Source organism: Rhineura floridana, chromosome 7 (genome assembly GCF_030035675.1).
Source record: "Rhineura floridana isolate rRhiFlo1 chromosome 7, rRhiFlo1.hap2, whole genome shotgun sequence".
Lineage (NCBI taxonomy): Eukaryota > Metazoa > Chordata > Lepidosauria > Squamata > Rhineuridae > Rhineura > Rhineura floridana.
In genome coordinates, this window is record NC_084486.1 from 70,767,253 (window position 1) to 71,048,673 (window position 281,421).

At 42.2% G+C, this 281,421-nt stretch overlaps 4 protein-coding genes, 1 long non-coding RNA gene and 1 pseudogene across 10 annotated transcripts; 3 read left to right on the forward strand and 3 right to left on the reverse strand.

Annotated features, from left to right (window-relative positions):
- The first annotated feature begins 24,902 nt into the window (after positions 1–24,902).
- On the forward strand, positions 24,903–121,158 carry HSPA12A (heat shock protein family A (Hsp70) member 12A). Of its 3 annotated transcripts, none has more exons than XM_061635900.1 (12): positions 24,903–25,174; positions 34,483–34,568; positions 40,241–40,368; positions 58,813–58,999; positions 68,523–68,627; positions 78,561–78,677; positions 102,537–102,708; positions 105,953–106,039; positions 107,842–107,946; positions 108,753–109,011; positions 110,297–110,400; positions 113,450–121,158. In XM_061635900.1, the coding sequence occupies exons 1-12, from the start codon at positions 25,147–25,149 to the stop codon at positions 114,082–114,084; spliced, it is 2,013 nt and encodes a 670-aa protein (XP_061491884.1). In that variant the 5' UTR covers positions 24,903–25,146; the 3' UTR covers positions 114,085–121,158. The 3 variants fall into 3 exon arrangements, with proteins under 3 accessions (XP_061491884.1, XP_061491882.1, XP_061491883.1); XM_061635898.1 differs by lacking the exon at positions 24,903–25,174 and adding an exon at positions 31,705–31,778; XM_061635899.1 differs by lacking the exon at positions 24,903–25,174 and adding an exon at positions 31,705–31,778 and having other exon boundaries at positions 40,244–40,368.
- Positions 121,159–122,848: 1,690 nt separating this feature from the next.
- SPMIP5 (sperm microtubule inner protein 5) lies at positions 122,849–141,816 on the forward strand. The gene is made up of 6 exons (XM_061637699.1): positions 122,849–123,098; positions 124,779–124,847; positions 127,500–127,721; positions 132,481–132,667; positions 134,061–134,158; positions 141,656–141,816. The coding sequence occupies exons 2-6, from the start codon at positions 124,790–124,792 to the stop codon at positions 141,814–141,816; spliced, it is 726 nt and encodes a 241-aa protein (XP_061493683.1). The 5' UTR covers positions 122,849–123,098; positions 124,779–124,789.
- Positions 141,817–166,089: 24,273 nt separating this feature from the next.
- On the reverse strand, positions 166,090–190,236 carry LOC133388420 (inactive pancreatic lipase-related protein 1-like). Its single transcript, XM_061634381.1, has 12 exons — positions 190,188–190,236; positions 188,300–188,454; positions 187,617–187,742; positions 186,638–186,772; positions 184,263–184,371; positions 182,894–183,013; positions 182,686–182,805; positions 179,934–180,052; positions 178,228–178,357; positions 176,174–176,285; positions 171,842–172,009; positions 166,090–166,162 (listed from the first exon to the last, which is right to left on the reverse strand). Exons 1-12 carry the CDS (start codon positions 190,234–190,236, stop codon positions 166,099–166,101), a joined length of 1,407 nt encoding a protein of 468 aa, XP_061490365.1. The 3' UTR covers positions 166,090–166,098.
- Positions 190,237–192,856: 2,620 nt separating this feature from the next.
- Positions 192,857–225,740, reverse strand: LOC133389037 (pancreatic lipase-related protein 2-like). Of its 3 annotated transcripts, XM_061635901.1 has the most exons (13): positions 225,570–225,740; positions 222,558–222,606; positions 219,320–219,474; positions 218,389–218,514; positions 217,845–217,979; positions 208,475–208,604; positions 206,503–206,619; positions 206,295–206,417; positions 205,613–205,731; positions 204,302–204,431; positions 202,728–202,839; positions 199,022–199,189; positions 192,857–197,136 (listed from the first exon to the last, which is right to left on the reverse strand). In XM_061635901.1, the coding sequence occupies exons 1-13, from the start codon at positions 225,570–225,572 to the stop codon at positions 197,073–197,075; spliced, it is 1,431 nt and encodes a 476-aa protein (XP_061491885.1). In that variant the 5' UTR covers positions 225,573–225,740; the 3' UTR covers positions 192,857–197,072. The 3 variants fall into 3 exon arrangements, with proteins under 3 accessions (XP_061491885.1, XP_061491886.1, XP_061491887.1); XM_061635902.1 differs by lacking the exon at positions 218,389–218,514; XM_061635903.1 differs by lacking the exon at positions 199,022–199,189.
- LOC133389800 (5S ribosomal RNA) lies at positions 223,570–223,688 on the forward strand (annotated as a pseudogene).
- A 5,906-nt stretch (positions 225,741–231,646) lies between the features above and the next one.
- On the reverse strand, positions 231,647–259,256 carry LOC133389039 (uncharacterized). Of its 2 annotated transcripts, none has more exons than XR_009764008.1 (4): positions 259,121–259,256; positions 238,882–238,992; positions 233,555–233,830; positions 231,647–231,956 (listed from the first exon to the last, which is right to left on the reverse strand). It is a non-coding gene; the product is annotated as an uncharacterized LOC133389039 (long non-coding RNA). The 2 variants fall into 2 exon arrangements; XR_009764009.1 differs by lacking the exon at positions 231,647–231,956 and adding an exon at positions 233,044–233,128.
- Positions 259,257–281,421: the final 22,165 nt, after the last annotated feature.

The following is a 281,421-nucleotide window of genomic DNA, read 5'->3' on the forward strand; positions in this document are numbered from 1 at the left end:
CTGATTTTTGACTGCAATTTTGATCTGTGGATGTTTAGACCTTTCTCCTCCACCATATACGTGCACATGGTTGGTGTGCATATGGTCCCTCCCTTAATTTGGGTGCCAGGGATGTGCATGCATAGCCATCTCAGAAAACTGATGATCCCTTAATCAGTTGTTCAGTATGCAAAAAGTATTCAGGAATGCATTGGATTGGCCTCTATTGTGCTATGTGATCGTGGTTGTTCCTAAATGTAACCACAAGATGGCAGTGCATTGTAAGTTATGTACTTGCTTATTGATTAATTTGGCTTTCATTATTTAAAAAGACATCTTGAGACATCTCCATTTCTATTTTTAGGAAAAGGTGATTTCTTTTAGTCACTGGGATAAATGGGAGCCTGGGTTTTTGCACTTTGGCATTTGCACAAGGTTAAATAAACCTCAGTTAAGAACCAAGAAAGAAAATTAATTGGGTACCCAAGTAAGTCAGCATATAAAACCTCTTCAAAGTGATGTTTAACTGCTAGATGTTCAAGGCTCCATTAGAACTATTTCTCCTGAGAGCTTTAGAAGATATCTGAGATAAAAGTGAATGTCTGATTCTGTGCCTCCTGTTTCCTGGCCAATTCTCACTATACACTTTGTATTTGGATATGGGCACGCAAGTACAAAATGCATGAGCCTCTCAAGTGTGAAGACCACCCGTGTCAAACATTTGATATGCGAGTCCCTTTAAAATATGTAGGACCCTAAGTACTAAGCCTTTAAAGAAAAGTTTGTAAATACATGCCACATTTTACACACACACTGACAAATGGCCTGTTCTGTGTTTTTTTTAAAATAGGTATTGATAGTTGCATACAACATGGAAAGTGAGCATTAAGCCCTCTTAACATTTATGTAATTTTGATACATGGGTTTATTAGGTTCTGCTAAATTCAATTATTTGTGGGATGTGTCCCTGAGATAATAAAATAGCACCTACTCCTGAAAAAAGAGGGAAATTGTGCAGTGCAAGCTTTAGTCAGAAGTAAAAAAAATCCCATTATTGTCACTGGAGCCTTGGGACTGTAGCTGTACAAAGATTGAGAATACTTGGAAGAAATATTTGGGTACCATTGTTCATTAGATCTGTTTTAACTGCTCAAGAGATAGGATTTCCAAATAAAAATATATATGCAATATTGGCATCCATTCTATGGAGTGCTATACGATAAAGAAAGCTCAGCTGTGAAAAGTAATCACTCATTACATGGTGCTATTATGAACTGGGAATTAAGTGATAGCTTCTTCCAAATAAGGGTCATCTGGCAGTCAGTGGTGGCATAGTGCCACGCTGAGCGAGCTTAATACTCAAGAAAAGATAAATTGTGGTTAGAAGCCGAACAGGGTTAGAAAAGGAACGTATGAGTGCTCAGAACCTTAAAAGCATTAAGTAATAACATGACCATGGGGGAGATCATTTCCTGACAGTTAATGTCTAAGAGATGACCTTTTGTTCTCAGCACCAGCTGGCAGAAAGTATATTCCCTTCTGGTCATTAAACTGGGAAATGCAATGTAAATATTTTAAGGAGGAAAATGGACTAGTAAAAATGAAAAGAGAGTGTCCTGCAAAGAGAGGTTGATTTACACTTCTTTACTAATCCATCCCTTCCTATTCCAGATTTATGTAAATGTTTATTAACTTATCATTAGGCCTTCATGTGAGCTGAGCATGTTGCTTTATTATGGAACCAGTTTAATCTTTCCGCTCGAGTGACTGTATTGTGGAATTGTCATATCCTTCTCTATGAAGGCCTGCATTTTTCTCTGTAAAGATTGTTAATAGTGTTAAAAGCCAGCAACAAGGCTTTGCTTCTCCTTTTCAGTTACAAAGAGATGAAATTGTTTTGGGGATAAATGTGAAAATGATATAGAATAGTAGCTCCCAACTTTCCCCCCACAAACCACTTGCAAATTGCTGAGGGTCTTAGCAGACCACACAATGATTTTTTTCTGCCTGATGTAGTAATTGTAATGTGCTGTGCTGGATGCTGTATGATTTTTAATTGCATTTTTATTGTTTCTTTTATTTCTTATATATTTGAACTGAATTAGAATTCAATACAATATATAATACATGTGTGTATAACACAATATAAAATAAAAGAAGTAATAAAAACACAATTAAAATTCAACATAAATATTTAATGCAATGGATGTGCTATTTCCCATCTTCAACCAGGAAAACTAGGCTCTAAATTCTAAATTAGTAAATCCAATCAAGGCCCATGCATCCAATGGAATGGATGGACTGCCCTCAAGTCAATCCCGACTTATGGCTACCCTATGAATAGGGTTTTCATGGTAAGCGGTATTCAGAGGGGGTTTACCATTGCCTCCCTCTGAGGCTAGTCCTCCCCAGCTGGCTAGGGCCTGCTCAGCTTGCCACAACTGCACAAACCAGCCCCTTCCTTGTCCGCAACTGCCAGCTGGGAGCAACTGGGCTCCTTGGGACTCTGCAGCTTGCCCACGGCTGTACAGGTGGCAGGGCACGTAACCCCTGTGCTATTCCAAACTGTGGCCTATGCATCAGTCTTACTTGGATTCCTTGTAGAGGGCCCAGCAGTGACCTGATTAGCAAGCCTCAAATCCATAGATACACTGCAGATCACCTGAATGAGGCTCGAGGACTATTGATGGTCTTCTTTGGGCCACAGTTTGGGAACCCCTGACATAGAAGAACATTATCAAAAGTTGTGAAATATGAATGACCTATTCACAATTTACAGCTTAACCAATTCTGGGAGTAAAGATTGATGCAAACTAAACTGAGAACATCTTATTTATTTATTCGTTTGTTTATTTATTATTTGATTTATATCCTGCCCTTCCTTCCGGCAAGAGCCCAGGGCGGCAAACAAAAGCACTAAAAATGTTAAAACATCATAAAAACAAACTTTAAAACACATTAAAACAAAACATCTTTAAAAATGTTTCTTAAAAAAAACTTTCAAAACATTGTCTAAGAGAAGGATCGGAGCTATAAGTCTAAACTTCACCAAGAAGTAGTCTGACCATGACAGTGGGGTGACATCCACCACCACCCCATCTCCAGACCACCCCTTCCTCCATCTGGAGCAAAAACCAAGTCGAGGGTGTGCCCTGCCCTATGAGTTGGGCCAGTGACAACTTGAGACAGCCCTATGGTCGTCATGGAGGCTATGAAATCCTGAGCCAGAACACTAGAGGCAGCCTCAGTATGGACATTGAAATCAACCAGCACTATTGTTCTGGGCTCCTCCAACACCACAGCCAAGATGGCCTCTGGGATGGCAGCAGGGTGGACGATACACCAGCAGCAACTAGTTTACTGTCGCCTCGGCCCGACACCAGATGCAGGCCCTCACAACCAGCTCCAAGTCAGAGTGGTTTCCTGGTGACAGAGATGGAAGTTCTATAGATCACAGCAACTCCTCCCCTCCCATCCCTGCAGCCTGTGGTGGTGTTGCACCGAGTATCCAGGTGGGCAAAGCTGAGTCAGATCAACTCCTCCCAGCTCACCCACCCAGGTCTCAGTAACACACACCAAATCAGCACCTTCATCCACGATCAAATCATGGGCGAGAGTGGTCTTATTGTGTACCGAACTGGCGTTAAACAACAACACACACAGGCCAGTGGGCACCGCAGGTGAGCAACAAGGAACCCATCCATGAGAGGAGTGGCAGCAAGGAACAAGGCACAGATAGCCTTGCCCTCCTCTTCTATGGTAATTCACCACCTCCCCATGGCTATTTCTCTCTACCCATGATCACTGAAATTGGGGTGGCATCACCCAGGTTCCTTCATACTAAGACTTCTCCTAAACACCTGATACGGACCCAAGTAGATCCCACCAACAAAAATCTGCCTGAGTCAATTATCCCAGTAGGCCTCTGTGTGAATTGGGAACAGTCATACCCATTCAAAAATTTTCACACAGGGTACATCTACTCCCCCTCCTGTCTCACATCCAGGGAGGGCCAGCCTTCCAGAAGATTATAAATCTTCATTTATAAATATCAGTTTCCAACTATTAACCACACTATTCCAATATTCTGTTACACTGTAAATGGCTAACGAACAGAACCTATGCAAGGGCTGTGTAGATAAGGGATTATTTGTTCCTCAGGGTCTCCTGTCAAATTTTATGGGACAATGTGGTGCTATACCTGAGGCATTGGGCTCATTTTTGGGATAAGTGGGAGTGCTAAATAGAAGCAGGGAGTAAGGTTGGGGAAAGCTTTGGAACTACCCAACCCTCTCCCTCCCATCAGACTTGATGGACTTTTAGCTGGTACAAACATCAGTCTGGATATATTTGGGAGAGACTAGCACATGGGTTCTCAACAAGGGGGGAATTCCCCCCCAGGGTGGAATTTTAGGGTTCCAGGGGGGGAATTGGGACCACTATTCAGCAAAGTGTGATGTCCTGTAGATTATGTACAATCTGTAAAATTGTAGTTTGTTTTTAATTTAATCTGCGACATTCAGTAAAGTTTATTGAATGTCACAGATTAAAATCGATTCTTGAACATGCAGCATTATTTTCATTTGCAAAATTAAATTATTATTTAAAGACCAGAAAGTGCTCCAAGAAATTCTGTTATAATATAAACTAAGAAAATTTTCTCTCACGAGAAACACTACCGTCACTCGCGAAACGTCAACACGCTATGAGAGACTATCTTGGGAAGGGGGGAATTATATTCTGAACAATGGTGAAAGGGGGGAATGGAGCAAAAAAGGTTGAGAACCACTGGACTAGCAAATCACAAAAGGGGCAAAATCAGGTTTACTGGGGATACTGAGACTGCAGAATATTTTGTTACACCTGGCTGTGGCTGCAGAATTTCTGCTACTAGTAAGAGGAAGAGGATGGAAGGCCTACTTGCACAGCTCCTGAGATATTTTCTCTCTTGTTCTTACTCCTCCTAGATCAATGTACTGGCTTCCACTGGAAGGGGTCCCGCAACTAAGCAGCTCACATTCATGGCAGTGTCCTCCATTTCCTTTCCAGTAATTGCAGCTAATTAAGCAAAAACTATCTCTATACAGAGATAGTTCAGATTACTCTTTCCTAAGGGTCCTATTGTACATGCATTGTACAGGTTTGCACAAAGTATTGATCAGGCATCTTATTGCAGTTCTTATTACAGCTTATTACAGCTAAGCTGGTAAAACTATCCCTCAGATGACAGCACTGCCTGCTGCTTAGGTTGTGGTATATTTTAAGGAAATGCCTGGCTGAAGATGCGAAGATGAAGAGGCTTACGTGAACAGTGTCTTCTGGATGTCATCTGCAAGGTTGTGTGTACTTGTTACCTTTCCTTAATTGTCTTTCATTGACAATTGTGATCAACCAACCCCTAAGCTGTATACTTCTAGAAGCATTGTAAAATTTTTCTAATTTAAACTAGTCTTAGTGGGAGGAGGTAACTTTAATTACAATATTTTATATATACATTTTGTTGGCTATACTTTTGACTGCATTTCTTAAAATGTTAATCACCATTAGCCTCAATAAGAGGGAGAATAAAAAAGGAAATATATAAGCAAACAATATTCTCTGTGCAAGATATTTCAGAATTTCTGTGTCAGATTGTGGATCCTTCTGCTCCGTTGTCTCTTTCAGCACAGAATAATCATAAACTGTCCATTGGTCAGATTATATTTCCTGTGTCTGTAATCACATCTGGTCCCTTTTATATATATTTTTCTTGCACAATAAAGAGGCCAGACTCGATTAACTGTGTTTTAAAGGGCAATAACTTTAAGGGCATCACTCCCACGCTTCCACACGACTCAGGTCAAGGGAGGAGGGCACACTTAAAAGTGGCACAGTTATGGTTGCCAAGAAAGAAGCATCCCAAACCAAACCCTGAGATTTCAGATCCTAGTGATGTCATAGAGGGCATGCTCTGGTGGTGTCATAGGGTTGTGTCCTAATGATGTCATAGGGGCAGGCCTTAGTGATGTCATTAAACATGTTACATTAAGCGTCAACCACACTTGCTTGGAGCATACCACTCAAACAAACAAAAAATCTGATTGGAAATTAAGGAAGAAATCTTAGCAAAATGAGGGTGTTTCCAGGTCCAGCTGAAGTGATGGGATCATTCCTTCTTACCTGCTTAGAAATCCTGGGTAAAAAAACATTTAATCTAGCCTTACTTCTGGCAAGAAGAGTTTAAGTGCCCTCAGGCTAGGCCAGTCACCAGAAGGCCACTGTAGAAAGAAAGTCTAGTGTTGTGCAGATGTTAGATGGGAGCACTCTGAAGTAAAGATGGATGCCCCTGAAGGCTGCAATTCTAAACTCACCAAGGGACTGAGCCACATACAACTCTACAGGACTTACTTCTGTGTAGATATTGTTAGGATTGTGCTGTTGGTAAGGATTGACTAGGAATCCTCTGAAACGATATCCATATCACAGCAGGACTGGCAACCCCCTGCCTGGAATGCCTTGCCTGACTTTTAACGTGGCTGCTCCAAATTTCTTTACAGGCTTGACCCTTCACTGCAGAGAGAGGTTTGAGAAATGAGTAAGAGTTAAGAAGATTCTCTCCACTACCTCTTTCTCGGCTGTGCCGATAATGTTATTTGTTATTTAATTTAACTTTTGTAAATTATATTGCTTTTATTGTATTTTATACTTGTGTCTATTTTTTTTTGTAAGCTGCCTTGAGGGCCTTTGGCCAAAAGGCAGGGTATAAATAAAATGTTGTTGTTTGTTGTTGTTGTTGTTATTTCCTGCCCACTTTGTGGGCTTCTATAAACTCACTTTGACAGCCAACCCAATTCCAGTGAGTAATAATTGACCAAGAGAAAACACACATGGTTTGGTCTACCTTCAAAGGTAGTAGATTGGGCCACACTTCCAAGTATGTGAATTCTCTTTTACCACTATTGTGCAAGAAACAAAGCATCATGCAAATAACAATGTGCATCATCAGAGGGTTTAAGGGGGTTGAACTGACCACATGGAACCACTGTTATGGCTTCTATGGATGTAAGGGAGTAAGGTCAGAGGTTAATGAAATTCAAATAGAAAAAGGAAAACAAAAGACAGTGAAGATTTCCTAAATGCAATACCATATCAACCACAACAAGATTCCTATGAATAAGACAGAAAACTCAGCATCCTGCAATTAGTCAGGGTTCCTAACCAAAACTAAAAACTTCTGCCAGCTAGTCAGCCAAGGTCACAGAAATCCCCATGCAGCACAACCTGACCCTGGGGCTGCAGTTAGTGCAGAATACTGTAGCACGATTGCTGACATGAGTGAAGCCCTATAAGTACATAATACCTCTGCTCTGAAATATGCACTGGTTGTTGATTTGCTACCAGGCCAAGTTCCAGGTGTGCTTTCCGTGTTATGGGTTTGACATAGTACTTGTTCTGCTCTTGTAAGTAATTGATCCTTTAGTGTGGCAGTACCTATGCTTCAGAACTCCCTGCCTATTTACATTAGGCAGGCGCCTTCATTGTACTCTTCTTGGCATCTGATAAAAACATTTTTGTTTAAGCAAGCCTACCCAGGCATGTAGAAACTATTTTTTTCTGTTTTTAATTCATTATTGGTTTTATTATTTTGAATGTTTTTAAATACCTATCTTTAACTGTTTTTGCCAATAATTTTATTGTTTTAATTCCTTCTATAAACCACGTTGAGGTTTTTTTACAATAAAGCAGTATATAAATGTTGTAAATAAAACATATAAATAAATTTCTGTGTCACTGTGGCCCTTGGGTCTCTTTTCTCTTTTATACTGAGTCAGGCCATTTGATACCATCTAGCTCAGTACTGATGACATTGACTAGCATTGGCTCTCCAGAATTCCAGGCAATAGTGTCTTCCAGAGATTGAATTGTGGACCTTTGCATGCAAAGCATGTGCCCTACCACTGAGCTACAGCCCTGTTTTAAAAAGTATCTTTTAAAATTGTTCTTTTCATTTCACTGATGAATGCACAGCATACTAGGGCAGATCCACACAATACATTTAAAGCACATGAATCCCACCACAGACTCCTGGGAATTGTAGTTTGTTAAGGGTGGTGGGAACTATAACTGTAAGGGGGAAACTACACTTCCCAAGATTCTTTGGGGGAAGTCATGCCCCTTATATGTGGATTGGCTGTGCTTTAAATGTATTATGTGGATAAACTTTGCCTGCATATCATTTTAATTAAATTTTAAAATGGAAATAAGATACAAAGTTTTCTAGGTGACCATGGGCTATGCAGCAGGAAAAAGGCAGTACCACTCCCACCTTTGCAGCTCAGTGGAGGTTGGTCCTTTAAAGAGAATGGGGTACTTCCCCATTAACCTCAGCTAACCAGCCCCCACCTGCTTGCCTTCGTACTTACACCAGTCAGGGGGTGGCTCTGCCTATCATTAACTCCACCATAGCCCTGTAGCCAGGGTGGGGTAAATGGGTGCACTCCCCCCGAGCTGTGCTCCCCTACCCCATTTTTTTGGGGGGGAATTGTCTTTATAATTTAGAAGAGCCCCCCAAAGTCTGCTCATTCAAAACTTTCTCTAACTGAGAGTGGATTTTTCATTATCACAATTAACCCTATAATTTCTTAAGTGATCCTGAAAACAACAGCCTGCACAGTAACATGACCCTTGAAGAGTTAAATATTAGCACTTTGTATTATGGGCTGGAGTTAGACTCCACCCCTTGGACTTTCCTTTGATCTGAGTTTCAGTTTCAGTTTCTGTTTCAGTTGTGTTCTCTGTCTAGCCAGCAGTGAGAATTTGCTTGTAGAAAGAATTAAGAATTTGTTTATTCTGTAGTTATTGTGATGACTAGAGCAGGAGTGGGTGTTTATTTGTAAAGGGTGAAATAAAGAGGTAACTTAAAGTGATCTGAAAAAGTATGTACCCTACCTTACTGTTTACTCTTTTATACTCACAATCAGAGTAGCTATTGTTTCTTTTCTTTTTTTCTAGAGTATTTGATGGCAAACGATGAAAGCAGCCCTAAAGGAATAGAAACTGTGCACACTACAGTTAGCTGGCCGGCTGGCTGGCTGACCACCTTGGCTATAACTCAGACCTAATTTTTGATTTTCCCAATGTACAGCTCCGCATGAAGAAAGAAAGATTTCCTGCAAGTTTATCAAGCTTCCAAAAGGAAGTCTAATATGCAGTAACTATTTTACAAAGTTAGAACTCAATCTCATTGACTTCAACAAGAAGGTTATGCATAGTGTTGTGAGTTTGGGGGTTGAAATTGATGGTTTCTATGAGTCCCCTTCCAGCCTCTGATTTGGAATCCTGTGCCTTGGGGTGAGAGGCTCGCTCTGCTGGTCAGATGAGTTTATTTTGTTAAGCTAATAGAGTGGCCAGGTTTGTTAATGGGTCTATCAGGTGCCCAGCAACTGGTGAATGGGCCAGAAAGATCCTTTTGTCATTGAAACTCTTCAGGAGAGCCTCCCGCCCCCCCGCCCCCGCCCCCAGGCGGCTAGCAGAGGCTTGTGCTTTGAGTGTGTCTGGGAATGGCTGGGAACTGGAGGCAGGCAGAGACTGGGTCTCTGCACCATGGCTTTAGGATGCCTCCTGTAACCCTGATGGAAAAGCTGAATATTGGACTGCTTGATGCCTTGAACCCCTCCATCCTAAGCTCAGGTTGGAATGTGTGTAAATAAATAAAACCATATTTCATAAAGACACCACAGTTTCCGCTGACCTTCTTCCCAAGGAAACCAAGCCCAGGACAGGTGCAGGGACTCCTGGAAATCTCACCGCTTGGAGATTGGGGAGGCGCACAACAATATTGTTCTCAGCACCACTCTCCCTAAATGGTTCGCTATGGTTGCAATGTCATGTGCTCTTAACTCTGTTTCTGATCCTTTTTTATTGCTGGTATTGTTGTGGCACAAGAGCAAAACTGAATTTTTGAGAAAACAAGCTCCACACTAGTTTTTAAAATCTTACATTATAGCATAAACTGTTTGGTTTGTTTTATATATTTTGGTGTCCCTTTGTTCACTGTAGCTGTAATATTCTCTCTCTTTTTATGAAACAAAGAATATGCCAGTCATCTAATTCCTGTGTTCATACTAAAGTTTTCTTCAGCAAACATCTATTCAAAACTTAGTATATTGAAAAAGTCAAAGCAAACACCCACTTTTACACTTAGTTCCCTGCCTTTATTCTTCATCAACAGAATTAAACACATCCACAAATGGATTTTATAAGCTTTAATAGAGAAGCACCTTGGTGAGGTAGAAACTGACAAGAGAAATTCTACTTTTGCCAACTCAAACCTTTTGGACTCTATGGTTGGATATGAAAGGACATAAGTGTAGCCTGGAATCTGAAACCTTGTCTGCAGTGACCTTGTTTTAGCAAACACTATTCTTATCTTCTAGTACTCATTCTTGTCTGAGCTATCATTCCTTGCTGTTCCTGTCAGTGTGTATTATTTCTCCTTAAAAATTCCTTTTCTACTTGCCTTTGCTAGATGCTTGCTTTGGATTTCTAAGGACCAACTTAAATGCTCACACCTCTGCCCCATGACATGTATTCTTACTACTTTTTTTATCCTATCCTACCCTTCCTCAAAGGAACTTAGGAAAATTGCACATGGTTCCTGTCAAACATGGCAATCATTTGTGAAGTAGGTCAGAATGAGAGAGAGAGAGATCATGCTTAGTGCAAGGTTACCCAGTGACATTGGAACTCTGCACTTACTAGTTATAGTCCAATCATCTAGCCACTATACCACAGTAGCTCACCAAGTAAGTGGTTGAAAATTTTATTACTTTAACAACAGAAGGAGTGTGTGGAACAGGGGTGCTGAAATCTTTTCTGCACCCACACTTTTCTTCCCTATAAACTGGAGGTTCCCAAACTGTAGTACATGGACCACTGGTGGTCCACAAGTCCCATTCAGATGGTCCACACTTGGTCCTGCACTTGATTACTTTTTTCTGATCAAGGCCATTTTGACCAGGGCAGGATTATCAAACAGGCTAACAACGCCCTGCCGCAGGACCTGTGATTTTTATAATAGTGTGCTGGCTTTGATGATGATGATGCCAGCATGGAAGGGAAAAAGATTTATATTTAATCCAGAATGACATCTATCACAATATGTCTGTGCTTTGATTTGTAGAACAAACAAGAAAAAGACCCTCAGCAATTTTCAAGTGGTCTGCAGAAAAAGAAGCAAAGTTTTAGAAAAAGAAGTTTGAGAACCACTGCAGTAGATGTCCAGACACACCTCTCCATTCTTGGCTCTAATACCAAATGGGAGTCAGGAATGGGAAACAGTGTCTGGAGGGAGCAACAGAGTGAGAAGGGTGTGGGAGGAAAAGGGCTTAGAGCATGCACCTTCCACTCTTAGTTCCCCACCCTGCTTTATGAGCATGAGAAGAGCCTGCTGGATCAGGCCAGTGGCCCATCTAGTCCAGCATCCTATTCTCACAGTGGCCAACCAGATGCCGAAGGGAAGCCTGCAAGCAAGACATGACCTGCTTTGTGCCTGAATAGGTGGGTGGACATAGAAAAAAGAATCAGGTGTCCACAATCATTATGGGAAGCTGCCTTATACTGAGTCAGGTCATTGATCCATCTAGCTCTGTGCTGTTTACACTGATTGGTAGCAGCAATCAAAGGTTTCAGATGAAACATTCCCAGCCCTACCTGGAGATGCCGAGGATTCTATCTGGGACCTTCTGCATGCAAAGCAGATGTGCTATCATTGAGCTATGGTTGTTCCCGAAATCACATCAAGTTTGACTCTCAGGGAGACTGAAAACTTTCTTAGAGAAAGACCAGTCCATGTGAAATGAAGAATTAAAAAAAAGAATGCACACACGCACACAGAGAGAGAGAGTCGTTCCAGGGCATATAGATAGATATTATTGCTTGCTCATGCCTGAAGCTACTCCTAAAGGCACAGGAGCAAGGGATGGGAAATATTTAACATATCTACCCACTGAAGTAAATGTGACAAGAATAGCAACATCCTAGTCCAGGGCGAATGAAATATTTGTCAAAAATGCAACAGATCTGAATCGAAAATGCAGAGCAGGATCTGAACTACCAAAGCTGCATAATTAAATCAAGTTTCTAGTTTTGTGGAGCCCTTCCAGACACCCTTTTATTGTGCATTCATGATGATTTCTGCTTATGATGTTATTGGAGCAGTTATATGCGATCCCGCTTTCAGCATTGATTCAGTACTTGGCCTGCAAAAGTTTCAGTGGAGACACGCAGCTTCATTTCTAGTCAGTGCATCTGTACCTGTTCACATCACAAATATTGTGGGAGTTTTTTTCCTCCCACTTTTGTTGCATAGCACAAGAGTGCCCCTCCAGTCAGCAATAATGTGGTGATATTATTTGGGGAAGCATCACAGAACAACTAATAGAGAAGGGTGATGTGTGGACTAATGTGTTTGACTATTACTGCATCAATTACATGTTGCAGAATCCACTCTCCAAAATACATCAATCTGGAGAGGCCTATAGATTTGGTGGTAACTTTCCGCAGAGAAGATGTGTGGAAGTCTCTCTGTGTGTATCAGCTTCTGTGGCTGAAATAGAGACTATATGCAGTTTGCATGTAACTTTTTTAAAAAAAAGCTATCTCAGGGGTTTGTGAGTTGCAGCAGAGGAATCAGGGAAGGGGGCTGATTAACTCTTTCCATTCTGTTTTTCTGCTCGAATAGCTTCCTTAATTGCTTAACACCCACTTTATCTCCGTACACCAGGAGTGGTACACTGCCAGCTCATGTGCCATATCTGTATTTTGGGTGGGGGAGCTGAGACCATTCCCTGATTTTGCCTGTAGTATGGCTGTGGCATCAGTGAAAACAATGAATAAAGCTTTGCCAAAGCACATGTAAAGTGGAAGAGAGAGAGGCACACGTCAGGTGTCAGATTAGAAGATTGTAGCCACACCACAGTGGCAGTTGTTGCTGCTGCCACCTGCTGCTGGAACTGCTGGGAAGGAGGAAAGGGCTGTAGCTCAGTAGAAGAGCTTCTGTTTTGTATGAAGAAGGTCCCAGGTTCAATCTCTGGCATCTCTGGGTAAGGCTGGAAATGTCCCCTGCCTGAAATCCTGGTGAGCCGCTGCCAGTCGGAGTAGATAGTAATGAACTAGATGGACCAATGGTCTGACTCAATATGCTTCTGCAAGGTGGTGGAGCCAAGCATCATGAAAAATGAGGAGTGAAAGATCTCCACGCCTCGCAAAGAAGGCAGGTAGGCAGTGTGTGGTGGTAGTTGATACAGCTGAGGGGAAGTAAAGGCAGCAGGGTATGCGCATGATGGGTGTGTGTGTGCCCAGCCCCCAACAGTAAAGGTGGCACCAGCCACTGGAAAAAGACAAACTGTGTACAGACGTTTGACTTCTGGCCATCTTGGTAGCAATTAAGGATGAAACCGACAGCTTCTTGGGGCTAATTTTAGGAATAGCATTTTCTAAAAATACACATTGGAGAAAAGTTGCACATGACTGTGGGCACCTTTGAATTTGGCTCACAGTATCCTAAGCCAATTGCAATGAGTCTAAATGGCAGGCCATCAACCCCAATAAAGAAAGCAGTAGCATACAAATAGCTTTCTTTCTCTCTCTCCCCCCCCCTCGCTCTTCCCCTCCTTCTTTAAAACTGGGAAACATTACTGTGGGTAGCCATCTATATAGCAGCCAAAAACTAGTGACATCCTTACTGAGATAAGCAGCAAGCTGAAATAACATCTTACAACCAGTATAATCACTGATGTTCATAAATACTGTACTGACTGTTAAGCACTCTTTCTTTCCGTTTACTTATGCTGTAGAAACAGGGACTACAGTTGCCTGGAAGTAATTTGTCTTTTGTACTTTCACCCCATCCACCCATAGATTATCTCTCCCTCCTCTTGCATTCTACAGACAATTTTCGGAAACAAAGATTTATGCTCACGTCAAAAAACATTTATTTTGAAAACGATGGGAACATTGTATCAGCAACAGTAGTTTGAGAAGCCCAGCCTAAGACAAAGCTCTGTGCGTTCAAATTGTTTGGGTTTCCAAGTGTCCTTGCTGAGATCAGCAGGCACTGAAGGATTATGAAGTCAATCTTGTCTCCTTTTTCAGTTTACTTCCTCCTTGAAAAAAGAATGGAGTCCCATTTCACATCAAAGCTAAAAGAAAATGGGTGAAATAGACATTTGTGTGCAATTTTCAGTGCCTGAATGCAATCTTATTGTCTGCACTGAACGAAATGCCATGGTAATATTTTGTTAAAAAATATCTGGCGTTAAAGAAGTGAAAGTAAACAGTGCTTTCCTGATAACAGATGAACTAATGTGTAATTGTTACAACCACAGGAACTGAGATCAACAAGAGTCTCAATTGTCAATCCCAAATTCATGCATAGTAAACCTATACTGCAGATGAGGGAAATCCAGTTTTCTGCTCTTGCTTTAAGCATTCTGCTTGTACATATAGGTTTCAGGGGAAACTGATGTATGTTAAGGGGACCTCAGAATATGTCCTGAAGGTACTTGTTGCCACATCTGATGCAGTTTAGCCATCCCTATAGCTGAGTCTCATTACATTACATTTATACACTTTCCACCAGTGGTTGGTGTCCATTAGGACTGGTAGGGTGGAAGGCAAGGAGACCCACAGTAGGTGAAGCCAGATCCAATGACAGCTTGAGCCAACTAATTCTAGTTTTGCCCCCATCCTCTTCCTTCCTGAGTTCTGTAATGGCAACACTGGCACTGAGGAGGAAATTACAGTTCTTAACTTTACATCTGGATGTCAGTGATGGTTCTGACTGTGTTGCCTTTATAAAGAGCAGTCCCTCCCCATAAGTACTTTTCCCCAAAATCAGATCCAGGAGTATGATTGGTGGCAATGTCCAAGCCAGGAGGACAGGGCAGCATTTGTCACAAGTTTTTCCCTCAGACAGTTGAAGATGGCTTGATGGAGCTGCCCTCCTGCCTTGCTGATGTCAGTGGCACTTCTAGCTGTCTCACCCTCACCTGCAGCACTCTTCCCCTCAGATCAGATCCAGAAGCAGAGCTGGTGACAATGTCCAGGAGGACAGGGCAACTCCTGCCACACAAGTCTTCCCTCAGACAGCTGACTGGATAGCACTGATGTTCCAGGTAAAGCCAGAATGCCGCTCTGAATGTTCATGAGCAAATGCTAGGACATATCAGCGCTGTTACTATGAAAGGCCCAGTCCTCCTCAACCTTCCAGTCTCCTTTCCTACACTGATGGAGCACATTGCTGTATCCTGGTGGTCGTCAGGGCCAACCATGGAATGTTTTAAGCAGTATAACTTGAACTTGGACAGTTAAAGCTGAGCTGATTCAGTGGAGGGAAGAGAACCATTTGCTATAAAAGGATGCTCTTTGGTTGATATCAGAGAACAAGCATTTATTTCCATCACATTTATTATATCTGTAGCTCAGAATCTTTCAAGTTTCTAAACTAGAAATAATGAGAAGAAACTAAGGGGGCTTGAATAACATGCCATGGGGTGTTCTCAGGCAGGGTGCAAAGTCCTCTTTCACCAAGGCGGAGCAAAAAGATATGCTCCTCAATGGACATCTGTACTTTGCATCTCTAGGGGCTTGTAGATGCTTAGCTCTGATGCTTTGGTGAGTCCACTCCCACTTCCTCCTCCTCCCTTTGTTTTTTTTTTTACTCTGGAACAAACTGAGCATGCTTGGTTGCCAAGGTAACCAGAGGAAGAGATAGTTTGACCTTAAGAGGGCATGGTCATTAGGAAGCTGTGAGATTAACCCTTCCCCTTTAGTATGAATGCAAAACAGCAGATTGAGGGCTCATATAAGGTAAGAAGTGTGAACGTTTAAACTCCATCGCAATGAGAAAAGCTTTGCCTTTAAAATGGAGTTCAGCTCCAGTGTGAACCAGCCCTTTCTCAGGCAAGAGGAAGCACTTTTTGTTAATCTCTTCCTGAACTGAAATAGAAAGGATTAAACTTGGACTATCTCTGGCAAAGATGATACTGAACACATAGATATCGAAAAGGGGGAGGGAGTATAACAAAAGGATCAATATAGTAACAAAAGGGGGGAAACAACAATGAATACCTATGAAAATATTTTTGTTATATTTATAATCCAAAAGGGAACAAAATGTATCCCAACTAGGGTTGCCAGGCACAGGGCCTGAGAATGATTCTGTATCTTTAAGAGAAGAGAAATTCAGCCAAGTGCAGGTTTTCTTGCAACACTGTAATAGGGAAAACCACAAGGTGAAATTCTCCCTTCCCCCAGCATGGTTTTTCTTTTCTGTTCATGCGCACACAACAATTTTAATAAGAGCTTGCAGTGCTTCACTTTCTGTTTAGAAGAGCCTATATATCTAGAGAAGGAAGATCTCTCTGCTTATTTAATTATAAATTGTACTCTGGTAGCTATACATGACACAACCACCATATGGAGGCTGCTTTAAATGGACGTGTGTGGCAGCTGTCTCCACATCATGTGTTATTTGCGTGCATGTTTTAGATTGGCTGCTTTTGTCCACTGATCTGCATGGTGAGCCAATGCATATGAGCAGGCAGCACATGGAAGCAAATGCCATGGGGAGCAATTTAAAGTAGCCTGCACATGGTGGTTATGCCATGTGCATCATCCCTTGTGCTGTATTAATTGGCAAATGCGGCAAGTACTGCTGTGGGAGGGTGGCATTAAGTGCTAGAAAGTGCTGTGTAATGTAAGAATGCTGAACGGAGGTGGTTTCATTTCTATGTGTCATGTTCTGACCAGAAGCGCCTATGGGGTCTGATGGATACCTGAAGGAGACTTAATCAGGTATTGTCAGGCTAGAATTGCAGGACCTTGGATAGCTCCAAGCAGAGCACCTTTTCCAATAATCTCTAGAGCTAAACTAAGCTATTATGGACTCCTCCTGGATCTGACTATCCCTCCTAGACTCCACTCCATCCCTGAGGAGTGGAGAACTTTACAGGGGCAAACCTCTGGCCTGGAGCCTAGAATTTCCCCACTCCTATGTTAATTCTGTCCTGGAGCATTGCCTCTAGTGGGCGACAGATACTGGACCAGTGTGGAAGGGGCCATCCCTCAGGGAAACCTTGCTCCAGGCTAATGCTGCTGGCGATCCCAGTTCAGGGGCCTATGGCTTGAGAAGCTCCTCACTGGCATGGGTAGCCTCAGTGCCAAGGCCTACATCTGGCATCTCTGCATCTAGAGTTGCTGGCCTTTCAGGCCAGGCTAACTCCTCTTCCTCTCTGCCCTGAGTCCTGGCTGCCTCCTAAGGCTGAGACATGACACTATGGCTACCTTGCTTGCACATAGCACCTCAAATATCTGACAGGTGAAAGCCCACATGATGCGACAGGTGAACCTGATTTCTGGGGCTCAGATATCACTTCTTACTTCTGGAGCACCATGACAAGACTGGTAGTACTGCAAGAGGAATTGCTTAGAGAGACTGTGGTCAGTGCTAAACACAGTGGTAGGTACAATCTTTCTATGCTAGTGTAAATCTACAAAGTCAGAATACTGTCTTATATGAGATCTTATCTCACTCTCTGAAAGTCTATGCCATTAAGAACTGATGTTAGAGGAGAAATGTCTGGAGACAAAGACTCTATTCTCTCCAAAAATTTCAACACTATTTTCCTAGTTTTATTTGATTGCCCTTTTCCCTACTCTTGCTGACAACCAAATTCAATCACTCCTAGTTTCATAAATACCTTTTTTTAAAAAAAATATACTGCTAAGCTTCCAAGTAAAATGTTTTATTTCTGTACTCCCTTGCAACACACATGCAACTATGCTCATCTTGCATTATTCACAACACCTACCATCCAGCTTGTAACTTAGGCAACCTGACTTGAAAGAGACTAATGCTGTCATGTGCTTGACATTCAAAAAGATGACTCTATCTGTTTTTATGTGGATATTTGAGCTGTTTCCTGTTTCACTGGGAAAGAGATGTGGGGCAGAAGGGGATGACTGTCTGTGTGTTTTACTTTCTATTATGCTTATTGTTGGTGTTCTTCAGTAGCTATAACTTCAAAGCCAATAATGTGATATGCATCCAGGGATCTGTGGATTTTTTTGCTGTTAGGAAACTCTAACATGCAATGAAAGTTGTCTGGTTTCCTGTTTCCTATGAGTTTGCCGTCAGATTCTAAATATATAATTGTAGCAGACTAAGGGCCAGATGTTATTCCCTGCTGTATGGTACTGAAGGGGAGAAGGGAACCCAGAGCTCCATGGCCTGCTGTCCTTATCTCCCTGGGAATTTATCTCATAATGATGAATTGCTGGGGCTCCATTGCCAAGGCAGCTGATACCTAATTTAAGTGCAGTGCTGAAATCCTTTATGGCTACTGATGTGCAATGCAGAGATGTTTCCAAAGCTTTAAAAAAGAAATATGTGCAGACATTTCTCAATTCTGCTTCTCGTCCTATAAATCTGTCTCTTTAGCCTCTTGTGCGATGGTTGTTCCCAGGGTTTAATTTGACCCAAGGCTCTGTTTTCAGTGACAGCACTCTTGGGGGGGGGGAGATGTTGTTGGACTTCAACTCCCATCAGCCCCAGCCAGTATGACCAATAATCAGGGATGATGGGAGCTGTAGTCTGGAGGACACCACCGTGGCTTCCCCTGGATTAGGCTTTCCTACGTGCTATGCAATTTTCAGGTTATACCTAGGGATGCTGTAATAATTTCCCATTTTTGAAAATAGAAAATCTAGCAGTTACAGTTGAAAGTACCTCATTCTGAGCATGTCCATACTTGTACACCCCTCAACAGCCAGTCAAAAGGGTGTGTGTGTTAACAGATAGAGCTTCCAGTTTTCCAACAATTTGGCTTCTTGCAGGCAAGCAGTGTGAGCTCCTCTCCCACTGATTGTCCCCTGATGCTCATTATTAAAAGGATAAAGAGATAAAAAAAATGTATCATCCTTTTGTTGCTTAAGTATCCTGTACTGGTTTCCTACTAAAGCATTTTATGGTCCTATAGGCACACATCACAAAAATGACACTGGTTCGGCCCGCAGTCAAAGCACAGTTGGCATTCATTTTTCTAATGGCTGTTTTCAGCAAACATACAGATTTTTTTCTGAGACATAACCTCCTACTCACTATTGGTGTACCATCTTTGCTGACAAGTGAACGTCAGGTACACTCATTTCAATAATTGTTCAGTCTAACTACGGATAAGAGAAAGCTAATGTCAGCATCTATTTGACAAATAATAATACATTAAATTGTTATCCTGCTCTTTCTTCCAAAGAAGCCTCCCAAAGCAATGCCCCAAGTTTATTCAAAGGTTGTCACACATCAAACCAACCATGCTGACAGTATTAATTACAAATAGAACATAAGGATTCCATCAATATGGAGCTGATTCAGTACATCAAATTGCCCACAAGCCACATTGGCTCTGAGAAGAGCCATCTCTAGTCTCTTGCCAATCTGCATGGCAGATGAATGAAAGAGGGCACTGTTACCATGGGCACTGTTGCCATGCAATCAAAGGTACTACGTAGGTGTACAGGCTTGTCCATGCCATGTGGTGCCTCTTTGTTCAGGAGGATTTCTCCTGTATTTGAGTTTTCCTGCAAGCAGGACCTCTGCCTTGCCTTTTGGTGACCTTACGCAGGCCGAGGCATGGCCCAGTATTTATTTATTTATTTGTATGCCCTGCCTCTTTCTGCCAAATGGCATTCAAGGCTATTCAACAAGATCCCATAAAAACATCAGAGATCATCAAAGAAGATGTCAACAGAATAAAACCACAACTTTATATAAAATAATAGATAAATGTAACAATGAATATAACAATGAATTCTGCACCTAATAAACCACATACAGTCTACACCAGGTAGGCAAGCCTAGTGAAGTAAAGCAAGCACTACAATAAATTAATTAACCCCCTAAAATGAATGACCAAAAGCCCAAATAAACTTTGGCCGGCACCTCAACAATAGTAACAATGGTATGTACTCTCAGGAGCAGCTCACCCTGTGGGGCAGAAGAGCAGCAATAGCCTCCCAGCAGCAGCATCACTGCCACTTACTGGAAGAGGCAGTGGTGAGGTTGGGGTTCATAGAATCATAGAATAGTAGAGTTGGAAGGGGCCTATAAGGCCATCAAGTCCAACCCCCTGCTCAATGTAGGAATCCAAATCAAAGCATTCCTGACAGATGGCTGTCCAGCTGCCTCTTGAATGCCTCCAGTGTCAGAGACCCCACTACCTCTCTAGGTAATTGGTTCGATTGTCATATGGCTCTAACAGTCAGGACGTTTTCCCTGATGTCCAGTCGAAATCTGGCTTCCTGCAACTTGATCCCATTATTCCGTGTCCTGCACTCTGGGATGATCAAGAAGAGATCCCGGCCCTCCTCTGTGTGGCAACCTTTCATGTACTTGAAGAGTGCTATCATATTTCCCCTCAGTCTTCTCTTCTCCAGGCTAAACATGCCCAGTTCTTTCAGTCTCTCTTCATAGGGCTTTGTTTCCAGTCCCCTGATCATCCTTGTTGCCCTCCTCTGAACCTGTTCCAGTTTGTCTGCATCCTTCTTGAAGTGCTGGATGTCAAGATGAGGCCTAACCAGTGCTGAATAGAGGGGAACTAGTACTTCATGCGATTTGGAAACTATACTTCTGTTAATGCAGCCTAATACAGCATTTGCCTGTTTTGCAGCCACATCGCACTGTTGGCTCATATCCTCCATCTTATAACTGTGCACTTAGTCTCTTTTTCCTAACTGTAGAACTTTGCATTTTTCCCTGTTGAATTTCATTCTGTTGTTTTCAGCCCAATGCTCCAGCCTATCAAGGTCCCTTTGAATTTTGTTTCTGTCTTCCACGGTATTGGCTATGCCCCCCAATTTTGTATCATCTGCAAATTTGATAAGCATGCTCTGTACCTCCTCATCCAAGTCGCTAATAAAAATGCTGAAGAGCACTGGGCCCAGGACTGAGCCCTGTGGTACCCCTCTGACTTCCACCTGTTTGAGGAGGAATCATTGATAAGCACTCTTTGGGTATGATTCTGGAGCCAACTGTGGATCCATCTGATCGTTCTTCCATCCAGCCCACATTTAGCTAGCTTGCTAATCAGAATATCATGGGGCACTTTGTCAAAAGCTTTGCTGAAGTCAAGATATATTATGTCCACAGCATTCCCACAGTCTACAAGGGAGGTCAAAAATGAGATAGGTTTGGCAGGATTTGTTCTTCATAAATCCATGTTGGCTCCTAGTAATCACTGCATTGCTTTCAAGGTGCTTACAGACTGACTGCTTTATAATCTGCTCCAGAGTTTTACCAGGGATAGACGTTAGGCTGACTGGTCTGTAGTTCCCTGGTTCCTCCTTTTTGAAGATAGGGACAACATTAGCTCTCCTCCAGTCATCCAGCATTTCACCAGTCCTCCACGATTTCGCAAAGATAATAGACAGCAGCTCTGAGAGTTCTTCAGCCAGTTCCTTCAGTACTCTAGGATGCAGTTTATCGGGCCCTGGAGATTTGAACTCATTCAAAGTGATTAGGTATTCCTTGACCATTTGTCTATCAATCTCAAGGTCCAATCCTGACTCTTCTACTTCATGTTTCCCAGGAGGGTCATAGACCCTTTTTTGGGAGAAGACTGAGCCAAAGTAGGAATTGAGCACTTCTGCCTTTTCTTTGTCATCTGTTATCATTTTGCCATCCTCATTGAGTAGGTGTGCCACCATTTATTTTCTCTGTCTTTTACTATGGTCATACCTGAAGAAAGCTTTTTTGTTGCTTTTAGCATCTCTCGCTAACCTCAGGTCATGCTCAGCTTTAGCCTTCCTGACACCATCCCTGCAATTCCGTGATACCTGCCTGTACTGTTCCTTTGTGGCCTGGTCTTCTTTCCACTTCCTTTACGTGTTCTTTTTTGTTTTCAGGTCATCTCTAAGCTTTTTGTGGACAATTGAAGTCCCCCATTACTACTACATCATGCCTCCTCAAAACATTGGCAATTTGCTTTTCAAACGTTACATTCTCGTCTTCTCCTTGATTGAGTGGTAGGTAGTAGACTCTAAGCACCACATTCTTTTTATTACTTGCCCCATTAATTTTAATCCAGATACTCTCGGTGGAGCTACCAAGCTCATCTTCCTGTATTTCTGTGCAGGGATATATATATTTAAAATATAGCATGACTCCACCTCCCTTTTTATTCCTTCTGTTCTTTTTGAACAAGCTATATCCATCAATTGGGAGTCATCCCACCAACGCAGTCTCAGCCTCCTTGCCATGTCAACCCTCCCAGTAAGCGACCACAAAGCTGTTCCCAAAGGCTGTTTTTGCAGCTTACGCCACCCAGCAAACTGGTCTTGGGTACCAGGCAGATCTCCATTCAGTGGGGATTTCACAACTGGGGTACAACCACATAAAAGGCCCCTTTCCCCAACAGCTGCTTGCGAGTTGGAGCAGGTCTTGCAGGCCATCTTGGCCAACTCCCATGCTCCAGGCAGAAGACACCGCTAGAGTATTGATAGCAGATGGCTGTCCATTCTCTGCCTGATGACCTCCAGTGAGGTAGCACCCGCAACTCAGAAAGGTAATTGGTGCCATTATCAAGCTGCTGTAACTTAAGCCCATTAGATCTCCTATTGACCTCTGGGACAACAGAGAACAAATCTTTGACCTCTTCTTGTGCAGTACACCTTCAAATATTTGAAAAGAACTTCCAGTGGTGATCTTGGTTGCTGAGCAAGTTCACATGGGAGCAAACAGATACTCTGATCTCAGCTTGTTTAGGGCTTTGAAGGTCAAACCTTTAAACCACTTCAAATTTTGCCAAGAAACAAAAGAAGAACCAATGAGAGTGCTTGAGTACAGATGTAATACAAGTGGGGCCTGCAACAAAATATTGTAGTGTTGAGTGCTCCTGTTGAGTATTCCAGCCAGGCAGCTAGCTAGCCAAGTCTTCTTTCATGACACCCCATTCCATATACCATACAGTTTTCCTGTTCCCCAATCTTCAACAGATACCTGTTTGGGGCCTTGTTTTTTACCCCCTTAGTATTTTCTCCTAAATATTTTTTATGCTTTTGCAAACCTTGGCATTCCTCCAAACATGCTGATTCCCCATGTTTACTTCTCAGTAGCCCAGTTTTGGCAGCTGAGTTTGCTATGAGTGTATAGGATGCTCAGACCGATGAGCTCTATCAATAACCTGGTTGCTGTGTTTGGAACCAGTTGTTCCCAAGACTTTTCAAAGGCTGCTCCACATACAACATAGTAATTATCAATAATACTGGTTACTTGAGAGAGCACCTTCTCCAGCCCATTTGCTAAGCTCTTGCGGTGAGGGATCCCTCTTAGTGGTGCCACAGCCTGATTTGGTCCACTTGGTGACAAACAGAAAGAGAGCATTCTTAGTGGTAGCACCTATATGATGGAATACCATTATACCTTTGAATACCAGGTGCTGGGAATCGCAGGCAGGGAGAGCGCTGTTATGCTTAGGTTCTGCCTGTGGGCTTCCCAATGGGCATCTCACTGGCCACTGTGAGAACAGAGAGTTGGACTAAATGATGAGCCTTTGGCCCACCTGCTTATGCTCTTATGAACAGTCTCCCCCTAGAGATCCTTTGTAGTTTTGCAAGCAATTAAAATATTTTTGTTTGCCCAAGCATTTATTGGATCCTGTCTGTTTTATTGTATTTTAATATACTTGATCATATGTTGTACACCATGTTGATACCTGTGTGAAAGGCAGTATATATTTTTTTAAGACAAGCATAAATAAAATAAATAAAAATAATATAATCAAAGGATCCTCTAAACATGGACATTATAAGATATACAACATCTTTGCCATCTGCACCCTTTCCCTTTTTAGTGCTTTCATGATAAATCCCTATTGTGGGAAGTTATTCTAAGAGTTGTGTTAAGGTGTTAGCAGCAAAAGGACAAATCTGCATTTGTGGTGCAGAGTCCGCATTGCTCCGTCCCTCCCACCTACCCCCCCGCCCCAGCAGGGATGTACTGTATTGCCTTTCATGCTTTGTTACAGGGATATATTGGCCTTTAAAGTGAAATTTGTTTTTAACCTAGGAAATTGTGTGAGAGAGCCCATCCATTGTTGTTCTGCATGGAATGCAAAGTCTTTGTGACAAAAGTAATGAGCAGCAACACAACACCCTAAACCAGACTCATCACCACTCTGTATCATTTTAAGTTGTGTTTCTTCTTCATTCTTTCCACCTTGTGCATGTAACTGCACAGGAGTGTACACCTAGCCCGTTCCCACTGAACAGCAGCAAGGCAATTTCTCCCTGCCTCCTCATGCACATAAACAAGTCTATATCCCTCTTGTCCATAATGCGCCCATGGGACATCATGCCACTGACACTGCAGCCCCTCTTGTGTTAGCATCCTGCGGTGGCTCAAATACATTTCTCGGATCATGTGAGCAGGCCGGAAGACAGGAGCTGGTTTCTTTGCAGCTTGAGCATGGAAATACCAGCCTATTTGAAAGATGCCTTAAAGTGGGCAGATTCATTAAATATAGATCAAGGATCGGACTTATACTCTATGTAGCTGCGATTTAAATAAACCAACAACAACAACAAACAGAGGCACCATCTCCGAAATGAAGAGCCCTCCTTTTTAAAAAAAAAAACAGCAGCAGCAACAACCAGACATTCTGGTTTGGGCTGTTCCAAGCCAATTCCTTGGGGAGCTAGTTGGGAAAAGCTCCTTTGTCCACTGCTACCACGATCCCTCCCGTGCTGGTGCGCGAGGTAGGGGTGGCGGCGGAGGGGAGGGGGAGACGGGCTGCGCCCTTCAAAGGGGAGGGGCGCTGCAGAAATTTGAGCAGCCCGAGCCTTGCAGCAGGGAAGAAAGGCTTGTTGAACAGCCAGGGGTCAAACGCCAAGCCTTTCCTTTGGCTGTCGGCGCAGCCAGGCGGGGGAGGAGGAGGAGGAGAGGAGGAGGAAGCCGCAGGGAGCGAGAGCCTCGGCTGGGTCGCCGCTCTGCGCATCTGGGAAGGAAACGACCGCAGCAGAGCCGCCAAATGGGTCGGGCTGCCGAGTGAGAGGAGTGCCGCTCGGTCCCTCCGGGCTGATCGCGCCTCGCGTAGCTGAAGGGCAGAGTGGAGGGGGCAGTAAACGCCTCCAGCCATGGCGGGGACTGAAGGCGTCACGGCAGGTAATGTTTGACGGAGGGGGGCGGCGGCGGCGGGACGATGGCTTGGCTGGAGAAGGATTTGCTTTCAGGAAAATCGCCGCTCTCCCGAATACTCGTGGTAGTAAAAAGCCCTACGCTGCGGATCTTGGCTCGTGGGGGTGAGAGGAGGTGGCGGCCTGTGGCCGCGATCGCCCCCGGCTACACTCACGCGAGCCTGAGGCAGTTCGCGATGCCGCTGCTACGGTTGCGTTTTCTCTCCGCCTGAACAAGGAGACGCTATGCCGAGGAATGCTGTGTGTTCATCCTAGAGAGCGCCTCTCGGTTTAGAAATGAAGCAATATGTACATTTATAGGATACATAAGGGATGCACGAGCAGTGCCCCCGAGATACAGGTATGGGTTGGACGCTGCAATGTAATGATCGACACACGTATAGGTCATACAGATAACGCAGTGCGCCCACATACATGTATTTGTGAACTTATGCACACGTGGGGTGCAGTGAGCATGCATGTGCAACATATTGCTTGAGGTCTATATGACGGTAGGAAGGAGCGCGCTCTATATTCACGGGAATGTGTATGGGTGTACATGTCGCTTTACGGTTAGCGTGGACACAAAGTATCCATAAGACAAGAGTTTCCCGAATGCGTGAACGGATCCTGCAGAGTTCTTTTCCTTCTGTAGATCTACTCATTAATTGCAGTGCGACATGCAGTAGGCAAACGATGGTCATCACCAGCCTTTTATTTGTACAGTCATTGCATGCATCTGGAGACTGACTGGAACGCTCCTTGATTTGCAGACCGAGAAAAGCGCTTTGCTCTGCCCTGCAAAGTGTTTGCGTAGCCCATGACTTCGCCCTTTGCTGAGCACGAGCCTTGAGGAGGTGATTTGGGGAATGCCCTGTTCTGTGACGCCGATTCTTCCATGGGGAGCCTCCCCTCCACTCTTGGCTCTCCCACCCACCCCCTCTTCCTTGCAAGCTGTGCTCCCAGAAGATGCGGGAGTTCCGTGCAAACTCCCCTCCTTCTGCGCAAGCCGGCCAGCCGTCGCGTAGTGCCTTCGGAGGGAAGGGACCGCACCAGATCGGGAGGTGAAGCGGCCCGCTATAGGATCCAGGTGAACAAACAATGCGGAGGAATCTGAGGCGCCCTTCCGCCCGCGGCGTCTCTCTCGCGCTCTCTGGCTAGGCTGGAGGGGTGGGGAGGCGAAGGCGAAGGATGCTCCACATCTCTGCATGTGCTCTGCGGCTGGGCGGGGCGCTGGGTCAGAGATCGCCGAGACTGGCAATGCAGCGAAAATTTCCCGGAATCAGTGACGGGCAGCAGTGGCCAGCTAGGAAAGGACAGCCCTTCCCCTCCCTTGCGCGTCTTTTCCAGAAAGCTGACGATTCTCAGGAAGGATCTGTGAGGTAGCAGCGAGCCAGCAGCAGGAACTGCGGCTGAGATCATGGGGAAAACAGCCGTTTGAAGATGACGGGAGGGAAACGTCTGCTTTCAACAGTTCCTCATGCAGGGTTTCCCCTTGGAAGCAGACACTAGATGGGGAGCCACTCAGATTGCTGGCAAGGGCCCAGCTTAGCGGCGGTGCTCTTAGCCTTTCTGCCTCACCCCCACGTTTTAGCTCGTTCCTGATGTGTTTAATTAAAATAGTACATACCATGGAGGACAGAGGCTGTAGAACCCCATAGGGGCTGGAAAGGATGAAGAGCTGACCCACAAGGGGATGCCCATAACATGGATCCATCCAGAACTCCCTCTTCCATTTCCAAAGCACAGAGATGGGGAAGCTGTGGCCTTCCAGGTGCTGTTCAGACTCCAGCTTCCACCATCCTGCATAGCCAGTGGCTGGCTTTGGAGGGCCAGAGGTTTCCCATCCCTGCCATGGCATTCAATCACATAGAACATATACCCCCCCCCCACACACTTAGCGTTAATTCAGTTCCATTTTCCCAACACTGGTGCAAAGGGCAATTCAACTAGTATTTCTAGGTGAAAATGTTGCTGCCCTCACCCTTTACTTTACACATGCGGAATGGTGGTGTGTGCTCCTTCCTGAAGGGTTATCAATATTGCACCCCTTTCATTAATGAATAGATTAATTAATTGATTGATTCATTAATGAATTGATTGAGGAGAAGGGACTGAAACTGGAAAAATATAATGGGCAATCTGACAGCCCCAAGCATGGCCCTGTTTTCTCAAGGTTCGTGGGTGTGAGCGGTGGGGAACTGTGGCCTTCTTGAGGGTTTTCCAGAACAAGGCAGTGCTTCTGGATTTCTGATGTGCCTGTTGGGTGGGGCTAGCCCTGCTAGTGTATTATGTACATCATATTTGGGTGCTAAGAAAGTACAAGCACCTAAGAGCTTTAAAGGAGTGACACTTAGGCAGTGTAATTTGCTTTGTAGTTGTGAGTTTCACAGAAATGGAAAAATCCAGTAACGTTTGAGTCCTTCCTTCTGCACACTGGTGATAATGTAGGGAGACTTACCTATTTGAGAGCTTCTTTATTTGTATGCAGTCTGCAAGTGAATGGTGCATAATAAAGTAATCTAAATGCAGGGCACCTGGAGCAGGGAGGGGAAATGACATCATTTGTTGAAAGTGGGATCGTGAAAAGTAAAAAGAAAAAAAATCTTAAAGATAGTTGCTTTTTATCTGCAGATACTGAAGAGCGCTGGAAGCTAATCATCTTCTCTTTTCAAATGAGCACTGCTTGATTAAATCTGTTTTCCAAATATTAATTTGGAAATTGCTCTTTTTGTAACTGCACATGTTTAAAGCATTAGAAAGGGAGAGTAATGAGAAAAGTGGGAAGCCAGTTTACTTAGCTGTCATATGATGGATGTCACATTTTTTCACGATTATTGAATCTGTTACAAATTGATGCTAAACAAGCCAAGTAGGAGGGCTTGTACATTATACAAGCATATGATTCAGTAGAGTACACACTTGCCATATGAGAAATGCTGACATCTGGTTTATTCTCTGATACTGTGAACAACACTTGATTTTTTAACAGATATGAATAATAATGTTGCATTCTCAAATTGTTATATTGAAGAGTTAATAATGATGGGATTTGTTGTTGTAAGCTTTGCTACAAAGACAAATTCAAGCAGTAAAATGTTGCAGCCAGGATCTGCTATTAATTATATTTATGGTTCCAGGTACTACAGCACTGCAGTCTTTCCAGCACAAGCCTCAGACAGACAGCAAAGCTGAAGCATTAGATACTACCAACCCAAAGAAGTGCAATGCATTTGCTTTGAGCTGTATCAGTTTAGCAGATCTTTCACTTGAAACATAACACTTACTAATACAGAGGTCCAGATTGTTTATAAAAAGACCCTAGGGAATCTTTTCTATCTGCCCTCTCCAGAAAGATTGGAAAGTGTTATGACAGTTCTAATGCTGTGCAAATGCTCTTTGGGTGGTCTTTTTTAGGAGGGAGATTCAGCGACATCTACTGCAGCTGCATTTGGCCTCTGTGATAGCAGCATCCAGCACAGGATATGATTTTACCTTACACCAGTGAAAACAAGCAAGCAGTAGCTTGCAAAAACTTTGCTTCTTTATGGCAGAGATGAGGAGCTTGTGGCCAGCTATTGTTGACTGCAGCACCCATCATTCCTGACTATTGTCCGATTATCCAATGGTGGCATAAGCAGTAGGATGGAAAGGAAATATGTGCCCACCACTGCTTAGCAGCCACAAAAGGAAGAAATACCCATACTGTTGTTGGGGTGGTGTTGCTTGGGAGGTAGAAGCAGCTGTAACACCATTGTGCCCCTTTATGGCTCTTGCACAGGCAGCAGTGCCTGGGGTAGGCTAACGACATCATTTGCCCATGCCTATGATGGGTTCTTTTAGCCCAGGGATGGGAAATGGGATCTCGCTGATAGATTGGATGCAGACTTCCCCCAACCCCTGCAGACCACTTTGACAGGTGGGTGAGGCCACCCACTTGTCAATCATCTGGCATCAGGTGAAGCTTTGGGTTCCAAAAGTGAAGACTTGGCATAAAAGCTTTACAAAGAGGACATCAGGAGGAAGTGCAGCTTATGTGCACTGGAAAGTATTTTTTCCTTTAAAAGAGGGGTGGCTAACCTGTGGCCCTTTATATATTGTTGGACTACAACTCCACCAGCCCCATCTAGCATGGCCAATGCTCAAGGATGATGACTATTCAACGTCTGGTCCATTCAACATGTAGTCCAACAATATCTGGAGGATCAGAGGCTATGCATCCCTGCTTTAAAAAGCAATTGCAGCAAATTCCAAAACTGCTCTTGGGAACTTGAGAGTATTGCTTCCTTCTCTTTTTGTGGCTCAGCCTCTGCTTTCAGGGATCCCAGTGGGGCGGAAGCTTGAAAGTCCCCTAGTCTGTGTACCTTCCCTACTCAACTGTCTATCAAAGTTGCAGCTGTTCTGCTAATAAGATATAATGGCTGGTTATTATTTATTTAGGTTGTTTATATATTCCTTTGTAAAATGTATCTGAGGTCAGTTTAAAACATGAAAGTGGTACAATAATATTAGAGCAAAACATTAATACAGCACAAAGAACTTACTAGTGCTTAGTGCAACTCAAAACCCATTAAAATGCCTGATGGAATACAAATGTCTTTACCTGGTGCCTAAAGGATAACAATCCTCTCTCTGGAGAGGCCACAGATGGAAAACAAGGAGCAGGTGATCTTAAGGGTGCCTGCTTCCAAAACATATAGGGTTTTATAGGTCAAACCAGCACTTGAATTGGGCACAGAATGAACTGATAGCCAGTGAAGATCTTTCAAAATTGGTGAGATATGTTCCCAGCAAGCTGTCCCAGTCAAGCTCTTGGCAGCTGCAGCAGCCAGACCATCTTTTAAGGGCAGTCCTGCATACAATGCATTGCAGTAGTGCAGCCTTTCCCAACCTTTGGGTCTCCAGATGTTGCTGGACTACAATTCCCATCATTCCTGACCATTGGCAATGCTGGCTGGGGCTGATGGGAGTTGTAGGAAACAGTAGGAATGCCCATGTTTTACACAAGAAATTTCCTGACACTTACTTCAAGAGAGACTCTATTAAAAAAGTTTAAAAGGCTGTTACAGTTGCATTGGTATGGAGAGAGCATTTCATCCCTGGGGCATCTTAATTTGGGGCTGTTACAGTAGTTAATTAGGAAGCATTGTAACACTTTGATGGTGTGAGCCTATGCATATTTACTCAGAAGGCTCTCTTACTGTGTTCAGTGGGATTTACTCCCTGATAGGTATGCATAGAATTGCATCTTTAAACTCTTCAACTCTTCTCTAAAGCCATAATCCTATACACACTTACCTGCCTTGTTGAACTCAGTGGGACTTACTTCTGAATAGACATATGTAGGATTGTGCTATAAAACATCTTAGCTGTATTGCTGTGACATGTACTCTGTTTTCAGGTGGGAATACTCAATTGAAGATTTCATTAAATCAGGATGCATGATTATTAGCCATTACTCTGGATAAGATGATATTCATGCTGTTTTCACAGCAAGGAGTATCTGTTCATAACATTCTCTTCCCCAACAGTATCCAGAAGCACTTTTTTTTTCTTTTATGAAATTACCACAGGGAAATAGTGACACCATTGTCCACGATGCAGCAGTTCTGTTGATACAAACTTTGATATAACATTTAGGAGGAAAGTGGGATTAAAGATTAAGAACAAACCTAATGCAAGTTGCTTCAGCAGCAGTTTGTGATTTTTTAAATCTTTAAAATAAAGCTGCAGCAGCTGCAGAGTTGGGGGAAAAACATCTCCAGCACCACCAGCCAATCTGAGCTGGTGTCTGTAAGAAGCTGAACAGTAGGATAGATTGATGCACTCTGACCCGCAAGACAACATACATCTTTAGTTCTTGCAGAATGGTAGAATAGCAACAAAGAGTGGCTAATTCTTACACCAGGGATGGGGTACTTGTGGCTTCCAGATGTTGTTGGACTACAACTTTATCCCTTTATTCCAGAGTACTGACCATGCTGGCTGGGGTTGATGGGAGTTGGAATTCAACAACATCTGGAAGACCACAGATTTCCACACTCTTGTCTTACAGGATGGTGGAAAGTAACAGAAAGTGAGATATATGAGAAGTAGTCTTCATGGCTTACAGTCATGGGCTGGTGGGCCTTTCTGCTTTATGTTCACTGTGTTCTCCCCCATCTTCTCCGCACAGAAGGAGCAGGAGACTAACAGTGTGACCTATGTATGGTTATTCTGAACCTGGTTATCTCATGTTTGTTCAGTGGGACTTACTCCCTTGTAACTGTGCACAGGATTTCAGCCTTGGGTTATAATCCTGAGAATGCTCCTAGGAAGTATGTTCCACTGAAGTCAGTGAGATTTACTTTTGAGTAAACATGTATAGGATTGGAGTACAGAATGTTCTGGTTGGGGTGATCTTATCCCAACTAATACTTACCAACTGAGTCAGTAAAAGGCAAAAGCAAAAAGGATTGTCAAGTTCTATAAATGGAAGAATGTTATATAAATAAGGAGAAACAATACTGTTTGGTTAAGATGTAACTTTCTGCAGTTATGTCCTGGAAGAACCTAAATGCTTTTTGCCTTATTTAAAAGCTCCCAAGTAAACAGTAAGTTTCATATTTTGCTGTCCAGACTGCTGAGGACTTGGCGAGACAAAAACAGAGAAGGGAAAAATCGCTATTATGGGAGGATATTTCTTGAATGCAAAGGCCTCTTATGGCACTGCAAGCTTTAAGCAGTACTCCCCATTGTTTTGATTATAGGATGTGTGCTCCACTGTGGTGTCCATGGAAACCCAAGACAAAAAGGTGCAATATTAGCTAGATTGAGCTAAACTGGAATCTATTTACTCAGACAAGCCCAAACCAACTTCTTCCTTCTCAAGAGGTGTTGGAAAGAATGTAGTAACAAGCAAATGGCAAACATTATGTTTTTCACGGAGGTTTACAAATGTGTGAAATTGTCATTGTCAAGCATCAATGTGGCAAAGTTCATGAACTGGACCATGCACCTTTGCAGTGTATGATACATGCCAAAAAAAGATCCAGACTAGGTGATTAGCTTGCCACACTATTGCCTACTCAGGCTCATTCTTCTTTTAAAAATAATGGCTGTGTCCCCCTCCCCCAATCCAAGTAATGCAGGGAGAGAGGATTGAGCCTTTCCCCTCATGCCACCCCCCATTCCTCCCCAAACTTGTATTTTCTCTGAAGATTCCCTTGTATAAATGACCTTTTTTTCAAGGCAATTAGCAGCTTAGTGGGCAATTTTTGGTAGGAAAATGGGCTCTCCCCATGCGCTGCAATCCAATGCTGATATCTCTCCCCCCCCCCCAGGCTGCTATTTCTAAACGAAAAACAAACGTGGGATAGGCAGTCATGTGGCAAACATATTCATGTAGTCTGGCCATACTTTCCATGTTTAGAGAGTAATATCAGGAGGGGAGAAATCTTGTGTGAAACCAGTGTAGTGCAGTTCTTCAGTTATCTACAGAAGTATTGTATCCTCAAAGCTGCTCTAATATACGGATGGTTCTTTGTGATTATAGAAGATCAGTCTGATAACTTGTGATTGTTGGGGTAATATCAGCTCAACTTTTTCTCTCTGAGCTGGAAAAGAGGGATAATCTTTCCACTGGTCTAGATACTGCTTTGTATATTTCAAGAAAAGAAACTGCAAGTATACTTTACATTTTGCAACCAGAATTACAGTAATATATTGCAAAAATACATGGGCATGACTAAGAAGTCCTTTTCTTTCTTTCTTTCTTTCTTTCTTTCTTTCTTTCTTTCTTTCTTTCTTTCTTTCTTTCTTTCTTTCTTTCTTTCTTTCTTTCTTTCTTTCTTTTCAAAGTCATTGAGACGAGAAGAGCTAATGTTAGGAATGAAGTCATCATTTTGCTATTAAATAAACCATATTAAAACATTGAATATCATAAGATCTTATGGGATTCCAGAGGCAGTCATTTGCCAGATTTAATATCCAAGTTGGGTTTGGGTGAATGTGGGAGACATTTCAGATGATCATGCCAATCGCAGTACATTTATTATGGTTTGGAAGTATTAAAAAAGCACAAGGATCACAACATTACTCTTCATGAGTATCAAGGAGCTTTCCTCTGCTGGCTTCAACATGTAGGACTCCAGCTTAGCTTAACAGCAGCACTACAAGATGTTATTCCCAATGTCTTGCTGTCCTGCAGCTATTAGGGCAGCAGTTGCTTTCTGAGCATAGATTTTTTTTAAGGCTTCTGACAGCTGATGACTAAGTTGTCCCTGAAAGCAACTGAGCACATGTGCACAGCTCACACTGATCTATCAGTTGCCTGCATAGGGGAATAACTATCAGTCTCAAATGGATGTAGGCATCTCAACCCCTTTGCAATATGCTGCCTTCTCTTTTGCTTCCTGTTCTTCCAGGAATATGTTAAAAGTGCTAGACCACAATCATGGGGAAATTGTGACATATTCTTAAGAACAAAAACAGATTCTTTTTTCAGCTCACTCTTGCACTGAATGAAATCAGGGAGGGCAAGGGTTATTAGAAGGTGTTTGCTATCTCTGAAGGCAAGAAGGACATGGGGGTTGCATTCACCCCTATCCCCATTCTAGATTCTCTGCACTGACCATCAGTGCAAAAGATTGGGAAGATTAATATTTTTATTAGAAAATATTTGATTCCAAATTAATGTGCAGACAATAAAGCAGCATATATCATTCCCAGGGAATTTGGGTACACGCAGAAGAATTTGTAGTGGGCAACAGTAGGAAGAAGCATATAAGAAGGCATATAAGTCCTTTCTAGGGTCGATGAATGGCAAGTGAAAGTCAAGGTCTGGCTAGTGAATGTCGAAAAAGGAAAATTAGGGCAGAGCCAGCTGTACCTTGTGTGTAGCACACAATCTTAGCCAAAAGGCCAAGAAGAAGTGATAGGGATCACTTCCTATATTCTGTGAGTAAAGGATGGGGTATTACCTCTGTCTCCCTCCTCATCAACGTTTACGCTAAGAAGGCTCAAGAGAGCTTGCATCTTTGCTGACATTTGCATTATGCTTTGTGAACTATTGGCATATGCTAGGTGCCTTTTAAGACCAGTCAAAATGTTATTAGGCCAGTTCATTTGCTATTAGAAGAATGTAATATAATTGTCAAATTTATGTCATTAATAACTGAGATGTAAATACTGATACCTTTTATTTCTGTGGCTCTGTTGACATGTTTGGCAAACTTGGTGTCATGAACAAATGTATCCTTTTCACCTATCCATTGTGAAGAATATTCAGTTGACTAAAAGACTCCAATTTTATTTCAGATGGTGTTTCAACATCTGCCTATGCATCGCCTGCTAGAAGTCTGGGAGACCCAGGAATAACACCACTGTCTCCATCCCACATTGCGGTGAGAAATGCAACCTATATGTTACTGGTATTATTTTCTTCCCACCCATGGCTAAGAGTTATTTCTCCAGATCCACAGTGAATTGACATGCCTGTTTTACTTGTTTAATTTAGGCCATCTTAATGGAGAGTAGCCTCTCAAGGCAACTTACAAAACAAATAATACTATAAATCACAGTGTCAATAATAAAACACAATTTAAAACAAATTACACATCAAGAATTCAAAAAACCAATGGCTAAAGTCAATGTTTAGCCCAGCAAAAAGAATAATCAACAAAATCCCAAACTAACAATATATAACAAATAACCAACTGTATCCTAAATACAACTATCATTAGAAGCTAAAATGATGAAACTGAGGTTATCATACTTTAGACGCACAATGAGAAGACATGATTCACTAGAAAAGACAGTGATGCTGGGAAAAACAGAAGGGAGTAGAAAAAGAGGAAGACCAAACAAGAGATGGATTGATTCCATAAAGGAAGCCACAGACCTGAACTTACAAGATCTGAACAGGGTGGTTCCCGACAGATGCTCTTGGAGGTCGCTGATTCATAGGGTCACCATAAGTTGTGGTCTACTTGAAGGCACATAACAACAACAATCCTTAATACAGTTAGTTTTAAAAAATGAAAACAGATGGAGTTTCAAAGTCTTTTTGCTGGCTGGAATGGACAGGGCCAACCACAGTTCTCCTAGTAGGGAATTCTGTAAACTAGGGGCCACCACTGACAAGGTCCTGTCTCTAGTGTTCACCAGTCTAATTGATCTTAATCAGCCCATGAGCACTGAGAACAATTAGATTTGATTTTATAGACTACGCTGCAACTTTCTCCATTGTACTTATTTTTTAATGCCCCTCAAGCATATTATGAACAATTCATGTTTCCTTTCTTAGCCTCACCTTAGGAGAAGAGTATAGAAAGTTAGTTGGCTTTGGTGAGGCACCATGATGGTTTCCTCTCTCTCTCTCTCTCTCTCTGTGTGTGTGTGTGTGTGTGTACATTCTGGTACAGAATGCGGCGGCACGCTTGATTACGCATAGCCGTCGCTGGGATCATATCACCCCAGTGTTATTAGATCTTCACTGGTTACCAGTTGTCTACCGGGCCCAATTCAAGGTGTTGGTGTTGACCTTTAAAACCCTATACGGTTTCGGCCCAGTATATCTGAAGGAACGCCTCCAGAATCACCGATTATGCCGCCTGACAAGATCAGCCTCGCAAGACCTTCTCTCGGTCCCACCGGTGAGAACAGCTAGGCTGGTACGGACCAGAGAGAGGGCATTCTCTGTTGTGGCCCCCACCCTCTGGAACTCCCTCCCTTTTGATCTCAGACATGCTCCCTCCCTGTCCAGCTATCGCCGAGCCTTGAAGACCTGGCTGTTCAGGCAGGCCTACAAGATTGGGACAGATTAATTTTATGTTATAACTGAATTAACGGATGGTTTCTTTAGCTTAAAATTTGATTATGTTGATGTATATGGATTGTTTTTATTCTTGTTGTTCGTCGCCTAGAGTGTCCCTAACCCGGACAGATAGGCGGCTGAAAAATAAAATTTATTATTATTATTATTATTATTATTATTGTGTGTGTGTGTGTGTGTGAAGAATAATTATAAACAGCCAACTTGTAAAAACCTATTCCAGTGTACCCTAAAATCATTAAAATATCATAAAACGTTAAAACCTTAACATAATAAAATACAGAACAAATAGCCAATGCTGGATTGAATTAATTCTCTTAAACATTTGCAACAAATACATTTTCAGCAGATGATGAAATACCAGGATTGCAGGTGCCTGTCTGATTTTAACAAGAACACTGTTCCAAATTACTACTGCAACTATGCTAAAAACTTTGCCTTGTGGAGAAACTAATGAACTCTGAGACAATCAGGAGGGCTTCCCCAGATGATTGCAATGATCTGGCTGATATATAAGACAAGAGTGGGGAACCTTTGGCCCTCCAGATGTTGGCAAACTACAACTCCCATCAGCCTTAGCAAGCATGCCAATGGCCAGGGATGAAGAGAGTTGTAGTTCAGCAACATCTGGAGGGCCAAAGGTTTTTCACACATGGTATAAGATTGAGGGAGGCGATCTATGGCTTCATCTCTAACCAATAGATTTCTAAATTGAATATAAGATTCACTGGCCAACTAAACAGGAAAGCCAGTTAGGTGTAGTTGTAACAGTGTTGGGCTGTGACCTTGGAAATCAGGGTTCAAATCCCTGCTCAGCCATGAAGCTCACTGGGAGCCCTTGGGCCAGTCACTGTCTAACTTACCTCACAGGGATGCTGTGAGGATAAAATTGGGAGAGGGAAAACCATGTTTGTATGCCACCTTGAGCTCCTTGGTGGAAAGATGGAATACAAATATAATAAATAAAAATAGAATAAAAGAGGTTGCCACAGGCAGAGGAGAACTTTTGAAATAGATCCTTTTTATACTGTCCTGGGACTGAGGATCAAAAAGTTTTTTTCAGCAGCACTGACCTCAGTCTATCAAGGCCTAGAATTGCAGACCAATGTGGTAATGTACTAGACTGAGTGATTATGTTGCATGACAAAGGCAAATAATGTTTTGAGCTTGCAGAAATTCACAATGTCAGGCTTAACCTCCCACAAGGAGATCTCTATTTTGTCATTTTTGTGCTTTATTTGTTCACAGCCTCTGTTGTGACAGTGAGTGCAAATATTTCATGCTTTGTATGTAACGTGACAATTATTTTGATGCACTTATTTTCTCTATGAAAGTTCATTCTATAGATGGATGGTTGTTTAAGTACATTCAGTATGCAAAATGTTTTTGTGAATTTCATAAATATCTGCAGGCTAGCCTCATACTTTGTGAACAGAAGCCTACTGTGTCTGCTGGTAGTTTGTATTAGAACCCTAAAGGTTTTTGTTGAACAACTAGAAGTAAGAAAGCAAATCTTGAACTTAAATTACAATTCCACTGGGAGCCTAGAGAAAATAGCCTAACTTATTTAATTGGAGATAGCCCATTTTGCTGCTCCAGGCTCAAGGATTAGATTTTGCTCAGGGCAGACATAGTCATTTGCTTAGAAATATTCACTTCCTAATCTTGGCACCTCAGCTTAAAAGCCTCCTCACCACAGTCATGTCTCTGCGATACACAGTGTCTACTGATAGTAGCATGGCAAGCTTGCTTTCTCAAAGGCCTTTTGGAGCCTCTGCATTAAAATTACATACAAGCTCTTAGAGTTATTTCCTTCGCTGCAGCGAAGCTCAAAAAAACATATCAAGATCCCTGCTAGATCAGATCAAAGGCCCATCTAGACCAGCATCCTGTTTCCTATGGTGGCCAACCAGATGCCTCTGGAAAGCCCACAAGCATGACATGAGAACAGTCCTCTTACGCTGTTGTTCCCAGAAGCATGCTCTGTCAGATCTTGGAGACAGTATATAGCCTTCATGACTGGGAATCATTAATAGCTTATTCTCCATGAATTTGGCTATTTCCTGTTTATTTGTTCATTCAATCATTGCATTTATATTCCACCTTTCCTCCAAGAGGCTCAAGGCAGTGTCCTTGGTTCACATCCTCTTATCTTCACCACAACCCAAGTGACTTACCCAAAGTCGCCCAATGAACTTGATGGCTCAATGGGCATTTGAACCTGGGTCTCCCAAGTCCGAGTCTGATGCTCTAACCAATCTAACCAAAGCCATCTAAATTGGTGTTTATCACCATATCTTTCTTTTGCTTTTCCTAAATCTCCCACCATTCCATTTCATTGAATGATTCCAGGTTCCGATATTTTGAGAGTGGGAGACAAACCTCTCGCTTTCCATTTGAATCATGCATAATGAGCATGATCACTCATCAGCTCTCTAAACTGTAAACTCACAAATGAATGTGTTCCGGAAAATGTGCCTTGCTGGATCAAACCAAAGGTCCATCAAGTGCAGTACTCCACGGCCAGGAAAGTATCTTTGGAGAAGCTCACAAACATAGCATTCTGATGGTAACAATCTTCTATAGTTTGTACTCAGCACCTGGTAATTAGAGTTATCTTTCCTGTGGATATGGAGTGTATTTCCTCCATCAGAGGAAAGGATGAGGATTTACCTGCTTTCCCAAACTTGGTATTCTGTTTGTAACATGGTCTCAGCAGTATGGAGGTTCAGACCCAAGACAAGAGTTGAGATTTGGGCAAACAGAACAAGGTGAAGCAAAACTGGGCAAGGTCTAGGTCAGGCTTCTCCAACCTACTGACGTCCTGATGTTTTGGACAACACCCATCAGCAGCAGCCCCATGCCAATGGTCAGGGATGATAGGAGTTGTAGTTGAAAACATCTGGAGAATATAAGGTTGGGGAAGGCTGGTCTAGGCAAGGCGAGACACCCTGGACAGCTGAGGGCCGGGCTCAGGCTGGAGATGTCATCAGAGCCAAGCTACAATGTTGTTTCAGCTGCAGCCAACCTCAGACTGAGCCTTCGGAAGGAACTGCAAGTTGTATCTGAGAGGTTATCTTATGTGGGAAGAGCCGCTTCATTTAAATGGGCACAGCCTGCTTTAGCAGTCGGTAGCTCTGAAGGAGCAGGAGAGACTGTGGGACTATTGGAGCTTCTGAGGTGGAATCAGAGGAGGGCAACATGACCTCTGTGGGCCGGAGAGACACTGGTGCCATGAGCACATGAACAGTAGTGGTTGGTAGGGTAGCACAGGCAGGACAGCATTGCTCACCTGCCTCCCAAACATTGAGTATTGCTGCCAGTTTCTGAGAGTGGAAGGGGGGAGGTACAGGGAGCTCAGCACTGTGTGAGCTCAGCGGCAGGGGCATCTGATTGGCTCTGCCACCATATCCATGCCTCACCCCTCTCCCTGTCAGGAACTGGCAGCAATGTTCAGTGTTCATAAGGCAGGTGAGCAATGCTGCTCCACCTGCGCTGTCCCTCTGACTGCTACTGGCCATGAGCTCTTGCACATATACTTCTGTGTTAGTATAGACATCTGGGGCTGTCCCTGGGGCCAATTCCCTCTCCTACTCCAAATCCTCAGTCTCATCTCCTGAAGATGGGAAGTGTGATTTCAGGGTCATGACACATGGCCCTTCTCACAGAATAATGTCTGCAAGCTCTTAGGAGGAGGCAAAGAAGAGAATATTTTCCCCGCCCAGCCCAAGTTCTGGTTTGGAACAAGAGAAGTTAGTTTATTTGACTTTATGCTACCATTTAATAGTGGCACAGCAAATGTGTATATTAAAAGTACATTGATTTAACAGTTTTTGTGATTTTGCATTTCCATAGAGCTAGAATTCATACAAATGTACTTATGATTACATGCTCTGCAATGTTACAGTCTTTTATGTATGCACAACAATTTATTAAGAACTGTCCATTTCTCATTTATTTGTTTTCTGAAATCAGTGACTGACCCATTTAGACTGCAGAAGTTACAAAGAACATGAATCTGGTTCTCATTCTTCTGGAGTAGCAACACAGTCAAAAAATTTAAGTATCGGCTTGGTCATGTGCTAAATTCCCCGTCCAGTAACATTAGAAGCCTGCTGATATTCAAGGATTGCTAATTTCATTCACTCTGGAAGAGATTGTTAGTGCTGTGTTTGGCATTAAGCAAAGCCAGTAATGCTTGAAAACACATAAAAACCTGTTCTATTTCTGTTCTTTTCACAGAAGGACTCTGATGCAAATGACGCAGAGGAACAGTCATTTCTCGTTGTTGTGGCTATAGATTTTGGCACAACTTCCAGTGGCTACGCCTACAGTTTCACCAAGGAACCAGAATGCATTCATGTAATGAGGTAAAAGCTACTGTGTGCTGTGACTAGAATGCTCGTGACCATACAGCAGGGGTGTGGAAACTTCTTCAGTTTTAGGGCTGCGTTCCCTCATGGGGAGTCTTCCAGAGACTATGTGCCATGGTGGATGGGGCCAGTGGGCAGGGCAAAGGATGCCAGTTTTACCCTTGATACAGTAGGCTGCATACCACCAGCCAAAGACAGGTTTCTGTGCTCACACACATCTCTCCATCCAGTGATAGAGGCATTAAGGACACATTCTAGGCAGGCAAAAGCCCTTGTGGAGGGCATGGAGCAGTCTGGTGAGATATTTGGCTGGGTATCAGAAGTGTGAAGTTCAGAAATGCAAATTCAAAAAAGCTAGGTAGTTTAGGGCAGTGGACACATTCTCTTGCACTATCATGGCACCTTGCCAAAAGAGAGAGAGAGTGCTGTTGGCCTGGTTTCTGCTGTGCTTGTGTCCCAGCAGTGCACCTGGCCAGAGAGAGGTATTGCAGATTCTAGCACAGCAGCTGTCAGATGACACTAGGGGGGCAGTGGGATTGTACCTGGGTCTTTTCAGCCTCAGACTCTGGCCTGGCTCCTGAATCTGAGCCACTTGTTGCTTGAGTGAAAACCAAGCTGCTGTCAGATTTTGCCTGGCCTGTGGATTGTGCCAGATCTAACATTTGGTTTTTCACTTGTATAATAACTGTTGAGTTGTCTTGGGTTGGCACAATATAGTCCATTGTATGCCTCCCACACACAGAGTGAGCATATGAAGGAGGAAGCCGAAGTTCTTCAATGGGGTGCCTTAAAGCACACAGTTCTAAATGTTCAGGGTCCCTGATTGCATGAAGCACCTACATATGTACAGCTGTCTGGGCATAGGTACCCCCTTTCAGATTTTTGTTTCTACACACAGAGGCCAAGGGGTGGGATCAGATGGGAACATAGACATGCCAACTTTGGGTGGAAGGGCTGGCATGATGGGCAGTGCTGTGCCACTGCCCTCCTCACAGCAGTGTTGCTGTTGCTTATACAAACGGTGGTGGGGTAGGACAGCAGTGAGATTGGAGCTATGCTGATGCACCAGTGGGAGTGCTGGATTGGCTCCACTGGTGCACCTACACAGTCCTGACCACACTGTTAACCTGCCCTGCACCAATCCGGTAAATAGCAGTGACACTGCTCTCAGGAGGGTGGCAGCATCACCCCATAGTGCTGGCCACAAACAACAGTAATTGTTTCAGTTATAACAATTTATATAAAGTAATGGAGTTACCTAAGGAAATAAAGAGCAATTTCCAGCTAAGCCATACTCTGCATAGACTTATAGAATTCAGTATGACTAACTTTGGAAATCACCTAAAAGTCCATTTTTTAAATGAAGTGAAGGATAAAAATTTGTCATAAGGATAGTATTTCCCAAAACTGGGAATTATTTTTTATCTATAATCATAAACACAGAAATTCTCATTTTAAAACCATATTTAAATCATTTTCAGAAATTAATTTTGATAAGTTTCCTGTGCTGGGAACTTCATTTAGGAGTGCAAAAACTGGTGGATAGCTTAGGTGTGATCCACACATTAGCCCGGGAGGTAAAGACAGATCACTTCCTATTGGAATTCATAAAGCTCAAATTCCTCAAGCATCCCTACTTCCAGATGCTGTTCAGCTAACTAATAGTTACATGCTCAGGAGGTGCATAAAATGTAATCTGACTGATCCAGTCAACAAATCCAGTGATTTCTCTCAGTTTTGTAACAAGAATGTTTGGGGGGGAAAGATAATTTCAAAACGTCACATGTTTATTAAATGTGAAGTGTCATTGTTTAAAAACTACAGTATTAAGTACAAGTTGTGTGACAACTGGTAGCACAGCATACATTTTAAATACAATATTTACATTATTAGAACCATTTGCAAGATAAATATATTCAAGTACAGGAAATGGCATTTCTATCTGTACTATTCTTAGAATGTTTGTTAAAAAAGAAATTTCAAAAGTTATAGCCTTGTTCTTTTCCATTTAAAAACAGTGTTTCCTCCTGATGTACCTTGATTCTTTTTCTGATACCAATTTTTCAGATAATCTTTTTTTCAAAAATAAAATTAAAAAATTGCTTCCTTGCTTTAGTTGTTAATACAGCAACAGAGCAAATCAGTGTAGTGGCTTAGGCAGAGAGACAGTTGAGTGTGAAGCTTACTGTGGACTGACAACTGTCAAATGAGAAATTGCAAAGCCAACCAGTTGCCAAGGTGAAGGGAATTTCAAGGGTCAGTAATCTAGCCTGCTCCACTAGCCCGATCTGTTAGACCTAAATAATTCCTGACACATGCACATTCTATCTCCCTTTCCAAAATAAAAAATAAATGCTTTCGGGGAAGATTTTATGACTTCCCCAGACGACTTGCTTCATTGCCAGCCATTCTGCTATAGGAGCAATTGGCAATGTAGGGGGAAAATCCCACAGTAGATACCCAGACTCTGTTTTTACCTGGATCAAAACGTTCTCTCTGGCCCTCCAGTTTCATCAGCTATTGCTGGCCCTGCAGGGTGAGTAGGGTGAATTGTGCTGTGATGGCTCCATTCCCATTTGTGGGGCCACATTCAAAGAGTAACATTGGAGGACTCGGTTCCATAGGTTCCATCTTGTCCCCGTGCTATTTAACCTCTGTATGAAACTACTCTGAACTGTCATCTGGATATATGGAGTACGGTGTCATCAATATACAGATGACACCCAGCTCTATCCGCTCCATCTGAAATAAGAGAGATTGTACATGTGGTGGACCAGTGCCTGGAGGCAGTGCTGGATTGGATGAGGGCAAGTATACTGAAATTAAATCCTGATAAGATGGAGGTGCTATGAGTAGGTAGCTCTTAGATCTGGGAATTAGGTAGAAGACCTGTTCTGGATGGAGTAGCACTCCCCTTGAAGCAGCCTTTCCCAACCAGTGTGCCTCCAGATGTTGTTGGACCACAACTCCCATCAGCATCAGCCAGCATTGCCAATGGCTGAGGCTGATGGGAGTTGTGGTCCAACAACATCTGGAGGCACACCAGTTGGGAAAGGCTGCCTTGAAGGAACAGATATGTAGCTTTGAGATGCCTCTTATTTCCAAGCTGGCACCAGAGGCCTTGTTGGGCAAAAGAGGCTATGCACAGCTCCAGCTGGTTTGCTAGCTATGGCCATTCCTGAACCAGTATAGACTGCCTCAGTTATCCATGCTCTAATAACTTCATATTTGGACTACATAAGAACATAAGAACATAAGAAGAGCCTGCTGGATCAGGCCAGTGGCCCATCTAGTCCAGCATCCTGTTCTCACAGTGGCCAACCAGGTGCCTGGGGGAAGCCCGCAAGCAGGACCCGAGTGCAAGAACACTCTCCCCTCCTGAGGCTTCCAGCAACTGGTTTTCAGAAGCATGCTGCCTCTGACTAGGGTGGCAGAGCACAGCCATCACAGCTAGTAGCCATTGATAGCCCTCCATGAATTTGTCTAATCTTCTTTTAAAGCCATCCAAGCTGGTGGCCATTACTGCATCTTGTGGGAGCAAATTCCATAGTTTAACTATGCGCTGAGTAAAGAAGTACTTCCTTTTGTCTGTCCTGAATCTTCCAACATTCAGCTTCTTTGAATGTCCACGAGTTCTAGTATTATGAGAGAGGGAGAAGAACTTTTCTCTATCCACTTTCTCAATGCCATGCATAATTTTATACACTTCTATCATGTCTCCTCTGACCCGCCTTTTCTCTAAACTAAAAAGCCCCAAATGCTGCAACCTTTCCTCGTAAGGGAGTCGCTCCATCCCCTTGATCATTCTGGTTGCCCTCTTCTGAACCTTTTCCAACTCTAGAATATCCTTTTTGAGATGAGGTGACCAGAACTGTACACAGAATTCCAAATGCGGCCGCACCATAGATTTATACAACGGCATTATGATATCGGCTGTTTTATTTTCAATACCTTTCCTAATTATCGCTAGCATGGAATTTGCCTTTTTCACAGCTGCCGCACACTGGGTCGACATTTTCATCGTGCTGTCCACTACAACCCTGAGGTCTCTCTCCTGGTCGGTCACCGCCAGTTCAGACCCCATGAGCGTATATGTGAAATTCAGATTTTTTGCTCCAATATACATAATTTTACACTTGTTTATATTGAATTGCATTTGCCATTTTTCCGCCCATTCACTCAGTTTGGAGAGGTCTTTTTGGAGCTCTTCGCAATCCCTTTTTGTTTTAACAACCCTGAACAATTTAGTGTCGTCAGCAAACTTGGCCACTTCACTGCTCACTCCTAATTCTAGGTCATTAATGAACAAGTTGAAAAGTACAGGTCCCAATACTGATCCTTGAGGGACTCCACTTTCTACAGCCCTCCATTGGGAGAACTGTCCGTTTATTCCTACTCTCTGCTTTCTGCTTCTTAACCAATTCCTTATCCATAAGAGGACCTCTCCTCTTATTCCATGACTGCTAAGCTTCCTCAGAAGCCTTTGGTGAGGTACCTTGTCAAACGCTTTTTGAAAGTCTAAGTACACTATGTCCACTGGATCACCTCTATCTATATGCTTGTTGACACTCTCAAAGAATTCTAATAGGTTACTGAGACAGGACTTTCCCTTGCAGAAGCCATGCTGGCTCTGCTTCAGCAAGGCTTGTTCTTCTCTGTGCTTAGTTAATCTAGCTTTAATAATACTTTCTACCAGTTTTCCAGGGACAGAAGTTAAGCTAACTGGCCTGTAATTTCCGGGATCCCCTCTGGATCCCTTTTTGAAGATTGGCGTTACATTTGCCACTTTCCAGTCCTCAGGCACGGAGGAGGACCCAAGGGACAAGTTACATATTTTAGTTAGCAGATCAGCAATTTCACATTTGAGTTCTTTGAGAACTCTCGGGTGGATGCCATCCGGGCCCGGTGATTTGTCAGTTTTTATATTGTCCATTAAGCTTAGAACTTCCTCTCTCGTTACCACTATTTGTCTCAGTTCCTCAGAATCCCTTCCTGCAAATGTTAGTTCAGGTTCAGGGATCTGCCCTATATCTTCCACTGTGAAGACAGATGCAAAGAATTCATTTAGCTTCTCTGCAATCTCCTTATCGTTCTTTAGTACACCTTTGACTTCCTTATCATCCAAGGGTCCAATTGTCTCCCTAGATGGTCTCCTGCTTTGAATGTATTTATAGAATTTGTTGTTGTTGGTTTTTATGTTCTTAGCAATGTGCTCCTCAAATTCTTTTTTAGCATCCCTTATTGTCTTCTTGCATTTCTTTTGCCAGAGTTTGTGTTCTTTTTTATTTTCTTCATTCGGACAAGACTTCCATTTTCTGAAGGAAGATTTTTTTGCCTCTAAGAGCTTCCTTGACTTTGCTCGTTAACCATGCTGGCATCTTCTTGGCCCTGGCGGTACCTTTTCTGATCTGCGGTATGCACTCTAGTTGAGCTTCTAATATAGTGTTTTTAAACAACTTCCAAGCATTTTCGAGTGATGTGACCCTCTGGACTTTGTTTTTCAGCTTTCTTTTTACCAATGCCCTCATTTTTGTGAAGTTTCCTCTTTTGAAGTCAAATGTGACCGTGTTGGATTTTCTTGGCAATTGGCCAGTTACATGTATGTTTAATTTAATAGCACTGTGGTCACTGCTCCCAATCGGTTCAACAACACTTACATCTTGCACCAGGTCCCGGTCCCCACTGAGGATTAAGTCCAGGGTTGCCGTCCCTCTGGTCGGTTCCATGACCAACTGGTCTAGGGAATAGTCATTTAGAATATCTAGAAACTTTGCTTCTTTGTCATGACTGGAACACATGTGCGGCCAGTCTATGTCCGGGTAGTTGAAGTCACCCATTACTACCACATTTCCTAGTTTGGATGCTTCCTCAATTTCATATCTCATCTCAAGGTCTCCCTGAGCATTTTGATCAGGGGGACGATAGATCGTTCCCAGTATTAAGTCCCTCCTGGGGCATGGTATCACCACCCACAACGATTCTGTGGAGGAGTCTGCCTCTTTTGGGGTTTCAAGCTTGCTGGATTCAATGCCTTCTTTCACGTATAGAGCGACTCCGCCACCAATACGTCCTTCCCTGTCCTTCCGATATAGTTTATATCCAGGGATAACCGTATCCCACTGGTTTTCTCCATTCCACCAGGTCTCTGTTATGCTCACTATATCAATGCTCTCCTCTAAGACCAAGCACTCCAGTTCTCCCATCTTGGTTCGGAGGCTCCTAGCATTAGCGTACAGGCACTTGTAAGCAGTGTCTCTCTTCAAGTGTCTTTGTCACTTGTGGTTAGGCCTGTGGTAATTTTGCTCTTCTGAATTTATATCCTGTGCCCCTGCTCTCACAATGCCTACTTCTAGGCCTACTGTTGGTCAGTGAAGCAGGCTGTGAGACTCACAGACAGGGTGTTTTAGCAAAGAGAGTGAAACCTGAAGCAGAAGGGTTAAGCTGTGAGAACAGAGCGCCAGGTTTGCCAAGGTCAGTAGCTGGCTGGGAAGCCTGATAAGGTGGGAAGCTTGGAAAAACTGAGTGTGGGGGAAACTGTCTGTGGAGAGAACTGTGTCTAATGTCTTTGCCTAGTAAAGACTCTTACAAGAAACTTGCCTGGCCTGGCTTATTCCTGTTCTATGCGGCTCTTGGATTCCATCCTTGTATGATCTACACATGCAAACACGCAACAGGGGTTATGGGCCCAGCTTATCATACATGGTAGCGGGTTCGAGAGCTGTTGACGTGGCGTTGTTGCAGAGAGAAACAAAGTGCAAGAAAGAGGCAAGTAAGAGTGGGCAACATGGCTGTAAACCTGTTATCCGGGATGCCGATGGAGAGACTGAATGCTGTAAACTACTCCAGCTGGAAATGGAGAATGAGAGCAGTTCTGATTAAAGAAGAGTTGAATGATGTTGTAGAAAAACCCCCTCCGGCAGCTCCTCCAGCAGCGTGGTTGAAGAAAGACGAGAAAGCGAAGGCTTTTATTACTCTGGGGCTGTCTGATTCTCAACTGTTGCTGGTGAGTAATGAGCCGACAGCTAATCAGATGTGGGAGAAGCTAAGAGCCGCTCATGTGCAGCAAACTGCGGGGAGCAGGCTGTGTTTAGCACGGAAACTTTATCAGATGCGTTTTACAGAAGAAGTGACTATGACAGAGCATCTGGCTGAATTTCGTAGATTAAATGCTGAGCTGCAAGATAGAGGAGTGCATCATAGTGACATTCAGATGGTCTATATCCTGTTATCTTCATTTGATCAAAAATGGGATGTCATGGTCTCTAGCCTGGAAACTTTACCCGACGGACATCTGAATTTGGGCTTTGTAGAACAGAAACTTCAACAAGAATGGAATAGAAGACAAGAGAATAAGGAAACAGAGTTAAAAGAGACTGTGGCTGTACAACAACAACAAAATCAAAGAAGCAGGCAAGAGAATAAAATATGTTATTTTTGTGGGTCCCGTGGACATATACAGAGACATTGTTTAAAGAAGAGGAATAACAGGGGCTTTGAAAGTCAGAGAACAAGCGTGAACTTTGTTACTAAGGAGGACAATAAACTCATTAACTCTAAGTGGCTTCTCGACAGTGGAGCATCTAATTGCCTAATCACAGACTCTAGTTTATTTTACACTTCAAAGCCGACGCAGGAGAAGCTTTATCTGGCTGACGGATCGACTCAGGACGCGATTGCAAAAGGCACTCTCAGGTTACATACTTTGGGAACTATATTGACAGATGTATTATTGGTGTCTGGTTTAAAATATAACATTCTATCAGTGAGAAAATTGGCTCAAATAGGTTGTAAAGTTACATTTGAAGGGGATAGATGTTTTGTGAGAAAAGATGGTGAAATATGCATGTAAGGGAAATTACAGAACCAAATGTTTATGGTTGAGTGCAATCTTGATAAACACACGTGTGCCTGGATAGGAGTTAATAAAGATAAACATGATAATTGTTTCCATGAATGGCAGAGAAAATTGGCACACGCACATTTCGAATAGGTACAAAACACCCCAAAACATAGTCAAGATTTGAAATTAACACATTGTGAGCATGTGGATGAGTGTGAGGTATGCTATAAAACAAAAATGACTGTGACTCCGGTGAATAAGAGCTGTGGAAGCACAACCACTGAACCCTATCAGCTCATACATGTGGATTTGGCTGGACCTTTTCAGTGCTCAAAAGGTGGAGCAAGGTTTTATTTAGTGATTGTGGATGACTTCTCCAGATTTACACATGTGTTCTTATTGAAAAAGAAAAGTGAAGCAGAAGAGAAATTGAAGGCATTTATACAGAGGACAGAGACACAATATGGGGTTGTTATCAAGAATATCAGATCAGATCGGGGTGGAGAATTTACCAGTAATTCATTTAAAACATATTTGGAAAAGAAGGGAATAATACAGAGTCTCACTGCTCCCTTCAGCCCATCCTCCAACGGAACTGCAGAGAGGAGGAACCGGTCATTGCAGGATTCAATGAGAGCCATGCTAGCAGATGCAGATATGAATAACACTTATTGGGGTGAATGTATTCTGTACACTGTTTATATTCAGAACCACCTTATGCACAGAACAATAGGCATGTCTCCCTATGAGAAACTGACTGGAAGAAAACCCAGGGTGAAACACATAGAACGTTTTGGTGCAAAATGCTGGGTACATGTTGCAAAACAGAAAAGGTATGGTAAATTAGGCTCAAGAGCTCAGGCAGGACGCATTTTGGGATTTCAGAATTCATATTATAGAGTTTGGTTGCCTGAGAAACAACAAGTAGTGCTAAGCAGAAGCATAAAGGTGATAGATAAACCTTGGAGAGACAGTCAAACAGTTATACTAGATAGTGCAAACAAGCAGGAAGCAGCAGATGTTCCTTTTGGGCAGCAAATTCCATTAAGAACTGCATTGACTGATCTAATACACGGTGGCAAACGTACTGTAAAAAGGCTGAGAAGTGAAGACATGGCAATGCAAGATACAGAAATGCCAAGTACAAGTGCAGGAACAGGTGCAGGTCCAAGTAAAATAGAAAGTGAGGAAGTAATGGAAATAGATAATGTTAGAAGATCAGAAAGAAAAACGAAAGGTCAACCACCTCAGAGATTCACATTTAATGTTACACAACAGAATAATGAAACAGACACATATCCAGTAGAATGGGAAAAAGAAGGACCAATAGATAAAGAAACAATGGATCTCATGTGGAAGTTTTGTGTTGAGGAATGAAATATAAATGTATTATCAAATAAAAGTGAACAAAATGAATCTGTGAAACTTGTGTGAATAAAGAAATAAAGAAACAAGAACTGAACTGAAAATGTAAATAGAAACGGTAAGAAAACAAACCATGTACTGATATGTATTGTAATGAAAAGTTAATATTGTAGAAATGTAATGGTGAACAATGAAGTTTTGTAATCTGTGAGTCTCAGGTGGGGGCTGTTGGTCAGTGAAGCAGTGAGTGAAGACTCACTCACAGACAGGGTGTTTTAGCAAAGAGAGTGAAACCTGAAGCAGAAGGGTTAAGCTGTGAGAACAGAGCGCCAGGTTTGCCAAGGTCAGTAGCTGGCTGGGAAGCCTGATAAGGTGGGAAGCTTGGAAAAACTGAGTGTGGGGGAAACTGTCTGTGGAGAGAACTGTGTCTAATGTCTTTGCCTAGTAAAGACTCTTACAAGAAACTTGCCTGGCCTGGCTTATTCCTGTTCTATGCGGCTCTTGGATTCCATCCTTGTATGATCTACACACGCAAACACGCAACACCTACCCCTTTTAAAATTTCATCATTTCTTTGGTTTTTATCCCAGGGGGGAGGTTTATTCCGAACCGGACCTTTCTCAGCTCCTGTCGGGTTTCCCTCCTCAGTCAGTTTAAAAGCTGCTCTGCTACCTTTTTAATTTTAAGTGCCAGCAGTCTGGTTCCATTCTGGTTCAAGTGGAGCCCGTCCCTTTTGTACAGGCCCGGCTTGTCCCAAAATGTTCCCCAGTGCCTAACAAATCCAAACCCTTCCACCCGACACCATCGTCTCATCCACGCATTGAGACTGCGAAGCTGGGCCTGTCTGGCTGGTCCTGCGCGTGGAACCGGTAGCATTTCAGAGAAAGCCACCTTGGAGGTCCTGGCTTTCAGCATCCTACCTAGCAACCTAAACTTTGCTTCCAGGACCTCACGGCTGCATTTCCCCATGTCGTTGGTGCCAACGTGCACCACGACCACTGACTCCTTCCCAGCACTGTCTACCAAACTATCTAAACGACGGGCGATATCCGCAACCTTCGCACCAGGCAGGCAAAACACCTTGCGGTCTACACGCCCATCACACACCCCACTGTCTATGTTCCTAATGATCGAATCACCCACTACAAGGATCCCTCCACCCCCTGGAGATATATCCTCGGCACGAGAGGATAGCTGCTCATCCCCCAAGGAATGGGTCCCTTCTAAGGGATCGTTTCCCTCTTCCTCAGCTGGATGCTCTCCTTCCCCGAGACCATCGTTCTCCATGATAGCAGGAGAGCTATCATCGTTGGAGTGGGACACAGCTATAACGTCCCTGAAGGCCTCCTCCACACACCTCTCTGCCTCTCTCAGCTTTTCCAGGTCCGCCACCTTGGCCTCAAGGAAATGAAGTCGTTCCCGGAGAGCCAGGAGCTCATTGCACCGAGAGCACACCCACAACTTCTGTCCAACAGGCAGATAGTCGTACATGCTGCAGGCGGTGCAAAACACTGGAAAGCCCCCACATCCCTGCTGGCTTCTTACCTGCATAGTTTTGTTTAAGGTTTATTACGTCAATGGGTTGGAGACTGCGGTTTAGTTGAGGTCAGGGAACAGACGGGCAGAGTAGGGGGCCCTGGCCTCCTCGCCCTGCTGCCGAACTCGCTCTGCTGCTTAACTCGCCTTGCCGCTTTGTCAGCTGGGGCTCCCTCTAGCTCGTGGAGCAGGCTCCCTCGCTAGGGTGCTCTGACTTTATATGTGTGGCTGGTTCCTCCCAGCTACTGCTGCCAGCCAATGATGTGTTACTTGAGGCTGATGGCTATCAGCTGGGGCTTAACTCTTTAGTATTCTCTCAGGCTTCCTTCCTTTGAAGGCAGGAAGGCAGGCTTCCTTCCTGAGCAAGGGGCGGGGCTGTTTAAGCTTTTGGCTGCTTTTAATCTAAGCAAGGGGCTGCGCCTTCCAGGCAAGTCTTTTTTGTTTGTTGTTTTCCCACCTAGAACAGCCTGACCTTTCTTTAACCTAGGGAAACAGAGCTTGTGGTTGTGTTTACGGAAGGCTAAGGCTGCCCTTTTTAGCAAGGACTGAGCTGACTCTCTCCCTGTATGTATCGGTGGAGTTTCCTTTTCCCCCTTCTCTCCGACTGGAATTTAGCCTTGTTTACAGTGTCCCCTGAAGCTTTCCTGCTAGGGTGGTGTTGAAAACTAGCTTTCTATAGGCTTCCTTCTCCTAGAATCTGTCTCTCTGAGCTGACTCTCTCCCTGTATGTATCGGTGGAGTTTCCTTTTCCCCCTTCTCTCCGACTGGAATTTAGCCTTGTTTACAGTGTCCCCTGAAGCTTTCCTGCTAGGGTGGTGTTGAAAACTAGCTTTCTATACGCTTCCTTCTCCTAGGATCTGTCTCCTAAGATATAGGTTCTTTCAGGATTTGGCTCCTAGCTCAGGGTGACCTTGGGCTGCCCTTATTACTTATTGCTCTGAGCTGTTTTACTTCAATTAAATAATGGAATAAATGGGAGCTACTTACCCTCTTTTCGCTCTGCTGCTTAACTCGCCTTGATGCTTTGTCAGCTGGGGCTCCCTCTAGCTCGTGGAGCAGCACTGACTACTGCAGTGCACTCTGTGGGGGTACCCTTGAAGATGGCCCAGAAGCTGCAACCCATGCAGAATTTGACTGCCTGTCTATTAAGTGGGGCATCGAGCTGCAGTCATATGTTGTTGATCCTTAAAGCACTGCACTGGTTGCCTGTGAGCTACTAGGCCCAATTCAAGGTGTTAGTACTGACCTTCAAAGCCCTAATTGGCTTAGGGCCCAAGTATGTAAAGGATCACTTCCCCCAGTACCTGCTGGCCCATGCCCTTAGATTGGTGGGGGAGACCCTGATGATTGTCCTGCCAATGAGAGTGGCCCAGGGAGGGGTGATCAAATGAGACAGGGCCTTCTCGGTAGCTGCACTCTAATTACAAAATTCTGTCCCTGGGAAACTATGTTTGTCCCCCCCTTGCTTGCAGCCTATAGGCATCAGCTAAAGAGATACATGTTCACTTGGACTTTTAAGAACTAAGTGATTCAAGGACTCTACAGTTGCAATATGACATTGTTGTTTTAAGTTAGGTATTTTTGTATGTAGGGAACTTTTACTAGTTTTAATGTTGCGTTTAGAGCTGACTTTATCTTAATGATGGTGTACACTGCCCTGGGAGGAAGGGCTGTATAGAAATAAAATGAATAATAAAAATAAGATACAGTTCAGGCTCGTCTGTCATTACACCTGTAATTGGGCCTACAGGGGTAAGAGAACCAGCCTCCTCATACTAGCAATTAGTCTTCTGCCCTTTACCCTTTACATAGGAGGAAAAGCCCCTTTTCACTTCCTCAGTAGCTGCCGACAGGTGTAAAACAGCGCAGAATGGCCGAGTACAGTGTTCGCCTCACTGTAAGATGAGAATGTTAGGGTTGAGAATTTAATGTAGGGATTTAATGGTAAACAGTGGGGGGTAAGTGATTTGGAGGCACCTGACAAAGGGAGTTGAATCAAGGGTGAGAAGCTCCTATGCATGAAATAAAAGAAGGCTGTATTATTGTTTGAAAAATGCATCTTATGCAAATTCATCCTGAGCCTATAGAAATGATTATCCAGTAACAATTTTAAGCCCGGCAGAGATGTACTTAATTTTCTGTCACAGAAACAAAGCCATCTACAAAGAACAACTTGTGCTGAGAGATGTTTAGATAAGAAGACAGATCATGCCAAAGCAGGTGTGGGGAGCTTTTGGCTCTCCAGTTGTTGCTGAACTACAACTCCTGTAATCCCTAGCCACTGACCTTGCTTGCTGGGGTTGATGGGAGTTGCAGTTCAGCAACATCTGTAGGGCTGAAGGTTCCTCACACCCATGCTAAAGCATAGTTATATGCATAGTTATGTGCTACAGATAATATCCTTGGCTTTACTGAGGGTCAGACTTTGTTGTTATATGCTTTCAAGTCGATTACAGCTTATGGTGACCCTATGAATCAGTGACCTCCAATAGCATCTGTTATAAACCACGCAATTAGCAATTGTGTGAACGGTCTTTACAAAATAAATATTGGGCCTGCAACCTGAATTAGGGTCCTGGCTTGGGGATATGCTTGGGGGGAGCTTTAACTCTTTGGCCCCCAGTGTGGCCCCAGTCTGGATTGGTGGCCCCACTCCTGCTATTTGCATGCAGGGGAAACCTTCCTTGAAGAAAACTGTTCACAGAGTTGTCTTTTCTAGTTTGACCTGACCCTGCTCGGAAACATGAAGCAGAATCTTTCTCCTGTTGCTTAACATTTCCTTGTTACCAGCAAATTAGTCTACAGAGAACAGAAGGTCCCTATCATATGTATAAGAAATGTGGGTGGATGAGAAGGTAATGCCAAGGGCTGGCAAATGTGCAGTGGTGATGAGGTGAGAGAGAATCAAGGAACTATAGAGGTGCAGACATAGTGAGTAGGATGGGGAAGTGTAGCTCAGTGGTAGGACACATGCTTTGCATGAAAAAGTTTACAGACTCAACCCCTGGTATCTCTGGGTAGAGATACCAGGAACAGACTCCTGCCTGAAACCCCGGAGAACCACTGCCAGTCAGTGTAGACAGTGCTGAGCTAGATGAACCAATTGGTCTATCTTGGCAGAAGGCAATTTCCTGCGGTCTAGGAAAGGTGTGACTGAAGCAGTGGCTCATGTGGTCATCCCTAGGGCAGTACTATGGGCTTAATCATCACTCTTGTTCTTTAGGTTTTGTTTTGTTTGGCTCTGAAATAATTTAAGTCCAAAAGATCTGCTCATAGAATCATAGAATAGTAGAGTTGGAAGGGGCCTACAAGGCCATCGAGTCCAACCCCCTGCTCAGTGCAGGAATCATGTAAACGGACATTGCTATACAACCATCCTTTTCACCACTATAATCTTTTCCAGCAGAATCTTCTTTATTTTTAAGCTTCGCCCTGAATTTTATCATGAGATCTGTATAGATGGCTCACTGCAGCTCTCAGTGAGCTCATCAATACGTATTCTCCATGGCTGGGCTCACAGTCATTAAAAGCCATATTTCCCAATAGGGTTGTCTTTGTGCACCTAAGCTCGAGGTTAGGCTTGCCAAAACCTGGCTTTGAAGGATCTGTGCCTTTAATAGCAGCAAGACAGAAATAGTAGACACATCAAAAAATGAAACAGGGCAACAAAGAGCACAAGACTTTTTCAGGTGATAATCCTAGCCTAGGGCTTCAATTCCATGCCAACTACCCACTTCCTATAAAAACTGGGCATATTAAGAATATTTGCATTTTTTAAATGTTACATAATTTGCTCTTCTTTTCCTCATCGTAGGGTGGTGTAAAGAGCTATGGAAAGAACTGAAATCCCAAACCCTGTCTACTGCATAATCCTGACCAGCCCCTTTCATGAGGCATTGCATGAATACTTTCACCCTCATCATTGCATCCTTAAGGGCTATAAACTTGCTTTTTAAGAAAGCTGAGATTATCTGGCAGCTGAATTCTGTGTCTGTGTACTCATTTGTACAATGTCCAGTACAATCACAGTATGCACATGGCCTTGCTGTAGCATTGAATTCTGGGCTTCCAGTGTGTATTAGAAATTTAAGGAATTGTGTGTTCTGAAGATTAAATCTTTCAAACCTTAGCCACAATACTAGTGAGATTGCTGATGGTACTGCAGCTCAAAGGCGTTCATTCCAGAAAGAGGTCTAATGCATCTTCTATTTAGGAAAGAATAGATGGCTGTCACAGTTACTCATCTCCTAAGTGCACTTTCTATTAACATAACACTCTGTGAATGAGTCAAAATTACAGTCATTAAAGAATCCCAATCAAAACAATATCTTCTTGCCCTGAATGTGCAGCTGGTGCGTAGGATTTAACAAGCAGTAGTTCTGGTTCAGTCAGCTCAGAATGGATGACATCTCACCTGACTTCTCCCCCCACCCCCATGAATCCAGAGGGTCACGTGCCTGCATTAAAATCTAATGAAAGATTTTTCAAGTTCGCCATGTAAACATATGCTATTTGTCTATGGGCATTAGGAGTTCATTCTGGTGACTAAAAGCAAACTCAACCAAGATATTCCTAACAAGGGATTAAAAATTAATTCTCTAATATGGAATCAGCAGCTTATTGAAATGTCTGTAACAATAACCGTATAACTCTAAAAGAAGAAAAATTGAGAGTTTTGAAAAACAGGAATATCGATCAGTTGGTGTAGCAACAATTTTGTTACTGGCCTCACTTATAATACTTGAGGGCAGAGATTCCCAAATGTTGGTCTGTGGACCACAGTGGGTCTGTGAGCATCATTCAGGTGATATGCAATATGACCACAATTAAATATTCATACTGATTTTAATTGTCCTTTTATTTGTTTCTTTTATTTCTTATATTGTATCTTATTCTTTTACAGTTTGAATTATATGGAATTGTAATACAATAGAAGAAATGAAAGAAGAAATAATACCATTAAAATCACACAGCAACTATTACAGCACATTACAATAGACACAAAAATTATTAAGCTGTTCCACCAAGACAATCAGCAATTTTCCAGTGGTCTGTGGGGGAAAACGTTTGGGATCCACTGTGTCAAGGTGTTATAAGCAATGAGGCCTGCAACAAAATGTTGTTGCATGGAGTGCTTCAGTTCACTGTTCCAGTCAACCATGTCCATTTCTTTGGTACTCCATTCCATTTCCCTCACCCAATTCCATTCCTCCTTCATCAGTTGGTTAGCATTCCATGCCCATTCAGCACATTTAATTTTCTTTGGGCTGTTTTGGGTTAACCCCCCCCCCCAGAGTTGTTTTTCCTTTAAAAAAAAACACTTCTGCAAACCTTTGGATTTCCTGGTATGCTGATACCCTCTTGTACGTCTCTCACTGACTGAACATCAGAATTAGGAGGAATCATCCTATTAGATAAACCAGCTATTTCCCTTTTTCTGGAAACTGTTTGCAGTATTGATAATCTGATAGTTAATGTAGTACATTCCAGAACTGGAGTGGAGTTGTTTCCAGTACCTAAGCTGAGAAGCAGATCTCACACTTTTTGCTCATTTCTTCCAGTGGTTGCACAGAAAGCAACAATTGGAAAGTCCCCCCCCCCAGTATAATAGGGATGGACTTAAATATACTGTATTGAAATTGGTTTTAACTGGGTATTTTGTTAGGGTTGCCAGGCTCAGGGCCTGAGAATGATTCTGTATCTTTAAGAGAAGAGAAAATCCAGTCGAATGCAGGTTTTCTTGCAACATTGTAATTCTCCCTTCCCCCTGCACAACTTTTGAAGATATGGAAGACCTCTTGGTTGCCAGGTCCAGCCTCCAAGAGGTCTTCTGTATCTTCAAAAGTTGTGCAGGGGGAAGGGAGGATTTCACCTTATGGTTTTTCCCATTTCAGTGTTGCACGAAAACCTGCATTTGGCTGAATTTTCTCTTCTTTTAAAGATACAGAATCATTCTCGGGCCCTGAGCCTGGCAACCCTATATTTTGTAGATGTTTTATCTGGCTTGTTTTTATGTTGCATACTTTGTATTTGATTGCTGTTTCATTATATTTTATTTTTTTATTTATATCATTGTTGTTAGCCACCTTCAGCACCATTTGGTTGAAAGGTGGAATACAAATCGAGTCTAAATCACTACAAGGCAGGTTCCTGCATTCCACAGACATACACTTGAAAAGTAGTAGTAGTAGTAGTAGTAGTAGTAGTAGTAATGTGAATAGGCCCTTAGTTCTAGTAAAAAAAATAGAGTAGTGGAATAAATAAAAATAGAGATGTAAGCCCCATCTGCTACAGTTCTCAGAGTGGCTGAACAATCAATTCCTCTTCTCAAGGAACTCTGGGAACTGTAGCTCTGTGAGGGGAATAGGGGCCTCTTAACAACTCTCAGCACCCTTAGCAGACTACAGTTTCCAGGATTCTTTGGGGGAAGCCATGACTGTTTAAAGCGGTATGATACTGCTTTAAATGTATAGTGCAGATGGAACTGTAGCTAGATTTATATGGCATTATTTATTTATTTATATTATTTATATTCAGGGGAATCATTACATGCTATTGAAAGCTTGACTTAGAGCTATTTCACGTGTCACTTTAGGCCATGTTTGTACTGATAGTATTCTGTTTGTATAAGCTGCATGCCATGAAGTTGTAACTAGGGTTGCCAGGTTCAGGGCCTGAGACTGATCCTATATCTTTAGGAGGAGAGAAAGTCAGCCAAGTGCAGGTGTCCTTGCAACCCTGTAATAGGAAAAAACACAAGGTGGAATTCTCCCTTCCCCCTGCACAGCTTTTAAAGATACAGAAAACCCCTTGGAGGCCGGGCCTCCCAGTAGGAGCTCTGGGCAGCAAATAAAAGCTCTAAAAACACTTTAAAACATGATAAAAACAGACTTTAAAATATATTAAAACAAAACATCTTTAAAAACATTTTTTTAAGCTTTAAAAACATCTTTTTAAAAAAAGGTTTAAAAAAATATATATTTTTTTAAAAGTTTAAAAACATTTAAAAGCAATTCCAACACAGACGCAGACTGGCCCTGCAGCAATTGTATTGTCATCCTGCTCTGAACATAGAAGTTCCATGTTACCACTGGAGCTAATAGCCATTCATAGCCTTATCCTCCATAAATTTGTCTAATCTCTTTTCAAAGCTGTGCAGGCTAATAGCCACCACATTTTGTGTCAGTGCATTTGTTAAGTTCATTCACTCTCATGCTTCTCTTGCCCTTGACCTGTCTCCTCACTTTGGGAAATGTTGCTTTACCCTATGAAAGTGATATACTATATGTCACAATCACTGATCATCATAGAAGGGGTGCTGTCATGTAGGAGAGGGGCAACAATCCATAGAGGTCCCTGATTTTTGAACCCTGGATTTGATCCCAGATCTTCTAGGTTGAAGCCCAGTGTTACCTTCATTTTTTTTTTAAAAAATGATATACTGCTTTTCAGTTTTTTCTGAATTCCTTTTTTTTTAACCTGTTCCCATTTTTCTAATGCCATTATACTGTTACATTGTTTTTATGTTAATTTTGTATACCATTTGAGGATTTTTTTTTAATATTAAGCAACTCAGAAATGCTTTTAATTAATTAAAGAAAGACAGACAGACATTCCATGCAGCAGTTGTATTCTCTGGACTTCACATTAAAGTATGCTAAAGTTTTGTTGATTTTAAATGGTGTCTTCTATATTTTTAGGCGATGGGAAGGAGGAGATCCTGGCGTATCCAATCAGAAGACACCAACAACTATCCTCTTAACTCCAGAAAGAAAATTCCATAGTTTTGGTTATGCGGCCAGAGATTTCTATCACGATCTAGATCCTAATGAATCAAAGCACTGGTTGTATTTTGAAAAATTTAAGATGAAGCTTCACACAACGGGTGTAAGTAGCAGATGAATTCTATACATTTACCTAGGAATAGGAGATACATTTGATTCAGTTCACATTTAAAGGTGAACCTACCTATTTTGCACTTTCCAAAACCAAAAGACAGCCAGCCTTTGAAATTTGCACTTTTCCAAATTTCACAGTGCAGTTTCCCAGCCAAGTAACATGTAAAAATGCATATGCTAGGATAAAAATGTATATATTAGTGAAAATAACATACAAAAATGCATTCTATTAGGGAAAATTGCTTTGAAAAACTGCAAAGCCGCATTGAAATGCTAAGGAATGTTTATGAGGACTGTTTTTATAAAAAAAAATAATAGCAAACTGATGTGGAAATGTGGAGAACGGAACTTAAGAGTGGAAATGAGAAACAGAGAGAAGGTGAAATTGACAGATCCACTCATCCCTACATCTGCCTAAATATTTCTGTCCCTGATCCTAGTCAGATGTTACCATAATACACACAACATTCTAGCTAAGCTTTGTTTAATAAGTGAAACTGGTAACTTAATACTTTCTACAGCATTTTTCTTTCCATCTCTCTGAAAGATTCTCTAGACCACCAATTAAATTTAGTTTCACTTCATAAGCCAAGTGTCCTGCCCGAAGTCGAGAGATCCAGTCTCAGACGTGGCTGCGATTTTTCTCTTTTTATTAAAGTTCAAAAGCAGTGCACCTCATTAACCTAACTAAGCTTTCTAGGAACTTTTGCCCTGGTTAACTCTGACTAAGCATGACTTCGCAGCGCTCTGACATTGTCAGCAACAAACACCTCCCCTGAGTCATCTTAAGTAGGCTTGGCTTTTGCACGTAAACGTTAGCGGCTCCTCAACATCTGTTGAATCCCCTGCTTCAGCTGCCACCGAAGGAGGCTGGCTCTCAGCTTACCCAGCTGGGAAACATCAGGTGGAGCAGGCAGCACCTCTGACATGGATGCAGGCACTGGGGGCATATCTAACGGAGCAGTCTCCAACAGGGCAGTCTTTGACAGCTTTGGTTGCACTTCAGTGGGGGGGGCAGAATCAGGGAGAGTCGAGCTGTCACTGACAGGGATCCGTGTGCTCTCTCCCTGCTGCTAGTCCCTTCCCGCAGCTCATCGCCCCAGTCCTCAATGTCAGAGTCTGGCATCTCAAAGCCTCCCCTCCCAACCTGGGTCACAACATCATCCCCCCTCCCATGCCAATTCCCCACCCCCACCCTGGGGGCTTTGGCTTGTCTGGGTAAACAACATGAAACTTTCTCACCAAGTCTAGAATGTGAACGTCGGCTGCCACCTCCCAAGATCTTTCTTCCGAACCGAATCCCCTCCAATGGATCAGGTATTGTAACTTTCCCCAGCACTGGCAAGAGTCAAGGATATGTTTATGGCTGGGAACTCGTGTAGGCAAATAGCGTGTGGAAAGCCACACCTTGTCTCCAACCTATATCTCTGGGCCAGACTGGCGGTGTTGATCCGCCACCCATTTGTAGTCTGCTCTCGCCATGAAAGCTGCTCCTGTAGTAACTGCTGCATTGCCTGTAGTTCTTGCACGAACTCTGCCGCTGCTGGGACGGCCAGGATAGAGCCAGGGGTGGCAAAAGTATGTGGGTGGAATCCAAAGTTGGTAAAGAACAGTGTCTGCTAATTAGACGCGTGGACTGAATTATTGTAGGCGAACTCTGCCAGGGGCAATAATGACACCCAGTTGTCTTGCTGATAGTTTACATAGCAGCGGAGATATTGTTCCATAGTAGCATTCACTTTCTCTGTCTGTCCATCAGTCTGGGGGTGGTGTGCAGACGACAGCCTTAACTCACTCTGTAGCAATTGCCATAATGCACACCAGAACTGAGCTGTGAACTAGGCTCCCAGGTCCGAAACCAAACTGGTGGGGAGACCATGCAAATGAAAAATGTGCTCTACAAACAGTTGGGTGGTTTCTCAGGTGGTTGGCAGCTCAGCACAGGGGATGAAGGGAGCCATTTTGCTGAAAGCATCCATGCCCACCAAAATAGTCATCTTCCTCTGGGAAGCAGGTAAGTCTGATGAAGTCCAAAGTCACCATTCGCCAGGGTCTCTTGGGCATGGGAAGAGGCTCCAGCAAACCCAAGGGTTGCCCTGGGGCGTATTTTGCCCTTGTGCATGTTGGACAGGATTGAACATACCTCTCTACATCTTGTTTAACCCTTGGCCACCAAAAGTCTCACATGACAGTCTGTAAAGTTAAAAAAACCCCAAAATGTCCAGCAGTGGGGGTATCGTGACACTGGCAGAGGACCTTGGCTTGCAACTCTCCTGGAGGCACATACAGAGTCTCTTGTGATAGAGCAGCCCAGCTTGATGGGAGAATCCCAGCGCACAGTCTTGCTGTGATTGCTCCAGTTCCTGCATCCGCTCCTGAGCGTACGTGTCTTCTTCCTGGGCTCTACACAGTTCTTTGAGCCACGGGCCAGGGCAGCTGGCTGCAACCATCTTTTCCAAGGGGATGATGTGACGTAATTGTGTGGCAAGCTGGGTTTCCTGGTACTCAGGCTTGCGGGACAATGCATCCACCTGGCGGTTCTGTGCCTGGGGAATGTAATTGATGTGGAGTGGAACCTGGTGAAGAACTGCACGCACTGAACCTGCCGCTGATTCAACTTGCGGGCTGTCTGTAAACTTTCTAGGTCTCTGTGGTCGGTATGAACCTCTGCTTTGTGTCATGCCCCCTCCAACAGCTGACACCAGGTCTCAAAGGCATCATGAATGGCCGACAGTTCCTTCTTCCAGACTGCATAGTTTATTAGCTTTCTGAAGAAGTAAGCACAGGGTCGTAAACCCCCCTCCTTCTTGGCTGGGTGTAATAATACTCATCTGATGCCAACATGCGACACATCACTTTCCACTACAAAGGGTTCCTGGGAGTCAGCATGCTGGAGTATGAGCTCTGAGGAAAACAGCCGCTTCAGCTCCTCAAAAGCTTTTTGAGCTGCTTGGGACCAATGAAATGGTCCAGAATCTTTCAGATAGTCAGTAAGAGGGGTGGTCAGGTTTGATGAAGTGCTGGTAGTAGTTAGCAAACCCCAAGAAATGCTGAAGGTCCTTCTTGGTTCTGGGAGGGTGCCAAGAGAGCATGCAGCGCACCTTCTCCAGGTCCATCTCAACTCCTGAGGGAGACATGCGGCAGCCCAGGAACTTCAAAGTGGTCAGGTCAAACCCACACTTCTCCAGTGGTGATCTCTGTCTCTGCAAAACTGCTTTCACATGTGCCTCGTGCTGCTCAAAGGAGTCAAAGTAAATAAGGGTGTCATCTAAATAATCTATCATGAAGCAGTCCAGGAAATCCTGAAAGATGTCATTCATGAAATTTTGGAAGATAGTTGGGGCATTCAACAAGCCAAACGGCATGACCAGGTATTCAAAGTGTCCATAACAGGTCTTGGGGGCAGTTTTCCACTCATCCCACTCCCTGATCCTGACCAAAATGTAAGCTCTGCATAAATCCAGCTTGGTGTAGATTTTAGCCTACTGTAGGTGCTCTAGCATCTCTCTGATAAGAGGCAAGGTGTATCTGTTGGGGATAGTAATTCTGTTCACCTCCCTGTAATCCTGAAAAGGATGCAGCTCACCATTTTTCTTCTTGATAAACAGCAATGGGGCTCCGACAGGGACTTGGACGGTCATATGAAACTTCGCTGTAAATTGGTGTTCAGGAACTCCCTCAGCACCACCAACTCTGGCTCTGACAGGGAATAGTTGTGCCCCGAAGGGATGCTAGCCCCCAGCAACAAGTCTATTGCACAGTCATAAGGGTGGTGAGTGGGCAACTGGTCAGCTTCTTTTTTGTCAAACACATCTCTAGAGTCTCGCTTCTTTTTAGGCAAGTGCACCTCCTCTGGCGGGGAGGTAGCTGCCAACGTTACAGGGTTGGGCTTCTTGGAGGGCTGGCAGTGCTGCTCGCAGTATTCCGACTGAAATGTCACAGTAGCCTCTTTCCAAGAGATGATGGGATCATGCTGGGCCAGCCAGGTCATGGCCAACACCACAAGGAAGCGGGGAAGTGCTGCCAGATAGAATGACATCCCTTCCAAATATCCCGTTATCTCCACTCCTAGGGGCTTGGTGGCTCTGGTGACAGTTCCTGACTTCAGCGGCCAGCCATCTATGGTCTCCACGGACAGCAGCGACTCAAGTTCTATGATTGGCACATTGTGTTTTTTTAGCAAAGTTCAGATCCGTGAAGTTGGTGGAAGCGTCTGAATCCACCATAGTGAATACTTGGATGTCTGGACACTCTGGCAAGCCCAAGCTAATGGGCAGATGCAAAGCAGACTTTGGCGGAAGAGGCTGTTCCTGTGGTCTCTGACTCAAAGTTGTTCCCAGCTTTTGGACCTCTAGGAGAGCTGGGATTTGTAGTTTTCCTGCACTGGCACCTTCTCCAACTTGGACAGGCAAGATTTGGCCATGTGCCCTGCCTTCCTGCAATATAAACACAGCCCCTCCTTTCGACAGTTCTCCTTCTCAGCCTCTGTCAGGCGTGGCCGAGCCCTCCCTCGTCGCATGGGCCCCACCTCCAACTGTGGCAAAATTCCCATACTGGGAGAGAAGCAGGTGCGAGGGAGGGGGGTTGGAGGCGAGGTTCTGGCTGATTCAGTTCAGCACTCGTGGCAGCGACCTTCAAGCCATCTATCTATCTGCAAGCACAGCTAGATGAGAGCTGGTAAGGATCCAGGGGGTGTGGTGCACACTAACTTGTCCACAATCTCTCCGCTAAGACCTTGGTAGTGATACATCAAGGCTGATTTGTTCCAGTCCACCTCCTGAGCCAGGATTCGAAAGGCATTGGTATAAGTTGCCGTGGAGTCTTTGCCATGGAGTCTTTGCCCTGCCACAGCTTTCCCAGTCGATGCGACATGGTGGCTTTTCTCTGAGGGTCTTTAAAGATCTCCACCATCACCCTTACGAAATTGTCGATCTGGTTTAACATTTCGAACATGTTCATTTCGAAGTAGCAGGGGAATCACCCATTGAGCTGCCTCCCCCTCCAGAAGACTAACCATGAAAGCCACTTTCAAGGCATCATTAGGAAAGTCCGACTGTCTTACATGTATATACAACTCACACTGGGCTATGAATGTAGCGAACAGCTCCTTGTTCCCACTGTAGCGGGGGGGTAGTCCCACTGGAGGCTTAGCTCAAGGTGTAGGAGCTGGCAGGGCAGACACTGCCCCAGGGCCGGATTAAGCTGAGGAGGGCCTCTAGGCTGATTCTGAGCTGCCTGCCATCCCATCCCATCCCCCACACTTCACCTACCTTTCTGCTTTTTTTGTGGCTGTGTGAACTGTGCGCGCAGGTTTGCCATCAATCAACATGGTGGCCGAGGTTTCCCTAAGGGGCTGAAGCCTCTGCTGCCATCTTGGTTGATGGCAGCAATGCACTCGTGTAGCGGGGGGATGGCGGGCGGTTTGGAAGTTCTTGTCCCGCGATCCGCAGCTCCTGTCCTGCCGCCAAGAGCTCCAGACCCCTAGGCTTCAGCCTACTAAGCCTAATGGATAATCCAGCCCTGCACTGCCCCCTGTTGCAGGTTAGCCATCTGGGTAGCTAGTTGAGTCATTTGTTGACTCAAAGTCTGGTTCTCGGCACGAAGTTGCTGGAGCTTGGTTAACACGTTCTGGAATGCGCCCTGGAGACCTTCTCCTTTCCCACCACTCGCTTCCATCTCTGTCATGGGATTGTCGGGTAGGAAAGTAGGAGGCTGAGTCAAACTGTCGTATCCGAAGTCGAGAGATCCAATCTCAGACGCGGCTGTGATTTTTTCTCTTTTTATTAAAGTTACAGTTACATCAAAAGCTGTGTGCCTCATTAATCTAACTATGCTTTCTAGACACTTTTGCCCTGGCTAACTCTGACTAACCATGACTTCACAGCACTCCAACGTTGAGTCAGCAATGAACCCCTCCCCTGAGTCAAGTAGGCTTCGCTTTCGCAAGTAAACGGTGGCTCCTCAGCGTCTGTTGAATTTTCTGCTTCGCTGCTGCTGAGCGCAGGATGAAGGAAGCTGGCTGTCAGCTTCCCCCTCTGAGAGTTGTGGGCAGTCGGCTTGCTCAACCGTGGGAAGCTGAGGGGCACCCAGCTGGGAGATGTCAGGTGGAGCAGGCAGCGCCTTTGACATGGGCGCAGGCACTGGGGCCATGTCTAACAGAGCAGTCTCCAACAGGGCAGTCTCTGACAGCTCTGGTTGCACTTCAGTGTGTGTGGGGGTCAGAATCAGGGGAAGTTGCGCTGTCAGTAACAAGGATCTGCATGCTCTGTGGTCTCTCCCTGCTGCTATTCCTTACCCCAGGTCATTGTCCCAGTCTTCAATGTCAGAGTCTGGCACCTCAAAGTTTCCCCTCCCAACCCGGGTCACAACACCAAGAACACATCATGTCATGCCTGGGATGGAATTTACTTTCATATAGGCAGATACTATATACATACATATATTCAGGAAGACTCACTGATACACAATATGTAGGACTGATTCAAACTTTATGTAGCAGATATGTCTCCCAGTGAACATCAAGTATGGAGGATAGAAAATGTGTCTGCAAAAACAGAGGGACAGATATGCTAGGGTTGCCATATTCCAGTTCCACAAATCCGGGCAGGTTAATTTGCATATTATGCAAATTATTTGCATATTATGCAAATATTTGCATATTGATATTTGGATTGTCCAGTTGTTTTGTTTTTGTGCCTAGGAATTACCACCAAAAACTGGGGAAAGATGTGAGAAATCTTTTTTTTTTAAGCAACATTTTCAGCCTTAAATGCCTAGACTCTAGTTTCCAGCACTATGGAGTATTTATTGATTGATTAAGAGAATTTATATCCTGCCCTTTTGCTGTTAAAAACAGAGTTCAGCACAGCTTACAAATATAATAAAAACAATAAAAATACACAATCAATATAAAAACATAATAAAAACACAAAATAGCAACAAACATAAAGTAAGTCAGGGCAGCAGCACGGTTAACCATAACATATACAATATATTTCAGAGATGTGGTGAGTGGAGAAAAACAAGAAGCTAAAACGTTAGGAAAAGGAGTCTTTCACACCACATGCTCAGTTCTAAATAGTGTTGCAGCAAGTTTTACAAGTTCCTCCAGTATTCCACTGGTGCAGGCACTCAGACATTCAAAGTATCTGTATGTTTCTTAGGTTTTATAAAAGCAGAGCTTTGCTTAACTCAAAATTTCTCAACCACATCTACACAGGTTCCACCTCCATACTCAAAATGAAACTGGGCCTGGAAGTGTGCAACAACCCCACACATACCTTCCTAATTAGATTACCAATGCCAGGATGTCTGTTTTATCGACTACTCTCCTGCTCCCCGAGCATCATGAAAGACCCAGTCCTGGGCTCAGAAAGAAAATAAATATCTGGTCCTCTTCAAAGTATTGATAAGCCTCTTGTTTTAATTGAAATAATAATTATAAATTCTTGTTCTTATCACTAATGGGAGTTAATTATCTTGCATATGCTGCTGTTGCTTCTATGGCTGTAACGGAGTGAGGTTAAAGATAAGTGAAATGCAAATAGGAAAAAAAAAATACAGAAGGCAGTAACACTTTCCTAAATGTAATACCATACCAACCACAACAAGATTCCTATGAGTAAGGCAAAAAACTAAGCATCTCACAACCAGTCAGGATTCCTAACCAAAAACCAAAAATATGATAAATGAAGAAATATTTATATAAGCATAACTATCAAATATATTTATTATTTACACAAACTGTAAAGATATTTATAGTGCAATCCTAAGTTTATTTATTCAGAAGCAAGTCCCAGCGTATTCAGTGGGCCTTACTCAAACAGGGACAGAACTGCAACCTCAAGTGATAAGCAACTTCATTCACACAACCCAAAATTCCGAATCATGCCACTTTACGCTGTTTTGCAACTGTTTATACTTGTTTTATGGTCATTGGATTTTAAATGGCTTTATTTCTTGTTGGGAGCTGCCTTGGTTTCCAACCCTACCTCACAGGGGTGTTGGAAAGACTCCATACACGCACACGCACACACAGCAGATGTATAAATACATACAGCCCATATAATAGTTTATTGTCAAACCAGTTGGTCACTGCAGAAAAATCAGTATTAGTTTTAAAAAAATCAGTATTGCTTTCCTACAGAATAAAAACTGTAATACGTAAGTAAGCCCTGCGTACTTGCTTTAAAATTGGACTGGAAACAGAGTTAGAACACAAACATAATTCTTTTTTACATTCACTCCAAAGTCCCATTGATTTTCAGCACATTCATAACATGTCTACTCAAAGTAAATCCTATTGAATTAAATGGGATTTACTTTGGGCATATGGGATTAGCATTGCTTTTACAAAAAGCAAGTATTGGGAAGGTTTTCAAAACACTGCCCAAGCTCTGACTCCTGCACACAAGAGGAAAAAAAACTGAAATGTATATACTTACCCAATTTATGAGATTTTCAGATAAACGGGGGGGGGGTGAAACCACCATTTTGTTTTCTAGACACTGCCTAAGGTCAATGAAACTGAAACACAATCCCTGATTGGCTGCAATGCTGAACGGGCGGGGTTAAAGCTACAAAGTGCTATAGTACAGTACTGTTTAAAGAAAGATTTAACAGTCGAGGGGGGTGGCTGACGTTTTTATGTATATCTCGAGAACCGGACCACCTAGAAACTTAATTTTTTTAAAAAGTTAAAGCTGAGAATCCGGGCCACGTAAGGGGCTAGCCGGGCGCCGGGTGGCATACATAGAATCCGGGTAAAACCCGGCTATCCGGGCAATATGGCAACCCTAAAATATGCTGATCTACCACCTAGAGATTAGGCCTCTATCTGCACTATACATTCCCAGTCTGTGTCTGTGTCAGAATTGCTTAATATGTTTTTAATATTGTTTTTAACCCTTTTTAAAAAGTTTTTTAAATGTTTTTAATGCTGTTTTGTCTTAATGTATTTTAAGATTTGTTTTTATGATGTTTTAAAGTGTTTTTAGTGCCTTGTTTGCCGCCCTGGGCTCCTGCTGGGAGGAAGGGCGGGATACAAAATAATTAAATAAATAAATAATAAAGCAGTATCGTACCACTTCAAACAGTCATGGCTTCCCCTAAAGAATCCTGGGATCTGTAGTTTGTTAAGGGTGCTGAGAGAAGATTCCAGAGCTACAATTCCAGAGTCCCCTGGGAAAAGGATCTGATCATTATGCCACTCTGAGAATTGTAGCTCTGTGAGGGGAATGGAGGTTTTCTAACAACCCTCAGCACCCTTAACAAACTACAGATCCCAGGATTCTTTAGGGGAAGCCATGGCTGTTTAAAGTGGTGTGATTCAACTTCAAATGCATAGTGCAGAGGGATGAATGGTGAACCCCCCTGTCAAAAGGAAAAAAGGTGTAAAGCTTGGAGTCACATTTTACCAAAATGATGGATCTCAACAATAGCAAATTGCATTCTCTCAAGTCCAATGAATTATGGCCCTTACCACTTCCTTTTAATCATTTTCTTCCCCCTAGAATCTCACTCTGGAAACAGACCTGATAGCTGCAAATGGCAAGAAAGTCAAAGCACTTGAAATATTTGCTTACGCTCTGCAGTACTTTAAGGAACAAGCATTAAAGGTAAAGCAACACTTGCTGTCTCTAACTCTGTGACAAATGGTGGCCCAACAAATTTAACCTTGCCATATTTCAACCCACAGACATTTTTGTTATAAACAAAGTGGAGCAGCTGTAGGAAATGCAAACAGTGATGATGTGTCCTAGATACTTATATACAACCTCCTTCCTCTTCAGCAAGACATTTCTGCATGATTCCATAATGCATACACAGGTGGTGACATTCTGGCTCTGGAGGAATCAATGAAAGCTGTGTCTGACATTATTTTAATATAGCCAGAATATTTTTTCTATGATACAACTGATTTCCTTCTGGGAAACACTTATGCTGGTGTACCTCAGCTTTACCCAGCTCTCTTCTTACATGGTATAATCTTGATGCTCATATACTGTATTTGTCAGTCAGTCAGTCAGATTTATTTGTTAGCAACCATTAGTCATCACAAAAATTCACGGTGCAGAAGTATATTTTATAGAAGGCATTTACAGCATACAGTGTGTGTGTTTGCTTTTATTAGGCTGCTCCTATCTGTCAGTGTTATTGGCCAATGAGTGAAGTCAGAGCTGCAATTAATAAGTGAGACACCAGGCAATAGGAATCCCTGGGGTTAAAAAAAAACCGGATATTTCCCCGTCCCTATTACAACACATTTCCTGCTTCTGTCTTTTCTTCTAGGAATCTCCATAGTTTGTCATTACTTTTTCCCTAGCAACCAGGATGCATCTTTTCTGTGCTGGGTTTGCCCAAGATCAGGTAGTGACTAGAAATTATTTTCAGTGGGTGCTACTATACAGTAAGTGTGGAAGAATCCCCCTCCCCACAAAAAAGCAAATGTGAAAACTTTGCAAAGAGGCTTAGTCATGTCTCCAGCTTTGCAGGAGCTAAAGACCAGGGACTCATTCAGAATTCACTGTATAGTTAACTTATGGTACAACGGTATACATGTCTACTCAGCAGTAAGTCTCTTGGTGTTTAGTGGGGCTTATTTCCAGGTGAGTTGGTACAGGATGGCAGCATTTGGTTTAGGGATGGTATTGGGGGAAAACAGGGTTCTTGTACCTTTAAAGTTATATAGCAGTCAGAAATTCAACAGGGCAAGCCTCTTTATCATATTGAAATATAATTTAGGGAAAGGCTTTACTATACCTACTCTCTAATTTTATGTTCTGCCATGACCCCATGGCATCCATTTTGTGACTGGTGCCCCCAGCACTCTTGCAAAATTTGAAATTTGCAGCATAGGTAGCCCAATCCTATCACATCTCCTCTCTTTAATCTGCTTCCAGGTGGGAGAACAAAGGTGTAGAATTGTAAATGGGCAGCTACGGATAGACAGCCCTGGCTCCACCACTGTGTCACATTGCAGGCACACATGTGGTGCTCAGTGCTAGTGTGTAACAGAGCCAGATCTATATCATAGTAGAGGAATTTGCCGCAGTGGCTCTATTTCTGTATGCAAGCCTTAAATAACCAGATTGCTAGAAGGTTTATCTACTCTCTTTTTTGTGGAAGAGGCTTAATTTATTCTCTTTCATAATTATCTTCCTCCTGACCTCCAGCAATTATAAGAAAAGACTCCAGAAAGAAGGAAGGAAAGACTAAAGAAAGAAACAATATCATCCCATGGAGACCTTAGCACAGGGCGAAAGGATATAATTTGCATGTAGAATGTCCCGGGTCCAATCCCTGGTACCTTTGGTTCAAATAAAATAATTTTATTGTTTACACCAAAACAGCCAGGACATTATACAATTACAAATTTTTTACACACAGAGACACGCATAAGGACAATTATCCAGATTAAACCTACCCAAATGAAAGTCATAATCCAAGGTTTCCTACAATCACCATAGCAACAGACAAAATTCATGTTGACAACATTATGATTCATTGTATGTATGTTGCAGCATAAACTCAGCCCCACTTCTGTTAGTTATTGGCTTGTGTTTACCATTCAGCAAAAAACCCGTTTTATAACATATACTGCAGCTCTGTTGGCAGTACTATCTGGATTAAGAAGAAGCATATATCCTTCCTGAAGCTTGTGTAAAACCAAGAACAAAAGAATATGTAACTGAGAAGGGTCACCATTGCATCGGTTCCACAGATACAGGGTCTTCTTGTTGTTGTTGTTATGTGCCTTCAAGTCGATTATGACTTATGGCGACCCTATGAATCAGCGACCTCCAATAGCATCTGTTATAAACCACCCTGTTCAGATCTTGTAAGTTCGGGTCTGTGGCTTCCTTTATGGAATCAATCCATCTCTTATTTGGTCTTCCTCTTTTTCTGCTCCTTTCTGTTTTTCCTAGCATTATTGTCTTTTCTAGTGAATCGTGTCTTCTCATGATGTGTCCAAAGTATGATAACCTCAGTTTCATCATTTTAGCTTCTAATGATAGTTTGGCTTTAATTTGTTCTAACACACAATTATTTGTCTTTTTCTCAGTCCATGGTATCTGCAAAGCTTTCCTCCAACACCACATTTCAAATCAGTTGATTTTTCCCTTATCCGCTTTTTTCACTGTCCAGCTTTCACATCCATACACAGAGATTGGGAATACCACGGTCTGAATGATCCTGACTTTAGTATTCAGTGATACATCTTTGCATTTGAGGACCTTTTCTAGTTCTCTCACAGCTGCCCTCCCCAGTCCTAGCCTCTTTCTAGTTTCTTGACTATTGTCTCCATTTTGGTTAATGACTGTGCCAAGGTATTGATAATCCTTGACAAGTTCAATGTCCTCATTGTCGACTTCAAAATTGCATAAATCTTCTGTTGTCCTTACTTTAGTCTTCTTGACATTCAGCTGTAGTCCTGCTTTTGTACTTTCCTCTTTAACTTTCAACACCATTCGTTTCAAATCATTATTGGTTTCTGCAAGTAGTATGATATCTGCATATCTTAAATTATTGATATTTCCCTCTCTAATTTTCACACCTCCTTCATCTTGGTGTAATCCCATTTTCATATGATATGTTTTGTGTATAGATTAAACAAGTAGGGTGATAAAATACACCCCTGTCTCACACCCTTTCTGAGTGGTTTCTCCATATTCTGTCCTTACAGTAGCCTCTTATGCAGAGTATAGGTTGCACATCAGGACAATCAGATGCTGTGGCACCCCCATTTCTTTTAAAGCATTCCATAGTTTTTGATGATCTACACAATCAGAGGCTTCAATAAACCACAGAAGGATTTTCTTCTGAAATTCCTTGCTCCATTCCATTATCCAACGTATGTTTGAGATACAATGTCTGGAACCTCTTCCCTTTCTAAATCCAGCTTGGACATCTGGGGTTTCTTGCTCCATATATGGTAAGAGCCTTTGTTGTAGAATCTTGAGCACTACTTTACTTGCATGGGATATTAAGGCAATAGTTTGATAATTACTGCATTCCCTGGGATCCCCTTTCTTTGGAATTGGTATATATATTGAAAGCTTCCAGTTTGTGGGCCATTGTTTAGTTTTCCATATTTGCTGACAAATTTTTGTCAAAATTTGGACGGATTCAGTTTCAGTAACATGTAGCAACTCTATTAGTATGCCATCTGTTCCTGGTGATTTGTTTCTTCCAAGTATTTTAAGAGCAGCTTTCACCTTGCATTCTAAAATTTCTGGTTCTTCATCATATGGTTCCTCCGTGAATGAATCTGTCATCCTTGCATCTCTTTTATATAATTCTTTATTGCTTCTATCTTCCTTTTCTTTCATCTCGGTCAGTCAGTGTGTTCCCCTGTTGATTATTCAGCATCCCTACTTGTGGTTTAAATTTCCCTTTAATTTCTCTAATCTTTTGGAATAGGGCTCTTGTTCTACCTTCTATACAATTATTGTAATAGTTCTCTTTATCCCTGTGTACTAGTCACTGTATTATTGCATTTAGGGTTCTGACTGTGTTTCCATCTCCTTTTGCTTTTGCTTTCCTTCTTTCTTTAACCATTTTAAGAGTTTCTTCAGTCATCCATTGAGGTCTTTCTTTTTAGCGAGAGGTATTCTCTTTTAGCGCTTTTCCCTGATAATGTCTCTGACTTCAATCCATAGTTCTTCTGGTTCTCAATGAACTACATTTAAAGCCTCAAATCTGTTCCTTATTTGATCTTTTTATTCTTCTGGGATGTTATTTAAATTGTATTTTGGCTTTATGATTGCTTTGTTGTTCTTCTTTAGCTTTACTCTGATTTTCGATATGACCATTTCATGATCTGTACCACAGTCTGCTCCTGGTCTTGTTTTCACAGAAAGTATGGAACTTCTCCGTCTTGTGCTACCAATTATATAATCAATTTGATTCCTATATTGACCATTTGGTGATGTCCATGTGTACAGTCATCTTTTTGGTTGCTCAAAAAATGTGTTCGCGAGAAACAAATTTTTGGCTTCACAGAATTCAGTAAGTCTTTCTCCTGCTTCATTTCTATCTCCTAAGCCCCAGTTTCCCCACAATTCCTAGCTCTTCTCTGTTTCCTACTTTTGCATTCCAGTCCCCCATGATTATCAGCACATCTTGTTTTGGTGTGTGATCCATTTCTTCCTGTACTTCTGTGTAAAATCTCTCCAATTCCTCTTTTTCTGCATTTGCCATTGGAGCATAGACTTGGATGATGGTTATGTTAATAGGTTTCCTATTAAATCTCATTGATATAACTTGCTCAGACCTTGCGTTATAGGTCTTAATTACTTTTTTCTACATCACCTCACTATTAAAGCAACCCCGTTTCTTCTTAATTTCTCATTTCCTGGATAAAATATTTTGTAGTTGCTTGATTGAAAATGCCCCATTCCCATCCATTTTAATTCACTCACACCGAGTATTGTAATGTTGATGCATTCTATTTCTTGCTTGGCAATTTCTAACTTTCTCTGGTTCATGCTTCTCACATTCCATGTTCCTGTTATGTATGTCGTACAACTCCGGACTCTCCTTTCACATCTGTGTGCATCAGCCTCTGGGCTTCCATTCGGCTTTGACCCAGTGGTGTCATTAGTCACAGCACTGCTCGTGCTTGTCTAGTGTTCTTCCCGAGTAGCTCACTAAGTGCCATCTGACCTGGGGGTCTCGTCTTCCAGCACTATTTCGTGTTGCATTTTGGATACTCTGTGCATAGGGTTTTCATGGTAAGAGGTATTCAGAAGTGGTTTACCATTGCCTTCATCTAAGTCTGGATGCATCTTAGTCTGGTGTCTCAGCTTTGACCATTCCGCCTTGGGTGACCCTTCTAGGAGTCTAGCCTCTTGGTCTAAACTCCTGATGGCATTGCTCTCAGCTTCTTCGACACTCTCAAACCCCCTCACCACATTAAGATGTGCATCCTAGAGGAGGAGGGGCTTCTTAAGCAGCATTCATATATGCAGAGTCTTATACCATTGTCATACCAACTTTCAATATCTGTGACATTTTATTATATGGTCACAGACCCAGTAAAAACAAATTAAAACACCAAAATCATACAATTGCTAACATACATAGAGTTAAAATATATGGTACTTATATAAATTGAGGACAGAAGCCAATCAAGATACAATTATGTTAAAATCTCTTGACAGATCTTTGCAGCAGAAAAAAATAATCTAGCAACTGTTTCTGTTTATTATTTTGTTTGTGTCACCCAATAAGTAAGCCAAATGTAATTCAAACATCTTTCCTGGTTATTTTAACAGGCTGGGAATAAATTGTATAGTTTGAATGGCTTCTTTACTTATAAGTGTTAAGTTCAGCTACATCAGAAGTGGGAAACCTGTGGCTCTTGATATTATTGGACTTCAACTCCCATCAGCCCCAGCTAGCACGCCATGTAGGGATGGAGTTGAAGTCCAGCATGACTGGACTACAGCAACTGAAAGATATTTGTTCAAAAAGAACAGAAGGAATAGAGAGGGACGTGGAGTCCCACTATATGTTAAAAATATGTATCCCTGCACAGAAATACATGAGGATGAGCTTGGTAGCCTCACCAAGAGTATGGGTGTAGCTTTTTAAAATAAGATGCGATAAACCCCATTTCAGTCTCCTAAAAGAATATTTCATAGAACAGTAGAATTGAAAGGGGCCTGTAAGGCCATCAAGTCCAACCCCCTGCTCAATGCAGGAATCCAACTTAAAGCATACCTGAAAGAAACTAGAGGACAAAGTTACCATTACAGGCTGGAGCACATCTCCACTAGGCAGCATCATACATGTTGGTCAGTTAAGCAGAATCTAAATGAATATAGGCACATTATTTTCTGTGTAAGGTAAGCAAACCAAAAAAAGCTTCTATTTTGCTAAGAAACTATTGGTACTCAGCGGAGGTTTTTAAAATCTTATTACGGTAATCAAGCTGGTTGGTTAAGTACATATTGAAAAGTTTATATTTTGAAGGAGCATATTGTATAGCTTTTTGGATTATTTTTCTGTTTGGGCAGGGAAGGGGAAAAGGTATGCAAAGTTATTGCATTTGGGATTCCTGAGGTAAGTTACAAATTCCATGGATTATGCAAATTGAACACAGGTTCTTAGAGAAAGCACTGAACTACTATTTCTTCTATATTAAGATACATTTTTACCCCCTATAAGCAGCAAACTTGAATGTTTGCAGAGTTTTCTGCAGGAAAAGGAGTTGTAGTTAACTCAAAAGTTTGAAAATGAAAAGTGTGGGTTAATGATGGCATCATGCATAGCAACCTTTTAAAATAAGTAAAATATGGTGGAATGTGATATTTGTTCTCTGAATTCAATGATAAAAAGACTGCCAGTTGAAGATCAGAGTTAAGGGTTGCTCATGTTGGCTCAAGATCCACAAAAATGGGAAATTAGAAGCTAAGGCTGATTTCTTAACTGATGTGTGCCACAATCACCAGTGATGTTGCACAGTGAAAAATTGCTCTGGTGCTAGAAAACATGACTACATATGCTATACCCCAGGTTTTTACCACCAGTACCACTCTCACCCTTACAGCATCAGGAGAGTCCCCATCTTCCACTGTTCAATCTGTCCTGCCAACTACTAATGTAAGCAGCAGACAGTTATGGGTCAACTCACTGGAAGATTCCTCTAATAAAACAGTAAGACTTGGATCCTTCATAAGATAATATATGACCAGGACACTACGGGGGATCTTTACTGGTCCTAGACATCATCCTCCCCATGTGGATTTGAGTTTGATAAACTAAAGAAACATGGAGATGTAGGAAGGGTAAGTTGTACACAAGCACAGTTTGTGATATTGTGCAACATCATTACTGATGATGGGACACATCTATTAGGCATCAGCCTTAGCTTCCAACTTCCCAGGTTTATGGAGCTTTAGCCAACATGAGATAGCATTAGCTCTCATTTTACACTGCCAGGTTGTTGTTTTTAATAGTTGCTTCACTTATGTCAGGTGGGGAACCTTTTGGGCTCCATAGGCCAACTTTGACAGGTGGTGAAGACAAGCCACCTATCAATCGCATGATGTCATTATGATGTCAAATGATTGAGAGTTGTCCTGCCCACCTCTCAAAATTCCTTATGGGGGTTTCCAAGCACCTGTTACTCCTCTCCTTGGAAGAGACAGATGTCATCACTGCACAACAGAGCAGTCCCTCTCAGAGCCAATGTCTGCATAAGCAGGTTTTTGTCTCCTTTGTTCTTCCCTCCCGGGCAGGGAGAAGCCTGCTTTATGCAGACATTGTCTGAGAGGGACTGTTCCGTCATATGCAGAAAAAAAACCCCAGACCTGTTTGCTTTCACCGCACATGCCTGTTCCCTTGAAGAGAAAGCAAGCAGCAAAAGCAAGCAGACTCTCCCATTCCTGATATTTTCTTTGCCTGTGTGCATCTGTTCCCAGAAGGAAACAGGCATGCACTGCCAAACTGCGCAGGATTCAGTTCCCACTTGTCAGCTGTCGAGGGGGTGGTGGTTAAATCCTGCTGCTGTGGCAGTGAGCACCTGTTCTCCGTCATCCATAAGAATTTAATCCTGCCCATTAACTGGTGTCACAAGTGGCATCAGCTGACTGACAGGTGGGCATGGTTTGGGGGAAATGGCCTAGTGGGCCAAATTGGACTCCCTGGCAGGCCAAGATTGGCCCATGGGCTGGAAGTTCCCTGCCTCTGATTTACATGAGAAGCATGTTTGACTTACATGAGCCACTTAGCACTGTTAATAATAATAATAATATTGAGTTAAAAATTAGGCTATTTACTGGCTAGTCATTAAACCCATTTTAGACTTTAAAGATACATATTGCAAATGACTATTGGGGAGGAGTAAACAATTCTGTTATGTTACATCTCGAAACAATAGAAATATATTTAAAGAAAAAGGGTAAAACCAATTTATTGGACCATTCTGAGCTCTCTAACTTCTCCCTCCTAGTCCGTAGATATTGATGCAATGCATATTTGGAAATCTGAGAAACTGTCATAGGCAACACTACAAAATAGCTGCCGTGGTTGGACCTAGCTTATCACAAAATGACTGCCATGGGGGCACCCCCATTCCCTCCAAACCGTTCCTGTACAATTAAATCTTAGTACACTAATTTTCCTTCAACGTATCCCTCACAATCTCTCTGTCCCCCAGGATCATCACCTATTACATATGCATACCCAGAGCTTGGAAAAGTTACTTTTTTGAACTACAACTCCCATCAGCCTCAGTCAGCATGGCCACTGAATTGGGCTGATGGGAGTTGTAGTTCAAAAAAGTAACTTTTCCAAGCTCTGTACCCTTTCTCTCTCAGGATCATCATTCAAATGCACACACACAACTCTGTCAGAATTATCCACCCCATGTTTATAATGGCAGAACTTTTTTTCTGCATGCCTAAGCTAATGATTTTAAATGAATGCTGATGTAAGTTCAAGAGGAAAGCACAAAAGCAGGACTACAGCTGAACGTCAAGAAGACTAAAGTATGGACAACACAAGATTTATATAACTTTAAAGGACATTGAACTTGTCTAGGATTATCAATACCTTGGCACAATTATTAACCAAAATGGAGACAATACTCAAGAAATCAGAAGACGGCTAGGACTGGGGAGGGCAGCTGTGAAAGAACTAGAAAAGGTCCTCAAATGCAAAGATGTATTGCTGAACACTAAAGTCAGGATCATTCAGACCATGGTATTCCTGATCTCTATGTATGCATGTGAAAGCTGGACAGTGAAAAAAGCGGATAAGAGAAAAATCAACTCATTTGAAATGTGGTGTTGGAGGAGAGTTTTGCGGATACCATGGACTGCAAAAAAGACAAATAATTGGGTGTTAGAACAAATTAAAGCAGAACTATCACTAAAGGCTAAAATAATTAAACTGAGGTTATACTTTGGACGCATCATGAGAAGACACGATTCACTAGAAAAGATAATAATGCTAGGAAAAACAGAAGCGAGTAGAAAAAGAGGAAGACCAAACAAGAGATGGTTTGATTCCATAGAGGAAGCCACAGACTTGAACTTACAAGATCTGAACAGGGTGGTTCATGATAGATGCTATTGGAGGTCGCTGATTCATAGGGTCGCCATAAGTCGTAATCGACTTGAGGACACATAACAACAAAACTAAAGGGATGTTCCCATGCCCCTTTAATACACGAAATATTTGCCTGATTAATGCTTTGAGAAGACTCAGTTCAGAGCAACCCACCACCTTTTCTATAAAGATGTAAAATATGCTGTTACATTTGTTCTTGTTAGAGAAACAACTTGCTCTTCATAAGGGTTCATTTTCCTATGGGCCTCCTTGACAAGGTGAAACTGAAACCTGATTTTGACATTCTCTGCATTCTAGTATGTCAGTCATTTATTTAAATAGCCTGACATAGCCATAACTATAAAAGCTGTGAAATGTGCAAATTATTTTCCAAGGAGTCACTAGAAAATAACATCACTTTTAGAAACAGCTGGTAGCAATTTTACCTTTCACCACAACTTTGGTTTTTGTTATTATTATTTTTATTCCAGGAGCTGAGTGATCAGGCAGGCTCAGAGTTTGAAAACTCAGAGGTACGCTGGGTCATCACAGTGCCAGCTATCTGGAAGCAGCCTGCAAAGCAGTTTATGAGGCAAGCTGCATACAAGGTAAGATTAGTATTGGGGGTAACCAAGGGCCAAAATGAGAGGGGGAAGCTTTTACAGGGTCGCAGTTGTGCATCATCAGTCAGTTTCCTTATTAAATGGTTCTAAAAGTCACAAAAACGTTATAATCAGCCATCACCACCCCTCACCTTCTTGGAGGTACTTCACTTTCTCCTATAAGCCTACATACATAACGCAACAGAGTGTTTTCACAAGGAGGGCTTCAGTCCATTGGAACATTGGGCAATAGATAAAAGCAGCTTTATTGTTAGATAATTGGCTCATTTGGAATTCAAAACAGAAGGAAATAAGATAATTCTAAAAAAGCTCTCTGCTCTGATCGGCTAGGGCACATACTTGCTTGAGTTGCAGAGTTCTAGGAATTTAAAAACTTTCCAAGCCATATCCAGAGACTTGGAGGCCACCATTGCCCTACAAGTGTTTGTTGTCCAGAATAAAATGAAACAAGAACATCATAGCAGACTAGACTCGGGCCACATTCACATCATACATTTATCCCACTTTAAACAGTCTTGGCTTCCACCAAAGAATCCTGGGAAGTGTCATTTGTGAAGGGTGCTGAGAGTTGTTAGGAGACCCCTGTTCTGCTCACAGAGCTACAATTTCCAGAGTGGTTTAACAGTTATTCCCTCTTTCCAGAGAACTCTGGGAACTGCAGCTCTATGAGGGGAATAAAGGTCTCCTCTGAAAACCGTTCACAAACAACCCTTCTCAGGATTCTTTAGGGAAAACAATGACTATTTAAAGTGGAATAATAGAGGAATGAAGGTATGGTGCTAATGTGGTCTAGGAAACAAAATCCAACTGAATTTCATGGGCATTCAAGTCCTATCTTTTTAAGGATGTATCTATCCTCCTCCTTGGAACATGAAGCTATCATTGAAGTCTAAGATGGCTAGAGGTAGGGCTTGTGAAAAGCAAGTTTGGAGGTGGGTAAGACAAATGACATCATGCATCATTGGCAGGACAACCTCAGAATGGCAGCTAGGCTGATTAGCATTTCAATTGAGATTCTGTGGTTCATGCAGATAAATAACACACAAAGCACTTCCTGGAAAGACCTGATTAGAATAAAAGGCAGAGGTTGGAAAAGTTACTTTTTTAAACTACAACTCCCATCAGCCCCAGCCAGCATGGCCACTGGATTGGGCTGGTGGGAGTTGTAGTTCAAAAAAGTAACTTTTCCAAGCTCTGGAAAGGTATACTAAGTCCTTTGCTGTGTGACAGGCAGGAGTACACAAAAGAAATTAAACAATCATACATTCTAGTTAGGATTGATTAGTTTGCAAGCTTTTCTGACTCCCCAAATTGGGTTTTTTGCTTTTTTTAAAATGGAAGGTGATTAAATCAAGGAGACTAATATAAGCCTAGTTCATCCCAAGCATGATAGAAAAAAAAAGAATATGCAAGATTATATCTACTCCTGTGCAACTTCCATTCACGCTGGGAAAGGGTAATGTTTGTATAATAGTAGTATTTGGTATAGTTAAAACCCCATAGAAAGAGTCTCGCATCCTGCATTCTGTTTTTGATCAAGTAATCAAAAGGACTATAGCTCAGTGGTAGTGGGGAGTACTGAGCTAGGTAGACTCAGTATAAGGCAGTTTCGTGTGTTCACGATCAATGCCAAAAGAGTAGACTGACTAGCATAGGTCTAAATTTTGATATAAAATTTCTACACAAAAATTTCAATTTCTGAAAACACAATGTTGTAGTCAAACTAAATTGGTTATGTTTGCAGACATTTACCTTATTGTGACCCCTACTGAAATTGAAACAGAGAAGGAAGATTATGCAGAATGTTGTGTTATTGGTGGGGACTGAGATGATGGGCATTATGGGAGTCACTGAAGGTAATATAAGGGCAGAAAAATTATGGAGCTGTGTAAGTTGCAGAACTCCTACTCACTGACAGGCTAGACTCAGAGTAAACACTATTCAATTTTCAAACTTCTGCACAACCTTAAGGGTCATTAAATATTGCTTTAAAAAGAAAGAAGCTGAGGCACATGCTAACATATTTTGCACCAAGCAACCAGGTGTGTGCAAGGTGGAACGACCACAAACATGGAAAATCCTTATACATATGCTCATAGTATGAATATGTTGATGTTGGTGAGGGGAAAAATGGAAACCAGTGGGTTGCTGATGTGCATGGGGCAGTGGGAGCCCACAAGCTGACTATATTGAGAGATATTATTTAGCCTACAGAATGCCTGATTAGTTTAGTTGGATTCCTGTAGTGGCACCCGTCAACATAGCTGCTTGTTCAGTTACTCGGCATGCACAATTCCCATGAAATTTAAGGAGAATGTTACATGATAGATATGTGTAACAGTCTTCCAGTGTCTGTTTTAATGAATAATAAATAATAATAATAATAAAATTTTATTTCTAGGCTGCCTATCTGGCCGAATTAACGGCCACTCTAGGCGGCGTACATAGACTAAAATATAACATAGAGTAAAATATAACATATAATACAAAACAACAATAAGTATACTCAATCCAAACCTACCCCCATCATACAAAAATTTAAACTAAATTAGACAGAGGTCTCGAATGCCTGCCTAAAAAACCATGTTTTCAGTTCTCGGCGGAAGCCTGTCAGGGAGGGGGCATGGCGGAGATCATAAGGCAGAGAGTTCTGTCTGTAGCAAAACAAGGTATTTTACCTGCCAAGGTTCCTGCTTATCTGATGGATGTAGTAGAAAAGCACAAGAATGCTCAAGAATGAACAATAGCCATGGGAGGTTGTCAGTCTGATTGGAAGATGGCAGGGGAGGGGAGATTGAAGGTTTACTTAACCCTTTCCCTAGTGACCATTTTTCTTCTCAAAAGTGACTATCTCCAGAGTTGCTTCTCCACTTGTGTGTGTGTGTGAGGGAATACGAGTAGAGTACATGTATTTTTTTCTCCCCATGAGTGGAAAATTACCCTATGGTCATTTGTTGCCAGAGGGAAACTGATTAAACAGCCCCTTCCCTTAATTCCTCCGTTTTAATTGGCTGCCTCCAACACCTGCTCTTTTTTTCAAACAAAAATAATCATCATAGGACTATGAAATATATACCTTGTAATGTCTAGTTTGACCCTGAGTGAACACTAAACTGAATATGCAGAAACCAAGATCAGAACAAGGGTCACCAACCAGCCTGTGTGACAATTCCACCATTTTAACTGTGATATGTTCTGGTGCTACTGATTTCTGTCTCACAGAAGAGAAAGGGAAACTCTGTATGCACGCACAAGAAACTGTCTCATAGTTATGAGTTGTATTTCATATAGTCTCATTACCTCCCTGAGTCTATTTCAGAGAAGGGCCACAGCTCAGTAGTAGAGTACCTGCTTTGCATGCAGAAGGTCTCAGGAATCCCCAGATAGTACTGGAAGAAACTCCTTCCTGAAACCATAGAGAACTGCTACGAGTAAGCATAGAAAAAAGGACCGCTAGCTAGCTGGACCACTGTGTTTGACACGGTATAAGGCAGCTTCCAATGTTCCTAAAATGTCAGTCAACGGCAAAAGTGATCTGGAATGAAAGTGATGCTCACTCTGTAGTTTAAAGAAACACATGCCAATCCTCCCACCTTCTGATCACTATCTTCATCAATATTTAGTAAATACAAAGATAGAAAATTGATGATCCCTTTTTGGGTCCAGTCTTGCTTCACTTAAGTGGTTTTATTAAGATGCCCATAATGTACCTCTGTCCTTTATTTTAGACTTGTTTGTGTCTTTGCCATGTGCATATATCTTTTTTCCACTAGGATATCACATACTGATATTTGTAGCTAGCTAGAATAACAATCCACTGGCAACAGGGTGGCAAGGTGTGAAAGGGGACAGGAGTCCTGCACCTTGAATAAATGTGTACAACTATTAAAGAGGAATTTCCCTATTAAAGGTGCAGAAGCCCTGGCCTCTTGCATCTGGCTACCCTAAGTGGCAATATAACTATGTAGTGCATGTTTTCTAAATGTATGTTTGTTTGGGTATTTTGAATAACCCCCTAACATGCTGTTTAGAATCACCCTAATCACTTTGAATATCTTGTACCTGTCTCTAATGTTGAGCAACATTTTTCTCAACAGTTTATATTGTGGGATTGCTAATGCTAGTGCCAGAAGCAAATCACTTAAAGGTTCTCATGGAAGGACACGTTTGTAGGTAAAGCTGAAACATTAGAGACTCGTGTATTGTATGTTGTCGCTTGCTTGTTGTTTGTGTGCATGTGTGCATTCCGTGGAATGGAAACTTGTAGTGTCAGGAGAAAAATAGACTAATTCTCTATCAGCATTTCCCATCTGTAGTCCAATGGAATGTTGTTGACTAATGTCTGCATTTTTTGTATGTGATTATGTGTTTTATCAACCACATCAATAAACAGTGATGAAAAATAAATTGATTATTTGAGAACTTAGGAAGAAATTGCAGGGAAGTGACTAAATGAGAGCATTAGCAGTTGATACCCACAACTGTGTTGTGTATTGTTGTAAGCTACTTTCTTTACCTTTTGGGGAGGAAAAGTGGAATAGAAATGGTGGGGAGGAAGCACTAAAAGAAAGAAATAGATGCTGTGGATTAGCAATTGGTAGTCCAGTGACATCTGATCCCTAGAGACAATGAGGTCAGACTCAACCCACCAAAATATCTTTTAAAAGTACTACTCCTTACTACTAATATTCTATATTAGAGTAAGCAGATTTAAGAAAATCAGCATTATCCTGTGTCTGAAAAATATCCTTGACAGGAAGGTACAACTGGAAGAGAAGGAAGTATCTTTTGCATTGTTTTCAGGTACAAGCCTTACTTCAGGGCAAGATTTTAGTCATAGTGAGCAATGATGATACTTGTCAATCTGTGGAAGTTATCCCCCTCCCACCTCCCACCCTGACATTCTGTCAATCAACTCGTAATACTCTGCTAGCAATATCATGGTGTTTTGCTTCCCAGGATGTGTTTGCTTGCAGGCCTAGAAAGAGTATAGTATAGCAAAATCCTGTGAAGAGAGCTTACACAAGCAATTATACCACAAGGTGTCCTATGTAGTTAAAGATAATAGTACCTTCCACAGATACTTTCTAAAGTGGAAACATTGTATAGCATTGTGTTTACTTTCATACTTTTGGCCGTTTACATACCAACGTACCTATTACTCCTTAAAAAGTTTTTAAGAAAGGATGGGCAAGAAGAAAATTTCTTCAGCTTGGCATTCTTTAGCATCCATTTCGCTACAAAGTCTTCAGCCACAGCATGTGCACTGGCTGGAATTTCTGTCACATTCCAGTGTAAATATTGCAGAAGGGGCTAGGGTGTTGAAATAATATTTTCTGAAGGGAGGAAGTTTAATAATGTTAGCTCAGAAACAGTTGAAGGAGATCATAAATATGAAAATCTTTGACATTCTTGAACAACTAGCTTAGGTGATCAGTTCTTCAATTATATTATGCATGCTTTCTCTTTCTAACCCCCATGAGGGGGGTGACACCCAGAGCCGCCCCGCCCCGTGCCATTGCCCGGCAAAGGAGCTGAGAAGCGCTCCGGGTCAGCCTCAGTCTGAGCAGCCAACTCCTCCTCGGAGGCGGGTGGGCGAGACCGCAAGCAGCATCGGCGGGTCAAGGGAGGCTCACCGGTGTTCCCAGGCCTGCTTCTCTGGCTGGGTGCCCCTCTGGCGTGCGCCCTCCCAGGGGCATGGATGGGGTGGCTGGCCTCGTGCGCATGTGTGTGCTTAACACAAGATTGGGGGCTCGCCAAGGGCCCCCCGGCACCCAGTCCGGTGGGTGCCAGAAGCAGGCGCCCACTTGCTGGCGGTGAAGCCGGAATGGGCCTTCCACCGTCAGCCTGGAGCGCGTGGTGAGTGCACGCACGGCCAGCCACCCCGTCCATGCACCTGGGACGGCGCGCACCAGAGGTCCGCACCCCCCCCACACTCCCGCTAGTGATGCCGCTGTGTTGTTGAACATAGCAGGGAGTATTGTATTAAGGCACAAAGAGAGTAGGAGCATCTGGGCACACAGTTCATTCCAGTAAATCGTGGTTTGTTGGACCAGGATTGTTACATCTGAACCAAACGTCTGACTCTCACTTGCAAACAAATTCCATTGCACTCCATAGCACTGCACTAAAACCCACAAGTCATTCCATCTTTTACTCCCTGTACTTTTCAAGGCTCACAAGGACATGAAAATACAACGCAATTACAAAAATAATAGACAGCAGGTATGTACTACACACATACACAAAGCAATCGTAAAAGTTGAAACCATAAGCAGGTGTTTGTTTTTAAATTCTCTGGAAGTATATTCTCAAGATTACTTAATGCAGACGAGCTGCATCTGTGCAGCAACTCACTGGCATGGGTCTCCCCAAGGAACTCAAGATGGTTATAGTTTTGTATCAGTGCTGAGAATTCTTTCCAAGCCTTCTCACAGAACTGCCACTCTCATGTTTTCTGAGTGGGGGTGGGAGAGCCATGGAAGTGAAACTACTTCAGGTTTGCAATGCAGATCAGTGTGGACTATGATTATCTGCAGCCAAGGCTAGACAGTGAGATGCTTTGAAAACATTATAGTAAATTAGAACACCTACACACAAACACACACACACACACACACCCAAAATCAGGCAGCCCTTGCTAGAATGACCAGGCATGCTATTTATACTGAGTTTCAGACAGTTTCCTGTCCTGAGTAATGGGAACACATACTAATGATGGGGAGAAGGGAAGCAGTGTGATCATGTCAGTCCATGGTAAGTGCTGCAACTTAAGCAGTTGTATCTTGTGTTTGACAAAGAGGCAGAGATATTTTGACCTGCCTCATTTGATATAGATCATCACCTTGACCCAAGATGAAATGTTGTATTGGCATTTGCAACACCAGGTCTAGAGTCAGGCCTCAGATCTAGCACTCACTGCTCTGTGTGCCCACTGAACCACATTTTTAGCAGGGTGTGGTAACTGCTGTATACTGCAAGGTTGTGATTCTGATGCCTGCAGATCATTTTGAGATAGTAACTACAAGGCAGTGGTCATTCTGAGCGTGGAGTAACCAGAGATCTTGAAACCATACCATTGTTCTTGCTGCTTTTGATTTTCCCTGACTTTCTCTGTCTGTGAAATTTGACTTTTTAAAGGAATTATAACATTTGTAGAGTATGTTTATAGGCACAGCTTATTTATCTGTGGTTGTATCCCAGACTGAATACTAATAATGGAAAGGTGGCTTGGAAATCTAAATAAGAAAACTTTTAGATTTTTTTTTAATGTCTACAAGACAGGACTATTGCAATAGCATTGGACAGACAAGGTTCAAACCCCTATTTAGCTTTGTGGGTTCCTGGGTGACCTCTGGCCAGGCATTATGTCTCAGTCTGACTTACCTTACAAGGTTGTTGTTGGGACGATAAAGCTGGGTAGGTTTTATCCTCCCAACCTTGAGCTCTTTGAAGGAAAGACAAGGCATAAACTAACAAAACCAAAAATCTATATAGTGAAACGTTTAGTTTTGCAAATCTTTGTGATTTTTAATATGTAACTTTTGCAACAAAATAGTGCAAAAAGTATTTAATTTTTATTTTTACCTTTTAAAGTCAAACACTGGTTACACTGTCGAGTAATTTACATGCTTGCTTTTCGGGCATCACTCTTGAAAGGTACTGACCACTTACATATTTATTTATTCTCCTGCCTGAATATATTATCTAGCTTTTACTCTTCAGTCAGGAAACAGAAAACAATGGAGACAGCACGAAGAATGTTGTTTCCAACACACTGAAATTATAATTAGTAAGAACCTTTCAGAACTCAACAAACCTACAGGTGGCATGACCAAAAATAAGTAATATGTCGCTAGCAAGTTACAGACCAAATTGGAATTCCTATTTTTTTTAATTTGCCAAGCATTCTTATTTGTGCAGGGTACAATCCTTTTAGACCACTCCTGTATTTCCATTCCCATCAGATTATAGACCTGATCCTGAAAAGTATATCACAGACTTAACTTACTGTCCATTGTTTCCATGTCCAGTGCACTTGACCATACAGTTTGGACATTGCAGCTGATTTTTTCCTCTGCCCATGATAGCGTCCTCTGTTGTGAACACCATTCAAGCATTTTGCGATAATGGAACGGTAAAGATTTTTGTTGTTGCTGCTGCTGACATCAAGCACATAATTCATCACTGCTTAATTAGAAAGTCTTTTTCGTTTTAAACTTGTGTGTGTGTGAATTTTTTTTTCATTAATTTTATTCAAATTTTCAAACACAAAACAAAACAAAACAAAAAAGAAACAGATTAAACAATAAAATAAAATGTTGACTTCCGATTTGTCGCAGATCAGTTATAGGTCTATGATATATAACAAACCTGTCTCTTAATATATTACAAAATCACTTTCCTCCAGTAGTTATCTTAATTAATCATCAAATCTCATTAACATCACTTTATTCTTTCCGCAAAAAGTCAAAGAGAGGTTTCCACTCCTTGAGAAATATATCCATCGATTTTTCTCCAAATAAACATGTCAATTAATCCATCTCATCAAGTCTGCTAGGTCCAGTAATTTCAATAGCCATTTTTCCATTATCAGTGTTAATTCCATCTTCCAACTTCCATCCTTGCACCCATAATAATCTTGCTGTCATAGTCATAGTCATATAGTAAGAGTCTGATGGGAATTTCCTTCATCACAAATATTTCCTTGCCGTCAATTCTGAATGTGTTGCTGAAATATTGTTGTAAAGTCATATCTCTGTTCCTCTTTTTTACAAAATGCACTAGCACATCTCTTGAGAGTTTTTCCATTGTCACATATCTGGAATTAATTCTATAAATTTTCTCTTTTTCAAGTTCCATCAAATCATTCCAGTCCAGAAATTCCATCGAAGCATTGATAACTTTATCTCTGATATCTTCATTAATTTCTCCAGGGACAACGCCGAATTCCAAACAGTAATCTTTATCTCCAGGATCCACAAACTCCAAATATTTTTCCAGTTCCACACTTGATATATCTGTTCCAATCTCCAGGACTTGCATCCTCCCTTTAATTTTTGCCATAAAGTCCAAATCTTTTTCCAATTCCACATTTGATATATCTGATCCAATCTCCAGAATTTGCTCCTTCCCTTTAATTTCTTTTTCATCTTCTATTGCTTGTCCATCTGCTCCTTTTCTCGTATAATCCTTTATTTCTTTCAACTTCTGTTTCACTTTACCAAATTCAGTTGCCATCTCTTGTCTACTCTGTCCCAGTTCTTGTTTCGTTATCTTAATCTCATCCATTATCTTCTGAAACATATCCAGAGGGGAAAACCCTTCCAGGGATACATCCAGGGTCTCTGCCACTTCTTTGATTGTGATTCCTAAAGCCGAAGAAAAAACCCTTCAAATTTCCAATATAGCCACAATTCCCAAGCAAAGAGTAATTTGCTTCTTTTTCCAGCAATAAGGGGGTTAATATTCCAGGCCTGTTGACATCATCTGGCCAGCACAGTTCTTATCTCCCGCACGTCCAAGAATGCAAAACAAATTTGGTTCACAACGCCGAACAATTAGTAACATACACAAACAGCAGATTCGTCTAAAGAAAGTAGTCCAAGAAAAAGTAGTCCCAGACATATATCAATCAAATAATCATCCAGATTTTCTCTTTGGGTAAGTTGCCCCTCATCCGTTTTAATCTTTATAGTTTCCAAATTCAGGCCAGCTTTTTGCCATAAAAAATAAGATAAGCTTTTTAAATTTTCTTTCCTCCTCAATTCCTTGTATAAAAGAGAGAAGTGTAACTCACCCAGGTATCTTGATTTCTGATTCTTAAACAAATCTCTTTTACTGTAGTAATTTAAGCCAAATGATAAGATTAGACAGAAGAAAGCTCGCCCGTTGTGGATCGTTTAAAAGAAAAAAGTCTCGCTTTTTTCAGCCCAGCTTGCTGGAAGTCCTAACTCCGTCCTAGGCTGCTAGGTATGCCTTCCTTTCCCAGGGAATTCCTGATCGATTCCAGCCACCGACAGCCTAACGAAGTTTCTGTGGATAATCTTCGGTTCACCCTTGCCTGGGAGAACATTTATACCAGTCAAAGTTCCCTTTTGACTGATTTTAAACTGAAAAAAGCTTCCTCTGAGACAGAGCTCATCTCAGAGGCAGCCACAGGCGGAGCAATCCTTCCGGGAAGTCCGTGTGTGTGTGAATTTGAATGTTTGATTCCATAAAGGAATCCACAGACCGGAACGTACAAGATCTGGTTTATAACAGATGCTATTGGAGGTCACTGATTCATTGGGTCACCATAAGTCAAAATCGACTTGAAGGCACATAACAGCGAGAAAAACAGAATTGGATATATTTAGCAATGTACCTGTAGAACCACACACTAACCGTATACAGCATCAAATACTGGGCCTTACTAAATAGGGTGGTATCCCAGATCCTCCCATCCTTCTCTGAAACCTCCATTGCCCTAAGTGAAGAGATAGGGAATCTGTGGGCCTTCAGATGTTGTTGGACTCCAATTCGCATCAGTCCAAACCAGCTTGGTCACTGGCCAGGGATGATGGCAGTTGTAGTTCAATATCTGGAGAACCACAAGTTCTCCACCTTGCCCTAGTGCCCCTTCTCCAGTAAAAACATTCCATATTTCATGGCAAGATAAGGTGAATTCTATAGCTAGAATTATGTTCACACTTCCCTTTAGTTTGTATAAATACATATTTTTGTGAAGATTTTTCTTTGCAGATATGGCTCTCCTCTTTGAAGGAACTGGAATGTTCTGATGAAGGATTCCTAGGAGTTTTCATAGGCTTTCTGATTTATTACTTTCTATTAGTAGATAGTATTTTGGAGGCTAACTAATATATTTGATATTTGCAACAGGTATTTTATTGCTATTATCAGTTCATTGCTAATTCCTATGTTTGGTGTAGAAAGATGGAAAGATCCTCGGGAACAAAGGCAAGTGATGAATTAAAGCTGAAATCCCTCACTGCCGTACTTCATTTTCTGCCTGCAGAATATCAAAAGCAGTATGAATTAGACACATTAGCAGTATTAGGGGAAATGGAGAAATCCACTTAATTGTCACTTGCTGGTAGAGACAGATTGTTGTCAGAGAAGGTGTTATTACTGCTCTTGTGGATGTGATTCTTCTGCTTGATATGTTCACTTATGAATTTTCTGCATAAGTACTAATGTTTGTTATGAAGCTATAATATGGTATAAGTGCCACATTTTGAACCCATAATTAATTAAGGAAACTTAATTGATCATGGTGTTAAAATGCATTGAGCAAGAAATGCGTGCTAACAAATTTCAATTTACACCTGCTAATTGTTGCGGTTAGATTTGCACAATTATATGAACGTGCCAGGCTAATGGAATATGCTCCTATTCCTTCATTTGTACATGTAGCATTGCAAACTGCTAATAGCTTAGATACTCGAGCAGAGACTTAGCTCCTTTTAAAGCCCAGAAACATTTTAGAGTATTCATGCAAAAAGATGACCTCTGAAATTGAAAGGCTTATACAAACTAAATGAGCTATCAAGTGTTAGTGCTATCTATAAAAGCTGTTTGACTGAGCCTCTGCGGTTCATGGAATAAAATAAAAAGTATCACTGATTGCACCCTTAGTAATATGACTTCATCCATTGCAGGGGTTCATGCTGTTTGTGTTTTTACAGCAGCTGTGATTTGGGAGGAACTAAAGCCACACTGCTGCAGTCAAGAGTTTTTCCTCAAAGGATTTGCATCCCCAAGATCAAAACATGATAGACTAAATGCTGTAAATGGTGATTGCTGTTGTCTGAACAGCGCTAGCATCAAACTGAGAGGCTGGTGCACAGGAAAAGTAGAGGGTGCCTCATTTTTGGTCTGGCATGCTTGGCATATCACTGCCTCACTTATGTCCCTCCCACAAAAAAGCATCATAACTCCCAGAGGTGCAGGATCAGAGCAATCTCTAGGCATATGTATTACTACAATAAATGATCAGCATCTCATGTTGGGCACAAACACAGTTTTAGGGCTCAGTGTCCTGTGAACACAATTTGTTGATACTCAAGGTGAATGTTCGCACCCAATTTTGTCAGAAAATGTTCTATTATTTATTTATTCAATTTATATCCTGCCCTTCCTCCCAGTAGGAGCCCATGTAGTGATTTTTTTCTCTCTCTTTCCTACGACACTTCCAAACATGCTCTGATTTGTCTTTTTTTTTCTTCAATTAATTTTTATTCAAATTTTGAAAACCAAAACAATACAAAAAGAAAAAATACAAATCAATAACTAATACAATAAAAAAAGAAAAAAATATTAAAATATTGACTTCTGGTTTGTCGTAGTTCAGCTATAAGTCTATAATATATAACAAACCTGTCTCTTAATAGATTATAAAATCACCTTCCTCCAGCGGTTATCTTCATTGGTATCAAATCTCATTAACATCATATCATTTTATTCTTCCACAAAAAGTCAAAGAGAAGTTTCCAATCCTTGAGATATATGTCCATCAATTTTTTTTCTAGATAAACATGTCAATTAATCCAACTCATCAAGTCTACTAAGTCCAGTAATTTCAAATCGCTCTTCTTCCATTATCCGTGTTGGTTCCATCTTCCATCTTTACGCACCCAATAATCTTGCTGTCATAGTCATATAGTAAGAGTCTGATAGGAATATCCTTTATCACAGATATTTCCTTGCCATCAATTCCGAACATATCACTGAAGTATTGTTGCAAAGCCGCATCTCTGTTCCTCTTTTTTACAGAATACACTAGCACATCTCTTGAAGATTTTTCCATTGACACAAAACAGGGATTAATTCTGTTAACTTTCTCCATTTCAAGTTCCATCAAATCCTTCCAGTCCAGGAATTTTTTTGAACCGATAATATCTTTATCTCCAATCTCTTCATCAATTCCTTCAGGGACAGCGCTGAGTTCCAAACCGTAATATTTGTCTCCAGGATCCATCACAGCCAGGAAATCCAAATCTTTTTCCATGTCCATATTTAATCCAATCTCCATAGTTTGAACCTTGCCTTTAATTTTTCTTTCATCCTTTTTTGGTTTTCCAGGTCTATCTTTATTCTCCTTTCTCATAGAATCCTGAATTTCTTTCAGCTCCTGTCTCATTTCGTCAAATTCAATTCTCAACGCTTGACTATTATTTCTCAGTTCTTGTTTTATTGAATTAATCCCATTCATTATTTTCTGAAACATGTCTAAAGATAAAGTCCCTTCTTGTACATCCATAATCTTCTTAATTATTCTTAAAACCAAAGGAACAAAACTCCTTCAATTTTCAATGTCCCAAGCAAAGAGCAGTTTATTTCTTTATCCAGTTACAAAGGAGTTAATCTTTCAAACCAACTGGCATCACACTCTAGACAGCCCTTATCTCTTATATGCCCAGAAGTGCAAAAACAGCTTTAGTTCACAGCGTCCAAATAACTAGTAGCAGAAAGAATGAGCAGATTCGTCAAAAAAAAAAAGTAAACCAGAAAAAATAGTCCCAGACATATATTACATAAAAGTCTTATAAATCAAAAAGATTTTTCTTTTCTCTTCCAATCAGAAACCCCTCATCCGTTGTAATCTTTATAATGCTAATTTCCATGTCAGCTGTTTGCAATAAAAAAAAGATAGGCTATTTTTATTTTCTTCCCCCTTAGTTCCGTGAGTAAAAGAGAAAGTTTTGGCTCACCCAGGTTTTCTTAATTGCTGGTTCTTTGACAAATCTCTTTAGCTGTATAGATATCAAAATAATGAGCGTAGACAGGAGAATGCTTGCCTGTTAGTCCGCTTTTCTTTGAAGAAAAAAAAAACGGGTCACTTATTCAGCTGAGCTAGCTAGAAATCCTCGCTCCGTCCGAGCTGCTGGAAGACCTTCTTTCACAGACAATTCTGACGAATTCCAGTCTCCAACAAACACAACAAAGCTGTGTGGGAAATCTCACGTTTCTTCCTTATCCGGAAGAAATTATCCCCAGTCAAAAAAAAACCTTTTTTTTTTTGTAATAATTTTTTTTTATTATTCAAATTTTTATAAAACAAATACAAATACAACAAAAACAATACAACAGAAAAGAAAAGAAATAAAAGGAAAAAACTTGACTTCCGATTTGTTACAGATCAGCTATAAGTATATAATATATATCAAACCTGTCTCCTAAAACATACGAAATTCACTTTTTTCCAAAGTCTATCTTAATTAATCGTCAAATCCCATTATCATCATTTCATTTTTTTCTTTCAACAAAAAGTCCAAAAGAGGCTTCCATTCCTTAAGAAATGTATCTGTCGTTTTTTCTCTAATAAGACATGTCAATTTGTCCATCTCAACTAAGTCCATTAATTTCAATAGCCATTCTTCCATTGTTGGAACCTTCTGACTAGATTTAAAACTGAAAAAGTTTCATCCAAGACGGGAGCCCGTCTCAGAGGCTGCACAGGCGGAGGGATCCTCCTGGGAAGTCCGCTCTGATTTGTCTTTCACTACATTCTTAAACTACTTTCAAAATCAACATGTTTTTATAACATACTTTAAAGCAGTTTTGTTTTAGAGAAGAGCCTGCGTGACCATAGTTTTCCATAGCAAAACAAATAGTACTTTTTTGGGAGGGGGGCAGCATGTGTGTGGATCTTCACTAGGAAGATGGTGTGGTGAGGAAGGATTAACCACTCTTCCTCAGTGCCGTCATCCCAATCCGGAACGTGCCCATTACCTCCATGACCTTTGTTTGTAGAATAGAAAAAGGCAAGAGAACCAATCAAGGACCCCCATCATCTTGTCTGGTTTGGCCCTTGCATATTGTCTCATTTGACCCTTGTATAATCGAGCCACATCATATCTCTTTTTATAATTCTGGAAAGTAAAGTTGTATTTGGCCAAGTCAAATGGGATACCTTCATCAGTAAGTTGCTTCACCAGTAAGATAATTGGAAATGGATAAGTAGTTTGATAAGTAAATAAATATATTTGAGTAGGTGTCAAAAATGCAAGAGGGAGTGCTAACCATAGACATTTGGTACTTACTGAAAAGTCAAAATGATACCCACCATTTTGCTTTTGGGTAAAGCAGTCCTCAGCAGCCTTGGACTAGAAAATTAGGAGGGGGATGGTGGAAGCAATGCTAGAATAAGCCCATTAAAACTCCATGGGGCTTAAACGCATATAAGATCAGCCTTGCTACAACCCAGGCAAGAACCATGGCACCTCTCTCCCCCTAATTTTTTAATCTGGCTAATGAAATTCAGAGGCTTATATGACTGTATTTTAAGGGTTGCAGCCCAATCCTATTCAAAGTTAGGCAGGCCTAATTCTGTGTGGATTGGAATAGGAGGTTGTTTGCCTTCTGCACAGTAGCAAGAGCAGAGGCTGGTTGAGATTTGTGACTTGGCTCAATTCCCTGAGAGTTATGCTTTGCATTAGCTTTGAAATCTCCATTGTGCATTTACTGATTGTCCTTTGGGCTAGAAACTCTTGGCCATGGTGTTTCCCATCTATAAAATGGGTGTGTTTCTTTATATTTATTTGCCTTTCCTCGCTAGAACTTAAGATGGCTAACAACAATAAATTAAAACCATTTCAACAATAAAACGCTAAGAGCTGCAGAATAAAAAGATACACACAGCCATTGAAAGTAATTTGAGCAAACAGCCTCCAGCAGTTTAAAATTATTCAGGACGAGACTTTAAAAAATACTCATGACTCAAAAATGGAAATGGACTGCCTTCAAGTCAATCCTGACTTATAGCTACCCTATGAATAGGATTTTCATGGTAAGTGGTATTCAGAGGGGGTTTACTATTGCCTCCCTCTGAGGCTAGTCCTCCCCAGCTGTCTAGGGCCTGCTCAGCTTGCCACAGCTGCACAAGCCAGCCCCTTCCTTGTCCGCAACTGCGAGGTGGGGGCAACTTGGCTCCTTGGGACTATGTAGCTTGCCCACGGCTGCACAGGTGGCAGAGCAGGTAACCCCTGAGCCACTCCCTGTGGGGGTGATCTTTAGCTGGCCCTTGACACCCAGGAGACATGAGCAGGGATTTGAACTCACAGACTCTGGACTCCCAGCCAGGCTCTCCTCCCCACTGCTATACCAGCTGTCATGAATCAAAATCCTTGGTAAAAAGGATGGGTTTCACCCAAATAAGGCTTTTAAAGAAGGGGCAAGTGGAGCTTCCCTTGGGAAAGAGTTCTGGAGCCTAAGTCCAGACATTGAAGACCCCTCTCCCTAGTCCCAACTAAACGTTGTTCTGGAGATGTTGGGACATGTCTAATTCAGTCATTGAAGCCTCCTTCACTCGTGCATTGTGTGGACTATGTTATGTATATTGTTATGCACAGAACAATATTGTGGGACCATGCCTCTTGTCCTTCCCTTGCAGTTCCATGGATGCTGCTGGCCCTGCCTCCATGACATCTACATATTAGTCAAGGGCTTCTAGAACCCTGCGCGATCAGTGTTCAAGAACATGCAGAAAGTCTCTGTGGGTAGAGGTCTAGGCATGTAGGCTTTCCATTGCAAACATCTGTGCCTTACACATGGGCTTTGTGGGGGTGGAGCTTCGCTGCGCTATTCTACATGCGATTTCCTTTCATGTATTGCATGCATAAAGAGTAATAATATATAATTTATATATGTGTTTATCTATTTTGTCAGACCTGGGGCTAGCTTTGAGATCTAACTCTGAGCAAGAGGCAGAAGACAAGCTGGTAGTCAGATACAGATTGAGCGGATGAGAACCAAAGGACCCAGGGACAGGAACATAATCAAAAACAGGTTGGAAGTTAGAGGTGATCTTCTGTGCTGATCCTACTCAAAGCAGACCCTTTGGAATTAATAGACATGATTGATGTAAGTTCATTAATTTCAGTGGGTCTACTCTGAGTAGGACTTAGTTAAATACAACTCTGTGTACCAGGTGAGACATTGGGAGTTTGCTGTTGCTACTCAGATGAGGACATGTTCAGACAGATTTACTAACTTAGAAGGAACACTTTTATAGGCCCTGGTGTGTCTCCATTGGTTTGTGAGTTCAGCTGACCATCTTTCAACTGTGTGATCAGCTGGCAGCACTCAGGCCAGTTCTGTAGCCTAGAAAGCACCTTTAACTCACAGAGTTTGGTCAGTTTGGCTGACTGAGGGACCAGAACACTGTTTGCCCAGAAAATTAGTTGCTGGAGATTGGCTACTGGAGGTCCAGGTTAGAGACTTCCTTTGACACCTTGTAGCAAGTGACTTAACATGCAAAATGCAGGTGTGCTCAACTAGTTCAGACACACACTTCCTTTGTGCATGTCTCTTTGTGCAATGGAGTCTAGATTGTGTGAATATTATCTATGTTGGCTTAATGTAGTGTATGGATGTATTGTTTGGAGGCAAGATTTTTGTGAAACACATTGAGGAGCTATATACCTTAATATAGTTTTTTTGGTAGGCCTTCCTTTTCCTTGGCTCTGCACCAGATGCATGGGCTCCACCCCCTTGCTACTGGGCCCAGCCCCAAGGCACCTGGGCTCTTGGAAGTGGGTCCAGTGCTCCAGGTGGGTCTGAGCTCATGACAAGTTGAAGACCACCTATTTATATGCACCAGTTTAGACAATAATTTCAAGCTTACTTCCCACTCTTACACATATTAACAGGAATAAATGCTAGAGAAAAACTGGCAAATTTGCCTCCGCTGGTTGAATTTATTTTCAGCTCAGCCCTGATGAGTTGTCAAATCAATATTCATGTTGACATGAAAATACTTGGTAGCATAAGGGCTGAATGTCACTATTACCACGTAAGCATAATTAATTGACAATTATTTGATTCCCTGTTAAATAATTCGTTCCAAAAACGTGATGGCTATGAAGTACCACAAATCTTCCAGAGTCCGCCACATTTTAGTTCTTTAGCTAAAGTATATTTCTCTAAGCCTATGAAATTTAAACTAAAAATATTATTGAACTCGGTAACCGTTACACAAGAACTCAGATCACTTCAGGCTTTTCAACATCAAGACCCATCTCTTTCAATCTGTTGGATGCAATCTCTACTGATGCATTTGATGCAGAGGTAAAGAGAATAGGGCTGCACTTGCTTTTTGGCTTTCCAAGATTTTAAGGAGGAAAATTGCCTTCCTCTGAGATGTCTGGAAAGGCTAGAGCTAGAGATGGAAACAACACAAATGTGGGAGCAGTCGCAAACCACAGATTGGCACCAAAGTGTTAAGAAATGGTTTCTCTTCGGAAAGCGTTCAGTTAAGGTTTGCTTTCATGTCTAAGGGCACACACAGTTTCATTTTGGTTTTTTGGTCAGGGCTTGGATACAACAGTTGATCACCTTTTACTCCCTGCAAGCTCCCTTAGCTGTACTTACAACCATTAAAACACATGGCCTAGCAAAGGAATTGTGGGGATCACCAAAAATGGCCCAAATAAAGAAATACTGTGTTAAACCCCGCACAACTGTTTGTCTTTCTGTTGGTCCTTATCACTACCCATACTTTAGGACTCCAGTTCCCATCAGCCCCGGCCAGTATGGCCAAGGATGATGGGAGTGGAGTCCCAACAACATCTGGAGGGCCTCAGGTCCCCATTACTGCCTTAGAGATTAGCACTAAAATGCTGAGAAGCTCCCATGTGAACATGCTGACTTGTCTGTCGTTGCTGTTGCCAAAGATTGTCCCCTTTGTGATCCCCACAAATGTTGTGTATGTGTTTACATGCACTCTGGCATCGTGCTTCTTTTTGTTTCTCTGTGCTTGTGACAACACATTATGATGAAGGCTATTGGCTAGACCAGCCTTTCCCAACCAGTGTGCCTCCAGATGTTGTTGGACCACAACTCCCATCAGCCTCAGCTAGCATTGCCAATGGTCAGGAAGATGGGAGTTGTAGTCCAACAACATCTGGAGGCACACTGGTTGGGAAAGGCTGGGCTAGACTCTCTAGTAAGTAGATATAATGGTATTACAAGTGACAAATGTGACAAATTAGCACAATGCCCCCTAGCCTCATGTGAGATTAGGAAGCAGCTGTAACTATGACAGCACAAGCCACTTTATACAGTCACAGTTGTGAACTTCCTTAGATCTAAGTCACTTTACTCTCCTGGTGAAACAGAAATAAACCATCTTTAATAGTGCTCTCTTTTAAAATGTTTGCAAACAGTGCTGTGTTTTGAATTCCTTCATATCAGATTTTTCCCAGAACAAATATTATCTATGTGTTGGGTACAGTTGTATATAGTAGTAGTAAAATTTATATTCTTCATCCCAAAAGGCACCCAGGGTGGCAAACAGCAAGTGATAAAACAATAGAAACATCTTAAAAACAATTCCAATACAGATGCAGACCCTGATAAAGGTCTCTACTTAAAAGGCTTTTTGAAGGAGGAAGGTCTGAAGTTGGCACCAAAAAGACAACAGATACATTGTACAATGCTTACAGAGCTATCCTATTGGTGGGTCAGGGGAGAACTCAGGGTGGAGGATCCAAAATACCCAAAGCCCTGCTGGGGACATGGCAGGAGAGTGGTGTTTTCCTTGCCAGGTGCTTCTTTTTAGGTTTTGTGATTTCCTTCAACTGTTTGCAGTTGAAGGGAAAATACATGCATAAAGCACAAAAGTCTAGGTAAATGAGTTATAATAGTAAATATGCTACATTTTCAACCCATTTACAGTCTAAACCTGATGGCTACAATGCCAATGCATGCATTTCAAATATTTAATATAAGCAATAAGAAAAAAGTTATTAATTACATTCATGCATCTTGTCATGAATGTAAAAAGAAAAACAAGAATAAACTAGGGAAGTACATATTTTAAACAAAACCTGTGCAATACAGAAGCTTCAGATGGCTAAATCCATGAATTATAAGAAGAAATTATTATTATTATCATTATCATTATCATCATCATCATCATCATCACCCTTGCTTGTAGCAAGGTGACTGGTCAGTGTCTTCCAACTGCAATCATAAATCATTGTTGTTATTATTCCACAGCATTTATAAAAACATGCAATCATTTGAGTAAGAAGAAAAAACTCAGCACAGTACATGAAACGTTCTCAATATTCTTCAGTGGAGTTCTTTGAAAACTTGGAATGCCAGATGCATTTTGGCTTGATCAGCCCTCCTCAGCGGCATGTATTCTTGTACAGCAGTTCCTTATGCATGAGTTCAAATATAACTAGATACCACCCTTGCCTGTAGCAAGATGACTGGTCAGTGTCTTCCAATTGCAATAATTTGAAGAATTGCCAATATTCAAATATGGGACCCAATGATCATCTATGGCTTTGGATCCAAGCTTTCCCCAATCTGCCCTGGCATGTCCCCTTTTTGTCTCTACCAATGTTAGTTTCGCAACAGCTGCTGAGGTTTCTGCAGTGGCTGGGAAAGGCCTTACGAGGTCAGATCATGGCTATCCATGATGGGGGGCAAGGGAGTAGTTGCACCTACCTGGGATAAACCATAATCTCCAGTTCCCCAGCTTTCATTGAAAAAAAATATGAGACAAAATGTACAGGCATGATTCTTCTCATTTTTCTGTGAGATACTAGCCTATTTTCCCTTTCAGTGTTTTACTTTGTTCTTTCCCCCCCTCCCAGGAATGCTGTAGAACAGGTCTCTGCATTCTTAGAGGAGATCCAAAACATCCTATAGACCTTGGGATGCCCTTCTAGGCACCATAGGATTACTGTGTTTGGTCATATACACTTACTAGGGAGTGTGTCCCATTGAACTCAGTGCAGTTTTCTTTGGAGTAGGATTGCATTTTTATTTGATTTTTTTACCCAAAAGCACCAGTACGAGCTCCCCCACTACTTCTGGGGCTATTAAGAATGGGGTGCACAATTTATGTTGGGGCTACAGTAGGGAAAGAGAGTTAAATCCACCTCCCTGAATGCTGTGATCTCAATGAACCCTCCCCCCCATGTATGCTATTTTTAAAATGCTGACAAGTTTCCTATTGACGTGTTTAGCATCATTGGATGTAGTTTTGGCCCTGAAAGAGATGGTGAACGGGTAGGGCACTAGGAGAAAACTGGAAACTCCTTTGATAGAAAAGTAACAGTGCAGGGGGTTCCTTCAGACATACCAGCTGTGTAATTTGCAGTACCCAATTGCTTAATAGTAGCAACAACAAAAAAGCAACAACAAAACTGTCCCTGCTTCACTCCCCGGTTCTAAAATAGGCTGCTGTTAGGACCTCTGATCTGCACTTGTGTACATATAGGTCATCCCAAGCCCTATTCTGGTGTTTTTAAAATGCACATCATCCCAAAGCCTGATTCTAGTACTGTGATTGCAGGAGAGCAGGGCGGTGTGTCCTATCAGCTTACCTAGGAGCATGTCTGCAGCAGGGCAGCCTTCCAAATGTGAGTAGGCTGTCCCTGTGAAGTTGAACCCTGAGTGCTCCAGATGCCAGCTCACAGGGACAGCCTATGCGCATTAGTAGGCTGCCCTGCTGGATACATTCCCAGACATGCAGATGCCATTGGGGAGAGGCCAGTGTGGAACACAATTGGGGGGGGGGAGTGAAGCGAACAAGTACTAACCCATTCTCCTGTTGCACAGGATTATTGCTACATGTCTTGATGTAAATGGCTTTTAGCATTTCACTGATGGTGTGCAGAAAGATAATTGGTTTTCCTCTGAGCCACCATACTATATGTGGATCTACCCTCTCTGTCAAAGCCACTATTTTACATGTAATCTGGAATTTTATTTATTTATTTATTAGATTTGCATCCTGCTCTTTCTCCCAGTAATAATCATGTAGATCCTGCAAGCTTGAAATCTGCAACCTCTGTTGTAAGGGAGGAAAATGGTAAGAAGTCCCATTACTCACACAAAACATGTCACATGACCCTGTGGTTCATGGCCAAGGATCATAATTTTGAATAGCTGGATCCCCATGTGTCAGATAAAGCTCAGCTGATCATCTTTTATACTCTTCATAGATTCTGTTATGCTTTAAGGACAACTCTTTGGCTCTAGGAGGGATGGGTTTTTCCTTCTGTTATTCACCCACGAAGGAGACTCATTGCACTCTCTTGCACTGGAAAGCATACACATTTCAAAAGATGGTAATAGGGAGATGTGTTGTGGACAGCTGCTACCGAAAGTAGATCACAATATAGGAAACCAAAACAAGGATACATGATTTTTTTTTTGGAAAATGTATACCTTGTCTTCCAGTTCATTTGCATCAGCCACAGTAGCTTACAGCAATTTAAAAACAAAACAATCCTGCAACACAAAAATAAAACAACAGCATTAAAAACAGGCTCAGAAGACTGCAATAGTAGTCCCATTGCAGATGCATGAGTACTCAGTTTTATGTCTGTGTTTATGCTTTTATATTTAGAAAAATGTTTAAACTGATAGGCTATTTCTTCTGTAACCCATTTTAAAACGAGTATTTTATTCACAGCTCATTAACTTGCACTCTGACATAGAAGGCAGAAATATTTTTTAAATGGATCACAATACAGGCCTTAAAAGCTTAGTAATTAAAAGTTGCTTTCCTTCAACCAGCCCCATAATGAATGTCAAGTTTATGGCTCACTTGAAATCATTTCTGGGAGCCACAAACATCAAAGTACTTAAAGAAGGGGGTTACGTTCATGATTGAACCAGTTTGTAAGCTGTTATCTTCCATTGGCATGTTATCTTCATACCGCAGTACAAAGTAGCTCTGACTGTTCACCACTCTTGGGATTGCCCACTTGGGAGGAAAATACTTCTACCTGAATGGAGTATGGCAAACAATGAGTAAAGCATTGCAAAGAAGTGAAACCAGATAAGGAAAGATGTGGGCGTTGGTGCCAAGCATCATTAACTGATACCATGCTATGAATATTTTACACTCTCTTGAACAAAATAGTGATAAGTTGCCGTATTTCCAATGCCAACCTGAGAACAAGCTAGCCATCTTACAGTGCAGTCCTGTATGTCTGTGTAGAAGTAAGCCTCATTGTGTTCCATAAGGCTTACTCCCAAGTAAGTGGGTATATGACTGCAGGCTTAGATAAAAGCTTGAGCATCCAAGAATTAGGTTTGAGAATTCAATGTGCTTTACTTGAATGTGTCCTAAGTATCTAGCCCTCATATATATATATATAGCTCCATGATTACATTTTTGAGAGTATTCTTCGCTGCTCCAAGATTTAGGAAGTTAAGATATTCAGGAGTCTAGCAGATTATTTTAGACTGTCACCGTATACCCACTTTCCTGGGTGTAAGCCCCATTAAGGTATACTGTAGAAATGTATAGAACTGCACTCTTATCAGCCCAGATATTTCTGTTGTTTTACGGAAACCTGATTTGATTTACATGGTTTGGCATTTTATCTTCCTCAGATATTGGAAGGAATGTGAGAGTAGAATAACATAACTGTGTTTTAATGCTGATGAGGCAGAAAGGCCAAGACTAGTTGTCTGTTTCCTTTTGGGAATCTGTTATCGTTTTATGAAGTTTAACTAGATGCTTGGACAGGAGATAATCTACTCTTAATTTTAAACATACATTTTGTTTATCTTGGTTTATCATAATGCACCTAAGTCATTATATTCAGGAGGAAAAGTGCATGCACCTCTCCCAGTTATGAACCCTTGAAATGAGCTAGATGTTCTTTCTTGAACCATGATACTTAGCACATGATAACAAGTAAGAAAAGAAGAAAACAAGCATAGCTAGATAGCTAGATAGATAAAAGCCCTCAGGATTAACAAAGCTACTGTGCTGTGAAGGCAGTTGGAAATCAAAGCCATTTGTTCAACTGTTTAGTCCATTTTCTTCCCTTCTCCCCCACCCCTTTATGATTCCTCTATTCACAGGCAGGAATGGCATCCCCAGAGAATCCTGAGCAACTGATAATTGCCTTAGAACCAGAGGCTGCATCCATCTACTGCAGGAAACTCCGCCTTCATCAGATGATAGACTTAAGCAGCAAAGGACCTGTCAATGGTTATAACCCAAGTGAAACCATTGGCACTGGCTTTACACCAGGTAGGACTAATTTAATTGAGCTTTGATTCAGTGATCAGCTTAATTGTCTGTCCACTCTCCCTTTCTTGTCAAAATCTCTTGTAGCAAGGTGTCTTCAAAATGTACTGGCCTGATTTTCACACTAGGTTAGCTTGGATGGGTTATTGCCGGTCCTGACAATAACACCTACCCTGTTGTTTATAGTCTGGCTGGCTGAAGTGTGCATTGTCAACTGTTACACAGAATACTAGTAGTTCCTTAGGTGTTTCTAAACTGTGTTATCAAATGTGAGAATGTACCAGATGTGGAATTAGAGACTAATTTAGCTAAACTGTGATAATATTTTTCCAGACTGAAGAGTAAGAGAGAAGGGAATTCTTTAACCATGCTGATTTTCTGAACAAAAGAAAATGAGCACATGTGTAGGTCAATTAATCTGTGACATGTGATCCTTAAGAGCAATAGCAAGCTGGTGTGTTGGGGTGGAACAGCCCTCCTGATACTGGTATTGCTGCAGCTTAAGCTGGGTGGGGATGGGTGGCAGCGAGGTCAGGGCTGTGCAGCAGATACACAGGTGGGAGCCCAGGTTGGCTGTGCCAGTGCATCTGCACAGCCCCACCCTTGCTGCCACCTTGTCCAGGTAAGCTGCAGTGATACCAGTGTCAGGTGGGCAGTTCTGCTCCCCCACAGCAGCTGCTATTGCTTAAAAGGCATCCTAAGTGTGGCATAATGTCTACGTTGTTGAGTGTGAGTATAGAATTAGAATGCAATACAATCTCTTCCCGATAAACTGTTCCAGGCATAAGGGAACCAATGTTTTGAGCATACCAAAGGGCGCAGTCCACTGAGACATTCTCAAGGAAAAGTTCCATTGAAACAGTTGAGCATTGTGCAAGAGCCCAATTCTGGGGCCAGTGTACCTTGAACCAGGGGGCTGAACTAGATGACCTTCCAGTTCTGTTATTCTATGCTCCTCCCGGCATGATATTAAAAGAAGCTTCATTTGAAATGCAGTCACATCCAACCTGGCCCAGGGAGGGGCAGGACCTGAATGATGGCAGAGGCTGGGTGCATCAAGCACCAGCTGGCTTTCTCTAATCTAAAGTAAACCATGATACTGTGCTCATTCATAGCTTTGTATTAAAAACTGCTCTTGTTTAAAAAGTTATAGTAGCTAACAATATGTAGACATTGTGCCCCCTTTTACAGATGGTTAAGCAAGGCCCAGAGAGAATAAGGATGTAACCCAGAGCCCCTGAACCAGAACACAGCAACCCCGTGCAGCAGAAGGCATGAGGGTGCTGTCATTATTCACTTCGCAGTAGAGACTGCAGATGCTGTGAAAGCATTTAATAGTGCCTCTCTCAATGCTTAGTACTCTGTAGCTGTCATAACCTGCTTCATGTCCTTTCAGTTGCAACCGCTGTAGCAGCTAGGATGCTGCTATTGCTGCCATCCTTTGTTCCTTGATCCAGAAACTGCCCTGCTTACCTGGGGATAAGCATAATTGCAATCAGTTGAACTTACTGCTGAGCAGACATGCACAGGACTGTAAATACTAATTTTGCAGTTGGCCATACAAACTTTTAAGAAATAAGAACTGTACGCTTTATTACCTATCAGATTTTAAATTGGCATTATAAACACACTATATTAATATCTCCCTGATTTTTAGCTTTCCATACTGTGATGTTGTTCATTATAAAACACTGGATACAATTCACTCACATTCATTCCAGTGGGGCTTCACAGGAGAACATCTTGGTAGATTGTGTCCATTATTTTCATATCCCATTCAGTGTGCCTTTATTTGCTCCTAGTATCTCTGTTGCCTATTTTTTTTTATTGCTGGCTTGAGATCTGAATGAGAGGTATGTTTGATATGATTTTATATTTCTTTCCTTGTATTGATTTACTTACAGCAGAGTCATATGCATGTCTGCTTAGAGGTAAACTCAATTGATTTCAATGATAGTCTCAGGCAAGTGGGTAAAGGACTGTAGCCTTAACGATGCAATCCTGACCTGCAGTTACACCAGTTGGGAGTTGGCTGAGCCAGATTCAAGCTAGCATAATGGCTTATCCTGGCATATCTACTTATGCTAGCTGAGGGAGAGCCCTGCTGACATATGTTAAATCAGCATAAGGCACACCAGTATAAAGGGCAAAAAAGGGGCATGTGAAGGGTGTGGAATGGGTGTGTTGAGAGGGATAAACAAAGTTATGCTGTATCCTAACTCCATTCATTCACTGGGCACACCTACAGAGCTCGGTGTATCTCAAACCCCCAAAACTGGAAATAAACTAATGCACCCCATAGGAGTTGATCAAAGGGCAGAAAATAAAGGTTTACACTGCCCCACACAATCATGCCCCCTGCCAGCCAGAAGCAGTTACCCAGGAGATATGCCAGCATATCTGCCTGGGTAGGATTGCTCTGCCAGTGTACCAGTACGTGCAGTCTTTTACACAATATCTTCATAGTAAAACCCAGATTATCTAAGATTGCAGCTTGATTTATACTAAGTATTCCATGCGTGTAGGAATATACAGCTCCATAGTGTAGAAACTGAAGCATTCAGAGGTGAAGACTTATTTGAGTACTTAATCAAAGATTTGCCATGATACTTTTTACTGTCCAAGTGCCTTCTTTGTTAACATTAGTCTTGGGGAATAGACAGTAGCTTAGTGGGAGAGCACATGTTTTTTATTATGAAGAAGGTGCCAGCTTCAATCCCAGGTACCATGTGATGTGAACAAATCTGGAGAGCTGCTTCCTGGACTGAACGAACAAATAGTCTAATCTGATACTGGGTGGCTTCCTGTGTTCCTACATATTTGTGAAATAGGTAACCCATCTGATCACCGAAAAATAGTTTTTAAAATATCACAACTCAAGTACCACCATTTTTAATACAAATTAATCTAGCCAAGCTTGAGATTCTCTGTCAGTTGCACTCTCTGCTGGCAGAACTGTAATTAATCCAGAACCAACCATGATCTGAACATAGATTGCAGTTTGTTCAGTTAAAAGCCTTCAGCCACTAGTATTGCCTTGTTTGGAGTCCATTTGTTGTAAGAATTAAGGGAATGTCTATGAGTTGGGGTCGTGGCTTTTATCCTCAAAACATTAGGACAAGCGCATAGCAAAATGCTGATTAGCCAGCTTTCATTCAGCGTTCTTGCATTTTGCTTCCTGTAGCATACATATTCAGCTTGTTCATGCTTTCTTATAATTAGTTATCTTTTCTCTGTCATCCTTCAGCTAAAGAACACATCCGGCGTAACAGGCAGAGCCGTACTTTTTTGGTTGAAAATGTCATAGGAGAGATCTGGTCGGAGTTGGAGGAAGGTAGCTTCCTTTCCTGAATCACCTCTGCTCATGCTGATTTTATATTGCTCCCAACAGTATGTTCTCTGCAAAATTGCTTGCTGCTTTTAAGACACTCTGAGCAGTTGTAGCCAAAAAGCAAGCTCCTGCCTTAGCCTGAAAGTTGCATATTTTTTAAAAAAGATACCAATTGAGTAATTCATCTTTTTTTGGTAAATATACTTTATTGTTTTCAAGTACAAATACAAAGAAACATAAACCAGTAAACAAAATCCAGTTGTAGAGTACACCAGTGACGATAGAGGCATACTAATGAAATCATGTGATAAAATACAAGCACTACCACCACCACCTGGAGTAGCACATGTTTTACATCCCTGTGGCCCTCCTCCTGTGCAGTAGACCTTGGCAAAGAGTCACATGTGAAACCAGAGAATTAACCAAAGCAATTCCCTTCTGAGAAATGCAGATGGCTATTTTCAGTCAGCTTTGGAAATATGTATTCAAACCCAGCTCCTGCTCTACTTGCCTAAGCTGTTCTTCCTCCTTGCCACCTACTACTCTTGACACGGCCTGGCACTGAGGTGCCTAAAGGCAATCGTTATCTGTCCATTTAAGGCTAGGAGAGAGAGAGAGAGAGAGAGAGAAAGCATCAGTGCTCCACAAAAGGGAGCCAGTGTGGTGTAGATGCTAGACTGTGTTGGACTAAGGCAGGTGTGAGGAACCTTTGGCCCTGCAGATGCTGCTGAACTACAACTCCTATAATCCCTGGACATTGGCCGTGCTTGCTGGTGCTAATGGGAGTTTTTGTTAAGAACATAAGAAGATCCTGCTGGGTCAGTCCAATGGCTCACCTAATCCAGCATCCTATTCTCCCAGTGGCCAACCAGTTGTCCATGGGAAACCTGCAAGCAGGACCTGAGTGCAAAGAGCACTCTCCCCCTCCTGCAGTTTCCAGCAACTGGTATTTGGAAGCATACTGCCTCCACCTATGGAGGCAGATCATGGCTAGTAGTCACCGATAGCCTTTTCCTCCATGAGCACCATCTGGAGGCCAAAAGTTCCCCACACCTGGACTAGGGCCTGGGAAACCAGGGTTCAAATCCCCACTGAGTCATGAAGTTTACTGGGTTATCCTGGGCAAGTCCCTGTCTTTTAGCCTAACCTACCTCACAGGGTTGTTGTGAGGATAAAAGGGGGAGGGGAGAGACACATGTACACCATCTTGAGTTCCTTGAAGGAAAGACTGGATATAAGTGAAATAAATAAATGCTGGGAATTGCAACATGTTGCTGTTCCAACCAATCCTAGCTAGCTTTAAATGTCTAGGGGACAAATTGGTTATAGGTCCAAGGCTGTGATGATGAGAAAGGCAGTGGCAGCAGGATTAGGGCTTCTCATCCAGGAACAAGAGACTGCAGGGCTCTTTTTCAGGTATGAATACAAGCACAGCATCTTCAAAAAAATGAATTGTCACTCGTCTTAATTCAACTCACATAATATCAGCCTTATAAAGTCACACTCTTGCATCTGTGCATTTTAAAAACATTGTAATGCAGGCAAGGTGGCCCATTCTGTTTATTGTTTAGTTGCATTCTTCAGATGTCTGTGCTTAATAAATCTGTCCAATGTGCTGCATTTCACATTTTAACTTCTGTTATCAATCTCTGCTCGGCTTCTTTAGACAGTAAACTAGCACACAGAATAAAAGATGTTCACGGCTGTTGGCTAGACATATTAATAGTGTCATCTGTGCAAAAACTTAAAGCATATCATTTGACCCTAACACAAGCTGTGCCTTACTATTGCTCTTGCATTAACAGGCGACCGTTACATAGTTGTCGATAGTGGAGGAGGGACAGTTGATGTGACTGTCCACCAGATCAGATTACCTGAAGGACACCTAAAGGAACTTTACAAGGCAACTGGTAAAGTTTCAAATGCTTAAATTTCACTTTTATTAAATGAAGTGATGACATTGTTCACAGAAGTGTACGAAGGGCACTCGGATTCTGGACTAAGAAAGGGTGGGAAATTACAATATTAAATACATTTGTGATTGTTTTTATTTAACCTACTTCCCCAATAGTTTTGCAGGAAAGGCAAGAGGCCCTGGCAATCAAAGAGAGAAGGGAGACCCTGAAGTTTCATGAGGGGTTGGGACCAGAAGACGAGAGACAGGAGCTTCAGGAAAGGGAGAAGGGATTATACATAGTGCATTGAAGCCCTGCATCTGAACCAGACTGCACTTTACATTAGTTACATAGTGTGCCTTTAAGCTCAAACTGCATAGGAAGCTATTGCACTTTGGAAGCATGATAGTACAATATGGGTTCTAAACAGTACTCCCAGCAAACACATTTATCTGAATTTTACTAATGACATGCTTTTTTTTAACTAATGACAGGCACCTGGTTGGCCACTGTGAGAACAGGATGCTGGACTAGATGGGCCACTGGCCTGATCCAGCAGGCTCTTCTTATGTTCTTATGTTCTAAACACTCTTACTCAATAATAGTCTCCCTGAATTCAGCAGAACTTATTCCTAGTAAGTGTGTTTAGGATTGCAGCTCTAAGTTTGTCTCATTTTTACTTTCTGAACCCAGCATGTTTTCCTGTGGCTTAATTTTAGAATGCATATTGCAATGCCCATGAAAATTTTAAAAATATATTTTGGCTGCATAATTCCTTAATCAATATGTTCCATTACCTATTCAATTTGTCTCTGGTGCAGGTGGGCCACATGGTTCCTTAGGGGTAGACTATGAATTTGAAAAACTCCTGTGTAAAATATTTGGAGAAGATTTTATTGAACAATTTAAGATCAAGCGACCTGCTGCCTGGGTTGATCTGATGATCGCGTTTGAATCACGCAAGAGGGCAGCAGCCCCAGACCGGACTAATCCACTCAACATCACTCTGCCTTTCTCATTCATTGATTACTACAAGAAATTCCGAGGACACAGTGTGGAACATGCCTTAAGGAAAAGCAAGTAAGTGGGAAGTTAAAAGGATCCAGAGAGGTTCTCGTGTGTATTGCCACACAAAAAGGAATGATCAGCCCAAGTAAGTCTGAAGAAAATTAATTCCCAACAATTAATCAGCTGATCAATATCTAAAGTTCACTTTTTACCTTTCAGTGTTAGGTTTGTGGAATTGCCGAATGCAGCTGCTAATCTACCTATCAAATGTATAAACCATTACATGGCCTGAGACCATCAAAGCTATATACAAGATAAAAATAAAATATCAGTTCTGAAAACAATTAAAACCATTTCTACAGGCATACAGTTAATATATCATAAATGACAGGGTCACAGGGAAAACCTTCTTGAACAAAAAGGTCTTCAGTAGGCTTTAGGCTGGATGCCTTGACAGAAAGAAAAACAAATGGCCTTCAGCATGGGGGTGGTTCCTGCCTCCCCCCCCCCATTGGATGAAAATGTCCGATGTATCATGGCCTCAGCTGACACAAATAAAACATCTCAGGGGTTACGCAGTAAGGATTGGAACCTCATGTCTCCTTTCGTTACCAGCCTTTTGAAACAACATCTAGCATGAGTAAGTCATAGAAATAATACTATGTTGGCTAAGTCAGCAGCGTTTCATGGCTGGTTAAGTCAGCTCCTCACATTAACTAGAAGAAACACACACACACCAAGAATTGTAATCCAGTGGTGTCACCAGATTTTCACTGATCACTACCTCCTGCAGTTCTCCAGGCCATGTCCCATAGTGTTTCCAGATGGTTCTCCACTCCTTCGAGTAGCTTGAAGCATGTGTACTTGTAGGGAAGGAGTTATAGCGGGCGGGTGGTCAGTGAAGATTGGGTGCTCTGCCTTGTGCAAGTGGAAGTGCTTCCTGCTAGCACAAAGCCACCATTGGATACAACTCTTGTTCACCCTCTCTGTGTGTGTGTTGCTCTGCTTGATGTAAAGTGCTGTTGGTTTTTTTAGTATTGTTATGTTTGCTGCCCTGGGTGCCTTTGGAGGAAGGTGCAGGGTATTGATTTAGCCATGTACAACCCTTATTTTTATTTTCAAACATTACAATAAAATAAAGTTCTATTTAGCAAAACAAATACTACATTTTATATTATGTCCACTTATATGTGTACTTTTAAATGTGTTTTATTTTTATGTGGAATTTATATTTTATTTTGTTTTCTTTTGAAATGTCCTACGGACAGGCAATTCAGAGAAATTCTGCTCTGTTCTGTCCTTAATACCAGACAGCAGTCTTTTAAAAGCAATTTTTCTTATCATGTCTTCTTTACAGTGTAGATTTTGTGAAATGGTCATCGCAGGGAATGCTAAGGATGAGTCCAGATGCAATGAATGCCCTCTTCAAGCCTACCATTGATGAAATCATACAACATCTTAGTAAGTATCAAGGGTATATAGAATTTCTAAAGGCTTTTAAAAAAAGAAATTTAACAAAGATTGAACATTCAAGATTCAGAGACTTCTACTTCAAAATTCTGCTTACACTGTTCCACTGTTGCAGTCTTTATCCATTCTGGCTGATTCTCTTGAGACCCTGCGATTTTTCTACACAGCAGAAATGATAATTTTACTGTCTCTATATTATCTCTTACCTTGGGATGAAAGAGTCACCATCCCTGATTCTTCTGGGTTGTTGACAATCTTTTAACTTGAGTCTCTAATTCCACCCCCAGCCAGATCCCAGCACCCTCCCCCCCAGCAAAGTAAACAAACAGGTCACAACATGATGTGGGTAACAATTTTCAATCCCATTGATTTCAAAGTTAAATAAATGCATAGTGTAGAAAACCCTTCTTAAAGCAACAACCTTAAAATGGTTTTCCATTCCTTCTGTCCCAATCTGGCCTCTTTGCTTTACGTTAGGACACAGCAAGACTCCAGATTTGATTTGGTTTAGTAATTATTATGCCTGAACAGGGAGTGGCAAAACATGTAGAGAGCATGGAGCTGTACACGCCAGTCTCAGTCACAACATTCCTTTCTGCTCTACCTCAACATGGGAAGGTCTGAAGGGGGATTCTAAAGGCATTCAGCTGAACATGCTTAGAATCTTCTCCACAATCTGGAACACTGTGCTATCAGGACTCTCATTCAAGGGGAGGCTTCTTACCATGTTCAGTCACTCTCACTTAGAAGGCCTCTCCAGACCTTCAGTTGGAACCTTCACACCTGAGGATGTTTACAGTGTGGCTAGAATGCGTGGCCCTATAGTTCCTATTAGTGTTGCCATTACCTGTTCAGGTGTAATGTTTGAACAGGGCTTCTGTCTCCATGGAATCTGGAAAACTGTGGTGGGGCTAGATGTTGGCTAGATTGTGCTTTAATTTTATGTCTTCAGTGCCAAATATTTAGTGTACCCCGGCCTGAAGACGGCAGTGCTGCAATCCTAAACATATCTACCAGAAGGGATGAGAAATGCTTCCAAGGAAATACGATTATGATTAAACTGGAAATCTCCCAATCCCATTTTTTCTCATTCCGAAATGATGCAAATGACAGCCTTATATACAATAAACTATTATTATTGAACAATGAAAGTCATTTCATACACTCAGTTGTACATTACTGCAGCCAAACCAAGTTTATATAGCCAAAGTACTGAGTTTATTAGTATAGTACACGTGAATAATCTGATTTCAATTTACTGAGTTCACTGTTAATCTCATACTCACTATTCAAAGCTGTTTTATACTGCTTCTTCTTCTTCTTATATTGTTGTTGTTGTTGTTGTTATTATTATTATTATTATATATGGTCTGACAGTATAAGACAGCTTTCAATAGTGAGTATGAGGTTAACAGTGAACGTCTCAGTAAATAAATTTATATCCTGCCCTTCCTCCCAGAAGGAGCCCTGGGCGGCAAACAAAACCACTAAAAGCATTTTAAAACATCTTAAAAACAAAATACTGTAAAACATATTAAAACAAAACATCTTTTAAAACATCTTAAAAAGCAATTCCAGCACAGACACAGACGGGGATAAGGCCTCTACTTAAAAGGCTTGTTGTAAGAGGAAGGTTATTAGTCCATCCAACACAGCATTGTATGCGCAGACTGGCAGCAGCTCTCCAGAAATTCAGACAGCAGCCTTTTCCTGCTCCTTTTTAGAGAAGCCACATGTTTAAGTGGAGACCTTTTGCATACAGAGCTACAGCTTTTCACATATTATTTTTTTTTGGGGGGGGGATTTTCTCTAATCTGAGTTACCTACTTCCATAGTCAAAATTAGTTATTTAGTTATTAGTTTTATATCCCGTCCTTCCTCCCACTAGGAGCCCAGGGCTGCAAAATAATTAGCCATTTATCTCAGCCACAGCAACTTGCATGATCTTCAGTTATACATTTTAAATGAGAAATTTGCTGTGGCTGAGACATATGAACTGCCAGGTTGCATGTTGCATTTTCTCACAACTAGGTGACTCCCATTAGTGGAAAAGAAGCTCCTATATAATGTCTGAATTGCCAGTGATACAATCAAGGTTTTAAGGCAATAATGATATGATACCTTGATAGTACATAACAGCTCTCATGTGGCTGATGAGGTATGCAGAACCCTTGTGCATATCTGTGTGCCCTCTATTAGCATCACCCTTGCACAGGACCCACTAAACTTCTCAAGTTCATGTTTTGCTCTGAGAGTTCAGTGAGTTAATAATCCACCAACAGTTTTTTGGAGGATGGAGGGGCTGGCCTACTTGATTTTTACATCTCTTCCAGCTAGGGCTATCAACCTGAGTAAATATTTTTTTATTACCTGGTCACATCATTTTGTATCCAATGTTCTACTTAAGGGTAGATCAGTTGAAATTAATGAACATGGCTAACTTAGGTCCATTAATTTCAGTAGGTCTACTCAGTAGAAAGTTGGATGCCAACTATGCTTTTTAACTGATCATTTGGTTGATTAATCAGTTTTGCTTGTTGAGGTTACTGGAAGAAGTATATTATGATTGTTAACTTCCAGCTTAACAATAATAAGCTGTCATTTACTTTTAGAAGGAAAGGCTATCTTTAATTTCCTTATTATGTTAACATATCGGAAGCAAGCCAGCCATAAAAAAATGCCTAACTACCTAAGTTTTAAGTGATTGATTTGTCAATTTAAACTGATTAAAACTTGCAGCTGTACTGCTGATCTTTCAATTACTTCATTCAGTGAAATAGAGAGGTATAAAAGAAATATTTGAGATACCAAGTAATATTCAAAGCCAACAGAGTTATGATAATGCCATTATTCTAGATTTTGAAGGGCGTTTGGGGCCGTTTTGATTTCTTTGCACTGTCATCTTACACAACATACTGGATTCCTCTCATGAGATTACATTTAATTTTGTTTTTGTCATTTGTAGATTGTTTTAATTGATCCTAGTAAAGGTATTATTTTTCTGATTTTTCTCACCCTGTGGATTTCCTTCTTTGCTAAGGTGATCTGTTTGAAAAGCCAGAAGTAACTAATGTGAAGTTCCTCTTCCTCGTGGGTGGATTTGCTGAAGCTCCACTACTCCAACAAGCTGTCCAAAATGCTTTTGGCTCAAAATGCCGAATCATAATTCCTCAGGATGTGGGGCTCACTATCCTCAAGGGAGCGGTCTTATTTGGTCTGGATCCAGCTGTCATTAAAGTACGCCGCTCTCCCCTAACCTATGGGGTAGGGGTCCTGAATCGTTATGTGGAAGGAAAGCATCCTACAGAAAAGCTACTAGTTAAAGATGGCACACGCTGGTGCACGGATGTCTTTGACAAATTCATCTCTGCTGACCAGTCAGTGGCTCTTGGGGAGACTGTTTCACGCAGTTATACACCTGCCAAGCCTTCGCAGCTGGTCATCGTGATCAATATCTACAGCTCGGAACATGATAATGTCAGTTTCATCACAGAGCCAGGAGTAAAAAAGTGTGGCACACTCCGCCTGGATCTCACAGGAACTGATATATGTGTGCCGAGCAGGAGGGAGATCAAAACGCTAATGCAATTTGGGGACACTGAGATTAAAGCCATGGCAATTGATGTTGCCACTTCTAAAAGTGTCAAAGCTGGTATTGATTTCCTAAACTACTAATACTCTTTTCTTCCCTATCACCTATTATTTTAATGCTCTGTTATCTCATTTCTCATGTGGCTAAAATTCAAATCTGTTTTGGTGACAGTTAAAGAGAACCATTGGAAGGCAAACGTCAGGCACCTTTTGTTCTTGAAATGATCTGTTCAAGAGTCTGAATTACATGGTTATCAAATGCTAAACATGAAACTGAACAATCCAAAATGGCTAAGGACATGATGAGAATTAGTCATTGAAATATCACTGCCCTCTTGATTTGGAAATTGAAGTATTCCATATGTGCTGTATTTGGGGCCCAAAATAACAAATCTCGCATTCTTGCATTTAAGACTCTAATATAGCAAACAGCAGGCTATCTCAATTATCAATGGACTGCTTAGGATAGTCATCACTGCAGCACTAAATGAAGTTGCCCTCCAAAGTGCTGATATGCTACAGCTGCTGTTGTTAATTATAAGTGGAGATTTAAAGGTGTTTAGCAGTTTTAAAACCAGACCTCTCTTATTTATATGCTTTAATATTAATGCTAGAGTTCAAATATCTAGCCTTTCATTTTAGAATACAAATGAATAGCACTTACTACCCAGGCAAAGTACATTTGCTTGTTGATGATTGGGTTTGGTGGCTTTTGCTTTTGTTTTAACAAAATTCCAAGCCATGAAACAGATTTGGTAAAGTTTCAGCCCAGTTAAAGAGATTTTAATTAATCTATCAATTGAATTTGCAATGCATTCACAAACTATTGCAAGAAGTATACTTTTCTAACTAGGAGATAATACACACATGTATCATGGCAGGCATCCCCCTCCTGAGCAAGAGAATAGGAGGGGCGATGTTTGCCATCTGCAGTTTTTATAAGTAGCTATATTAAAAACAATGTGTTGGATCCAGACTTGGTGATCCTTAGAGTACACCCATTGAAACCAGTGGAACAGGTTAATCATGCTAACTTAAGTCCCATTGATTTCACTGCATCTTCTCCAAGCATTAATCTAGCTGATTAATCCAGGGAAGGCTCCTGTGGCCTTCCAACTCCCATAGTCCCTGGTTAGATGGCCCAGTCAGAGATGATGGGAATTATAGCCCAATATCGGGAGGGCTATTCCTGGGTTAATTAACATTTTTCCTCTTTTTTTTGTTCCTTGGATAAAGAAGTTTTGCAAAAGTCTCTCTTCTCAACCGTTTTCTGCAATTTCAGTTTGTTCCCACCTCACATTTTACTTTTGGACATCATGTGGCCGATAGGGATTTTTAATCATTTTTAACTTCCAGGTAGCTATTGGGCAGACCTCATGCAAAAGAAACAAGGGGGTATGGTAGCAGTCACTATCCAGAAAGCCCCTCTTTTCTCAGGTTAGAGAAAGCTAAGAGCCATTTTCATTACCTCTCTCATAAGTATCAGGAAATATTACTGTGTTGGTCTTAGAAAGTGAGATCCAGTAAAAGTGTTAACTTTATATTGGACAATCTTATTTCACCTGTTTGTGAAAGGACTATATAAGGCTTTATACTTATTCAGAACTATTCTGAATAACTATAATAGTTATATAAAATATATACTTACAGGACAGAGTTATATAACTATATGTCAGGCATGCTTTAAGTTGGATTCCTGCATTAAGCAGGGGGTTAGACTCAATGGCCTTATAGGCCCCTTCCAACTCTACTATTCTATTGTATGATCTGGAGGAAAAAACCCACTGGGTATTACATCCACAACTATATAGAGTGTAGTTACTTGTCATTAATTTGCATTCACAATATTTGCTTTCCTTTTATCTTCCCTCGTAATTGTATACCCATAGGCTACATGTTTCTCTTCTGAAGAGTGCCATTTCCAGCTTTCCTCCTTACAGCTTCTTCATTTCTGTGATAAACTATATCAAGAAGAAGCTTAAAACTCGTGCCTGCAAAATTGCCAGGAGATCTTTGTCAGCATGAAATAAAAGGGGAGGGAAAATAAAGTGGTGTTACATCTGGCCAGAAGAGGGAGCACAAACACCATTTCTCTGAATATTGTTTGGTGGCTTCCAAGAGACAAGATACGAGACTCCTCCATCCCCTAAAGACACACCAGTTAAGAAAAGAACATGACATAGATATTGAACACTGCCAGCTTCAAAATTCTCAAAAGCTTTAGGTGACAATGTGGATCCCTTCCCAGTATGAATTAGAGAAGCTGAACCTAAGCACCCAATACACACAGAAGTTGCTTTAAATTGTATGATACAGCTGCCACCTCCATGTGGCAACTGTCTGGAATGGCCCAATGTCTGCAGTTCAGTATTACTACACACCATGAGAAATCTACTAAATGTAATTAGGGATGGCATAGTGAAAATACACTTTTTCATGTGGTGGGTCATTCCAGACTAGCAACTCACAGTAGGGAGGCAGTCTGCATGCCATGCAGTCTAAAGCCCACAATACAGGGCTTTTGATATGTAGTATTTGCAGAAATACTAGATTTCAAGCCAGACGCCCTCAACGCCAATGGAAAAAGCAGTCATTTCCCCCCCACCAACACTTAGGAAATAGATTGTGATCCACTGAAATCCATTATGCTTTTAAGACACCACGTTAATTGTGTAGTTAAATCTTCTTTCTATTAGCTGTGCATGACTGACAAGCCATAGAATCCTTTTACTTTTAAAAACTAAAGATTCTTTGTCAGGCATTTCAGTCATATTTTAGGGTCCAGGTATGCATTGTGCAAATGTTTTAAAATTTCAGTGAAGAATTTAAAATGGGACCCCTTTGCATTATATCTATTATATAATTCCTGGACAGAATGTGGAAAAGCTTTGCTGAATTAGCTATCAAAGGGATGGACTGGATAATTCTAGTCACAGTATCTAGCTTTCTGTTCCTTAAATAATTATTCTACTGGAATAATTAGAAAGTGTGCATGCTGGCATTCCTTTTTTTTCATTCTATCCGCTGTGTTTTACAGAAAAATGCTTAATTTATTTTTCTCTGTGTAAGTGTGTGGCCTCTCATGGTTTACAAATAAGTGATGAGCTATGAACAAAATTATGTGATGTATATACAATATTTAAATATTGTACAGATGCTTTCTTTCTAAAGTGCTATTTTCTTGTACAGAATGCTCTTTATCCCTGTTGATTTGCATTCAGTGGTTAATTTTAAATAACATAGTTTCTCAGTCTGCTGCAGTAATTATAGGCTTTTAAAGATGGCAAGATATGAAATGCATAATGCTGAGCTTATAATAAGGGGAAAGGAGTGTCAGACAATACCACACTCTTCTTGCTATGCAAATAATAGCATTCAGACACACTCTTGGGCTGTTAATTCTTTTTGCTTTAACAACCCCAGTTCAAGTAATGCATAGGAATGATAACGGATAAAGTCCTTCTGTGTGTAAAGCCTTCTCTCCTAAATCTGGGACATTTCTCCTGTTTCAAAGCCAATATTTTATTTCAATGACATCTCTTTATTGCTAGATTTATGCCTACACAATTTTTGACCCTTCAGGCTAAGCACAGGCCACCAGCCACATATGGAGGCCCAGCATTCAGTAAACCATCTGAATTGGCTGCTTGCCTGGTACTTTAAAAAAGAGGCATTCCCAAGTACCAGACAGGCCACAATACATGGCTGGTGCGCCAAATTGGGTTTGATGAGTTACCAGTTGCGCAGGCACCTACTAGACTAGAACAAACTGCAAACGTCATGGCAAGCTATAATGACACAGATTGCTTAGTATGGACTCAAATGATGTATGGTTGAGTCCTGGGGGTAGGCAACAGAGCAACTTCTTTTGGTCTGCTTCCTCTTCTAACCGGCTATTTTGAAATCTACTTCCCAAGTCTTGGAAATATTATTGCTGCCTGGGAGTCATATGACCATCTTATAACACAGAGCTTCCTTGGTGTGTGACATGACTCTTACCAGCATCCCATTTGTCTTGGAATCACATTGTTCCACTGGTTGCATTCTTGTACCTTCAGTCGAAGGAGCAGGGCCAGAATCAGGGCTTGGTATAACTGGGTACCTGCCAAGGCCTATGCATCAGCAAGAAGCCCACAATCAATCCCTGGACCCTCTGGCCCTGCTGCTTTTCTCCCTTTTTTACTGCTGGTTCCTGGTCACCTGCCCCCTCTGAGTGATCAATAACCAAAGGAGCAGAAATCACCTTCCACCTCGTTGTCTCCCATTGGATAGTGGTGCAAACTTGGTCCAGAGAAAGGCAAATGAACGGGCAACTTCAACAATAGTGGGGAGGAGGTGGTGAATCTACTCAGAGAGAGGACCTGCTCAGAAGATCTTGTCCAAAGCCTGGAACTGGTGCTGAAAGAGAGGCTGTTCTAAGTGTTAGAAAATGCAGAGGCAAATTAGTGACTGAGGGACATTGCTGTCATAAGGAAATGAGTAAAGGTGCCCTTCAGATAACTGTGTGTTGGGAAGAGATTTCATTCTATAGGAACTCCTAAGCAATCATTACAAAAGGCTCTGAAGTCCTGACTTTTGGAAGCTTGGAGCGGGGAGGTTCTCTCAGGAGGACATGGAGAAGTATATCTCTAGTAGTGAGAATTTCTTGAGACACTTTCCAGCCTTTATTCCTGTAACTATCAGTCATTTCTGATCCTTTACAGCAGCTGAGCACCATCTTTATACGCTTGTTCACTTTCTTCTGTCTAATAAAGGACCTTGTTTGGTTCTGTTTTTCCTATCCAAAAGCTTAATGACCAGTCCTCAATTTAGGTCATATATTCAAGGCAAGAAATGGACTAACCAGCTCTTAATATGTTACTCCCCTTTGTTTCACACAGAAAAACATAAAAGTGTGTAATTTTTATTCTTCTAGCACAGCAGTTCCAAAACATTTTCCCCTATGGACCACTTGAAATCGCCGAGGGTCTTGCCAGACCACTTAATATTTTTTCTGTTTTAGTAATTGTAATGTGCTGTGTTAGATGCTGTGATTTTTAATTGCATTTTTATTATTTCTTATATTGTATTTTGGTGTATTACAACTCACATTCCTTAGAACTCAGACTGTAATACCATAAAAGTACAATCTAAGACATGAAATAAATAAAAATACAATAAAAATCATATGAATATTTAATATGGACATGCAGCACCACCTGAATGAAGCTCACGAACCACAGTTTGGGAACCTGTATTCTAGGATATGTTTCTGAACATATCCTCACTAGCTTGTTTTTAGCCATTACCTCTATATTGTTTTTAAAGATGGGGTTTTTCTCTCATATATTGATTAGAAGCATGATTCCACTTTCTGTGTGGAAGAACACTGTAAAGTACGCTATAACACTCCTTGCCCTTTATTTTCTCTGAACAAAAGTATGTGTAAACATTTTGTGTATTAACTAATCTTCATTAATTGCTCATTTGTGTATTGAAATAGCTATCATTCCAGGTCAAAAGCACGGTAACTTCGCAGTTCTGAGATTTTAGTCTGAATTTTCCAGAAAATTATCATGCAAAACTTTTAAGATTTTCATCCCATCTCCTAAATATCTGCATAAAGATTATTCCATTTGGACAGTAAGACAGTTACATTAATCTAGGTGAGAGGTAAATTTTACTTGGCAGAACACTAATTTACAAGAAATAACTTTTTTTGGATAGAGGTATGTGGGTATCTGATCTGATTAAATCAGGGGAATTAATCTGCTTGGTATGCTTGCAGCCAATGAAGGGAGATGACTCGTGGATGGCTGCAGCTCTTTAGAAATATGTAGTGCAGCTAACAAACCACCTAAGCTTGTATACTTGCTAGCTGAATCCCACTGGAGTATGTGAAATTAGGGCAATTGCATATATGTTGGCTGGAGTACTTTTTGGGCTACTGAACAGTGATTCACTGCCTGTTATCTACAGTAAATATTTAAATATAATCAAACTTCAGTAACTGGTTTAAAAAGCGCTGCTACCATTATTGTGAGATTTGCATTTTTTAAAGTACTTTTCCCCATCCCATCTTCCTCAGCCCAAAACAAGGGAGTATAATTTTGCTAGGCATGCTCTCTACTGCTCAGAATCTATCCCTACTCTCCCATATAATTGCCAATCTAGGTTTGGTTGTCTAATGGAAACATATAGAAATAGATATAGAACGTGATGCTGTAACTACAACCTTTAGTGTGAACCCTATGCTACATTTAAAGTAAGTGACACATGAAAGTTCACTGAAAAGTAAAATTTACCCCATCTGTGAAGTTAGTAGAAGCAATCCAGATGAGAGTAGGAAACACACGTTTCCATAGAGATGATATTAAATGTTTTCTGCTACAGGGTTTTTGCAGGCCTTGATCAATAGAAATTTAAGGGAAAAGTTGTGCTCTCTGTGGTATTAGAGAGATGCAAACTTACACCCTTGTAGCAAAACTCCAATTGCTTTTAATGGAAGTTTCTTGTCTGAGCAAAACCATGGAAAATCAAAGTGGCTTAACTTAAGTGTAGAAATTAAAGATCATGGCAGAGTTTGTAAAATGCAATGGGCTGGAGGATCCTGATTAAGTTGAATGTAGTTCCGATTGAAATCAATGGTACAACTCAAGTCATGGCTAACATTCCACATTGATTTCAATGGGACCTAAGTTCAACTAAGGTAGAGTGCAATCCTATACATATCTACACAGAGGTAAGCCCTACAGTTCTCATTAAGGTAGGCAGATACAGGACTGCAGTGTTAAATTGGAACCATCCCAGTACTGTTAAAGATGCCACAACAAATGTTCTAAGCACTGTGCAGTACTTCCAAATAAGCATTTGAATATATTATTAAATGATGTAATTTTTAACTTGCAGTGATGTAATTGCAATGGCAAACTGCATTATTTACACTCCTAATAATCCACAGCACATTGTGTACAGGTGATTGGGCATAATACTACAATATTCATCTTTGCTTGGATGACTCTTCAAATATATTGTAAAAAAATAAAATATTGGTCATTGAGATCTAAATCACTGCGCAAGACTGCAAACCTCGGTAAGTTGTGGAGGAGATCGCAGCTTGTCACTGTTGCATCTTCTGAATACTGTGATCTTCTAAAAGTGTCAAATAAAATACAGTAAACTGAGGAAAGGTGCGTTTTGCTGATTATTTTTGTTTCATGCGTAAAAATTTCTTCTAGTACTATGCACCATCCATAAGTAACTTCTACCTGCTTTTGCTGAATTTTCTAGTGAATTATTCCCTTGGTTTTCAAATATTTTTCAAAGCACCTCAACTGTCTCTGCTTTGACGTTAATCATTTAAAGAGTTTGGAATCGGCTGTTTTAACAGCATGTAAATGTTAGAAATTGCGCAGCAGACATTTAAAATCAGTATTGTGGATCTTTTTTCAAACCTTAAAATGGCTTTCTTTATCATCATCATATCTACGGAAAAGCAACACACACACATCCTAGTTGCTACACGATAGAGGACAGCTCCCTCACTTCCTAGCCTCTTTGGGCACCCCTTCCACTCGTGCCAGCTGTATTTCCTGCATCTGACCGTGGATCGCAGCTACGCTCCGGAAGTCTCTGTCCGTGCGCTGTCCCGTGTTGTAAAGGTCGCCTGGCTGAGGTCACAATGCCATAGGAAAGACGGGGCAGTACAGGCTGACCTCTCTTGTAAAGGGTGGGACGTGACCAGCCAGCTGGGGGGAGGGATGTTGTATTGCTCGCTGAGATTGTCGTGGTAAAGAGGCCAGGTCCGGCTCCTTGACTGAATTGTTCTCTTGGGATCTTCCCCGCAAAGGTCAGCCTTTGCGCAGCTACATTTTCTTGCCTCTGCTTTCAATAGCCCTCTTTTCACTCTCCATCTTTAACCCTCGCGTGCTTGCCTTTAGGAAGAAGCGCTTCTTATAGCTGATCTCAAGCCTGTTAATACTTGCTCTATGTCCTCTGATGAGTATAGCAAGATTGTGGTATGCTGAAACGTCGTGGCAGCAGAAACCAAAGAGACTAAGGCTGCAGTTCAGTACATGTCTACTCAGAAGTAAGCTCCATTGGGTTCAATGGGACTTACTCCCAGGTAAATATGTATTGGATTGCAGCTTAAGACAACACAAAGCCACTGGATCCTACTGGGTGGTTATGGCAGCCAGAAGCTTAGATAACTTTTAAAACGACTGGCAATTTCCTGGAGAATAGGCCTGTCAACAGCTGAATGGAAGGGCCTATCAAATCTCTGAATGGAACCTCCATGTTCAGAGGCAGAGTATAGCTGGGGGAAAACTAGAAGTCAGGGTTGTTGGTTTGTGAGCTTTCCAGAGGCCGACTGCTGTTGGAAACAGAGTGTTTGATTGATTGATTGATTGAAATCCTTCCCTTCCTCTGAGTAGGAGCCCAGGGCAGCAAACAAAAGCACTAAAACACTTTAAAACATCATAAAAACAGACTTCAAAATATATTAAAACACAACAACAATTAAAAACATTAATGGTATTAGAGTATTAGACTCTGGTTCTTACGTTCCTTTCAGTGGAGGCCCCTCATTAACGGTATATGGAGCACAGCTCACCCTAACCAGCCTAAACCTCCAAAGCTATAGCTCACTCCCTTCTCTGTTCCTTACATTTATATTCAATACATTATGTCACATTTAAAGACACTCTGGACTTGTTTCTCTCCATCTTCTATTCTGGCCGATCATCCCTGAATAGCACAGCCAATCACAATCATTGCTATGGTCCCACCCATGTAGTAACAATAATAAATTCTAATGGGGAGGCAGAGGGGTAGAGGTCCCCTCAGCACCTCCCCGAGCTCCATTTTTATTTTATTTCCCTTAGAATAAGCTCTAACCAACCAGGAGGAGTATCTCAGAAATGCATTGGAAGACTATGAAGAGCCTCCCCAATGCTCAGAGGCATGCATTTCAATCTAAACCAATCTGATGCAGATTTGCAATCTGCATTGGCTCCTCTCTTGAGTTTGTGTTGCTGTTCCCTCATTTTTTTGCAAGTAGCAAGAAGCATGATTCTTTCTCTGCAGCCAGCCTTTGAAAGTGACAGCAAAATTTCTGTGTGAGTTCAGTTCCTATTTGATTGTGCAGAGTAGGTGGGTGGGTGTATGTTGCTGCATGGGGAGCAAGGGGGGAAAAACACAGAGTGGCATGGGGGGTATGCTGTGGTCCTGATGGGCCGTTTGCTGACTGTTGGAGAGGGAGGGAGGGAGGGAGGGAGGGAGTAGGGAAAAGCAGGACCCAAATGGAGTGCTCTTTGCATGTGTGTGTGGGGGGAGGAGTTGACTGACGTTTTGCATCTAACCAGATGTAGCTTGAAAGAAAAAAGTGGCCACTGTGGTATGTGTGTGTGTGCAAGCAGAAGGCGAGAGTTGTTTAAAAGAGTTTTTAGTGTTGTTCATGGCTGAATGGGGATCTTCCAGATCCTAGTCCAATGCTCTAACCATTGTGTTTATACATATATAAATGCTGGTTTTGTTTTATTTATAATATTATTGTCTTTTGTGGACTCCTTCTAAACCAAATACAGTTTTCAGTTTCTTTAGATTCTATTTCTAAAACTGCAATGTTTAAGCATCCACAGAATCTATCAATGCAGGAGGATGGGAAGAAAACCAGACTTGGCCATGTCCCTGTGACCTTGTTGGCCATGCCTTCTGACCTTCTAGCAGCCCCAACAGTTTTAGAGAGCACCAGCTGCCACTGGTTCATTTGAAGTCTTTTTCCTCCTCCATCCAATTTACAGGTTTCCTGTACAATTAATGCTGCAAGCCCCACTGAACTCAGTTTTCTTACTCATGAGTAGGCATGTATAGAATAACTAGCACTGCACCGTAAATGAAGTCTAAAGAGTTTTGAGTCTGTTTGGAAAACTTGCTGGTCATAGTTACTTCCTATGAACAGAGAAGATGGTTCTTTTGTAATGTTTTAACACAGAGAATGGAGCAACTGCTTAAAGCAGGGGTGGCTCACAGGGCCTGCTCCAGGCATGCCAGGGCCCTTGGGCACCAGCCTGCCCTGGGCCCCTCCGCTCTCCTTCAGCGATCCACAGCAGGAGCTGCAAATCACAGGACAGGAGCTTCCGAGCCACCCGCCATCCCCCCGCTTCACTTATCTTTCTCTGCTATTTTTTGTGGCTGCGTGCACTGCGCACGCAGGGTTGCCATCAATCAAGATGGCGGCCGAGGTTTCAGTAAGGAGCTGAAGCCTCTGCTGCCATCTTGGTTGATGGCACGCACATTGCTGCCATCAACCAAGATGGCGGCAGAGGCTTCAGCCCCTTACGGCAACCTTGGCTGCCATCTTGATTGATGGCAACCCTGTGCGCACTGCAAAAAACAGCAGAGAGAAAGGTAGGTGAAGCGGGGGATGGCAGGCGGCTCGGAAGCTCCTCCTGTCCTGCGATCCGTGGCTCTTGCTGTGGATCACAGAAGGGAGCAGAGGGCCCCTGTAGATCCAGGGGCCCTCGGGCCAGTACCCCACCTGGCCACCCTTTAGAACCGGCCCTGGTGGCTCACCTGTGGCCCTCCGATTGCTGAATACAACTTCCATCAGCCCTAGCCAATATGGATGATGACCAGCAATAGGAATTGTAGTTCAGCAACATCTAGAAGGCCATACGTTAGTCACCCCGACTTTTTGACAAGCTGGAAAGTCAATACGTGTTGACTGGGATATTTCTTGAACAGGCTTATTAATATTAGGATATGGATTCAATTGTGTTTACTTTCTTTCATCATAGTTTGAAAAAGCATGAAAGCATTTTGGCGAGAAGTAGATGACCACCACCCTTTAATACCAGGATACACAGGTAAAAAACTGAGAGTCTTGATCTGAATTTTGACCCCATTTCTCAGATGATAATTTGGCAGAGGGTAAAATGGCCTTCTAAAAATGAGAGCCAAAGAATGGCTTCTACACACTTGCTCTCTCAGACAGGTCGCTTTGTTTTAATGCAGTTGTGGCTTAACACACTGATAAACACTAGTACTAAACAGGATTATCATTTTATTAGCCTACTAAAGCTATCTAGTTGCCATAAAATGCTATATAATTGAACTGGATTGACCCAGTACTGCAGTGTTAACTGCTAAATCAAGAAAACCATCCCTGAAGCTAAAGCCCTATCTCAGGGGTGAAGAACCTGTGAGATCCCTCAGCCGAATGAGATCTCCCAAATATCACAGACCTGGTTTGTCACAAAGTTAATAAATAAAGTCATAAACATCAATTATCTAAATAGCCCCCTCATAAGTCCACTACATCCAGAGTACTGTTGTGCGCCTCCCCAATCTCAAGCACTGAGATTCTCTTGTCAGTTTCTGCCTCACCAAGGTGCTTCTCTGTTAAAGCCTATAAAATCCATTTGTGGATGTATTTAATTCTGCTGATGAAGAATAAATTTATTTATTTATTTATTTATTTAATTACGCTTTTAAACCGCCCTATAGCAACGAGCTCTCAGGGCGGTGTACAACAAGATAAAACCACATTTAAAATACGAATTTTAATGGATTACAGCATACAATTATAAAACATATTTAAAAACAAAATTAGAATACAAATTAAAATAAAATAAAAGGCAGGGAACTAAGTGTAAAAGTGGGTGTTTGCTTTGACTTTTTCAACATGCTAAGTTTTAAATAGACATTTGCTGAAGAAAACTTTAGTATGAACACAGGAATTAGATTTATTTATTTATTTAATTAGATTTATTAGTCGCCCATCTGGCTGGTTGTCCAGCCACTCTGGGCAACGTACAGAATAAAAACATACAAATACATTAAAACATTAAAATCTCAACAGTAGTAATAAACCTAACCCACCCCAAAAACCTGCCTGAAGAGCCAGGTCTTCAAGGCACAGCGGAAGCACATCATAGCTGGGGCATGACGGAGATCGTTTGGGAGGGAATTCCACAGAGTGGGAGCCGCAATAGGAAAAGCCCTCTCCCTAGTCCTCACCAGTCTAGCTGTTTTAACTGGTGGGACAGAGGAGGCCTTTTGAGGCTGATCTTGTTGCACGGCATCCTTGATGAAGCTGGAGGCGCTCTTTCAGATAAAGATGACTGGCATATTCTTTGTTTCATAAAAAAAAAAGGGTGTTACGGATAAAGTGAACAAAGGGACACCAAAAGATATAAAACAAACCAAACAGTTTATGCTATAATGTAAGATTTTAAAAACTAGTGTGGAGCTTGTTTTCTCAAAAATTCAGTTTTGCTCTTGTGTCACAACAATACCAGCAATAAAAAAGGATCAGAAACAGAGTTAAGAGCACATGACATTGCAACCATAGCGAACCATTTAGGGAGAGTGGTGCTGAGAACAATATTGTTGCGCGCCTCCCCAATCTCCAAGCGGTGAGATTTCCAGGGGTCCCTGCACCTGTCCTGGGCTTGGTTTCCTTGGGAAGAAGGTCAGCGGAGACTGTGGTGTCTTTATGAAATATGGTTTGTTTATTTACACACATTCCAACCTGAGCTTAGGATGGAGGGATTCAAGGCATCAGCAGTCCAATATCCAGCTTTTCTATCAGGGTTACAGGAGGCATCCTAAAGCCATGGCGCAGAGAGACAGCCTCTCTGCCTGCCTCCCGTTCCCAGTCTTTCTCAGACACAACTCTAAACCCACTCAAAGCACAAACTCTGCTAGCCGCCAGGAGGGGGGGGGGGAGGCTCTCCTGAAGAGTTTCAGTGACAAAAGGATCTTCCTGGCCCATTCACCAGATGCTGGGCACCTGAAAGACCCATTAGCAAACTGGCCACTAGCTTAACAAAAGAAACTCATCTGGCCAGCAGAGCCAGCCGCTCACCCCAAGGCACAGGATTCCAAACCAGTCTAACTTCCACATAAGTACAAAAACAATCCATTCCTTTACAGCAAGTTTTCAAATAACTGCTCTCTGTTTAGGCTTCCTCTTCTTTCTTGGAGCCCCCAGTCACAGTTCTGCATCCAAACCGCTTACCCAGTCCTCATAACTTGGCAGTGGCCAAGATACTGAGTTCCCAACATGTTTAAGCACTATTACAGCCTCAGTACTGGAGCTCCTTTGTCCTGCTTTGTGCCACTGCAGCACAGTAGCCCTCAAACACACATGTACATTTTTCCCTTGCTCCCCCAAACAGTTGTACACACCCCCACAATCTAACAGACACAGAATAGTAAATCTTAAACATTAAAACCTTATTGCAAAAACCTATCAACATAATTCCTAAAAAATCATTAAACATCATTACCCACCACATCATCTTTTTGACACATTTACTATGAATGCACAGAACAGTAAGTTGGCTTCCATGACTGTACAAAACCCATGTACACAAAATAATGAGTAAACAAGATTATCCATGTGATGGTCATGGGGCTGCTGACTGACAAAGGAAATTCTGCTGAAGGAAAGCCTAGACTATCCTGTTGGTGGCTTCTTCATGATGGTTGTGAACTTCTGTTGCCTTTTCTAGGCTACATCCCTCTTAGATTCTACCAAATTGGCACTAGTTTTGGAAATGATTCTGTGTGGTGTGTGAATGCATTTCGTGATGCTACTAAGAGAAAGAGTGACCAGACGGATGAAATGAGGATCACGGCAGCTACAGCACCGCAGCTACCACCTCTTTGCTCGAATGAAGATATAATAAACGTACTTGATGATTATAATTGCAAACGTCATCCCTATGTGCTGGGTATAGTATGCCTCATTTCTAATCAATTTGGGCTTAGCCAAATCTACTTGAAATGTTTATCATGTTGACACTTATCAGAGAGGCGGCTCTTAATTCTAAGCTTCTGCTTTAGTTTCTGCAGTGCAGCAGAGTCCATGTTTCCACATCTACACAATACATTTGAAGCACACAGCTTCCCCGAAAGAATCCTGGGAACTGTAGTTTACCTCTCTGTGAGGTAGACCTTACACCTTTAATGTAACTAGTTCCCAGGTTTCTTTGCGGGAAGCCATGTGCTTTAAATGTATGATGTATCTAGAATTGTGGAGGTGGATCACATAAAGGGCTCTTAGGCTACATCTCTCTAGAAAGCCCCTTGCACAGGGCATCCTTAGATTCTCTGTCATACAGGTGTGTAGTCATCTGGGGTCTCGGGGTGTGTGTCTTAGACCCTTTAGTTTTTGGGGAGCAGGGTTCCAACAGGGTCCCTATGTCTCCAGCATCCTACGAGCCAATCACTATGAAAGGGGAATGTGTTAGCCATTGAGAAGAGTCTTCTAACATGCTTCCTTGTTCTTTCTTGCTGATTGGAGCCAGTCAGAGTGAAAGGAGGTGAGTCAGCCACTGAAAAGACTCTTTTTAGTAGCTAACACACTCCTCTTTCAGGCTGATTGGCTCCTAAGGATGTCTCTTATTGTGGGAGAAGGCATTAACAAGGATCTCATTCAGCAAAAAAAAGGGGAGGGGCATGGCTGTGACTATGGTGAAGGGACCTTGCACTTCTGAATTTGCCACTACACTACTGCTGTCATATGTGACAGTCTTTAATATTTAAGACCAGACACAATTTTGGGGGTAAGCAGACAATGGCAGGACGATTGTTAAAACTTGGTAATTGGTTACACTAGACTAAGTTTCAGTGTATGGTTCTTATTCAAGAGGAAATTTCCTATTTTTCATGATGATTGTCAACTGAGGAGATACAGGGCTACAAAGTGAGCAGCCATTACATTAGGAATGAGATAGCCTAGAACATGCAGCTGGAAGGATGCAGGAAGCAAGCAAAAAGGAAGAAAATGAAGCTAAAAAGAAGGGGAAGGAGTGGAAAGCTCAGAAGTCTGAATGGAATTGTGTCAGATATAGTATGGAACATGGCTTAGCTTGGAATGTTAAATACACATTGCTGATCCACAGATGAAATATAGTTCTATTCAAATAAAACCTTCCATCCACCTTGGTAAGAATACTAACATGTCGTGTTTACTTGCCTTCAACTTTAGCTACCATGCTAAGTTCAAGGTGCTGCTGTGTGTGTGTGTTGTGTGCCTTCAAGTCGATTATGACTTAGGCAACCCTATGAATCAGTGACCTCCAGTAGCATCTGTGGTAAACTACCCTATTCAGATCTTGTAAGTTCAGGTCTGTGGCTTCCATTGTGGAATCAATCCATCTCTTGTTTGGTCTTCCTCTTTTTCTACTCCCTTCTGTTTTTCCAGCATTATTGTCTTTTCTAGTGAATCATGTCTTCTCATGATGTGTCCAAAGTATGATAACCTCAGTTTCATCATTTTAGCTTCTAGTGATAGTTGTGGTTTAATTTGTTCTAACACTCTATTTGTCTTTTTCATGGTTCATGGTATCTGCAAAGCTCTCCTCCAACACCACATTTCAGATTAGTTGATTTTTCTCTTACCCACTTTTTTCACTGTCCAATTTCCACATCCATACATAGAGATTGGGAATAACATGGTGTGAATGATCCTGACTTTAGTGTTCAGTGATATATCTTTGCATTTGAAGACCTTTTCTAGTTCTGTCATAGTTATACTCCCCAGTCCTAGCCTTCTTCTGATTTCTTGAGCACTGTCTCCATTTTGGTTAATGACTGCGCCAAGGAATGGATAATCCTTGACAAGTTCAGTGTCCTCATTATCTTCTGTTGTCATTACTTTAGTCTTGACGTTCAGCTGTAGTCCTGCTTTTGTGCTTTCCTCTTTATCTTTTATCAGCATTCGTTTCAGATCATTACTGGTTTCTGCTAGTAGTATGGTATTGTCTGCATATCTTAAATTATTGATATTTCGCCCTCCAGTTTTCACACCTCCATCTTGGTCCAATCCCGCTTTCCGTATGATATGTTCTATATATAGATTAAACAAATAGGGTGATAAAATACACCCCTGTCTCATACCCTTTCCAATGAGGAACCAGTTGGTTTCTCCATATTCTGTCCTTACAGTAGCCTCTTGTCCAGAGCAAGGTGCTGATACTGATGAATAAAGCCCTATGCAGCTTGGGACCAGGATTTCTAAAAGATCATCTTATCCCTTATATACCCAACCGATCACTGTGTTCTGTAGGAGAAGATATCCTTAAGATACCATCTTAGCAGGAGGACTGTTCCACACAAAGGTGGAATTGGACCTCTAATGTGGCCCCTACCCTTTGGAATTCCATTGCATAATAGACAGGAGCCATTTTTATTGTCTTTTCACCATCTGTTGAAGACTTTCCACTTTCAGCAAGCCTCCCAGTTGGTATCTGTATTGGATTTGAAATTGCTTATATATATATAATTGCTTTAACTTTTTATATGTTGTGATTAAGTTGTTTTTATATATGCAATTGTTTATATATGTTTTTATTGTATTGTGAAATTGCTTCAAGATACTTCATAAGAAGTGATTCATAAATGAAATAGCATCATCATCTTTTCAGATCCAGGGCATCACCTTTTACCCTAGCCTACATCACAGGCCCCACTTTTAACACTACAGTATTTCTCTCTCTCTCTCTCTTCACCTCCACCTCTTAAAGGAAACATCAAACTGGTGGCAGTGCCACTAATGTGACCTTATTTTAGAGCAGGGCATGTTCCACTTGTGGCTTAATGACACACTACTAGAATATCAGTTTTGTTCCTGACTAGACCATCTTCGACTCTTTTTGATCCCAACTTTCTTTCCTAACTCCCTAAATTTCATGACTCCTCCCCAAAAATTTCAGCTTTTGGCTTTTTGCCATACAGTATTACATATTTCCATCTTCAGTCATACTGAACAAATGTTTTTTTTAAATATTTTCAGTGGGCTGAGTAGCGGAGTAAACGTTCAATTTACTGTGAGCCATTGTGGAGGGAAAAAAACTTGTTGTGAATGTTTTCTGTTCTTTTCTTTTTTTAATAGAATATGGAAACTTTCAGACAGATTTTCTTTTAAAGTGAAACATTGACCTTTGTTCCTGTGCCACCATGTACAGACAACAAATTCTAGTAGCAAAGGCTTGTTTTCTTTGCTGTAGGGGAAATTCACAGCAGTGATCCATGTGTGGCCTGAATGTTGTACGGGAAGGCACAGGAGATACTACGCCTGTTTTGATGAATTGTAGTGGTTAAGGGGGTAATGACAGTTCCCTCTTTGAGAGAAATACTAGCAGCTTTTCCCAGGTCTTTTGTAAAGAATTTCATCTCTGGGACTAGCGGCACTAAGCCATGACAAAGGGCCCTAATAGCTTTGTTATTACAGACAAGGAGCAACTGAAATTGCTTTCTGTCTGAGATTTTTATCTACAGCTACATGGACTTGCCCCCATGACCTCTAAAACTCAGCTGGAGAAATAGAAAGGAAGCAATGCGTGTTCAGAGTTAATTTTCCAAAAAGGAGGCTTCTAACTTGTAAAAACCTAATATGCATGTACCATGGGGCCTGCAACAAAATGTTACAGTGTGGTTTGCTCCCATTCAGAATGTTTCATTCCATATACCCTCCCACGTGCTTTTCTGCCCTCCATTTGACCCAATAGTTGGTCAGCATTCTGTGGCCACTGAGCATGCTCAATCTTCATCGGGCTGTTCTCTCCCCATCCCCCAATTTAGATTTTTTTTTACCCCCAAAGATTTTTTATACTTCTGTAATACTTGTTTTTTCCAAGCCTGCTGAGACCTCCCTCTTGTGCATGCTTTGGCTGCACCTGCACTTGCAGAATTCAGATTGTTATTAGCATATATGATCATCTACCACGTTTGCCTTAATGTTGGCTGTTAAACTTGAGCACTGATCTCCACTGTTTAATTAATACAAAGTGCATGTATTCATTACTTTGCTTCAGACTCTACGGTCGTTTGGGTACAACCAACACACACTTTCTTTAAAAGTTGTTAAGACCTCTAGCTTTGGACGTTTCTTAGAATATTTAGATTTTTTTATCTAGACCCATGATAAGTCCTGAAGATGTACCTCTTTACCCTGGCTCTGAGACTTGAGGTGTATATTTTTAGGACTCACCTTATTCTTGTGATTGTAATTTGTTTTAGACTGTTTTTAATGTTATAGTTTAAATTGTTGTGAGCTGCCTTGGAACATTAGGGTGAAGGATGGGTAAAAAAATCAAATTAATAGCAACAATAATAATTATTATTATATGGCTGTTTCTCTTCCTGGCTGATGGGAATTGTATTCAAGTCTTTTGCCCTTTCTCCTGAAACTGGAGTGTTTTAAAGAGCACCTTAAGTTAATATTCCCCTCTACCCGTAGTTAATGTTTATCAATGGCTAATGTTTGATGAAAGGTCAGGCAGACTTTAGGCTTGTTGGATCCACTTCGTTTTTTACTAGAACCCCAAGATCTACCAACCAGATCCAGGTGGAAAAGACAGATGATGCAAGTTAAAGAACAGGGTGCTAATTTGATGGACCCAATTTGTGTCATTCTCCTTTCTCCATGTATGGTTGCTGTTAGCCTCAATAAGCTTTCAGATAATGTCCCATTTGATCACTTTGCAGGGCCTGTGGAAACAAAAAGAAGTCTACTTGAGCCACCCATGCCAGGCTGGACTGGTTTTGTGCCAAGGTCTAGGGTCACAGAGTTTGGTCATGGAGTTCGTTACCATGTGATGGCAGAGAATTGCTATCAAGATTTTAAGCACTCCTTGGATAGAGTCAAGCATGAACCTGATAGTGAGGAATCCAAGTACGTTGGCATAAAGATCTTTACTTGAGTATGCCACTTCCCAGAAGTCATTCCAGCACTATGTTACCTGATGTTATTCATTTATATATGTTCAAATATTGCGTTTCTCTTATTTTTATACCTCCCTGTGCTTTGAAAAATTATTATTAAATATCTTGGGGACCAATCCAAACCCAAGATCTGCCAGGATGAGCAGCATTTAGAATGGGTGGATCTCTAGCTGAGCCAGCTCGAGCCTGGGCACAGCCAGGGCTACACTGAAATCCATCATCCCAGTTCAGCTGGGGCTTAGCCAGCTGAGCTGAAGGAAGGATAAGTCACAAAAAGGGGTGCTCCAGGGGAGTGCCAGGATGGAGCAGGGGGAGACTTACCCCTATTCCAAACCCTGTTCAGCTTGGTCACATGAACTAATAATCTAGCAAAAGTTACACTGGCAAAAAGGTCAATGTACTGTAAGTCAAACTCTATTTGAAAGGCTAGTGTTCCCTGTGCCAGGCTTGGGCAGGCTCAGCCAGCAGTAGCCCTGCTCCTGAATGGCGTTTGGAACAGGGATAAATTACACCAGCATAATTTACCCTGGCATAAATTATGCTGACTTCCTATAGTTTGAATTGTTGTTTTGGTCATTTTTCATAAATGGTGAGAAGAGAGATGAAAACCTGGAAAAACCTGGTTAGAAAATCCAAATTCCCGGGATGGGGAAGCTGTAGCCCTTCTAGATGTTGTTGGGCTCCAATTCCCATCAGCCTCAGCCAGCATGGCCAGTGGCCAACAGCATCTGGAGGCCAACAGGTTCCTGATCCTGTTCAACTATAACCCACCACAGGTGTAATTTAAAAACAACACCGCACTGGCAACATGGGGTGGCAGAGAGTTCCTTTCTCAACATGATATCAGGTTGAGTCTTGTGTCAGGATGCTTCATTGGTGTCAAAAGTTGAAGCGGGAAGATAGTTTCAAATCCACACACACATACATACCCATACACACTGCCTGCTGCTCCTCCCCTTTAAAACATCCTTGCTAAGCAGTGGATTCAAAAGGAATGCACTTACTTTGCCTCTTTGGAGCAGGAAGAACGAAAGCCAAGCCTCACTGGCTACCAGATCCACCTGTTGAACTGTGGACTCTTCTTAAGAACTGTGAAAAAGCCAAATTTTCTGTCTTCTCACACAGCAGTTAAAGGCATAGAGTATCTGTAAGGAGAAAATATGAACTTTGTCAAAAAATTAAGGTTTACCAGTTAACTGAAGAAAACTACCAGGAAGAATTTGACAAGATTCTCACATTTGCTATTCCAGTCATAACCAAAGCTATGTAAAATGTGTTGTTGATAGTCAAGAAAGTTAGAAAATGACAAACACCAAAACATTTATGAAAAATTTATTTTGTAGGGAAGAAGTGCAGGGAATCAAACCCAAAGAATTACGCCCACACCAGAGATTCTACAGGCCTGAAGGGATGTTGCCCAAATATACTGGCCATATTCCACGTAAGGATTTAGGATTATATTCTTTGAAAGTAACTATTTACTGTGGGCCTGTTCACAAGACTGTGCTTACCTGTCTCAACTCGTGGATTGAGGGAAAAGGGTCAGCATCAAAACTGGTGCTTGAAAGTAGTCATGATAGGGGAATTGCCCAATGTGTTTTCATCTAATGCTGTTCCTTGAGGGGCAAAGGGCCATCATGTCTCTTACTCAGTCTAGTATATGAGTTAAAATACCTCAGCTAAAACATATGCTTTCTGCTATCTTTTATCAGTGAGTTGATTTAACTGGTGTTCCGGAGTAGGACACATGAAGGCCCTTTGCCTCCTGGTGTCAAAATGCATTGTGCCACCTGCATATGAAGGAGGAGACATGTTGCAGTTTTCTGGCTTCAGTGCACCTTCACCTCCATTTTCTGAACATGGGGACACATGACGCCTGATAAACTCCGCTACCTTTTACTCCCAAACCTTGGAAGTTGCAACTCCAGCACACTTTATCTTGAAGTCAGCTTCACACAGACTTTAAAAATGATTGGCCATCAACTCTGTTGCCAATCTAGATGTATCCAATGAAAATGCTTTGCTATAGGCTCAGGGAGACACACTGATAGGCCCAATGCTTTGCTCTGGGTGGTCCTAATCAGCAGCGGGGAAGGAAGATGTGTCCAGCCATAGCCAGAGTTGTTTCAAAATGCAGCCAGAGAAAACGGTTTGTCTGCTTTTGAAGCAACTCATGTGTCTGCAGCCTAATAAACTGCTTTGTTTGAGCACCATTTTAAGGCCAGCTTCTCCCCCTTGTATGCGCAACTCTGGGTTGCCTGCTCCACCCCATGCCAGCCTCCACATCTCTGATGTAATATCTAAATGGTATGCATGTGTGGATTCCTAGATGCATATGTCTGATAACAGGCAAATATTACATTATTCGAGCTCCTGTTTGTAAGGAGTCTATCAAGTCTTTTAAGTAAAGACCTTATCCCAGTCTGTGTCTGTGTTGGAATTGCTTGTAAAGATGTTTTAAACTTTTTAAAAGATGTTTTAAAGATGCTTTAAAGCATTTTGTTTTTAAGATGTTTTAAAGTGCTTTTAATATTTTTGTTTGCCACCCTGAGCTCCTCCTGGGAGGAAGGGCAGGATATAAATTTAATAAATAAATAATAATAACATGCTACTTCTCTCTGCTTTCTGCTGATTTTAATTGTTGTGCTTTATTGTGATTGTTTTTTATTATTTTAATGAGGTTTAATTATTTGATGAGCCACCATGAAAGTTGTTAAACTGAATGACAGCTGTCAAAGGCTCTAAATAATATGGGTCTAAGTATATGACATTGCCATGTTACATCAAATGCTGGGAAGGTAGAAATAAGTTAGGCAGGTATGATCACGCTGCCCACTATGCTATTCAGGTGCCTGAATGTGTGAACAGCCCTATATGAATATATTCATATTTATCTCTTTGTTTTGAATTATCTAGGGTATTTGCTTACCCAGTTCTTGTATACTCTTGAGTCAGTTAAGCATATATGTTTAAAAGAGTAAAGAAGCACATCCACTGGACCCCTCCTAGATTTTGGGCAAGCTGTAGTAACATAAAGGCAGTATTTAGTAATTCATAACTCCTAGAATCCTTACTGTATTGCCTTTTCCCTGCTACCCAGTTTATCATCACAAATACATTGGAGCATTTGACTGTTAAGGAAATATTTCAAGTTATTTCAACAGAATCTCAGGCTACAAACTTAACAAATTCACAATTATTTAGGAATTAATATAGAACAGAAGAGGACAGGCAGCAGATAAAGGATTGTATCCAACTCTGCGTGAACTTATATAACAGGACTTCCTCTCCTCATGTGCCCCCAAAATCTGCTTTGGGGAGTCCACCAACCCTCTGAAGCAGATTTTGAGGGTACACGGGCCTTCAGGGCAGGGGAGAGGAGTGGGAAGTTCCACTGTGCAAGCAGAACAGCAGCACTGGATACAACCCCAAAGTTAATAATCTTCCCTGAAGGAAACAATACAGCACATCTGTCTGTAAAGTCCTACATTTTGCTGAAATCGTTTTCAAAGATTTTTGTTGGTTGATTGAATTAGTAATCTGTACCCAAGAAGAAATTTACTCAGGCTGTATTTTAAAGCAAACCAATCTAATTTGATGGTCTTGGATCAGTATGCAGATGCAGATCAGAATGCAGCTTTCAACTGGATCACACACTTCTTCAAATTTTGTTTCAGTTCCAAAAATGTGTATTTTATGGAAACAATGCATACAAATGTGCGTATTTGGAGGGAAATGCATTGAAAATCATACAAAATGTGTATTTTAGGTGAAGAATGCACATAAAATGCATACTAGGGGTTGTAGCCAGAGGTACACAAGCACTGTTCTCCTTGTGCAGCGGGACTTCCCCTTTCTCTCCTGTCCCAGTACACAGCCAAAGAGGCTCCAGAGGGTCCTACAATCCTTTGAGCAAATTTTGAGGATGCACAGGGCTGCAGGGGAGAAGAGGGAAGGGGGTGTTTCATTGCACAAATGGAAGTCTGTTGTGATAGCAGAACAGCAGCTTTGAATACAACACAAAATGCTTATGATCTAAATGCATTTTTCACACATTTGTTTTTTAATCCACAACTGGATCAGACAGACCTATGATTGTGCACATGTGAAACTGGCATATGTGAAGCTGATACAGGAATGGAAATAAGCTGATTCCCTCCATCCCTACCCCCACATCTTATCCCCCAACAAGTTCTCTCAGGACACTTGCCAACAATAACAAAATAAAATGATATAATAACTACATAAAATCAATAAAATGGTAGCCTAAAACAGCAGATAAAACGCTTGTCACCACAGCTTAAAAAGTTTTATAAAGATTCTTTGAAGATAATTGAAAAAGATGTATGTGGTGCACTTGAACTATGGAGCAGATTAATACGCACAATAAAATGATCACAAATACAGTATGCATTTTTATAAATTCAGATTTTCATACTTAGAAGTATAGAATAAGAGTGGCAAAAATGATGATGATGTTCATTAAGCCAGTGATTCCCAAACGTTTTCCCCCATGGGCCACTTGAAAATTGCTGATGGTCTTGGAGAACCACTTAATGATTTTTCTGCCTGTTGCAGCAATTGTAATGTGCTGTGCTAGATGCTGTATGATTTTTAATTGTATTTTTATTGCTTCTTTTATTTCTTATCTTGTATTTCATTGCATTACCATTTGTATTCCTTAGAATTCTGATTGTATTTCAATATAATACAATGAAAGAAATAGAAGAAGCAATAAAATACAATTAAAATGAATACGTGTTTTTATTGCAGACATGTCGCAGACTACCTGAATGAAGCTTGCGGACTACTGGTGGTGCATGGACCCCAGTTTGGGAACCTGTGCATTAGGCAATATAAACATCTGTGGGTAGGATGAAATACATTGCAACAACCACTAAATAAGAGAATAATGGTAGTTGCAAATTTGGAAGCAAAGATAACAGAATTATCAGGTTTTCAGCATTAGGGTTCCTATAGTGTTGTATGGATGGAGAATTTTCAGCAACTCAAGCTTGTCAAACCCCTACAGAACTGTGGTGTGATGAGAGCTGTACACACTGAATTTCCCTCATCCACACAACTGTTAAAGGTAAAGGAGGCATTCGCCCTGACCCAAAGGAGTAGAAGCAGAGCAGCTCAGCCTACACATGTGGAATCCTTTCAGAGGAACTCATATCCCACCAACCAGCTGTTTGTTTGGCAGGGGAAAGAGAGCAAGGGGGCAGACTGAATCCACTCCCTGTTCCGTTTTAAAACAGTTAATCAGCAAATTTTAGCCTTTTGGAAGATCTCCGTATGCACAGTCCTTACCAATTAGAGCAGGGACAGGAAGTGTTTGAACATGTGCAAGCCGGAGAGGGAGGTGGGGGGCCAAGTTATAGGAAGTTTGGGCGGCAGGCGCTGGAAGGGTGCTGCTAGCAGACCACGCCGGAATAGGGGAACACGGGACAGATGCATTATATCCATCCCATGTTCCGGGTCTGCTCAGAACCAGACGAAACTGGGGGACGCAAGGTTCCTACCGACCTTCGACTGCTGTTATGTAATGCCAGGTCTGTGGCTCAGAAAACCTCGCTCATCCATGATATGATCTTGGATGGGCGCGCAGACCTGGCATGTATTACGGAAACTTGGCTGGACGAAGCCTCTGCTCCAATTCTTGAGGCCATGTGTCCGCCAGGTTTCCGTTACGCACAGCAGCCGAGGGTGGGAAGGCGGGGAGGGGGTGTGGCAGTCATCTATCGAGAGTCCTTGGTTTTTGCCAGACCTCCCCTCCATAGGACTCAATTTGTTGATTGTATGTACTGGAGGTTGGGCCCGAAGGGCAGTTTAGGGATCTTGCTGGTGTACCGCCCACCCCGCTGCACGGCAGATTCCCTGGCCGAGGTGCTGGAGGTGGTCTCGGCTGTACGGGCATTGTCCCCAGAGCTGTTAGTTCTGGGTGACTTTAACTTATATGCCGAGGCCGCTCTCATAGGAGCCCCTTGGGATTTCCTGGAAACCATGGCTTCCTGGGAACTGTACCTAAGTAATACTGGGCCCACCCATGTAGCCGGTCATGCTCTCGACCTAGTATTTGTCCTGGGAGAGGAGAGAAGTGGTCTGAAGTTGGGAGTGATTCTTGCCACTCCTGTGTCATGGTCAGACCACTACCTGGTAAATATGGACTTCTCGTTGCCATGCCCCCTCCGCAGGGGTGAAGGACCTATTAAAATGGTCCGCCCCAGACGCCTGATGGATCCGGATGGATTCCTGACTGTGCTTGGGGAATTGGAACCTGCTGAAGGTCGCCTGGTCGAAACCCTGGTGAAGGAGTGGAACGTGGGGATCATCAGGGCATTAGACCGGGTGGCTCCGAAACGTCCTCTCCCCCTGAATAGAACTCAGCTAGCACCATGGTATACACCACGGTTGCGTAGTCTGAGACAGGAGGTGAGACGACTAGAGCGCCGGTGGCGGAAATCCCGCTCCGAAGATGTCCGGACACAGGTTAGAGCAGCAGTAGCTGCCTACCAAGTGGCAATAAAGGTAGGAAAGAAGGCTTTCTTTGCTGCCTCTATTGCGTCTGCGGAGTGCTGTCCCAGGAGGCTGTTCCAGGTGGTCCGAAGCCTGGTCGGTCCAGTTGCTCAGGAACCCTTGGAACAGTCAAAGGCCTCCTGTGACTTATTAGCAAAACACTTCGTCGATAAAATCGAACACTTACGGAGCTCGATCCCGTGCGCCGTGGACACAGTGGATGAACCAGAGTTGGCCAGTTGCATGCCGGTAAATTGGGATCAGTTTCGGCTTCTCCCTTCTGAGGAAGTGGACAAGGTGCTTTCATCTGTGAAGCCAACCACTTGTCTTACTGATCCTTGCCCTTCGTGGCTCCTTGTGAGCTGCAGAGAGAAATTGGGCGAGGGGATCAAAGCGGTGGTAAACGCATCCTTGAAAGAGGGTGTGATGCCATCAGCCTTCAAGGAGGCAATTGTAAAGCCCATCTTAAAGAAGCCCTCCTTGGATCCCCAAGTATTCGATAACTTCCGCCCAATTTCGAATCTGCCATTTCTGGGCAAGGTCATTGAGCGAGTGGTGGCCAACCAGTTGTCAGCACACTTGGATGAAACGGATTATTTGGATCCATACCAATCGGGTTTCAGGACTGGTCACGGAACTGAAACAGCCTTGGTCGCTCTGGTAGATGATTTGAGGAGGGCATTAGATAGGGGAGAATCCACCTTTCTTGTCCTCCTCGATCTCTCAGCGGCTTTTGATACTGTCGACCACAGTATCCTTCTGCTTCGCCTGGAGGGATTGGGAATTGGAGGCACTGTATTACAGTGGTTCCATTCCTTTCTCTCCGACAGGTACCAACAGGTAGCGTTGGGGTAGGAGGTATCAGACCCTTGGCCTCTCAATTGTGGTGTGCCACAGGGCTCTATCCTCTCTCCCATGCTATTTAACATCTATATGAAGCCGCTGGGGGCAATCATCAGGAGATTTGGGCTGCAGTGTCATCAATATGCGGATGACACTCAGCTCTATCTCTCGTTTAAATCTTCACCAGAGTTGGCTGTGGAGACCTTGTCCAAGTGCCTGGAATCCGTGAGTGGATGGATGGGAAGGAACAAGCTGAAGTTGAACCCTGATAAGACCGAGGTACTACTTGTGGGGGACAAGAGAAGGTTGGGCGACATTGACCTGAAGTTCAACGGGGTGAGTCTACCCCTAAAGGACCAGGTCCGCAGCCTTGGGGTTGTGCTTGATTCCAGGCTGTCCATGGAGGCTCAGATTTCGGCAGTGAGCCGGGCAGCCTGGTACCAACTACACCTCATACGAAGGCTGCAACCCTACCTTCCTGTTCACCAGCTCCCACTAGTGGTACACGCCCTGGTCACCTCTTGTTTGGACTACTGTAATGTGCTCTACGTGGGGATACCCTTGAAAACTGTCCGGAAATTACAACTGATACAAAATGCGGCGGCTCGACTACTTACGAATAGTCGCCGCCGAGATCACATCACACCAATGTTGTTCGACCTACACTGGCTACCAGTTGTTTTCCGAGCCCAATTCAAGGTGTTGGTATTGACCTTTAAATCCCTACACGGTTCCGGCCCAGTTTATCTCACGGAGCGCCTTCAACGCCACCAATTATGCCGCCCGACAAGATCGGCCACACAGGGCCTTCTCTCAATCCCGCCAACAAAAACAGCCAGATTGGCGGGTACAAGAGAGAGGGCATTCTCAGTGGCGGCCCCCACTCTTTGGAACTCCCTCCCGCAAGATCTCTGGCACGCCTCTTCTTTAAATGTGTTTCGGAAAGCCTTAAAGACCTGGCTCTTTCAGCAGGCCTTCGGGGTATCTGGGGAGGGTTAATTATTATAACTGAAATGCCTCCTGCCCAGTTTTAATATTGTTGCTGCAGATGTGTTGTTTTTATATTGTATTACTGTATTTTATCAATTGTATTTTAACAATTTTGTAAGTCGCCTAGAGTGGCCATTGGCCAGATAGGCGACGAAGAAATTAAATTTATTATTATTTATTATTATTATTATTAACAGTTTTCTATCCAGCTGGGGATACATGCATGGAAACTGCCTTCTGCACATGTAGTATTCCTACCTGGCTCAGGATGCTGAAATTTTGGCCGTCCTTCAGGTTTAGCACTGAATCAAACCGATGTAAATATTCCATTGCAATGTCTACCATGGTGTTTCAGGGCCAGAAGGTACATTAGATGTATCATGGGGATGTTGCTGAAAACTGTATCTCTGTAGTAATCAGTTTCTCCTGTGTATTGTAATGTTTAAAATACTCACTATATGGATTGGAGCCATCCCAGTCTGAGTCTCTCTCCACATCCCTAAACCTGTAAGAACATTTAGGTGACTTGACCGCCTGAACTTGGCACATGGCTTTCAGCATTAAAACAGAATGTTGTGTCTTTCAGATGAACGTTCTGGCATTGGAAAGACCTTTGGTAATGTGTGTAGAAGCTGTTCTGTATGCAACCACCCTGACGTGAACTATGGGGCTTACCTTTCTAAGAAGCGCAAGGCTGAAAAGGTTCATGAGCAGATCAAGGAAGAAAATATTCCCTTAATTACATAATGTTTTGAACTTTGGAAGTAGACCATTAAAGATAAACAAATGTCTGAGATTTTTTGTTTATTTTTTATTTATTTAAGGCAATTATACTCCACCCTTAAGCAAAAAAGGCACTCAGAGAAGCTTATAAAAATTATTACTAAGATGATGGTGCTAAAAGATGTGCATACTTTAAGGCCTTCGTCATCATCCTACACAGAGGGACTGTATTTCAATTATGCTTCCTTACCATTTTCATCTGCAGAAGTATATTATGGACAATACCAGGTTTATAAAAGAGCAATCCAAACTCCCCTTATGCTAGGCTGGGGTTGGGGATGATGGATTAGGCAGAGGTGTCCCTCCACCCAGTTCTCCCAGCTCAGCCAGCCTCTTACCACCCACCACTGACCACCCCCTTCTGCTCACTGAACGTGCAAGCAGGAGGCTTACTGGCAGTATCTCTGCCAGCAGGAGCCATAGGAAAATGGGATGTTCCATGGAGGCAGTCAGGGTGATACAGTTCTGAATCCCAAGCTGGTCTTACTGGCATCAGCTCATGCACCAATTGTGCCTGTATTGCCCTGCCCTGCCTTTATACCCCCCCAACTTTTCACTATGGCTGCCATAAGTATGGCAGGGCTGAAGATGCAGCTGTGGCTTCCCAAAGCCCCCCCCTCCAAAAAAAAGCAGGAGAGGGGAGTTTTGAGGCTTTAAACTTAGTTGATAGAGATCCAGAAGAACTATGGATTGAAGTCAGACATTATCAGGGAAGAATGCAAAAAGGCAATACCTCTAGTTAAAAGGAGAGAAAGACCTCTGGATGACTGAAGAAACTCTTAAAATGGTTAAAGAGAGAAGGAAAACAAAAGAGGAGATAGAAAGATGGTCAGAACACTAAATACAATAATACAGCGACTAGTACGTAGGGACAAAGAACTATTACAATAGTTATTGTATAGAAATAGAAGAGGACAACAAAAAAGGTAGAACAAGATCCCTATTCCAAATTATTAGAGAAATTAAAGGGAAATTCAAACCAAGAGTAGGGATGTTGAATAATCAACAGGGGAACACACTGATTGACCAAGATGTAATAAAAGGAAGATGGAAGCAATACACTGAAGAACTCTATAAAAGAGATGCAAGGATGACAGATTCATTCACAGAGGAACCGTATGATGAAGAACCAGAAATTGTAGAAAGTGAGGTGAAAGCTGCTCTTAAAATGCTTGGAAGAAACAAATCACCAGGAACAGATGGCATACCAACAGAGTTGCTGAACACTAAAGTCAGGATCATTCAGACCATGGTATTCCCAATCTCTATGTATGGATATGAAAGTTGGACAGTGAAAAAAGTGGATAAGAGAAAAATCAACTCATTCGAAATGTGGTGTTGGAGGAGAACTTTGCTGATACCATGGATCACAAAAAAGACAAATAATTGGGTGTTAGAACAAATTAAACCAGAACTATCATTAGAAGCTAAAATGATGAAACTGTTATCATACTTTGGACACATAATGAGAAGACATGATTCACTAGAAAAGACCATAATGCTGGGAAAATCAAAAGGGAGTAGAAAAAGAGGAAGGCCAAGCAAGAGATGGATTGATTCCATAAAGGAAGCCACAGACCTGAACTTACAAGATCTGAACAGGGTGGTTTATAACAGATGCTATTGGAGGTTGCTGATGCATAGGATCGCCATAAGTCATAATCGACTTGAAGGCACACATGATGACAACAAAGCTGTACGTATAATGTATAATCAGAATAATGTTATCTTGTTTATTTTATTATTTTCATTTTAAAATATCAAGTTGCTAGACAGATGGTTGCAGTTTTCATACTGACCCTAAAAAATGCACCGCAGTATTTCTGCCTAGGGTATGTCGGGATCACTGCTGCAATGTCAGCTACTATCCTGGCTGTGGGCACACACCCTATACCTTATACATTTGACCTGGTACAGATATCCCAAGATTACATTGTTGGTAATTTAGATGCAAAGATGCATGTTTTAAAAATTATTTGAACTAAAACATAGCAAGAGTAGTTTCATATATCAACAATACTAATCCTTATATATAGTAGTACAGCCACAGGTTTTCCATAGCACAATAGCTTGTCCAGGCTGGTTGAGTCAAGCCATGAGCTGCATATGTCTTGCCTCTGTGCCACCAAGGAATTTGCCTGGTTTGGTCTTTGCATCACCAGCCAAAGCTGCAGAAGAATTGCAGGCTGAGCCAGAAAGGGAGCAAATAGGTAGTCTTGAGCAGGTTTACTGCTTACTGCTATCTACAGAAGAGGCTGAAAGGTTCATAAGGCAGAGGGTTGAATGAATGACCAGGTGCATCCTTCACAGGTCAACAGAAGTGATGATTTAGGCCAGTACAGTGTCCCACTATCAACATGTAGGGGACTTCCATAGATCAGTGGTAAAGCATCTGCTTTGCATGCAGAAGGTCACAGATCCAGTCCTTGGCATCTCTAAATAGAGCTGGGAATGTCTGACTTGGTATAAGAGCTTTCTATGCAAAGCACCAGAATTTTCTCCTTTAATATAACAAGTGTAAATATATATAGTGTTGCCTAGAGGAGCTAGAGAAGAAGACAAAGGCTTGCCTAGCTAGCAAACAGAACATAGAGGCCACACTGGAATTCCAGTTTCCTGGGCAACTCCTGCCTTACATTACTTCCACAACTACCCTTGATCAGTTACCTATTAAAAGACTGACTTGAGCAGTATCTTTCTCTGCTGAGTCTGTTGGTACTTGTGAGGTCCCATGGAGACATAGGGACAGCCAGCTGTAGGACATGAATCCATTGACTTGTTGCTGTTCATTCTCTTTCTCTTTAGGAGAACAACTTTATAAAGTACAATTCTGTGCCAAAGTAACCCAAGAAGAAATGGATTCTGCTACCAAATCTCTCTCTCTCTCTCTCTCTCTCTCTCTCTCTCTCTGTGTGTGTGTGTGTGTGTGTAATTCATTCTGCAATTTTTACAGGGGAAACCTAACAGCAACAACAATAAAAAGATGTACATTAAACATATATGCTAGAGATTATCAACATCACACAAATAATGATGCAATCATAAATAATGTGAGAATATGAACTTCCCAAATCCTATTGAATAGTAAGGCCACAAAGTTGTGATGTGATTATGGCCAGTCTTGTATTTCAGTTTTGTAAATTGTTCCGTGTCTGTGGCAACCACCTTCAGTGCACTAATAGCATTGATGGAGTAGCTGTTGGAAAACAGCATTTTCCAAGTGTTAGGTTAGGATTTGAAGCCCAGTTGCCTACAGAACTATAATTCTCTTACTTCATTTAAAATAGCTTGGGCATCAGGGGAAACTGAACCAAAGTGGCCTTTACTTGACTTTTGATATAAAATGTCGGTTTATTTCCTGGTGACCTGACCCTTACCTACATTCCAGTGGCTCGAATAATAAAGCCGGTTTAAGCTGGAACCTTCACTATTATGTGTTTCTTGTATCACATCTATGCCTATAGCCTTGCTTATTGTTACAAATGTGCCTTGCATAGAAATGTTAAACACTGTTCCGCTGCCCCACAAACCTTGACTTGTAAAACCCTTTGATATGCAAGTACAGTAATTTCATGTCTGTCTCCAACTTATGGGGCGCCCGGTTGCAGCTGGGCCTCCCCCTCTGACCCTCTCTTTGTCTGTTCCTGCAAAGTGCTTATCTCAAGGACATGCGAAATATGCAGACATAGAGTCTGAAAGATAGTCTCAATGTTTCCACTTATGCCCTTCCTCTGTACCCCTTTACCTCCTTGTTCATCTCTTAAGGTTATAATAGCTAGCAATTGCTTCTTTTATGTTTATGACGTTACCCCCGATATTGTAAACTTCGGGGAGAAACTATATATACCCTGAGCTGTCAATAAACGAGGTTCCCGGACTTCCGGGAAGGGTGACCGCTTGTGCCTGCTTTTGAGACGGGCTCCCACCTCAAAAGAAGCTTATTCAGATATAAATCAGTCAGAACATTTTTTTTTGACTGATGAAATTTCTCCCGGGCAGGGAGAAACGTAGAAATCAACCTCAAAAGCCTGTTTTTGTTGGGAGGACTGGATTTCATTAATTTATGAGAAAAGGTCCAGCCAGCAATGCCGGACAGACTTCCGAACAAGCTCTATCTGATTAATGCGATACGTTTATCTTTTCTTCAAAGAGAAAACGGACTAACAGGCAAGCACCCTTCTTTCTATTATTTTTTTTACTTGGTTTAAATTGTTGCAGCAAAAAGAGATTTGTCAAATGAATCAGCTTTAAAGAACTTCTGGGTGAGCTATAACTCTTCTCTGTTATTCACAAAATTAACAGCTTATCTCTGTTTCTATTGCAAAAAGCTGTCCTGGAAGTGCATTCTAAAGATATAAACAGAAGAGGGATTTCTATTCTGAGGAACATTATATTGTCTGGGACTATTCTCTTTTTGGTCTATTTTATTTTGACGAATCTGCTTCTTCACGACGCCACTAACTGTTTTGATGCTGGGAACTAAATTTGTTTTGTGTTCTTGAACATAGAGAGATAAGGCAGGCTGCTCTGTTTATACTGTGATGTCATCAAGCCTGGAATATTAACCCAATTGTTGCTGAAATAAGAAGTGGTTCTTTATTTTTGTTTTGTTTTGTTTTCGTGGTTTTAAAAATGGCAATCAAGAAAGTGGCTGAGAATCTGGAAGTAATTATGTTTCAGAAAATAATGGATGAGATTGAGATAACAAAACAAACCCTGCGACAGGGCAGTAAGGAGCTGAAAATTGAACTGAGCAAAATGACGCAGGAGCTTAAAGAAATAGGGGATCCTGTGAGAGAGGAGAATGAGATCAGAGATGAGAAAAGAAAAAATAAAGGGAAGATACAAGCCCTGGAGATTGGAACAAATGTGGAATTGGAAAAAGATGTGGAGTTTATGGATATTAGAAATAAAATCTACTGTTTGGAATTTAACGTTATCTCTGAAGAAATTAATGAAGATATTAGAGATAAAGTTATCAATGGCTTGGATAATCTTCTGGACTGGAATGACGTGATGGAGCTTGATATAGAGAAAATCTATGGAATTAACTGCAGCCATGTGACAATGGAAAAACTCTCAAGAGATGAGCCAGTGCATTTTGTAAAAAAGAAGACCAGAGATATGACTTTACAACAATATTTCAGCAACTTATTCAGAATTGATGGCAAGAAAATATTTGGGATAGAGGAAATTCCCATCAGACTCTTATTATATGACTATGGCTATGACAGCAAGATTATTATGGAATACTGATAATGGAAGATTGGACACTGAAATTACTGGACTTAACAGGACTATTGAAGATGGAAGATGGAATTAATATGGATAATGGAATAATGGCTATTGAAATTATTGGACCTAACAGATTTTGATGAGGTGGATTAATCGATATGTTTATTTGGACTATGGTTATGACAATAAGATTATTATTATTATTAACGAGATGGATTAATCGACATGTTTATTTGGAGAAAAATTGATAGATATATTTCTTAAAGAATTGAAACCTCTCTTTGACTTTTTGTGGAAAGAATAAAGTAATGTTTATGAGATTTGATGATTAATTAAGATAACTACTGGAGGAAAGTGATTTTATAATATAATTTAAGAGACAGGATTGTTATATATTGTAGACCTACAACTGATTTGATCTGCGACAAATGGGAAGTCAACATTTTATTTTTTTGTTTAATCATTTTTGTTTTGTTTTGTTTTTTGTCTTTGAATGTTTTATGATTTTGTTTTGTATGTTTTATGAAAATTTGAATAAAAATTATTGTAAATAAAAAATAAAAAATAAAAAAAATAAACGAGGTTCCCATGCTGCCCTGCCTTGACTCGTGAGTATTGGGTCCCCTTTGCAAAGGAATTGTCTTGTGTTTACTTGATCTCTGATAGTGGGTTCATTTGCACTCAGCTCTGCACTTTTCTCGGGTGTAAGCGAGTTGGGGTTGACAGGACGACTCGCGTGTTGGGTTTGGACCTAACAAATTGGGGGCTTGTCCGGGATCCCTTGTGCGGACCCCCTTTCTGCCACTGCACCCCTTAATTTGACAACAGGCGCCACGAGAGAATTTTCTCGGTTGTCAATAAGAGCGGGTTGCTTTGGTGTGACGGGGATAAAGCACAGTTGAGGAAAACCTCTATCAGACATCATGGGAAATAAAGGGAGTATGCTGGTAAAGGACAGCCGTTTGGGAATAATGTGCATGCTATGGGAAGAGGAAGAATTGCCTGTGCGTAAAAGAGGCTTGAAAAAGAGAAAGATGATAGAGCTCTGTGAGGAGGAGTGGCCGTGGATGACTGCAGTGTCGGTGCTGGGTGAACGGTGGCCGAGGGGTGGATCCTTTGAAACCGCTCCGCTGTTGGGAATACGGAGACGGATTGGGGATACCCACCCGGATCAATTGGAATTTTGGCTCCTATGGAAAATAGGATCACAAAAATGGGATAGCCTCACTCTGATGGCAGTGAGAACTTTGTCCATTGAGGAACCCCCTCCTCATTATTTTAATGATGATACATCAGGTAAAAGAATGGTCTTGAACCGTTCTATAATACCCTCCGCTCCGGATCCGCTCCCAGCTCCCGGGAATGGAGATCCCAATCCGGAGGTTGGGGCCCTTTCATATGTATCAGATGATGAGACAGATGAAAAGGGAGAAGAGAAGGGGGCCTCAGGGGGTATGGACACGCGCAGGCGAAAAAAGGAGAAGGAAAGGAAAGAGGCAGAAGCCTTAGAGTTGCCCTTGATTGTACATGATCAGCCGTACGTGGATGGCCGTGGTGCTGTCCAGCGGACAGAGGTGGTTGAGTTAAAGAGTTGGTTGGAATGGGATTTGAAAGAATGGAGCAGGATGGCTGGAACTTTTGGGGAACAGCCAAGGAGGATAAGAGAACTGTTGGGCAGGTTGTTTGAGAGCCACAATCCAATGTACTCGGATGTGGAACATTTGTTGAGGAGAGTGCTAACGGGTGAGGAACGTAGCAGGTTGTGGACATTGGAGACTGCATGGGCTGCGGAGGCGGCAGCGAATAGAGCTTGGTCGGACCAAGCGCAAACGGCTGCGGCTTGGGTAGCGGGAGACTGGACGCAGCCTCGCCGCGCCCAGCTGCAGACCGATAGGGACAGGATTTTGACACACTTGGAACGGATGTCACAGAAACCCCCCAACCAAGCTAAATTTATGGCAATAAAACAAGAAGCCAGCGAACCTCCCAGAAAGTTTTGGTCGCGCTTGTTATACCAATCTGAACCCAGAAAACGTGCTTGATCATCCAACCCTCATTGCCAATTTTGTCCATCAAGCGCAGCCAGCAGTGAGAGATTATTTTCTGAATTTCAGACCCGGTTGGGGGGGGGAGGCTGTGACTGTGATCTTAGAAGTAGCGGATTTTGTGTGGGACAAGGACAAGGAGAAAAGTAGAAAGAAAGAAAAGAAGGAGGATTTTGAAATGCTGGCTCTTGCGATAAGAGGTCAGCCACCAAGCAGAGGATACCGAGGTAGGGGAAGAGGGTTTCCGAGGGGGCCGAGAGCCGGAGAGCAGAGAGGAAGAGGACAGATGAGGCAGTCGTGGCAGGGAGATAGGGCTTGTTTTCAGTGTGGAGATTACTCTCATTTTAAGGACTGTCCGTGGAGGACAGGGAACACACAATATACACCTAATAACCCTTCTTACCCAGACTTTACAGGTGCGAATGCAGAGTTTCCGCCCCCACCTCCACCTGCCGTTCAACAGACACCGGCTTCATGGGACCAGTATGGTGGTCGCCAAGCGAACCAGCAATGACTAAACATGTATAGGGAGGGGCTGGGAACAGGACTAATGAATCTTATGTCTCTAGCAGGTTTCTTTCTCTCCCTTTCTGTCCCAACCCAAGAACCCAGACTGTCCCTAAGTGTGCAGGGGCAGGAGGTAACATTCCTGGTGGATACCGGAGCCACATACTCCTTGATAAATGTTGCCTGTAATAATTGGTTAAGTAAAGAAGTAAAAATGACAATGGGGGTAGATGGAAACCCCACACCTATGTGCATAACTTCACCATTGCAAGTAAAGTATAAAGATAAATTGTTTAACCATGTTTTTCTTTATTCTGCCTCATGCCCCATTTCTCTCATGGGTCGTGACATGTTATGTAAACTGGAGGCTACCTTAACCTGCACCCCTCATGGGGTGGGTTTACTGATGAAGACCTTGCTGATTTACCACCTGACCTATGGGGCACAGAAGATACGGATGTGGGATTGCTGCGATCGGTAAGCCCTGTAAGAATCCAGGTAAAGCCCTTCCTTCCCCCACCCAGAGTTGCACAGTATCCTTTATCGCTGGAAGCAAGAGAAGGCATACTCCCCATAATTGAAGGCTTTATTGCAAAAGGAGTCATCCGGCCGCAATGGACCCCCTGCAACACGCCTATTCTACCTATAAAGTAACACCCAAAGAAACCCGGAGATCCAGTCCGGTGGAGATTTTGCCAGGACTTGAGAGCGGTGAACAGGTATGTGGTCCCTTTACACACGATTGTCCCAGATCCGGTAACAATCATCAGCCAGATTCCATGGGACGCAAGGTGGTTTACCGTGATTGACCTGAAAAATGCCTTTTTCAGCATTCCTCTCCACCCAGATTCGCAGCATTTGTTCGGGTTCGAATGGGACCAGTGCTCTTTCGTTTGGACCCGAATTCCTCAGGGATATTGCGACAGTCCCGGGGTGTTTAGCCAGTGCCTGCGGGACGACCTCGAGGGGTTCACCCCAGAAAGGGGTTCAGTTCTTGTTTTGTACGTTGATGATATTTTGATCGCGAATGGACACCAGGGGGCGCTGCGAGAAGACGGTAAGGCTTTTCTGTTATACTTGCATTCAAGGGGTCATAAAATCGACCCGAAGAAAATCCAGTGGCTATCAGAAAAAGTTAAATATCTGGGTTTTATCCTAACGCCAGAGGGGCGACAGATGGATCCTGGGCGCGTCTCTACTATATAGAATTGCCCGCTTCCACAGACAAAGAGACAATTGAGAGGTTTCCTGGGGCTGATTGGGTTTTGCAGACCATGGCTGCCATCTTGTGGAGAATTGAGCAAACTGCTACATGCGCTTACCGCAAATAAAGCTCCTGATCTGATACAATGGAGCCGGAACAATGGAAAGGCGTTTGAATTATTAAAACAAAGCGTAGCTACTTCTATGTCTTTGAAACCACCAAATTACGGTAAACCCTTTCATTTGTTTGTGCATGAAAGATCGGGGGTCGCTAGCGGGGTCTTAACAAAACTGTATGGTCCCAGTCACTTCCCAGTGGCATTTTATTCACAGCAAATTGACAATGTAGCTCGCGGGACCCCCACATGCACACGCACGCTGACAGCAGTGGCTTTACTTCTGACTAAAGTAAAAGGATTGACCCTTGGTCATTCCACTACTGTCTGGACTTCACACGCACTGTCAGCTTTATTGCGAAAAGGCGCTACGCAAGTTTTTTCAGCACAGAGACAGCAGCAGCTGGAAGCAGAACTGCTGGAGGATCCTAACGTGCGGTTTGAACGTTGCGGGCTGTTAAACCCAGCAACCCTTCCGCCTGAGCTGCCTCCGCCTTTTCTGGATCATGATTGCGTACAAGTTCTGCAATCTACTTTACAGATAAGACCTGATCTGTCTGATGAACCGTTACCAGAATCAGACATCGTTCTATTTACTGACGGCAGCTCCTACTACCAAGATGGGGTAAGATACATGGGTTTTGCTATAACAACGCAGTGGGAAGTAGTAGAGGCAGCAGCGCTCCCGGGAAGGTGGGGAGCACAAGCAGCAGAAATCTACGCTCTGGCCAGAGCATGCCAGTTGTCGGCAGAAAAAAAGGTGACCATCTTCACAGATAGCAGGTACACTTTCGGAGTTATACATTGTCATATTCATTTGTGGAAATACAGGGGGTTTACAACTGCTGGGGGAAAACCTATCCAACATCTGGAACTTGTACAGAAGTTATTACAAACTATTCTTGAACCTTTACAGCTAGCAGTGGTGCATTGCAAAGCACATACCAAGGAGCAGGATCCTGTAACATTAGGAAATGCCCTGGCAGATCACACTGCACGACAGGCGGCATTGCTTCCAATAAGTATGCCAACCCTGGCACTGATAACCACTGCTTTTGTCCCACCTGTATCTGTTTCAGTACCCCCACAGGAACTAAAGCGATGGACTGAACTAGGAGCAATCCTGAAGCAGCAATTATGGACCATGCCTGATGGTCACGCATGCCTTCCCAGATCCTTGTACCAAACGGTGGCAAAATGGTTCCATGACCATGGGGGCCATTACGGCACGCACGCCTTAGTGGACTCGATCACGCACTTCTGGTATGCCCCCGGAATCCAACCAATATGCGTTGCAATAGTGAAAGCATGTCACATTTGCCAAGCAAACGGCCCCGCCTTACCGAACAGGGCCCCGCAAGGGGGTAGACCTGTACCGGCTGCACCATTTCTACACATCCAAATTGACTTTGTTGATCTCCCAAAAGCCGAAGGAAAGAAACACCTCTTGGTCATGGTATGTCCCTTAACGGCATGGATAGAGGCATTCCCAACCGCAAATGCCACCGCTGCAACAGTGGCCCGAGTACTGCTAAAAGAGATAATACCACGGTTCGGGGTTCCAGAGGTTATAGATTCAGATTGAGGAACACACTTCACAGGACAGATTTTGGCAAAAGTCGAAGAAGGTCTGGGAATCAAACATCTGTTTCACACTGTCTATCATCCACAATCATCCGGGGCAACGGAGAGACAGAACCGGGAAATTAAGACTGCATTGGCTAAGTATACTCAGGAAACAGGTTTAAGGTGACCTCAGGTACTCCCTCTCGTTCTTTTCCATTTGCGTACCCGTCCCACCCAAGCCTTAGGGCTCTCTCCGTATGAATTAATGTATGGCAGGCCTCCGACGAAAGGGGGGAGCTTGCCAAATGTGGATGTTTCACTATTGGGGGGGGATCACATAACTGTATCCCAGTATCTTTCTCTGCAGAATAAAGTTCGTGAGCTGTGGAAAACTGCTGGATTTACCAAAACGGTGCCCCTTGAGGATCAAGTGCATCCATACCGCCCAGGGGACTTTGTTTGGGCAAAGAAATTCATGAGGGGCGACTCTCTGCAGCCACGATACACGGGACCACACCAGGTCCTCCTGTCTACACAAGCGGCTGTCTTCCTGGAAGGACAGAAGTCATGGATACATCATTCCCACGTAAAGCCAGCTGTAGTGGCAGCATCTCCACCTCCCCGGGTCCCCAAACTACGCTTGCAAAGGAACGAAGAAACCGGGCAGTGGCAAGCGGCTCAGCTCCCTTTTCAGGACGCAGATATCGAGTAAACAATAGTACCCCACCAACGCAGAGATGGCCCGGCAAGAGTCGAGGGCGCTTGTTTGTATGTGGGTTGGGTCCATGTTGATTTCTTATGCCATGCCCCTTTGTTGCCCCCCAGATGTGAAGATATGCAATGATAATGACTACTATTATCTAAAAGACTTTGGACGGACAATACCCAAAACCCAAGAGTGCCCAGATCCTTTTTTGTATGACGTGGACCAAGTAAAGGAAGGAACGGTGAAAGCAGACATCGCAGGGCGTTTATGTTACAAAGCAGCAGTAGTACTACAACACAACTACATGGGCAACTGGGTGGTTCATTGTATCCGTATAGAGACTGAATGGGCCATCAGACTTGCACTATGGTGCAGACAATACCGTCCTATGCCTAACTATGGATGTCCCTCTAATTTAGATGTAAATACTATAAGACAGGAATATAACATGCTTACTTTTCAGATCCAGACAAAAGAAAAAGAGAAATTTTGTGTAGGCGTCGGTATACCGTCCTGTTATGAATGGATGGATAACAAGCTAAGGGCACGGAAAACCCCACAACATCCAGTAACACAGACCATGCACAAAACAAAAGTAACAGGCAGATTTAAGCATAGAAACACGAAAATAGGCGATGGGTGGGATGGAAACACGTTTGTTGCTTTAATGGAAGAAACAGCCCCCAAGAAGGGCACTTGTTATGTTTGTGCACATACACCCCGACATGGCCAGGCTGGAGTCCCCTTGACCTTTGCCATTGAAGGAATATCTTTCTTTTGCATCACATTCCAGCTCACAGGAACTGGAAGGGGGGCTGGTCTTAAGTGGGCCCATCGCCAGTTCAGTCTGTGTAGGCAGTGAAAGCCAACCGACAGGAGGAATGGTGTGTGAAGGTTTAATTTTCTCCACAAGCCCGGGAAATTGGACGTTTTTAAACGGAACACGCAGAGCAGCAGGTTTAACATGGTTATCCATCTGGCAGCATTTGTTGCAGCTGACTTTTGCAGACCATCACTTAGTGCCCTTCCTAACGGACTTAGTGGATCACCAAACTCCAGCTGGACTCTGGTGGCTTTGTGGGCACTCAGCGGTAAGGAAATTACCAACATCAGGTTCTTGGACCTGCACTTTAGGGAGGGTGGTGCCAGGGCTCCGGGTTTCCCCCACCCTTCCAACCCTGCGCCGCCGTAATAAGAGAGGCACAGGGGTGGCAGTTTTGAGAGGATTTTTCCCAATGTATGGGGCAGCTAAAACATATCAGGAACTCGTAGAACTTTCCCAAGCCTTTGAACGTTTTATGAATGATTTGGCTATTTCCTTTTCAGATCTCACAAATGAGCAGGGACAAATTAGAACTGTAGTTTTGCAGAACCGGTTAGCCTTGGATTTTTTATTAAGCTCTCACGGGGGGGTCTGTTCGTTAATAGGGAGCGAATGTTGTACCCACATTACGGACAGCAAAGCCGATGTCATTAAACACATTAATGGTATCGGGAAGATATACCACGAGGTAGAACGCATTGGAAATTTCTCCTTGTTCTCTGGGTTTTCTGATTGGTTTTCGGCATGGCCAGATTGGCACAAAATTATATTCTATGTTATTTTGGTGATTGTCATATTGATCTCTGTCTGTTGCTGTCTGCAACGCATTCCAAATCTGATGCAACTGGCATCAGCCTGCTTGAACAGACTAACGCTATCATTCTCTCGAAAACCACAACCAACCGTTATGGAAATGGCTTTAAGACCGCTCTGGCAACCCAAGCAAGGTAATACAGCTACCTGAGAGAATAGTTATTCTCTCAGGGCTGAAAGGGGGGACTGTTAGGTTAGGATTTGAAGCCCAGTTGCCTACAGAACTATAATTCTCTTACTTCATTTAAAATAGCTTGGGCATCAGGGGAAACTGAACCAAAGTGGCCTTTACTTGACTTTTGATATAAAATGTCGGTTTATTTCCTGGTGACCTGACCCTTACCTACATTCCAGTGGCTCGAATAATAAAGCCGGTTTAAGCTGGAACCTTCACTATTATGTGTTTCTTGTATCACATCTATGCCTATAGCCTTGCTTATTGTTACAAATGTGCCTTGCATAGAAATGTTAAACACTGTTCCGCTGCCCCACAAACCTTGACTTGTAAAACCCTTTGATATGCAAGTACAGTAATTTCATGTCTGTCTCCAACTTATGGGGCGCCCGGTTGCAGCTGGGCCTCCCCCTCTGACCCTCTCTTTGTCTGTTCCTGCAAAGTGCTTATCTCAAGGACATGCGAAATATGCAGACATAGAGTCTGAAAGATAGTCTCAATGTTTCCACTTATGCCCTTCCTCTGTATCCCTTTACCTCCTTGTTCATCTCTTAAGGTTATAATAGCTAGCAATTGCTTCTTTTATGTTTATGACGTTACCCCCAATATTGTAAACTTCGGGGAGAAACTATATATACCCTGAGCTGTCAATAAACGAGGTTCCCATGCTGCCCTGCCTTGGCTCGTGAGTATTGGGTCCCCTTTGCAAAGGAATTGTCTTGTGTTTACTTGATCTCTGATAGTGGGTTCATTTGCACTCAGCTCCGCACTTTTCTCGGGTGTAAGCGAGTTGGGGTTGACAGGACGACTCGCGTGTTGGGTTTGGACCTAACACAAGCTACAGTGTGTTGTCATTTGAATGCTTGGGAAATACAGCTATCTCACAACTGAAAGGATGACTGGTGACATTAGGGTTCCCTGCAACAAATGGGGGTGGGGGCAGCCCTCTGAAAGGAGTCTTTGTGTAGGCTTTGAGGCATGTTTAGAAAGAACATGTAGAGCTGTTTCCAATTAATTTTTAAAAATGAGAAAAGAGTGTAAAGCTAGCTCACACACTCTTTAGCTTGGGGGATTTTTCAAATTTTGTATGGTAATTGAGGTAGATTTCTTTGCACTGTCTTCTCCAGAGTATTCCTGTGCACACATCTGTTTAGATAATGGAGCAGCCACTATTTATATTGTCAAAATCTGAAGGAAACTTTTTGAGTTCAGCTCTCTTTAATCAATCCTGTAATATGTGAAAGGTTTGGGTGTATGTGTGGTGTTTGATTTTTTGGGAAGTTTTTTTTTTTTAACAAATGTGCAATTTAATTACTGTGGTTGTGGGGAGGCTCTCTTCTTTTTTGCATTTGGTGGTGTGGTACCTTTTTGAGCAGTTAAGTTTTAAATCTTTCACTTAATCTCTTAACCTTTAGACTTTGATTTTCCTCCTCAGCCTATAATTTTTACAGTCTGCCATCAGAAGAGGGAGGTAAATTAGGTGGCATCTGCTATATTGCAAACTATAATTATTAACATTATTTCCATTAGAAATTCACTCTTAAAATTTCTTCTTGGTGAAAGAGCACTACTTCAGTAAAGTCTTGTGTGGGAAAATGACATAAGCCACTGGGCTGAGAGGAACCTTTTCGCTACTGAGATGATTAAAATACAAAGAAATAGTAATGGAATATGACATCCTGGACTAGACCTCATCAGTCTGAAATATTGGTACAGTGCACCTCTCTGTTGTTGTTGTTTTAAATCTCTTTGGAAATTGAAAAGTTGCCAAGCTAGGAGAAAGTTAAACTAAACTAAAACCTTTCTCTGTAACATGGTAGCTTCCATGTGCAGGAAGGTATCATACACTGGACCTCCTAGCTTTGTATGGGGAAGGTTCTTTCCTTTAGGTATTGTGGGCAGGGATTATCAGAAACAAAATGGCTAGATTGTGCTGAGATGAGGAGCAAAGTACAGGTGTGATGATAGAGACCAGTCACTGAAATGTCACCACAAACCACCTAGCTACCATCACCACCACCCTAAATGCATTAACAAGCTTCCACACCAGCAGCAGCTGTAGATATATAATTGGTTATTTTTACATACTGGATTTTTAAGGGGAAAGCCCAATTCATTTTTTTTAAAAAAACATGGGATGGCATTTTGATTATGACATTATTATGAGAATGCTGGAAAAAATGTTGGCATGAGCAGCACCAATTCCACAATAAACACCTGTCTGACTCTGGAATCACCCCAAGGCCAATCTGCACTATACAGTTAAAGCAGTATCATACCACTTTAAGCAGTCATGGCTTCCCCCAAAGAATCCTGGGAACTGTAGTTTGTTAAGGGTGCTGAGGCCTTGTTAGGAGGCTCCTGTTCCCCTCACAGAGCTACAGTATCAGAGTTCCCTGGAAGAGGCGTTATCTGTGAAACCACTCTGAGAATAGTGGTGCAAATAGGGGTTTCTAACAAATCAGCTCTCTTGACAAACTACAGTTCTCTGGATTCTTTGTGATAATCCATGATGGTTTAAAGTGGTGTGATACTGCTTTAAATGTATAGGGCAGATGGGGCCTAGGTGATTTACTGCTGCTACGAGAATTACATCTAAAATAAGAAAACACATAATGTTTGTTTTCTAGAATGTTCTCTTGCTTTCTTAAGGACTGGTATTGTGCAGGACGACATTGCCACAATCCAGAGAATTTCTCAATGAGTTCTATGTGCTCTACTGCATTTTTTAAACTTTTTAGTTGTTAAGCAATCTTTTGGGCCAATTGACCACTGTTGCTCTTAGAAAGCCACTTTTATAACAGCATGAGGCAAATAAAGTGAAAGCAGGATTCAAGTTTGTCTCTGTAATTCAATATTATGACATACTGCTTGTTTTATTCAATGAAATTTCCAGAGCTTGGAAAAGTTACTTTTTTAAAACTACAACTTCCATCAGCCCCAGCCAGCATGGCTACTGGATTGGGCTGATGGGAGTTGTAGTTCAAAAAAGTAACTTTTCCAGGCTCTGAACATTTCTTGATTCCCAGCACAGAACTAAAGTCTAGCAAGGGCACTTTCTCCACCAAAAAAGGCCTAGTAGTCAAAAGCAATAAAGTAAAGGACAAAGTGTGTAGATTTTTAAGAACACTGCTACATATCAGCATAATAATAATGTCTGTCAGATTAATTATGTCATCGCCAGAGCTTGGAAAAGTTACTTTTTTTGAACTACAACTCCCATCAGCCCAATCCACTGGCCATGCTGGCTGGGGCTGATGGGAGTTGTAGTTTTAAAAAGTAACTTTTCCAAGCTCAGGTCATCGCACTGTTTCATCTGTACCCACAGTGGCAGGGTATTTTCAAATCAAATGCCTCTTAATTGATACAACGTTGATCAAATCTTGGAACATTTCCTCTTTTAATGTTCAAATCAAAAACTTTGCTGTGAATAGCACAATATTAAAGTGAAGCAAGATCACTCTATTTTATGCATATTTTGGGCATGTTTTGGTGCAAATAGCATTCTACTAGATATGGCTGATTATACGGTAAGGAGCATGATTTATGTATCACAAACAATGGGGCTTTTTGTCACTGACACAGCTGAGAAATTTGACACATTTACAAGAGAACAATATATGTCAACCAATATATATACTAATTAGACCTCAATGAGACAGTGAAATGAATGATGCAGGAACATGGTGTATTTACAAATAATATGTGGTTTAGAGCCACTTGCGTTTTCAAACAACAAATCTGTGTGTGTTTTAAAATTAAACATTTGGAAAGGTCGCAAAAATATCTCCATTAGCATTGAAAGCTATGGAAATGGACAGTAATTCAGTGTTCTTTTAACATTGCATTTTATGTGATAGCTTTATAAAGTGTTGTTTGTTTAAATGCTACTCAACAGAGTGAATGCTGTTCCACTTCATTATTGAAAAAGGATGTTTGGTAACCCATAGTTAAACTGTGAACACATTGATGTTAGAAGCAATGAGCTTCAATGTGGGGTGGGGAGAGGTTTTCTATAGAGGATCTGGAAATTGGGAACTGAAGAGAACACAGCTTTGCCCTCATTCTGGTTCCAGTACCACCTATGCCCAAGAAGTGTTTGTAAAATTATGCACTTCGCAAAAGAGGCTACACCAGTGGGTGACACAGCGTGGAAGGCGACATAACGTTGCCAGGTGTGATTTTTGTGTGTGCGTGGCAGGTTCCCCTGTGTCTGACTCTTTAACAATCTATAGTGCAACCTGAATGTCTATTCACAATTCAATGATTCCCAGTGAAATCTATGGGATTACAGCCTTAATGATGAGCAAGAATTTAGATTTTCCAGACACAAAGATGCTGTGATGAGAAAAGGAATATTTCCTATTGAATTTCTTATTATCATAACACAGGTGATATAAAAGCTTAGGAGCCCACTCGAGGAAAACTAGCAGCCCTAAGTAAGCTGCGCGTTTTCTGAATCTAAACTCAGTTTCAGTGTTAGTGAATAGGCAAATTTAGGACTTGCTTAAGTAAATGAATTAACAAAGGCAAATGAGTGTTGTATCTTCCTTAGGAAAAACAAAAATGTTTTCTAATAGATATGTGTAAGTACTGCAGCAAATAAGCATCTGGAGTCGCAAGCAAAGGTACACAAAATGTGGCTCCCAGTCAGGGTACCTCTTACTTTGGCTTTCCTTGATTATCCTGATATATGCGGAGTTTGGTTTCCATTCCCTCGTTCTTTAATAGTTGTTCTTTAAAGTCAGTAATCTTTGTAGTCCAGAATGTGCTACAGATTTCCCAGTGGCAGAAATGTGGATTTAAAAGATTTTCTAAGGCTTGTTCACACATTCCACGGAACAATCTCTACACATGTATGTGTTTGTATGAAAGAATGTACATGCATTATTTTGTACAGTTCAGCTGCTGAGTACATAGATACACAACTGTTGCACATTACATGTGAATAACTATATGAGTTCAGCTCAGCTATTGTGTATACAGGTACACAGACTGCACTCACTGGATGCTTCATGTGAATAACTGTCTAGTGTTCTCTAAATCAGATATGGGGAGTCTGTGGCCCTCCAGAGGTTGTTCAAGTCCAACTTCCATCAGCCCCTGCCAGCATGGTTAGGGATGATGAAAGTTGAAATCCAGCAACAACGGGGGGGGGGAGAGAAGGGGGCTCAGGTTCCCCATCCATGTTCTAAATATTGACTAGTTTGCCCACTTTTCCTTATGACAATAGTTTGATTGATTCATATTTTACTGTCCTTAGTTTAGCAATATCGTAAAGCTTATTAGATTGTCACGGCATTTTGACATGCAGATAATTTTACCAACAGCATTCTCATATCTCTACACATAAATAATATATTTCCATCATGGAGAAGTTAACTGCAGTTTGTAATAGCTTACAGAAATCCTAGCAATAATCTGACTGCGGACACGTGTTTTCATAACATGGCAACTTTCAATGAAAAGTGTGTATGTGCTGGCATTAGTTGATCTGAGAATTTATTTATTTATTTATTTATTTATTTTTAAAACTTATATACCACCCGACTAGCAATAGCTCTCTGGGCGGTGAACATAGATACAGTAAAATACAATATAATACAAAAACATCAGTCTAAAATCAAATTTCACAATCTAAAAACAGCAAAGGCTAAAATCAAATTACAAACATTACAATCATTAACAAAAAATTAAAATGCCTCGGAGTAGAGAAAGGTTTTAACCTGGCGCCGAAAGGATGATAGTGTCGGCGCCAGGCGAACCTCCTCGGGGAGACTATTCCATAGTTCGGGAGCCACCACTGAGAAGGCCCTTGATCTTGTCACTGCCCTCCGGGCCTCCCTATGAGTCGGGACCCGGAGGAGGGCCTTCGTAGCAGACCGTAGTGTACGAGCCGGTTCATAGCGGGAGAGGCGTTCCGACAGATATCGAGGTCCCGCGCCGTATAAGGCTTTATAGGTTAATACCAACACTTTGAATTTGGCCCGGAAGCGTATTGGAAGCCAGTGCAAGAGGGCCAAAACAGGTGTTATATGGTCAGACCTCTTCGTTCTTGTTAGCAGTCTGGCCGCCGCATTTTGCACCAGCTGTAGCTTCCGAACCGTCTTCAGAGGTAGCCCTACGTAGAGCGCATTACAGTAATCCAAACGTGAGGTTACCAGAGCATGTACTACTGATGTAAGATCCTCCTTACTCAGGTAGGGATGTAGCTGGGCTACCAATCGAAGTTGGTAGAACGCATTCCGTGCCACAGAGGCTACATAAATTGTCTTAGTGGTGCTTGATCCATGATTGCTGGAGCACACATGCAAGTCACGCTGCAGTTGATGACCGATCAACCTACATATTCTCCTGCAGGCCATTACAAATGCCATAACATCTTAATCTCAATAGGTCCACTTGAAACATTATGTTGGTGCCTCTCCATTTGGTTAACTGCTTGTGTGAATAAATATCCATGTTATTCATGACAATAATATTTACATATTATATATGGTAATTTCCAGACAAGAAGTACGTTGAGCTATTGCCCTGATTTGTCTTCACACAATTTGTGCAAAGGTTATACAATATCATGATCAAGTGGTTATTATTCTGCCCATTCCACTGTGATTTTCAATCACTTTTCTTACTGTGGAAAGTCTGGTTTTTGGTTTTAAAGTGGATGTGTTACACAAGAACACTATTAACCATTGCCATATATCACAATGTACCCATTTTCTTTGTTGTTGGTTATGAAGTTGCACTCTTATTGCATAAAAGTCATATGCCAGCACTTGCCTAAGCATGTGACTGAGCCACAAAAAAGTGTGACAGTCTGGAAGCTCCTAGGGAAATTTCCCAGGCAAATTGGTCTGATCAGATGGGCTAACCTATTAAACCAAATAACCATATGATGATGAGTGCTTGTCATACCACCAAAACTGAACCATACTGTACCTGCCTGAAACATCAAAAGTCCTATCCAAAGAAACTTGACAATACAATACTACATATTCGATCTCCGGTGAAAATTGGAGGGCGAAATATCAATAATTTAAGATATGCAGACAATACCATACTACTAGCAGAAACCAGTAATGATTTGAAATGAATGCTGATGAAAGTTAAAGAGGAGAGCACAAAAGCAGGACTACAGCTGAACATCAAAAAGACTAAAGTAGTGTCAACAGAAGATTTATGCAACTTTAAAGTTGACAATGAGGACATTGAACTTGTCAAGGATTATCAATAAGTTGGCAAAGTCATTAACCAAAATGGAGACAATAGTCAAGAAATCAGAAGAAGGCTAGGACTGGGGAGGGCAGCTGTGAGGGAACTAGAAAAGGTCCTCAAATGCAAAGATGTATCACTGAAGACTAAAGTCAGGATAATCCAGACCATGGTATACCCGATCTCTATGAATGGATGTGAAAGTTGGACAGTGAAAAAAGCGGATAAGAGAAAAATCAACTCATTTGAAATGTGGTGTTGGAGGAGAGCTTTGCAGATACCATGGACTGTGAAAAAGACATATAATTGGGTGTTAAAACAAATTAAACCAGAACTACCATTAAAAGCTAAAATGATGAAACTGAGGTTATCACACTGTTATGAGCATGGGGGTTGGAATGGATGGTCCCTGTGAGTCCCCTTTCCAGCCCCTGATTTGGAATCCTATGCCTTGGAATGAGGAACTCACTCTGCTTGTCAGATGAGTCTCTCCTTTGTTAAACAGAGTGGACTGGTAAGATAATGGGTCTATCAGTTGCCCAGCAACGGTGAATGGGCCAGGAAGACCCTTTTGTCATTGAAACTCTTCAGGAGAGCATCCCCCCTCCCGTTCCTGGAGGCCAGCAGAGGCTTGTAGTTTTAGATGGGGCTAGAGAAAGGCTGGGAACTGCAGGCAGGCAGAGAGGCTGGCTCTCTGCATCATGGCTATAGGATGCCTCCTGTAACACTGATGGAAAAACTGGATATTGGCCTGCTGGTGCCTTGAACCCCCTCCATCTGAAGCTCAGGTTGGAATGTGTGTAAATAAATAAACCATATTTCATAAAGACATCGCGGTCTCCGCTGACCTTCTTACCAAAGGAAACCAAACCCTGGAGGAGCGCAGGGACCCCAGAAATCTCACCGCTCGGAGATTGGGGAGGCGTGCAACAATACTTTGGAAACATAATGAGAAGACATGATTCACTAGAAAAGACCATAATGCTGGGAAAAACAGAAGGGAGTAGAAAAAGAGGAAGGCCAAACAAGAGATGGATTGATTCCATAAAGGAAGCACAAACCTGAACTTACAAGATCTGAACAGGCTCATTCACGACAGATGCTGTTGGAGATCACTGATTCATAGGGTCGCCATAAGTCGTAGTCAACTTGGAGGCACATAACAACAACAAACTTCGAGGTAAGTGCATGAAGAATTGCAGTCTGAAAATAGTTGCATTTGTAACTTGCCTTGTTCTAACTATAGATGCAGTTTAGCTACTTTTCCATTTTTGCCTGATGTATGTTGAATAACTCAAAGCTTGAACAGACGTATCATGACTGTGTTGGTTATCACCAGATAGGTTTTATAGATCTTTGTATACCAGTTGCTGGAAACTGCATCTAGGGTGAGTGCTTCTTGCACTCAGGTCCTGCCGGCTGGTTTCCCATGGGCAATTGGTTGGCTACACTGAGAACAGGATATTGGACTAGATGGGCCATTGGCCTGATCCAGCAGGCTCTTCTTATGTTCTTAGTTATTCTAAAAATAAGAATTGTCTATCAAACTCTCTGGGAAGGAGGATATATTAAATGCAGTAGCTTCTGCTTTGTAAATAATCCAAGGTTCTGGGGATATTAAAAGTCCATTTTCAAGGCAAAGACAATTAAATTTCTATCAAAGGAGATCTTGCCAATACTTTATGCTTAGCAGAGATGAGACAGGGAGAGAACTGAATAGGTTAACAGTCTTTTGTTTTTCACATTAATAACTGAGCCACTGTGTTCTGAAATGAAATTTTTCAAGCAGATAGAACAGCTTCCTCACTTACTCATGAGCATATATTGTGTAGATATGTAATAATGATTGCCTGGAAAAAGAGAGTGAGATTGTGTAAAACTAATAGCTGCAAACTGTAGAAACTAGCTGAAGACAATCAGAAAATTCTTAGAAACATTTTTTTTTGACAGAAAAATGATTTTTAAAAAATAACCTAGGGTTCCCCTCTTCAAGTACCCACACAGCTCTTGTCTAAGCACAATTCTCTGCATACGGGGAGGTTTTCAACAGGAAAGGGGGCATTCATGGAGAGGAGTCCTGCACATGAAGCAGTACCCCTGGAGAGGGAGGCATGTACAGCAAGGGACAGTTTCATCCTCCTTGACTTCTAGACAAAAGGGTTTTTTTTTTTTGGTTAAATTTGAGATCCATGGGACTGGTACATAGTTTTGGTTTCTCATTAAATTCAGTTTGAGATATTTTTTTTAAAGTCATCACAAAAATTCATTTTAGCCCTCATTTCTTCTGATATGAATATTTTTTCAAGCAATCTTTCCTCATTTAACGTATTTTGTATGTTATTTTCACTAATATTTGCATTTCCCCCCCATTATACACATTTTGTACACTTTTTTGGCTAAAGAACTGCATCACAAAATTTGGAGAAGTGTGAATTTTGAAGGATAGCTATGCTTTGGATCTCACATTGCAGGGGTGGGGGACTGGATCCGGTCACTGGACTGGATCCCTACTCCCCATGGATTAACTTTGACAGGTGGAGCCAAGCTGATTGTTGGCATTTCCAAAGCACTCTGCCTCCTCAGCTGTACTACAGAGTTCCCAGTGTGGAACTCCCTAATTTAGCCAATCCCAGTGGGGCTTGCTGTTAGCGAGCCCTGCCTGCAAAACAACAAGCGGGAGCTCACTTTAAGCTCCCAGGATGTTGTTTCTGGAAGGTATTAGCTATACCACCCCCTCTAGGATGCACACCTTAATGTGGTGAGGGGGTTTGCGAGTGTTGAAGAAGCTGAGAGCAATGCCATCAGGAGTCTAGACCAAGAGGCTAGACTCCTAGCAGGGGCACCCAAGGAGGAATGGTCAAAGCTGAGACACCAGACTAAGATGCATCCAGACTCAGAGGAAGGCAATGGTACACCTCCTCTGAATACCTCTTACAATGAAAACCCTATGAACAGAGTATCCAAAATGCAACATGAGATAGTGCTGGAAGATAACAGATGCTCTTGGAGGTCACTGATTCATAGGGTTGCCATAAGTTGACATCAACTTGAAGGCAAATAGCAACAACAGTTAGCTGTACCACTCAATTTGGTAACATCTGCAAATTTGATTAACTTTCCCTCTACTCCTTTTGTCTGAGTGATTTATAAAGATGTTAAGCAACACTGTACCCAGGACAGAAGCCCGTAGCATCCTACTTGCTACTTTTCTCTAGGGTGACAATGAGCTGTGGACAAACACTCTTTGGGTACAGTCTTCCATCATGCTACAGTTCCACCTAACAGCAGCATTGTCTGGCCCACATTTTAGAAGCTTGCATACAAGAATATAATGGGTGACCTTGTCCATTTGCACTGCCTTTCATTCAATGGGATGTGCACTTGGATGCCAATAGTCAACTATACAGCAAGCTGGATTAGACCTACCATACTGGTGGAAATGAAAGTGCCATCATGGCACAGCAAGGCAGGAAGTGTTGGTCTGGCAACCAGTGCCTACACAGCTCCTCTACCTGCAAAGAAAGCCATATTCATGTTGATAGGAAGAGCATATACACATTTGCATTTTGTGCACAGGGATCTGTGCCATCCATTGAAATTAATTTGGCACTTCACATGTTCAAAAGCCCATGGGACCAGAATGTGTCTCCATTAGCTAATCTTCTCTTGTATCTTTGTTGCTGTAGACTAATGCAGCTTGTTAGGACTGTGTTTGGATCTAGTACAGGAAAATAACCACATGAAAGAACAGATAATAGCCACAAGAACTAAAAACAAGACCACAGAGCATTATGTCTTTTTATTGAGATTTGCATAAAAGCCTTTACAAAGTTTGCATATTATTAGCACGGTGTAAGTGTTTGGAGAACATCTTCTCTCACAGTGTCACTGCCACAGAAATTGAATCTGAGGATTTAAAAGAACATATATTAATTAGTTTGTGTATTAATGTTACTTTTTTGGATACAGAAATTCACTTTTAATAGGATGTCTTGTTTTTGCATTGTATACTTTCAGAAAATATAATAAATATTTGTGAATTTATTTAATTTTGTTTTTATAGTTATGTTGATTATATATTCAGTTATTAAATGCCTCTAATGTTGGGGAAATGCTGGCTATTTAAAGAATGTTGCAGAAAGAAACGTGCAGGGGATTTGAGAACCAAGGACTTTGTGAGAGAAGGAGTATTCACTACCACAACTGCATCCATATCCAAGGCCTTCTTATGCCACCATAACCTATATTAATACACTAATTTCCCATCTGCAACGTATTACCCCCTTTTACTTCAAGGAGCTTTTTGGAATCCTCTTTTGTTCGTGCAGATTTCTCACCAGTAAAAGCAATAGGGCTACCCATGTTAAATAATTCTGATACTTTATCATGCATCAAAATACTCCCAAAATTCATATAAACATCTGTTAGAACTGAACTTACAAAATTCCCACTTGTGCACTAAGGAAAGGACTTACGGGTTGTAAGTCCAGGGCCCCACTCAGCAGAATGGATAGGAGGGCCCCCTAACACAGCAGGGATGACTAATCACAGTTTGAAGTAAGTGAAAGAACACACATTACTATCTAAAGAGGAGAGGCCCTATAAGACAGTGAAATCCAGAGGGAAAGTCCAGAAGACGATTAAGACCAGAGTCAAAAATGATTTAACTGGGTAAAGTAATCACTGAAAATCCTACAATTAAGGCTCCAGTCCTAAAGAAATTACTAGGGATGAGAGTAAGCTCCACTAAACTTAAAGCAGCTTACTTCTGAGTAGACATGCACAGGATTGTCAAGCTGCAATCCTAAATATATTTACTAAAGAATAAGCCTTATTGGACACAGTGGGGCTTTTGCGTAAGATTTAATATAACTGATCTGCACAGCTATCAGTTTTAAATACATTGTTCTAATAATACATATAAAACAGTAAAGACAAATATGTAACACACACATTATCCAATAATATTATTTTGAAATACACATCCAGCCAATGCTGAGACCCACAGAGAAAAAGCTTTTTGGAAAGAAGATCCTACAGTGTCCAGAAAGAGCTGGCCAGTCTGGCTTCACTTTGGAGGAAATTTGGTGGTCCACAGGAGTGGCACCATGACGGAGAAGGTCCTGAACTAGATCATTGCCCCCTAAGCTTCATGTGTCACAGCCACCTGCAGTTAGCCCTGTGGCAAGGATCCCAAGGTACAGCACATGTGCAAGTTCTATGGGTGCACATGGGGACTATAAACTAAGACAGAAGTGTGATTGGGACTGTGAACTGATTATACAGCCACAAGAATGGCTGTATACTATAGCCAGCATGGATGTTTTGCATTCCACCATGTTAAATTGAAAATACCCAAATGCCATTCTGCTGCTTCCCATAAGCTCATTTCAAAACACACCCTTACAAAACGTATAGTCCTAAACTCAGAAACACTTGCTTAACAACCCTCTTAAGTTTTCATGGCTATACACAAAACACTTGGAGAGAAGCATCAGTTTAAAGCCCAAAACAAGAGCAAAAAAATCCAGACCCCTGTTGAACTTCTTTCTTTCAGTGGTGTCATAATTTGTTGAAATTAATTAAAAATCAGCCATGTTCACAGAGTACCTGTAATTCTATTACTGACCCTGCCCATACTCTGACTTTCATCTTCTGCAGTTTAAAAGTAAAAAAAAATACACGGCTGGTTTTTAATTAATTTAAGAAAATTAACACTGGAGTCAATGATAAGAGCAGGCATGCTCAGTAACAGCCAACTGTTAGAGTTCTAAAAACCTAACAGCTGTTTGGCTTGGCTAATCAGGAGACTCCTATCCTCCTGACAGAGTTCCAATGGTCAGAGTGATTTAAGAGTCAGCCCATCTTCCCAGAAAATTCTGGGAATTGTAGCTCAGCGAGGGGAACAACTGTCTTCTGAACAACTCTTCACAAATTACACTTCCCAGGATTCTTTGAGGGAAGCCATGACTGTTTAAAGCAGAATAAATGTCTGGAATGGATGTGGCCAGGGATAGCTTTGGATTAAATTTGAGTGGGTGACTATATGTGTCTGCTGTAGAATAAAAGGTGAGGAAAACCCTGGAAAATAATGATATTTATAATGTTTTCCTTTTGGAGAGGAAAGGGCCTTTCCCTCTGCCCAGTGCCCACCTACCCAATCTCATCCCTTCCCTACCTCTCCCCTCCACCTTCCTCCCTACCTGTCCCCTTCTTCCCCTCCTCCTCCCCTTCCCTGCCTCTCCCCTAAGTCAGTTTCACATATCTTAAGCATGATTGTGCAGCAGTGAATCCCACTGAACTCAATAAGCACGCAAATGATCAAACCTGATCCTCCTCCTGTCTCCTATCCCCTCCCTCCTCTCTCCTCTCCTGCAGATTGAACTGTGAAAGACCAACCTATATTGTGTTTGCATTTTTACAAAAGGTTTGAGCAGTACAATATCTCAGAAAGGTCAGGTCTCCTGTTCCCCTGGTGCATTCACTATAACTTTCCCTGCTTTTTAAATGGAAATGGACTGACTTCATGTCGACCCCGACTTATGGCTACCCTATGAATAGGGTTTTCATGGTAAGCGGTATTCAGAGGGGGTTTACCATTGCCTCCCTCTGAGGCTAGTCCTCCCTAGCTGGCTAGGGCCTGCTCAGCTTGTCACAGCTGCACAAGCCAGCCCCTTCCTTGTCCGCAACTGCCAGCTGAGGGGCAACTGGGCTCCTTGGGACTATGCAGCTTGCCCACGGCTGCACAGGTGGCAGGGCACATAACCCCTGAGCCACTCACTGTGGGGGTGATCTTTAGCTGACCCTTGACACCCAGGAGACACGAGTTGGGATTTGAACTCACAGACTCTGTACTCCCAGCCAGGCTCTCCTCAGTTTGATAAAAATATCTGTTGGCTATAGGGACATTCTTAAGCTGCAAGGGTTTTTTGCCTATTAGTGAGTTATCATTAAATTCTACAGAGGGATGCCTGCTAATTCAATAGATGTGTCCTGAAACTCAGTAGAGTTCTGTTACTAGTATGCTGTCACAGCTTCCTGTGGCTGTATGGGGGTTCTTGTTATTGTTTTGTTCATGCAGTATAACGTTTTGTTTTAACAATGTTGTAAGTCATCTGGAGACCTTCAGGCAACAAGTTAATAATAATAATAATAATAATAATAATAAAAAGCCTATTTAAGTTGATCTCCACATTAAACCTGAGTTTAACTGAATTACAAGCATTTGCATGTTTATATGTGTTTTTCTTTATATGTTTGAAAGCGGGGTGGCTGACCTGTGGCCCTCTAGATGCTGCTTGACGCCCTCCCATTATTCTTGACCATTGGCTGGGACTGCTTTGCAATTCACTTTCTCTGAGTGAAAAGATGCTGGTCAAGCATCTTTTGATGGCAGCTGGAGTCCACCAACATCTGAAGGGCACAGGTTTAGCCAGCCCTGTTTTAAAATTATTCCTAATGTACTAAAAAAAAAATACTGTTGACCAGCATCTTTTCACTCAGAAAAAGTGAACTACAAAACTGTCCTGTTCCCACATGTATTACAAATATAAATTGTATAAGTTTAATAACTATTTAAGAGTTTGTTGTTGCTATATGCCTTCAAGTCGATTACAACTTATGGCGACCCTATGAATCAGTGATCTCCAATAGCAATTTATTTATTATTTTTTATTTTTTTATTTTATTATTTCGATTTATATACCGCCCTTAGCAAAAATAGCTCTCAGGGCGGTGAACAAACAAAGTAAAATACAATATATCATAATAAAAAACCACAAAAACATATACAAACAAACAACAAAAAACATGACAAAAACAAAATACAGCACAAATTAAAAAAAATACAGATTAAAAGATTAGAAAGGTTAAGAAGATTAAAAGATTAAAATGCCTGGGAGCATAAAAAGGTCTTTACCTGGCGCCGAAAAGATAGAAGTGTAGGCGCCAGGCGTACCTCTTCAGGGAGGCTGTTCCACAACTCAGGGGCCACCACAGAAAAGGCCCTAGATCTGGTGACCACCCTCCGGGCTTCCCGATGGGTTGGTACCCGGAGGAGGGCCTTAGATTCTGAATGAAGTGAACGGGTAGGTTCGTAGCGAGAGAGGCGTTCCACAAGGTATTGAGGTCCCACGCTGTGTAAGGCTTTATAGGTCAAAACCAGCACCTTGAATCTCGCCCGGAAGCAAATAGGAAGCCAGTGCAGACGTGCCAGAATAGGTGTTATATGCGAAGACCGACTGGTCCTCGTCAATAGTCTGGCAGCCGCGTTCTGCACCAGCTGAAGCTTCCGAACTGTCTTCAAGGGCAACCCTACATAGAGCGCATTACAGTAATCTAATCTTGAAGTTACCAGAGCATGAACAACGGAGGCGAGGTCGTCCCTGTCCAGATAGGGGCGTAGTTGGGCTACCAGACAAAGATGGTAAAATGCATTCCGTGCCACCGAGGCCACTTGGGCCTCGAGAGACAAGGAAGGGTCGAAAAGAACCCCCAAACTACGTACCTGTTCTTTCAGGGGGAGTGTAACCCCATCCAGAACAGGGTGAACATCCACCATCTGAGCAGGGAAGGCGCTCACCAACAGTGTCTCGGTCTTGTCTGGATTGAATCTCAGTTTATTAGCTCTCATCCAGTCCATTATCGCGGTCAGGCAACGGTTCAGCACATCAACAGAGTCACCTGAAGAAGATGAAAAGGAGAAATAGAGCTGCGTGTCATCAGCATATTGATGGCAACGCACTCCAAAACTCCTGATGACCTCACCCAGCGGCTGCATGTAGATGTTGAAAAGCATGGGGGACAAGACCGACCCTTGGGGGACTCCACAATGGAGAGTCCATGGTGTCGAGTGATGTTCCCCAAGCACTACCTTCTGGTGACGATCCGCGAAATAGGAGCAGAACCACTGCCAAGCAGTGCCCCCGACACCCAACTCCGCGAGTCTCCCCAGAAGGATACCATGGTCGATGGTATCAAACGCTGCTGAGAGATCAAGGAGAATCAACAGAGTCACACTCCCCCTGTCCCTCTCCCGACAAAGGTCATCATACAGGGCGACCAAGGCTGTTTCAGTGCCAAAACCGGGCCTAAAACCGGATTGAAATGGATCTAGATAATCGGTTTCATCCAAGAGCGCCTGGAGCTGGCTGGCAACCACCCGTTCCAAAACCTTGCCCAAAAAAGGGACATTCGCCACCGGTCTATAGTTGTTCAAATTATCTGGGTCCAAGGAGGGTTTCTTTAAAAGAGGTCTCACTACTGCCTCCTTGAGGCTACCAGGGACTACTCCCTCCCTCAAGGAGGCATTAACCACTTCCTTGGCCCAACCGGTGGTCCCAGCCCTGCTAGCTTTCACTAGCCAAGATGGGCAAGGATCCAGAACAGACGTGGTTGCCCGAACCATTCCAAGCACCTTGTCCACTTCCTCAAGCTGCACCAACTGAAACTCATCCAATAAAGAAGGACAAGGCCGTGCTCCGGACACTTCAATAGATTCATCTGTCACAACAGCAGAGTCAAGATCCCTGCGGATAATTTAAGAGGGGTGCTTTTAAAAAAAACAAACAGCAAATGTATACATACACATTCCCATCTTCTCCATCTTGTACTGTAACCCTTGCTGCTCCCAGTTTGGGCAAAGTTGGGTTTATGATATTGTTGTTCCAAAGAAATTTAACCTTAGTAACTGCTCCAACATTAAGTTCTACATCAATTAGGTTGGTATAAATCTCATCAGGTGTGAGCTTCCCCCTTGGAAAGAAAAAAATAGGATATATATATATGGAGTTCTCCTTTGTTTTACACTTATACATACATATGTCCATCTTCTCCAGCTTGCACCTGAATTGTTGCTGCTCCCAACTTGGGAAAGGTTGGGTTTATGATATCATTGTTCCAAAGGAATTTAACTTTAGTTACTGCTCCAACATTAATTTCTAAGTCAGTGAAGTTGGTATATGTACTGCCAGGATTCAGCATCCCCCTTGAAAAATAAAAATAGATAATGATTTTCTTCATTACTGATTGATCATGCTGTACTAGAGAGTGAAGGCTAGTTCACACATGATGATGTGTTGCTATGGGTCCAGCCCCTGGATGGTGAATTCTGTGGCATTGCTCTTACAAGCACATCACATATCAAATACTGTAGGAAGACGCACGCATAACCAGATAGACAGATGAAGAGCTCAAGTGTATGGTCACACATCTGAAGATATCAACACATGGATCCAGCTTCTTTTCATCAGTTTGATAAGAATGTACACAGAGTGAATTCAGACAACCATTAACTGAGAAGATGGAATGTTTATTACACTGATGGTTCTAATGCATGGTCTGTAGCTCTTGATCGCATGGTACGCCCAAAAGTCCCTTACTTCCCCAACTGTTTTGAAAATTGGGGGTAACCAAAGTAGTATGGTAATGCTGGACTTAGTGATGATGGATAACCACTTCTTAAGGTATATGGTAAGGTGGAAAAGAGGATAGGGCTCCTGCAACATTAATAACTGTTCAGAAGAGGATATCCTAACTTTTACACAAAAACAATTCTTAAAGATGAAAAAGCCCTGTCCTCTTTTTCGTCTTTCCACCCTATCTTAAAGTACCAATAAAAGGTGGGGGGATGGTCTCACTGTTTTGGGTTTTTGTTTTGCATTTCAATCAGTGCCAGAAAGAAAGAAAGATGCAAGCAATAGAAAAATTATATATCCCATCTCTCCATATGCATACACAAAGAATTGATGGGAATTGCTCTGGACTTTGTCCTCAAAACCGCTAAATACACACACAGAGAGAGAGAGAGAGAGAGAGAGCACTCTAACCTCAAATGTGCTCTGAGGTCCATTCCAACAACCCACATTAATTCTATTTTTTTAAAAAAAATCTATTTAAAATGTTGCTGTTTGCTGCCCTGGGCTCCTTTGGGAGGAAGGGCAGGATAGAAATTTAATTAATTAATTAATTAATTAATTAATTAATTAATTGTTTTATTTCAAGAGTAAGCAGTCGTAACCACATTTCTTCAGGGTTAGAATCATCATAGCTTACTAACAACTTCAAAGTGTTTAAATTCTACAAGAAGAAAGGAGTTGAGAATGGGATTATAGGGGCAGGCCTAATTCCTCCTGACATACATGCATACATTTGAAGATGTGGAAGCTAGATTTCAGCTGAACATCCAGAAAAATTTCCTTGCTGTTAGAGGAGTATGACAATGGGACACTGGAGGCATTCAAGAGGCAGCTGGACAGCCATCTCTTGGGTATGCTTTAAGTTGGGTTCCTGCATTGGGCAGGACTCAATGCATTGGACTCAATGGCCCTCCAGCTCTACTATTCTATGATTTTATGAATACACACACTAGCTCTCTGAAGCAACTGAAGATCCCCCCAAAAGGGGGGGGACTTTATTCGGACCTTAAAAGCAATGCATGTAGGTCTCAAAAGGGCCTTCACCTCCATGCATCCAGGGAAATACAAAAGGGGTAACTTAAACAGTTATGCATGCATAGGCTCTCCCATGCCATTGGGAAACACTGCCATCTTCCATGTTCTTTGGAGCACACTGTACACAATGTTGCCTGGGGGTGGGAAACCCACCAAAGGATTGCTGATCCCAGTAGATAATGCCATGTGTAGTCCATGCCAGAGAAGGCATAGGTCCAAATGCATTACAGGGATACAAATAAATGTGCACACTGAATATGAGGGTTTGCATACTGCTAGGTGCCAGGGTTCCCCCACCTTTGATATTATATGACAGCCAGTCTAAATTTGGCCTAGAGTAAAATGATTTACAGTAATACCTTAGTTAAGTAGATGCACTCTTTACTTCTTTAACAGAAACTTTGGTACCAGAGGTAGGAATAACATGGAAGGTTCCTACACCGGCTCATAGATGGTGGGGGCAGCTTCAACAGGGGCTTTAAAGGGTGCCTACCTGGCACCCACCCTCTCCCCCTCCTTCCCCCTCCACCCCCTACTCCTCCTCTGAATTATATTGGATCCTTCCCTCCCAGCCCTGGGAGAAAGCAAGAGATCTCTTTTATGCAAAGCAAACACACAAGCTTGTCAGTTTCACCCTAAAGCAATAGCACAGGCTTGAAAGTGTCTCCATAGCAAAGCAAAGCTGGTGAGTTTCACCTTTAAAAAAGTCTTCCTGAAAAGAGCTTCCTTCCTGAAGGATTTGTTAACTGAAGTATTACTGAATAATAGAAATCATTTAAAACATCCCTGCTATTAAATTCATAGTTCAGCACTAATGCACTAAAGTTCCTTCCTTCCCCCAGTCACCTGAGCAAAACTAGGATGTGGAGACCTGCTGGTGTGGAAAGCGTAGAGGTCCAGGTTCCCCGTAGATAAGTTTTATATTGATTGTAAATTATTTTAAATTGCGAACTAGCAGGGAGATAAGTAACTTTGCACATGACATTAAATTAGGGTAGACAGATGCAAAAGAGGGCAGGGGCTGGGGAGGAAATATCTGTCAATTTTGGTTATCTTGGTTTCTCATTTTTCCAATCTTAAATTCAGTTCTCCACATTTCTGTAGCAATTTTCTTTCTTAAAAAAGAAAATCCTCATGAAAATTCTCAGGATTTTAGTGCAAATTTCTTCTAATAAACACAGTCTGCAGGCACGTTTGACTAATGTACACATTTTTGCAAGCCATTTCTCATCATATAATGCATTTTGCACATTATTTTCATTCATATATTCACTTTTATGCATACTTTCCTCTTAAATATGCATTTTTGTAAACATTGGTTGGCAAATTGGACTGCAAAATTCAAATAAGTGGACTTTACAAAAGATGGCTGTGTTTCAGTTCTGATATTGTTTTGGAAAGTGTGAATTTTATAAATTTGGCTTGACGGAATCAAAATTCTTGCCCATCCCTAGCAGGGGCCCCTGCAACTTCTATTCATCACTGTGCTAAAGACAGAATTTCAGCAGGTGCAACTTGCATGACTTCTACACAGCTATTAAAAGAAGGTGCCTTAGCCCTGTACTCTTTTGCACCTGGCCATCTTAAATTAAATTGTTCCATTGGCTAAAATTCTAGGCAAGAAAACAGCAGATGAGATTTACTATAAAGTCAAATTGATGTAGATAGGACAAAAAATCCTCATATTTATGGTCACTAAAATGTCAATAACTAGTTCATTTTGTGACCTTTAGGGTACAGTCCAAACTCCTGAGAAAAGAACAGTGGGGTGAACAGATCGATGGAGCCATAGCTCCATCCATCAGCCAGGACAGTAGGGTGAGCAGTAGATGCAGTGTTTCTTGCTGTGCCAACTCTAGGTTGGCATTGCAGAGAGGGCTGAATTGGACTTATTTATCACCATAACGACACTGACTTTGGATCCTTGGTCAGCCCAGCTCTGCCCCTTTGTGCCCCCCAAATCTGCTGGCTCCTGCGCATGCACACACACACAAGTAGATCCTGGTAGAGCTGGAGAGCTTCCAGTGCAGTGGATCAGGATTTGGATTGCTCTGTTATTTATGCATTTATTTTTTTCATTTGCATCTCTATTTATTGTTAACTGCTTTATTGCAGAAAGGTGGGTCATAAATTCAGTAAACAAGCAAGCAACTACCCAGGAAAACATTTTTGAGCTTAATGTAGAAAACTCCTTGAAAATGTGCAGTGGCAGTAATAAATTAAAATAAAAAAATGACAAAATGATTGCTAGAAGATTATTTGGAAGAAGAAATAGAAAGAATTGTAATGCCATATATATATCAACCATATTTAGAATACTGTGTGCATTTCTGGTCACCCCATATAAAAAGAAAATAATATCAACATACGTTGGAATGCCTTACAAATAGAAAAGGAAAAATAGAAAAGCAAATGTCAAGTAGAAACATATTTTTAAGATCTGTAATTTTCCACACACTGAACTTACTTGAAAATCTGATATTGTTTTGTGTTCCCTCCACTTCCGTACAGGGCAATATTTATGTATCCACGGACGCTGCTCTTTCCAGAGAGAGTGACGGATAATTTGTACCTCCAACCTACACAACACAAAAAAAGAGATTTTGATTTTCATCAGGCACTTTCCGATGACTCTTTAGATTTTACTGTTCTTACTTTCACTTAATTTTGTGTGATGATCTCAGATATTTCTTTCTTGTGAAGGATTTAGACCAGGGAACTTTAACAATACTTTATAAATTCAAATGTGTTATAAATGCTGTAGGGGTGAGACTGTGCTGGGACCATCAAGGGGCACACTTTCCCACCTGCTTTGCCCCCTCACCCCTGCTCTCAGTGACACTTTTCTGGGGACTGTCCCTTACCAGGAAGATGAATGCTTTTGGATAGCTGTTGATGCATTTTAGAAATGCTATAATTTTGTTAGTTTGATTTTTTGTAAATTGTATTGTTTTTATTTGTATTTTGTATTTGTGTTTTTTTATTTGTGTGTAAGCCACCTTGGGGGCCTTTTTGCCCAAAAGGCAGCCTAGAAATAAAACATAATATAACATAAAATATCCTCCTTCATTTAAAGTTATAGAATTAACTGAAGATATCTCTGGACAAAGGGCTAGCAAAATGACTCCGGGCCACAGCTCAGTGGTAGAACAACTGCTTTACATGCAAAAGGTCCCAGGGTCAATCTCTGGCATCTCAGGTAGGGCAGGAAAAGACCCTCTCCTGAAACCCTGGAGAGCTGCTGCCAGTCGGCTAGATGGTCCAATGGTCTGGCTCAGCATAAGGCAGCTTCCTGTGTTCCTAACCAGAAGACATTATATGTCCCTTAAAGTGTAAAAGACAGGCTTGCTTGTTTCCATCCATATTTGCAATGCAGATAGGATGGAATTGCAGTGCAGATTGGCAAGGCATATCTACAGTGATAGTGGAGGAGGAATGAGAGGAGCTCAGGCACTTTTTTCCCATCAGGGGCAATGATGTCATGTGCTGGAGGCCTAGGCTAGCTAAGTTGTTCAAAAGGCCTGGGTAAACTAAAAGGGCTTCATTTGGTGCAAAAAAAGACCAAAAAAAGAGAAAAAAAAGAAAAAAGGTGGCACCAGGTGAGCCTTCCTGGGAAGACTGTTCCACAACCAGAGTGCCACTGTTAAAAAGGCCCTGTCCCTAGTGATAACTCATCTCACTCCATTTAGCGGGGGCACTTGGAACAGGGCTTCCAAAATGGATATTAAAGTTCAGTTAGGTATATATGAGAGAAAGTGGTCTTTCAGGTAACCTTGTCCCAAACCATGCAGAGCTTTAATTGTTGAAACCAGCACTTTAAACTAGGCCTGGAAATGGACTGGGAGATTGTTTGCATTTCTAATTAAAGACTTTCTGCTTACTGAAAGTCGTTTGTTATGCTCAATATGTTTTGCTTATTTAGCTTATGCAGTAAGAAGTAAGCACCGCTAAATTCATGTTACAAAAAAGTTTAGTCTCTATGGTGCCACAGCAATCCTTCTTGAAATACTTTTTTTCTTCCTTCATTTTTGTAGTAAATTTTCTTTTCATAGCTGCCTGCATTTTGGGATTTTCCTTGGGGGTGCAACTATGGACTTGGATTGGGGGTGTGGCTATGGGAGCTGTCATCCTGAGGTCCTGCACTTCAAAATATACTACTCCATCACTTCATATCTGAATCCAGGTGCTTTGAACTATGGCACATTTGATGTTCATCTGCTTCTGAATTCTGTGTGCATAAACTTCTTGTGTGTGCATCTTGCTTGTTGAAACACTGCACCAATCTATGCACAATTTAGAACCATCTGATGTGTTCCCTTGGCTTTTGGAAAGATGCCCTCTGGTACCTGGAATTAATTTTTTGCCTCACGTACAAAGGGGATCTCCACTCCTGTCAAGCAAATTGCAGCTTTTATAGCAACTTATTGTTTCCTACAGTTCTCTGAGCTATCAATCCAGTTTAAAGATCAGCCTTCAGAGTTTACTACAAAAGAGAAGATAGAAAATGCACTGGGAACTTACGGGGGAAATTCTTGGCATCTGCAGTGTTCAAATAAAGCTTCGTAAATCCAGAGGTGATTTGGTTTTTAAACTGATCTGCATAGTGGCCCATTTTAGGGCATCCACCTTTTGGACATGGGAAGCAGCCTCCCTAGTGAAAACAGACACAGGAAAACTCAGTTTCTTTTTGTTATTGGAGTAATTTCTCTCACTTGTTGCATTGATGGAAAGCCATACCTAATAACTATGCAACAACTCTTCTCTTTCCTTGTCCTGGCCTAGATAATGGTTTTTTGGTCGTTGTTCAAGATCAGCCTAGAGACCCCATGCCAGGGACATTGCTAGGTACTTAAAGGACCCAAGGCACAGACCCATGACCAAATAATAATAAAAAATGCATATGCTAATTTATAGGCTTCTGGCCAAATTAAGATGTGCTCATCAGCACAGCACCTTCCAGTACAACACACTGTCCTGTAAGCAACGTTTTTAAAAAAAGGTTTTTTAAAAGGGAGGAAAAGAGGCAGGTGATTTGGGGCATAATGCAAAAGACCATCCTGGCAGAGGTGGGCAGAGCCTTCCAGTGCAGTTGATCAGGATTTGGATTGCTCTGTTATTTATGCATTTATTTTTTTATTTGCATCTCTATTTATTGTTAACTGTTTTATTGCAGAAAGGTGGGTCATAAATTCAGTAAACAAGCAAACAACAACCCTGACCCATGCCATGTTATCAAGACACTTGAAAAACTGGTCAGTAAATTTCCATTAGAGAAGAATTAAGGGAGCCAAGTGTCCTCAAATCTATTATGAAAATAAAAATGCAACATCCTTATAGAGCCTTTCTTCTCTAGCCTTGATTATACAATGCTCTTAATTTACATATCTGTCCCTTGAATATCTTGCCAATATCTACATTATATGAATATTTTACATGGTCTACAACTCACTAATATGACAGAAGTTACATTGTACATGTATTTCCCTTTGTCATGGGAAAATAGCATACTAGAGTTTGATTATTCTAGCACTTTTATGTTTGAAAAAGTTGACAGTCCTTTCAGAAAAAAGGTCAATATATAGTAAATTATAAACTTTCAGCAATTCTCACTGGTTCTGCCTAGCATTATTCTGCTAGCATTCCAGTAACCCTACTCATAAGTTTCCACTTGTTCTTTTATGGACCTTGCCAGTTGTATAAGTACAATGGCCTTAAAGTCAGTCAGTTCACATGGTTTAGTATTACATGACTGAGCCTCCAGTCCGTGTGCTTTGCCCTCCTCTCATTCACTCTGCTTAATTGGTTACTTTCCATTTTGTGGCAAACTATAGCTTGCAGCTGCATCCCAACTGGTAAACTGTGGTCTGCACTTGGCCTCCAAACCAGAATTGGAACCTGCAGTTTGCAAGTGTTTTGCAGGCCTGGTTTGGAGGGCAAGTGCAAACCATAGTTTCTCGTTAGACTCTAACTGCAAAAAATGATTTGATTAAGTGGTATATGAGAAGGAGAAGGGGGGAGAAGGAAGAGGAAGACAGATCATGTGAGCACAGGTTTTGTTCCCATATTTCTAAAGCATGGTTTGGCATTACACATGAATAGTCTTCTTCCTCATACATACAGTAAATAATGCCAAGGGATCTTAGCAAACTGAAAAACTGCATTCTGCTGTGTGTTCATGAAGAACCAAAAGCATGAGGTGTTATTTCTGGGATACACAAATAACATACTGTTTCAAATAAGTTGTATGCAGCGCAGGCATAACCCAAAAATCCATCTGGAAAGACAATGCTATCTGAATAATACTTGTAGCTCCGTAAGTGGTTACAGGCCACAAAGTCACGGGTCCCTGTGGAAAAGAAACTGCTATTATGTGTTGTAGATTACTCTTTTTCATATCAAGCGCTTTGAACAAGTCTGCATACACACCTTATGTTTTTCTCCTCACTTCTGGACTTAACAGCATTATCTCTGGCCTTTCACCACTACTTTACAGGCTGTGGTAGATGTTGAAATACCTCCTTGTGAAATTAGATATACCTCAGCATTGGTGGGAGAAGCAAGAGACTGGTTACACTGAGTTACCTGGGCTCATACTGTATCTCACAGCAAACAAACCATGAGCTATAAGCAAGGTTTGTTCTTGTCTTACTGTTCATGGTTTGTTTGGGCAAGGCAAACCATGAACTCAGGTTTTGACATAACACTAAGCTTAACCATGGCTTAGGTCTCAGGAGTGTGGCAGCTACTGGGGCAAGAGCAAAGCGGCCACAATTTTGCAACTGTGCACCAGGATACTTCCTCAGTCATGCTTAGCCATGATTAGGCTTAATTTTACATATGAATCTACAATCTCATATTTGACTTTTTGTATTTAAGAGGTGACATCCAGTAGTGCCTCATGTTTAATACTTAATATGTAAATAGTCAATACCAATTACTAATACAATCCTTGAAACCTGGCATTTGATCTCCAGCATTCAACAGTGTTTTTTATACCTTTGATATTCTGAAACCAAACTTATATTGGATAGCACTTATTTAGCCATTGATACTCTGTGGGGAAAACCCTCATTAAAAACAACAGGGAAATATTCTTACTTGTACATTAGTGTAGTTGGTCTTTGTAGCTCTCTGAGTGCCCTGTGCTTCATTAACAACGGACAATAGTTTTTGGTACGAGAACCAATATTAAGTTTAACTGGAGTGTGTGTGGATCTTTCACTCTGAACATTCAAATTTTCATGGGAGTAATTTGCAAATCAGAAAAATGGGCAATTGATCTGTTCCATCCTAAGCTGTGTTACTAGAATCTGTGTTACTAGAATCTTTTGTTCCTTTTCAGTTCCATTATGAACAGGAAAATACATAATAAAATGTAATTGTTTTCACTCCCAAGAACAATAACAAACATATCCAAAAATCAAGATTATTCCCCATACCCCCACACCAGTGTCCTAGTGTTGCTACCAGAAAACTAAATAAGAGAGATTAATTATGTTCTGTCATCAGTCTTCAAATCATTGGAACAGTTTAAGTGGTATTTACTTCCATCATAAATTGGCAAACAGTTTTTTGAACGGAATTCATTCCTGTTTGTTTCTCTTCTGTATGCTGATTTTGGATGCAAAAGAATTATAATTCAGTTTGTGTCTTTTTATATATATCTGCCATCTGTTTTATGCCTCTTGAAACTTTAATGAAAAAGTTTCCTCATAAATGGATCAGACAGGAGGGACAGATAGGAATGACAAGGTCTGGCATATTTCACTAAGGGTGATTCATTAACACTTGATATGCTGAGCATAATAGAATCCTAACTTGTGGGATTGACCAAATGACAGACTGGTTTTATAGCTGAATGTTAAGATCTCTAGCCCTACGCTATGTTAACTCCAATAAAGGAAGATGTGTAGAAAATGTTAAACTAGAATGGGAACGGCTATGTACACTTTCTACAAATGATGTGCAAGTGGAACTCTGATGGTTCCTATTCATGAATCTTTTCCAGCAACATTCCAATGCAACACATCTCCATAAAAGGAATTCCAGAGAACTTTCATAGAGGTAAAACATTAGTCAACATATTTTATTTACTTATTTGAAGCATAGTCCTCCATTACTCTACATAAGTATGAATCCCTGGAAAAGGGTGTTTGTTTGTTTGTTTGTTTCTTTGTTTGTTGCAAATTGCAGTAGAAGACTCAGGACATAATCTATAAGCATTCTCAAATCACATTGATTTCAGTGGAAGAGATTTTATTCTCTTATGGAAATCAATGGGGCTTAACGTGCTGAATGAATCTGTTGTATTTTAGTGGTATTGTGTAAAGCACCGAGGAAGGTCTTGAACTAGGCCCTCCAGAAGATAGCCTTTGGTGCCTTACCTTCTGCACCACCAGCGCCCTGGACCTTTAGTCTTCCAGACAGATCAAAGGTCCCTCCAAGCTGCAGTGCTGGCCTTAGTGCTGTCAGCTGACCCTACAGCCTAACAACAGTCAACTCATTGCTGAAACCAATAATAATAACATGAGACTTGCTGGATCAGGCTAAAGGCCCATCTAGTCCCGCATCCTGCTTATGGTGGCCAACAAGATGCCTGTGGGAAGCCTGCAAGCACCTTTTTCTGCTTGTGATTCCCAACAACTGGCACTCAGAGGCATGCTGTCTCCAACAGTGGAAGTAGAACATAGCCATCATGGCTAGTAGCCATTGATAGACTTATCATCCATAAACTTATCTAATTCTGTTTTGAAGCCATTGAAGTTGGTGACCATCACTGCATCTTGCTGTGGCCATCAAGTGGCAACAGGCCTTATCAATTTCTTCCTTATAGGCTGGTCCAACAGCCAGCAAGTCATTGAAGTAACTCTGCAGCCCCTCCCTCCCTCTCTCTCCATCTTTAATCCGGTATTTGGTGTCCAGCCTGTTCATGGCCACACATCCTATTTCTGGCCCTCTGTTTCCTGATCAAATACATACCTTCCCAGATTCCGTCAATGTCCACTATTTGTGAAATGGCATTTTTCTTACATCCTGGCATGTATTCTCCTCCATTTGGATAAAAATCAAGGTGTCCCACAGCTTGACTCATTCCAAAGCCTGGAATACTCATAAGAGATAAGCACATGTTAAATCTGAAAGAGTTTGTGCATATTATTGTGCATGTTACATACTGCAGACAACTTACCCAGGTATGGAATAGTTGGGGCTGAATCAGTATGAATAACATCAACAAAATCAGCATCGCTTTTGTCCAGTCTGACCTCAATTGGTGTGCCTTGAAAATAGGGTTGAGCAGGATCCAGTCCTATAAAGGCACGTATTTTTAAATGTGTGGGTTTCAAGAGAGGTAGATGAAGAGTTACAGACTAACCATGTTGAACCTCAGTTAACTGAAGTAACAACATAGTCTTGGTAAAGGGAGCACAGCTGGCCAGTTCTGATTCTTATCAGAACAACTTTTGCCAGAGGGAAACCCTCCCCCCCATTATTTGAGCCAGTGCAGCTGTACTGATCCTGAAAGGCCTGTTGTCTACCACATGGAGAAGCACAAGTTTCCTTTCCTCCCCTTTTTATTCAGTGAATAGCATTATTCTCACACATAAAAATGAAAGGAAAAATAATGAGAAGAAACTAGGAATCAAAGCCTATCCCTGCAGGAACAGAAACTGGCAATAAGGGGGTAATTAAGAGAAGTTATTCAAGTGGCAATAAACAAACTGTTCATCAGTGACCCGGCTTCTACACAACACAGGAAGCAATACCAGGGCAGAATCAGCAAGCAGGAAACTTTTAATTATAGGCACAGGAGCCCTAAATTATCTCAGTAGTACTTTGCCTGGGCAGACTGGCACTGCAAACATGTTTTGCTTTAAAAAAAAAATACCATGAATCAGATCAGAGAATGCTTTGTAGTTAATGCCATGAAGAAAGATGAGGGATCGGAGCAGGCTATAGATGCAATGTACCTTGTGCAGATGAAATGCACTGAATAATAGTTTAAACCACAGTGACCTGTCTTGGATGAAACTATGGTCAAGATGAAGCACTCTATGAATGTCTTTATGGAGATTCCTCCTGCTTTAGGTTAGAGGTGGAAACCAAGCATTAAATAAGTCTATAGAAAAACTGTTTTCAGTTAGGCTTCTAAGGGCCACTCGGCTTGCTGAAGGATGCTAACTTTCATTGCACTGAGCCCCCTCCCTTTTGAAGATGGCATAACAGGGAATTCCTTCAATACCATCATCCATCATCAGTGTTCATCTTGGGCAGTTCCCCACGGATATATTTATCCTTCTGGGCAATTGCCAAATCTGCCCCATTGTTGTATCTCCTAAATGGTGTCACATTGCTGGGCTTTCAAATGCCATTCAGCAGAAGCCCAGGCTGTACACAACAGCTACATGTGTCAAAACGTATTTGCAGTTTCCCAGTCAGTAGACCCTTATTTCAGTAAACTCAGCTACTATAGTTACATGAGTACAACATGCCCGATAAGATTCAGATTCCATAAAGATTGTCTGGATACCAGTTTGTGTTGCATTGCATCAGCCTACCGGTTATTCTTCCAATTCCTGGTACTCTTCTTCCCATCTCAGCAGCTGCATGTGCCCCAAGGCTGTGGCCAATGAAATGTACCATGGATGGAGAGTATCCATACTTTGTCTAATGGTAAGAGCAATTGTAAAGAAAACAATATATACATTGGCAGGTATGTGTGACCATTATTCATTCAGCTTGCAATTCAGTCCATATTTACAGTTTCATGACCAATTCACACATGGCAGCTTTTCGTAAAACTTGAATTGATAAATTGTGAATTAGCTTCATGATGAAGTAATCGTTCAGCTGCAACCTCACATGCTGAATTCACTGCAGAGCTACCCAGCACAACATATGTGTGTGTGTGAGAGGGAGAGGGAGAGGGAGAGGGAGAGAAAGAGAGAGAGGGAGAGAGAGAGAGACTTGATGGTTAGCTTGGAAAATGGACTGCCTTCAAGTCATTTCTGACTTATGGTGACCCTATGAACAGGGTTTTCATGGTAAGCGGTATTCAAAGGGGGTTTACCATTGACTTCCTCTGAGGCTGAGAGGCAGTGACTGGCCCAAGGTCATCCAGTGAGCTTCATGGCTGTGTGGGAATTTGAACCCTAGTCTCCCAGGTCGTAGTCCAACACCTTAACCACTACACCACACTGGCTCTCAAAGATGTTCAAATATGTTGCAAAGTCACAGAGGCAAAGAAAGACTGTAACACATTTTTGGATTTCATATCTTTGTAGTAATATGTCAGCTAGGTTAGATCAGCCTTCCCCAATATGATTTCCCTTGCTATTTTCAGTTACAAATCTCATCAGTTTTAGCCAGCATGCTGGCTGGGGATGATGGGAGTTGTAGTCCGGAACAGCTGGTGGGCGCAATGTTGGCAAAGGCTGGCTCAGATCTTAACCAGTGCTTGTTTATGAGCACAAACACAATTTACTGAGAGCTAGCAAGGTGGCCTGTAGCCCAGTGGATAAATAATTTTTGGATTTTGACATGAGAGTCCTGGGTTCTGATATAAGCCATGGACTTTTACTTGATGCTTTTGGGCAAGTCATTATCCTTCAGCCTCAGTTATCAAAGGTTAAAATTTACATTATCTAGACTTAACTGGAATGCCCTGATCTACCAAGGGCAATGGATTTTTGGAAGCAAGCTGCTTTTTAATTGGGATTCACATTTGCAAAAGCACAGTTCCCATCACAGTTCTCTGCACATACAGCATGTGAGATTGTCCTATGCACAGAAGCCTGTTCAGAGGGAAGAGAGAACCTGTATGTAGTCATTCTTTGCCTTCAGTCAGTTCAATGCTGACCATATCTCCAGACTGGGGCCAAAGTGCTGTTTTGAGGACTAGATTCATGAAATTATTAAGCATTTGATGTGTCAGAAGAGGTATAAAAATAAGGAATAAAGTAATTTGAAAGAAAACTTCCTTGGCACAATGTTAATAAAATACCCCCAAAAGGACATTTTATTTCCTTTCTAAACCATTTGGAAACCATCTCTATTTATTTTATATTAAGGGGTCATTGCTGTTTTGTCTGGCTACTTTGTGTATTGTTGAATCCAGTGCATAATTAATATGTCTTTGCAAATTCTGCATTTGGAATCTATCCTAGACACTGCCGTATGGATTTCAAGGGTAGAGTCACACTGACTATTCTAACGGTTCCAGTACACCTCCACCCTCTTTTCTGAAAATGGGGGCACATGACAGTAGTCAAACCCTGTCCCTTTTTACTGTAAAACCTGGTGGGATCAGCTTGAGTGCATTTTTTTTAAAAAAAATGCTTCAAAGAGATTTCACAACTGATCGGCAGATCAACCCATCCTCCCTCCAAGTGTGGCCAATGGAAATGCTTTGCTGTAGGTGATTAGTATGCTTACAGCCCTGGACTGATGATGGTGGACTGCCTTCAAGTCAATTCTGAGTTATGGTGACCCTATGAATAGGGTTTTCATGGTAAGCAGTATTCAGAGGGGGTTTACCATTGCCTTCCTCCGAGGCTGAAAGGCAGTGACTGGCCCAAGGTCACCCAGTCAGCTTCACGGATGTGTGGGGATTAGAACCCTGGTCTCCCAGGTTGTAGTCCAACACCTAGGATTACATTTCCTTGCTAGGATTTCAGTAATGGTTTAGCTACAGGCAACTTACCCTTCCCCACTTCTCCAAAAAAACCCACATTCCCTGTAGATGGTAACTGAACTTTGACACTAAAAATCACTCTATCAATCTGCTGATATGAGAACTAGTTTCTCATATCACATGGTGCTTAGAAAAGTATTAAGGGATTTTCTGGTCCAGATTTTATCTATTTATTTAATATTTCTTGTCATGGAAGCCTTCCAATGCATAATTATGATACAGTGAATGGAACTCCCTTACCTTAAGAACATTTACAAAATATGCCACTTCAGCTCCCACCACACGGATATTGTTGGATGCTTGGGTGTATGCACACCTGGAACCACTACTCCAATCTATGCAGATGCAGTTCACATCTTCCACTTCAAACATCCTCTGATGCATACAGAAGAAAAAGAAACTGGAGAAAAGGGCTAACTCCACAGATCCTAAACTCTTTGTGCTAAAGCTCTGCTGACCTCATTGGTCACAAAATTATGCTACTACAGTAATCTTGGCTAGTGGCTGCCTGGAACCATTTTCTCCTGGTCATGGTTCATGCCGCAGTAGCAATGTTATGAGGCAAGTGCCAATCCTATTTAGCCAAAATGGCACCACCCACAAACAAGACAGACATATCAGCATGCTTGCAGGAACCCCAAGGTTTGCAGAAGAAAAAAAATCTTTAGAAATATGGGCAAGCCCCCCCCCAAAAAAAGCACAGCCCAGTGAGGACTGAATGCTGAGGGTTGAGGAGGGGAAACTGGAGGGGGAAGGGAAGATGAAATGCAGTATCCTGGAAAATGGCATGGCTGGCTGGCTGGAATCCTGAAGTGGAGCACTCCACACTGCAACATTTGTAGGTCCCATTTGGTCTAACTGTTTTTGAACGTGAGTCAAGTAAGAGCATGCAGGCCCCCTAGCAAGTGCCCTCATCTCCTTAGAGGAACATTATTTCATATTTTAAGAATCAAAGTATTTGAGTATGGCAGATTTGGCTTCATTTTAGGGACTGGACGACATGATCTTTAAATCCCTCCAAGAATACACTTTGTTATCCTTGAGAAACTAAAATCTGCACTCACAATTAAATGCAAGTTCCTAATTGTTATGGCGATTTTTTGTTATCTATTACCTGTGGAAAACTGGTAATAAATGGAACTGTAATCCTTTTCAGGGTTACCTGTCTGGATATTAATTGATTTCAGAACTCTAGCATGAATGTTACATTGTACTGTACCTTGCACATGTCTGACAACCAGGTTTCTTCTCCCTGGTCTATAAATCCATGGGTAATAAAGCGAGTTATCTTGCTGGCATTAAAGTTTGAATAATCAATAGTTTCTGGTTTAATTGCTGTGATTTCCTGTGGAAGGTATAAAAGAATATAGCCATTAACTGTTTCTCTCTACCCTCAAACCTATGTAAAACACCATCCATAATTATTGAAACATACTTTGTTTAATTCATACATGCCTTATGTATATGAATTTTCATATGTTTCATGCAAATATTTATCTGAGGGTGTTTCCAGATGACCTGTTAACTGAACATTCATCCTGATTTGTTTGCAGGGAGATTAGATGATGTGATTCATTCTGATTTGATTGGGGGGAGGTTAGATGATGTGGTGTCCAGCAAGTGTTATTCCACACTTTCCATTGCCTTTTCCTGCCACTTTTCTTATAGCAAAAAAGGCAGATCTTTTGGGGAACTGGGTTTGTTGTGCAAGCCCTCTCAGTCAACTATAATTGTGTGTTCTGAATAACTTCAACTGAATATAGCTATATAACTATAACTGAATAACTACAAATAACATAATTTGATGGTATGTGATTGAATCCTACCTGAAAATATCAAGTCTGGAAGCACCCTTAGGCATATGGAGAAATCTTGCAATATTTAATAGGAAGTAGGCTTTACCTGAAAGTTATTAGGGTTCATTTTAGTATAAAGGAGGAAGCGAGTGTTTATTCTTTCTGGTGTCCAGGGTAACCTTGCAATTGGTCGTTCTATGGTTCCAGCCCAAGGTTTATCATCTGTATAGCAGCCCAGGTGGTCATAGCAGACTTCCTTTCCTGTTGTATGAGAGCCACATAACCAAGATGTGTATAACCAAAATAATGAAAGAGTTTACACTCTGTCCTTTTTGATGTTCAGACAGTCCTTTAGGACCACTTCCAACCATTGCCACATCTTCAGAAACACTCCTGATACATAAGGAAACTTCAGGAGCAATGTCTGCAGTTGTGAGGGTAGTGGGACTGCAGAGTGCAAAACACTTGTTCATGTCAAAGGAGAAATTTGGATCATCACCAGAATTTCCTGCACTGGGCAGACTCAAAACAGGATGAGATCCAGTAATGCTAGTTTTCACTTATAGAAGGAAAGCAAGGCAGGAAACAGGAATTCAGTGAGCTCAGGTGAAGGATCCATGGAGGGTGCATGGCCTACTGTAGAGGTGGTGAACCTGTAGACCTCCAGATGTTGCTGGACTACAACTCCCGTCATCCCTGACCATTGGCCATGCTGGCTGGGGCAGTCCAATAATGTCTAGAGGGCCACAGGTTCCCCATCCCTTATTTTATAGCACCTGTCCTTGTGATAGTCTACAGCGTCAGCACAGTCATTACTATGCACACACAAAAAAACCATTCAATTTCAGCATTTCCTCTGGCAGCAGAGACTTGTCTCAAAAGAAGCCTGTGTGCCTAAACTAAATGACATCTGCAAAACCCCAACGTTAGACTGCTATATGGGACAGCATGTGGGTTCTGAAGCCTTAGAAAGGACATAGAGATATGAGTTCCTTTTCTGCTGTAGAAAGCAATTTGCATTCAAAACATGCCCTCTGCTTTACCTTTGACAGGTTGTATCTGCTTCTCTCTGGACCAAAATATGGAACAGATTTCAAGACAACATTGTGTGAATGTACAATCCCTAAGAATGCTAGTTCTTTGTTTTGGAGAGTGGTATTTCAGTAGCATTTACCCTAGTTACTGATGTGAAAAACAAACTTGTAATAATGAGAGAAATCTGAACTATACGCTTTCTACCTCACATACAAACAAAAGCATCATCATCGTCGTCGTCATCGTCATCATCATCCTGTCTTCTCATTTATACAATGTCTGTTGTTTTGTTTGGGCAATGAATTAAAGAAGCATATACAAAACGTTCCCTCTCTTCCTATACATGTCCACCATTCATACACCCCGACCCCCCCGTCACCGCCAATGTCTCCTTCACAATGACTTTCACCATTTTGGATTTTGCCAAGAAACCCTGCGTGTGAGAAGCCAGTGCAGTGCCTATGATTCAAATAATGATAATTTAAGGGTATTTTCATTTACTCTATACTGGGTGTAGAATCATCTGGTTTCTCTTCATAAATTCCAGAATCCAGAGAGCATGCATTCACATGCTCTGCCCCCCCCCGATTTGCAATTACAAACCCCTTAAGTGCAAACTCCTGTTTCTTTGTCTCAATTAATTCCTTCCTAAAGTTGTTTTTTCTTTTTTAAAAAACCAAGTGGGCATCAGAGTGCTATTACTCATGCTTCTGTTCAGTATGTAATTACGATTTAAATCCCAAACCAGATTGTCACCTGAGCGATGCTCTTAACTTCTCTCTCGCCATCTCTCTTACTACAGAGTTCTTCAGTTTGGCTTCCCTCAGCATACTTGCTGGGCTGTGTGTGGCACTACTCTGCTTTGACACATCATATCACACACAGAGCAACATTTCTGCAAACCAACATTATTCTTGGGTTCTCATGATGCCACATTAAAAGTAAGATTCATATCCTACCTGTAGATGCATCGATCAGTAAAAGTGCAAAGCTCCAAAGGGCAAGCATCTAAAATGGATTTTAAAAAAGAGTGAGAAGATTTATGACTTCCTGAATCCTGTCTACCTGGATTAATTTTGTCAAAGAGACTAATAAATTTGCTTATTATGGCATAAGCATTTATGAATCAGAATCCACTTCATCAGATGCATATAGTGAAATGGAGGGACATATATATTATGTACACATATTTTGAGAGGAGTGAGAACAGAAGGAAACAAAAAGAACAGACAGTTATAATTACATAAAGGAAAACAGTTACAACAATTAACAAAGCAGGGGTGGTGATAAGGCTGACAGCGTGGCAATTTTACTTAGTCTTTAAGAAGCCCCAGATTCTTTGTTGGTTTTTGCTGTGACATACTAACACGGCTACCTCTCTGGAAATTATTAATTTTTGTGTTTATCTCATCGTATTACAATAGTGTTAGCATACAATGAAAATGCATCAGCTGCACCACTGACTTGATGAGATAAGATGTGACTTACTGCACAGCTCTTCCTAGGTTCTCTCCAAGCAAGGCTTTGTTGTCCATGTGCATGGCCTTTTTATAAAGTGACATATCCTTGAGGGTTATTCTTGAAAGTAACAGGGCATATAAAGATAGAAACTGACGTGTATATTTCAGATTAAGGTTATCATAAATACACAACACGTGGCTAGCATATCACATATAAAATGGATTGAGTGAGCAGGTAACTTTACTGAATTATATATAACTGTAAGATCAAAGAGCCTGCTTTGATATGGAAAATTATATCTGAACCTCTGTTTCCATGTGTGATTATTTTAAAAGGAATTCCGTTCCTTGCATTGCACTTCTTGGTCAAAAATCAGCGGAACCACCTATGGGAAAACATATTTGATGTGCTATATATTTACGGGGAAAAGCAGAATGTAACTTTCTAAAATGCCTGGATTACATGTTTTGCAGCAACTCCCAATAGGCAGTGTTTCTTGGTGAATATGGCTGAAATGTTTTACTGGCACAAAGTACTTGACTAGTCACCACTTTCACTACTGAAGCTTCTAAAGCTTGGTGGGGACAATTTGCAGCCTATGTCTACAGACCATAAATCTCATGTCCTACTGTAGTATTGTAGGAAGTGCATTCTTCTGAATATACCTAACTAGTATGTGATTTAAACATAACTTACTTAAATGCTATATTGTATAATTAAGAAGAATGCTTTAAAAAAACCCTAAGGCTGCAATCCAGTGTACACTTAACCTGGGAATTAGCCCCACTAAAAACAATGGAACTTGCAAGCTTGTAGACTTGTATATGATTGTGCTGTCAGGCTACACTTCTTTGCATGTTTAGCTGGACATAAGTTCCATTAACCTCAACACAATGTTTTAAGTACACATTGATAAAATCAGATTGTATAGATGGCAGAATTTTGAAACAGAATTCTGGTTTAGTGTTGTCTTTTTGATTCAATGGCAATGAATTAATCTCCTGTACAGAGGCACTAGACAAGGAGCGGATATGCTCACATCCTACTGAAATGCTTGGAATAAGATGGTGCATGCAAACTTTTCTTTTTCAGTGGGTTCTATTTCACCTTCAAGGTTCAACAGGTCATTTTAGAGCCAGAATCAGGATTGCTAGAATTGCATTTTGCTGCAGGCTTTGGGATCTCCTGGTCATTAGATGTGTGAAGGAATAGAAGGACACCATCTGTGCACACAAATATGAAGGTGCCAAATTATATCAGAGAGGTTGCATTTAAACCAGCCAGCTGTTTTATGTTTGCTTTCAGGGACTTATTCCATCTGTTGAAGAACCTTAATCTAATTTTCTCAGTCAACATACACATTTGTAAATACATTTTTATTGTTATTTAAAATATTTTAGATTACATTTCTGGGCAAATGTCCATCCAATGTGGCTTACAATTAAAAACAACAATAGATAAAGACTACAATACATACATTTTAAAACTTAAAACTACAACTCAGCAACATATTTTAACAGAGCTGAAAAAACTGTAATTCAACCAGACCATCATCCAGCTAATAAACACCATGTCTGGAAGGTCAATTGAAAAACCTTCAGAAAAGCCTGTGACATGGAAGAGAATTTCATAGCCATGGGGCCATCGTAGACAAGGACCTCATGGATACCCACCTGAGTGACTGAGGAGGTGGGCACACAAGAAGAGCTGCTGAAGCAGATCTAATAGTGTGGACAGGATGGTGTGGATGTAGGCAGTCCAATACATTTATTTATTTATTTATTACATTTATATACCACCCCATAGCTGAAGCTCTCTGGGTGGTTTACAGCAATGAAAAACAATAAAAACAAATATACAAATTTTAATAAAAAATAATTTAAAAACACAATTTAAAAAAATGAAAAACAATTTAAACACACATGCTAAAATGTCTGGGAGAAGAGGAAAGTCGTGACCTGGCGCCAAAAAGATAGCTTGGGCTCAAACCATTTAGAGCTTTAAATGTCAAAACCAGCTTTTTAAACTGAACTCAGAAATCGCAGAGCTTGGAAGTTACTTTTTTGAACTACAACTCCCATCACCCCAAACCAGTGGTCATGCTGGCTGGGGCTGATGGGAGTTGTAGTTCAAAAAAGTAACTTTTCCAAGCTCTGGAAATACGTCAGTAACCAGTGCAGCTGATATGATAAAGGCATTACAGATATTGACTGCCTTGCCCCCATAAGACTCTGGCAGCCATATTCTGGACTAGTTGTAGTTTCTGAACTGTCTTGAAAGGCAATCCTATATAGAGCACATTACAGTAGTTTAGTCTAAACATGACCAGAGCATGAATCACTGTGGCAAGGTCAGCCCTCTCCAGATAGGGGACAGTTGGAATACCAGCTGAAACTCGTCAAAAGCACTCTGTGTCACTGACACCTCTTGGGCTTCCCCAGTCAGTCCTGAATCTAGGAGCACCCCCGAACTATCTGTATGGTCTTCTAGGTATCCTAACGTTCACATTTTAAAACACATTTTAGTACATTTTTAACCCAAATACTATATCACAAAATTTAGAGAAGTGAGAATTCCAAAGGATAATTTTGTTTTCATCCTCACATTAGTCTGTGAGTTGTGGATCAGGTCAATTTATTTCATAATTTGCAAACACTGAATTCCTCAAAATCCCTAGTTTGAAGTACCCACGACCAGCAGAAATTTTCTGTTACTTAGGTATACCAAATTTACATGAACAAAGGACTAATCCATACATTACAATATGTTTCAAATCAGTGTTCAGGTTGTTCTACACTAGGGATTGTCAATTGGGGGGGGTGTCCATGGGCTCATTTATAAACCAGAAAAACTGTCATAGACACTGCACCCATACTATAATCAAGCACATAATGCGACTTATTCCACTGGCTACAACAGAATTGTGCTTTCAAGTCTATTTTCAGTAAGAGGGAAGGGTGGAAAAGGGGATCCTGTGGGCCCCAGTGAAGGCTTTGTGGGCACACCTTCACCTGCAGGCAATATGTTGGTGACCCCTGCTTCACATTATGTCAGAACATTTTAGAGAAGATAAGTGTGTGTGTGAGAAAAAATTTTCACACAACCCTGAAAGGTAGTTTATAAATCTTTGAATAAAGGAACATTTATTGGTATAGCCCAGAACGGCAGGTCTTTGTGCTGATACTGGATTTATTGTAGACATTGGTGCCACTCTGAGCAGCTTACACTCCAGCTTCCAAGATGTATTTATGGAAGGAAGGCAACAAAAACTATAGTTAGCTCTGTCTTCAAGGAGTAAGAAAGAATAGTATGCATAGAAGTTGGTGCAAATCGTTTAGTTTAGTTTTTCCTGCTGGGGAACCATTCAAAACCCATAAAGATAAGAGTGTCTTCAGAGGATAACGGGCACTGTAATTTCAGCAGACTGAGCTCACGCTCTGAAGTCCCATTGCTTTTTAGCACTGATTATTTGCAAACATATGCTCTGCGCTCAGTGTCCTTGACAGTGACTGACAAGCTGATGCAATGTGATGTGGGATAAATAGTCTGGAATAACTACAAGCCACAACTTTGCATATGCTGGAGACAAAGATCACCAGCTGCAAAAGAGTTGAACTTCTGTGCACAGGACACCATTTAGCATATATGAAATCAATGTGCATTTGTCAGCTGTTGTCAAATGATGGCAGCAAGTAAACTGTTACTATGCTGTGTACAGAAGCAGCTTATCTGTTTCTCTCTCTCCCAGTAGTGTAAGTGGCAAATTCAGACATGCAGGGTCTCTTCAAGCTAGTCACAGCCACACCCCTTCTAAGATTATACAACCTTCTAAGATTATAGAATTATCTGGCCAGGCTTGAACACTGCTTTCTGCTTCTCTGTCAATGTCACCATTTGACTGTCCTTTATTACTGTCAGAGATATTGCTTGAATTACTGAATTCAGTGCCTACGCATTTATCTGCTGCAGCTACCAAACTTCTTGATGATGTAGATGGGATGCTACCATCAGGATTCACTGTCCTTCTGCAATTACAGAATTCTCACTCTTCAAAACCTGGCTTGGCTTTTTGAAGTAGGAATTAATAAAGGCTTGCTTGAAACTGACACTTATTGGTATTCCTCTCAGTGGCCAACACATTTCCCTTTCATGCTGATTGGCCTGTAGGATGCTTCAGACATAGGGACCCTGCTGGGACTTGGTAAGTGGTTTAAGACCCCCTGGATCCTGGATCCTACAACCCTGCTCTCTCCCTTTTTTTAAAAAAAACCCAAAACCCTCACTCCCCTAAACTTGTACAATTTCAAGTCAATAATTCATACCCTTAACTGCAGAGTAACTAGATAACTCTGAGGTCGTAGCCTAAGATATCTGGCATGTTTCCAAGTTGCTAAAACACTACAGCCAAGCAGATGAAATGAATGAGCATCTTTTTAAGCTATGGTGCCCTGGAGGCTACTTTTTCTAAAGGTTCCACAGGGCTTTCTGTTGGAGGAAATAGTCTTCAAAGAATCATGCTGGAAGGAAGCCAATAGATTATCTAGGCCCCAGGATCTGAAACCCAAACATTGCAGTTTAAGGTGTTCAGAGTGGCATTTTAATTTCACAACAACCTTGAAAGGTAAGTTAGGGTGAGAATAGTGAGTTGCTGAAGCCTCTTGAGAACTGCATCGGCAGCCTTCCTTGACTCTGAGGAATATTTGGAGTTGGGAATGAGCCTCTGTAAATTCTAGCCCCTACAGCACCGCACACATACACTACAGAGGGCTGTTGTAGTTTGTCCTGCTCTGGAGGTATCTCAGGGGAATGAGAGGATTTTGGATCTTGAAGATACTCAACCTCTCCTGGAATGGCCACATCACCCCCTGGATAGTTTCCTTTTTCCTTTTTGGCCCTCTCTGATGTTCTGTATTGTACTGCCTTCAAGTCGATTCCGACTTATGGCGACCCTATGAATAGGGTTTCCATGAGGCTGAGAGGCAGTGACTGCACCCAGTCAGCTTCATGGCTATGTGGGGATTTGAACCCTGGTCTCCCAGGTCAAAGCCCAACACCTTAACCACTACACCACACTGGCTCGCCTCTGATGTTCAGGGGGCATCTTTTCTTCACCCTCTCGGAGGAGACATACAAAATCAGATATCCCTCTCTGAGGGCAGACCGGACTCTCTGCCCTCCAAGAGATAGAAAGAGATCCAAAGAAGCCTGTGGCTCCCTATTATACCCTCCTAGTTACCAAAGGATCTTCATTACATTTCCAGAAGTATAATATATTGCAGTTTAAATGTCTTGTTGGTTTTATTTTTGTTTTCAGTGATTGTTTTATGTCTATTTTTTTTTTTAGGCTTGTGTATTTTAGTCATGTTTAAGATATAATTAGACCTGTACATTGCTTGGATTTTTTTTTTCTGAGCAAGGTGTTTATAAATTTTCTAGATCAATAAACTGAATAAAATAATTACAAGGAATTCTCCCACAATTTGTAGACTTCTGTAGAAATAGTTTGAGATTCTCTCACTGGTACTAAAATAAAAAAGCAAGCAATGTTTTTCATGCAATTGTTATAATTTCCTTATTGTGGTTTTTGCAGCCATGTATTTATTTATCTGAGGGGAGGAAATCACACCCTTGCTCTTCAGCCCAAACACTCACAGCACAGCTATTGCAACATGCAATAATATACTATCTATACAATACACAACTATAGAGCACCGAATACAATATTTTGCATAAAGGTGTAATATATTCCAGAGCAGCTATTGCTACATATCATGCTGTTCTACTTGAATTTCAAAATGTGAGGTAAGTGTCCTCTGTAGAAATGTGAGCAACAGATCACACACACACACACACACACACTCTCTCACAAACCCTTTCCCCATTTGGACATCTTGCTTCAATCAGTAATCAGAGTATAAAGACATGCAATTCCCCTGCAATCATCAAGGTTGGTTTTGTACAAAAATGATGTTCAGGATTAACAATTCAAGACACAACTTTTTATTTCTGCAGGATCTCTTTGCCTTCCAAGAGGGGGTCTCTTGAGGACACATCATGACCATATCTGTCAGTGTCCTCTCTTTTCTATCGATCTATCTTGCCCCATTCCTGGGGGAAGAATGAACTCCCAGACATACATCAAAAACCCAATTTGTGATATCTACTTTCATGTATTTAGGAAGGAGATAGAAACAAGCACACATTACACTGGCTTCTCATTTTAAAAATGAAGACATTGACGTGGCACAGAGCAGAAATACTGAGAAAACATCACAGAAGACTTGCTTAAAACAGCCATGTTTCAAACCTCTTTCAGTGGCCAAGCAAAGAAAGCTGCTCTTCATTAACACTTGCAGTTTACATCACCTGCCTCCTGTTGATGTTCAACAAGGCGTAAGTGTTTGAGGGACTCCATAGCTTACTGTCCCATTGCCACAAAGGAAAAGCCTGGGAAAGGAAGAGAGGAACCATTATGTCAATATATCCTCCATTTTCCAGTTTTGGTCCTCCCTTTCCAAGGTATCTGCTGAATGTTTAAAAGAAGCAGAGATATTCAAGTGTGGCCATGAGATAATTTAAGGTATGTTAAGGCTTGTTCATGATTCTTCTCTGCTGGAAGTTATGGTTTGCTCCAACAGAAGAGTTGATCATCTGAGCAGTCTTTAAAGCAGGAATGGAGAATCTATGGTCCTCTAGATGTTAAGAATGTAAGAACATAAAAAGACTCTGCGGTATCAGACCAATGGCTCAACTAGTCCAACATCTTCTCACAGTGGCCAACCAGATGCCTATGGGAAGCCCACAAGAACTTGAGAGTATGAATACTTTCCCTTCCTGTGTTTTCCAGCAACTGGCATTCAGAAGCGTACTGTCCGACAGTGGAGGCAGAGCATAGCCATCATGGCTAGTAGCCAGGTTGCTTTTGGACTGCAACTCCCATCAGTCCCAGCCAGCATGGGCAATGGCCAGGGATGATTAGAGCTGTAATCCAGCAACATCTGGATGGCTACTGGGTCCCCATCCTGCTGTAGGTAATGCACTCTCTATGAATCCTTCACCTGAGCCCACTGAATTCCTGTTTCTAGTCTTGCTTTTCTTCTGCAAGTGTAGGGATGAACTGTCTGTTTTGGTTTTCTCAGTTTCTCATTTCTCCAATGTTAAATTCAGTACTCTACATTTCTACAGCAATCTGCGAATTTTTTAAAAAAAATCCTCATGAAAATTCTCCACCATTTTAGTGCGAATTTCTCCAAATAAACACATTTTTGTAGGCAGTTTTGATAAAGGTACACATTTTTGCAAGCTATTTCTCATCATTTCATGGCTTTTTGCATGTTATTTCACTCGTATTCATTTTTATGCACACTTTCCCCAATATATGCATTTTTGTAAATGTTGTTTAGTTGGTGAACTGCATGCGAAAATTCTAATAAATGCAAATTTCAAAGGATGGCTGTGTTTCGGTTCTCATGTTGTTTCAAAAATTGTGAATTTGATAAATTCTGCTTGAAATGCCAACTTAATCAAAATTCTCACCCATCCCTATGCAAGTGTGACCTAGTATTCTTGGACTTGATCCTGTCTTGTGTCTGCCCACTGCAGGAAATTCTGGTCCTGATCCAAATTGCTCCTTTGACATAAACAAGTTCTTCTGCACCCTGGAGTCCCACAAACCCTCACCAACTGCAGTTGTTTGCGGTGCATCTAAGGTTGCTCAGGAAGCTTTATTGTGTTTCAGGAGTGTTTTTTAAGATGGGACATTTGTTGGAAGTGTCGTAAACGACTGTCTCCTTTCACATCAGCCTGCCTGAAAATCAAGATCTTCATCAAAAGCCCAACTACAGTTCCCCACCTTTTAAAATAAGGTGGGTAGTGACTAGGGAGAGGGTGTTTTCAGCTGCGGCAGCCCGTGTTGAATGCCCTCCGCAAGACTTGCCTGCCACCAAGCCTGCTTTCCTGTTGGCACCAGCCAGATAACTTTTTATTTGCCAGCATGTCTTCTATATAGTTTTAATCTGCTGATTTTTATTGCTGCTGCTGCTGCTTGTCTGTTTTTGTTATGCTATGGTAATTTGTTTTATTGAATAGCATTTTTAGATAAGCCAATAAATTCATAAAAATAGGAAAGAAATCCTGCTGCGTATACAGAGCTCTCTTTTATGACCCTTTGCATTTCATGTTATGAATGTAGTTCAACAATTATTGCACTGAAGTTCCCGCCTGCCACAATCAATGGGATTAAAGCATGTATTTATGGATGTTTACTTCCTATAGCACCAAGTGACACTTGGTATAAATCATGGAATCAAAACAACTGAATAATTATACTTACTCCCGCCCATCCTGTCCACGGACTAGGCTCACCCTTTCTGCTCCCAGTTGAGCCCACAGTAAAGTTAAGAACTGCTTATGCCAAATAAACTCAACTCTTGAAATATTTGCAGGATTAATTTCAACATCGATGAGCTTTGAGTAGATTTGTTCTTGGTTAAGTTTGCCACTACAAATGGACAAACAATGAAAGTAATTAGAGAGCATCTTAGAATGATCAACTTCACAGGTAACTAATCTGTGAAATTATTGTTGCTCATTCATATTTCATGTCACATACATACATTTCATGTTGGATGAGCAGGTGAGGCTGAGAGTGTAACTTGAACGTTATTATTATATATCATATTCTAAAAGAGGGCATTCTGGTATTATTAAATCTACTCTCAGCATTTACTGGGTTTCTTGTTAAATTCCCCATTGTAAGGTCTGATGGATCATTTAATTGCTTTAATTGTTTACTATTATTGAGCATCTATTAACTATATTAGACATCATACAATACATTTAAATTGGAAGACAGTTTCCTCTCTGCTCTCACAATATTTATTTATTTATTATTATTATTTTTACCCCTCCCTTTTTCCAAAACTGGAACTCACGGCGGCTTCCAGATAAAAGCACACATATAATTAAAAACATACAAAAGTCTAGATTAAAATCATATTAAACAATTTTAACATTCTATTTTTGTTTAAGTTTTCTTTTAAAATAAGTAGAAAAATATACATAGAGAGAAGACAAACAACACATTCAGAGAAAGAGAGAGATACATTGGCTCATCTACATGGTGATTTAGTGGGTGATACTCACATCCCCTTTTAATTCACATGGTGTTACTGGCAAATAGAACGTATAATGCAGTTTCCCCCCTGTAAATCCGTACTAACCCAATCTTTTAATAATACAGAAAGGGAAGGAAAAAAACATCTTCACTCCATATCTCTAGTGCTTGCAGACACTGTGCTCTGATGCTTTTAGGTGGGTGTGTCAATCATTCTCTCCATGCCTACTCCCTCCTCCTACCATCTTTCATTTCATTTCCTATGGACTGACAAACAACTTCCAGCTGCTCTCCCCCATTTTGCAAGCCTTTTTTATGTTGCTGCAAACAGTGCCTTCTTTTTCTTTTCCTCCTAACTTGTGAGCAAAAGCATAACACTGCTCAAACAAAGATTTGTATTTCAGATGTATTGTGCCAGTAGGGTTGCCAGGTCAACAGCATCCCAAACTCTGAGATTTCAGAGGTGGGCCCTAGTGATGTCATGGGGCGGGGCCCTAGTGATGTCATTAAGCATGATATGTTAAGCATTAACCAGAGTTGCTTGGAGCATACCACTCAAACAAAAAAAAATTCTCCTATTGAAAATTAAGATAGAAATATTAGCTAAATGAGGGTGTTCCAGCTGAAGTGATGGGATCATTCCTTCTCACCTGTTTAGGGAGCCTGGGTAGGGAACATTTAATCTAGCCTACTTGTTTCTGGCAAGAAGGGTTTAAGTGCCGTCAGGCCAGGCCAGTCACCAGAAGGCCACTGTAGGAAGAAGGGAGCCTAGTGTTGTGGAGAAGTTAGATGGAAGCACTCAGGAGTAAAGATGGATGCCCCTAAAGGCGGCAATTTTAAACACACTTACTAAGGGACTAAGCCCCATAGAACTCAACAGGACTTCCTTCTGAGTAGATGTGGTTAGGATTGTGCTGTTTGTAAGGCTTGACTAGGGATTGTCTGCAAAGATATTGATATCAAAGCAGGGTTGGCAACCCCATGCCTGGAATGCCCTGCCTGCCTTTTAATGTGGCTGCTCCAAATCTCTTTATAGACTTGACCTTTCACTGCAGAGAGAGGTTTGGGAAATGAATAAGAAGATTCTCTACCCTTTCTTGCCTATCCTGTGGGCTGCTATAAACTCACTTTGACAGAGGTAAATGAAATGCCCATAGAAAAGAAAAACAAAAGACAGTGATGATTCCCTAAATGCAATACCATACCAACCATAACAAGATTCCTATGAGTAAGACAGAAAAATCGGCATCGTGCAACCAGTCAGGGTTGCTAACCCAATACCAAAACTTTAAAAACCTGGCAGCCAGTCAGCTAAGGTTACAGAAATCCCCATGCAGCACAACCTGATCTGGGGGCTGCAGTTAGTAGTGCAGAATACTGTGGCACAATTGCTGACATGACTGAGACCCTGAGAGCACTTAATATCTCTGCTCTGAAATCTGTAGTGGTTGGCAATTTACTACCAGGCCAAGTTCAAGGTGTGCTTTCCATGTTACAGGTGCCACATAGTACTTGTTCTGCTCTTATAAGAAATCAATCTTTTAGTGTGGCAGTACCTACACTCTGGAACTCTCTGCCTATTGACATTAGGCAGGTGCCTTCATTGTAATCTTTTCAACACCTGCTAAAAACATTTTTTGTGTAGGCAAGCCTACCCAGGCATGTAGAAGCTATTGTGCATTTTATCTGTTTTTAACTCATTGTTGGTTTTGTTATTTTGAATATTTTTTAATATCTGTCTTTAACTGTTTTTGCCAATACTTTCATTGTTTTAATTCCTTCTGTAAACCAGAGTCTCTGGGTGAAAACTGGAGACCTGGCAACCCAAGTAAAAATACAAATAATCACATTTCGGGGGGGGGTGTTTGTTTTTTAATGAAACTATCTGGTAGAGCAAACTCAGCATGTTTGGTTGCCAAGTAACCAAAGGGAGTGGAAATGTTAAATTAGAGGGTTTGGTCATTAAACTGGGTGATTGATCCTTCTCCCCAGTGTGAATAGAAAACACTGTGTTTGCAACTGGCATTGAGCTCTTACTATGGATGGCACAAATAGGAAATGGAGGTAAAAACAGTGCTTTTAGTAGGAGGTAATGCTCCCATGTGGATAAGCCCTCATATTCTGACTAGATCCTGTGGTAGCACATTCATCTGGGTACTTGGACCTGGCTCTGACTAGATCTAAAATGGTTTTTTAAAATTTTGTTTCTATTCATCAAGTAAGGTTTCTAAGTGATACCTGCATAGAAAAGTCCAACTTCGTGTCCCCATTGTCTAACAGCCAGCCTTTCCTATGTATATTCACTTTATAAAATATGTATAACTGGCTTAATTTAGTTATTGCCCTTTTATGTGATTTTGACATGATTTTTGTTTGCTACCTTCAGACATGCAAAATATGGGATATAAATCCCTAGAATACATGGATGGAATCATATTAGTAACCCTCTTTTCTGTCTAAAGCTAATTTTATGAACATACAATGCTCTTTCCTCCTCCCTCATAAATGTGGACCATCATGGTTCTCCCAACTGCAAAGGTTGCCCTGTTTGCCAGGGGTGGAAGCAGATGTGCCTGACTATTCCCCTGAGATCATAAATGATCTCCCTCCATTGAAATAGGATTGTTGGTATATATAGTAGCTCTATGCATTTCTCAGGATACACAAGGTGCTCTGGGTCAGTCATCTGGCTGTGGACTGTCATATCTGAATTTATTTGACTGTGGCTACCTAAATTAAGCATACATGATGTTAATCACAGCACATATATGGAATAGTCGATTTTCAAAATATCTGTATGCTACTGATAAACACTACTTATAAAAACATATACTAACAATTAATTTGGATCATGACCATACTAGTTACACTGAAAATGAAGAATGCTGCAAAACCTGCTATTTTGCAATAGCACAAAGCATACCTCTCAATTTGGTATTCCTTTGTCTCTCCATCTTTACTACGGAATGCTATGTTTACTTCTCCCTTCACCATACTCATTCCAGATAGCTTGACCGATATATTATACCTCCAGCCTAGATAATAAATATATAATGAATTGAAATGTTACATGAAGTTAGAAGAGAAAGAACTGCAACCAGAGAGTAGAAAATAGTGTGTGAGAAGCTTTCATGCCAGGTGCAAAAAAAAAAGGGGGGGGGGAGAGAATTACAGGAAATGAAAAACCAGCCTTCTCTGCTTTAACAGCCAGTTGTCGTAAAAAGTCTTTGAGAAATTTTGGAAGAGCTGAACTGAAGAAGGCTTTTATTACTTGAAATGGATTTGAACATTTCAATCACACTGCTGTTGCTGTGTCAGATGCTGATATAGCTAGATTTTTAAAATAAATTTTATGATTTTAGTGAATGCAGGTGATGATTGTAAATCTACTATGGAGTGGGAACAAGCTTAATTTCTCTAATTGTTAAGATGGTGGTCAATCTGGCCCATTTTCTTCCCCTTCCCAATTAAAAATCATCCACTCCTAAGCAGAGCTTAGAAAAGTTACTTTTTTGAACTACAACTCCCATCAGCCTAATCCAGTGGCCATGCTGGCTGGGGGTGATGGGAGTTGTAGTTTTAAAAAGTAACTTTTCCAAGCTCTGCTCCTAAGTGCAACACTTCAAATTGTTTCTGAATGTATTCAAATTTGCAGTTATCCATTTGTGTGAAATATTTCATTTCTTTGTTTTTTTCATGTATTTTGCCCATAAACAGCAACATTCATCTGTACCCTTTGCAACAATAAATTAATTGCCCAGTTAGACAATCCTAATGAGGATTGGGTGCTTTATTCAAAAATGAACTCCGGTGAAGTCAGTCAGATGTACTTCCTAGTAAACAGAATCAGGATTGTAGAATGAAGGTGTGTGCATATTATCCATGTGTATGTAACTGAACAGAGTTTAAGTAAAAATGTTCTGTGCTGATCTGCAAACTTTAATCATTTTACATATTGGGGAAGGGCTGTAGCTCCATGCTAGAGCATGTGCTTTGCATGCAGAAGGTCCCAGGTTCAATCCCAGTATCAGCACGTAGGGCTGGTAAAGACTCTTGTCTGAAAACCTGGAGAGCAACAGCCAGTTAGTATAGACCACACTGAGCCAATGGTCTGACAGCTTTCTATGTTTTCTACTCAAGGTTTCACACTTGGACAAAGCAAATTGGCCATAAACATCTATTCCTCGCAACTCCAAACACATATTTGGGACTCGTACAAGGTCACCTGGGATAATAAAACACATAGCATTCCTCCCTGTACTGTGTCAGGATTGGTTAGCAGTGTGAGCCAACCCACTTTCCCCTGTACGGCTATCCCCACCTCCACCACCCCCAGTTGAAAATGTGTTAATTTCTCCAAATAGAAAAGTCACGCTATGCGTTCTGCTGTGCTTCTCAGAATCATGACTGCAGAAAAGGACCTTCTATAACAACAGATTTTGCTGCAATTGCACACATGTGTATCTGTATTAAGTTTATTTTAATTTCTGCACTTACTGGTAAATGGCTCCTTAGGTGCTGTATTTAAATAGTACTTTGGGTTGTTCTTCTTCAGTTTATTCTGAAACCGATCGGCATAGTGACCCATCATTGGGCAGCCTTCTCTGGGGCATGGAAAGCAATTTCCCTAGGAGAAAATACATACATTGGCCAAAACAGCATTTGTTTCCATTCTAATGTTGGTTCTAACATTGGTTCAAACATGCTTTGCTGCTGAATTACAATTATTTCCGTTCTGTTCTCTATCCCCCTACTGCATTAAGCCTGATCCTGCTAGGATTCAAGTCTCTTGATAGTCACATTCTGCCATGAAAGCCTTTGTGCCAAATGCTTGATGTATGAAGATTCTTCGTGCCAGGGATGGCATCAGGGGTTGGGATAGTTGGCCACCTGTCATGGGTCCCTTCACCACGATAGAGGGCCCATGGCTGTTGGCCTTGGTCTTGTTAATGCTTCTCTTGATATTGCCATCCATTCACCCACTCTGTTCCAGCAAACAATGCGAGTGAACAGAAGAAACAGTAGCTGCCACTGTCTGCTTACTCATCTGCCCTTTTGGACAGCAGTGGTGATGAGGCTGAGAGGCAAAAGGAGAGCTAGTGGGCAACAGCAAGGAGGAGGAGAGGAGTCCACTGAAGATATATTGCCTGAGACCCCCCCCTACAAAAAACCTGGAGCTGCCACTTGGTGGTGGCTATTTTGTGGTGATAGGACTGTATCTTATGTATACTCAAAGTATTTTGTCACCGCTCATATTTGAGGTCTGATATTGAACATAGCTCTAAGTTCAGCGTATCTCTAGAAATGTGAACTTGTCCCATAGCCACTGCTAACCATCATACACTCTTGTTTCATAACTGTGAAGTGGACACAAAAGCATGCTACCATTCCTGCCTTAAGCATGCAAAGTAAACTAAACTGCAGGTCCAGCACCAGCAGCTGGCCATGTTAGGCACTGGTTGAGGGCCGCAGGGGCTTGGAAGGGCTCCTTACTGGCCTGATCTGGCTGTGCTCCATTTACCCACCTTCCCCAGCAGACCTCTAGATGCTTTATAGTGGTGGACAGCAGTGCCATTTCTGAACAGGAGCCAAGCTCAGCCCCCACCCATTGTGGCCACTCGCCTTTTTAAGTTACCCAAAAATGTAATCCCCTGGCCCATAGATCTATGAAATGTATGAATTTCATAGATCTGTAGTCCAGGCTAGTTGGGAGGGTGGAACGACCATCACTGGCACTGTGCCAAGCCTCCCCACCCCCAAGTCTGGTGTTGGACCTGCTGAGCAGCCAAGTCAGAACAACATGCTTACCTTTTTAAATGATTTATATGATTTACATGGATAGCCAACAAAACCATCAGGATAGAGAATGCTGTAACTGTAGTACTCATGGCTTCGTGAATGGTGGCAGTTTCCAACGTTACGAAGCTCTGCCAAGAGAAAGCTGCAAGTCTCAGTAATGCCTCATCAAACTGCACCCATAGTACAACAAAGACCTCCTTATTCAGTTCAGGATGAAGATAGGTGAAATATTTTAAGAGTGATGGAAGGTCTTTGTGTTTTATCTATTGAATCTTGCCTACTCAATCAGGCTCTACACAGGAATAGCCCTTATCCATTTTGCATGCTGTAATGCCATTATAGAGCCCAAGATGCAGAGATATTTCCTATTAACCAGGGAGAATGTGGCAGGTATGCTAGCTACTGGATATAGCTCAAGTAATGTAACTTACAAATTTAGATTAGAAGCCACAAAGAGTGGAGAGCAAGTTGCCCCCTTTCTGGTTTAGACTTCCAATATAAGCAGATACTACATGTATATGCTATAAACCAGGACTGGGGAGCCTTTGGATTTCCAGATATTGTTGGACTCCACTTCCATCGGCTCCAGCTAGCATAGCCAATGATTAGGAATGATGGGAATTGTAGTTCAGCAACAACAAGAGGGCCAAAGATTACCCAGCCCTGCTATAAAAGATGCAGACAGGTTTACCTTTAACAAAGCCTTCTGGGACACTTTCAGTCACTGGTGTATTTCCATCATTACATCCAACCATAACAGTTCCACCATTGGGGTAAAAGTCAAGATCACCAATGGCATTGCGCATTCCAAATCCTGAAATAGATTTACAGGATAGTAAATGATTTGGTCACCAACCCGAATGCTTTCAGCACAAAGTTCATGTGGGTTTGGCCATTACCTATATTGGGAAACTGCCCAGCATTGGTATGTATAACATCCACAAATTCAGCATCAGAAGGATCAAGTCTGACCATTTCAGAGAAACCTTCAAAACCAATACCAGCTGGATCCAAGCCTAAATAAACATAAAATAATCCAGTTAGGAATTGAGGAGCCTGGTTGTTGCTTTTTCTGGATCCAAAAATACAGGGTTTCTGTCAAGACAATGATGAATAACATTGCAAACACCCCTGGACAGAATGTATTCAAAAAGCCAATGCTGTAGGATAATAGAGATTTATTATATAGCATTGGAGTTTTGAAAAATTCCATTGATCCTAAGAAACATTCAGAAGGTATGAAATAATGTATTACCACTTAAAACATGTGGTAAGAATTTTCCCTGGTTATGTATTATGCAGACAATAGTGAAGAGAGAATGTACAGTCCTAAACTTCAGGAGAGGCTTTCATCCAGTGTAGATGTAACACAGGTATGTGCTGCAGGCTTGTGCACTCTATCCTCCCCTATCACACACAGTTTCCTCCTTCCTCTCCATGCTTTGCTTAATTCATTAAAAGGCAAAAAACAAAAACAAAAAAACCCTTGCAGTTTAAGAACATACTTATAGCCAACAGATGTTTAAAAAGCAGGGAAATTGGGCAGCTATAGTGAATGCACCAGGGAAGCAGGAGACCTGACCTCCTCTCTGAGATATGGTACTGCCCTACAAATTCGTCAAAATGCAAACACACTTCGGGTTGATCTTTCACAGTCCAATCCACTTCCTGTGTAGCTTGGAAGAATTTGGTAATATGTTTGGTAACAGAATTTGGTTTGATCATTTGCATGATTTTTGAGTTCAATGGGATTTACTCCTGTGCAATCATGCTTAGGATAGGTGAAACTCTCAATTCTCTCTGACTGTTTTGTGTATCACCATGAAAACTTAGAGGATTGTTAAGCAAGTGTTTCTGAGTTCAGAACTGTAAGTTTTGTAAGGTTTTGCTTTGAAATGAGCTTATGGAAAGCAGCAGAATGGCATGGGGGTAATTTCAATTCAACATTACGGAATGCAAAAAATCCATGCTGGCTATAGTATACAGCCACTCTCATGGCTGTATAATTATGGTATAGTGGTAGCTCTGCATCAGCACTAACCATTGTTAACATTACCAAGGAGGACTGACCTTGCAGTCGGGGTGGGAGGTACGTTTGCAAACCATGGTTATAAGACAATCCTGGTTAGTGCTAATATAGTTAAAGCAATCGAAGGAAGAGAGGGGAGAAGTTTCATGAGGGGGGGGGAGTGCACAAGCTACATCATACTCCAGAGCTTCTAAACCAGCCTCTCATAACCTTGGATCCCCAGATTTTTTTTGGTCTACAACTCCCATCCTCCCTGATCATTGGCCTTGCTGGTTGGGCTGCTGGGGGTTGTAGTCCAACTACATTTGGGATCTCAAGGCTGGGAAAGGCTCTTCAAAATCATGGCTAGGAATGGAAATATCTACATCAGGCCTTTGCACCAGAATGACAAACTGAAGATTAAAAATAAAGAAGTTGCTATAACATGAAGCTGTAGTAACCCCTTGCCCTCCCAGTACCTTTTTGTCGTGAAAATTAGGATAAAGCACAGCTACCCCCTTTTCCTGGCTCCCTATCCTGAATTATGCCTTCTTTTGCCAGCCTCCAGCATGCTGTAACTTGGAGAGAAAGATATGAAGGTATGCTGTGCCTTGCAGTTGTAATAGGGATGAACTGTGTGGCTGTGCATGTTTGGCAACTGCCCTTAAACGTTCAGCATTTCCTTGTAATGTTTCAGAAAGTCAAATATCGCACCTGAAAGCGCTCGCTCCCAGGTAAGCTTTATGCTCACTTTTAATAATCAGCCCAGGTTCCACATCTTCTCCATCCGGGTTCTTCTGCCTCAAACCCATCAAGCCTTCCCATGCTCACAAATTACAATGCAGTTTCATTGGAATTCATACCCGTTATTCTGCTAATGCCTCGAAATTTTTTGCCAACACCTCGAAGTCGTCTTCCTGCTTCTCCAGCAGTGTGAGCACCAAGACTATGACCAATGAGGTGGATATTGGAAGGACAATACTGATACATTTTCTAGTGATTCAAAAACAGGGGAGGGGGAACTATGTACAGTTAAATGATTAGAAACAGAGACACTATTCCATTTCACAAGAGAGTTTTGCACATGAGTTGCAATGTAACTGACATGTAGTTAGGACTCTTGGGTTCTTTTGATGCATAGTGTATTAGGGTTTTCACATTATTACAATAAAACTGTAAATCCCTTATTTAGGATGGCATGTTGTTTACTGTTGACTACACTGGAAGCGTTCAATATACAACCCAATTTCAAAGAAAGTGGATCCCAAGGAATGCAGTAATTATCGAACTATTGCCTTAATATCCCATGCAAGTAAAGTAATGCTCCAGATTCTACAACAAAGGCTCTTACCATATATGGAGTGAGAAATACCAGATGTCCAAGCTGGATTTAGAAAGGGAAGAGGCACCAGAGATCATACCACAAACATACGTTGGATAATGGAATGGAGCAAGGAATTTCAGAAGGAAATTGCCCTGTGCTTTATAGATTACAGCAAATCCTTTGATTGTGTAGATCATTAAAAACTATGGAATGCTTTAAAAGAAATGGGGGTGTCACAGCATCTGATTGTCCTGATGCACAACCTGTACTCTGCACAAGAGGCTACTGTAAGGAGAGAATATGGAGAATGATGGTCCTGCCCATTTGGTAGGGGCGGGTTTGCTTACACCCTATTTCTAGGAAGGCTCGGGAAGGTTCCAGAAATTGTGTAAGAGGTCAGGTGGGGTATCTTGACCAATGGGGTAAGGGTTTTGAGCGGCTATATATAGCCTGCTCCGCTTTAAGAGCGCGCCTTTTTTGCCTTGCGGCACGTTAAGAAAAGGCTCCTTGGGTGTCCTGCTGCTGACCGTCTTTGGTGAATTTTCCTTGTAGAGGTTTCCTGCTTTCTACCGCTGGTACCCTCGCGCCTTGTTTAACTTTGGCCAGGCGCAGGGGAGGGCTATTGGGGGGGTGCTTTCTCATCAGCTGAGAGGCGGGTGTGGGGCTTACCTATTGGCGTTAGTGCCTCGTCTTACCTACTTCCCGGGCGTTCTTTCTGTTTGTTACAGCCTTCCTCTTTTTCCCGCGCGTCAGCTGGGCAGCGGTGTTTGACCGGCTGCCTCGGCTTGCCGGCTGGCTCTGGCGCTGCGGCGCTGAGCCTGCACGTGGCTGCTTCCTGGAGTTCTCCCTCATCGCCTTCCTTTTGTTGGGCCCCCTTTTCCCGCGCGTCAGCTGTGCAGCGGTTGCAGTGTTGCTTGCTAGCTCTACTGCTGCTGCGCTGAGCCTACACGTGGCTTTCTATAGGACTTCTCACACTTTGCCTTCTGTTGTTGGCCCCTTTCCGTTTGTCAGCTCTTCCTGGAGCTGGCTGTTTGCAGGTGCGTTCCAGCACCAATCCCACCCCATTTATTTCAGGGGCCTTCCTTGCACCCTATTGGGGCCTTGCTAGAGTGGGTTTTAAGCAAGTGCTTTGCACAAGCAACCCCCCTTTGTGGATGGTAACCTTCATTAACCCCCCCCTCCATTCAGCCTGCTACATAATTCTTCCACCCCTTTTTGGATTGTGGGGAGTTGGGTTGTTTACCCCTCCCCTTAGCCCCCTCCCTTGTTCCTTTTGCCTCTTTCATGGGGGAGGTGTGAGTTGCTCACAAGGGTGGGGGGGTGTCTGCTTGTTTTGTCTTATTAATTAATTATATATAATATTATTTTATTATTAAATATATAAATAAATAGATACGTACATGAATTAATTTTCAGATATTTCTAGATATATAATATGATTTTATTATTATTAAATAAATAAATACATGAATTCATTTTAATATTTATAGATATGTATTTAGATTCCCCCCCGTTCCTTTTGCTTTTTTCGTGTAGGAGGGTGAGTAGCTTGGAAGGGGGGGGTGTCTGCTTGTTTTGATTTCTTAAATTCTTTATTATATATGGAATGATTTTATCATTATTATATGAATAAATACTTTGATAATATATAAATTAATTTTAAACTTTATAGATATATGCATAATCATATATAGATATATGAAGCTTATTCTGGCGGGTAGCATTGCGGATGTAGGTTTTAGATTGATCTTCGTTGTTGCTTATCCCCATATCATTTATTTTATATACTTAGTTCTGTTTGTATTCCTGCATGCATGTTTTGTATTTTAAAATGATGTTCTCGATCATGTAGCTTCATAATTTGTTGCATTTCTTATGCATGGAGGAAAAGTATAGATGCTTCTACAATAGCGTCTCTAAAGGGCAATAGTTTATTTTAAGGTGAGTATAGAAAAATCCCACATCTCATATTTCTTTTGCGGTTTTTTAAAATATGTGAATAGGTGTGATTCCGAGAAAGGTAATCTATGCTATGTAAGCTTATAGGAAATGTTCTGCAGCCAGGTGAACTCATTGTTGTGGCGTTCTGAGCCAAGCAGAAAGGAAATGCCCTACAGCCAGGTAAACTCATAGTTGTGGCTTTCTGGGAGCCAATATGTTTAAGGTTAATATATATATTTCCTGTAGTTTTAAATGCTCTGTTTTATCCCTGAAATATCTAAAATGAAACATTATGCTTAATTTGAGATTGACAGTTTATTGGTCCTTGATTAAAGTGCTCCTCTAGCATTAGGTAAATCTTTATTATGACGCTTTTCCACGGAATTTTTAAATCAATTTAACTTTATTCCACAAATATGAATTGTATACTGCTTGTTTCACAAGATGCAGGTACCCTATTCAATCACATCTATTTCATGGCAGTCTCGTGTACACTGGGCTCTGCTACCAATTTTCTTCAGCGGCCGTTCTTTCTTCAAAGAACAGAGGACTTCCTCCTGTAGCCTGAACTGCAGGTAAGTTTTGATACAGGCTGTAGTTGATAATTTGGTGTCAATTCAGGAGCTTGGGCGTGCCAAATAATGGCGGGCTGCCTTTAGGTGCCTGGGGGCTCACTATAGAATTTATTTTCTTGGATTATCTTCCTACAGTGCCAGCGGTACATATGTGGCCTTCTGCCCTTCAGATCTGCATGATACGTTCAGTGCAGCACTTGGCTATGGTTATGGGGTAAATCCCCAGACCCTCAACGCTATTTGAGCTATGCGCTTTGTGCATGTGTTTATTCTGCAAAGTATAATACAATATCTATTCATCACTTGGTATGTCTGGGTTTACGTGCAATCAGGAACCCATTTTATGAATATCATAAAGGGGTTGGTTACATTTCACTCTAATGCCACCTGATCTTATGAGGCCATTTCCCCCCCCCCCCAATGAACGAATGATGTACACCTTGTTGCAGTTTATTATCTACTAAAGAGGGCAGGACGTTACCATTGGGAATATATCTTGCCTCCTTTCTGCCTTTGTCATTAATTTTCTGGCCAAGTGCATTAGGGAACCCATTTCATGAAAACCAAAGGGTGTTAGTTGCATTCCACCCTGAGACCGCCTGGTCCTATGTGGCCATTTGCCCCGGATGTGCTATCGATACTCCTGCCTTCGATGATTCTTAGTTCCCCCCCCCTTACAGGACAGTTGTCCTGGGCGGTGGCCTTAATAATATTTTCAGTGAGCCTTTTGCCCTGGAAAAATTAGCTTTCTGGGCAAGTCATTGTAAAATTTGAGCCCTGCGCTTATATTGCCGTGCTTTTTTTTTTTTAGCGCATACGCTTAATATGGACCAGTGGGCTAGTGACTGAGTGGTTAAGCTGAGGGGCTGCCCATCGCCCACTCTGTCTCTGGTTTCCCTCGGATAGAGCTTTTTCTCTGTTAGGCCAGTGGGCCAGTACTATCTTTTCATATTCATTAATGGCTACGTATTGATTTAATTTTGATTATTGCTATGTTGTTCATATGGCCATTATGTTTAGAGGTTGCATTTCTTTCATACAGGAGTGGCTGCGACAACTGCCCTAGCGGGCATGCGTTCTGGAAGTATTCTGATATTTATGCTATATTCAAAAGGGCAAAATTAATTCTGTCATAATTATCGCTTGACACTCTCTGTGCTGGCCTTTAATCCAAGGCAAGAGGAATGCAGGATCATTCTGTAGATTTAGGGTCAGAAAGGTCCTTGAGGGTTGGTTGTGTTCCGCTCCCAAGGCCACTGACCGGAGGAGGCTAATCACACCCGATGTCCTCCTTCAGATCCTACCTTTATTTAGGTCAATGTGCTCATCTCTGTATGAGTCGCACCTGTTCGCCGCAGTAACTCTGACGATGTTCTATGGTGCTTTTCGCCCTAGTGAAGTATTGGTTTCCTCAAAGCGCGATGTGTCCTGTAGTGCTTTATGCTGGCGATTGCACGTTAGGTGCAGATTTAATGAGGTTTTCCTTAAATGTCTTTAAGACTGATCAATGGGGCCGTGGCAGTTATGTATCTTTATTTAGTTGCCAGGTACCTGAATTATGCCCAGTTTCTGCTATGTGGCAATTTGTGTGTGTGTGTGTGTGTGTGTGTGTTTCAGGCCAGCGGGCCAGCGTTATCTCTTATACATGCAGATAGTTCTGCCCTGACTCAGTTTCAATTTTGGGCCGTTGTTCGGCGGGCCTTGTTGGCCAGTGGTTGCGATGCTGGAGTCTTTGGGCTGCATTCCTTTCACATTGGAGTAGCTACGGCCGCTGCCCTCGTGGGCATGAGTATCGAGGATGTCCAGACGATTGGCAGGTGGCGTTCTTCAGCCATAACTTCTGCCCTTGCTCCCAGCTCTCAGAGGGCATACCAGCGTGCCTTGGGAACGTTCAGGCGTTCCATGCCAGTAGTGCTTTGCCTCCTGTATGGCCTATCCCTGTTTCACATTTGCTGCAGTTTAAGTTACATCTGAAAGGGCAATCTCATTCTGTTTCTACCATCGCCAGATACCTCTCTGCGCTGGCCTTTATTTCCAAGGCAAGAGGATTGCAGGATCATTCTGTAGATTTTAGGGTCAGAAAGGTCCTTCAGGGTTGGTCGCGTTCTGCTCACAGGCCCGCTGACCGAAGGAGGCCAATCACGCCCGATGTACTCCTTCAGATCCTGCCTTTATTTAGGTCTGTGTGCTCATCTCAGTATGAGTCGCACCTGTTCGCCGCAGTAACACTGACGATGTTCTATGGTGCTTTTCGCCCTAGCGAAGTATTGGCTTCCTCAAAGCGCAATGTGTCCTACCGAGCCTTTTGCTTTGGCGATTGCACGCTAGGTGCAGAGATAGTTAGGCTTTCCCTTCGAGTCTCTAAGACTGATCAAAAGGGCCGTGGCAGTATTATTTCATTGAGAGTTTGCCAGGTCCCTGAATTGTGCCCAGTGGCTGCAGTGCGTTTATTTCTGTCAATGAGGCCAGCGGGCCAGCGTTACCTCTTTATACATGCGGATGGTTCTGCCCTGACTCAATTTCAATTTTGGGCCGTTGTTCGGCGGGCCTTGTTGGCCAGTGGTTGCGATGCTGGAGTCTATGGGCTGCATTCCTTTCGGATTGGGGCGGCTATGGCCACCGCCCTCGTGGGCATGAGCGTTCAGGACATTCAGGCGATTGGAAGGTGGCGTTCTTCCGCTTTCAAGTCTTATGTCAGGTATTGATTCTGATGTATTGTTTTTTCTTTTCTTAGGTGTGCTGAGCCTTCCTGTGCCTGCGAGGGTCGTCCTGTGTGGCCACTCGATTTTATTTTGGGCCCATCGGAGAGCCTTCTCTACGCTTGCTGGGACACAGCTGCAGCTTTCCGCTAGAGCAACGGTTGGCTGGGAGGCTCAGAGGGGCATGCTTTGGGATGCGCTCATGCCTTTGGTGTGTCGCCTTATGGCATCGTTTAACCGGCCACATGTGTTGGTGGTTCATTTAGGGGAAAACGACTTGGTGCAGCGGCCAGGTATGGATCTGCTGCTTAGGATCACCCGGGATTTTAATGCTCTCATCCAGTAATACCCGGACCTTGTTATAATGTGGTCCGACATGCTGGTGCGACGTGTTTGGAGGGGTGCAATGCACCCCAACAGGATCGACAGATCCAGAAAGTGGGTAAATAGGAAAGTTAGGAGTTTAGTTTTGTCATTGGGTGGGGCATATATTCCTCATGACAGAATCCGTTTTCATGCACCACATCTGTTTCGAGATGATGGTGTCCATCTTTCGGATATTGGGTGTGATTTGCTATTGGAGGATTTTAGGTTGGGTTTGGGGGCTTTGTTTTCTTTGGGTTGAGGGGACCAAGCTTCAGCTGATCCCCTCTTGTGGCGTTGGATTCGGGCAGGTGAGGTAATTGGGGTTAAAAATGGAGGTGGATGAGGCATTTGGGTAAAGGGCACTCCCTGGTGAAACATCAAGGCGTAATGCCTGGTGTGGATCCGGGGGGTGTCCACGTGGGACCGGCTTGCGCATCATGGTGAACGCCTGTACGGTGGGGCCAGGATGCGGAGGTTGGAACCACAAACCTGACTCCGATTGCAAGGAGGGAGAAGTTTTCCCACATCCTTGTCTGGGGAGTTGCAGTATGATGTGACTGACTTGCCTCCTGGTTTGGAGGGTCTAGACCCTCATAGATAGGTTGAGCCTCACCTGTGCGAAGGATTTGAGATGATTAATTGGCGGATTGGAATTTGATTGATTATGTGTTATATTTTAATAAATATAACATTTCAACCATACATGTGTCACGAGTCTTCCTTGGTGTGTTGGCAAACCGATTGGTTCCCCATCGGAAAGGGTGTGAGACGGGTGTATTTTATCACCCTATTTGTTTAATCGTTATGCAGAACATATCATACGGAAAGTGAGATTGGACCAAGATGAAGGAGGTGTGAAAACTGGAGGGAGACATATCAAGGGAGAAGGCCTTCTTAGTGGTGGCCCCCAAATTATGGAATGATCTCCCTGATGAGGTGCACCTGGTGCCAACACTGTTATCTTTTCGGCACCAGGTCAAGACTTTCCTCTTCTCCCAGGCATTTTAGCATGTGTTTTTAAATTGTTTTTAATTTTTTTAATTGTGTTTTTTAATTGTTTTTTGTGTTTTAAAATTTGTATATTTGTTTTTATTGTTTTTAATTCCTGTAAACCACCCAGAGAGCTTCGGCTATGGGGCAGTATATAAATGTAATAAATAAATAAATAATTTAAGATATGCAGATGATATCATACTACTAGCAGAAACCAGTAATGATTTGAAAGGAATGCTGCTGAAAGTTAAAGAGGAAAGCACAAAAGCAGGACTACAGCTGAACGTCAAGAAGACTAAAGTAAGGACAACAGAAGATTTATGCAATTTTGAAGTTAACAATGAGGATATTGAACTTGTCAAGGATTATCAATACCTTGGCACAGTCATTAACCAAAATGGAGACAATAGTCAAGAAATCAGAAGAAGGCTAGGACTGGGGAGGGCAGCTGTGAGAGAACTAGAAAAGGTCCTCAAATTCAAAGACGTATCACTGAACAATAAAGTCAGGATCATTCAGACCATGGTATTCCCGATCTCTATGTATAGATGTGAAAGTTGGACAGTGAAAAAGGTGGATAAGAGAAAAATCAACTCATTTGAAATGTGGTGCTGGAGAAGAGCTTTGCGGATACCATGGACTGTGAAAAAGGCAAATAATTGGGTGTTAGAACAAATTAAACCAAAACGATTACTCGAAGCTAAAATGATGAAACTGAGGTTATCACACTTTGGACACATAATGAGAAGACATGATTCACTTGAAAAGACAATAATGCTGGGAAAAACAGAAGAGAGTAGAAAAAGAGGAAGGCCAAACAAGAGATGGATTGATTCCATAAAGGAAGCCACAGACCTGAACTTACAAGTTCTGAACAGGGTGTTCATGACAGATGCTATTGGAGGTCACTGATTCATAGGGTTGCCATACGTCGTAGTTGACTTGGAGGCACATAACAACAAAACACCTGATTGTATTTTATTGCAAGCATTGAGAGTGCTTGACAGCAGGGGTATTACTAGGTTCTTAAAAGATAAATTAAGATGCCAGCTGGTTAGGTCTCACTGGCACTCTGCCTAACTACCCTGGAAACATTTTGTGTGTATGTTGAAAGGAAAGGGGCATGAAATCCAGAGCCAGATACTCATGTCTTGGGCCTCCTCCGAACAGTGATCCTGCTTGGAAGATCTTTGACCAAGGGCAGGATGATCTAACCTAAAGTTCTGCCATTTCTGCAACATGCCAAGTGTACTGAAGCCATATCGTGACCTGGAATTGATTGGCGTTGAAATCCAATGTATGTTTACCAATTGAACTTAATAGGATTATTTCTGAGTGCATGACTTAACCCAGTGGGTGATAGCCAACATTAGTCAATCTTAGAGTAGATCTATTGAAATCAATCTACTTAAGTTAGTTAAGTCTAATGATTTCAGTGAGTCTGCTCTGAGTATGACTAATATTGCCTATAACCCTATGCGTCTCTTATTTTTGCAGTAGGACATACTTAACTGCAGCAACATCTGTATTAGTGTTGTACTTCCTAAACTTAAGCATTTGAAAGTCCTATAATAATTTTGTTGGGATTCACTACTTTTCTATGGAAATGAAACAAAGCTCAGTTGTATAAAAATATTCATTTCTATCAGATGTTATACCACTGGTATTATGCACATCTAAGGCTGCAAAAGATGTATGAAGCCACCGGAGGCTGGTCCATTTGGGCAAATGGGGCATTGTCCCACCAAGCTCAGGTCACCGTCAGCCAGCCCCACTGACAACCAGTCCAGGGGCTGGTGGCACAGCCTGTCAGCTTCCTCCTCATTCTCAGTGTTGCTCTTGAAGAACTCAGCAGGAATGGGGATGGGGCCAAAACTAGAATTCAGTTGACTCTACCTGTTATTGACTCTGCCTACTGCTGGGCTCCCTGCCTTCTGCCCCACCACTCTCAGTGAATGAAACTGGCAGTGCAATAAAAATAGAATGTTCTCCATATATATGTGTGTGTATATGTGTGTATACACAAATTATATCAAAGGGTATAAAATAAGAATGGAATGAAAGCTAGCACATTCCATGCAAAGTTGTTATCTATTTTTTCCATTTTCCATCAGACTGAATTCATATGAAAATGCTTGTTTAGATTGCTGATACAAAGAAATGGATTTGCAAATTTATTTGAATATACTTGGTTCCTTGTCTGCTTTGAATTTTCTTGCATGTTATATGCACTTCTAATTAATTTTCTATCCCAATAGAATATATAAAAATATCAAGATAATTTGGTAGGATATTTCGTACCCAGCTCTGAAACTTAACTGAAAATCTTTCTTACCGTGAAAGTATTGATAAGATAAGTTAATACAGCCCCTAAAACACGGATGTTGCTTGCAGCAGTGAAATATGTGCATTTTGCTCCATCTTCCCAATCTACAGCAATGCAGTTTATATCTTCCACATCCACCAGCAGCTACATCATATACATAGATGTATATATATACATATAAAAGAAATATATTAGGAGTTATTAGCACAATCAGAAATACCCAAGGTTCTTTCAAATGAATTTGGTCACTAGATTTGAAGGATCCTTAAAGCTATATAGTCCAATCCTGTGCCCAGGGGCAAGGGCGGCTTCCTTTCCCCTTCCCACAGCTTAGCCTACCCAGTCGAGATCCCAGGACTCACAGGTAGATAGCAGCTGTACAGAAGTACCTCCAAGACTCATGCAAATGCACACAGAATTTTGAGAAAACAAAAAGATCCACTGACCCGTTTTAATGTGAATGTGTATGTCTGTGTGTGTATAACTATCACCTGTTTCCTATTTCCTAGTGTCTGTAACTGAAGAAGGGAATTAGATAATATAAATCTCATACCAAGCACATGTCCACAACCCAGCCATATTTTCCAGTGCTGGTATAACCATGGATAACAAAGCTGGTTTTCCTCAATGGAGAGAAATAAGAATTTTGGATAGTTGATTTACTGGTGTATAATAGTTTCTGTTGGGAATTTAAAAACATAACATTAAGTTATTTCAAGGATCGTCAAAATAAAGAATGTTTTCTCACTTATTCTCAAATACTAACATCATCATAAAGCTCTACTGACCAGATCTGTGCTTGATTTTTTTTAAATCAACAGTTGGCACCAATGTGTCGACAAAAACCCCTAGGAGGTTCTCAAGTGCCTCATATCCTCCTTGGACATTATACATCTCTAATGCTAGTTCATCTCTAGCCTGCTTTACAAACATATGCATCTGAACTCCTTCAATGGACGAGTTATCAATTAGATGACGTTTTCAATGTGGTAAGAGAGTCACAGTCTCTCTCATTCACATGCATGGCAACTCTGTCAGCTTGTTGCCGTTTTACAATTGGTTAAAAGGAGGCTCTATCTTAGCAAATGCCACTGTCTGATCATCCAGGATTAGCCTTAGCACCCAGTCTATTGGATAACTGGCTATCACTTTAATTTTGAAATACATTCTTATATTTGAATATTTCTTGGCCATTTCTGACAGGTTAAGTAATTGAACAGTAACTTTTACATTTTTTGAAATCCATTAAATTTCAGATAAATGCTGGTTTGAAGTGTTAACAATAATTATAGTTTAGTTATTCATAGTGAGCAACGTTAAGTGCTTTAGAAGTAAATATGTGTTACTCCATCTAATAAACCAATACCCCAAAAATAAACCTTCACTTTTTCCCCTGGTGACATGGGAACAGACACAAAAGGAAAACAGGCATATACAGCTATCGCCAATGGTTCTTAAAATATATACCAAAAAAGAGGTCTCACTTGTGACAAATTCCCAGTCTCTTTAGTGAAAAGAGAGAAAGAGATATTCAGACTTTCAGGAGAAGCAGGTAAGCCAAACAGTTGTCTCCCAGGTACCCCTGACCAAGGGGGCTTATCAGAAAAGCAGCCAATTTTTTCATAGCAGACTTCATTGGCTGGAGAGCACACAAGGCAAACTGTTAAGTACACTACATTCACCAAATAGTGTTTATGATAACATAATATATGACAAATGTCAAATTTTATTTATAGTGGGCTGGATTCAGACTTATAATGCAATCCTAACCATGTCTACTCAGAAGCAGGGGTGGACAAATCTGTCCGTTTTCGGTTCTTTTGGTTTCTCATTTTTCTCATCTTTCGCTCTCCACATTTCTTCAGCAATTTGTGATTTAAAAAAAAATATGAAAATTCTTCAGCATTTTGGTATGAATTTCTCCTAATAAACACATTTTTCTATGCCTTGTTCCAAATAAACAAATTTTTGCAAGACATTTCCCCTAATATAATGGATTTCTGTAAGTTATTTTCATTTACATATGCATTTATATGCACAATTCACCCTAATATTTGCATTTTTGTACATAATGCTTGACTGGAGAACTGCATTGCAAAATTCAGAAAAGTGTGAATTTCAAAGGATGGCTGTGTTTCAGTTCTCATATTGTTTTGGAAAGTGCAAATTTGGTAAGTTCACTTTTAGATGTGTACTGAATCAAATTTCTCCCCCATCCTTACTCAAGAATAAGTCCAGAAATAATAAGCAAACATGTCCCAGGTAAGTGGAGTTAAGATTGCAGCCTAATTTACCTGAAATTAATTTCCATTGAAATAAATGGGATAAGTAACACAGTCTGGATCTAGCCCATTGCTCCTGTGAGAATTTATATGTTTCAGTTCTCATATTGTTTTGGAAAGTGCAAATTTGGTAAGTTCACTTTTAGATGTGTACTGAATCAAATTTCTCCCCCATCCTTACTCAAGAATAAGTCCAGAAATAATAAGCAAACATGTCCCAGGTAAGTGGAGTTAAGATTGCAGCCTAATTTACCTGAAATTAATTTCCATTGAAATAAATGGGATAAGTAACACAGTCTGGATCTAGCCCATTGCTCCTGTGAGAATTTATATGTTCAAATGTGTGCCAATATATCATTTTAATGGAGGCTGAGTTTGAATGTTATAAATGTGTCCTTGCATAAATTCTATGCAGAAGGCCAAATAAATGGTTGGGAGTGGGAGCAGCACAATCCTGCTCTTCCTCCATGTATCTATTACCCTGGAATTAAGGTTGTTCACCTAGGGCTATAATAAAAGAGACTTGTCCGTCATTGAATTTCAGACAAATAATTGGGAAGAATTGTGGTGTGACCATTTCTAGAATGTTTCACTCTTTGGTCCTCTGCCCATTTTTCATTGCTCATGTTGTCAAAAGGATTTTGATGCCATGTTGGCAACAAGCTAGAAGAGGCTTAAGCTTCATAGAAGGTAAATGTTTAGTCACTTCTTTTTATTGGTTAAGAATGGAAGCAGCTGGCACTGTGGCTATGATAATCAGATACATTTCCCTTGGCTGAACAAATAAGTGGAGATAAACAGAATAGAAAACTGGGATGATCATAGGCCTGGTTCCCATGTAATGCTAAGTCAAACCATGGATAAATATGAACAAGTGTGCTGGTACACAGTTAGAAAATCACAGCCACTTTGATCTTTCCTTGCTCCTGCTGCTGCTGTGCTACTTGAAACTAAACCATTGTTTGTCTTAGCATTATGTGTGAACCTGGATTCGTGGTTTGCCTCCCCCGAGCAAACCATGAATAATAAGCCAAGAACAAACCTTGGTTACAGCTCATGGTATGTTTGGAGTGAGACAAACCATGAGCCCAGTTTACAAGTTATCAACCTTATATGAAAACATAGATGGCTGTATTCAGCTAAGTACTATTCATAGTAGACCCATTGAAATTAATGAACCTAAGCTAGTCGTGTATATAGAGCTAGTCATTCAATCTGAGTAGGACTAGCATTGAATCAGAGCTTGGAAGTAATTCATTACAAGTAACAAATTACTTGTAATTCATTACTTTTTTGAGGAATGAGTGGGTAATTCCTTTACATTTTGATGGTAATAGAACTGGGAGTAATTTTATTACTTTTGTGGAGTAACTGTAATGTTTCCAGCATTACTTTGGGGCATTACTTGGGGGGGGGAAGCAGGGGAAGTCTTCTACGCTTCTGATTTGTGGATGAAAATCATGTGCCTCAAACTGGGCTTCTGTGCAGCTTCACTCTTCCCTCATGCTTTGTGGGTGGGTAGGAGGTGATGAGGGAGGAGGTGCAGAGTGAGATGGGGTGGAGTGGAGAAAACAATTGTTAAAAAAATGGGTGGTGGTGGTGAAGAATGGAGTGGAGGGGAAAAGGAGCTAGAGGGCAAGAACATGGATAAAGAAGGAGAAGGAGGCAGCAGCAGAATGGAGATAAAGAACTGTGGAGGTGCAAGATGACATGTGTGTGTGAATACTCTGCAGTTGGCACACAAAGTGCCCCCCCACCCTCTCTGGCTACTGTGCTGCAATTGTAGTATTTCAACTTTTTTGCATCTCAGGGGAAAATGTTTGCTTGGGTGAGTGTCCCTTAGTTGGTGGTAGGGCAGGGTCTGGGAGGTGGTTAAATGAAAGAAATTATGCTTGCTTGCTGGCTGGGGGGGTTGTACTTGGTTTGACGTGCAACGATCTGAATAGTGGTCTCTGCCTCCTTCCCCACCTCCCTTACCAGTGGAGAGACCACCACTGCTATCTTATGGATAAAAAGAATTATTCTACTACCTCTGTATATGTGTGTTTATTTTTAATGTTGTTTTAGGCTACTTAGATGTGCTGCAGCCAAGGCCAGCACCTTGTAGGTGTTTTTTTTTTTTAAAGCAACTGAAATGTAATTGTAGTGATTACTTTTGAGAAAAAGTAAAGTAATCAGTTACTTTCAGAGCAATTGTAATTGTAATGGTAATTACTACTTTTGGGGCCTTGTAATAGTAACTGTAATTTATCACTTTAAAAAAGTAATCTTCCAAGCTCTGCATTGTATACTACCTAGGATTAGCAGGAAATAAGACCCAGTGACTTTAATAAAACTTGCCACTCTTTCAAACAAGGACAAGATTATCTACTTTCTTATTAGTTTGTTTAATCAAGAAATTGTTCTCTGAAAAGGCATAATGTATAAAATATTGCCTTACCTTCTGCTGTGCCAAGGAGGAGAAAAGCACCAATCCAAATTACAGTAATCTGCAATAAATTTAAATGTACAAGTTAAGCTTATCTAAGCAACATTAGTGTTTCATTATTCCAGAGCAACTCATTTGCTTACGTGAGTTGCTTAAATAGTGCAGCCTTAATACTGAGGCAGTTAGATGTCCTTCAGTTCCACTGAAATCAAGTGAGTTGATTTCAACTAACTTTGGGTTGAATATGGAATAAGGCTGCCATTCTATTTCCCTGGGGGAGTAACCCTATTGATTTCCAAAGGATTTATGTTTGAGTAGGCATGTACAGGATTGTATTGTCAGATAGTCCCATTGGCTTCAATGTGCACCAAATGATTATAGATGGTCATCTATCTGACAAGATGAAGACAACACAATTTGTACATAAATTGGGCGTATGTGATTATACATAATTTAATTATATGAAATGGTAAAAAAATGTTCAAACAATATGAATTCTGAAGAATGCTGTTAACCAGTTTAACCAGAATGATTCCAGCTATCATTCCATATATTTTTTTAAAAAAACCTCAATCCTATGCACACTTATCTGGGAGTAATCCTTATTGAACAGAGTGGGATTTAGAAGTAACGTGTAGGATTGCTCTGCATGTGTATATTCAAATGTAGTAGTTATTATGATAGTGAGATTGTAAAAGGCTGATGAAACACACACAATATGGACCAATTGAATGATCACTTAAATCAGGGCATGTAGTAGGTGAAAGACACCAAATTCATCTTGGGAAGAGATGTACTATAATCTGTGTATTATGTTGCTTCTTCGGCACAGAACATATTTAGTTTTGTGTATGATAGCTTACTAAAATTAAAACTGTTGACCTTTAGAAATGGCTTTTTTATGTTATTCCATTTAGAATAAGGATTTCATTTTAAAAGACACAAAACTATTCCATGCAGTGGAATCGATTTTTATTTATTCAGAACTTTAGTTTTTTTAAAATTGTTTTTAATGCTGTATTTTGCCTTTGGCTATACTACCCTGGACATGCCCGATCTCGACTGATCTCCGAAGCTAAGCAGAGTCAGGCCTAGTTAGTACTTGGATGGGAGACTGCCTGGGACTACTGGGTGCCATAGGCTTAGAGGAAGGCAAACTAGCTCTGAATACCTCTGACTGTGAAAACCCTATGAATACATCCAAAAAAGATTCATAGAGTCTCCATAAGTCATAATCAACTTGAAGGCATATAACAACAAACAATGCTGTATTTTAAAATTGTTGTAACCCACCTTGGGACTTTGGGTGAATGGTGGGTAATAAATGTTAACAACAACAATAACTTCAAAAGTAAATCCCCAGGCTTACTCCCAGATAAGCAGGCATAGAGATGCAGCCTTACAAAACTCATTTAAACCCTAATGCCTGGAACTGCATTTCAATTCCAGCTTTTATCTATTAGCACTTTCAAATGCTACTGGCACTATTTTCTCACTATTTCCTGTGTATTTGACTCTATATATTTGTGCCCTGAGAAGTACACCAGCGCAGTAGCAGACAGGATTGTCAGGTGATGCCACTCATCTGATCTCCCTAGAGAGGTAGGGGTGAGGTGGTGATGAGGGCAGTGCAACACAGCAGAGCCAATTTGGTGGACCTGCTGGTGGATTTACACCATGCCAACCTCCCTTCTTCCTTGCCCTTCCCCCTCTAGCTCCCATTACGCAGCAGAGATGTGACTGACTGGAGGTCAGGTGAGCAGCACTGTCCACCTGTCATCCACTACTGCACCAACAATATTCCTTGAGAGAAAATCTAACACATCCACTTCCTATATCAGCCTGCCCATACCATAAGATCTGTGAAGGAGTCTGTCCTTTGCATCCCACTGTTAGGGGAAGCTTGCTTTGTGGTCATGCAGGAGAGAGCCTTCTCTGTGGTAGCATCCCATTTGTGGAATGCTATCCTTTTACAATATGACAGATGCTGACATTGTTATTCTTTCAACGGCAAGTTAAAACTCATTTGTTTGCTCAAGAATTTTTTTTAAGTGGGTGACTGTTTCCCCTACCCTGATGTTTTTAGTTGCCTCTAGCTGTGTTTCTTTGTATTTATCTTGATAAGTGTTTTATGGTTGCTTATGAATGCATTTGGTTGTGTGATTTCTTTTATGATCCTGTCCTGGTATCAGCATGGGTGTGTGTGTACAACTTTTAAAATAAATTAATAAAACATTCTGCCTTACAAAGCAATTATTTCTTCTTCGGTGAGGACCTGAGATACTCATCAGGGGGCCTCAAGTTCAGTCGCCTATAGTTTTGTTTATAGATCTTTGCCCAAATTACTGGTGATAAGAAATGTGGACTAAAGTCAAATCAGTGAGGATTAAGATAGCAGAAGGAACACTTTGCCCAAAGATCTTGTATACTTTCCACCTATGAACTGCTATGGATCCTGTTTATTCTCTTCTCCCTTTCCACTCTGTAGCAAACATAATAGGAATGCATTTGGTCTTAAGCATGTGGCTTAAACAGTGCAAGACCAAACCTTCCTCTCGTGTTGCAAAAGTAAGGGAGGCAGGATCAAATACAGCGCATTTAATACACAGTCATCATTTCGGCCCTCCATAACTATGGAAGTGCCTCTTGGAATTGAACCTAGCTAGCAATTAAGAATAAAGGTATGGGGTGGGTGTGGAAATTATACTGTAAGATATTTTATGTGGGTCAGAAGCCACAGGATATGGAGATGTCAGTAGTTCACATATCCACTCCCCACTAGAGGGTGTTCTGCTCTGCCTTCTCATGAGAGGAATTTGTCATGTCTGACACTTTCTTTGGAACAATTTAGAAAAAAATGTATTAAAAATAATTTGTTGCAGTTCAATATGATGACTGAATAATAAGACCTTGTTTCCCCAGTTGCATTTCCATTCACTTTACAGTCAATAGATCATCCTGCTTTCCCTCTCCTGAACATCAGGATGTTGCCCTGAACATCAGGATGTATGATTAGCCACTTACCATTTTAAATCCCAGATTCCATTAATGCTGTGAAATTCCCCTTTGGATTATTCTCCTGCTGATTCTGTGCTATTCCTTCCTCTCTCTCTCTCTGCTGTGCACGCGACTGAGCATTGCGGAGAAACAAGACAAACAAAGTTCTTAGGGAAGTGATCCGTGTTGAGAAGATTGCTGCCCTGGGCTCCTACTGGGAGGAAGGGCGGGATATACATCTAATAAATAAATAAATAAATAAATAAAATCAGATCCAAGTTGGTGGGCGTGGATTTTCCCTCTATAGATTCTAATCATACAGTTTTGTTTGTGTGGGATGGCCAGGAAGCTTATAGTATTTGGGCTCATGTTATTCCTTCCTGCTGGTTACATCCTCATGCTTCTGTTGTTGTTGGCTCATTGTTTGTTTGACTTACTCCCACAGATATTTCACCATTTGTTACTTCAGTTACAGGCTCCAATATTTTGTATGTTACTTCCTGAAATCACAGACCTGGCAAAAGACAAGGGCATATATTTACACTGCGAAAAGCCAATTATAGAAGAAGAAGCCTGCAGCTATCTGATGCTTCATGTCCTATGAGTAATGAGTTATCCAATTAAGCCCAGTGGCCTGCATTACTGTGCACACAGCCCTGACATGCAGTCATAATGAAACTTTAGGGGGAAGGGCCATAGCACAGTGGTGGAGCATCAGTTTTGCATGCAGAAGGCCTTAGGTTCAATCCCCGGCAGCTCTTGGTAGGACTAGGAATGTCCCCTGTGTGAAATGCCGGTGAGTCACTGCTTTCAGTTTACACAATATTGAGGTAGATGGACCAATGGTTTGACTCATGATAAGACAGCTTCCCGTGTTCCTAGATATACATGTATAATTTCCTAGGCCTTTAAAAAATAATTAGGCTATAATCCTATAGTTCCTACAGGACATTTCAGGGGGCACAGGATCCGTCAGATCTCTCTTTCTGAGGGCACAGAGATCTGCCCTTGGAGAGGGAGATCCTATGTTAGATTTCTCCCCTTTAAGGCTGTAGAAGGATCTGCAGCTGGTTCCTCTCCATCAGAGTTCTGACATCTAAGATGACATAACAGTATGCTGGAGAGCCCTTCTGTTCCCCCAATATGCACGTGGGACAAACAAACTGGCACAACATACTGCATCATACTGAGTCATACCATTGGTCCTTTTAGGTAGTGATCCTACAACCTTCCGGAGTTTGCTGAGGGGCCTTTGAAATGTGTGTAAGTTCTGCACCATCAACAGGATGACAACTATGACCCCTGGGGGCCCTGGTACACCTGCGGAAAGTTTCATGGGTGTGTAGATGTACGACTGGCAGAGAGGAGGTTGTGTCAGGATGGCCTTGGGTCAAGAAATCCAAAGTTCCTATTCCCCCAACAACAACAACAACCCCTGGTTAGCTTCTGTATGTGGAAATGGGAGGGGTTGTCTTTCAACTTGGGTCAGCCCTGCAATTTCCAAACATCTGTCCCGGTTTTCTGAGGACATTCTGATATGTAAGTGACAGCAGTAGGCAAGTGGCCAGCACTTATCAACACCATCTTCCTTTGTTTCACAGTTTGTTGCCATTCAATGAATTCATTTATTGTAGATGAAGTGTCCCCCATGGGGACTGTTCTAACCAATGAGAGAAGACCCAGGCGGACTCAGTGATGGATAAAGTTGGGGAAAGGTTTTCTTCTCCTTCCTGTCCTCCATGTTAATTCTAGCTGGCTGCGTGCTTGCAAAGATGGCAGGAAAACTTCAGGAAAAGGGAAACTATGTAGCCTGGAGCAGCACAGAATGGGAGAATTAATCTGTAAAATGGGATTTGAGCCATATGTAAAATATCAAGAGGTATACTATATATATTGTGTAGTCTATATTGTTGTGAGTTTGGGGGTTGGAATGGATGGTTCCTGTGGGTCCCCTTCCAGCCTCTGATTTGGAACCCTGTGCCTTAGGGTGAGGGGCTGGCTCTGCTGGCCAGATGAGTTTCTTTTGTTAAGCTCTTAGAGTAGCCAGGTTTGTTAATGGGTCTATAAGGTGCCCAGCAACTGGTGAATGGGCCAGGAAGATCCTGTTGTCATTGAAACTCTTCAGGAGAGCCTCCCCCCCCTCCTGGCGGCTAGCAGAGGTTTGTGTTTTTAGTGTGTGTAGTGTGTGGCTGGGAACTGGAGGCAAGCAGAGAGACTGGCCGTCTGCACCATGGCTTTAGGAAGCCTCCTGTAACACTGATGGAAAAGCTGGATATTGGACTGCTGATGCCTTGAACCCCTCCATCCTAAGCTCAGGTTGGAACATGTGTAAATAAACAAACCATATTTCATAAAGACACCACAGTCTCTGCTGACCTTCTTCCCAAAAGAAACCAAACCCTGGACAAGCGCAGGGACCCCTGGAATCTCACCGCTCGGAGATTGGGGAGGAGCACAACAATATATTGCAGAGTGCTCTTCTGCTCAGGTCCTGCTTGGGGCTTCCCATAGGCATCTGGCTGGCCACTGCAAGAACAGGATGCTAACTAGATAAGTCACTGGCCTGATCCAGCAGGCTGTTTAGAATGTTGGACTAGGACCTGGGAGGCCTGGGTTCAAGTCCCCACTCAGCTTTGAAGTTTGCTGGGTGACCGTGGGCCAGTCACAGTCTTTCAGCCTAACCTACCTCACAGAGTTGTGAGAACAACCAGTTGGTCGGCCTGCCGGTTGCCGCCGCCCTGTTTTCATTTTACCAGCGGCGGCTGTGTCGTTGTCCTGAGCCAGGACATGCAGAGACCCCCAGCGTAAAGCTGCACTACTCCTGGCCTGAGCCGCCGGCCGTCGCTGTTTCGGACTGGTGTACCTACCCCCCCTTGGAATAGCTGTAAGTTCAGGTGAGATGGAATGCCTTTCCTGGATAATTTTTTTCTTAATTAATGTTATTTGCTATTTAATTTAATTTTTTGTACAATGTATTGCTTTATTGATGTATAGCCTTGTTGATGTATTTTTATATTTGTGTTTACTTTTTCTGTAAGCTGCCTTGATGGCCGTTTGGCCGAAAGGCGGGGTATAAATAAACATTAAAATAAATAAATAAATAAAATAAAATGGAGAGGGAGAACCATTTGCACCACCTGGAGCTCCTTGAAGGTAAGGTGGGATATAAATGTAAGCATAAATAAATAAATGTTATGTATTGAAAGATGACAAGCATTGATTCTCTAGACGCATCTCATATTCCGTACATAGATGTTCTGTACAATCTTTTTCTTCAGTCATTCTTCCACACCATGCAATCAACATTGTGAGAGGTAGAGCAGGGTCAGTCCCATTGCCCCCACCCCTTCCATTATGTCCCCATCACCAGATTCACCACCTTCCACATCATGGGAACATCTGCAGTGGAGAGCCTACTGTATTCATGCAGGGCCCGTGTGATTTAGAACCCTCTCTATCGTGCTGTGACAGCCTTTACAAGGACCGCAAGCTCTTTGCGGCAGAAATTCTCTTTCCAACCAGTGGACCCAATGAAGCTGGCAATGGGGATGTGACGAGGGCAGGCCCAAGGGGTTCACCCCTGCTCCGTCCACCCATTTCCCTCATTGTGTGAGGCTTGAATGCCTGGAGGGGGGGTTGTGAGTGGATGAATATTATTTATTTATTTTTAGAGCTTATATTCTGCTTTTCACCTTCTGGACCCCAAAGCAGCTAGCAAAATAAAACAGAAATTTTGTATGTTTTGTATATGCATTTGAATAAAAATCTATTATGTATTAGGGGCTGCCATCCCTGCTCGCTTGCCCACCCTGCCACCAAAACCCCTCACCCAAACCACTGCCTCTCCTTAGAACTTGCCAAAAGCTTTATATGATATTCCTCCATGTCTCCTCACCCCATGCCAGAGCTGCAAAGAAACACCAACCCCCACCTACCCCTCCGCCCCCTAGTCAACCCCCATCTCCAGGTTTTGCCAAACTCCCCCTCTCCTTAGACCTCTCCAAGCCTCTTTTCTCTCTCCCTCTCCCCAGGCTCCATTCTCCCTGTCCTTCCTCCAGGTCGCCAAGGCTCCTTTCTCTCCCACATAACTCTAGGTCACCAAGTCTCCTTTCTCCCCATCCCTCCTCTGCTGGCTCAGCACATCTCAGAAGTATGTTGTCATTTGCAGCACCACCTTTACAGTTTTATGTGTATAGGAGACACACTTAAAATATAAAGTTAAATTCTTGTGCCCCATACCATCTTAGACATTTGATGCATACAGTATCATAAGGTTTTGCAATTGCTGCTGTCATTTCTGAGGGTTTTCCTTAATCATGCAATATTTTGTAAGCCTCTAAACTTCATTCACACCTTTCCGATTGCAGTGCTGAAAGAAACCCAACCTCCAATTATGAAAAAAATTGTTAATGACCTCACCCATGCAATGCATATATGAGAGCCAAGGTAATGGGCTCCTTGCTAGGGAAACCCTATTCTGACTGGCAGATAACTAGTCAGAATAGTCCAAGGTGCTGTCATTTTCATCAGCAAGGGAGATGTGAAAAGGAAGTGAGCTCTCAATGTACCCTCACTTCCCCTAATGTGAACTCAATTTCCTTTAAGGCATCCTTCCTGAAACATTCAGACTAGGATCTGTAAAAGCAGAGCCTGTATCAGATGCAGTTCTGGCTGGCCAAGGAAGCAGGTACATCGTGTAACATAGCTACGAACCACACAGCTCACCTGCATCATCCATTTAAGGCTCCATCCACCTACTGAAGGATCACAGAAACCTACTATCTATGAAATGGTGGCAAGTTGGAGGCTGATCCACATTTTTCTTGAGTGTGTGGGCTATTGTTTTAATTTCTGTCCACCCATTGTGCCTTTGATGGGATGCTACTGTTGCTGTTACTGTTGTTATTGTTACTATCTGGGCTTATTGCACACCAATGACCAAGTGGCCATCTGAGCTCTCTTGTCATGTTGGATGGTTTAGGGTTTTCATTGGTATATGTGGTGAAATAATAATAACAAATGACATTTCAGCATACTACCCCATACTGCTCCACAGTGCCAGAGGGGGCACTCAGGAGCAACCGTGTTAAGAGCCTGACGCATCTCATTCCGAGTGTGACAAGGGCTTCAACAAGGTCACCTGCTCTATCTACTGGGAACTCCTCCAGGGCATTCAGGAAGCCAGTGGATTCCATTAGTCTCCGGGGACAGACCACTTTAATCCAAGGGAGGATTAGAGCCATAAATCTAAATTTCACCAGGAAGTGGTCTGACCATGACAATGGGGTGGCATCGACCACCACCCGTCTCCAGAACACCCTTTCCTCTATCTGGAGCAAAAAACAAGTCAAGGATGTGCCCTGCCCTGTGTCAGACCGGTGACCAGTCATCACATATACCAATGACATTTCAGCATACTACCCCAAGCCACCCAGTATGACAGAGAGCTCAGGCGGCCACTTGGCCATTGGTGTGCAATAATCCAGATAATTACAATAACAACAACCCTTCACCAGCAGGTCTGTCACTGCTTATGAAACTTAATCTGCATTTTGACTGTGAACACTCATTTGATACTAGACAAGCACCATTAGGGCTGAATTACTAGCCCGACAATTACCTTTCAGACAGCTTCACCTGATGTACATTCTTCCTGTATTACAGATTTTGCCCTGATGAAGGGTTGCATTCGAAGCTTGTAGAACACTTGACTGTTTAAACAAACCTTTTGTGGGTATCTGTGGCTTTATTCTCCAGTGGAATCTCTTGTCGCTGCAGCAATAGCCCGCTTGTTTTTGTTTCGTTCTGTTGTTCAGATGTATATGAGGGCAGCACATTCATGAATGAGTCATATGCCACATTAATGGGCAAAGAGATGAATGACTCCTTATGTCTTAGTTTACTTTTAAAGTCTGACAATAAGGTCTTGCTAAAATAGAGCTGGAACTGGGGTATGTTGTAGGTCCTCATTTACTAATGTTCCTGCTTGAATGGACCACTACTGATGATGTGTATCAGTTTCAGGTAAGCAAGCACAGACTTTCCCCTAATGTCTGTTCTGAAGAGATATCATTTCCCATGATCATCTGTAAGGTAGTTAGGGACAATGCAGACTTTATGTACCAGCACAACATGAGTCTCTAATTACATCTCAAAAGTTACACATCTCAGAAGACGCATGACAGATGCATCATGGGGAACTATGACCACTACAGCTCCTTGGTAATCTAGTGTATCTTGATATGCCTTCTCCCTTCAAAAAGTATGAAGCATTCCTCTGGTATATGTACAGATATGCAAGGGAAAAGCAGAAAACCAGGAGTCTATTGCATACAGTCTAAATCAAAGCTCAGAAGCCACAGATGTGCTGACTGGAAATGGGGAAGAGGTGTGCCCTTATGTTGTCTGTTGGAGCTGTTGAGTTAAAAATGAAACATTAGTTGAAATAAAATTGATTTCGGTTTATTTCCCCCTCACCAGACCCCACATCCCAGAAAGCTGTGCGAGTAAAAGCTTGGTTCAGGTTGAATCCACATCTCCATCTGTTTATTGAGCTTTAGCAGACATGTCAGGGGATGAAAAGTCTTTGACCTATAAAGAATGCACTCTGTATGGGTTTGGGAGTTCTGCATTTTTCCTGTTTGTTGTGTTAAACATTCTGGCACCAGCCTTATCTCAAGGCTGTATAATACGCAAGGCTGATCTCCAAAGGGGGCAACCTGCCCCTGGCAAATCTGTCACCTCCCCTTCCTTACTCCTTCCCCTCCTTTTGCTCTGTACTGACATGTAGTTTTTTCTTTATGTTTTATGACGTTTTTCTCCCTTAACCTGTGACCTCTGTGAGGGTATATAATCTGCACCCCTTTCAATAAACGGGGTTCCCATCTCTGGAAAGCATCTTGCTGGAAGGATTGGGACTCCTTTGCAAAGGTACTTGTTGTTGTGTAAATTTCTGGCCTCTGGCAGTGGAGGAAAATTATTCAACTCCGCACTCTACCTGGGGTGAACGAGAGGTGAGTAAGGTTGTGGACGGCTCGTGGTTGGGTTTGGACCTAACAGAGCACTCTTAATATGTGTTGCATTTGGTAGATCATCAGGTGCAGAAATAATGGGCATGGAATACACATGAGACAGCACCTAATGATTACAAAAGCTTGTTGAAAGGAGAAGCATGCACTTTTACTACATTTTGCAAATGAAAGACTTGAAAAAGGTGCCCTCTAGTGGTGGAAGCAATGCATTTCACTGACAAGGAAGAGGTCTCTTTCTTTTTACTAAAACAACAAAGAGAATTGTTTGGCACCTGAAACACTAAGAAGAATATTACTGTGGCATAAGCTTTTATGGGTTGTTAAGGCTGGACCTTCCTAGTGCAATAGGCAGTCTAAAGACCATTGCTTCTTAAGGATATTGCTCTAGCGATAGTGGTTAATAAATTCTTTAAAGAAATACATTTTTACAAGAATTGATCAGTGACACCAACAAAGGAAAAATAATTTATTCTGCATTCTCAGATTACAGTTGCCAACAAAAGCTAATGTTTCATGCGTGTTTCAGCAAGGTGTGAGGTTTTGCCAAACTTCAGCCTGGATAGGTTTAACGCCACAAAACACAGTTATGGAAATAAAAACAAAACATAAAGGTTGAGTTAATGTTCTTCAGAATAAATTAACGTATTTCTTATCCCCAAATGGACTGTGTCGTTCATGCTGACCCCACAATTCTCTCCTGTTTGCTGCCCCAGGCTCTTTTTTGGAGGAAGGGGCGGGATATAAATTGTAACAACAACAACAACAACAACAATAATAATAATGCTATATATACTTTCCCATAAGCCCTCTTGGCATTATGGGAAATTTAAGAAGATAGCTTTAGACTGTCCACTGCTACCACTATGGAAGGCTCACTGATTTAAGAGGGGTCCATGGAGAGCACTTTGCCAAAGGCCCTCTCAAACACGAAGCCAGCCTTGGACATGACTTTACTCTTCACCAATCTGTAGCAATACTTACGTTTAGCCATTTTCCCCATATACTATGGTGTCTTCTTGTGTTCCTATGTAGCCAATTTTCTTCCAAGCTGGATGCCTTTCCCAATGAAATTCAACTGCTAAAATTTCACCAGGATATCTACATCAGCAAATCATGCACAAGTATTTTTGGGGGAAAGAAAATGGAAATGGACTGCCTTCAAGTAGATCCCAACTTGGACAGTGAAAAAAGCGGATAAGAGAAAAATCAACTCCTTTGGAATGTGGTGCTGGAGAAAAGCTTTGCGGATACCATGGACTGCAAAAAAGACAAATAATTGGATGTTAGAACAAATTAAACCACAACTATCACTAGAAGCTAAAATGATGAAACTGAGGTTATCATACTTTGGACACATAATGAGAAGACATGATTCATTAGAAAAGATAACAATGCTGGGAAAAACAGAAGGGAGTAGAAAAAGAGGAAGACCAAACAAGAGATGGATTGATTCCATAAAGGAAGCCACAGACCTGAACTTACAAGATCTGAACAGGGCGGTTCACGGCAGATGCTCTTGGAGGTCACTGATTCATAGGGTTGCCATAAGTCGTAGTCGACTTGGAGGCACATAACAACATGAATAGGGTTTTCATGGTAAGCGGTATTCAGAGGTGGTTTACCATTGCCTCCCTCTGAGGCTAGTCCTCCCCAGCTGGCTAGGGCCTGCTCAGCTTGCCACAGCTGCACAAGCCAGCCCCTTCCTTGTCCGCAACTGCCAGCTGGGGGGCAACTGGGCTCCTTGGGACTATGCAGCTTGCCCACGGCTGCACAGGTGGCAGGGCACGTAACCCCTGAGCCACTCACTGTGGGGGTGATCTTTAGCTGGCCCTTTACACCCAGGAGACACGAGCAGGGATTTGAACTCACAGACTCTGGACTCCCAGCCAGGTTCTCCTCCCCACTGTGCTATAACAGAAATCCACTGTAAAAAGAAATGCAAAACAAACCAAAGACACGGTTGTCAAAATGTGCACACTGACGCATACCCAGAGTAGCACCCAGCGTGGTGGGGCAGAGCCGTAGAGCCACCCTCACGACACCCGTGCACTACAACTTGCCTGGATGGCACTGGAACAGAGTAGGGCAGCAGTGAGCGACTGTCGGATGTGCAGCCCCACCCTCACAGCAACCCTGCTCACCCCAGAGTTGTCCAGGTAAGCTGTAGCAAGGATGGTGTCAGGAGGATGGCTCTGCCACACTGCCCTGCTAGTACCACATCAGCTTCTACTGTATGCATCTATATATATTTGTATACATATTAATTTTCTAATTATTACATACTAATTTTCTAATATGCATTGCTCATTTTCCATAATCAACTGATTTGTTTCAAATCTAAACATTTTAAAGAAAATTACAGTGGAATTTCAGTAGGAATAATTAACTCTCTCTCACACATAAATAACTCTCTCATACACAGGCTTTTCCAACTAAGGGCACCTATACTTTCAACTCTCTCTCCCTCTGCCCATTCTGATTGTAAACTACTATTTCTTACAGACCTCACTTCTGTATGTGAACTGCCCTTTCAGGGGACCATATACAACCATTACAAAACAACTGGCATTCTTTTGTCAGATACTTGACTCTAATTAGCCATAACACATTCAAAGCAGTCAAACAGCAGCCTCCCAACACCACCCTGCTTTGACCTGATCCCCAGACAAGATTAAAATGGCCCATAGCTCTTATTGGAAATAATAATAATAAACAACTTTATTTCTACCGCGCCCTTTTTCCAACAGGACTCAGAGCGGCTTACAACTAAAAACAACACACCATTAAAACATACAAAGTATACAATTAAAAATAGAATTAAACTTAGAGAAAAATTAAAACCATAAAACATACGTTAAAAACAGCAGGCAATTTAAAATAACAAGACCATATAATGTAGTCACCAATCCTAGGACACTTAATCCTAGTCGTTCTCTATCCCAAATGCCCATTGAAATAAAACAGTCTTTACTCGTCGCCGGAAAGACGGCAAGGAGGGAGCTAATCGCACCTCACTCGGGAGGGAGTTCCACAGCCTAGGGGTGGCCACCGAAAATGCTAATAAATGGCAAGGTTAACAACCACATGCACACACACAAGGTGATTTTCCAGTAACAATTTACGTATTATAAAGGTTTTCCCTTTCTACCACCCAGAAATGCTCTTTCCTTCTAAACTGGAGAGTCCTCTAATTATGCAGGGACCACTACACTTTTGGGTAGTCCTGTTTCACTTTCAAACAGATAGGGAGGGGGCCTCATTTGGTATTAGAGAGAATGATAAACATTGTACCCAAATTGCAAAATCATGTTTTTAGTCCTTGGGCTATAATCACAAAAAGCAATTAAACTTCAATCTTCAAACAGATGAGGCTTAATTCAACTGAATGTAAAGCAGCTACACCATATGGAAGCAGTTTTAGGTATTAAGTATAATTGCCTTTAGGCTTATGATGCTAATCTCATAAGAGCAGCACATTCTTCATAAAGACTCCATAAATTTGTGCAAAAACATTTTATCCAGTGTAATTCCTGTGCAGTATAAAAACTCAACTTGTGCTTCAGTACTACACCTGTTTCATGAAAGTAAATTATACTGAAAATAATGGGGGTTATCTGTCTTCTATGCTGCAGGGGCAACCTTTGGGGGCACATTTGTAATTTTGAGAAGTGCTGTGGGCACCAGTCACAAAATGGCTGCTTTGGGGGCACAGTGTATCACCAACGGTGTGGCATACGACAAAATGGTTGTCATGGGGACACAACATAACACCAAATGGCTGCTGTGGGGATGTGACATAATAAATGGCTGCCATGGGTCATCACATAACACAAAATGGGGGATATGGCATAATAGCTAGTAGAGCGGAAAAAGAGAAAGAACTACAAAATGATGTGGGTATCCTCCTCCCATCAGCCGCCCTATCAGTGGGAGAGAAAAGGCACTTACATCAGCCACTGCCGCTCTTGCTCATAGAGAGAAATTCTTTGCACTTCTTCAGAACAGATAGGAGGTTGGGCATGCAGTCCTTGCATCCAATTAAATGTGGGCATGTTTAAGGGGGGAGGGGTTCAATGTAGGAGAGGCTGAGGCAGTGCAAACAAGAAATGAGCAGGATTTTGTGGATTTTTGAGTGGATATTTATGAGACCTTTGGCAAGTGCCATAAGAAGTCCTGACCAGGACCATGGCTCCCACAGGTACCAGATAGGCATTTGCAATCTCCCAAATCTCTACACTATGCAAGCAAGAAAGGTACCTGAAATGACATCATTCTGGAACTGCTGTGCTGTGTAATATTTCTGAACATGTAGTTTGGTTTTTAATTTATTGCAGCAATGACCCTTGTCATTGTTAAGAATAATTTATATTTATTTTATATATTTATTTACCTAGCATTTAGACCGCCCTGAGGCATTTACAACATAGTTGTTTATCATCCTGTGTCACCCTCAGACTAGACCCATTGAGATCAGTGGACTTAGCCCACTGATTTCTGTGGGTGTACTCCAAGGATGACTTGGTTGGATATCACCCACAGTATATAAGACAATATTTTATGAACCATAACACAATAAGAATAAAACTAAAAATTAAAAGTTGTTGGTTCCAGTCCCACCAACAGGGCTGAGTCCAGAGAGTAGCATTGGGTGATTTTCTTTCGGCTCCCTGGCAGTTGTGCTGTGGGGTGCCACAGGGTACCATCTTATCCCCAATATCTATATGAAGTCACTGGGAGCTATCATTAGGAGTTTGGGGGCAAGATATACTGATGACATCAGAATCAGGAGAGGCTGTGTGGGCCTTGGACCGATGTCTGGACACAGGGGTAATATGGAAGAAGTAAAATAAGTTGAGCTTGAATTCTGGCAAGACCGAAGCACTGTACATGAGTGGTTCCCATGTCTGAGATATAGGTCAACTGCCTGCCCTGGATGGGGTTGCTTTCCCCCTGAAGTAGCAGGTATGCAGTCTGGGGATGATTCTGGATCCAGCTCTGTCAATGCAGGCCCAGGTAGTCTCAGTGACCAGAACTGCCTTTTATTAGTTGTGCCTGGTAAGACAACTACAACAGTTCCCGGACCACAATAGTTCAAGTACTTGTGACTTCAAGACTGGATTACTGCAATGTACTCTATGTGGGGCTTCCCTTGTGCTTGATCTGGAAATGGCAGTTAATGCAGAATGCTGCAGACAGATTGCTAACAAGAGTGAGACCCTGTCACTCAATTTTTTACTGAGCCAAGTTCAAGGTGTTACTATTGGTATAAAAAGGTCTTAACAGCTTGGGACCACCTGATTCCATATGTGCCCACTTGAGCACTTTGATCTACAGAACAGGCACTGCTACAGGTGCCGCAAAATACTCATTCCGTGCTTGTAAGAAACCATTCTTTAATGTGGCAGCACCTACTATTTGGAACTGCCTGCTTATTGACATCAGGCAGTCTTCTTCATTGTATTCTTTTTGGCACCTGCTTAAAATATTTTTGTTTAGGCAAGCACACAGACACACAGAAGTTGATATGTTTTAAACTTTTTAGTCTGTTGCAGTTTTAATTGTTTTAACATTGTTTTTAATTACTTATTTTAACTGTTTTATCAATAATTTTAATGTCTTTTGTAAATCACTGAGAGGTTTTTTACAATCAAGTGGTATATAAATTTTGTTAAATAAATAAAATAAAAATAAAACCAGTGTAAATCAATATAATTGGACAATAAAACTAAATTCCTCCAAAAGTCTGGGAGAACAGATAAGTTTTAACCTGGTGGCAGAATTGCAACAAATACCTCCAAGGGGAGAGTATTCCACAGTCAGGGTTCATGGCAAACAAGCCATCTATGCATTCACAAGGTTTCTTTTCGCAAAACATCATACTTTCCAGGTATCATTTGGGAGGAGGTATTTCTGCTTCTGAATGATTCAGATGATTTGTTTGCCACAGTTATGGTTGGTTCTGGACAGGAAAAGGAAATATATTCTGCCGGAAGCAGAACAGAGATCCAGAAGGCATGCTTGGCGCAAGCAAATCCCTTTTCTCTTTCAGGTCTGATCAAAGGCACTTGGGCTTTGTTAGCCGCTTTTCTTACAACTAAGATGAAATGTTGACTGCAGAATATATAAATAATATAAATAAAATTTTCAGAGTTCCATCCAGTGCAACAGCTTGAAGATTGGAGGGGTTTGATGCAATTTTAGACAGTTTAGTCCCAGTGCATAGTACAAGTAAGATGAAAAAGCTGTGAAAATAACCCTTGGCAGTCCTGAAAGACAGAGCTGACCTTTCAGAGCGAAGTTAAACTTACCTGGCAATTTGGTACTACCTTCTGACTTCATTAGCTCCAATCAAGGGTACAATTACATCCCCTCTCAATTTTGTGTTTCAGACAATTTTGCAGATACATGTTCCCTCCAACCTATAAATAAAGAGATCAAGGTTGGATATAAAAGAAAAAAACATATCTGAAAGAGATAAATATCACAAAAGCTAGCTTTTTGTACAGATATATTATTCCTTCTCTCATGCAGCTAGTCAATTGCTTCAGAATACTTGGATGCAAACCTCTCTCATTCCAATAAAATTAACTGAATGACTTTTATCATACAACTTTATTTTAATAGTTGGTGCATGACTAGATCATGGCCAGATCGGGAGATCCATACTAAATGGATAACCAAGACAGTAAGACAGATCTGGATGTTGGGGAGCCCTTGGGCAAGGTGCTCTCAGTGGGCTCCTTTCGCTGAGTAGGCTCCCAGTCTTTGCCATCGTCACCACTACCATTTGCTTGCCCTCTCCCTCTGGGCCCGATCTGCACCACTGCCCAAAAGGAAAGGGAAGGCAAGTGGAGGCTGCTCTGCTATTTTTTCTCCTTGCTCTTGTCCCTGCTCACAGTACCTGGAACAGACAGCAACAGCACAGATCTGGATGAGAGAGCTCTGGGCATCAGCAGTACATTCCCTGCTGGGGTGCTGGCCTTGGTAGGTGTCCCATGATGCCTACTCCTGATGTTGGTCCTGGAGGCAATTCACAGGACCATTTGAAGACTGTATCTGGCATGGGAAACCACTTGTGAGAACTCTTCAAATCACCATCTCTTCACTCAATCCACATTTGGAAGACGGGACAACTTGCTGTTCTGTGATGTGTTGCGATACGCCCATGCCAAGTTCATCACATCAAGTACAAACTAAAGACAATTGCATGAACCAGCAGTCGGGAACTTCCAGGCAAGCCATCCCATGTGGACAAAAGGTTAGTGCACTTGAAAAAGCAAATATATGAGGTCCTCTTTACTAGTTGTGGTGATTGGCTCATGTGGGAAGCCTTTGTTGGGCACAAGACTTGCTTGGCACACTGTTGGAAGATCTTGTGTGTGCTGTTGTAAACCTCAAAGAACAAATCCTTTTAGTGCAAGGGCTAGCTTTCTGCCAGGAGGTCATTTTGTGTGCACCATCTTTCCTTGAGATGGGTCTTTGACATCTTATTTACACTTACACATATGCCTTCTATACAGAACTGATTACAGGATGAGAATTTATGAATAAGGAAAGAAGAAATAAAATATATTGAATAAAATTAACACAAGCGAATGGAGGGAAAGCTTCTGTATTTAAAAATATATATGTGATGTACCTCCTTAGTTTTATCTGGAAACCTATCAGCATAGTGACCCATCATTGGACAACCCTCCTTGGGACAAGAAAAACATTTCCCCATAACAAATAAAAAGCCTAAATAAATAAAAAAGCTTGGCTGTTATTTTTGCTTATCTGATGCTTCATGAGCTGAAATAGTCTCATGTTTAATTTAGTTCCTGTAAAGCCAGGATTAAAAAATTTTTGTTCTGTTTTATGCTTCTCACTTTAGCTTTTAGCAAATATCATAACCATTTGAGCAATTTGGATTTATTTACATGGTTAGCATCAGACTTGTTATACCATCACTGGAATTGATACTTACTGCTATAAAGGCACCATATGCATTGCACTGGTATCCAAGAAATCCATCAGGGTAAAACATATTGTCAGAATAATACTGTAAGCTTCGCTTATGTGAGCATCAAGGCTTCCAGCTGACAAAGCGTCAAGGCGAGTTAAGCAGCAGAGCAAGTTCGGCAGCAGGGCGAGGAGGCCAGGGCCCCCCACTCTGCCAGTCTGTTCCCTGACCTCAACTAAACTGCAGTCTCCAACCCATTAACGTAATAAACCTTAAACAAAACTATGCAGGTAAGAAGCCAGCAGGGGTGTGGGGGCTTTCCAGTGTTTTGCACTGCCTGCAGCATGTACGACTATCTGCCTGTTGGACAGAAGTTGTGGGTGTGCTCTCGGTGCAATGAGCTCCTGGCTCTCCAGGAACAACTTCATTTCCTTGAGGCCAAGGTGGCTGACCTGGAAAAGCTGAGAGAGGCAGAGAGGTGTGTGGAGGAGGCCTTCAGGGACATTATAGCTGTGTCCAACTCCGAGGATGATAGCTCTCCTGCAATCATGGAGAATGATGGTCTCGGGGAAGGAGAGCATCCAGCCGAGGAAGAGGGAAACAATCCCTTAGAAGGGACCCATTCCTTGGGGGGATGAGCAGCTATCTTCTCGTGCGGAGGATATATCTCTGGGGGGTGGAGGGATCCTTGTAGTGGGTGATTCGATCATTAGGAACATAAACAGTGGCGTGTGTGATGGGCGTGCAGACCGCAAGGTGATTTGCCTGCCTGGTGCGAAGGTTGAGAATATCGCCCATCGTTTAGGTAGTTTGGTAGACAGTGCTGGGGAGGAGTCAGTGGTCGTGGTGCACGTTGGCACCAATGACATGGGGAAATGCAGCCGTGAGGTCCTGGAAGCAAAATTTAGGTTGCTAGGTAGGATGCTGAAAGCCAGGACCTCCAAGGTGGCTTCCTCTGAAATGCTACAGGTTCCACGCGCAGGACCAGCCAGACAGGCACAGCTTTGCAGTCTCAATGTGTGGATGAGACAATGGTGTCAGGAGGAGGGGTTTGGATTTATTAGGCACTGGGGAACATTTTGGGACAAACCGGGCCTGTACAAAAGGGACGGGCTCCACTTGAACCAGAATGGAACCAGACTGCTGGCACTTAAAATTAAAAAGGTGGCAGAGCAGCTTTTAAACTGACTGAGGGGGGAAACCCGACAGGAGCTGAGGAAGGTCCGGTTCGGAATAAACCTCCCCCCCGCAGCAAAGTTTTTCTGGTCCCCAAATTTCCCATCACTTTTGGCAGCAACAGCAAAAAGGGAAACAGAGATAGCACTGAGGTCCAGTGGCCTGATAACGATGGAGATTGCCCCCTCCCCAGTTGTCAGATCCATCATTTAATGATCTGGGAGGGGCAAAACCCTTCCACTCCTCAGCTCTGGGTGCGTGTGTGTGAGCTGTCCGTCCTGTACGTGTGTGAGGGTGCGGAGTGGCCACACCCACTTTTGGTTACGCCTACTACTTGTATGCAGCCCCAGGGGATTGGCCAAGGATGAATGCGGCCATCCCAAACAAGGTTCACTACCACCCCCTGCCACAGTGCCTCCCAGCTGCGGTTGGCCATGACTCTTACAAAATATGCTTGGGTGACAGGAGTTTCTCCTCCACCAATGGCATTTTTGCCTTTTAAACATTTTTTAAGCATGTTGCTCATAACTGTTATGTTTATATCAGACTACAGCGTTTGTTATTCTGTTGAGACCCTGTTTCCTTCTCCCAGCTTCTCCTGTAGCATGACTATGCCCAATAAGATGAACACTACAAGGAGAATATCCACAGTTTTTCTGTATAAAAGGAAAGAAAGGGTGGAGATATTCTCAACCAGTAAATAACTCACAATGAGGAAACAGAGAAGAGTGCCAGTAGCATGAGTTAGATCTTTGATCATTCTAAGTCTGCAATCTGCAATCTGGTGCACATCCTTACCTGTGACTAAATGCCACAGGAGTCTGTTGCATAGTAAAGATGCATAGAACTGGGTGTAAGCTATTGATCAGAGAAGAAACAGATTTTGTTCCCACAACGCAGTCCCCCATTAAAATTATGAGCAAAATAAGATGTATGAGCACTCAGGACCTGCAACATTGGGTCCAACGTATTGTGACACATGAAAGAAACCATGGAATCTTCATCTTAAAAACACATACATGCAACAGTCATATCCTCTGTCCTTTGTGCATACCCAAGTACTTCATGACTATGGCCTAAGTACACACTTTAAGAACATAAGAACATAAGAAGAGCCTGCTGGATCAGGCCAGTGGCCCATCTAGTCCAGCATCCTGTTCTCACAGTGGCCAACCAGGTGCCTGGGGGAAGCCTGCAAGCAGGACCCGAGTGCAAGAACACTCTCCCCTCCTGAGGCTTCCGGCAACTGGTTTTCAGAAGCATGCTGCCTCTGACTAGGGTGGCAGAGCACAGCCATCATGGCTAGTAGCCATTGATAGCCCTGTCCTCCATGAATTTGTCTAATGTTCTTTTAAAGCCATCCAAGCTGGTGGCCATTACTGCATCTTGTGGGAGCAAATTCCATAGTTTAACTATGCGCTGAGTAAAGAAGTACTTCCTTTTGTCTGTCCTGAATCTTCCAACATTCAGCTTCTTTGAATGTCCACGAGTTCTAGTATTATGAGAGAGGGAGAAGAACTTTTCTCTCTCCACTTTCTCAATGCCATGCATAATTTTATACACTTCTATCATGTCTCCTCTGACCCGCCTTTTCTCTAAACTAAAAAGCCCCAAATGCTGCAACCTTTCCTCGTAAGGGAGTCGCTCCATCCCCTTGATCATTCTGGTTGCCCTCTTCTGAACCTTTTCCAACTCTAGAATATCCTTTTTGAGATGAGGCGACCAGAACTGTACACAGTATTCCAAATGCGGCCGCACCATAGATTTATACAACAGCATTATGATATCGGCTGTTTTATTTTCAATATTTTTCCTAATTATTGCTAGCATGGAATTTGCCTTTTTCACAGCTGCCGCACACTGGGTCGACATTTTCATCGTGCTGTCCACTACAACCCCGAGGTCTTTCTCCTGGTCGGTCACCGCCAGTTCAGACCCCATGAGCGTATATGTGAAATTAAGATTTTTTGCTCCAATATGCATAATTTTACACTTGTTTATATTGAATTGCATTTGCCATTTTTCCACCCATCCACTCAGTTTGGAGAGGTCTTTTTGGAGCTCTTCGCAATCCCTTTTTGTTTTAACAACCCTGAACAATTTAGTGTCGTCAGCAAACTTGGCCACTTCACTGCTCACTCCTAATTCTAGGTCATTAATGAACAAGTTGAAAAGTACAGGTCCCAATACCGATCCTTGAGGGACTCCACTTTCTACAGCCCTCCATTGGGAGAACTGTCCGTTGATTCCTACTCTCTGCTTTCTGCTTCTTAACCAATTCCTTATCCACAAGAGGACCTCTCCTCTTATCCCATGACTGCTAAGCTTCCTCAGAAGCCTTTGGTGAGGTACCTTGTCAAACGCTTTTTGAAAGTCTAAGTACACTATGTCCACTGGATCACCTCTATCTATATGCTTGTTGACACTCTCAAAGAATTCTAATAGGTTACTGAGACAGGACTTTCCCTTGCAGAAGCCATGCTGGCTCTGCTTCAGCAAGGCTTCTTCTTCTATGTGCTTAGTTAATCTAGCTTTAATAATACTTTCTACCAGTTTTCCAGGGACAGAAGTTAAGCTAACCGGCCTGTAATTTCCGGGATCCCCTCTGGATCCCTTTTTGAAGATTGGCGTTACATTTGCCACTTTCCAGTCCTCAGGCACGGAGGAGGACCCGAGGGACAAGTTACATATTTTAGTTAGCAGATCAGCAATTTCACCTTTGAGTTCTTTGAGAACTCTCGGGTGGATGCCATCCGGGCCCAGTGATTTGTCAGTTTTTATATTGTCCATTAAGCTTAGAACTTCCTCTCTCGTTACCACTATTTGTCTTAGTTCCTCAGAATCCCTTCCTGCAAATGTTAGTTCAGGTTCAGGGATCTGCCCTATATCTTCCACTGTGAAGACAGATGCAAAGAATTCATTTAGCTTCTCTGCAATCTCCTTATCGTTCTTTAGTACACCTTTGACTCCCTTATCATCCAAGGGTCCAATTGTCTCCCTAGATGGTCTCCTGCTTTGAATGTATTTATAGAATTTTTTGTTGTTGGTTTTTATGTTCTTAGCAATGTGCTCCTCAAATTCTTTTTTAGCATCCCTTATTGTCTTCTTGCATTTCTTTTGCCAGAGTTTGTGTTCTTTTTTATTTTCTTCATGCGGACAAGACTTCCATTTTCTGAAGGAAGACTTTTTGCCTCTAAGAGCTTCCTTGACTTTGCTCGTTAACCATGCTGGCATCTTCTTGGCCCTGGCGGTACCTTTTCTGATCTGCGGTATGCACTCCAGTTGAGCTTCTAATATAGTGTTTTTAAACAACTTCCAAGCATTTTCGAGTGATGTGACCCTCTGGACTTTGTTTTTCAGCTTTCTTTTTACCAATCCCCTCATTTTTGTGAAGTTTCCTCTTTTGAAGTCAAATGTGACCGTGTTGGATTTTCTTGGCAATTGGCCAGTTACATGTATGTTTAATTTAATAGCACTGTGGTCACTGCTCCCAATCGGTTCAACAACACTTACATCTCGCACCAGGTCCCGGTCCCCACTGAGGATTAAGTCCAGGGTTGCCGTCCCTCTGGTCGGTTCCATGACCAACTGGTCTAGGGAATAGTCATTTAGAATATCTAGAAACTTTGCTTCTTTGTCATGACTGGAACACATATGCAGCCAGTCTATGTCCGGGTAGTTGAAGTCACCCATTACTACCACATTTCCTAGTTTGGATGCTTCCTCAATTTCATATCTCATCTCCAGGTCTCCCTGAGCATTTTGATCAGGGGGACGATAGATCGTTCCCAGTATTAAGTCCCTCCTGGGGCACGGTATCACCACCCACAACGATTCTGTGGAGGAGTCTGCCTCTTTTGGGGTTTCTAGCTTGCTGGATTCAATGCCTTCTTTCACGTATAGAGCGACTCCGCCACCAATACGTCCTTCCCTGTCCTTCCGATATAGTTTATATCCAGGGATAACCGTATCCCACTGGTTTTCTCCATTCCACCAGGTCTCGGTTATGCTCACTATATCAATGCTCTTCTCTAAGACCAAGCACTCCAGTTCTCCCATCTTGGTTCGGAGGCTCCTAGCATTAGCGTACAGGCACTTGTAAGCAGTGTCTCTCTTCAAGTGTCTTTGGCACTTGTGGTTAGGCCTGTGGTAATTTTGCTGTTCTGAATTTATATCCTGTGCCCCTGCTCTCACAATGCCTACTTTTAACTCACCATCCTCCTCCAGCAATGATTCCTTGTCTGTTTGTAAAACTGGAAGATTAATTGGTACTGTTGAGATTCTTTTCATTTGCCTTGTTTAAGTTCTTTGTGTTTCTGGCTGCCTGATTTCTATTTATAATCAGGCATGACATGCATTTTATTTTCAGTAGCAGTTGGTGAGGTGGGGCAGTGGCACACACCTGACCGCCAGCCACCCACATCACTGCTGCATCTTGGACAGCATTTGCACTGTGCTCACTTCGCTTCTGCCTCATCCCTCCCCCTCTCTGAGCCAGTATGCATCAGCAATATGGGCAACTGGAGATCAGGAGAGTGAGCCCCACCGTCCCACCTCGCTGACTGCTACTGATAATCATACACAAAGAACAAAGGGCCTTTCAAAACTGCCCTGTTCTCTCCTGGGATTTAAAGCCAATTTTTCTCTGAAGACCAGAGGCCTAACTTGTTTGCTCACATGTGTTCCTAGGGTGGCCACTTTCAAATTGCCAAAATAAAGGAAATGCATCACCAAAAGTGAGGGCAAGAGAGTGCACCAATTTCAATAAAACTGACATGTGCTAATTTATAGATATAGATGCTATGCTATAATTTAAATAGAAAAAAATACGTAGTGGTGACTAGGTGACCTCCTCAGTTTGCTCAGGTGTTTCAAGGCCCCTTCCTGCTCTCCTTAGGCTTCTTTATCTTTGGACCAATCAGCCCTCAAAAAGTGAGGGGACTCTCCTCCAACAGACCTTCAAAAGAGAGGACTATCTTCTGTAAAGTGGGACACAAGGCCACCCTACATAATCTTGGGCCTGTCACCTGCATCAGCAGGACCAACTCCTATTCTCCCTGGGATCTCAATGTCCCATATAGTGCCTATCCATCCCTCCTGCCTAATCCTGATGAAAGGTTGGTGCCGTACTCATGTCTATGCATAGGAAATACCAGCAGGAACTAAGGATCTTTGGGACTTGTAGTCCTTGAGTGAGCCTGCCACATAGAGCAAAACACTTATTTCAATCTGTCAAACTACAAACCCAAACCCCTGTAGGAGGGCCTGGGTCAACAGTGCATCTTTCCTAACATCAATTGCTTTTTTTCTAACACTGTTTATGATTGGCTCAGCAAATCTCACAAGATCTGACAAGACCAGGATGCTATAGAGAATAGTTCTGTGTAAACATCTACAAACATGACGTTCAGTTTAGCCTTATTCCCTCCCCCACCATGGACTGGGTTTCTTACATATTTCATAAGAACCATTGGTGGTGTTTTGATGACAGTACCCACCAATACTGAGTACTGGCACTTTTTGTTGTTGTTGCCTATGGCAACCATTGTAGCACTTTTATCAAGGCATTAGTGGCACCTCAAGTTAGAGTTCTTAACAGTGTAGAGGGAATCATATATAAAATATTCAAGCATTGCTATTTCAGTGATTTGGAGAGAGAACGTTTCCCTCCAGATACTCCATCAAAAAAGCCAGCTCAGCTCAGACAATACGGATGTTTTGTACTGCTTCTAAGTACAAGTTCACAGCACCACCTTTCCACTTTACAACAATGCAATTTATATCTTCTTTTTGAAACAGGAGTTGCAAGGTCCTTAGATACCTCAATGAAATAAGAATGGTTCTGTTTTGTACATAGCAAATCACTATATTGTCTTGCCCCTGTATAGATTTCCATAGGAAAGTCATTACCATCTTCCACCTGAATGACATAGAAGACTTAAGTGAGAATGGGGAACACACTGAATAGACATCATGTGCAGGTTGGCGTCAGTCTGCAGAAGCCACCAGCCATCCTCCTACAACCTATCTGTGATTCTTAAACAGAAGCAAAGCTTCTTACCCCTCCTTGTGGCCAACTGGAAGAGGAGGGGAGTGTGTGAGCCCAAGGCTTGCCTAGACTAGTGCATTACTTCTGAACCACCTCCATGTGTGTCTTGATTTCAATAGTACTTATCCATGTTACATATATGTGTGATAGGACTCATCTAGGAACACTTCTGGCAAGCCAGTCATTAATATTACCACCTTACACAGGATCCAGCTTTTGGCATGACATTGTGACAATGCACACACAGAAATGTTCCTTTGAATAATTGGCTTCAGGAACGTTCCCTTTTACCTTAAGGAACATGCAGACCATTTAGAAAGGATCTGCCACTTTATTGCTCTACAGAGACTATGCAGTGAACATTTACTTCCTCTGCACAACCAGCCATGGGGTAGTATTTGAATGAAAGATACAGAGACCCAGTGCCTGCAGGAAGAAGGGGACTACCATCACCCAGGGAAGAGGGAGAGCCACCTACTGCAGCTGCCTGCTGCTGCTGGGCTACCACCACCACCCTCTCCCTGTTGGACATCTGTGCTATAGGTTGTCACACCTTGCAGGACCAGGCCCCAAGGTACTCAGCCAGCTGTTGCTGATTTCGTCCACCTGTCCCTTCCCTGGAGGGGATACAAAAGCTGGTTGGCTGAGGTGGCTCCTGCTTTGTAGATTTCCTGGCTTTTGTGGGATTGGCAGGTCTTGAGTTATGTGCCTGGGATAGAGGACTCAGAACCAAATGGGGAGACTTGAGGGGCCCCCAATCAGTGTAGTGATGAGTAGAGGGAGATATGGCATTGTGAAGAGGACTTGCCAGGTAAGGGGAATGTAGCCCAGGCAGTTAACTGCTGTGCCTTGTTCCGGTCCTCCCCACACCCTCAAGTTTGTTGGTTGCCCTATCAGCCAGTGCTCAGATCTCTGGATGCTGCTCCTAAATGCCAGATCAGTACATAATAAGATCTCCCTTATTCATGATATAATTGTGGATGAGGCAGCCGATCTGGCATGTATAACTGAGACCTGGGTGGGTGAGCAGGAGGGAGTCAGTCTCTCCCAGCTATGTCCGCCAGGGTACCTGGTTCAGCATCAGGGTAGACCTGAGGGTCGGGGAGGGAGGGTTGCTGTGGTCTATAGGAGCTCCATCTCCCTCTGCAAGCACCCTGTCCATGTACTAGTCTGGAGCGTTTGCACCTTGTGTTGGGTCAGCAGGACAGACTGGGGATTCTGCTGGTGTACCACCCACCCCGCTGCCCAACAGACTCCCTAGCTGAGCTGACAGAGGTGGTCTTGGGTGTACTGTTGAGATCCCCCAGACTGTTGGTTCTGGGGGATGTCAACATCCATGCCAAGGCCACCTTATCCAGGGCGGCTCAGGATTTCATGGTTTCCATGACAACCATGAAAAAGTTCCAACATGCCATTGGCCCAACTCATGTAGCAGGGCATACTCTAGACTTGGTTTTTGCAACTGGACATGGAGATGGTGATCTGAATGTGGGGGGCCTTACATCAGTCTCTCTGTCATGGACAGATCATTGCTTGCTGAAGTTTAGACTTACAGCGGCTTTTCCCCCATGCAAGGGCGGGGGATCTATTAAGCTGGTCTGCTAATGGATCTGGATGGTTTCCAAAGGGCTCTGGGGAATTTTCCAGCTGATAGGGGTGACGCTCCTGTCGAAACCCTGGTTGAACTGTGGAATACAGACATGACCCGGGCAATTGACATGATTGCTCCTGAGCACCTTCTCCTGTGCAGAGCTTGTACGGCTCCATGGTATACCCCAGAGCTGAGAGCAATGAAACAATATTTCATTGTAATGAAAGATTGTCTTACACTTCATATACCCAGTCAATTACTGCATTCTGCAGGTGAGGGCCTCCTGCAGTTACTCTTATCAGGAGGTCCATTCCACACAACATAGGAATCGGACCTTTACTGTTTTGGCATCTATCCTTTGGAATTCACTCCTTTTAAATATTAGACAGGTGCCATCTCTGTTGTCTTTTTGACGCCTACCGAAGACCTTCCTCTTCCAACAAGGCTTTTAAATAGAGACCTTATCCCAGTCCACATCTGAATGGTTTTTAAGATGTTTTAAAATATTTTCAAATTTTTTTTTTCAAAAAGATGTTTTGTTTTTAAGATGTTTTTCAAGATCTTTTGTTTTTATGATGTTTTATAGATGTTTTTAGTGTTGTGTTGTATGTTTGATGACCTGGGCTCCTTCTAGCAGGAAAGGCAGGATAAGTCAATAATAATAATAATAAGAGGAAGAGGAGGAAGAGGAAGAAGTCTACATAGCATCTTAAGGTGAAAATAAAGTCAAAGGTGGCTATGATAACTACATTGTAGCATACATTAACTTTATTTTCTATAATAGAGAGGTGACATTAACATTTCAGATCATACGTAAAATTAAGATAAAATAGTAACCATAAGTTTATCATGCACATCTCTACTATCCAAAGATACTCAGCACTGTCGGGATGCAGAATTGGGGCACTGTTGTTTCAGAAGAAGAGGAGGAGGAGGAGATCAGTTGGCCAGAGTTGTGTGAAGAAGAGTCAGAGGAAGGGGGGGATCTCAGAGATAGAGCCGTCTCACAGTGGAGACCTTGAAGATTTCACAGAGACAGAAGCTGTGCTTCCCACGCCTCCTCCCCTTTCTCAACTAGAGCAGCTGGAAAGGGAGGGAGATGAAGGGGGAATTCAACTCCCTCCTGATCCAGGGAAAAGCCAGTCTGACGGTTTAAGCACAACTCCCCCCCCCGCTTTCCCCCATACCAGAGGTAGAATCCTCAGAAGGGGAGGGGGCCCCGGTTCCCCCCTCACCACGTACACGAAGACAGGAAAAGAGGGCAAGGGGGAGAGAGAGAAGGGGTGTGGACGAGAGTGCATTGAGGCGGAGTGAGAGAATTCGTGCCAGAAAGGTCCCCTTTTAAGGGGGGGGGGAAGGGATTCCTTGTTCTGTCAACTCTCTTACACGTCGCAGGATATGTGTATTGTGTTGCTTCATGAGAAGACACAGTTTTTGTCTGGATATTACTTTAATAAAAACTGAATTCCTTTCACCAACTGGTCTGGTTCCTGAGTCCCAACCTGGACCCGACAAGCACCAGCAAAATAACCATGTATAAGGAAATGGGCTATCCAGTTTGTTCTGAAATTTGAGACTCTGATTGTTGATGGATATTACCTGGATTAAGGAGATATTACCTGGATTAAGGAAGAAAAAGATATCTTGATCATCTTCTTGATATTTCCACTTTGGAAATAAGATATGAAAATGCTTAACATTGGCTGGGCTGACTCTTACCTAGAAATGTGTGTGGGGTTTCTCTAGTGCAACGCAGAAATAATTTTGGAAAGAAATTATTTCCCTGGGAAACAACTTTGAAAAGTCTCTGGTTCATGCTGAACCCAAAGCATATGGGACATTTTCACAGAAAACAGAATATAAACAGATGACAAAAGCAGCACCATATTTTGAGTTATCCACTATTTTTACGACTTGTTTATTTCAGAGACAGTGAGTAGCTAGACCAGGGATGAGGTGAGTGTAGCCCTCTAGATGTTCCTGGACTTCAGTGCCTATCATCCCTCTCCATTGGCCATGCTGGCTGCAATTGATGGGAGCTTAAGTCCTACAACACTTGGATGGCCAAAGGTTTCCCATCCCTGAGCCATACTATTCATTTTCTATGCGGGAAACCCAGGTTCTCTCTTTCACCCAGGAAGTATGGTAGATAGTTCTGGCAAGTCTTTATCTCTCAGTTTAGCTTCGGTTGCAACTCAAAAAGTTGCTATAAGGACAAAACAAATGTTGTTGGCAACCTTGAATTCACTACAGATAGGATGGGATTCAAACATGACAAATAAGACAAAAATGGAATGATGTGTGTGATCTGTCGTCACCTTGAAACAGCTTGATTTACCTCTTATTGTTGTTTCCATTGCTGCCAATGCCTATTTTAAGAATCATGTATTTCTATAGCATTTTGAGAATTTTGATGGAAATCCACTGCTTGGTATATAAGTGAGGGATTACATTTCCTTGAAGCTCTTTTTTCAAGATTGTATTTTTGTGTTTAGGGGAAGAGAGAGTAGGATTGTGCCCACTGCCTGCTTGCATCCTCAATTGCCATGTGTCAATTGGCTCCTCTGCACAAAACCAGAATACAATACTAACTGTATTGCCTTAGGCATTTTTCAGACGGCATTCTCCCATAATGCTAAGCCAAAAAATCTAAACCCAGTAAGCTCCTTTCATGCTATTTCATTCCTCCCTTTTCGCCAGTGGCCAAACAACCCATGATTCACCACTAAACCATAGCTTCTCCTTATGTGCAAAGCAAACTATGGTTAATGGCTTCAAAACGACTCAGGGTATTCATCCCACTTTTAACCATATAATGCAGGGTTGGAAGCCAAATGCAGCCCTCCAGTTCCCTCTGTCTGGCCACGGAACTCTCCCCTGGCCACAAGAGCTCAATGACCCTGCTCCTTGGCCTCTTCAAGTGCTTTTGCCTAGCTTGAATGCGCCCCTGAACTGTTATAATGCCTTTTGCTTGCCTGGTTGGAAGATAGAGAGAGTGTGTTCATGTGTAGAAACCTCTGACTTTTGCATGGCTGGAATGTAGTCTGTTGTACAAAGGTAAAAGTAACATCCATAGTTGTGCCAACTTTTGTCTCTGACTCAGTAGTGGTCAGAGAGGTAGGGCATCAATGCTTGCTTGACCTCCCATCACCGGTGCCACTGTGGCTGACAGGGAAGGTGAGGGGAAGGGGCAAGGTCAGCATGGTACAAATGCACCTGTGGCAGTGCTGGATTGGTTATGGTGCGTTGGCACCATGCCACCCTCACTGCAACCTCACCCCACCCCTTCTCCCTCCAAGTAAGCTGCAGCTATGCCGGTGATGGGAGGTCAGGTGAGCACCACTGCCCTGGCCTGTTGCCTGCTACTGCTCTGGTCCTTCCCACCACTGGCATGTGGTCCACAGAAAGTTGTCCATCAGAGAATGTAGCTGAAGAAGTTTCCGCTCTCCTGACCTAACAGGAAGCTAAGGTCATGGGCCGAACCTTGGCTTGTTCTGCCACTTGTACAAAGGGAAAAGCAACACATCGGGAAAGGGGCTGCATGTGGATCCTGGCTTAGTAAAACAGGATTTCTCGCTTAGCATTATACATGCAAATACAGCCAATCTGCACTCAGCTGTGCTTAGTTGTACAAAGCTGTCACAATCCCTGTCCCCCATCCATATGTTGTGTATACCCAGCAGACAACTAATATGTTAGCTCAGTGGCTATATTTGAGGAGTAATTCCATTTCATAAACAAGGAGGCAGGTTATGCTAACTGAATAGCATCAGCTAGAAAACATCAGTCTATGTACTGTAATTGTGTCTTAATCACACATAACCTTTTAACGTGCAATTATGAGTCAACGTACCTAGCAAGAAAATAATACTTTGATAGACACTACAAGGTTGTGAGTGCAATGGTGAAATTACTCTAGACAGAGACTGATGGTTAATCTATATTATTAGCTCTGTAATCATCATTCAAACTGACTCTTACCTGGAAATCCATAGGGTTTTCTCGAGTGTACAAGAGAAAAGTAGTATTAACTTTTTCTGGAGCTTCTGGGAAGTCTAGCATTGGCCAGTGTAGTGTTCCACCCCAAGGTGGATTATTTGAAAAGCACCCAAGCCTCACACAACAAATTTCTGAACCTTTGGCAGCAGGTGGCTTGGATTGTTAGTATTTGAGATCAGCAATACCTAGGTGATACCACTGAAGCTCTTGCCACTTTTAAGATGTTTCCTTAGGAAAGAAAGAGCATTGCTATAATCATCATTATCATTGTGATTATTGGGAGACCCTTACTCCACCCATACGATTGCCCTTCCTTACTCGGTGTAACTCTTTTTTTCTCCACTAGGTGTATAACTTTGCATTTGTTGGGCAACTGCAGATGGAAAGCAGCAATGTGCCATTAAGGACTTAGCATGGTCAAGGTGTTGTCACCCACAGTGTCGTTTGTCCATACAGACCTATGTACAGATGGATGAAGCTCAAACCAATCAGCTTTCCCGCATGATCAAAAAACTGTATGCCACAACCAGTAGTGTATTGGCAAATTCAGAAATGCAGTGTCCCTTCATGATAGTCACAGCCATGCTCACTCCTTTTTTGTGGCTGGGTTGAGAATGAGATCCTTGTTAATGCCTTCTCCCGCAACAGACATCCCTATGAGCCAATAAGCATAAAAGGGGAAGAGTGTTAGCTACTGAAGAGAGTCTTCTCAGTGACTGACTCCTCTCCTTTCATTCTGATTGGCTCCAATCAGCAGGAAAGGACAAGGAAGCATGTTAGAAGACTCTTCTCAGTGGCTAACACATTCCCCTTTCATACTGATTGGCTCACAGGATGCTGGAGACATTTGGACCCAGCTAGGACCCTGCTTTCCAAAAGTAAGGGGTCTAAGACACACACACCCGAGACCTTGGACAAATATACCCCTGGCCGCAACTACATTACTATAAGCATGATACTCTCACAAGTCCTGATCCACCACGAGCAGCACTATGTTGTGTCTATATGGAATGGGTGGGGAGGAGTGTAACCTTATTGTACTGAAGATCTTCCTCTTTCAACAAGCCTTTTAAGTAGAGACCTTATCCCAGTCTGCATCTGTGTTGGAATTGCTTTTTAATATATTTTTAAACCTTCTCTTTGTTAATATTTTTAAAGCTTTTTAAAAAATGTTTTTAAAGATGTTTTGTTTTAATATGTTTTAATTTGTTGTGTTTTAATATATTTTAAAGTCTGTTTTTAATGATGTTTTAAAATGTTTTTAGTGCTTTTGTTTGCCGCCCTGGGTTCCTACTGGGAGAAAGGGCGGAATATAAATCAAATAAATAAATGGTTAGTGAGGCTAATTTGCCTAGTAAGCAGATCCCACACCTGTACAGCTTCAGACAACCTCTGTGCTGTTCATGTAAAATAGACCCTGTAAAAGGTCCAGTTGATGCATCATCGCTGGTATTTCTACATTAGGTAGATCTTGACTTATGTAGAAAAAACTGTCAACATTTCTCGCAACTGCATCAAATTTTATTTGTTTGCTTATTTATACAATTTATATTCCGCCCTAAAACAGAAGTTTTCTAGGTGGCTTACAAAATAAACAGATTAAGAAGTCAAATAAACACAACTGCAGCAGAAAAACAAACTGCAGCAACCACAACACTGCTATAAAATTAAAACAATCACCTTTAAAGAGAAGATATAATTAATTAAAATTAATTAAAATTAATTAAAACAGAGAGCAGAGGAATAAAAACCCACAGAACTAAAACAGTATAAAAACAATATAGGTTGGAAGGCCTGGGGAAAATAAGAGGGTTTTTGCTGGGTAAAGCAGTTTCTTATGTGAAGGTCTTAAGGCAGGTTCCAATGTTCCTAAGATATAATCTTTTATGATGCAACCTAACTGCAAAGACAAAAGCCTTTGCGAAGTACAGCATGGATTTGCACAAAAGTATTAACACAGATCTTTCCCCTCAAATCTTTAAAGAATTCAGGTGCTAATTTTTCAAGTTTCATACCAATACTGGCTCTTCATTATGCACACAGTTTTAATGCAACACAGACAAATATTAATTATTCTGGGAAGAAAAAACCCTACACAGTGTGCATTATTTCTCAGGACAAATCGTTTGCTTATCTTTTTGTTGTTGTTGTTGCAAGCACTGCATTGAACAAATCAATATTTTTAAAATGAAATATATAAATTGAAATGTATGGAATGAGTAAAAGATTTTCCACCAAGATTTCACATGCTTTTATGAATGAATACCCTCAATATCCACATTTTTGTTCTTAATCCCATAATTTCACCTTTTACTGTCACATGCACAAATAGCACAATGAAGCAAACCTCTAGAAGAAAAAGAAATGCTCAGGTTAGCTGGGACTCTGGAATCCAGTTGAGATGATGTGGATATATTTTGTCCTGTTTTGCAATGCAAGGGATTATATCTATGAAAAAATCTGGTGGAAATAACCAAGGTCCCAGGCATGTAAAGTGGTGATATTACTGAGGTGAATCAAGGTAAACCCAAATAACACGATTGGATTAATGGATCTGTCCTTAATACAGTAGCACATATTCAGTACTCCACAGGTACTCCAAAGTGTACACAGAGTCCCCAGCTAAATTTCACCATGCAGACTTGTCCCTCATTGAAGTGTTTTGCATGCACATAGCTGCTCTAATTTCCAAAAGATATGGATCAGTCTGTGACGCCCTTCCCTGGCTCTCCCTGTCAGGTTCCTACCTGCTCGTGGTTACTGCCTGTCTCTAGGCACCACCAGGGACTCCACCAGTCTGGACTGTCCTTTTTTTATGGTTTCTCTCCCCGCTCTAGCACAGATCTCAACAGATCCCCCTGCTAGGCAGCAACACCAGTCACGTCCTATAACCAGTAGTCCCAGAGACTCTGCCTGAGTCTCCCTCAATTAGGTTACCTCTGTGACTGCGTGCTTAAGCTGTCCCAATCCCTTTGATTTACTCAGACTGCTTGTGGTGTTATTCTTCCCTTCCATGCTGCCACCATTTGTTATCCTTCAGCCTTGGTATTTACCTTACCCTCCCTTCTGGTCTGTGAAACCCCAGCCAGGGATCAGACCTTTGGTAAACCAAAAGTATTTATTGAATAACAAAGATAACAAGATTTCTTTAAAAGGCATTTAAGCATATGGTTACATCTATTCCTGAGGTACTGGTCTTAGTATTAATCCGAACTCCACCCTCTCCTCACATCCACCAACTCTCCACACAATCTCCGCTCAAAACCCACCAAAACAACCCACTAACATTCACCACCAACGTCCACACAGATTTACCTGTCATTCTTCCTTTTATACTGTCAGCCATTTTAAACATTCAGCCAATCATCCAACATTCCACTGCCCATTCACTCCCCCTTCCTCTTTCATTCTACTTACCATGTATCTCCTATACAAACAGCACTTACCCTATTTACACTAATACAGGAACATCACACAGACATCTTGTGTAAAACCTCTATATGTCTACAAACAGCAGCAGTAAAACAATGACCTGATTCAGATGTACAAAGATGAGCCACAGTGAGCCTCAGCCTTCTCCTTAGCCACAAGGCCATGAGGACTGTGATATTACAGGTTCCATTTTAGATAAACCGTAACTCTCTTCCTTAACTTTTCTCGCTCTCTCATATTAGAACCTGGGGTCATCTAATGAAGCTAAAGGGTAGGAGTTTTAGGAGAGATGAAAGGAAATACTTCATCACCCAGCAAATAAGATGCAGAATTTCTCTTTTAGTTAGTTTAGAGCCAAATAATATATTTGATAATAAATATAGAGGCAAATAATGTTTAGAATGTTTCCCTAAAGCTAAATCTGTTAGTACTGCTCCGAGGACATCTCACCCTTTGAGGGTTCTCCTAGAACCATCTCTGTCACTTGAGGCTCAGGTAGCCTTGGTGGCACGGAGTGCCTTCTACCAACTTTGGTTGGTGGCCCAGCTACACCCCTATCTGGACAGGGATAACCTGGCTTCAGTTGTTCATGCTCTGGTAACCTCCAAGTTAGATTACTGCAATGCACTCTATGTGGGGCTGCCTTTGAAGACGGTTCGGAAACTGCAGCTTGTGCAAAATGCAGCAGCCAGATTGGTAACAGGGACCAGACGGTCCAGACATATAAAACCAATTCTGGCCCACTTGCATTGGCTGCCTGTATGTTTCCAAGCTCGATTCAATGTGCTAGTTTTAACCTATAAAGCCTTATATGTGTATTTTAAATTTTAATTATGTACACCGCCTGGAGTGGCTGTTTATTCAGCCAGATAGGCGGCCTAAAAATAAAATTTTATTATTTATTATTATTATTACACGGCTTGGGACCACAATACCTGATGGAACACCTCTCCCGATACGAACCCACCCATACACTACACTACACTCAACATCTAAGGCCCTCCTCCGGGTGCCTACTCCGAGGGAAGTTTGGAGGGTGGCAACAAGGGAGAGGGACTTCTCAGTGGTGGCTCCCAAATTATAGAATGAGTTATTTGACAAGGTGCGCCTGGCGCCATCACCGTTGTCTTTTCAGCGCCAGGTCAAGACTTTCCTCTTCTCCCAGGCATTTTAGCATGTTTTTAAAATTGTTTTAAATTTTTTAAATTGTGTTTTAAATTGTTTTTAAAAGATGTGTTTTAAATTTGTATGTTTGTTTTTGATGTTTTTAGTTGCTTCGGCTATACAAATACAATAAATACAATACAATACAATACAATACCATTTGGGGAAGTGTCAAGCATGTGACAATATTTAATTCCATCAAGGGAATTCTTGCTTAATTATAGTCAGCGTAGAGCTCAGTGTAGACAAACTGAGCTAGATAGATCAAGTGCCTGACAGCAGCTTCCTAAAGGAAGTCCTTGGAAGAGTAATTATGGATTTCAAATAGAGATCTCTCCCAGGCACAAGCGGACATATTTTCATTGGAGGTGCTGGGACTCAAACCTAGAATACTCTGCATGCAAAGCAAACACTCTACTAATGATCCTTCCCCATTTCAGGGATGAGTCTCTGATGCCCCCAGTCAATAGAATCTGTAGAGAATCGGTAGAAAGTCCCCCTCCTCTATAGTGTGTTAAGAGACACAGCAAAGGAAGATACAAGCCCAGCACAATGGTGGACGACAGAAAGCAAGCAAGCAGATTATAATGCTACTCCAGAGATGCTTCTAAATCTCTTCAGACAACAATGCTAAAGTATCACTGCCTGAAATGAATTCATGCCCTCTCTCGATACATAAAAGTTGATCAATCCATTAGCTGTACACAAATATACTTTAAAAATCATTACACGCTCTTTGTTTATAAACTATGCAAGCAAGGCAAAAGTTGTCACTATTTTGATAATCCCAGCTGCCCACCCCAATCTGTATTAACTGGAAGAAATGTCTTCCTATCTGTGAGACAATTTATCTGCTTTTTTATAAGCATCCAATAAAGTCAAGTACTCCTAAATTCTAAAGAAAACTTACATTCTAGAACAGTGGTAGAACTGCATGCCACAATAAGGGACAACAGTTTAAATTAAAAATTAAGGCAGCAGCCCAAACAGCTACCTGGGAATAAGTCGTATTGAGCATAGTGGGACTTACTTCTGAGTAAACATGTATAGGCTTGCACTAAAAATATATTTGTATTCTGCCTAATGAACCGTGCTGTAATAATACAGACAGACACACATTCACCCATCACTATTATCAATGTTTAAGACCCGTAGAGAGCAATCACATAAAACAAAGGTTGTGTCAATACCCACCGTTCCCAAGCTGTGCACCATTCTTAGTTGTACCTGTAGTTATTAGTTTTTCCCCCTCTGATCTCTCGCCTGCTTTCTCATATGAGTACAAGGCTTCACACTCTCTGCCAAATCAAATCTCACCGAGTAGCTGTGCTGTGAATGATATCTAAAAAGATACACACAACAGGTCCAGACCAGTTTTATAAGACTGCACCCACATAAATACTGATGAACATAATTGCATCAATCCTCTTAGTGATTAAAGCACACAGATATGTGTTGTGAGGTGTTTTTCTTCCTAATTCTAACAGATCCACATGGATCTGAAATGTCTCTTCCTCAAAAAGTGAATGGGATTTGCTCATTGGGGCCCAGGCTGAGGAGAACCCCAATGTTGTTTGTAGAAAATAGCTGTCAGGTCACTTGCAGGATGAGGACCTAGGTGCAGAGGAGCGGAATCACTCTGTAGAACAGGGATGGGAAACTCCAGCTCCCATCAGACTTGACCATTAGTCCTGTGGCTAAGGGCTGATGGAGTCCAGCAACATCTGGAAAGCCACAGATTCCTAACTCCTTCCCCAACCTGCTGCTGTTCAGATGTTTTGGACTGCAGCTCCCCTTATCTCTTACCATTGGCCACGCTAGGGCTGGTGGAAGTGGAGTCCAAAATAGCTGAAGGACATCAGCCTGAGAAAAGTTCCTCAGTGTATTCTTGTCCAGTGACCAGAGGCTCTGATGGTCCCTGTGGTTGGTTTCAAGCAGTGATCAAATTATTGGGGGGGGGGAGAGGGGAGATCAGGACTCAATGTAATTGACAATCTTCATCCCATCTCCAGACACTCTTGGTCAAAGCACACACACCTCAGTAGCTTTCTTTAAATATTTGCTAAGAGGAGGGCTGTCTCAAAAAGCTGACAGTCCCCCCCTCATCTAGGCCTCCTGTAATTTGAGCATGGTTTCCAAGACCCTGCCCAACCACTCACTCCATGATAGAACCAATGTGTAACACTAAGGCTAAAACTCTGTACCCACTTCACTGGGAGGATACCCCTTGAATTCATAGGGGGTTCCATCTCTGAGTAGGCATGTATGTGACTGCATTGTAACCCAGGAAACTTGAGTTGCCAGGCAAAGTCTGGGCTTGATAGTCAGGTCTGGTGGTTTAATTTAACTGATTATAGCCCTTCATTTATTTTATTCCTCGTCTGCCTGGTTTCGCCTGTAGAAGGTTTCTTGGCTGCTGAATTAGTTAATTGCTGATTATATCTGTTATTTTTATACGATGGTATATTTTGATCCAGTTTTTCCTCCCTGATTTGTAGTTTCACCTGTAGAAGGTTTCTTGGCTGCTGAATTAGTTAATTGCTGATTATATCTGTTATTTTTATACGATGGTATATTTTGATTCAGTTTTTCCTCCCTGATTTGTAGTGGTTTGTGTTTTTATGAAGTTTTGTTGTATATCCCTGACAGATATGGGGTATATGCGTCTTTTAAATAAATGTAGCAATGTAAGTGAGAAAAGGATTTTTTTTTCTTTTGAGTGAGAAGCAGTGGGAAAATTATTTGTTAGTAATTAGGGCAGGGGGTGGGGTGGGGTGGGGTGGGGTAGATAAACTTCATGAAAACCTTCCTGATTCTTCTTATAGATTCTGACACAGAGACTAAAAGTGCTTTCTGATATGATTCTACCATTCTTCTTTGTAGCACCTTCTTAACAAATGACATAAAAAAAACCTAAGGCATACATTTAGACCGCCTCTGTATTTGCCTGTCAAGGAAAATGTTGTGTTTCTTCTGCAAATCTACCAGTTAACTGAAAAGCACCCCCCAGATGGATTGAAGACTGTATACCGGCTTAAATAATAAAGTCCTTCCATCATTTGATGATGGCTTAGTTAATATCTTATATATGTCTTAGTTATGCATGCCATGTAAGTGACCAACACCTTCTCTCCCAGAACTCGTAAGGGCAGGGCTACTTTAATTTCTGTGCTAAGTAATCTACAGACTAACAGTTCAATCCAAAACAGATCCATCCAGAAGTAGGCCCCATTGGGCCTAGTGGGATTTATTCCCAGGAAAACTGACACAGAATTGCAGCCTAACAGTGCAATCCAATACATATCTACTCAAGTAAGCTCCATTGGATTCAGTGGGACTTACTCCCAGGTATTGGATTGCAGTGTAGGGGTGTTTTCATCAGGAATTTGATTACTTTAAATTATCCCTCTGTGAATTTTTGGTGATATTCCGACCACTCCAGCTAATTCCCATTGCTCATGTTCAGAAATGAGGCCTTCTGTCCTACTGTAAAAGTCACCATACTCCCTTCAGCACCATGCATTTAAAGCAGCATTTTCCAACCTTTGAGTCCCCAGATGCTGCTCGACTACAATTCCCATCATTCCTGACCAGGCTGGCTAGGGCTGATGGGAGTTGTAGTTCAGCAACATCTAGGCACCCAAAGTTTGGGAAAGGCTAATTTAAAGCACTGTTATACCACTTTAACAGATGAAGGACAATCGTTAAACCAACAAAGGTGCTGTGCTAAATCTGCAGCGTGTTGGGTTGTGAAGAACTCGCTCTGGAGAATCATCACTGCTTGAACATGACAGACTTAGGAAGTCTGGGGGTAGGAGCAAGCGCTGAGAACAGCCTGAATGAGAATCAGGTTAGGAGAGAAGTGCTGCCTGAAAATTATTGATTGATTGGTTTGAAGCATTTTTACCCCACCTAGACAAGGAAAAAGAATGTGTTAGTGAGCTGTCCCAAACAATTCAACAGGCAGCTGGACAGCCACCTGTCAGTTATGCTTTAAGTTGGATTCCTACACTGAGCAGGGGGTTGGACTTGATGGCCTTATAGGCCCCTTCCAACTCTACTATCCTATGTGCCCATTTTGTGCCCCTGAAATGGGGGCCAGCATTTTTTAGGGGAGTAGGACAATGTTCATAAAAAAAGCCTTGTCCTCTCACCTCACTTTCAACCCAGCCATAGCAGAAATTATTGTTGTTGTTGTTGCTGTTGTTATTCAAGACTAAGGGCAGTTTACAGCATAGAACATAATAACAATATATTTCAATACATAGCATAATCCATACAATACAAAAAAATTAAAACAGTTGTATAACTACAGTTCAGAATAATAAGCAATACGTAGTCATACATACTGCACAATAGTACATCATACATAATGAACATAATGAATACATACTAAGCAGCCATGTCAAATTATACACAATATTGTCCCAGCAATAAATTTCACAGTCCCTGTAACATACACAATCTCATAACATAAATCATTATCTACTTATCTTGGGTGTAACCATAAAACATAATACACATCTAATAACAAGCTCCTCAAAAATAAGGGAGGGGGAAATCAGCAGCGGGATATCTACAGTTCAGGAACAGTGTACAAGTGCATATACTTTTCTCTGTAAAAAAACTAGCCCTGAGTGCCCACCCCCACCAAAACTGACAGCCCTCTCCTGAGATATCTCCACTTTCCTGCCTCTCATTCAGGGTCCTTGCACCAATTCTCTCCCACTTTCATGGAGGGGCAGTCTTTGCCCCCCAATGGTCCCCCGGAAGGGAAGACACAAAAGATGTCTCTCCCGTCAAGGTGATCCCCGCCGGCAGCTGCCTATCACTGGGCAGCCTGCGGTCTTGTGCATGCTCAGCTTCTCCCCAGTCCGAAACAGTCCTCAGGTCCAGGTTGCCTGACTCTACACAGCAGCAGCTCCATTCACACTGTCCCATGCACCCAACTGATGGCAAATTAGTGTAAAAAGTTAAACATTCTTAGGGCGCAATCCCGTTCACCTTTCTGCCGGGCTGGGAGGAGTTGGATGGTGCGGCCCCCCAGCTACGGTGGCAGGCTCCCTGTCCGCCCGGCTCTGCCGGCAGCAGCCCTCTGCCGCGCTCGAACTGTGGCTCTGCCAGGAGTCCGCCAAGGGGTCCGCCAGGAATGGCCAGCCTGGCAGACGGAGGGTCAGCGGAAGCGGGCGGAAGCCCCGAAAACAGGCCATTCAAGGGCTGAACTTGCGCAAGATCCACTTCACATTCCAGCCTTCCTCAGAGTCCCGATCCACCCAGAGCCTCCACCAGCCGAAAGGCCGGCGCATTAAAAAAATTCCCATTGTGGCCTACTAGGAGCACTTGCTACCTGGGATGCCTCTTCGTGGAAGCCGGTGCTTCTCGGCTGGCTCGTGCGCGTAGTTCCCAATGGAGCCGCCTTTCAGCCAGGCCGGCGGCTCCCGAGCGGGAGGATCCCAGGGGGCTTTTAGCCGGGCCCCTTCCAGTGGTTCCCCGTCATTTGAATTGCTCGGCTATAAAGGGCGGGGAGTAAGATATTGGAAGCTCCCGTTTCTTTTCCCAGTAACCTGACTACTGCCCGGCACTAGAATCAGAGACACCGGCTGAGAGAGGCAAGATTGCTTAAAAGCTTTCCAAGTGTTCAGATCTATACCAATGAGAGTGTATGAAGGCTGTCAACGTTTGTGGACTGTTAAATCTTCTGCCCGTTAGGTCTTCTCGCTTGGGTCATCTTCCCAATTAGGATTTTACAAAGAATTGTTTATACTGCCACCTAGTGTGCTTTATTCCACATTGCACCTTATATTGTCTTCAAATGTAAATGTACTGCCTTCAAGTCGATTCAGACTTATGGCGTCCCTATGAATAGAGTTGAGGCTGAGGCAGTGACTGGCCCAAAGTCACCCAGTGAGTTTCATGGCTGAGTGGGGATTCGAACCGTGGTCTTCCAGGTCGCATATCATATCTGAAAAATGGAGAATACCAGAAAGTTAAGTTTAGGGACCCTCACCTCCATCCCTGGCATTTAAGACCACATATGATTATTCTTCAGAACTACATATAGATCTGATGATAACAATAGGTCTTGCTGGAGTTTACTGTTTTTGAAAATCTCATTTATTTATGTTATTGGTTTTAAAATTGTAAATCATCTTAAGCGTCTTTAGGATACAATCATCACTAAAGAAGACAGATTTGCATAAAATTTGCATATGATTACTCATATGTATAACTTCATATTTAGAAACCATTACTATAATTTAAATATTGTGTTTTAATTTAATTTATAAGTGTATTTCTAAACCACTAACTCATAAAAATACCATGGCAGTGTACAATAAAAGCATTAAAAATAGAAATATACAATACATCTCACTGTAGTGGGGAAGACTCTGACTAGGTGAGCTGTGTGCCTTCTCAGAGTGGTTTAACAGTCAGCTCTCTCTCCTAACAATGCTCAGAACCTTTACAAACTATACTTCCCAGGTTTATTTGGGGAAAGCCATGACTGTCTAAAGTGGAATAAAGGTCTGGTGTGGATGTGGCCAACGACAGCTTTGGTATAAATTTGGGAGGCTACATGTGCCTGCTGTAGAATAAAAAGGTGGGGGGGAACCCCCAAAATAATGATACTGCTAACAATGTTTTCCCTCTGCCCAGTGTCCACTTACCCAATCTCCTACCCTCCCCTCCCACCCCAACCCCCACTCCTCTCTCCCCTGCACCTTCCTCCCTACCCTGCCCTTCCTCCCCTCCTCATCCCTTCCCTGACTCACCCAGATCAGTTTTACCTTTCCTAAGCATAATGGCACAGGAGTAAATCACACTGAACTCAATAAGCATGCAAATGATCAAACCTGCCTTTCTCCTCCTCTTCTATATTCACTATATGCATTCACTATAGCTGCTCAATTCCCCTGCTTTTTAAAGTTTGATAGAATATTTGTTGGCTTACAGGTATGTTCTAAAACTGCAAGGTTTTTTGCCTATTAGTGAATTTTTCTGCTTTTTAATCCCGGAGGTAAGAAATGGGATCCTGTGCAAGTTTGCTGAGACTGGATTGATCATTTGCATGCTTATTGAGTTCAGTGGGATTTACTCCCCTGCAATCATACTTAGGATAGGTGAAACTGACTACAGGGGATGGGGAGGGGAGGAGGGTAATGGGAGCAGGCAGGAGGGGGAGGGCAGATTTGATCATTTACATGTTTTTGAATTCACTGGGATTTACCTCTGTGCTTAGGATAGGTAAAACTGACCATGGGGAGGGAGGCCTGGAGTGGGCAGGGAAGGAGGAAAAAGGGGAGGGAAGGAAGGGAGAGGAGATGGGAAGGAGAGGAAAGGTAGGTCTGATCATTTGCATGTTTATTGGGTTCAGTGGGATTTACTCCCATGCAATCATGGCTAGGATAGGTAAAACTGACCACGGGAGAGGGGGAGGGAAGAGGGGGATAGGGGAGGGGAAAGAGGAGGAGGGGAAAGAAGGGTATTGAAAGGGGAGGGGGAAGGAAGGGGGAGGGAAGGGGCAAAAAGGAGGTGATGGGAGGGAGGAGGATGGGAGGGCAGGTTTGATCATTTGCATGCTTATTGAGTTCAATGGGATTTACTCCCATGCAGTCATGCTTAGGATAGGTGAAACTGACCTGGGGGAGGGGCAGGGAGGGGAGGAGGAGGACAGGAATGGGAGAGTAGGGGAGGAGATTGTGCGGGTGGGCACTGGGCAGAAGGGAAGCCCCTTTCCTTTCCAAAAGGAAAATATTGTGAACAGTATTATTCTTTTTCAGGGTTTCCCCCACCTTTTTATTCTACAGCAGGCACATGTAGCCTCCCACCCAAATTTAAACCAAAGCTGTCCCTGGCCACATCCACATCAGACCTTTATTTCACTTTAGACAGTCATGGCTTCTCCCAAAGCATCTTGGGAAGTGTAGTTAGTGAAGGGTGCTGAGAGTTGCTAGGAGACACTCTATTCCCCTCAAAAAGCTACAATCAGAGCGGCTGACTATTGAACCACTCTGGCCACTGGAGCTCTGTGAGGGGAATAAGAGTCTCCTCTCAGCACCCTTCACAAACTACACTTCCCAGGATTCTTTTGGGGAAAGCCATGACTGTCTCAAGTGAAATGTCTGGTGTGGGTGTGGTCCCCTGATTAGGCAAGCCAAGCAGCTGTGAGTCTGGCTTTGAGAATACTGACAGCTGGTTCTTACTGTGCATGCTGGACATTATCATTGAGTTCAATACTAAATTTCTTAAATTAATTAAAAATCAGTCAGGCATTTTTTTATCTTTTAAACTGCAGAAGATGGTCAGAGTATGGGGCAAGGTCAGTCATACGATTACAGGTACTCTGTGAACATGGCTGATTTTTAATTAATTTCAACAAATTATGAGAACTCTGAGAGGAAAAAGTCCAGAAGGGATCTGTTTTTCTCTCTCTCTCTCTCTCTCTCTCTCTCTCTCTCTTTTACACTTTGAACTTTCGATTCTCTCTGACTGTTTTTCAGAGGGACAAGCATTTCTGATTTCAGGACTATAAGTTTGGTAAGGTTTTGTTTTGAAATGAGCTTATGGGAAGCATCAGAATGGTATGGGAGTATTTTCAATTTAACATTACGGAATGCGAAAAATCCATGCTGACTAATGAACACAGCCACTTTCGTGGCTGTATATGGCTCTAGCAAATGAGATAATGACTCCTTCTAGGATAAAACTGATGCCGCACTCCACTATATTCCTGTTCCACTACAACAACAACACTGGGAAAAGGTTCTGTTTCAACCTCCAAACCTCCCGCACCAGCAGTTAGAACTTCCACAAGGCTGGTGAAGAGTACTTGCCATCATTGCCTTCCCCAGAATTTCCCTTTTGCTGCTGTTGGTCTCTTCTGGAGAAGGGAAGAAGGAGCTAGCTGTAAGCCACCTAGCCTGGTGAAAGCCCCCCCCCCCAATCTGGGCTATATTTTAGCCAGGCTCTGGTGACGTTCCTTGAAGTGCAATAAGACCTGCACCTGGAGCTCTATTGTTGGTTCACTTTCTTGCTTTGTATTAAAGTCTAAATTATTTCTTTTGTGATATCAGGGGGAAAGGATGGGATATCAATTTAATAAATAAATAATTCTATGTTTGCTAAATTGTTGATTTTTGTCTTATTTGAATTTATTGTTGCAGTTTGGAAACTGACATCTTTCCCTTATCCCAATACTTTGTATTTTGATATTTTGAATGTTTGTCGTTAGCTGCTTTGGGCACAGTTCATTGCGGAAAGGTGGCATGCAAATAAATCCCATCAATCTGTCAGTTGAGGACCTAGAGCAGGAAAGAGAAGATTATGCCCTCCCCCCATTGTTGAATTCAAAAGTTCCATTAACCTCCAATCAGTATGGTCAACTGTCAGGAATTATGGAAGCTGCCGTCCATCCAACATTTAGAGGGCCACAATCTTTGAAGAATGTTACCAAATTCTTCCAAGTTACACAGGAAGTGTATTGGACTGTGAAAGACCAACCCAAATTGTGTTTGCATTTTTACACATTTGTAGGGCAGTCCAATGTATCAGAGAGGAGGTCAGGTCTCCTGTTCCCCTGGTGCATTCACTATAGCTGTCCAATTTACCTGCTTTTTAAAGTTTGATAGAAATATTTGTTGGCTATAGGTACGGTGTTAAACTGCAAGGTTTTTTGCCTATTAGCAAATTTCTCTGCTTTTTAATCCAGGAGGTAAGAAATGGGATCCTGTGCAAGGTGTTGGACTATGACCTGGGAGACCGGGGTTCGAATCCCCACATAGCCATGAAGCTCACTGGGTGACCTTGGGCAAGTCACTGCCTCTCAGCCTCATGAAAACCCTATTCATAGGGTTGCTATAAGTTGGAATTGACTTGAAGGCAGTACATTCACATTTTTTATAGGTACGTTCTTAAACCACAAGGTTTTTTGCCTATTAGTGAATTTTCCAGTGGTTTAAGCTTAGACATTTTAGGACAGGCCTTGTCTGATACATGATCCCTCTGTTAGGCAGGCTAGGCTCAAACCCTGATTGGCCCAAGTCATCCAAGCAAACTTCATGGCTGACCAGTGATGTAAACTCAGGTTTTCCCAGTCCAAGACATTGACTACTACACCACCCTTTGCCAGCACACTGTTATCTGACTGTCAACTGCAGTATTGGCTTGTGTGGTGGTTGTGGAACAGAGCTATGGAATCCAAAAGTCCAGGCAGTTGTGTTGATCCGTTATATACATAGCCCACAGAGCTGTAGTACAAAGCATAATACCTATTTTATTAATATCAGCTGATTTGGTCTGATTCAGTTCAGGATCCAGGATTTGGCCAGAGTGGTTGTAGAGCCCTAGATGTTGATTCTTCTGGTGACAAGAAAAAATGGTTAAAAGCCTTTCAGTATTATTTGTGTGTTTATTTTAAAAGTTTCTAGCCTACTTTTTTCACTAGATGGACTCACATATGCTCACAGTATCAACAACTTTATAAACACATCAACAGTGTGCAAAGAAAAAATAAATATATAAAATAAACATGTCCGAACAGCATATCAAACAACCAGTAGAAGAAAACCACAAGTTACAATGCAAACCTATGCATGTCTACTCAGAAGTAACTTCCATTGAATTCAGAAGGACTTACTCCCAGGTAATTGTACATACACTGCTAATATTATTTTAAATTTCCCCTCTAAATAGGTATGCCACTGTAATCAACAATATTAATAATTCTTAGGGTCCCTAATTTTATTTTATTTCAACTAATTTTATTAGTTGAAATTAGTGTCTGGTAACTTATCATCGTATTAGGATGAGGCCATATTGCAGTAGTTGCTGCTTGCTAATTGCTGCTGCTTTGATACATCATTATTTTATTGATTGCTTTATGCTGCATAGATTTTGTTAATGTATTTGTTCATGTTTCATTGTTTTAATAAGTGTCTTAAGTGCCTTTGACTTTCTTTTTCTTTTAGCCAAGGTAGTTATAAACCTTTTGGATAAATAAATATATAGATCAATTTTCATATGCACCCTCTCATCTCTGAAACATCCCACATTCACTGTGAGATGGAAGTAGAGGACAGTATTTCACACCAAGGCTTTAGGAGACTGTCCTTTTTGTAATGTGTGCAGAAAGTCATTGCATTGTAATAAGACAAACATGGAGCTTACAAATGAGATTATGTTTCCATGACAAGCATTTTAAAATTTTATTTATTTATTTATTTATTGCACATGACCAACAGAAAGATGCACACCCTTATCTTTATCCTTCCTATGGTATTTTCAGATTTTGTTTGGATAACATACAACTTTATGGGGAAGGACCATAGCTCAGTGATAGACCATCTGCTTTGCATGGAGAAGGTCCCAGGTCCAATAACCGGCATATCCAGGTATGGCTGGGAGAGACCCCTGCCTGAAACTCTGTAGAACTGCTGCCAGCCAGTGTAAACAATACTGAGCTAGATGGACCAATGGTCTGATTCAGTATAAGGCAGTTTCCTATGTTCTTATGTTCCTAGGTTTCTCCCTCTGCCCAACAGAATGAGACCATTTTCAATTATAATCTGGAGTGATAACTATAACTCAGCCACAAATCTGCCCATGAAAAATAAAGAAATAATTAATAAAGGGAAAATCTCTAATAAACGAATAAGAACTAAGGCAAAGAAGAACCCCGGCCCCTTTGGCTCTAGGTGTTAATTGGCAAAGAACTCTAATTTAGGATAGAAGATTAAACGGAAGGATCCTTTTCATGTTCTGTTGGAGGAGTGGGGAGAAGTAATTAATTTACTTAAAGATAAAATGTATAAATCCTAAAAACTCCCACTTGGTAGTCAGGGATAAATTGCTGTAGAATAGTAAACAGCCACATGTACTGAGTACATGTTTTAATTTATCAGAAAGAATTATCCACACACCACACCCTTGCTTGTGAAGCATTTAGAAATGACACTCTTCACTCAACAAGTTTGTATGTCTGCCAGAGATATGAAAATTGGAAACAGCCTGCTGTAGGCATGAGTCAGTGCTGTTATGTTTCAAAGTAAAGAGTGTAATTTAGACTTTGATTGCTAAATTTGATTGTTATGTAATGCCAGGTCTGTGGCTCAGAAAACCTCGCTCATCCATGATATGATCTTGGATGGGCGCGCAGACCTGGCATGTATTACGGAAACTTGGCTGGACGAAGCCTCTGCTCCAATTCTAGAGGCCATGTGTCCGCCAGGTTTCCGTTACGCACAGCAGCCGAGGGTGGGAAGGCGGGGAGGGGGTGTGGCAGTCATCTATCGAGAGTCCTTGGTTTTTGCCAGACCTCCCCTCCATAGGACTCAATTTGTTGATTGTATGCACTGGAGGTTGGGCCCGAAGGGCAGTTTAGGGATCTTGCTGGTGTACCGCCCACCCCGCTGCACGGCAGATTCCCTGGCCGAGGTGCTGGAGGTGGTCTCGGCTGTACGGGCATTGTCCCCAGAGCTGTTAGTTCTGGGTGACTTTAACTTATATGCCGAGGCCGCTCTCATAGGAGCCCCTTGGGATTTCCTGGAAACCATGGCTTCCTGGGAACTGTACCTAAGTAATACTGGGCCCACCCATGTAGCCGGTCATGCTCTCGACCTAGTATTTGTCCTGGGAGAGGAGAGAAGTGGTCTGAAGTTGGGAGTGATTCTTGCCACTCCTGTGTCATGGTCAGACCACTACCTGGTAAATATGGACTTCTCGTTGCCATGCCCCCTCCGCAGGGGTGAAGGACCTATTAAAATGGTCCGCCCCAGACGCCTGATGGATCCGGATGGATTCCTGACTGTGCTTGGGGAATTGGAACCTGCTGAAGGTCGCCTGGTCGAAACCCTGGTGAAGGAGTGGAACGTGGGGATCATCAGGGCATTAGACCGGGTGGCTCCGAAACGTCCTCTCCCCCTGAATAGAACTCAGCTAGCACCATGGTATACACCGCGGTTGCGTACTCTGAGACAGGAGGTGAGACGACTAGAGCGCCGGTGGCGGAAATCCCGCTCCGAAGATGTCCGGACACAGGTTAGAGCAGCAGTAGCTGCCTACCAAGTGGCAATAAAGGTAGGAAAGAAGGCTTTCTTTGCTGCCTCTATTGCGTCTGCGGAGTGCTGTCCCAGGAGGCTGTTCCAGGTGGTCCGAAGCCTGGTCGGTCCAGTTGCTCAGGAACCCTTGGAACAGTCAAAGGCCTCCTGTGACTTATTAGCAAAACACTTCGCCGATAAAATCGAACACTTACGGAGCTCAATCCCGTGCGCCGTGGACACAGTGGATGAACCAGAGTTGGCCAGTTGCATGCCGGTAAATTGGGATCGGTTTCGGCTTCTCCCTTCTGAGGAAGTGGACAAGGTGCTTTCATCTGTGAAGCCAACCACTTGTCTTACTGATCCTTGCCCTTCGTGGCTCCTTGTGAGCTGCAGAGAGAAATTGGGCGAGGGGATCAAAGCGGTGGTAAACGCATCCTTGAAAGAGGGTGTGATGCCATCAGCCTTCAAGGAGGCAATTGTAAAGCCCATCATAAAGAAGCCCTCCTTGGATCCCCAAGTATTCGATAACTTCCGCCCAATTTCGAATCTGCCATTTCTGGGCAAGGTCATTGAGCGAGTGGTGGCCAACCAGTTGTCAGCACACTTGGATGAAACGGATTATTTGGATCCATACCAATCGGGTTTCAGGACTGGTCACGGAACTGAAACAGCCTTGGTCGCTCTGGTAGATGATTTGAGGAGGGCATTAGATAGGGGAGAATCCACCTTTTTTGTCCTCCTTGATCTCTCAGCGGCTTTTGATACTGTCGACCACAGTATCCTTCTGCTTCGCCTGGAGGGATTGGGAATTGGAGGCACTGTATTACAGTGGTTCCATTCCTTTCTCTCCGACAGGTACCAACAGGTAGCGTTGGGGGAGGAGGTATCAGACCCTTGGCCTCTCAATTGTGGTGTGCCACATGGCTCTATCCTCTCTCCCATGCTATTTAACATCTATATGAAGCCGCTGGGGGCAATCATCAGGAGATTTGGGCTGCAGTGTCATCAATATGCGGATAACACTCAGCTCTATCTCTCGTTTAAATCTTCACCAGAGTTGGCTGTGGAGACCTTGTCCAAGTGCCTGGAATCCGTGAGTGGATGGATGGGAAGGAACAAGCTGAAGTTGAACCCTGATAAGACCGAGGTACTACTTGTGGGGGACAAGAGAAGGTTAGGCGACATTGACCTGAAGTTCAACGGGGTGAGTCTACGCCTAAAGGACCAGGTCCGCAGCCTTGGGGTTGTGCTTGATTCCAGGCTGTCCATGGAGGCTCAGATTTTGGCAGTGAGCCGGGCAGCCTGGTACCAACTACACCTCATGCGAAGGCTGCAACCCTACCTTCCTGTTCACCAGCTCCCACTAGTGGTACACGCCCTGGTCACCTCTCGTTTGGACTACTGTAATGCGCTCTACGTGGGGTTACCCTTGAAAACGGTCCGGAAATTACAACTGATACAAAATGCGGCGGCTCGACTACTTACGAATAGTCGCCGCCGAGATCACATCACACCAGTGTTGTTCGACCTACACTGGCTACCACTTGTTTTCCGAGCCCAATTCAAGGTGTTGGTATTGACCTTTAAATCCCTACACGGTTCCGGCCCAGTTTATCTCACGGAGCGCCTTCAACGCCACCAATTATGCCGCCCGACAAGATCGGCCACACAGGGCCTTCTCTCAATCCCGCCAACAAAAACAGCCAGATTGGCGGGTACTAGACAGAGGGCATTCTCAGTGGCGGCCCCCACTCTTTGGAACTCCCTCCCACAAGATCTCCGGCACGCCTCTTCCCTAAATGTGTTTCGGAAAGCCTTAAAGACCCGGCTCTTTCAGCAGGCCTTCGGGGTATCCGGGGAGGGTTGATTGTTATAACTGTAATGCCTCCTGCCCAGTTTTAATATTGTTGCTGCAGATGTATTGTTTTTATATTGTATTATTATATTTTATCAATTGTATTCTAACAAATTTGTAAGTCGCCTAGAGTGGCCATTGGCCAGATAGGCGACGAAGAAATTAAATTTATTATTATTATTATTACTAAATATCACATTTAGTCTTGTTCGTAAATTGCAGCAGGAATTCAGTTTTCAGTTCTGATTTCCTGTCCCCAAGGAGCAGATTTATGTAGAAAATCCTTTGACAAATTACATCTTAGCCAGTTCTGGTTGCAGTTCCATTCTGTCACAGCTTTATCATTCACTTTAATTCAAGCCCTAGGGTATTTTAGTGTGCAAAATTTCACTTGTAGGGGCAATGTGTAATAGCTTTGTATTAGTCCTGTTTATACATATTTAACGTCAGATCCCAGTGCCGCCAGGGTTTTATAGTCCTAAGGTTGCATAAACCCTTCCTTGTTCTCTTGCAAGCATATTTTCCCCATGATGTTACTGGACAATGTAGGATTTGATGACCGTACAGCAGATGGCTTTGTATTAAAAAGTTAAGGATATCATGACAATAACATTTTATACATGTAGAATGTTGTGATGATTTCTGTGCTGCAATAATGAAAATGTTTCTAGTCCATTCAGTGGATTTATCAAAAGTCTGATGGATTTTGCTGTCAAAATATTTGGAGTAAGGCTTGGAATTGCCAGAAACACTTTACTTGACTCAAAATCAGCATTTGCACCAGTGTTGGGTTGCAGGACCGAGTGACCTGACGCTGCCACAGATTGCAGAGCAGGAGCTCCCAGGCAACACCCCCCCCCGATACAAGCAGTGCGGGCTTAAAGAAACCCACTCACCCCACCTACCTGCCATCAACCAAGATGGTAGCGGGGACATCCCTAAGGGGTTGATAACCCTGCTGCAGGCAGGCATGTACAGCATGCTGACACAAGGTAGGTGAGCTGGGCGGGCCTATTTAAGCCCCACGTTGCCTGCATTGGAAAGGGGTGTTGAACAGCATGGCACCTTGGCCCTGGGGCAGGCTGGTGCCCAAAGGCCCACTCATGCCTGGTGCCAGCCCTTCTCCTACATCAGTGCATGCAGGGTAAATATTGGGGGGAAGGCATGGCTAAGTGGTAGAGCATCTGCCTTGCATGCAGAAGGTCCCAGGTTCAATCCCCCACATCTCCAGATAGGTCTGGGGTAAGACTCCCTGTCTGAAATCCTGGAGAGCTGCTCCCAGTCAGTGTAGACAATACTGAGCTAGATGGACCAAGTGTCGGACTCAGTATAAGGCAGCTTTTTATGTTCCTATGCTGGATATGTAAGGCTGGACTTAATTAACAAACCTAAGTCCCACCCTTTAACTTCAATAGGTCTACTCCAAGTAGGACTAGCATTAACTATCACCCCCACGTTTAATTCCTTCTATCATGTCAACAACGGTATTGTAAAATCACTGTGTTGCACGTGATTGGCTGCCACTAGTGGGGAGAAAAATGAAACATTATGGCATGAGGACATGGATAAGTTGCCCTTTTATGGGGTGGGGTGAAGGGAGAATTAAACATATGGTGGTTATCTTTTTGCAGCATCCGTGTGTTTCATTTAGCATGTGGTTCTGGCCTCAATGAGTTCTATGGCTTCGACTTGCAATTTTCTGATTATTGGTGGAATAATCAGATGAAAATCAGGATGCCAGGTTGCAAGATCTTGCTGTGGACTTTGCCATCACCTTGCTTCTTCTCTCCTGGTCTTCTCCTGCACAAGAGGAGAGGACTAAGCAGTTATCACGCAGAATGAGACTTTGTTCTCTCCAGCATCTGACTTCTCTCATGGGGAGGGACAGGCAGAGGAACGGTGCAGAACTGCTTGAACTGCAACTTGCTTCAAAACTTGGTTATGTGGTGAAGTGCATTTCCATTCTACCCTTCTTTGAACGAATATGCTCAGGTCAGGAGTTAGGGTTTTGATTGGCTCTCTAGATTATCCTTAAGGATTCCAATTTTCAATAGGGAAGTGGTAGCAGAGTCTTGGGTTCAGTTCTGGCTTCCCAGGGTGTTTGCCTCATAACAGTTACCAGTAGGGGATGGCAAGGTGTGGTGGTGGTGGTGCTCACATGACATGACTGCTGCATACCAGGACAGAGAGGGAGACAGGCAAAGTGAGGTCACTCTGGTTAAATCCTGCCAGTGCATGTGCACCATACTTACCTTACCACTGCCTTGTTCCCCCCCTCCACCCTGGTATGTAGCAACAATGTGGGTGACTAGAGGTCAGGTGGGTGCTGCCCCCCCATCCTGTCATCTGCCAGTGACAATGTCATCAGCTGATAGGATAGGTTGCCTCTAGATGTTAGCCAGGTGCTGGGAACTACAGGCCCAGGGGCCAAATGCAGCCCTCCAGACCTCTTTATCTGGCCTCTTCCCAGACCACACCCCCTCTCCCCTCATGGGCCCTGCTTTGTACTCTTCTCAAGAGTTTCACCTGGCTGAAATGTGCCCTTGAACTCTGGTAATATCTCTTGCTCACCTGGATGGAGGACAGAGAGGACTATATAAGGATGTAGAAACTAGCCTACTGTAAAAAGGTAACATTTATCTTTGTTCCACTCAAGGAACTTGTACTCCTCTGGCCCTGCCCACCACTGGAATGAGGTCCCTGGAACTTTGCCCAGAACGGAAGGTGGACCTCAGGCTGGCAGAGCTTGGAAAAGTTACTTTTTTGAACTACAACTCCCATCAGCCCAATCCAGTGGCAATGCTAGCTGGGGCTGATGGGAGTTGTAGTTCAAAAAAGTAACTTTTCCAAGCTCTGCTGAAGAAGGTTGCCCACCAGGTAGTTTTTCTTGGGGGATGCTCTGGGATACAGTCCCTTTCCTTTTTTTGCAGCTGGCCCCCTGCCGGCCCCCTCCTGGAGTCCCTCTGTGTGTCTCTACGGCCATTCAAGCCACCACAGTTCCCAAACACTGAGTGTATGCTTGCGTTTAAAAGCTATGCCTTTTCCTCTTGCCTTAGGAGAGCTGGAGAATCCAGCAAGGTCAGGAGTCATTACAGCTAATCAGCAGTCAGTATAAATCTCCTTGTATGCTAATTGGCTCCCACCATCTATTGTTGTGGGGAGGGGAGAAACACAAGGAGGGAGAGTCAACAGGAGTTAAGAGAGGGAAGTTTACTAAGAAGATGAGGGGCAGCCAAGCCTGATTTAATATGGGGTTTGCATCAGAATCTTACTCGAATGAAGGGCTTTCAAACAGTCCCACTCAGACCCAAATCAGCCAATGTGGAGGGTAGGTGAAGTCAGCCACACTGGGGGGAGAGGTGGGTAAGAGTGAGGCAAAAGCAGTGTTTTCTCACAGAGAAGGGATGAAGGAAGGAAGGCTGAAAGAATTAAAGCTGCTTTTAAAATACAAGGTGCATTGCTCGAAAAGCATTTTTTTCCCCTCCCTCAATGGTGCTTTTTGCAGATTGTCTGGAAGAAAGTGAAGCGGGGGAGAGGCAAAGGGCTAAGAAGAGTGGGGGTATTTTACAGACATCACTACACAAGACAGAACTCCTCACAGCTGATTTACAAAAAGCAGGTTTCTTCCTCTTGTAAAGTATAGGCAACCTCATTCTTTTTAGACTATGCTCTTTCTGTCTTCCTCCACACTTCATGAGGCTCTCTTTCCCCTCCCCTTTCTCACAGACAATCATTAAAAAGCACAATCAAGGTGTTGTAAGAAAATAATGTCCGTTTCTTGCTCTGGCCCAAAACAAGACACTAACAGTTCAGGATAAAACTTAAAAAAAAAATTATTAGAAAATAAGCAGCACTCACACTAGCAATTCAGAGTGAGTGCGGTCCACCCAGACTGTCTTGTTCCCCTGATATTTATACCCCTCAATAAACAACTTACAGGAAGCTTACAGTAGGAACTCCATATAAGGTAATATTACAGTGTGTTACATTGAACTAGTTCCACCAGTGTATTCCCTGAGTCATGCTTCTGGCCATAGTACATGAACAGCTTATATTACTAAGATGGTGGATATCGACATCCGTTGTAAAATGGCGGTGCTTAATCAAAATAGTATATAACTCTCAAGGATGACCCTCAAGGAGGTGCTTTAGTGTGTCAGAGGGACAAAGTGTAACAAAGGGAAAAAGAACTGCTTTACAAGCAATTCCCCTTGTATTTTATCGGCAGCCTTCCTTTTCCCTTCAGCCTTCCTTTGCTCCCTTCTTTGTGAGGAAATGCCACCTCACTTTACTCTGCACCCACTCTTCTTAGCCTCCTTTCCCTCTTTCCCCATGCACCCTCTGTTTTGGCTGCAGTAAGTCTGTGCAAGGAGAAAAAAACTTATCGAGCAATGCCCTTTGTATTTTACAGGTATCATGTGCGAGAGAGAAGTTCTTCTCTCAGTTGATATGCAAAACGCAGGGGGAAGAAACCTGTTTTATGCAGATCAGCTGTGAGAGGGACCTTTCTTGCAGGCAGCAATGCCTGTAAAATACCAGCTTCTTTGTCCCCAACAAGTAGTTGGGGAGAAACAACCACTTTGCTAGCTCTGTGTCTTGTGTTTTGGGAAGCACCGAGCACAGGGCTAGCAATGCCCTATGTGCAGCAATTTCTAAGTACCTGATGTTTCAGGATGTTGTGGCTTGGGAAACCTGCTGCAATGGGTTTTGATAAGTGGATAATGATGTCATATGATTGACAGGTGGGCACCCGAAGTCACCTATCAAATTTGGTCTGTGGGGCCAATCCTGATGACTCATGAAAGGATCCTGGACTTTGCCACTACACTACTGTTGCCCACACCTGATGGTAAGCTTACGGATAACACAGACCCTGGGTTTCAGTGATTGCTGTGGTGGACAAAACCTCCCCTTGGTAACAGGATGCAAACCATGGCCAGATGAAGGACTGAAAGCATCAGAAGTATACCTCTGTTAGGATTAAATTTAATCCTAACAGTGCCAGTAAAATCTGTAAGTTCACTTGTCTTACCTAAACCAGCTTGAGCATCATGGGAAGTAGAACCAAAGTGGCCTTTATTTGACTTTTGATATAAAATGTCGGTTTATTTCCTGGTGACCTGACCCTTACCTACATTCCAGTGGCTCGCATAATAAAAGCCGGTTTAAGCTGGAAACTTCCCTACTATGCATTTCTGTATCACATCTATGCCTATAACCTTGCTTATTGTTACAAATGTGCCTTTGCATAGAAATGTTAAATGCTGTTCCGCTGTCCCACACAAACCTTGACTTGTAAAACCCTTTGATATGTAAGCAGAGTAATATCATGTCTATCTCCAGTTTAGGGGGCGCCCGGTTGCAGCTGGGCCTCCCCTCAATAGTTGCCTTTGTCTGTTGCTGCATAGTGCTTATCTCAAGGACATGCGAAGTATGCAGACATAGAGTCTGAGAGATAGTCTTAATGTTTCCACTTTAATCCTTCCCCCTGTACCCCTTTACCTCCTTGCATATACCCCAAAGCTATAATGTTTAGCATTTGCTTCTTTTATATTTTATGACGTATGCCCAATATTGTAAACTTCGGGGTGAGCATATATAAACCCTATGACACCAATAAACGAGGTTCCCATGCTGACCTGCTTCGGCTTGTAAGTATTGGGTCCCCTTTGCAAAGGAATTGTCTTGTGTTACTTGATCTCTGATAGTGGGTTCATTTGCACTCAACTCCGCACTCTTCCCGGGTGTAATAAGCGAGTTGGGGTTGACAGGACGACTTGCGTGTTGGGTTTGGACCTAACACCTCTGATACAGTGGCAAATATTCTGAAGGAGAAAAAGTATTGCACATCTCCAAGGAAATGCAAGTGATTTTCACATCACCCCTCCTATTATATATTTAAGATGAAGTTGGGTCTTCCCCACCCCCCCAGACATATATGTTGCCCCTTGTACAAAAGTTTGAAATATGCTAGTTCAAAGGAGGCACTGACTGACAGTTACTGAATAGGTTTCACTAAGAACAAGCAAGGACAGATGCAACAGTCATGCCTTCTGCCAGAAAGCATTAATTTCAATCTTAATAGCAGAGACAAGTAGCTTGTCAATTTCCATCACAGACCCTAGGAAGTACACCTACATATACTTATTCTAAATGTTCTCTGTCATTAGGGAAAGTAAGGCATTTCATTTGGGATGTAGAGAGTGCTAGAGTTGAGGTTCACTCAATATCTTGAATGCTATGATAAATTTATATCCTTTTAGATGGAGATTACGCTAACAGCATTGTGCTACAGCTTATCTTGAAGTATGTGACATCTATCTTGACTGATTACATGGAGAATGCATTGATGACACTTTAAGATGGTAACATTCTGCAAGCTGACAGTAAAATGTTATCTCTTAGCTTCTCTATCTTGTACTCCTACCTCTGAGAAAAATTGGACTTAATGCATTATGGGCAGAGAGAAGCATACTAAGGTCATTGAATTGGACAAACCTGTAGCGGAGAAATGCAATTGTGAGATCCTTTTGAAATTTTGAGGCAGGAAGTGTCATCATCCGCTAACTAAGGCTTTCCATTTTATTTCCAAACCATCCATCAGAGGCTCATTGAAATGATCAACAGAATAGCAATTTTATATATGTCTACTCAGAAGTGAGCCCCATTGAATTTAGATGCAATCCTATATGCATTTTACTGGGAATAAGCGTCCTTGAATTCAGTGGGGCTTACTGAGTAGATATATATAGGATTGCACTATGAGCTACGAATTAGAACCAGTCTGGTTCAGATCTCACTTCTGCTATGACTGGCTTAGGCCAGGCACTCTCTCTCAGCCTCAGATCACAGTTTGGGGGTAATACAACAAATCTGCTCTACCAGTGAGGATTGCAAGATGTATGTTGCAGAAAAAATAACACAGCCCTGGTTTGCTGCAAGCTAACACTGCTACTCCTCTAGAAGAGAATGTGTGAGACCACTTTGAATACTGTAAAATGGGGGTGGGAACCTTTTACAGCCTGAGGGCCGCATGCCCTTCTGGGCAACCTTCCCAGGACCACACCCAACTGGTGAGTGGGACCAGAGGTAAACATGGGCAAAGCAGTTTAAGTTTTACCTTTGTACAGCAGGCTGGTTTCTGCACACAGACTCATATCCCCCCCCCCGGTCCTTCATTCAGGCAAGCAAGAGGCATAATCAGAGTTCAAGGATGCCCCCCAGCCAGGCCAAAGCACTCAAGGGCCAGTGAGGGGTGTGGCCTGGGGAGAAGTGATATGGCTGGGAAGAAGGTGTAATGTGTGGAGGGTCCAAAGGCCTGGTAGAGAGGCTTGGAAAAAAGGCCTACGGTTGTTCACCCCTGCTGTAAAAGGCTGCATATTATTAGCACCTCACTTCTCCATTTCTGCTGTCACTGTCCATCCTATCCTCTGGTCAAAACTAGACAAAACCATATTTGCCTTTAGCATAAACATTTTTTTTTAAAAATGCAAATGTTAGTCATTGGGGGAGGGGGTTGATTATTGGGATCGCAGCAGGTGAGGGAGGGGGAATTTAACCCTCTCATCCCCTGGTGCAGTCCTGGCTAAAAACACTCTTTTGAAGCTGCTATTTGCATTGGTGCCATACTCTATTGGTACCAATGACAATTTCCTCCCAATGCAAACAAGAGACGGCTTTGGTCGCCTTGGTGGATGACCTACGCAGAGAGCTGGACAGGGGGAGTGTGTCCCTGTTGGTTCTACTGGACCTCTCAGCAGATTTCGATACCATCGACCATGGTATCCTTCAGGGCCGCCTTGCCGGGATGGGACTTGGGGGCACTGTGTTGCGGTGGCTTGGCTCCTTCCTGGAGGGACAAACCCAGAAGGTGGTGCTGGGGGATTCCTGTTCGACTCCTTGGCCGTTGACATATGGGGTCCCTCAGGGCTCAGTTTTGTCCCCCATGTTATTTAACATCTACATGAAACCGCTGGGTGAGGTTGTCCGTGGGTTTGGGGTTCGGTGTCATCAGTATGCGGATGACACCCAGCTCTATTTCTCCTTTCCACCTAAAGCCAAGGAAGCTGTCCTGGTCCTGAACCGGTGCCTGGCATCAGTGATGGACTGGATGAGGGCAAACAAATTGAAATTAAATCCAGACAAGACTGGTTAGTCGAAAGGCAAATCAGGGAATAGGGATTCAGCCTGTGCTGGATGAGGTTACACTCCCCCTGAAGACACAGGTTCGCAGTTTGGGTGTGCTCCTGGACTCAGCTTTGAACTTGGAGGCCCAGGTCTCTGCAGTGGCCAGGAGTGCTTTTGCCCAGCTAAGACTGGTGCACCAGCTGTGCCCGTTCCTGGAGATGCCTGATTTGACTACAGTGATGCATGCCTTAGTTACTTCCCATTTAGATTACTGGAACGCGCTCTACATGGGGCTGCCTTTGAAGACTGTTCGGAAACTTAAACTGGTACAAAGAGCTGCAGCCAGAGTGCTAACTGGGGCTGGTTACAGGGACCATACAACCCCCTTGTTACGACAGCTCCACTGGCTGTCAGTTTGTTTCCGGTCACAATTCAAAGTGCTGGTTTTGACCTATAAAGCTTTATACAGCCTAGGT

Bases quoted from the DNA above. Each gene is read 5' to 3' on its own strand.
- HSPA12A (XM_061635898.1), top strand. From the start codon at position 31,742: ATGCTTTTTGCCTTATTTAAAAGCTCCCAAGTAAACA. The intron at 106,040-107,841 runs GTAGCTTCCTTT...TTGCATTAACAG, and splicing joins CTGGTCGGAGTTGGAGGAAG to GCGACCGTTACATAGTTGTC. The intron at 107,947-108,752 runs GTAAAGTTTCAA...TCTCTGGTGCAG, and splicing joins GGAACTTTACAAGGCAACTG to GTGGGCCACATGGTTCCTTA.
- SPMIP5 (XM_061637699.1), top strand. From the start codon at position 124,790: ATGAAAGCATTTTGGCGAGAAGTAGATGACCACCACCCTTTAATACCA. The intron at 127,722-132,480 runs GTATAGTATGCC...ATCACTTTGCAG, and splicing joins ACGTCATCCCTATGTGCTGG to GGCCTGTGGAAACAAAAAGA. The intron at 134,159-141,655 runs GTAAGGATTTAG...TGTGTCTTTCAG, and splicing joins ATATACTGGCCATATTCCAC to ATGAACGTTCTGGCATTGGA.
- LOC133388420 (XM_061634381.1), bottom strand. From the start codon at position 190,236: ATGCTTGCCCTTTGGAGCTTTGCACTTTTACTGATCGATGCATCTACA. The intron at 184,372-186,637 runs GTAAGGGAGTTC...TCTTACCATTAG, and splicing joins ATTTTGTAAATGTTCTTAAG to ACAAAGTATGGATACTCTCC. The intron at 166,163-171,841 runs GTATGTATACAT...TTAAATCCTCAG, and splicing joins GATGGAGAAGATGGGAATGT to ATTCAATTTCTGTGGCAGTG.
- LOC133389037 (XM_061635901.1), bottom strand. The intron at 206,418-206,502 runs GTAATGGCCAAA...AATCTATTTCAG, and splicing joins TGGGCAGTTTCCCAATATAG to GATTTGGAATGCGCAATGCC. The intron at 197,137-199,021 runs GTAAGTATAATT...TTCCTTTCCCAG, and splicing joins CGTGGACAGGATGGGCGGGA to GCTTTTCCTTTGTGGCAATG.